At 40.1% G+C, this 288,358-nt stretch overlaps 2 protein-coding genes, 2 non-coding genes and 1 pseudogene across 9 annotated transcripts; 4 read left to right on the forward strand and 1 right to left on the reverse strand.

Annotated features, from left to right (window-relative positions):
- The first annotated feature begins 11,904 nt into the window (after positions 1-11,904).
- Positions 11,905-12,580, forward strand: LOC123463503 (annotated as a pseudogene).
- A 24,530-nt stretch (positions 12,581-37,110) lies between these two features.
- Ahi1 (Abelson helper integration site 1) lies at positions 37,111-188,807 on the forward strand. 5 transcript variants are annotated; one of them, XM_045159340.1, is made up of 24 exons: positions 37,111-37,187; positions 47,008-47,489; positions 51,564-51,745; positions 53,395-53,614; positions 54,492-54,684; positions 57,529-57,624; positions 60,902-61,087; positions 62,842-62,994; positions 68,459-68,591; positions 70,203-70,326; positions 74,838-75,067; positions 76,425-76,531; positions 78,872-78,990; positions 81,417-81,547; positions 82,907-83,047; positions 99,458-99,654; positions 103,882-103,908; positions 113,254-113,374; positions 133,167-133,222; positions 154,715-154,877; positions 158,868-158,965; positions 173,538-173,596; positions 182,763-182,853; positions 188,166-188,807. In XM_045159340.1, exons 2-24 carry the CDS (start codon positions 47,071-47,073, stop codon positions 188,166-188,168), a joined length of 3,249 nt encoding a protein of 1,082 aa, XP_045015275.1. In that variant the 5' UTR covers positions 37,111-37,187; positions 47,008-47,070; the 3' UTR covers positions 188,169-188,807. The 5 variants fall into 5 exon arrangements, 4 of the variants coding, with proteins under 4 accessions (XP_045015275.1, XP_045015277.1, XP_045015276.1 ...); XM_045159342.1 differs by having other exon boundaries at positions 173,541-173,596; XM_045159341.1 differs by having other exon boundaries at positions 99,461-99,654.
- Positions 95,660-95,762, forward strand: LOC123463717. The gene has a single exon (XR_006639107.1). It is a non-coding gene; the product is annotated as a U6 spliceosomal RNA (small nuclear RNA).
- Positions 188,808-246,936: 58,129 nt separating the features above from the next.
- Positions 246,937-284,978, reverse strand: Myb (MYB proto-oncogene, transcription factor). Of its 2 annotated transcripts, none has more exons than XM_045158952.1 (15): positions 284,865-284,978; positions 280,272-280,389; positions 278,512-278,583; positions 276,814-276,906; positions 276,396-276,616; positions 274,382-274,616; positions 272,531-272,611; positions 271,996-272,100; positions 270,142-270,396; positions 266,675-266,817; positions 265,608-265,722; positions 265,383-265,508; positions 263,957-264,067; positions 262,405-262,497; positions 246,937-247,784 (listed from the first exon to the last, which is right to left on the reverse strand). In XM_045158952.1, exons 1-15 carry the CDS (start codon positions 284,885-284,887, stop codon positions 247,668-247,670), a joined length of 1,908 nt encoding a protein of 635 aa, XP_045014887.1. In that variant the 5' UTR covers positions 284,888-284,978; the 3' UTR covers positions 246,937-247,667. The 2 variants fall into 2 exon arrangements, with proteins under 2 accessions (XP_045014887.1, XP_004651234.1); XM_004651177.2 differs by having other exon boundaries at positions 262,390-262,497.
- Positions 264,815-264,920, forward strand: LOC123463798. Its single transcript, XR_006639181.1, has one exon. It is a non-coding gene; the product is annotated as a U6 spliceosomal RNA (small nuclear RNA).
- Positions 284,979-288,358: the final 3,380 nt, after the last annotated feature.

Genomic DNA, 288,358 nt, shown 5'->3' on the forward strand with positions numbered 1-288,358 from the left:
GTCACAGCACTGTGCAACTTGGAGCTACCGACCCAGCACTTCCTGTCACCTTCTGCCCCTCTGCCCCCCGTGGGGAACTGACGGTGGGGAGGCACGCAGGACAACGCAGACAACAATAAATCCCACACCTTCACCCCTACTTCCTGCCTCTTCCCCCACTTCAGGGATGACCAGCATTGTAGCTTAGCAACCACCTGCTTCCCGCACCTTTAGACCCACTTCAGCCTTTCTCCACGTTGCAGGGATGACAGGCTCTGGGGTGAAGCACCCACGTGGTTCCCACAGTGATACAGGCACTGATGCCTTTGAACAGAACGCCAGACTGACAGGCTCGGGAGTGGGGGGGGGGGAAGCGCCCACGTGCTGCCCCTCCATCCCAGGAGCTGCCTTGGCACTTGGTGCAGGAAGCGGGCAGCTCTGGAGATTTCAGATCATCTTCAACCTCCAACACGCCCAACACACCCGCACTCATAGGATCTTGCAGCCCCACCCGGTGGAGCAGGACTGAAGGAAACATCCAGGTCTGTTGCTAGTTCTCGAGTCATTCTTGGTGTCCACCGTCATAGCAGGCATGCTGGGCAAGGGTGTGCCAACTGGTGTTAGAACTGTGGTGCAAGGACCAGCCACTGCCCTCCCTGGCCTCATGGCCAGCAAGTTTATTTCAGCCTCAAGGGGAGTTGGCTCTATGAAATATCATTTCTTTTGCTGTGTAGTATTCTGAGCGTTCCACAGTGAAGTTATTCTTTCCCACGCAGACGCAGTGGTTAAGAGCTAAACTACTGATGGTGTTCTCGCAAAAGACTGTGCAGAATGCAAGGACCGAGCTTTATGCTCAGTGTATGCTCACCTTTCAAATAAAGGTGAAGTGATCTACCACTTAAAATTAAACCTTCACCATTCAGCAGTAACCCCATCTGATCCTGGGCTTTGCTTTGTGACAAGATCTTCATTACTCAATCTCATTGCTTATTATGGGCCTGTTTGAATTAGTGTCTTCTGGCTCCCGTTTTTCGTAAGTATTAACTGTTTAGGAATTGAACCATTGCTTCTGGGTTTCCCAACTTTTTGGAATGTAAGTTTTCAAAGTGCTTCCTACTGCATTTCTTCTGCACTTTCTTGGAGTCTGTTCTCTTAATTTGATCAGTTGCAGGCTTCGTGGTGTGGGCCCTGTGTGACATTCTTTTGCAGGACATCAGGGTGGAGGAGGAGATCCAGGCCATGCAGACACCAGCAAAGGAACTGTGCTTTTGTGAAGGGCAGACCCAGCAGGGTTGTCGTGAGTTCCTCTCTGTAGACAGATGGCTGAATGAGACCCTTATGGATGATCTGTAGGCCACCCATGTCAACTGTGTCCCCAGTGGCAGTAGCAGTAGCAGTCATGATATAGGGCACCTGGTTCAAACAGAGAAACAAGTGCTGGTTAGTGAGCCCTGGGGTTGGAGGAGCAGCTCGGGGCAGTGGTCAGTGAGTCCTGGGAAGGAAGAGCAGCTCGGGGCAGTGACACAGCAGCTCTGGCCCTTTTGTATCCCTTGCCTGTATTTATTCTCTCACTCAGACATGGCTTCTCATTCCCCATGGACCCAGAAGAGATGCCCCTCCTCATATAATCTTAAAGGATTGATTCTCATAACAGCATTCTGTACGCAGAGGTGGGATTGCTAGGGCAGAGTTCTGAAAACACTGGTACTGCCCAGCAGTCTGCAGTTTTTTTCTCTCAAAAGCAGCCACATCATCTTGGAGGGAAGCGCCTCACTCTCGGGGTTAGCAGAGTGGGGAGCCTCTGTTGCCAAAGCTGTGTGAGGCACACCTACACTTTGACAGGGAAGGGCCAGTGGGGGCTTATAGATGTTACATTTCTACTTTATCACTAATATTTTTGGTGTTTTAAGACAAGGTCTCATGTCACCTAGGTTAGCCTCATACTCAAACTATGCTAGTGAGGATGACCTTGAACGTTTGATCCTCCTGCCTACCAACTCCTGGCATTACAGATGGGATTTGTGTGATTTGAAATGAGGGCTTTGTTCATTCTGGACAAGCACTCTACCAAGTAAGCCATAGTCTTGCCCCTAAAGCTTCACTTTAGTCATATTTCCCCTTTGCCTATATAGTCTCCTGTATCCACAAGAACAATACATCTCTCTTTCCTCTCTAGTCCCCCAGTCATTCGTGTATATAGTATGGCTTGTTGTCTTATCATTACCACCTAGTTACAGTTCTGGTTTTCTGACCTAAATCTACAAACTTATTGAACTCAAGACCAAGACTCTGTGTATGTTGACCACGTCAACAATCATCACTCTGTCAGATGTATGAGAAACTGAAACAGAAGCTACAAAAAAAAACACATTTTCAATGTTTAATGACACTTCAACATTTTGCTGTATAAGGTGGACACATAGCTATACACAGGTAAGGTAGAAATGAGCGCTGAGATCATAGGGATGCTGGCTGGATGGACACAGGTACAGGTAATTAGGAGATTGGAAAGGAATGGTGAGATAGCCCATCATGAATTTTTGGAGTGGGTTCGAGATGGGAAAAGAAGGGAGTGGCAAGAAAGGGAAAAGAAGAGAAGGAAAGAAATGAAGGGGAGTCAAGGTAAGAGGAAATGGAAGGAAAAAGAAGGAAAGAAGTGAAGAAAGGAAAGGAAGGTATGAGCTCTTGGCAGATATGAGCAAATGTCTCTCCAGCTGAGACTGGGCCTCAAGAACAGACCAAATTAACCATTCCACCTCCAACATTGTGAACTGGACGAGATTAGGAGGGCTCATGCAGAGGAAACCATTTGTGGGATATTGACACGACCCAGCCTCAAACAGAGTTTGTAACTGAGTGAGTTCACACGGCAAACTCCAACTAGGGAAGTGAGCAGCCTCGTGATTATTGAGGTTCCCAGTGTGACCCATTGTGCTCATCTTTGACCACTTCAAGTGGACCACTCACCGGTGCTGATTGCACTCACACTGTTGTGCATTAAATAGATTTTAACCCCAAGTCTCTCTTCCTCTGGGCAATACGCACGTGTGTGGCCTCACTGGGTTATGATGCTCCAGGCTGGTGAGAGGTATGTCAAGCTCTTCAAGTTTCTGTGCTTCATTCTCTTAAGCCTGAGTATCCCCCCCACCTGTGGTGAGTACATGTGCTCATACAGATCCTTCAACTGTAATATTTTTCTTTTTGTTTATTTATTAGAGAGAGAGAGAGAGAGAGGAAGGGAGGGAGAGAATGGGCCCTCCAAGGCTTCCAGCCTCTGCAAGTGAATGCCAGACGCATGCACCACCTCGTGTATCTGGCTTACATGGGTTCTGGGAAATTGAACATGGGTCCTTAGGCTTTTCAGGCAAGCATTTTAACCACTAAGCCATCTCTCCATCCCCAGATACTTTAGTTTCTACTAAAAAAACAACTATTACTTTCCTCGAGTTCTAATTTTCTTACATCTCCAGTTTTTACCCATTCCTCCTGGGATTTCCTCATGTCATTTTGAGGTCACTGGATACTGAAAAATAATAGCTGAGTCAAATTTGAGTACCTAGATGACATCAAGTTAGGAACTGAAATTCCTCAATAATCTCTTTCCTGAAAGCTTAGCCTCTCTTCATCTCATAAATAATTCAGGAAGGATAGTCTCTTGAGGTCCTTGCCTTGGCCTGTGATATAACTCATTAGTGACTCATATGTTGGCAAATATGTAAGAAGTGAGCCATAAAAGACAAATGAGTAAATACATGAATCTAAAATATCTGCTCAAAGACAATATAAAAAGTTAAAATTCCAGTGACAGAAAGCAATTTCAAATAAATGTCAGAACAGGTAAATATTTATTTCCGACACCTGATGCTGTTATTTGTCTATTATTACATACATCTTTTTTGCTGGTCTCACCAAACTCTTCATCTGAAGAGAAACTCCTACCCCAGTGCTGCATGATCAGGTTTTTGACCCAGCCCTGGCCAGTGGTATCTTAATTTCCTCTTGGAAACAAAAAGAGTTAAATTGAAGAAACGCCAACTGAATGCCTGGCTCATTTTATTTAGCCAATATACCAAAAAATTCTACCAAAATCTTATTTTTCTTAATTTCTTTTACTTACCTGTTTGCTTCTTCTAGAAGATCGTTAATTTTTTTTTCCCCATGTTGGAAGATTTGGCCATTTCTCCATGATAAATCAAGCAGATTTTTCATCTCACATTTCAGGTCCACGGTATTCAGTGTCATCTTCTTTATTCGTATATTTAAGTACAATTTTGTTTTCTTGGAATCAAAACGAATATTGCTTCAACAGTTTTTAGGGAGATCCTGCCCTAGGAGGTAAGAAATGTATGGGAAGCAATATGAAAGGGAGTTGAGGACCGGTGTGTAACCCAGGCCTACCTGATCTGCTTGTCTGTTAAACTGCCTGTAATGTCGGGTTCCAAGGCCTAGACAGCCAGGGTCACAGGGGGTGGGGGAGGGGAGATGGGGAAGTGATCTCAACTATAGCCTTGAACTGGACAATATCTCTAACAGTGAGGGTTCAAAAGTCACTTACCTGGCCACCATGGGGGTACTGCACTCTTGGGTGGGGAGGGGAGAAGAGAAGCAACTTTCTTAAAATGTAACAATTATAAATCTTATGGACTACCAGACTGTGTTAAAAAATAAAAAAGACTCCCACATAAACAGCACCGTGTGTCTTCTGAGCCATGAGCGATGCCAGACGCTGGACCTTATTGCCTTGCTGGCCCTCCAGGCGCAGGCCGAGGAAGGCCCTGCTGCCACTATTCCCCTGGCATGGTGCCCTCCAGGCCCCAATGGGATTGTGCCAGGCACTGTCAATGACTATGTGACCCCCCATGCAGCGTCTGCTGGCTCAGGCTCACTCCTACCCTACCTGGCTGCCTTGCAACTGACTCAGATCTGGCCAGGAGGGAAAAGGCCTCATGATTGGGATGGGCGCCACCCAGTGCATGTGGAGGATATTACCAGAAACAGGCAGCTTGGGCCCACTGGCCCAGAACTGCTGTAGGGTTGGGCCTTCTGCTGAAGAGCCCAAACTTTCCTGCAAGAGACCCTGTGTGTGGGCTTAAAGGCAAGCCAGGGTTCTTGACGAGAGGACCTTTTGGTCACTTCACCACACTTTTGGGACCAGCATGATTGTGGGGACATGTTTCTGTGGTGGTCTTTAGTTTTTCAAATGCATGATAGGAGTCTGAAACACTATAGAAGTTAGAAGGTTTCCTTTGCAAGAGGCAGATAGGTGGGGGAAACAGGCCCTAGGTAGGTGGATATATTCTAACCTGAGGCTGAAAAGATGGTCATCCCACTTCCTCCTCCTCTTCCTCTTTCCTCTTTCTGGCCTAAGTGAAATTTCCTGCCAGTGGCTGGCTTGGGCGGCTATCTGGGACCTGGGCAATACCGGACACATCGTGGACCAAGCAGCAGCCTCATCTGTGTTAAGCTGACCAGTCATGGACGCTGGACAGGTGGGCTTGGCTCACTCAGTACAAGCTGCGTTCCCACCGGGACTGGTGATTGCCCAGTTCTGGAGTCCCGTCTTCCCCAAGGAGTCTGTGCTCTCTGCTTTCCTTGTCTCTTCCTTTGAAACAAACTTTATTCTTTGAAACACTTTCTTGTTTTGAAATTCTTTAATTGGTAGATAAAAATGAACCCCAACACATGCCTAGATGGTATCATCTTTCAGGGCTCAGTCTGGAATTTGTGACCGGAGACAGTCTCACATTGAGCTCAGTATGAACCAAACTGAACTGACCTGACTGGCGGCAACCTGCATCCTCTGCCAGCGTGGCTGAATTGCCCAGTTGGTATTCTCCTCCTCCTTTTCATTAAGGTCCCTTTCTTCCCTGAGTATGAACTTTATACCTTACTGTCCCTGGAAGAAATGGTCAAAGATACAGATAGACTGTACTCAGCCATTGGACCATGATGTGTTGACTGAAGTTCACGTGGTGAAACCCTGTGTATAGCAGGGGTAACTCCGCAGGGCCCCCAGGTTCCACGGGCATGTGAGCTATATTAGGGGGCCAATGACAGGGTGGCAGTGGAAAAGAAAAACAAACTCAGCCAGGTTCCACCGACAGACCATGCAGCTGTTACTTGCTCCACACATACCACTCTGGTGGAAGGCTGAAACAAGCTCATGGGCTTGGTGCTAAGGTTTGACACCCAAGTTCTGAAAACCAGCCCACTTAGGGGCTAAAGAGATGATTCATGATTAGATATTTTCAGGTTGGCTTCTGGTGTTAGAGGAAATAAGATGTTTTGCTTGTAGACATATTTTGATTTCTGTATTGCATGTGGTAAATTACCATAAGGCTTCTTTCTTTTAATTAAAAATTTTTTTATAATTAACAACTTCCATGATTGTAAACAATATCCCATGGTAATTCCCTCCCTCCCCCCACTTTCCCCTTTGAAACTCCACTCTCTATCATATCCCCTCCCCACCTCAATCAGTATCTCTTTCATTTTGATGTCATGATCTTTTCCTCCTATTATGATGGTCTTATGTAGGTAGTGTCAGGCACAGTTAGGTCATGGATATCCAGGCCATTTTGTGTCTGGAGGAGCATGTTGTAAGGAGTCCTACCATTCCTTTGGCTCTTATATTCTTTCTGCCACCTCTTCCAAATGGACCCTGAGCCATGGAAGGTGTGATTAAGATATTTCAGTGCTGAGCACTCCTCTGTCACTTCTTCTCAGCACCATGGTACCTTCTGAGTCATCCCAAAGTCCCTGCCATTTGAAAAGAGAAGGTTCTCTAACCAAAAGTGAGAGTAGCATTAATATATGGGTATGAACATTAAGAGAAGTGCTTACTGGGCAGTCTGATGAGCATAGGATATACATTTAGCCAGACAGCAGCAGATGTTACACCCCTAGGGCTCATACCTACCCATGTTGTAGGTTTTCAGTATCAGGGATGTATTCCCTCCCATGGAGCAGGCCTCCAGTACAATTAGAGAACAGTTGGTTTCCCACATAACAGACGTGCCACTATTGTACTCATGGGTTCATTTAGCCTGTTTGACTAACTATAAGGCTTGCAGTGTCCACTGTGCAGTATCTTCACTGGTGATTTCTCTCTCTCCCATTGAGCTGCATGTAGTATGGTTTTTTCCAGCTTTCTGTCAGTTGGTCTATGTGGAGGAGGTTATCAGCTCAGTTCCAGCAGGATTTCTCAGTGATCTTGCAGCCAAAGCATGTGCAGTCTTCAGCAATAGGATCTCACCATCTATTCCTGGTGGGAAACTAAGGACCTTGGAAATGGCCTATAATGTTTTGGGGGCATCAGAGATCTCCCTGGCCAACAGCTCACTGGAAGGTATCCCATCTCTGGCACTGAAAATTTTCTAGTAACCATGTATAGCTCCTGTGTATTCCATTGTCCAAAACAGTAGGTTTCCATATGATTTATTTCTATCCTCTTAGATTTTGATTAGCCTCCCTCCATCTTTCCTTTACTCAATCTCTTCCCCTGACCTCACTTAGGCCTTTTCACCCCAATTAATCTATTCTTCTACTTACATGTACACAATACCATCCTATTAAATCCCCATCTCCCTTCCTTTCTATTCCCTTTATATCTCCTTTCTAGCTTACTAGCCTCTGCTACTCAGTTTTCTTCCTGCTCACACAGAAGTCCAATCATCTATAGCTAGGATCCACATATGAGGGAGAACATGTGGCGCTTGGCTTTCTGGGTCTGGGTTACCTCACTTAGTATAATCCTTCCAAATCCACCCATTTTTCTGCAAATTTTAATACTTCATTTTTCTGTACTGCTGAGTAGAACTCCACTGTGTAAATGTGCCATATCTTCATTATCCACTCATCAGTTGAGGGACATCTAGGCTGGTTCCATTTCCTAGCTTTTGTGAATAGAGCAGCAATAAACATGGTTGAGCAAGTATCTCTAAGGTAATGAGATGAGTCCTTAGGATATATGCCTAGGAGTGCTATAGCTGGGTCATATTGTAGATCTATTTTAGCTGTCTCAGGAACCTCTTCACTGATTTCCACAGTGGATGGACCAGATTGCATTCCCACCAACAATATAAAAGAGTTCCTCTTTTTTCTGCATCCTCACCAGAATTTATGGTCATTTGTTTTCATGATGGTGGCCAATAAGACAGGAGTGAGAGTCCTTCAGTCCATTTATATAATGTATTACATTTATTGATTTGCAGATGTTGAACCATCCCTGCATCTCTGGGATAAAGCCTCCTTGGCTGGGGTGAATGAGCTTTCTGATATATTCTTGTATTCTGTTTGTCAATATTTTGTTGAGAATTTTTGCATCTATGTTCATGAGGGAGATTGGTTTAAAACTTTCTTTTCTTGTTCTACCTTTGCCTGGCTTTGGTATCAGGGTGATGCTGGCTTTGTAGAAGGAGTTTGGTAGGATTCCTTCTTTTTCTATTTTATGGAAAAGTTTAAGAAACATTGATGTTAGTTCTTCCATGAAGGTCTGGTAAAATTCACCAGTGAATCCATCTGAGCCTAGGCATTTTTAGTTGGGAGATTTTTGATAAATGCTTGGATCTCCATACTTGTTATAGGTATAGTAAGTGATTAATCTCTTCTTGATTTAATTTATATAGGTCATATAAATCAAGGAAATCATCCATTTCTTTCAGGTTTTCAAACTTAGTCAAGTATATGTTTTTATAGTATGTCCCTATGATTTTTTTAATTTCTCTGGTATCTGTTGTGATGGCGACTTTTTCTTCTCTAGTTTTATTAATTTGTGTCTCTTCTCTCTCTCTCTCTCTCTTTTTTTTTTTTTTTGGTCAGATTTGCTAAGGATTTATCAATCTTGTTTATCCTTTCAAAGAATCAACTCTTTGTTTCATTGGTTTCTATTTCATTAGTCTGTTGCAATCCTGATGGGCTTGCCTTTGTATGTGACTTGATTATTCTCTCAAACTGCTTTCAATATATTTTCTTTGGTTTACATGTTTGGTAATTTAATTATAACATAACAAGGAGAGTTTCTTTCCAGGTTTTGTCTGTTTGGTGTTCTAATGGATTCCTTTATCTGAATTAGCATCATTTTCCCAGTTGGGGGAAGTGTTTGTCTATGATTTTGTTGAAAACACCTAGTATGCCTTTGGAATGAAAATCTTCTCCTTCTACTATACCCTGAATTCTTATGTTAGATATTGTCATAGTGTCCTGAATATCTTGAAATTCCCATTCATACTTTGCTATTAGTTTGTCTTTCTTTTTGTTGGACAGTATTAGATCTGCCAACTGGTCTTCTAGTTTAGATATTCTGTCCTCTCCTTCATTCATTCTACTGGTGAGATTTTTCTAAAGTTTTTTTTTTTTTTTTAAATTTCATTGACTGTGTTCTTCATTGCTAGTAATTCTGACTGGTTTTTCCTTATTATTTCTATTTCCTTATTTATGTCTTGTATTGACCTCCTTCTTTCATTAAATTGGTTTCCTGTGTCTTCTTTGATTCCTTTGGTTTCCTCTTTCATTTCTTTGATTTCCTCTTTGACTTTAAATTTAAAAAAAAAAAATGGACATCTACAGAACTTTCCATCCCAATTATACAGAACACAAATCCTTCTCAGCAACGCACTACACAAAATTGGATAACCTGGAAGAAATGGACGAATTCCTAGAAACATATCACCTACCAAAACTAAACTCAGAGCAAATTAATCATCTAAACAAACCTATCACATCCATTGAGATTGAAAAGATAATAAAAAACCTACCCAAAGCTGGGCATGGTGGTGCATGCCTTTAATCACAGCACTTGGGAGGCAGAGGTAGGAGGATCGCCATGAGTTTGAGGCCACCCTGAGACTATATAGTGAATTCCAGGTCAGCCTGGACTAGAGAGAGACCCTACCCTGGAAAGCCAAAACACAAAAAAGAAAGAAAGGAAAAGAAAAACCTACCCCAAAAGAAAAGTTCAGGACCAGATGGCTTCTTTGCCAAATTCTACAAACTTTCATTGAAGAACTAAATCCAATTTTTCTCAAACTGCTTCACACAATTGGAGAACAAGGAATGCTCCCAACTCCTTTTATGTCACTATCCTCACCCTAATACCAAAACCAGACAAAAGTACAACAAGAAAAGAAAATTATAGACCTATATCCCTGATGAACTTAGATGCAAATATCCTGAACAAAAGCCTCGCAAACTGAATTCAACCACACATCAACAGCATTATCCATATTGATCAAACAGGATTCATCCCAGGGATAGATTGTTTAACATGTGGGAATCAGTCAATGTAATATACCATATAAATAATCTTAATCCCAAGAACCACATGATCATTTCAGTTGATGCACAAAAGGTCTTTGCATCATAAATACATTCATAAATACAACATCAGTTCATGATCAAAACACTGGAGTGAATAGACAAGGAGGGTCTGTATCTCAACCCAATAAAAGCTATATATAAAGCACTTAAAGCCCAAATAATACTTAATAGGAAAGGAGTCAAGGAATTCCCATTGATGAGATCATGAACAAAACAGGGTGCTCACCACTGCTCTTCAATGTACTAGTAGAAGACCTAGCCCAAGCAACTAGACAAGAGACAAATAAAAAAGGATACAAATTGGAAAATAAGAAGTCAAATTATCCCTATTTGCAGATGACGTGATCCTATACATAAGTGACCTGAAAGTCTCCATGTCAAAACTTCTCAAGGTGATTAATTCCTTTAGCAATATGGCAGGATACAAAATCAACATGCAAAAAATCAGTAGCCTTTCTATATGCAAAGGAGACATATATAGAAACAGAAATTATAAATGGTCTCCCACTTTCAATAGCCATACACATACACACAAAAGAAGTAACATGAAATAACACTAATCGAGGATGTGAAAGACCTACACAATGAAAGCATAAAAACACTCAAGAAAGAAATTGAGGAGGACTTGAGAAGATGGAAAGAATTCCCATGCTCCTGAATAGGTAGAATTAATATTGTGAAAACAGGAATTCTACCAAAAGCAATATACAGATATAATGCAATACCAATAAAAATTGTAGTATCATTCTTTACAGAGATAGAAAAAGTGGTATCAAAATTCATATGCAACAGCAGCAGACCTCAGATATCGAAACATATCCTCAGGAAAAAAAAAAAAACACCTCTGGAGGTACCACCATACCTGGTCTAAAGCTGTACTACAAAGCCATAGTGACAAAAACAGCATGGTACCAACATAAAAGCGGAAATATAGACCAAAGGAACAGAATTGAAGACCCGGCCCTTATGTCAAGTAACTACAGCTAACTGATCTTTAACAAGTAGACTGGAGAAAATAGAACATCTTCAACAAATGGTGCTGGATAAATTGGATAACCCCATGTAGAAAATGAAACTAGACCCACTTATTTCACCATACACAAAAATAAACTCCAAATGAATTAAAGATCTCAATATAAGACCTGAAACTCTTCAACTACTAGATGAAAAAATAGGAGGAATTTCCCACAATATAGGAGTGGTGAAGGACTTCCAGAACAACATCCCATTAGTCTAGGAAATTAAACAATCACTCAACCAATGGGATCTCATGAGGCTGAAAAGCTTTTGCACAGACAAGCATACCATAGACAGAGCCAGTAGATTACCCACTGAATGGGAGAAACTTTTTACCAGCTATAATACTGACAGAAGCCCAATATTTAGATATTACAAATATATACAAAACACTCAAAGAAACACTAAACAATAAAAAAGTCAAACAGTACACTTAAAAAAATGGGGCAGGGGGCCGCCTCCCCCCACCCCCAGCATGCCCCGCCTCGGCTGCCTCACCACTGCCATGCACCTCTGCTGCACACTTTTGCCCAAGGCACTCGGATCTTGGAGGGCAGTATTTGCCCACTTTTCAGCTATCAGGAGTTCTGATGGAATAAAGGAAGAGGATGTGCTGCCTACAGCTTTAATATTGAGGCCGCTGGTTTTAGCAGAGGGGAGAAAAGTTACCTGATGTGGTATTGAAGCCACCACCACTATTTCCTGATATAGATTAGAAGCCAGTGCCACTGAAAGCAGGAGTACGCAAAAAAAAAAAAAAAAAAAAAAAATTGCTGGCTGAATTGAAGCAGGAGCTGAGAGAGACGGTGAAAAGAATGCCTTACTTTATTATAACACTGGAAGAAAAGCAAGATATTGAAAGGTATAGCAAAAGATTTATGAAGCTGTACACAGAATTGATACCAGATTGGAGAATACTTCCAAGAGAGTTGATGCCAAGGAAAAAAAATGCAAAAAAGCAAATCCAAAAGCCAAAGAGATGAAAGGCATAGGCAAAGGCAATTCACTCACTGACACTGTAGATGTGCTGAAAAAATTCGAGGAACTGGACAAAAAAGAGGTGATGGTGACAAATCTGATAAGGAAAATGAAGAGAAAGAAGAAAGCAAAGAGAAAAATAAAGATGAGGATGAGGATGAGGATGCTGCAGAGCAGGAGGAATATGATGAAGAGCAAGAGGAGGAAAATGACTACATCAATTCACACTTTGAGGACAGAGATGACTGGTGCTGACAGTGATGACAACATGGGTGAAGCGACCTGTTAGCCCTGGGGTTGTGCAGAAAACGTTGAAACAGTTCCTGAGCTTTGGGAATGAACGGTTTATGAAAGGGATGAGTACTTGTTTTGTGTTCCTATGTCTCTGTTATATTGTTTCTTGAAGCAGGGCCCCATGCTAGCCCAGGCTGACCTGGAACTCACTCTGTAGCCCAAGCTGGCCTCACACTCATGGCAGTCCTACTTCAGCCTTCAGAGTGCTGGGATTAAAGGTAGGCAGCTCTGCACCTGGCTTGTTCTTGTTTTGTTTGACAAAAATACTTGTCTAAATGTTCAGAAATATTTAATGTTTACGTACCTGTGACCTATAGTCTCTGACAGTCCTCCTGAAGTTAACCTCTGCCAATTGCTCTTCTGTGTGTTAGTGAGGTTGGTAAGGGTTCTGTTTTTGTTTTCTGTATTATTTGAATTTGAATGTGCCTAAAGAATTTTAGTATCTTCTAACCTACGTATTCATGCTTGAAAAAAAATCATTCTTGTTTAACTGCTGATCTTTTGTAAAGCACCTATTAGTCCTAGTGGATTTCTATTATATTGCACATGGAACACTTTAAAAACAAAGAAACTTGAAATTTGTTTTACAGTTTTACATGGTATGTTCTAAACTACTATGACATCATAACCACGTACACCTACCTACAAGCTCAGCCTTATGAGACTATAGCATTTTGGTGATGCAAAACATGCCCAGAGGGAGAAATAGTGACCTAGATTAAATAAATGCCATGCGACCGTCTCAGCCAGAGCAAAAGCTCTCCTATGGAATGATTATCATACATCCTTGACTCTGGGATAGCTTCATATAATATATGAATGATACCATTGTAATAAGCTTGACAACTTCAAATACCTGCTTTTATGAAAAAATACAATGAGACACTCTAATTGTGTTACTTACCTAAGTGTGGAATAACTTCTGGTTGTATAAACTTTGTGACAGAATGATGTATGTGTCAATGTGGGGAACTGCCATGACCACTGTTATATTTCAAGAGACTCATAAGCTGTGCAATCAATTATAATTATGCAAAATGAACTCAGGTCACCTTGAAATTAAGAATGAACTTTCTTGTTTTACCTTACAGGATACATCCCTGCCATTGTATATTCTGGGGAGAATTACTAAGAAAATTCGGGCTTCAAAAACTTTAAAATGTCAAAGAATTTCAAAGAACTTGATATTATGTATATCAAAACTGATGTATGAAAATTAACCACCAAAAGGATGAAATTTTATTTTTCTCCTCTAAGGAAATTTATCAGCCATTATCCTTGAACCTGAGAATCTAAAGCCCTATGTTATCATTATGGAAATAACCTTGAAACTGAGCTTGATTAAGATTCTGTGCCTTAGTTTCTCCCCTTGCAAACAATTTCCTACAAAAAATGGTTTAAACACTAACCATATATACATATATAATCTTACCTTATGAAAATGAATTATGAAAATTGTTGAATGTGGTTCTTGCCTTCTAAACAAATTTACTGAAAACAGCTGTGAGGAACAAATCCCGTCCTGATTGGATTTGCCCATCTTGTATCTATGGGGAAAAGTGGAGAACATTGATATTGCCTTGTGAGGTTTTGTAGCATGAACATTAATAAGGAAAGAGTACTTGGGATGGCAACACTTGACTGTGGGTGTCAGAGCCCACCCAGCTAGTGGACACATGTGACTGTTCTAAAGAGCTTATCAAAAAAAAATTATAAAAGCTGCACTCTATTACAAACCTCACTTGAAGTTTTCAGTAATAGTGGCCAATAAAGTTGCTGCTTGGGAGTGATGAACAGGTATTTTATTCTCTCACCCTTGGGACCAGAGCTGGATATTTAGTTCATTGATGTTTCTTCATCCTCTTGCTGTGTGACTAATCTGTAGATGGACAGCTGCTGCACGCAGTGTCTTCACTGTCCAGTCCTGCCGGTAGTAGGACAGACCCCTGAGTCCGATTTTATTCTACACAGCCTGGCCATCTCTTTTAAGCACATTTTCTCCCCCTCTTGAAACATCATTTTACAATTTGAAATACACTGTTTTTGAGGATGGGGTTTTGTGAGTTGCTTCCCACCAGAAATCTTGTTTTTCTAGCTTAAGGTCTGAGTCTGTGAGATTATTCCATTGGAAGACAAGCACTATTTTGCGGACACCTTGTTTTTTTTTTTTTTTTTAAGCTTATTGGTAAAAATGTCTTTAAAGTTATTGTAATAAATGTAACTGGTTGCTGTGAGGTTTATTTTTATGTATTTGCTTACACATTAAAATCTTAGGAAAATGAAAACAAATAAATGGGGTAGAGAAATGAATAGGGAGTTCTCAGAGGAAGAAATACAAATGGCTAACATACACTTAAGAAAATATTCAACATCCCTAATCATCAGGGAAATGCCAATGAGACTTCACCTTACTCAAGTAAGGATGACAATCATTAAAAAGCTAAATGACAATAAATATTGGCAAGGATGTGTGGAAAAAGGAATCCTCAGTTTTTGGTGGGAATGCAAGCTTGTACAGCCACTATGGAAATCATCATGGAGATTCCTGAAAAGATGAATATAGAACTACCAACAGACCCAGTTAGTCCCTTACTGGCCATTTACCCTAAATACTCCATGCTTCACTGAAGAGATATTTTGTTCAACCATCTTTATAGCTGCTCAGTTCATAATAGCTAAGTACTGGAATCAACCCAGGAGCCTGCCATTGGATGAATGGATAATGAAGTTGTGACATACACACACACACACACACACACACACACACAATGAAATTCTACTCACCAGTAAGAAAAAAAATGATACAGTGAAATTTGTAGGATCATACTCAGTGAATGCGCACAATCACAGAAAGACAAACATCACATGTTCTCACTCATCTGAGGTTCCTATCCTGGATCGACTTGAGTTGCTGGTGTACCAGATAGACATCTTGAGACCCAGACAATACAGATGAAAGAGTTTGTAGGTAGGGGGAGGAGAGGCTGGGGGGAATAAACAAAAAATTAAACCCAAAATGAACTGGTACCATAGAAACCTTTTTCCTTGGAGGTACACTTAAGAGATATAACCCTCGACAGGAATACAGGGGGTGCATCTGAAAAGCAGGGTCCTGGAGTGGGTGGGATAAAGCCTAAATTTAAAAAGTTTGGCTCTGACCTGTAATTCCCAGTACCAGGATTTGGTGCTAATCACAGTGAGCTGTTGATCAGAGAGACCTATGAGGTCCCCCCAAACAAGACAGTCTTCTGTCAAAGCACTTCTATGTACCTGAAGTAAAAAGTAAGACCCTATTTCTAAAGACACCATATGCTGCTGACACAGAACATGGAGAGACCTGGCTGGAACCCAGAAGAGAACCAGTCCCCAGGCAGTTAGCCCATCTACTGCCTGAAGGCACCATATGAACCACTGGGGGACAGTGGTCAACAATGGTGTGAGCAACCAGGGGTCTAAGCTATTCAGAAGCAACTGGCCGGACAAGAAGTGCACACCAGAGCCATGGTGGCATACAGCCTTGGTGGATAACCAGTGGCTTTCTGATTGGCTAAGAGATCCACTGAGTGGAAAGGAACCTGTGGTGGTTTGTCCCCCATAAACTTAGGTGTTCTGAATGCTAGGTTCCCAGCTGATGGAGGTTTGGGAATTAATACCTCCTGGAGGGAGTTTATCATTGGGGGCAGGCTTATAGGTGTTATAGCCAGTTTCCCCATGTCAGTGTTTGGTACACTCCACTGTTCCTGTTGTCCACCTGATGTTGGCTAGGGGGGTGATGTCCACCCTCTACTCATGCTATCATTTTCCCTGTCTGCTACGTCCACGGCGACCTCGCCTGTGTAGCAAGCAGAAATGCTTCTGCACTGGAAGAGAGCTGAGGACAGAGGGCCAGCACTCCTCGGAGGGATGCCCCCGGTGACCCCTTGGCAGTCAGTTACTGTAAAGGTTCCTGCTGCCCATGAAGTCACGACGACCTAATTGCTGGCGCCAATGCTATTTCTTTCCTGCTTTCTTCTAGCTGTTTGTCTAAGAACAGCTAATTCAACACTTATTAGTAATCATGCACGCAATCAGAGTACAAGAAACAATCTAAGTATTGAATGTGCCCCTCCTATGATTAGGGCAATGGAGAGAATGTATAACTCTACTAGGAATAAAAAATTAACTCTAGAACAGTTTTTAGATGGTGTAAAGTAAAAACAGCTTATGATGTTTGAGAACGATACTGAGCCTGAGAATATGAAAGTAGAAATGTTGATCGGTAGTGTTCATAAGAAACATGACAGTTCTGCAGAAAAGGAGTTACAAAACTTAGACATTCCCACCAGGAAACTTCCTGGGGGATATGTTCAGTACTTGATCAAGGGCAGATGGTGGACTCCTAGAGCTGGAATCTACTTAGTTCCACTCCCCTATGAGGGAGGATATGATGAATTCGGTAATAGATGGGTGAATTATTAAGTAAAAAGGAGGCTATGGCATTCTCTTCCATTTACGGGAACGCTTAACAAGGAAGCGTAAGCCTTGGTGTTTATACAGTCCTTGGGGTATAAGAAATAAGTAACCTGTTATTCACCTTACACCTAGTTTCTGTTTGTATAATGTTGTGGTCAATGATACAAGACGCCCTTCTTAAAAAATGGGTACAGTTCCTGCCTGATCAACATTACATGTATGCTTACAATAGAACAATACTCAAGATTGTTTAGATTAATGATTTCTGAGATCACTTGTTGGCTTGCTAAGTTTCTCTGTTCAATCTGTATAAAATCTTCATGAAACCTTCAGTAAATTGCAGCAGCATATTCTACCTAGAGTGTGTCTGTCTGTCATTTCCTCGCCGAATCCCGAGTTCTCCTTGAGCCTTCGCCCTTGTTCTCCCTCGGTCCTGATCTCCCCGAGAGTCAGTCCGCGGCACCTGTCATTGTGGAGCTTCTCCTTCAAGCCTGTAAACCAGAATAAACCTCCTTTTCCCACAAGTTGCTCTTGTTTGGGTGATTTCTACCAGCAATGTGAACCTGACTACAACAGTAAAGTGGTATTGAGGAGTGGGATTACTGCTAGTCATCTGACCATGTGGCTTTGGCCTTTTGGAGCTGATTTTCCAGAGGAATGTGGAAGGATTTGAAACCTTGGCCTAAGAGATGCCTTGCAGTGCTATAAGTACAGCTTGATGGACTATTCTGGTCTGAGTTGAAAAACCTGAATGGTAAGAACTATGGACTGTAAGGTTTGACTTATGAGGGTAATAGCTGTGCTTGGACTGGACTAGCAGTTTGTGTGGGAAGCTTACTGTTATGCCTGTGTCCTGAGAAGCTGTGCAAGGTTGCTTTGCATCTGAATGAACTAGTGTGAACAGAGGGACATGGCACAGAAAGAAAAATCTCTGGGTGAACTGCTGCACATTCAGCTGCAATTGAGAGATGATAACCTTTGAGATTGGGCCAGCTGACCTGCAGTGGGACAACAGGAAGAATATCGACTCTTTTGAAAGAGCCTGAGTGCTCAAGGAGTGTCCTGTTCTTCAAAGTCTGCTTTATTTTCCCCCTGGATTAACAAATTGGCGCTGTACCTGGTATTGTGGAGTATAAGAAATGCAGGAAAGAGAGAGTCATTGAGTTTGCAACATGGTCTTGTGTTTTGGAAATGGCCTTGGGCAGTGTGAAGCAGGTTTGCTGGTTGCCTGCTTCCCCATGGAGCCATGAGGATGAACTGTGGGTTGCAGTAGAGACCCCATGGAGATGCCGGGACCACGAGATGACTGCCATGGAAAGCTGCCGCCAATGTTTTCCAGGACTGTGAGTAGCCTAGCTGGAGGGGCAGAATTGAAACTCCAGAGACTTGTTGCTGTTTAGGATTTATCAGACTTGGAGATTTGTCACTGGCTAGAGTTATTAGTCTTGGAGCTACAGAGTTTGGTGTTTTCCCTGTTTAAATCAGGTAATGCTTGAGAATTTCTTTGCTGTGCTCAATGCCATCTTTTGCACCATGAATGTTTATTCTGTGCCATCATGGGTTTGTGGGGGTGGATTATTTTGGTATTATAGATCTTGTATTATGGGGATGTTTGGACATCATAGGAATTGATTTAAAAAAAAACTATAGGGACTTTCAAAATTGGATGAATGCATTGCATCTTACATCATGGATGGTTATCAGTTTATGGGGACCAGGGGCAGAATGTGGTGATTTGATTCAGGTGCCTCCATAAATTTAGGTGTTCTGAAGTTAGGTTCCCAGCTGATAGAGATATGGGAATTAATGTCTTCTACAGGCAGTGTATTGTTAGGGGCGGGCTTTTGGGTATTATAGCCAATTTCTCCATGCCAGTATTTGGTACACTCTCCTGTTCCTGTTGTCCACCTGATGTTGGCCAGGGGGTGATGTCCACCCTCTGCTCATGCTATTGTTTTTCCTGCCATCATGGAGCTTCTCCCTCGAGGCTGTAAGCCAAAATAAACCTTTTTCCCACAAGCTGCTCTTGGTTGGGTGATTTCTAACAGCAACGCAAACCTGACTGCTACAGAACCCATATCGGGGACTCAGAACCAGGTCTGATTCCTATGGAGACAAAGATGCTCTCCAATGTCAAGCTCCCACTAGTCTTTGGCTAAAAGAGTGGCAACATCCATCAAAATCTTCCTAAATCAATAACATTTATCCAATTTAACCTATGCAGACTTCACTCTTGATTGGAGAATCTGTTTTTATTTTTCAGAAGGTAGCAAGACCGGAGGAGAAAAACCACCCCTCCCATTTTAGCCAAGTCCCAGGTGAATCCACAGAGGAGTTGGGGAGACAAGCGTGAGTCCTGCTTCTAGGCTGTGTCTGATAATCAGCAGCAGGGTGGAGGAGACAGACCCTGAGGACACTCAGCACCTACCAAAGCAGAGATCCGGGGGCTCCTAAGAGCTCTTCGCTGAAGTAGACTTAAAACTCACCCACCACAGCTCAGGGAATTTTGCAGAAGAGAGGGCAGAAAGATTGTAAGAGCCACAGGTTGGGGTGTCATGGCTCCCACTCCTGAGCATGTACATTAAGGCAGCATATCACAGAAATACTTCTACGTCCATGTTTATTGAAGCATTATGCACATTAGTCAAGTTTGATACAGAAATAGATAAGGCAAACATAGTATATGTTCACAATGCAATTTTGTTTTTTATACAGGAAAATTAAGTTGTATAGAAAAATTAAGTTATCTCATTATTTGAACATAGGTGGACCTGGATAACATTGTTTAATAAGCTAGACAAGCAAGACAAGTATCATATGGTTTCTGTCATGTGTGGATCTGATTTTTATACAGCTATACAGAGTGGCAAGAAAAGCCCTGGCATGCTCATACTTAGTGTCTGCCTCTTTTTCTTTCTCTTTCTCAAATAAATAAATAATAAAACATTTTTGAAATAAGTCTTACACTTGTCCTTTTCTATTCTTTCACCTTGTTCTTGTTTTCAATTATATGAAAATGAAAATATTTTAAAATATGAAAATAAACAAGAAATTTCACTCAGATAGTATAACAGCCCACTAAAATATTAGTTTTTTTATCTAGTGAGTTAGTTTTATCCAGTGAAAATAGTTTTCCATGCCAAGTGTTACTACATATTTGATTGGGCAAATGCAAATTATCTCAGAAAAAAAAATCACTTTTCCATGTAAGGTTATCTCATCTTAAGGAAAAGATTACATGTCACATCTATTCTCATTTGACAAGAAACGCAACATGTGACTATCTTGGGGTCACCAGTTCAAGTTCCCTTCTACTGTCCTGAGGCCCTTGACATTCATAAATTTTACGTACATTTTTCTCTTTGATAAAATAATGGAATTAACATGGCTTCAATTTGTTTTCAAATGAGTGTATTATTATCTTCTTCAGATTTCCTTTAGAAAATCTTTGTAAATGTGTATTTGTGTATCTATATTCAAAGAAGCAAACAAAATCATGCTCTTATTGAACTCTTTTTCAAGAGATATCAAGGAGTATTTATTAAGTTAGGTCAGTTTGTTGAAAGCACTGAATCCTGGCCACTAGAACAGCAGGGAGATGAGGATTGGGTTCACTGAATTCAGTCATCTCTAACCCTAGATGAGGTGAAAATGGCTTACAATGCTTCTCTTTTCAAAGAGAATCTAGGTGTTTGGCAATTTTTTTTTTTTAATCTACCAATATCAGAGGTTGTTGGGAATTGGGAGTCTAGATCCTCTCTGGTGTGATATGGAAGGATTCTTATGAACCAAGAGATCACTCAACTTTATATACAAGGAATATGCCTAATGTTATTTCAAATTGGTTTTTAAATCTAAAATAATAGGCCAGGCATAATAGGACATACTTGTAATCCCACTATTGAGGAGGATGAGGTAGGAAAGAGAGAGATTTATGTCAGAATTAACACTGGCCCAAAATAAAATAAAAACAAAGCCCAGCTATAAGGTTCTGTTTAACTTTTATCCTTCTCTGTCACTTCTGGCTAAGAAAACTCAGCATCTGCATGTCCTTCCCATGTCTGCCACAAGGAAATCCCATCACAGGTGAGACCCTGTGGCCAAGGAAGGCAGAGAGGCAAACCTAACGCTAGCTTCAGGGGAAGTTCACCACGGGAGGAAGCACAGGGAGAACACAGCAGGTCATCACATCTGCTCCTGGCAGCTGGGCAGAAGGAGTAAGAGCGAGCTGTCTAGCACTCACCAGGAGGCTGGCTTATAAAAGACCCAAGGCCCAGTGACAAAAGTCACCCAAGCCCCCACCTCCCACAGGCTCCAGCAGCTGGGGACTGAGTGTGAGGTCTGACCACAGACACACAAGGGTCTAGGGAATATTTTACATTCACACCACCACAGCCAGAAAGTCTGCCTTCCTATCTATATGGAAGAAATTGTAATTTTTTTCTAGCACAGACACAAATAGTTATAGAATATAACCTTTTCATATTAGGAACCTTTGAAGGGAAACAAGGACAGACCCAGGCCGAGATGTCTCTCTCCCAGGACAGGTGCAGAAGAAGCTCTGCGGACACAGGCCACGTCTCCTGAAAGACTCCAGGCTGGGCCTTGTCAGCTTAGGTGCTGACCCCTCCTAGGAAAAGCACGTGCTCATTCTAGATGAGATGGCGCTCAGGAGAACAGAGGACAGGAAGAAGATGGGAATATGTGGTGGTAATGTGTGAGGAAGGAGCCGCTAGGGTCCAGAGCAAGAGCTCTGCAGTCCCTGGGGATGGATTTCAAAGCCTCCAGCTGTCCTGGGAACTGAGAAATGGGGTTTGGCTTCATGTTTTTGTTGTGATCTCAAGTGTCTGAACCGGGCTTCAAACCATGCTATGTAGCCAGACATGATCCTCCTGCCTCCGCCTCCTCTGTGTTGATAGGGACTTGGGCCACCCTTCGTGCTCTGTGAGGTTGTGCCTGCGAGGCAAGCACTGGATCAGCTGAGCGGCAACCCTCCCCTTCTGTGGCCTTTAGCCAATGCATCACAAGAAGTGAACAGAACCTGTAGGCCAGGGTTGCAGCATTCAGTCACCATAGAGGCCCATGACCTGTCGTGGGCAACAGAAAGTGCAGGAGAGGAAATGCCACCAAGAAAGTGGTCATGGATCAAGGCCACACAAAGAAACTTAGAGAGGAGGGTGATCCAGTTCTCCTGGATCTGAGGCGACTATGCACTGACATTTGAGCATGCTCCACCCATCCCTCAGGGACATTGACTGTAGACCCCACTTGCCCAACTGGAGTCCCTTCCCCATTTATTCTTCTACCCTTCCCTCAACCTGAACACATAGTCATAAGTTCCTACATGACATCACAAGGGCCAGCCTGTCAAAAGTCCCAACAAAACTTCACAAGCTCCAGTCTGTCCTAAGTTTCAGCAGGACATCCATCACAAGGGCCCGTCCTTATCTGGATCCACCAGCCATAAAAGCTAGGAGTGCTCACTCCATTTTGAGATGCTCTAGTGATTCATTATTTCCCACACAAAATACACGCTGCCTTTGTCCAGGCAGGACTCTAGTGGTGCATCTCGCCAGTGGGCCTCAACACTGCCCCAGGCAGGCAGAGCCTCCATCAAGTCTTGGACTTCTCTCCAGGGGCATTTTCTGGTTGCATCCTGGGAGAAGCCACAGGAAAAGCTCGCGATGTCCACCCCATGGCCTCAGCATGTGGAGCTCCTCCAAAATAATGAGCATCCCTTCCTAGAAAAAAGCACACTTTGTCATCGACCTGCCAGTGCCCGGAGCACAGGCTGTGGAGCCCAAGCCATCCAGTAACCACCATCTTTCTAGCCAAAAGGACACAGTGGTAAGGGCCAAATAAGGCCTGCAGAAAGGAAGAGAGGAAGAGGACAAGCAGAAGGAACAGAAGGAGTATGAGTGGTTTAATAAGCATGAAGTCAGAGGACCAGGACAAGAAAGCAAAGGTGCTCTCTGGCCTTGGGGAATTATAGCCACATGTAAGCCCTGGCCACAAGGTAAGTGACTTTGTATTGTGGAACCCTGTGCTGGGCGCCATGCAATTGGAGGTTTCCTGATTGCTTGGCATCTGGTTCCCAAGGGCTGGAGCGCCCTGACCCAGCCAATCAAAGCTCAACTCAGACTGAGACAATGGCCAAGGAAGTGCTTGCTCCAAACCGACATCCAGGGGCTGAAGTCATTCAGCAGTGACGAAGGAAGGTGGAAGGGAGGCTAGGACTCCAGCACAGCACACACAGATGCTGATAGAAGACACAGCAAGGGAAAGCCTGGCCTCCAGTAGCACCCCACTAACTCTACCAGTGTTGTGGGGTAGAGAAGCCTGGCCCCTACCTCCCAAGCTTTCCTGCCTTGACCTGGAAATATTCCTGAAGTCCCTTGCACGTCTTCACTGTTGCTCCCATTCTGTCCCTGCCCACTTTCACTTTGTCTGTCCCAGGTCTTCCTGTCACCACAGCCTGGGCAGACCATTCCTCCTTTCTCTCTACTTTCCCTCACCCAAATATACCCACAATCCCTCTTCCCCTTCTTTGACTCTTCCTTCAGATCCTCTCCCTCCTGTGATGATGGCCAGCCCCCCACTTGGGAGTGTCATCACATAGCAATGGAACTCTGAACTATAGACCAAGCTGCAGCTCCTCTCCTTTCACACCCCCACAAGCTCAGCCAGCCCCCTTGCCCTTCACGCCTCGCTTCTGTAGTCAGAAATCCCTTACCCCGATGGAAATCTCCCTCCTCCTCTATTCTTTCTCACTGCTGCTTCTGGCTCCTTCTCTCAGCAATCCTTCCACTGTGACCCTGGCTGGGCTGCCAGCTGCAGATCCTGAGGATAAAGACATGGACACGACACCACACTGCTATGCAGTGATATTCAGACCCTCACCTGGCAGTGTGGGTGCTTTACCATTTCCACACCTTAATGGACACAGCACCTGTGTACTCAGTGCTCCTCATCACTGGGTCCCTGTGAACACTGATCCTGTGCTTCCATCCATGGTAGCACCATCCCTTCCTGGCACAGAACTCGGGTCCATGAGTAGCACCCCTTCTGTCCACTCCCCCATCTTCAACTCTCCACCTGTTGACAGTACTTTACAAGTACACTCCCCTTGGGGGCCACGAGCAACCTACTACCCAGGCTCACACACAAGAGACAACCCCAGCCCACCTCTGGGTTATAATGTGGACGGCACTTTGCAAAGTCATTTCTTGTGATAGATCAAACTGCCCCAGTAGCAGCTGAGGCTAGCAATGCCAGCAGTTCGGCTACCCCACTACACCACAATGCCACCTAGATTTACATACAGACCCAGCACTACCTTTGGACCTCTTGCCCTCTTGCAGTGTCAGTGCTTCACACATCCACACCCCTCCTTCCGGCTTTCCGGGGAGGCACCCAGCTAGTCACAGCATGCATGAAACAAAAGGGCCTGCCCACTGGCATTAGGGTTGAAACCCTAAGAATCACCCACTGCCTTCCTGGCCACCAAGCCTGATTCGACCTCAAGGGCAGTTGGCTCTATTCACATATAATTCAAGGACAATGAACTGCATATACTTCAAGTGCACAACTGGACAACTGATGAAATACACGGACTCTTGGACAGCTAAGAATACACACATACTGATCACTCGCCCATGCTTCCCCATGGCCGACTACCTATTCTTCTTCCACCTTCCAATCTTGTTCCTCTACATCTTTGCCACTGACAAGTGTTACTTCTAAAAGTTTAAACGGAGTTAAACTATCCTGCTTCTTTGCAATGGCTTTTCATCATTTAGCATGACTGTGGTCCATATTACTTGAGTATTAATATATTTTCTGGCATAGTACTATGAGCATGTTGAAGTGAGTTTATTCATTCACATGCTTATGCTATTTGTGCTACTATTTTGTTGCTAAAAGTTAAGTGAAAGTGCCATGAATGCCATCAATGGTCTTGTAAAAGACTGTAGAAGGGAGTAGCTGCTTTCATGTTCAGCATATGTTTACTTTTCAAATAAACCTGAAATGATTTACTACTAAAAAAAAAGTTTGACAATTCAGCAGTGAATCTATCTAGTCCTTGGCTTTTTTTTTTTTTTTTTTTTTTTCTGGTAGGGCTTTTAATTGCTTCAGTGTTACTGTTTATTATGAGATTTTTCTTTCTTTGGTTGATATACTACTGTGTAAAACTTACTCCAGTAGGAAGACACAACCATTTGTCTTTTAATAAACAAAAAACTGATTAGAATTAATTTAAACAAATGAAAAAAAATCAGACTGAGGACTGTTATCAATCTTAAAAAGAGCTGATAATCCCAGTGCAGGTGGTTCAAAGAACAGAAAAAGAGACATCCTCCAGTCATCTGCTGCACAGAGCACACAGAGTGTTCTGACCTGACAAAGACAACAAAATCACTGCAATTCAGTCTCATTGTCATTAATGAGACCAAAGCAATTAAAATGTTAGTGAGAAGAGAGTCAGGGTAGTCAGAGTGCTGAAAATGATGTTGAAAGCACATTCCTGAATGGGATCTATGCCACCATCTCTATGGCTCAGGAAACACTGTCAAAGAGAGGCCAGAAAGAATCTAAGAGCCTGAAGGATGGGTGGAGTGTTTAGAATGCTTTCTTCTGGACGTGACTCACACTCTTGAACTCAAAGCAGCTGTGATTATCAGCAAGGATCGGAACAAGTGGGGCCCTTCTGCATTCTGTCACAGAGATGGGAGGAGCTCAGGAGGATTTATAAGCAGTTAAGAATGGCCAAGGAAGGGTCATATAACCACATCTCTACATCTCACTGAGAGTCTAGAGGGAGTTATTCATTGCTGGGGAACGAGGGACATTTACTTCAGTGGTATAGCTACTGGTAAGTGCCCACGTTCAGGTAAGTAATAATCCCTAACCCGTGCTCCCACAGCACTACTGAAATGTTCTGTGTCACAACAATAAACGAGTGACAATACAGGTGAACTGAGGTCTGGTGTGGCAGGAGAGTAAGAGAAGGCTGTAGAAAGGGAGAACTGGCTTCTCCTGCCTCCACACACACCCCACCTTCCCTCACTGCAGGGGTGGCTGGCACTCAGTACAGTGCCCACTTGCTTCCCAGCCTTTAGACACACTTCCACCCCTCCCCTCACTGTAGAGGTGACAGCGACATGCCCATGTGTTTCCCTCACTGCCCCAGGCACTTCTGCCTGCACCGTGGCTGGAGTGGCTCTGGGGAAACCAGACCATCTTCAACCTCCTACATGACCAGCACACCTGCTTTCACGGAACCTGCAGTCTCACCCACTCGAGCAGGACTGAAGGAAACATCCAGTTCCACTCCTAGTTCTTGAAGCATTCTCAAGAATCATTGGTCTCCATCTAGTCATAGCAGGCATGCTGGGCAAGGGTGTGCCAACTGGTGTTAGAACTGTGGTGCAAGGACCAGCCACCCTCCCTGGCCTCATGGCCAGCAAGTTTACTTCAGCCTCAAGGGCAGTTGGCTCTATGAAATATCATTTCTTTTGCTGTGTAGTATTCTGAGCGTTCCACAGTGAAGTTATTCTTTCCCACGCGGACTCAGTGGTTAAGAGCTAAACTACTGATGGCGTTCTCGCAAAAGACTGTGCAGAATGCAAGGACCGAGCTTTATGCTCAGTATATGCTCACCTTTCAAATAAAGGTGAAGTGATCTACAACTTAAAATTAAACTACTCAGCAGTGACCCCATCTGATCCTGGGCTTTGCTTTGTGACAAGATCTTTGTTACTCAATCTCATTGCTTATTATGGGCCTGTTTGAATTTGTATCTTCTGGCTCCCGTTTTTCATAAGTATTAACTGTTTAGGAATTGAACCATTGCTTCTGGGTTTCCCAACTTTTTGGAATGTAAGTTTTCAAAGTGCTTCCTACTGCATTTCTTCTGCACTTCCTTGGAGTCTGTTCTCTTTATTTTGATCAGTTGCAGGGTTCATGGTGTGACCCCTGTGTGACATTCTTTTGCAGGACATCAGGGTGGAAGAGGAAGTCCAGGCCACGCAGACACCAGCAAAGGAACTGTGTTTTTGTGAAGGGCAGACCCAGCAGAGTAGTCGCGAGTTCCTTCTGTAGACAGATGGCTGAATGAGACCCTTATGGATGATCTGTAAGCCACCCATGTCAACTGTGTCCCCAGTGGCAGTAGCAGTAGCAGTCATGATATTGGGCACCTGGTTCAAACAGAGAAACAAGTGCTGGTTAGTGAGCCCTGGGAGGGAGGATCAGCTCTGTCCCACGCTGCTCTCACTCTTGGTTGGAAAATCTGTTTTATTTTACATATGGCAAGGAAAATGGAGGAGAACCAAGATACATCAATAAGAAAAGATCACCAACTATTCACCATGAGACTTACTACACTTCCACATCTTCCAGGGCCCAGGAGAAATTGCAGAGGAAGTGAGGTCATAAATACTGCTCTTACTGCTAGCCTGACAACCAGCTCAAGGTTGATGGTGACAGACATGGTGATCAATCAAAACCCATCAGCAGAAATCCAGAAACTACAGTGAGCTCAATACTAAATCAAACTGCCAACAGGCCTGTCATGTGTCAGAGGACATTAGGGAAGAAGGGGTGACACGATTGTTAAGAGTCACAGAGTGGGTAGGAATACCCTGAGGCATGGTCTCTCCATTATCCCACAGGGACTGACTGAGGCCTTCATGACCCCACAGTGAAGCCCATAATCCCACTGAGGAGGGCTCCAGTATAACAGGAGCATGGGTAAGGGGATAAAAGAGTATAACCTATAAATAAAAGGAAAGAAAGGAAAGGTAGGAAAGAAACAGGAAGGAAGGAGAAAAGGAAATAATATGAGATAGAGGTTATCACCACAAGCAATAAAAACAGAAACTTTTTAAAGGCGTTTGGTTCCAGCAACATGTCTGTGGAAAGGAGGTGATCAGAGATCTGTCACTATCACTTTTGTATTATTAACATGTACTGTAGTAAGAAGAGAAGTGGGTTCATTAAGTTAAATTATGCATTTAAAAGTAGGTTAGATTGTTGATATTCCTTTTTTACATGCTACATAATGATTATATATTAAAAGATAATCTCAGATGTGATAACGAGGCAAGCCTCTCTTCACCTGCCCTCGAGATGTGTCTTGGAGTCATTTACAAAAGAAGCTAAGTAACTACCCACAGCAGCACTGGGAATATCTGACTCCAGTCCTTTCACAGAGGCAGCTTAGTAACTACCTACAGCAGGCCCTGGGAATATCTGACTCCAGTCCTTTCATGGACACAGCTTAGTAACTACCCACAGCAGGCCCTGGGAATATCTGACTTCAGTCCTTTCACGGAGGCAGCTTAGTAAGTACCCATGGCAGGCACTGGGAAGCCCTTCTTTTCCTAATTCACCAGAGATGTGGGGCTGGCTGGGATCTAGTAAACAGATTTCAAACAGTAGGTTAAAATGTAAACAATAGCATACACAAAAGGCCTTGCAGTCCAAACTGTGACTTTGCTCTAACAACAAGTTAAGCTATCTGGAATGTGGCCTTCATGGCCCAAAAAAAGTAGTGGAGGGGTGTCTCTAAATGGATTCTACAATTGTTAACTGTAAAGTGAAACTGCAAACTGCGTTTTCAGCCTTGAAACCAAATGAATCTCATTCAATGTAGATTAAACTTCTGTAAATTACTGGGGGTAACAAATCAGTGCATAATAAAATGTCCTGAGGCCTTACCAGCCTCACACTGGGAGCTTTCAGACACAGGGTGCTATATGTGTTGCTGTGCTGCCCTCTGGTGTCCATTGCTTTGAAGCCTTAGCTTGAACCTGTGTTATGATAGTGATTTCTTTCTTTTATTCTGTGCAGCAGTTTTGTTTCTAATATTTATTTTATTTGAGAGAGAGAGAGAAAGAGATAGAGAGAAAGGGAAAGAATGGGGTATACTAGGGCCTGCTGCTTGGGTCCTTAAGTTTCACAGGCAAGTGCCTTAACTGCTAAAGCTATCTCTTCATCCCAAGCGGTTTCTTCTCATGAGGGCTTCTGGGGAATAAATCAAACTTTTTTCCCCAATAAAGTGGTATTTGTATATAGACAACATATCTGCAGACAACTTTACAGACATGGAAAGTTCAGTGAATTCTTGCCTAATACACAGCTAGTTCATGTGGTTCATGGAGTTTTCTCAGCATTTCATCACAGAAAATGTGTAATAAAAAAGGCTCGATTATTTCAATAAGTCATCTTTTCAATGTCAATAACTAATGGAAATAAATTAATAAATGCCCTATAAAATATATTAAGAAGTGAAAAAGAAGGAGTTCCCTTTTATTCAATATGTCAAAGAAATCCCCTGAAAAGGAAATTAAAAATCAACTGGAAATGCTGACAAAATTGTATCACTGACCTAACTGGAAGGCTGAGAAAATTCTCAGGCCTAAAAAGAAGACAGAATGGAAGTGAGTAGAAAGCAAAGGATGAAGGCATTCCTACCAGAGAACATATAGCAAGAATGTAGTCTTAGAATGTAATGGACCTGCAGAACATAGGATGCAAGGCCTTGCTCAGTGTGGGAACCAAGATGTCTGCATGCATCTGGAAGCCTACATAAACTACAACAGCAAAGAGCAGCAGCTCTGCTTGTTTGGCAGGGTTAAAGTCTCAGTGAAAATAAGATCTTTCCTCTGAATTATAAATGTAGCCTTTCTGAGATGGGATTTGAATTCAGCTCTAGACTAACCTGATGGGTTGAATGTGGGGCACAAAAATTAGAAAGGCTGAATATTATGCCGGATGCTGGGCATATGACTTGACCTACTGGGAAAATGTTGTCATTAGCTGAGATATAAAAAAGCTTTAAGTAGGGCTGGAAAGATGGCTTAGCAGTTAAGTGCTTGCCTGTGAAGTTTAAGGACCCCGGTTTGCAGCTCGGTTCTCCAGGACCCACGTTAGCCAGAAGCACAAGGGGGTGCACGTGTCTGGAGTTCGTTTGCAGTGGCTGGAAGCCTTGGCATGCCCATGCTCAGTCTCTCTCTCTCTCTCTCTCTCTCTCTCTCTCTCTCTCTGTGTGTGTGTGTGTGTGTGTGTGTCACTCTCAAATAAATACATAAGAATGAACAAAAAAATTTTTAAAAAGCTTTAAGTAGAGGTTGAGGAGGCAGAAAATAATGTAGTTCAGAAAGCAAAGAACAAGATACTTGTGCGACATTTAACTGTGAATGTAGGAAAAGTTAGACTTGTGAGTCTCTAGGAGAGAGGACTGAATGTAGGGCTGTCTGTATGACAATGGGATTGTGGAACTGGAAGAAATTTCTCACTGAGTAGTTGGACAAGTCCAAGCACTTGCCTCTTGGACTACATCATCAAGATGTCAAGTAACTAAGCATGAATCACCAAAAAACCCTTTCATGGAGAAGCAAGAACATGTGCAAGGACTGGTTACACAATGAAAGGTGAATGGATTCAAAATAGCACCAAAGCCGGGCTTGGTGGCGCACACCTTTAATCCCAGCACTCGGGAAGTAGAGGAAGGAGGATCGCTGAGAGTTCAAGGCCACCTGAGACTACATAGTTAATTCCAGGTCAGCCTGGACCAGCGTGAGACCCTACCTTGAAAAGCCAGAAAAAAAAATAGCACCAAAAATGAAGTGCAGAGGAATAAACTCAAGAAAAACTCATTTAAAAATAATCCAGGGCTGGTGAGATGGCTTAGCAGTTAAGGCATTTGCCTGCAAAGCCAAAGGACCCTGGTTTGATTCCCCAGGACCAATGTAAACCAGATGCACAAGAGAATGCACGTGTCTGGAGTTCACTTGCAGTGACTGGAGGCTTTGGGGCACCCACTCTGTCTCTCTCTATATTAAATAAATAAAATATATTTTAAAAAAACAATGCACATTTCACGTTTGACATTTGTGTTATAGCTGAAATGATATTATGTTGTTATAATACAAATAATAGATTATGAAGACACTAAAATGAATGGGGGTAGATATCTATACCTGACATCAAAAGCATTCTATGACAATAAAACATGAAGATGGCCAAAAACAGCATGGCAGAACAAAATGGATCGCATGAAGATATCTTTATAATTCAATATATTAGTATATATGCATGAAAGAAGTTCTGGAAACATACACAAAAAACTAACCTGTCATTTTTACATGGCTGATTTTCAGCTTCCAACTTATAAATCTGAAATCATTTGAATTTTCACTCTAAGCACATACATTACAAAATAAGAATTTTAATGAAATTTATGTGCACATATCATAGCATGAAAATGAAACTGCACATAATGTATTTTCAAGAGAGCAGAAATGATCATTTTTATACATTATATGACCAAAATTATAAATGCCTTGGAAGAAAGAAATCTGTCAAACAAAATAAACCAAAATGAACTGAGGTTCTCTTTGGATGGTGACATTAAGGACTTTCTCTGGTTCCTGACTGCAGGTGGAATGTGACGAACCATCTCACACTCCTGCTGCCATGCCTTTCCTTCCATGGATCACCAACATTCAAACTGTGACCCAAGATAAACCCTTTCTTAACTTACCTTTGTCAGATATTTTAAATATTTTATTTATTTATTTGAGAGAGAAAGAGGCGGAGAGAGAGAGAGAGAGAATGGGCACGTGAGGACTTCCAGACACTGTAAACAAACTCCAGACACATATGCCACCTTATGCATCTGGCTTAGATGGTACTGGGAAATTGAACCTGGCCCCTTAAGCTTTGTAGGCAAATGCCATAACTGCTTAGCCATCTCTCCAATCCATTGTCAGATATTTTGTCACAAAGTAGCTAACACAAAAAATTGGTACCAAGAAGTGGGGACACCTGTTGTGATAAACTTATTTGTTTCTTAGACCACTGAAACATATGCAAACAGAATGTGGAAGAGGTTAGAACTTTGGGCTAGAAAAGTCCTAGAATGTCATAAGTAGACTTTAGAGGATAGGAAAAATAAGCGAAGAATATTGGCAGCATTTTGCCCAAGTCCTGAGAACTTGAGTGAGTCTGAATTCAAAAGGAATTTGGTGAAAGAAATCTGTCTAGGGTAGCATTCAGGCTGTATGATTAGTGCTGCTATCTAGGTCTGCAATATGAAAGAACAACAAATGAGGCAAATAAATCCACACGAAAAGTGTGCAGTGTGGTAAGTAAATCAGTGAAAGTGAATATACAGATGCAAACAGGCAGATGGGAGAGAAGCTGTAATTGTTAAAGGGATAGTTCAATATGTTGGGACAGTAGGAAAGGTGCCCTGAGGGTAATATTCCACCCATCAAAGGACCAACTTGTGAAAACACAAATTCACTTGAGAGAACCTAAATTGAAAATGCTGAGGAAGCGGTTCTCTATTCAAAAACACCTGCCTAGAAAAGTATTTTCTAAGATCCAGTCACCATGCACACAGAGGCCACTTAACAGCTCTGGTCCAATAGGGTCAGGCTGCATCTTGAGCAGGTAGCAGAACTTGGCAGCATCATCCACGTGGTACTGGTTTTCTAGACATAAAAGTGAGAGTAAAGGGGTCATGGAGGTTGCACCAAGGTTCCAGAGAGCTTCTGAGGCCAGGGAATGTGTGACAGGGGCAGAGTGTCAGCAAGGAGGCCCTAAAACACCATTGTGGGAAGGTACATAATGAAGCCTATGTTGCAATGAAGATCCCAGGATGTTGGATCCCAACATGTTCCTCATGATGACTGTGTAACATCAGTTGAGGAAGCTCTAGGCATGCCGTGAGAGAGAGGCTTTGTGTGCTACTGATGCAGAGCAAGAAGGGCAGGATTTCCCAAGGCTGTCAAGACCTGCATGATCCCATCAGGAGCTACCCATGTTGGACATGAAGCTATAGGGTTTGGTGTTTGCCCTGCTGGGTTTTGGTCTTGCTTTGCTCAAATCTTTTTGCTATTCCTCTATTTCTCCCTTTTGGAATGGGAATGTTTACTCTGTCATTGGGTATTTCTTCACAGTTAAGAGTCTGCCTTAAGTCTCAGAGAGAATTTGGACTTTTGAACAGTGTTGGGGCTGTTTTCGACTATGGGGATTTTCAGAGAGTTTTACATACATTTTGCATTGTGAAATGAAGATATTTTAGTAGGCCAAGATGGAATGTTCTAATTTAAAATGATGTGTTTGTCAAGTAGATAAGGAATGAAGCGTTGATGGTTATACTTCCCTGTTGACTTTCAGGTTTAGGACATTCTCACCATGGTAACAATGCCTCTTTCTGGGTGCATCTACAATAATTTTTCCAGAAAGGCTTCATTGACAAATGAAGATTCACCCTGAAGATGGGTGGTACCATCCCATGCACTGGGTTCCCATAAAAAGGAACAAACAAGTGAGCTGGGCGTGGTGGCACATGTGCCTTTGATCCCAGCACTTGGGAGGCAGAGGTAGGAGGATTGTCCAGAGTCTGAGGCCACCCTGAGACTACATAGTGAATTCCAGGTCTGCCTGGACCAGAGTGAGACCCTACCTCAGGAAAAAAAAAAAAGGAGAAAGAGAGCTGAGCACCAGCATTCCTGTCTCTGCTTGACTGCAGACACTATATATCAGGCTTCTGACGCCTGATGCCATGCCTTTCCCTCTGTGATGGACTGTAGCTTCAAACTATGAGCCAAAACAAACACTTTCTTCTTTATCACCAGATTTAGGAATGTTAACATGATCCAGAAATCCAATTCAGACTCTGTTAATACCAAATGTGTTCCAAGAGCAAAAGGATACAAATTCAAAATCCTGTGTTCCACTAAGTGGTCATATTTCTCTTCCCCTGTCAGTCTCAGCAAAAGTTCTTTGTCTTTCATGATGACCTTGACACTTGAAGAGGACAGGTCAAACCTTAGTCAATGGTCCCTGCATTTGGAGGTATCCTATCTTCCCCCATGCTCAAATTCAGAATGCACAGGAATATTACAGAATTGTAGTGAGTGCCTATTTCTGGGTGGCACGTGATGTTAATCTGAAATAATTTTGATCACCATTGCCAGATTTCTATAGTCAAGTTTATACTTTTTTCCTCCCTTTGTAACAAATGTGTACCTAGTAGGCTAGTATTTATAAAATTATGTATTCCTTAAACACTCTTAACCTCTGGCTTTGGCATATATTGATGGTTCTTGTCCACATCAAATTTTACTGTAATAGTTGCCAAACTGTGATAGTTCTCCATGTATCATTCCTTCTATATTTATTGGCTGGAACTTAAAAAAGGGAGAACTAACTTTCCACGGTTTTTAAATATTCATTTGTCATTTGTTTATTTCAGTATGAACATAAGTCTTCTGTTTTATTTAGTACATTATATAATTATAATGTGGCAAATTGAGCCATGCATGGCCAACTGAGCATTTCAAGACTAAGTTTGTTCACTTCTGATAGCCTTCTGCATTTGGTGAGAACTGCCTTACATTTCTTGCACAGCAGTATTTTTCAGACTTATGATGCATTTTACCTGCCTCTGTTCTAGAATCAATCACCTTTCCCAAGGGTTCCTAGTTCCTTATAGTGGAGAACGGTGCTCAGGAACCAAGATTTAGGAGCTATGTGCTCACTGCTTCTACTGTTCCATTGTTACTAGATCCCATTAGCATATAGATCTAGGAAGAAAATAACAGATAGGCAGAAAATCATTTTATCCAGAAACCCTTCCAGAAAGCAGTGCATGTATCTGGAGCTTGTTTGCAGTGGAACTAGGCCCTAGCACACCAATTCGCAGTCTCTCTCTCTCTCCTTACATACAAAGAAATAAAATTAGACTGCGGATAATGATTCTACATGTTTTCATTGTATTTTAATTTCTCTATCACCAACATGTACTATAGTATCTACCAAATATTTGATACTTAATAAGCATTTGTTGAAATAATAATAGATGCCATATGTTGAGTTCCTTTTAGATCTGTTCATTGTGTTTTATGCACTTTGCACCTGTCCTCATGACTTCCAGTTAATGACCCAATTTTAAGAAGTTATAATTTGGGTTGTTGACTGTCACATTCAGCAGCGTATCAGGCTGGCTGACATTCACAACTATGAACATCTCTCTGGTCTCCTTTTTTTTTTTTTAATGTTTTTTTTGAGGTAGGTTCTCACTCTAGCTCAGGCTGACCTGGAATTTACTATGTAGTCTCAGGGTGACCTCAAACTCATGGTGATCCTTCTATCTCTACCTTCTGAGTGGTAGGATTAAAAGCATGTGCTACCACGCCCAGCTTGGCCTCTACGTTTATAATAGCTTTCAGGGTACAGTCTGGGAGGAATACTGGGGTAAGGTAATATTTTATAGCACAAATGATATGTAAGTGAAGACCTAAATATTGTGTAGAGTGAGCATAGCAAAAGTGTTACAAGTACTCAGTAAACTTTCTTAAGAATTGCAGGGTGAGGGCTGGAGAGATGGCTCAGTGGTTAAAGGCACTTGCTTGCAAAGTCTGAAGGCCTGGGTTCAATTTCTCTGTACCAATGTAAAAGCCAGGCACAGAAAGTAGCACATGTATCTGCAGCTTATTTGCAGTGGCGCTAGGACCTTGCATACCCATTCTCATTCTCTCCTTCTCCTTGCAGATAAAGAAGTAAAATTATTACTACTTAAAAAAAAAAAAAAAAAGAGTCGTAGGGTGAGCAACATTTGGGAGATGTGAACAAGGAGGGATTATTATGCAGAGGGGACAATATGTTCAAGAGCTGGGATAGGAAAATATGGGTCGTTTTGTACTGTATTGCCTAATTCAACATTGCATAAAATTGTATGGTACCCAAAATTCAATATTGTATTATTTCATGGTGCACATAACTCGATGTTGAATAAAGGGAAAATAAGTAGGTGATGAAAGATGAAACTAGTCAGCCAGACGGAACATGTTGTAGCGGTGGTAAAAATAATTTGATTTTTCTCCTTTGAGGTAATTTTTAGAAAGGGGTTAACATTAGCTGTCCATTTTCTGTGAGATCACTCTGCTGGCGGCAGTGTGAGTGGACTGTAGTCTAACCTGGAGTCACGTTACAGATAACAGGGCCCATTTTGCAATAATCCCAGGGAGGCATGTTGGCTGCCTGCATGCAGATGTAGGAGTGTGATGGACAGATTACACACTAGGGGATGTTAAAAAAGTAGAATGGCCACGACTCGGTTGGTACAAGATATACTCAGGTTCCTCTCTGCAAGTTATCTTATTAAAACACTACCCAAATGGTGGTAGCAACAGAGACATCTAAAAGGTAACTGGTAACACTTCCCGTTGTTTCCTCATACAATTTTGAAAAACAAAGTAAGATTTGATTTTTTTTTTCACCCTCACCCCTCCAAAGAAATGCACACAACCGTGCGCCACTGTGCATATAAAGCAACAGGTTTCTGTGAACGGTTAACTGCAGAAAACGGCCTAGAATTCAAGTTGAGGAGTCACGCAGGTGGTATCTCTCCTCCCCTCCCCCCCCATCCCGGGAGCCAAAGATGGCGCCGGTGGCGGAAACGGTCCGGGAGGAGGGAGCGGGGGCGTGAGAGGAAAGCGTGACGTTTCCAACTTTTGCGAGAAAGCTCCCCGCCAGTGAGTCCTCATCCCTCACACTTACGGGGCGGGTTTGATTTTTGAGGGCGACTGCGTGAGGGAATGCCCGGTGTGTTCCTGGGCTTGCCATCCCGGCCGGGCGCCGAGACAAGGCAGGTTCCCCGTCTGGCCGCGCCACAGGGATGCTTCGGGAACCAAGCCAGGCCGCGTCTCCGACGAGGACGCTGAGCGCGTAGCGGGGGACGTGCGCTTCCGGCCGCGGTCTGTGCGCGCGCACGCCGGGGCGCGTGCTCATGCGCGGGCGCGAGCGCCGCACTGCAGCACCTCTCGGAGAGGGGAGGGGGGGAGGGTCCCCGCGTGCGCGTGCGCGGTAGAGGTTGACGGGGGGGGCGGGGCCGGGCCGTGGTCCAGCAGCCAGCCCCGGCGCCTCGCTGGTTGTCAAGGCAACGGCGGCGGCGTAGGCAGGCCTGACGTCAGCGGGCGCGCGCTGCCCGCACTGCGGCACCGCGCCCGGGCTCTCAGAGCGCTGGGGTTGCTTCGCTGGCGCCCAGGGTGTCCCGCGCCGCCCGTGCGCCGTCTGCTTCCTGCCTTCCCTCGGCCCGCGCGGCTTGGGACGGCCGCCGGGCGCTCCTCCGCGTGAGTACCCCGCGGGCGCGCGTGGCGGGAGCGCGGGATGGGCGCTCGGCCGGCCGCGGACCCCTCAGTGCTGGTCCTGGGGGCGGCTGGGGGCTGGCTAGAGGCCTGGGCCGGGATGGGGGGAGGGTCGACCAGGGATGCGGTGCCCGGGTCTCCCCACTGTCCGGCGCCGAGCTCCCACGGACACAATCCAGCTTGCTTCCGGAGCAGATGCGCACTAAATCCTTGTAGAGTACCAAACCCCGGGCTGCGTCTCGGACCTGTGAAAGGTCTTGTTACCCAGGAAAAGTGAGCGTTGTGTTCGTAATGAGTCGAATTGTACTACCTAGGGTCGTTTCAATCTGCAGAAACATGGATTCTTTAGGGGTTTCTGCCTCATGCTCTCAGCATTGTGAAAACATCCGTAGAAACGCCGTTTCTCCGTTTTTTTAAAGAAAAGCATGCTAACAGGTTTTTCACCTGTTGCATTAAGGACGGCTGTCGTTGCTGGCTGTGAGGATACCAGGGGATTTCTTTAAAGAAGAGTATCTGAAAGAAATTAAATACCAAGTATTTTTACACATTATATTATGTAGCTATAATAGTATAGTATTATAGGGTATTTTTATTAAAACGATTGTTGAATTATTATTAATTGTGTAAACAAGGGTTTTCTTTTGCTAGAAAATTCTGTTTTAAAGACTTAATTTTCCAAACTCCCTGTTTTTTTTCTTGTGACGTTTAGTCATACACTGCGTTTTAATTGTCGGGGGAAGGGCCAGAGGAAAAGAAAATGACTCTGAGTCCAGTTTAATTTTTCTACGTAGTCTCTTCTAAGAAGCTCCTGTGAAAGACTGGAGGGGGAAGTTTAGAATAATAGCATATATGAAATTGAGGGTTGTTTTATTAAATCTATTTTATCAATATTATTATTCAAATATTGTCATGTTTGCTGTAATACACATTAACTTTTGTACATTATTTCTGTAATGCATTTGCTGTTAAGTGACATTAATGCTTATTCAGTTGCACATTGAATTGCTGAATAATAGTAATGTAAATACATCATTTACTTACTCATGTATTTTATTGTATGATATTTGCTTATTTATTTGTTAAGTTGACATAAAATTTTATTGACTACCTATAGTGTGTGACTGTTGTACTTATTATTTCCTTTTCTTCTTCCAATTAGGTTGGTGTCATTTTCTCAGGCAAGAAACACACACACCCCACTGAAATTGAATAGCTTGCCCAAAGCCACTCATCCATTAGTGACGTCATGGCCCTAGAGTTGTTGTTACTGACATTTTTTAAAACCAATAAGGAGAACCTAGACCTGGCTTTTGGAAAGCTAGTGGTGTGGTGGGGGGAGGGGCATCACAGACTATTTACCAGGGTGAATAAACTTTTTTTAAAAAATTTATTTTGTTTATTTTTACTTATTTGAGAATGACAGAGAGAGAGAGAGAGAGAGAGAGAGAGAGAGAGAGACTGAGAGAAAGAGGCAGATAAAGAGAGAATGGGCACGCTAGGGCCTCCAGCCACTGCAACTGAACTCCAGATGTATGGCCCCCTTGTGCATCTGGCTAATGTGGGTCCTGGGGAATCGGATCCTTAGGCTTCAAAGGCAAGTGCTTAACCGCTAAACCATATCACCAGCCCTGAATAAACTGCTTAATGTACATCAAAGCACCTTGAGATGCTGGGGATCAAATCTACCACTGAGCCACATGCACAGACTCCCAAAACAAACTGTAAAATCCTTTTACAGTGTTTTTTCTTTTCTTTTTTTTTTTTTTTTTGTCCCTCTCAGTTGTTGCCTCATGTCTCTGTTTTGTGGGTCAGGGTTAACAGTTGAAAGAATTCTAGAAATAAATTATCTAGATGCCGCCTCCTCTCCGGTCTTCCTTATATTCTTTAAAGCTCTGGCTGTCAGGTTTCTGTTCTTCCATCAGCAGCTTTAGCATATACGGCTGACTTGGATTGTCAATCTCGCAGATACTCTTCAAAACTGGCGGCAACTTTTGACATCCATCACACAGTGTGGCCCTCTTTTCCTAATATTTCTGTCTCTCAGTTGGTCTCTAGTCTCAGAATTCTTTTTAGTTTCTGGGATCTCAGAGTTGTACTTGTTGGCACATATTGTTAGCACCAAAGGTAGTTGATTCCCAAATCTGCACGGTGGATCTCCCTGATGGATTAATACACTACTTCCTACTGAACACCTGATGGCTGCTATTATGCAGTATGTATATACGTGTAGTCATGTATGCAGTATATAATATGGCATACATACAGCCATGTATACAGTATACACACACACACATATATGTATATGTCATGTATATAGCATATACATATGTATTAGTATATGCATACATTCTCATTTAATCTTTATAAAAACCTGTGGATATTTACTATTATTATTATTCTCTTGAAAAATTAGGGAATTCAGGTTCATAGAGGTTCGTCTGGTAGGTAACATTGGCCTTTGCTTGTAGCTGGTTTGTGCTCTGCCAGTCAGCACAACTCACTGAGCTCACTGTCCCTGTTAGCAGTACCTACTGTACCCGCAACTCATCTTTCTCAGTGCTCATTTGTTGTAAGGTGCTGTTCTAAATCATTCCTCTCTTCCAAAGCCCTCTGATCACTGTCAAGCTGACTGTACAGACGGTGAGTTGTCTGAAGTCACTCAGGTAGGCATGAGAGTGTCAAGGATTTAAAGCTACGCCACTGGATTTGAAGCTACTCCACTCTACTGTATTACAATTATATTATACTGTTCTCCATGTTCTCTAAACATGGAAGTTATTCTTGATTCTCCTGCCTCTTTTATTATTTTGTCTTTCTAAAATGTCATATAAAAAATAAGATGTGGGCTGGAGAGATAGCTTAGCAGTTAAGGAGCTTGCTTGGAAAGCCTAAGGACTCGGGTTTAATTCTCCAGTACCCACATAAGTCAGATGCACAAGGTGGCACATGCACCTGGAGTTCATTTGGAGTAGCTAGAGGCCCTGGTGCATCCATTCTCTCTATCTGCCTTTCCCCCAAATAAATAAGGTATATTCTTTAAATGTCATTGAAAAATCTCAAGAGAATACAAGTATAAGTAAGCCTTTAGATCAGTCTTAACAGTTTAGCTGCTGTCCTCCATATTGAATGAAATATTAAATTCTTACTTCCTCTAAAATTTTTTCTACTTCTGTGCTGTCATGTTTCTACTAATGATGCTGTGATTGCACTGACCATGGCAGGCTCTGTATTCTGTTGGGCTGAGTGTTAGAAAGTAGGTGACCAGGCTTATTAGGGATGTATCTACATGAAGAGTAAAAACAAAACAAAAAAATCTTCTGTCAGTAAAAATATAAAAGTTTTTTACTGTGTGAATTTAGTGATGCTTGTTTTATATGCCAGCTAGTTATATGGATTAGTTTACATAAATAGATTTTAAATCATCCTTTTCATTTTAAAACTACTTTTCAGAGTTGTATACTAGAGGGACATGAAATAAGCAGGCCTAGAGAAACTATTGAACCAATAATGCCTGAGCCAGCTCAAAATGCTTTCCTTATTTTGTTTCTTGCTCTCCCTTTGAAATGTGTGAATATTGTTTACTGCTGTGGGAATTAAGTTCATTTTAGGTACATGACCCATTTTACATAAAATTGAGAATTTTGGAATATATTTGCTCAATTCATCCATAATCTTGAATAGCTTTAATGCAATAAACATCAAGGTATTAGAGAAGGTGGCAAATACAGAGGTATTTAAACTGACCACCTATGAGTCTACTCCCCAGAAATATACTTGACTAATGTAATAATGCATGCTCTTGGGAAAGTTAACCCTGACATAGAATCTTATTTCTTAACAGCACATTTAAATGTTATTTCATCTATTAAAAGTTTAAAAATATGTTAACACACAAAGTTAGATGTTTACTTTCTTTATTTTTTGTTTCATATGTATGTATGTATTTTTTTATTCAGCTGTAATTCAGTTTGTTTAACATGATTTCAGAATCTTGAGAGCTTGTTTGGAGGTTCTAGCAGGGGAGCGCAGCTACTCGTATACCCTTGACCGAAGACCGGACCTCCTCTATTCGGGGAAGGTCGTCCTCTTTGACCGAGCGCACAGCTTCGGGAGGGATGCACATGGAGCGGTGAGGGAGGAAGGGGACACCCGCCTAGCCAGCCAGATCAGCCGAGTCAACCCTGGCAATTCATGGGGTGACAGATGTCGCAGCCAGATCGCCCTCACATCCGATTTCAGAATCTTAAACTGATTGAAATGTACTTGCCACTTGTATAAGATTAGAATAAGAGGACAAAGTGCTATTGGTGTAAGCCTGATGAAGTGTTGAATATGCCATAGCATATTCTTTTGTGGATATTGTATCATTTTGATTTTTGAGTTCCAAATTAAAAATAAATCCTCTCTGTTTTAATAGGATTCTGATTGAGTCAGTGACTAACATTATTTTTCAGTAATTACCATAAAGCTGGAATATACCTACTAGTAAGACTGTAATGCATATGCAAAATTCATATTTTATACATGTAGTTTTAAATAGAAAAAAATTTTTACGGTATTTTTGGCCCTTAAAGCTACTGTTTTATGTCACTAACGTTGAGGGTGGGGTTGAATATTTGGAAGAGAATTGTAGACAGAATTCTCTCCATAGCCCTCCTACAACTCTGATCTCCCTGGGGCTGTCAGATTTCTCCTACTCCATGAATAGCTTTGGCATGTGTGACTTCTTGATTGTAGAACTAGCAGGCACTGTCCTAGGCTGCAACTAGTTAACCTGTCATTAAAGCAAGACAGCAGCCATAACAGTTCTTGAATTCTTAACTGAACAAACAGGCCTGATTTCCATAAATCTACTCATTCTACACTTAATCTTTTATTTTCTTTTAAATTGGTATGTACATGTATGTGACTGTCTCACTATGTAGTCATGACTGGCAGTTCAGTCTGGTTGACTTCAATCTTAAGGACATCCTCCCAAGTGTTGGTGTTATAGTTGTGTCCCAGTGTGTCCAGCAAGCATTTATTCCTTTAAAATATTTATTGACTATTCTGGGTCAGACCTCATGCTAGTAACTAGATATTCAGCTATAAGCTACATAACATAGTGGGAGAGGTGGTGATTATTTATATGTATAGATGTACAAATAATTATTTTCCAGCTGAATTAATTATTGTGAAGAAAAAAAAGCCTAGTAAGCAATAAATAGGAAACTATAGACAAGGTGGTCAGAAAATTGTCTTGGAGACACATTAAAATAGACGACATAACACCAGTCAGATCCAAATTAGGTTAAGCTTGTGCTAGGCAGAAGCAGCTTTATTGACATGGGCAGGAGCTTGTTTTGACTAAGGAATGACAAGAGATACATGGCTACGATATACAGGTGTAGAAGAGGGACTCCTGATGTTTACTTGGGAGTGACTTACAGGATGTAATACAAAAATGTGATCTCGGACAAAGTTTTCACTGAGCAACCTCATTGGATGAACTCTGGCTGGAGATGCTCACATCTGAAAGGCGAGCTCATAGTTTACTAGGGAAAGCACACAGCAGTTGCTATCAAGGTTATAGGAAGATAGTTTGAGTAGTAGGTAACTAAGGAACTTAAAGAGCATATCTGGAGATTGTTTCTAAAGGCTAGTCATCAAGGGAGTTTAACCATGAAAGAGAGTATTGAGCTTATTCTATCTAGGGGAAGAGTAGAGAGGAGTTAGAAAAGAATTTTTGCTGAAGCCATATGTAGAGGTTACAAAATGATGACTGATAAGGCAACAGCATGTCAGAACAGAAAAGATGTCTAGGATAGTGTACACAAAATTAATGAAGAGTTTCTCCTGCTAGAAATTGGCACTGTGCCAGTATGGCATTTCTGTGGTAGGTTAAAAGTTTAATCTTGAACCCCAACATATGTATGTATGTATGTATGTATGTATGTATGTATGTATGTATGTATCTATCTATCTATCTATCTATCTATCTATCTATCTATCTATCTATCTAAAGGGACATTTATTTTGATATGAAACTAGAGGTAGAAGGTATAGAACCCTATGAGTCATCTGAAGGATGTGTTTTATTTTGCCCAGGGGAAATATGAAATAAGTTAGTTTCTAAAATTTTTGTTTGTATCCTGAATTAATTTTAAAGGATGGGAGAGATTTCTGAGTAGTTTGAATATTACTAATTTTACCCATAAACTCACTCACCTTTGTAAATTATGACCTGAAACTAGCCTGTAAGATGAGCGTGGCTTTATTAAAGACAATTTTGGAAATCCAGCTTCCTCAGAGGTAGGTAAAAAGAAAGACTTCACATGGCTCTCACTGCTAAAAGTAATGGGTCATGGGGCAAAATCTCATAACAAAATCCAGCAGTACAAAATGGATAATATCTGGCATTGAATGAATACTAGTAGCCACTTTAATAAGAAAGTCTGGTTATAAGCCGGGCATGGTGGTACATGCCTGTAGACTCAGCTACTTGGATGTGGAAGTAGGATAATTGTTAGTTTCAGGCTAGCCTTATAAACAGCCAATATGGCAGTGCACTGTTTCCAGAGTGAATAAACAAATTATTAAAAATAAAAGGGCTGGAGAGATGGCTTAGCGGTTAAACGCTTGCCTGTGAAGCCTAAGGACCCCAGTTCGAGGCTCAGTTCCCGAGGTCCCACGTTAGCCAGATGCACAAGGGGGCGCACGCGTCTGGAGTTCGTTTGCAGAGGCTGGAAGCCCTGGCGTGCCCATTCTCTCTCTCTCCCTCTATCTGTCTTTCTGTGTCTGTCTCTCTCAAATAAATAAATAAATAATTTAAAAAAAATTTAAAAAATAAAAAGAGAATATTACCTGTAACCAAGAAATTAGTCAGTGGAAATAAACTCCAGAAGAATAGAAACTCTATAAGACAGAAATTGGACATACAAAAAGACCAAAGTAAACTGTGGAGTTTTTTTTTTTTTTAACACAGAACTCATAAACAGACTAGATAGAATTCACATATTATAGACTACATAGAAACAATAAGATTGAATTAATACATAAACTTCAAACAAAGCCTGTAGTGAGCTGGATTGGCCTGTCCTGGTCCATGACAGCTTATTCAATAATTAGAGACTGTTCAGTCTTGTAAACTGGTTGTTAAGACTATGGATAGCTTGAAGTTGGCCATCATGCAGATATCTACGTAATAGAAAACTGGGTCAGAGAAGGACTGGAATATCATTGATTTTTGCTTGGCATGTTATCTTTTGCATGCCTGAGTTCTATGAAGGTGGGAGATAAAACATTTGAAGAATAATAATCAAAACATTTACACATTTCATTGGAAATGATAAATTTGCAGATACAACAAATCATAACTAGTAGAAATATGAGCAACTTCATACCAACCTGATGATCAAATAGCTAAAACCAAGGATAGACTGAAAGTCTTAAAAGCAGACAGAAAATGTAGATTTAATCAGAAACAAGTCTAGGTAGAATATGATAGAGCTACATCTATAAAATGCTAAAAGAAAAAAAATGTCAGGGCTGGAGAGATGGCTTAGCGGTTAAGCACTTGCCTGTGAAGCCTAAGGACTCCGGTTCGAGGCTCGGTTCCCCAGGTCCCACGTTAGCCAGATGCACAAGGGGCGCACGCGTCTGGAGTTCATTTGTGGAGGCTGGAAGCTCCGGCATGCCCATTCTCTCTCTCTCCCTCTATGTGTCTTTCTCTCTGTGTCTGTTGCTCTCAAAATAAATAAATAAAAAAATTTTTTAAAAAGTGTCAGAATTCCATACTTAGGAGACAAACATTGCAAAAGTGAAGTTGAACAGTAAGACATTTAAACAGAAGCCTTTTAAAGTGAATAGAAACTGCAAGTGTTCATTGCCAGTAGATTGAAGTACCAGAGATGGTTCATTTAAAGGTTATGATGATGTTTGGTTTTTGAGGCAGTGACCTGGAACGTACTCTGTATCCCAGGCTGGTCTTGAACTCTTGGTAGTCCTCTATCTTCAGCCTTCCAATGCCAGGATTATACACACAGGCCACCACACCTGGCCTAGAAATTGTTAATTTAAAAAAAATGATAACAACCAAGTAGAAATTTGGTTTTACATAAAAGAAGCATAGGAAATAGTAAATAATTATATAGAAGTCCTCTTTTCTCATTTAAAGGCATTTTAAAGGAGAACTTTTAAAGTAATATTAGTAGCAAGAAATTTATGATGCGTGTGCACGTGCGCGCACACACACACACATATAGAAGTAAAAAGTCAGACAGTAGCACAAAATATGGGATGAGGCAAATTAAAGTGTCCTTCAAGCTTCTTGAAATGTATGAAGTGAAGAATGGGGATAAGTTAAAGAGCAATAGCTTAAAAGGACAGCTGGAGCTGGGGAGATGACTCAGGCAGTCCAGTGCTTGCTGTGCAAGTGTGGGGACTTCACCTAAAATCAGATCTTCAACATTCATATAAAGTCCAGGTGTATTGGTATGCACCTGTAATCTAATCCCAGTGTTGGGTAGGCAGAGACAGGAAGATCTCTATGGCAGGCTGGCTTAGAGGTGACAAAAATCATAGAGGGAATTACCCAGTGTCAACTTCTGATCTACACAATGCAAATATTAAATGAAAATAAAATCAATAGTTTTTAAAAGTATAGTAAAAAAGCTAGTAATGATAAGGTAGAGTCACAGAGTACTAATGTGACAACAGGAAGAGGAAAAAGAAACAGATTGACAAGTGGAAACAAGTAACATAACAGCATATTTAAACTCAGCCATGTAAAGAGTTGAATTAATACTGTAGAGCGACCCAGTCAAATGCAGAGATTTTAAGACTGGTAACTAAACAAGGCCCAAGTATATGTCAACTATAGAAAACCCACTTTATAAAGACAGATAGGTTAGAATTTAAAGTATAGAAAAAAGGTACCATGCTAATATTAAAAGAAAGTTGAAGGGCTAGAGAAATGGCTTAGCAGTTAAGGCATTTGCCTGCAAAGCCCAAAGGACCATGGTTCAATTCCCCAGGACCCATGTACGTTAGATGCAGAAAGTGGCACATACATCTGGAGTTCATCTGCAGCAGCTGGAGGAGGCCCTGACGTGCCCATTTTCTCTCTCTCTCTCTCTCTCTCTCTCTCTCTCTCTCTGTTTCTGTCTCTCTCTCTCTGTGCTTTCTCTCTCTCTCTCACACACACACACACACACACAGACACAGAGAGAGAGAGACAGACACACATTTGCCTCTCAAATAAAAATAATAAAATGTAAAAAGCAAGAAAATTGAAGTGGTCATACTGATATCAGAGAAAGTATATTTTAGGACATACACAAAATTTCCAAGAATAGAGAGAAATATTTCATGATAAAATAAAGGTGTCAGTTTATCAGGGAGATTTCCGGTTTTAGGATGTTGTTATGAAGCAGGATAAATACCTTGTTTGTTTTCTTTTAGTGGCTTGACGTGCTCCATGCTGTTTGATTTAAGTGAATTTCTTAGCTGTCTCTTTAACAAATTAGAGTTTGGATTATTCTACCATTGGGGAAAAAATAGCATTTGAAATTTGAGCAGTTAATTCACTTCTCAAAAGACTTTGCTTACCTTTTCCCATGTTAACTCATTTAACCCAAAGTCACTTTTAAAGATTCCAAATATAATTCTGGGAATTTAAATTGGGAGATTGCCTTATCAAATGTTCTAGAGTGGTATCATTTAGTTCAAGCAAGAACTATACTTCTCCCCTCATAATACACTGTTGGGCATCAGTTAGTATTTTACCACTGAAACTGTGCTTACCTTTGGTACATCTTTTCCACAGGAACTTGAAGAAGCTGAATGAGATGGTCTAAGTTGTACTGACACTGACAGCCCTGAGAAGAACATGCGAGTCACCAAAGACAACCTGAGGAGTCCGCAGTCTGCGGCCGAAGACCCAAGTGATGACAGCGCAGACGACAGGCAAGGGAAGCTGCATAAGAAAGCTGCAAAGCCCACACAGGACGTGGAGCAAGAAGCCCCGGAGACTATGGATGCGACACAGCAGGAAGTTCACACAAAGTCCCAGCCAGGAAACAAGGCAAATGAAGCAAGAGAAAAAAGCGAGACTGAAGGGGAGGAAAGGATAAACGCTTATCAGCTCCAGGTTGCTGAAGAAATGGCAAAGGAGATTAAGAAGAAAATAAGAAAGAAGCTGAAGGAACAGTTGACATATTTTCCCTCAGACACTTTATTGCATGATGACAAATTGAGCAGTGAGAAGAGAAAAAAGAAAAAAAAGAAAGTTCCAGTTCTGGAAATGAGGTACCTGACATTAGTAAATATAAAAACTTCATTTTGAAAAAGTGCTGTTATTATGTAGTTTAACAAATGAAATTAGTGTTTAGTCTGTAGACATTGCCACCAAGAATATAACTGCTCACCTCTGTGCAATACTTGCCATGTGGTAGAAGCTTTTAAGAAAATTTGCTCATTAAGGCCTTTTAAAAATCCTATAGGAAAAAGTAAAGTTATCCTTCCATTATGCTGAGAAACTGGAAGATTCAAGTCTAAAACTAGAACTATGTTGAGGCAGAAGATTTTGCAGTTAGTTCCAGACTCTCCCTTTCAATATATACTTAGTCTGATATTTTAAAAAAATATTTTTATTTTTATTTATTTATTTGACAGAGAGAGAGAGGGTGGGGGTGGGTGCACCAGGGCCTCCAGCCACTGCCAACAAACTCCAGACACATGTACCACCTTGTGCATCTGGCTTACATGGATCCTGGGGAACTGAACCTGGATTTTTTTCTCTTTGTAGGCAAGCACCTTAACTGCTAAGGAATTTCTCTAGCTGTAGTCTGATTTTTGTATAATACACATGCTGGATGTAATGATGCATATCTGTAATCCCAGTACTTGGATACCGAGGCAGGAAAACCTTGAGTTCAAGACCACCTGTGATACATACTGAGTTTGAAGATAGCCAGAGCAACATGGTAAAACCTTGTCTTAAAAAGCCATCCTCCCTCATTTCCCCCAAAGGAATTACTTCCTATTTTGACTTAAACATGTACATGGATATGTCAATATAGAATTTTCCCTTATCATACAAAATAAAAATTGCTTGTTATTGAACAACTATTAAAAAATAATCACTGGTTTGAAGAGATTGCTTAGTGGTTATGGCGCTTGCCTGTAAAACCAAAGGACCCAGGTTCGACTCCCCAGGACCCACATAAGCGAGATGCACAAGGGGATGCACACATCTGGAGTGCATTTGCAGTGGCTGGAGGCTCTGACACGCCCATTCTCTCTCTTCCTCTCTGCCTGTCTATTTCTGTATCTCTTTCTCAAATAAATAAATTAAATTTAAAAAATAATAATTATAGGCAATTTGGCATTCTAGATTTTTCCTATAAAGATGCTTATATGTATATTCTTTATGTATGGTAAGACTTTCCGAAAGTATATTCAGATTAGGTTCTCTCTTTGGAGAAAAACATGAGATTAAAAAAATGCTGTTTACCTCACCTAATTAAATTTTTCCTTGTACTGCTTATTTACAGAAACAACTTGTATTTGACAATTTGTATGGGAGTAGTCTGGCATCCTAGGCTATTTCTCCTTATACTCTGACTAAAAGTAAATCACCTCTTATCAAAACCAAGATGACCAGTGCCTTGAGGACATGTTAGTCTACGTATAAAAGTTACCATAGAACAGAGCAGCTTAAAGCAACAGCTTTTGTTGTCTTGCAGTCTTTGTGGTGCAGAAGACTTGAGAGCAACTTAGCTGGGTGCCTGGGGCTCCCAGAGGGCTTCTCATAGGCTATAGTCAGGTTATTAGCCAAGATTGAATCGCCTCAAGCCTTGACTAGAAGTAGAGACGCCAGGTGGAATACAGCTCCCAGGAGGCTTCAGAAGATGTTTATGTACTGTCATGAAGCTGTTGGCAACTCTCACGTCCTGACTGGCCTGTGGTCAGAGACATCAGTTCTTGGCCATGGACCTTTCTCTATGGGGACTTCTCACCAGGTGGCTGCTTGCTTCCCTAAAGCCTTGGACAGTGTTAGCAAGAAAGAAGTCAGTCTTTCTAGAAGTGGCATTGAGTTTTTCCCCATAGTCTGTTTGAAGTGGGTTAGTAGGTCCCTCAAAGGAAGGACCTTATAGCAAGAATTGGACATGAAGAAGCACCAATCATGGGGCTTTCTGTCTTATAGCTACTCTCCCCCTGTGCTGTAAATCTGCCTTCTTATAGCTAGCCCAGTGAGGAAATGGAAAGCCATTCTCATTAGAAAATAGGGTCAACGGGCTGGAGGGATGGCTTAGTGGTTAAGGTGCTTGCCTGCAAAGCCAAAGGACCCAGGTTTGATTCCCCAGAACCCATATAAGCCAGATACACAAGGTGCCATTCTCTGTTTCTCTCTTTTTGTCTCTGTCTCAAATAAGTAAATAAACATATTTTAAAAAAGAAAATAGAACTCATTTATGAAGTTTAATTAAAACTGTGCCCTTTATAATGGTGGCCTGGAAAAGTAGCTTTTCTTTAATAACAGTATTTGGTGATGATAAAATAGTATAGTTTTCTAGAATGACTAATTAGAAATATTTCTATAATTTTTATGTTTCTAAGCACCTGATTTGAAAGATAAGCATATGGACAGTTAATTTTTATTATTTGAATGCAGATTTTTTGTTACTTTTAGAGAGAGAAAAGGACAGAGAGAGAGAGAGAGAGAATGGGCATGCCAGGGCCTCCAGCCACCACAAATGAACTCCAGACCTGTGTGCCCCCTTGTGCATCTGGCTAACATGGGTCCTGGGGAATCAAGCCTCAAACCAGGGTCCTTAGGCATCACAGGCAAGCGCGTAACCACTAAGCCATATGTCCAGCCCAAATGTAGGTTTTTTTACTTGATTAAATTGTAATTGAGCTTTAATAGCCCAGCTCTCCTTTAAACTCAGAGTACTCCCAACTTGCTACTCCTTACTGTTTATTGGTTCATGTGGTACAGATTTTCATTTCAGTGATAACCTTTGGAAAATGTAGACACATACCAGCCACTAGCAAACAAAAGGAATTTTCTCTTAGAAATCAAAAATTGTATAGCTAAGCCTTCTTGAAAATTGTAGCAGACAGCTCCAGGTTGCTGGGATGAACTTCCAGACTAAACACAGGTATGGGATTTATTGAAGCTTATACATAGAGGGAAGTTCTATATAATGGCAGAAGAAGCTAGCTCACTTTCAGAGGTCTACACCAGAGAGAAAAGCCACTGCCATCACTATAAGCAGCATACTCCAGGATCTCCAGGCAGAGCTTTAACACCTTGCATATCTTTAGACTGGAATTCCAAATCCACCCCACACATCTTAAGGCTGGACCCTGGGATCTGCCCACAGTGACACCTCCTCCCGCCAGGTGGCTGCAGACCAAAATTACAATTTTAATAAACTCTTGAGTAAATTGGAGGACATCTATTTAAACTACCATGTAAATAGAACAAAGAATAATATTTTTTTGCTCTTAAATATAGCAGCCTAGAAATTTGTTCATTAATCATTTACTCAGCAGCACTGGATAATTTAATGAATCCCATGTAAAATTTAATTTTTCCCCTGTTTGTTTTTGTTTGCTTGTTTTGTTTTTATAATTTTTAAAACGTCTTATTTTGATTTATTTATTTGAGAGAGAGAGAGGGAGGGAGAGAGAATGGGTGCACCAGGTCCTCCAGCCATTACAAATGAATTACAGATGCATATTCCCCCTTGTGCATCTGGCTTACATGAGTCCTGGGGAATAGAACCTGGTTCCTTTGGCTTTGCAGTCAAGTGCCTTAATCGCTAAGTCATCTCTCCAGCCCACTTGTTTTGTTTTTTATATATGACCCTACTTTTTAGCCCATACTGGCTCCAAACTTGCATGTCCTCATGTCTCAGCCTGCTGACATCAGGAAATATTCTGTGGGTTTTAGAGCTCTGCTCTGTTTAATTGACTCTGGGATGTGTAACTTCTCAACAACGGTAACAAAATAACCATATTACATAGTGTGATAAGTAGCCATAGATTATGTAAGAAAAAAAATCTGAAAATACATATGTCTCTATGTGTGTGTGTGTGTGTGTGTGTGTGTGTGTGTGTGTGTGTGTGTCCGTGTGTCCCAAGCATCACCTTTGCAGTGGTAAACAGAAGCTTAATACCTTCAGTAAATATCTGGGTATAGCCGGGCGTGGTGGCGCACGCCTTTAATCCCAGCACCCGGGAGGCAGAGGTAGGAGGATCGCTGTGAGTTTGAGGCCACCCTGAGACTCCATAGTGAATTCCAGGTCAGCCTGGGCTAGAGTGAGACCTTACCTTGAAAATACATATATATATATTTGGGTATATTTACAGCACATTGACAACCTGTGATGATGCGACTGAAAGTGAACCAAAGAAGGAATGTCCACTTGAAACCAGGACTCCAGATTCTCCACACGATGATGAAACAAGCCCAGCAGAGAAAAACACAGATGACATTGTGCCAGATAATATAAAATCCAAGCCAAAGAAACAAAAAAAGAAGATTAAAACAGGTTTGTCACCCAGATTAAATGAAAATTGTGTGGCATGTTAGAAATAAGTTCACTGTGGAATTTTTCATCCTTATAACTAAAGGTTATTGGGCTAAAGATATGGCTCAGCAGTTAAGGTGCTTGTCTACAAAGCCTAGTGACCCAGGTTCACTTCCTCAGCTTCCACATAAGGCCAGATGCACAAAGTGGCACATGCATCTAGCATTCATTTGCAGCAGCTAGAAGCCCTGGTGTGCCCATTTTTTTTTTCTCTCTTTCACACCCCCTCCCAGAAATAAATAAGTAAAATCTGAAAAAAGAAAGGATATTTTTAAAAACTCAGTATAGACTGTTGCTTTTCTTGCTTCATCTAGATGAAGGCATTCATTTATTTGTAAACAGGCTTTTCTGATAAGTTTATTACCCAGGTCTTCTCTAGTTAATTCAACTCTAGGAATGATACTGATTTTGTAGTGATCATAGGAGAGACTAATTTTCCAAAAAATTTTCTATTTTTAAATGGTCTGAGTTTAGATATCAGAGTTTTAGTAGACTCAACAGAGTTGGGAAATGTTTCAGTTTTTTAATTTTTGGAAACATTTTTATAGATAAGTATTATTTCTTCCTTAAATGTTTAGAAGCATTTATTAATAAAGCCTTTTAGGATAAAATTTTCTTTGTAAGAAAAATTTTAATTTTTTAAATACATATCAGAGTCTTCATATATTTTAGTTCTTCTGGAAGCTTCTTTGATTTTTCTTTTTATGTAAGATATGGTCTTACTGTGTAATTCGGTCTCAAACTCATGATATGCATCACCACAACCGATTCTGGCAACTTTGATAGAATATATTTCTTTGAGGATTGTTCCCTTATTTCAAATCTTTAGCATCTGAAAAGACATCCATGTGTGTATTTAGTCCATGGAATTAACTTATGTTGCCTTTAAGTGGGGTTTTGTAATTTCTTCATCCTTTTCTAGTTGCTTTAATTATAAGATGCCTCCTGTAACAGCCTATGTAAAAGTAAAAATGCCAGTTTTACAAGAATCACATCTGTAAAGGATTAGTTTGACTTCTTTTCCAGTTAGTATCCTTTTATTTCTTTCTCTTATCTTATCATTCTAAGACTTCAAGCACTGTGTTAAATAGCAGTGGACAGTATTGGGCCCACAAATATGTGGACATGGATGGTGAAGGAGGACAAAAAACCTCATTAAAATAGGAGGGGGACTTGTTAGAAATGAGAAAAGGGGTTCAGTGGGGAGTGGGGGTGAGGAGACAAGAAGGTAATGGGAGGGTATTATGATCATAATACATTATATACATGTATTAAAATTGTCAGTAAAAATAGTGTTAAAAAAGAAATTCCAGTTATAAATGTATAAATGTCTATGTATAATGTAAAATGTAGTCTAAATTCATAAATACATAGAAAGTACTTAGATAGAATTATTTTTTATTTTTGGCTGATTTTCTTTCCTGTTGTTGGTCCTTGTTAGGAAAAAGTAAATATTCTTCACCCTATTTCAATGCATTTGTAAGTAGAGTACTTTTACTTTCCTGTGTGGTCTGCTACTGTCTGTCCTTTCTTTTCACTTAAAGTTCTTTTATTAACAAAGTGAAATAATTATAAAGATTATATGTAAATCTAGCTTTCCTCATCATTAGTTTCAGAGGATAATGAAGAGATTGATGGTGATGGTGTTCATGAAGTAACAAGCCGAGACAGTCCTGTTTTTCCTAAATGTTTGCTGGATGATGACCTTGTCTTGGGAGTTTACATTCACCGAACCGATCGACTTAAATCAGATTTTCTTATTTGTCACCCAATGGTAAAGATTCATGTGATTGATGAAAAGACCGGTCAGTATGTCAAGAAAGATGATAGGTAATGTTTTTGTTAATTGCATAGCTGTGAAATTGAAACTGTCTTCAATATAAACCCTCTGGTCTGCCTTGGCATTAAAGGTCTGTAGGAATAGAGCTGTGGATTTATATCAGACAGTAATCTAGTTGTAGGTGTTCATGAGCCATTTGACATTGATCAGGATGCTTTGCCAAAGAGATGGAGAACATCTGTTCATTTTAAGTTATGCTGTGAAACAAGCATTATAAGTATTATAAATGTTCTACTTTTGTAAGCTTCCACTTTTCTTTTAAAATTAATGTTGTTTGGAACTCAGTTCAGTTAAATGAATCTTGACTTTTTCCCTCCTAAGACTGCTTCTATAGGTTATACTCACTTTAGGGTCCAGATATAAAATAAATGGTTTTATTAAATTATACTATTTCAAAAAATTATTTGCTTGCAATGGGAATAAGAGAGGAAGGCATGAAGATTGTTCAAAAAGATACACATTGGCTTACTGAGTTGTTTTTGGGCATACAAAGAAAATATAATGCTCAAAAAAGTTTCTTACTTCAACAAATGTATTTTATCATAAGCTTGTTGAATGTTCTGGAGGATCTACTTTACTTCAGTCCTGTATTGTGAAGGTGCAATCATCCTTTTAGTTTTTATTTCCTTAATAAACTATTTCTGTGACTTAGCTGATAGGATATAAGTGTAAGATGATAGTAGGCACTATTGCTTTTAAATTTTTTATTAATTTTCAGAAGATTAATTTTCTAAATGGGTAAAGAACATAATTTTTAGTTTGTATCACTATGGCTGTCCTTATTTCTGGTGGCTATATGTTACATTTTTTTCTCATCTTCTAAAAATCGTAATGAATTGTTTTAACGGGAGTATTTTCCTTGAACAGTGAACGTCCTGTCTCATCTTACTATGAAAAAGACAACGTGGATTATATTCTTCCTATAATGACCCAGCCGTATGACTTTAAACAGCTAAAATCAAGACTGCCAGAGTGGGAAGAACAAATTATATTTAATGAAAATTTTCCCTATTTGCTTCGAGAGTTTGAAGAGAGTCCAAAAGTCATCCTGTTCTTTGAGGTAAGAATGGAAGGGAGCAAACAAAAGGGCAATCCTGAAAGGGTAAACTGATGACTCAGGATTCTGTCATTCAGTAGAGCAGTGTGAGAACTTAATCCCGGGGGTACAGTGCTCATGGTGGGCAGTGGCAGTGCCTGTGAGAAGAAGCCGGTTTTGAAGGAGAGAGGGTGTATTTGCGGAGTGTGTACTAGTGCCAAAAGTTGGTCTTTTGGCCCTTACAGCAACCCCATGACTATTAACTAAAGTAATGAATCTGATCTATTTGACTGTAGCCCTTCATTCCTAACCCATTTCTTAAAGTACAAAGTCATTATAACTATGTTAGAGGCTCTGAGAATAGGCATACCACCTGGAAAAAAGATAAACATACATAAATAATTGACTAATACAAAGTAGTTTATAGCCATGATGATGAACAACTTCTTACATGTGGAGGGTGAGAGCAATCAGAGAAAGCTTTAGGAAAATTGGTAGACATTGAGTTATCTAGTTTTACCTTATTTTTTTTTTAAATATTTATTTATTTATTTGAGAGAGAGGAAGAGAAAGAAACAAAGAGGGAGATAGAGAGTGAATGGGCATATGAGGGCCTTCAGTCACTGCAAACAAACTCCAAACTCATGTTACCCCTTGTGCATCTGGCTTACGTGGATATTGGGGAATTGAACCTGGGTCCTGAGGCTTTGCAGGCAAGCACCTTAACTGCTAAGCAATTTCTCCAGCTCCTCTGCTGTGTTTTTTAATTGAAAAAGAGATCAATGTCTAGATACAAGTGATTTTCCCAAAGTTACTCCCATTTTCTCTGTAGGTTATTCATTTCATGATTACTGGAGTCTCGAATAGCACAGATCTTTTCTCTAACTAAAGTTCTTTTGTCATAAGCAAAGATAAGTAGAGAAAACCTCTCTTCAGGCTTCACTAAGCTGGAGTATTTTAGTGTGTGAACAGATCAGAGCCTGACATGACCAGAACTCATTATTTGTTTAATTAGAGTGGTTTTGTGATTCAGGACTTTCAGATTATTTATGTTTATAATGTATCATATATGTATTATGTTTATGTCTATGACTATGGTTTATATGACTCACATAAAGCTTATATAAATATAGCTATGGCTTTTAAAAAAGGGATATAACATTTCACAGAATGCTTTCTTTGTCATAGAAACTCATTATTTCTTATTGGTGTTCTTTTGCAATTGGTTTGTTATTAAAAGATCAAAGAATTGCACATTATTGGATTATAAACATATTTGGATATGTTTTAAGTTTTAACTCAATATATTATTTCATATATATATATATATATATATATGTTTTTTTTTGTTTGTTTGTTTGTTTTGTTTTGCTTTTTTGAGGTAGGGTTTCATTCTAGTCCAGGCCGACCTGGAATTCACTATGTAGTTTCAGGGTATCCTCGAACGCACGGCGATCCTCCTACCTCTGCCTCCCGAGTGCTGGGATTAAAGGCATGTACTACCACTCCCGGCTATTTCCTATATAACTATTTTTATATTTCAACTATTTAAGAGTTTATTGATGACAACTAGATATCTAACAGAACTGTTTACAATTGTGATTCCATTGCTAGATATTCAGCTTAGGAGAATGTGATTCTATGAAGATTTGATTGCAGAGATATTTACTTCAACCTTGTTCAAAGTGGCAAACATTTAGAGAAATAAAGAAGCCTGAATTTCAGTCAGTAAAGAGATTTGATTAAATTGTGATTTTAATTAAGTTTATGGTATTTTTCATACAGAAGACAACTAGGTATCAGTTAGCATAATATTAATATTTACATATTGGCATGAAGAAACAGATCCACTACATATTAAAATTGTTTGCAAAATAGCATTACTGGATTTGTAGTTCCCTGCATACATATTCCTAACTAGGAATTAACAGATTAGTTTAATGTTAGTATTAATTACAAGTATCTATTCATCTGGATTACAAATTGCCTCTCTTTGATTATATAATTCCATAATGAAATAATTTTTAAAAATGTTTTTAAATTTTATATATTTATTTATATACTTGAAAGGGAGAAAGAGAGAGAGAGAATGGGCATGCCAGGGCCTCTAGCCACTGCATACGAACTCCAGAAGCTTTTGCCCCCTTGTGCATCTGGCTTACATGGGTCCTGCAGAATCAAACCGGGATCCTTTGGCTTTGCAGACAAATGACTTAAGTGCTAAGCCATTTCTCTAGCCCTAAAATGCTTTTAAATTATTTGATTGATAAAATAATTGTATATTATTTGGGTTTCAGTGTGGCATTTCAATATGGCTATACAATGTTTAATGATCAGATCAGGGTAATTGGTGTATCTTTTATATTTCAGGTAATTGATACTTTGCTTTGATTTTGAAATAAATACTAATAAAGTGGTCAAAATGAACATTCAGTAATTGGACTGAGTTAACCTGAAGGTGAATGAAAAGAGATAAAAATGTCTTTTACTCCTTACATGGGAAACATTTTTATTTTTTATTTATTTTTTTAAATTTTATTTATTTATTTATTTGAGAGTGACAGACACAGAGAGAAAGGCAGATAGAGGGAGAGAGAGAATGGGCGCGCCAGGGCTTCCAGCCACTGCAAACGAACTCCAGATGCGTGCGCCCCCTTGTGCATCTGGCTAACGTGGGACCTGGAGAACCGGGCCTCGAACCGGGGTCCTTAGGCTTCACAGGCAAGCGCTTAACCACTAAGCCATCTCTCCAGCCCGGGAAACATTTTTAAGTATTGAAATGATTTTATTTTAATAATATAGCATTAGAAAAATTTAAATTTTAAGTAGTATCATATTCTGTGAAATAATTTTTGAATTTATTTCTAGATTCTTGATTTTTTAAGCATGGATGAAATTAAGAATAACTCTGAAGTTCAAAACCAAGAATGTGGTTTTCGGAAAATTGCTTGGGCATTTCTTAAGGTATGTTTTCCATCAATTTTTAACACATTTAAAATAATCTCCAGTTGTGATTGGCTGTTTTTTCCAGTCACAGTGTACTCATGGTGTCTAAGGTAATGTTGGTGAAGAATTGGTAACTCAAGCTTTCTGGTGAGGCTCGTTGAGTCTGCAAGAGCAGACACGCGTAAAGAGCATCTGTAATGCTCCACACCTCTGTGGCGAATGGGAGGTGGAGACGTCAGAATCTCCTGGAAGCTTATAGGTCAGCTAGTCTAGCAAACACAGTGGTGAACAATGGAGACCCTGCCTCACAAGACCATGCACACACCCTGCCTCCAACAAGGTGGAGTGTGAGGAATAGCACCTGAAGTTGTCCTCTGACCCCCACACAGTCACCACAGCCTAAGCGTGTGTGCCTGAAAACATGCACATACACACATCCCTGAATTTATAAAAATACATCTGAAATACAGACTGGGGAGATGGCTCAGTCTGTAAAGTATTTGCCATGCCAGCATGAAGACCTGAGTTAAGACACCCAGCTTGTCTAGCTGAGTTGGCGATATCTAAGTTCGGTGACAACCCTGAACCAAAAAAAAATAAAATAAAATTGAGAACAATTGAGGAAGACACACACGTTCCCACATACAAATGAATACACATATGCATATACGTATATGTTACACACATATGTATTAAAGACAGAGAAACTGACATGCTTTTATACTTTCTGGCCTTCAGGCTGCTGCACTGAAAGGACACAGCTGCTGAGGGAGTACAGCTCACTGCTTGCTGAGCCCATTTTATGTGCCAGCCAACCTAAAGAATACAAGTTTTCACCTCCCTGACTCTTATTCTAGAAACTACAGCAAGAATAACACATTTGCTCCCACAACTGAGAAGTATGTGTCTCAGGTACTGTGAGGAGCTGAGGCGTGGATAGAGAAAATCGTGGTCCTATGCCGTCAGGAGAGGTTTGCTAAAGAAGAGACACATAGCTTGAGCATTGGCTAGGTACGGGCAGTGGAGAGTAGAGTTCTCAGCATAAAATCCAACATACGCAAAGTCAGGAGGAGCAAAGTGTATTTGTTTTGCTAAAAGGTCACGATTTGAGGGCAGAGGGAGGGAGGAATGGGAGAAAGAAGGAAAAGGCACACTAGACCTTGGCACTGCACGTAAACTCCAGACTCTCACTCCACTTTGTGCACCAGACTTTACGTGGGAACTGGGGAACTGAATTCATTCCAGCAGGATTTGTAGGCAAGATACTTTTGTGCATCTTGTAAGGTTGAGACAGATATGCTGTGTTTGCCATAAACTGTAATTAGAACATATCATATAGCGCAGCATTTTTACCTTTAGGGATCATCTGGATTTTAGTTACCCATCTTACAACTGGCAAAAACTACTATCAGACTCTAATTCTAATTTTCAGTTATGCTTTGGGTCTCAGGCACTTTCAATTCTCCTAGTATATATTTCTGGCTATTTTAACCATACAGTAATAAAGTTTATGTATTCAGGCTCTACCTTAAGCAACTTAGAAACATAACAACAGGGTCTAGGGTGGATCTTAATTGTGTTCCATTCTAAGCAACAGAACAATATAAAATAGATTTGGAGAATGTGACAACAGCTTATAGAAAGTATGATTTGGAAGCTGTGGAACGCCTCCATGAATTCACTGTGATAAGCTATGGGCAGGCAGTGGGAGAGCTTATGCAGGGACTGTGGACTATGTCATAATTAAAGAGTGGACAGAAACTGTTTGTATCCCTCTGTTTTACTTGACACCAATCATAGCATCGTCTCCTCAGCTCATCAACTCCATAGCATTCGTATCTTTTCTTAGAGTTGTGCGTGGCTGTATGTTGATAGGCTGTACTTTGCCACCTGTTTCTTTGTGGATACATCATTCTTGAACATGTTACAATCTAAATTTTGCCTCTGCCATTAAAACTTCTCTATCTAACCAAGTCATATTTCTTTTTGTTAAAATAAAGCATCCTTAGTTATATTTTGTCACTCATGAGGCATTTAATCACTATATATATGTATATATGTATATGTGTGTATATGTATGTATATATATATATTTTTTTTTTTTCATGGTAGGGTTTCACTCTAGCTCAGACTACCTGGAATACACTATGTAGCCTTGGTGGCTTTGAACTCAAAATAATCCTCCTACCTCTGCATCTGGAGTTCTGGGATTAAAGGCATGAGCCACCACACCTACTCTCATCACTATTTTTTTGAGATTTTTTAAAATTATTTGAGAGAGAGAGGTAGAATATAGGTATGCCAGGGTTTCCAGCCACTGCAAATGAAGTCCAAATGCATGCGCCATTTTGTGCATCTGGCTTATGTGGGTCCTAGGGAGTCAAACTTGGGTCCATTGGCTTTTCAGGCAAGTGCCTTAACTGTTAAGTCATCTCTCAAACCCAATACTCCACTGTTTTGAAGTCTTGCTACATTGAGTTTCTGGATGTCATCTTTCCTCATATTTCTTACTCCACTCCCTCATGCTCATCCTTCTCTTTTTACTCATAGTTTGATTTTTTAACTCGCTTTTTGTGGACTCTCTTTCTTACTTGTTCTTCACATTTGGAAATGGAATTATGTGCTGGACATTTCAGCTTGGATGACGCATGGGTAGACCTCATTGACTCTCATGAAATGAACATCCTGTCAGATCTCTCTCCACTTCTATCTCTCCTTCATTCTTCAGTTGGTAGAAGTGCCATTCTGCCCGGCTTCTGAAGCTTAAAACCATATGTCACACATGGCAGATTGGATTCCGATTAACCAAAGTGAAATACAATTAAACATTCACTTTCATAGTTAAAGTCACCATACTTCAGTGCCCCATACTATGTTGGGTAGGGCAGTTGTAGTGTATTCCCATCATCGTAGATAGGCCTGTTGAACAGCACTACATGTGAGTCTTTCTTGACTGTTAGCTTTCAGTTTCCAGGTTGTATTAGTCAGTAGCAGTGATTCCATATGTCTCCTGCACTTAGTTTTGATTCCCCAGTACTTACTTAAAGCCATATACACACTGTAGCACATGTATCTGGAGTTCATTTGCAGTGGCAAGAGGTCCTGGCATGCGTATTCTCTCTCTCTCTTTCCCTATGTAAGTAAAAATTACATAAAAATTAAAACCTGATAATAAACAAATAGAAACTTTGTTTCTGTGCTTAAACAATATATGTTTGAATCTTTATCATTGTTATTTCAAACACCACCATGCGAGCCAGAAAATGTAATCTTTTATATGAATCCTTATTTTCAGCTTCTGGGAGCCAATGGAAATGCAAACATCAATTCAAAACTTCGTTTGCAGCTGTACTACCCACCAACTAAGCCTCGATGCCAATCAAATGTTGTTGAGATTTTTGAATGGTGGTCCAAATGCCCAAGAAACCGTTATCCGTCAACATTGTACGTAACTGTGCGAGGACTGAAAGTTCCAGACTGTGTAAGTTCATAGTACTTATAAATATATATTCTCTTTTGTTGAAATTATGACATAATGTGTCTTCCATTTTTAAAAAGCTGAGGTCTTAAAAGTCTAAGATTTCTATGATACAAATGTACCTTCAAAGACTGCATGTTTATTTTTATAATAATGTTGTTTATTTAAGAGAAGCAGACAGGGTGAGAGACAGAGTGTGGGCTTGCAGGGTCTCTTGCCACTGCAGATGAACTTCGCATGTGTGCTGCACATCGTACATCTGGCTTTACAGGGATATTGGGGAATGGAACCCAGACTAGCAGGCTTTGCAAGCAAGCACCTTTAACCACCACTGGGCCATTTCCCTAGCCCCCAGAGACTATGTTTTATTAAGCCTGTAATAGCTGCCATTTTAGATATTTAAATGAACTTTAGGTTTTAAATGCAGATTTCATTGTAAGAAAAAAATGTTTTGGTATTATTTTGGTTTTGAAACTAAAGATAAAAGGATGCAGAGGTAGATGGAAAAATATTTCATCTTATAAAAAGCTAGAAAAAAGTCTAGAGGGATGGCTCAGCAGTTAAAGGCACTTGCTTGCAAAGCTTGACAGCCTGGGTTTGATTCCTGAGTACCCATAAAAAGCCAGATGCACAAAGTGGTTCCTGCATCTGGCATTTATTTGCAGTGACAAGAGGCCCTGGCATGGCCATTCCATGGACCCCCCCCCCCCCCCGCCCCGTATGCCCATTCCCTCTCTCTCTGTTTGCAAATAAATAAATAATGTTTATTTAAAAGCCACAAAAATATTGTAAGCTTTGCAAGCCAGATAATCTGTCACAACTTCCCAACCTTGTATTGTGAAAAGTAGCTGTATAGACATGACAAATGTCTGTACTGTGCTTGGTAAAATTTTGTTTACACCAAGAGGTAGTAATAGATTTGGTATATGAGCTGTAGTTTGCAGACTTCTGGGTTATGTATCTTATATTAGAGCTATTCAAGTACTAATAAATACTATTTCTACTGCTATTTTCTATAGATAAACATTATAATTAATTTCAGCAAAGAACTAATCCTGAAATGGAGTCTTTTACTTTTGTCTTTTGTTTTTGTGCTATCATTCCCTGCATTCTGCTCAGCTGCAAAGTCTGTAGCTGATACTATATCCTGTGACCCAGGGCTGATCTACAGTTGCTGGGATGGACTTAAATAATATCTATCAGAGGATAGATTTTTAAAACTTCAGATTTTATTATTTTAGTTTTATGATTTATAAGCCAGCACTACTATGGTGTGTCAAAGCCATGGTGTAACATCAGGTAGGTATTAAGAAAGAAGCAGACACAGAGGGACAATTACTAAAACCATTTCAAGTAGCCAAGTATGGTAGTGAATCACTGTAATCCCAGCACTTGGGAGATGGAAGCAGGAGGATCAAGAGTTTAAGGCCCACCTTGCATACACAGTCAGTTTGACGATAGCCTGGGCTACGTGAGAACCTGTCTTAACACAGCAAAATAGAATAAGTAACAAATAATGAAATCATTTCCTGCTCCATTGGACTCATTTTTTTAATCCAAATTTGTAGTTTTTGATTATAGGTCTGTAATTTCAAGTAGCTTTTATTTCATTTAGAGTAATGTACAAATGAAAATAGAATATTTTCTGAATTATATTTTCAAAATATTGCCATACTGTTTGCATCAATATTTTCAAAACAATATATGCCAGGAAAGAAGTGCACAATACAAATTTTTTTATTTTCTTGCACATTCAGATAAAGCCCTCTTGCCGTTCCATGATGGCTCTTCAGGAGGAGAAAGGTACACCAGTGCACTGTGAACGTCACCATGAGCCGAGCTCAGTAGAAACAGAACCTGGCTTAGAAGATTCAAAGGAAGTAGTCAAGTGGAAGCGACTGCCTGGGCAGGTGAGGGTTTAATGGTACTGGGTTCATTTAGAGACTTGCTACCTTAGGGACAAACTTCCATGGGCGCCTAGCTTATTCCTTAACACAGTCAGATTATCAGTGTTAACCTTAATTTAGTCTTTCCATTAGTTCACTTGACAATTAACAGAGTATCTGTTTTACTTAAAAGTACTATTTTAGGGTTTTGGAACAGTCGTATGAATAAGCTAGGGCTGACATTACAAAATACCAGACTGAGTGGTTTCAGCCAATTATTTATTTCTCAGAGTTCAGGAAGCTTATAAGTCCACCACTGAGGTGCTAGTCAGTTCATTTCCTGGTGAATGAGTCTGGTTGGTAAGGCTTCTCCGTACTGTATCCATACTTGGTGGAAGGAGAAATTAGCTTGCTCAAGTCTCAACCTATAAAGGCATTAATCTCATTTGTAAGGGAGTGCAAAGCTCAACGTGTGCATGATAGAAGCCTAGCATACCACACTGTCAGCTCTCAGGCTAAGCCTGGTTTCCAGCTAGAAGGTTTTGGAGATTCCAGCAGACTTCCATATGAAACTTTTCCTTCTGCCTTAATCACCGCTACCTTGGCCTCTCAAGTCTATTTTAAGCAAGGCTTGTTTCCCTCATTCTAATTTGTATATTCAGTTCTTTACATTATAATTCTCAAATGACTTCAATTTCAGGATATGTCGTAGTGTTAAGAGATTTTTTTTGAGGGCCCCCAATACTTTTGTTTATATGGATGTATATGAATACTCATCATATTAGAAACTAATATTGAGCAGTCTGAAAATTATTTCACCTAAATATAATAGTACAAGTCCATTAAATATTAACATATAACACCTTTCATGAAAAGTAGCAACATAAAATAGAGTGTTGGACATTTTTGAAAATGTCCTAGTATCTGGCTTAATTCACAGTGTTTCTGGAATTTCATAATGCTTCTGTATTGGCTCTCCTAAGCTATCATATCTCATTCATACTTTGCAAGACTATAGCATTTGCTTATGAAAGACTGAAACTGAAAAAGGCTAATGACATCTTAGACTAGTTGTGAAAAGAAGTTGACCTGAAGGGATCTCAGGACTCACAAAGTTCTCCAAATCCCACTTCAGAACAACTCATCTCTATATGGTCATATTTATACTATTTTTCTTCACAACTTTACTTGAAAGCAAAAAATATTGTTTTACTCTTTTCCTATCTATCATGGGAAGCTTCCAAGAGTGCAGTATTGCTTTGTCTCCATGTTACAGGATAAACATTCCTTATCCAAAATACTTGGGACCAGAGACATTTCAAATTTTGGAGTTTCTTTAGATTTTGGAATATTTGCATAGAATCTACTAGTTAAGTACCTGGAATAGACAGTCCTACAATGCTGGGATGAACATTTAAACCAACATAGTCTGTGGGAGGAAGGGATTTATTTCAAGCTTATAGATCCAGGGGAAGTTCTACCAATGAAAGAAGCAACTGGCTCCCTTTCACAGACCCATGCAGAGAGAAAAACTGCTGTGACCAAAGCACCAGCACCAGCACACACACCACCACCAGCAGCAAACCACTAACCATCAGGGAGAAGGGCCCCCAAAGCTCAGACCTCTCTGGATTTCAGATCCATCCCCAGTGGCATGCCCTTGCATCAGGGGTCTGGGCTGAAGCTGCCAACTTAATTTTAGTGCAACATCTGTGTCTATGAGGCCATGCATTCAAACTACCACAGCACCCCTAACCCATCTGAAATCTAGAATGTTCCAAAAGAGAACTCTAGATTTTCAGATTAGGAATGTTCAACTTATATTATGTTTGAAATATTTCAACCACAATAAAAGTGTAAAATGTATCTGTGGGGACTAGGAAGATGGCTCAGTGGATAAGTTCTTGCTATACAACATGAGGACCTGAATTCAGATCAACATGGAAAGCTGAACATGGAAGCACATGCCTGTGTCCCACATGCTAGGAGTGAGGCAGGGAGATGAAGGGTAATGTCTGGGGCTGACCCACACTAGCTGGAAAAAATGGTGACATCCAAGTTCAGTGAGAGACATTTTCTCAAGGAGATAAGATAGAAGAGTAATAGGACAAATGAGGTCATCTTCTGACCTTTACACATGAGCACAGCCACATGCACCTGCACATACATGTGCATACACATACATACATGATGTACCATACAGGCACACACTTTAGAAATGTAACTCTAAAGCTGGAGTCAAAGAAAGTCAGATGTAAAGACAGACAAATGAAGAGGATGAGAATAGTATTCTCACTCATAGTGGATTGTCTGGAACTTGAGAAATAATGGAAGGTTTCAGGTGGAAGGAAAACATGATAGCAGTCCTATTTTTGGATAAATTAAGGCTGGCAGTGCTATGTGAGGTCCAGAAGTAAGATTGATTAGGTTAGAGAAACCTGCTAGATGGCATTTTCAGTCATGGATGTGTGACATGATACAACACTATCCTTGTGTAAGCAGTGCAAAAATGAAAAATAAGATTGAAAGTAAGACACCACAGGATGTGGTAGCAGCTGAAATATTACAAAGGAAACAGTTACAAACTCACTACTGTTGAGTGCCTATTCTGTGTAGGCTCCAGTGCAAACCCTGGGAATACAAATCACAGGGTACTGCTTTCAGAGATGTTAGCCTAGGCCATTAGGTTGAGTTTTCCCCAACTGTACTTCCCACTCTAGGAGTAGCAGCAAGTGGTAGAAAACTTCCTATTTGTCTCATTTAATTTTTGCATTTTACTACCTTTTCCCTTTGCTTAATTATTAGCCTGAAGAATACAGGAATGAAATGGGTAGCATGGTGTCTGTTATATTACTGATGCCTAAGAAATACCTGTTGAGTTTTTCACATCCTTAATAGCTTCCCATAATGCTACCTATAGACTATTAAATCTTGATGCCATTTGAATAAGGCCCAATGCCTATGTAGAAAGCAAGCACAGTAGTCTCTGACAGTCCATTAAGCTAGGCTTGACCTGACTAATCCCCACTAGCTATATTTAGCTAATAATGTTCACTGTTGGCTGAGAAGAGCTACTCATAGGATTGCTGTGATGAATATACTCAAAGCATTTGCAGTGAGGAATAACATTCACTGTATACTGTGAGGGCTTGACATAAATGAACTTAAGAACTTTTTGAGTGACACAGAAACTGTGGCCTACTAAGATTGGAAGAGATAGGACAAACACAAATAAGCAGTATTTCCTGTGGCAGAGATTAATATCAGAAAATTGTATCTGCTTGTAGGGAATGAAAACATAGAAATTATGTGGAAACTTTAATATAATTAATAAGTGAGAGATTTAGAGGGGATGATTGATGAGCCTCACCTTCAGTGAATGCTTGAAGCTTCAGATAGTTCTGAACCCTGTACACGCTACCTTTTTCCTGTGTTCATGCCTACAGAAAAGCTTGCTTATAAATTGGATTCTGTGTAAATGTCTCCTTCTTGTTTTCAGTAATGGCTCAGGATCACTCATGTTATGGGATACCTTACTGAAATCTTTATTCAGGCTTAGTGCTTTCTGACATGATATATTGCCATCAGTTGGGGCATGTTTTCCCCCTCCTCCATTTTTCTCTTACTCCTCTTTTCTCTCTCCTAGTCCTTTGTCTAACTGCATAGCCTAGGGTGGCCTGGAACTTGCTATGTATGCAAATGCTGGTCTTAACTCTTGATCCTCTTGCTTTGGCCTTCCAAGCAGCTTCCTTTGTAGGCATATGTCAGCAAGCCCAGCTCCAGAACGTGCTTTCTGTTCATATTGTATCCCCACAAATGTAGCATCTTTTCCATATTTAAGCACTTGTCATGGTGGCCATAAATTTTGCACTGTTAGCATGGCATGGTGGTGCACGCCCTTAATCTCAACACTTGGGAGGCAGAGGCAGGAGGGTTGCTGTGAGTTTGAGGCCACCCTGAGACTGAGTGAGACCCGACCTCAAACAAAACAAAACAGTAAAAAATTTTCAGTGTAAGGTATTATTGCCAAGTTATTATAGGTTTTTATTTTCCTTATTCACCATTTCAGACAGATTTGTTCTGCCAGTAGATCTAGCAAACTCAGTCTTTTATTAGTCCCTTCATACATTTGGCATTTCACATTTACACTTAGAGAAGCATTTTCCGTCTTCCACTGGAATATCAGCCCTACCCTTATGCTTTGGAGCCATTATGAGTGAAGTAAGGTTCACTTGATTGAAAGCACTGCAATACAGTGACAGCTGATCTGATACCCAAGTTGACTATGGAGTAGCAGCAGGCAGGTGGCATATATAGCACCAGAGTGATGTCCCAGATAGGACACAGGTGACAGGATTTTATCAGACTATTTAGAAAGGTACACACTTAAAACAAGGATTTCTTTTTTTATCATTTTTTTTCTTTTCACAATTTGTATTAGCATTTTCCATGATTATAAAAAATATCCCATGGTAATACCCCCCTCCCCACCCCCCCCAAACAAGGATTTCTTACTTCTGAAGCTTTCCATTTCATATTTTCAGGCCATAGTTGACCTTGGTAACTGAAAATACAGAAAACCAAAGCTCAGATAAGTAAGAGATAACTGTATATTTTGGAAAGATCAACAAAGTATGCTGACTTTCAAAGAGAAAAAGAATGAACATCCATACTTCTGAAGTTAAACTGGAATATTTGTCATGTATGGTTTAAAAATGTTTGTGCTCTCTGGATCTTGGGAAATCGCTCAGTGGTGAACAGTGCTTTTGGTGCAAAAATGAAGGCCTGAGAGGCCTGGACCATCTGAATTCAATTCCCCAGTACCCAGTAGCTGGACTTGACCACATACACCTGTAACGCTAATCCTGTAAGGAGCAGAAACTGAATTGCTAGGGCTCTTGGAACTAGCAGTTCTGGGGAGCGGGGAGGAGGGGCACAGAGGATAAAGGGGATGGGGTGGGGAGAGACTTGGTCTCAGAGAAACACTGGGATGAGCAGAACAGCAAGACAGTGCCCAACAATGTCCTCTGGCCTGTGTGTGCAATGCATATGATGTGCACGTCTGCACACACATGTGTACAAACACACAAACACAACATTACACTACACAGAACATGCAATAAAAAGAAAGAAAAAGGATATTTGTAACCTTAGAAAGAGTGACTTGTCTGTTGTTGTGAAGCTGTGACACGCATTCTTTTGTGGCTATGTAGAAGCAGTGACCGTCTGAACACATAAAGTGTTGAAATTATCTTCAATATTTTAGATGAACTAGGCACTAGTTAGACATAAAGAGTATATGTTCACTTAATTTTTGGAGAACAAGTTCTCTGTTTAGAAAAATAACTTACTACGCTGCTTCATTATTCTACTTAGATGTGTTGTCCTTTGTGTCACATTAAGAGACCTTTGGAAAATCTCACGGTAATTGAAATAAACTAGTCTTTTATCTTAGTGTTTCCTTGTTTATTTCCAATGTACCTTTTAGGCTTGCCGCATACCCAACAAGCACCTGTTTTCACTGAACGCTGGAGAGCGAGGATGTTTCTGTCTTGATTTCTCCCACAATGGAAGGATCTTAGCAGCAGCCTGTGCCAGCCGAGATGGATACCCAATTATATGTGAGAAAAAACCCCACCTGTTAAATCTGATTGTAGTCTGTGGAGTAGACATTCTTTAATTTCAAAAATTCATGGAAAAAAAATTCATGGAAATCTTAAGCAATTCCAAGGACTAGTAAATTAACAAATTTCTTCCATAAAAGAAAGCTACTACACAATAACTGTTCAGAAGGATTGAGAGTGAGCAAATGAAAAATGTCACGTTTTGTAACATGCAGAAGGATTTTTAAAAACATTTCATTTCAAATGTCAGAATTGAGAAACATGAAGGGCTAATCAATCTCAGGGGAACTTCACTCCATTGTGAGTATCTGAGAGCCATGGTGATTGAATCACAAGAGCCCAAAAATGTGTTGTGCACCTGAATTCTGGCAAATGAAAAAGTGTGTGGGCCATACTTTCTTGTTTATTTTTTTCATGTCTAAACACTGTGCTGAAGACTGGATATTTTTTAATATTTTATTTATTTATTTATTTGAGGGAGATACAGAAATAGGCAGGGGGAGAGAGAGAGAAAGAGAAAGGGCACTCCAGGGCCTCCAGCCACTGAAAATGAACTCCATATGCATTTGCCCCCTTGTGCATCTGGCTTACATGGGTCCTGGAGAATCAAACTGAGATCCTTTGGCTTTGCAGGCAAGTGCTTTAACCACTAAGCCATCTCTCCAGCCCCAAGACTGGATATTTTAAATAATACAGTGCAGAAGCTAGTTCTTCCTTTTTCCTTCTTTCACCTCTGTAGGCTTTGTCCTTGTGTCTGGCTGTGGAGTTACTTTCTGAAATTATTCTGTCTGTGTTCGTTGTTGTACCAGCTCTGTAAACTCCGCTCAGGCTGGTCAGCTAGTGGGTTGGACAGGTTATTTTAAAATACCTTGTGCGGTCAGTTCTGATGTCCTTTGCAGTTTATTTCCAGAATTCTGAAGCACTGCTTTGAGAATTTTAACCAGTTCTTTCATTACCCTTAAGGGCAGATTTTCCTAAATCCTTAAGTTGAGGGCTTACTCTTTTGATGGCTGGCTGATTTCACCACTAGGTGGAAGTAGAGACTTGGAAGCTGTTCTATGTTGCATTTAGTATAGATTTCATTGTGTGAGAGAGATTAATAGCACAAGACTTTTTGTCTGTTCAGAGTGTCTTGCTGTTAACTAGTCTTTGTCATTTTAGTATTAGAGTTTCTCTGACACAGCATAAATTTCTCATTACTTTGGTTGTTATAAGTTAGTTGATTTAAAAGTAAAATGATACCTTATTTGTTAAACACCAAGTTACAGAGTGTTTAAAGTGAATTGCAATGTAAAAGATGCTATTTATTATTTTACTTACAGATAGCTGACGCTTCTTAATGTTTCTTGAGAACAATTGATAGTATATGAAAGTATATTGTGTAAATTCTTGAATCTAAAGTAAATGAACATTATTGAGTAGATTATGAATATTTATTTACATTGAAATATCTTTAGTTCTGAGTTGACAGATGGTTCTTAACTTTTGCCAAAATTATTATAAAGTGTGTGTGTGTGTATGTATATATATATGTATGTATATGTATATATGTATATGTATGTATTTTGATTGAAGATTCTCTAGAAATTTTCTAAATGTTTTTCTCAGTATATGAAATTCCTTCTGGACGTTTCATGAGAGAATTGTGTGGCCACCTCAATATCATTTATGACATCTGCTGGTCCAAAGATGATCGCTACATCCTCACTTCATCATCTGATGGCACTGCCAGGTTAGTATGCTTCAAGAAGTGCTTATACATGCTGTTTGCCATTTCGGGGAGCTAAGAGCATGAAAGACAGGTAAGTACTGCTCCAGCCCCATCTTGCTATGAAGGGACCATTATAAATACGTATCCTGAAGACTGATTCAATAAATAGTTGTAAAGCTTTTCTTTGAAGGTATTTCTTTAAAATATTTTTATTATATAATATAAAGCATTTCTGGTCCTTAACTATTTTAAGTGATTATTATGTAAACTGGTTAATTAATACTTTGAGAGAAGGTTATAAAACTTGAGATTTTTCCTAGGATGTGAGCAAGGATTCTCTCTTCACATCACTGCATGTGGGGCTCGAACCCAGTAGTGCTCAGTACACAGGTCTAGAGGAAGTACTAAATAGGTGTCTTCTGTTTTAAAGAGCTTTGTGAATTGTTAAACATTTGCATTTTCACAATGCCAGCATTAGATTATTCCCTTTCAGGTAATAAGTACCATGACACGTTTTATTTATGTGTCTATCTCTATATGTTTTAACTTTATTGGTGTGTGTGCCTTGTATTCTTGTGTGTGTGTGTGTTTATGTGTATGTGTGTGTGTACACAGGTGCATGCATGCACACACGTGGAGGTCAGAGGACACCTTTCTGGGCAATTTGTACCTTCCTGTCTCGTGTGGGGCAGTCATTCTTGCTCTGTTGCTCTGCTGTTCTTTGCTATGTTCAACATGACCTTCCAGGGAATTCTTCTGTCTCCAGCTTCCATCCAGCATCAGCATGCTTGGATTATAGGAGCCCTCCAGGGCTTCAGCTTTTTACATGGGGTTTGGGATAAAAGTCAAATACTCCAGCTTGAGCTTTATTAACAGGCCATTTCCACCACTTCTTTTTTTTTTTTATTTTTGTGACAAAATCTTTCTGTGTAGCATAGATTGGCCTTGAATTTATGATCCTTCTTTGTCAGTTTCCTGAGTGCAGTGATTGCAGGCTGATACCATTTTACTTGTTAATGACCTCCATCTTCTACCTTTTCCCTGAGAGTTTGTCTTTCTGCTATAGAATTCCATTTGAATGGCCTGCTGCCATCTTGAATCAAAATCAAATTTGCCAACCTCCCCAAATTTCATTTTCCCTTTCAGTCTTTACATGTATGTGTGTGTGCATGCATGGTGTGTGTGTGTGTGCGTGCACATGTGTGTGTTCTAAGAATTTAGAATAGTCCTCCTCTCTTTCTTTATGTTCTCTCTTTCTACATCTAACTAGCACTGAAGTCTGCCAGTTCTCCCTCCGGAAAGTCCCACCATTCTATCATGTCCTTCCTATCCTCGACAGGTTTGCCTTCTTTCATGCCCTGTTTTGATTTTTCCCTTAAATTATTTCTGCCATGCTTGCCCAGTGTTCCGTGTGTATCTGTGTCCCTCTGCTGTCCTAAAATTACCTTTCAAAATCTGCTTTTATAATATTTAACAAATCTTTCAGTACATATTACCCACTTGAAAATGTCCTAGCTCCACACTCCCAGCATGGCATATCGATGCCCCTCAATAATGGACCTTCCATCTGCATTTGCCACAGACCCTTTGCTATATCCACACAGTCTTTGAAAAAGTTCCTCTATATCTTGTCTTCATTGAAATTTCTGTGCCCTTTTATCTACCTCTCCTACAGTTAAGTTCCCAGCTGGGGCTGGAGAGATGGCTTAGTGGTTAAGCGCTTGCCTGTGAAGCCTAAGGACCCCGGTTCAAGGCTAGGTTCCCCAGGTCCCACGTTAGCTAGATGCACAAGGGGGCGCACGCGTCTGGAGTTCGTTTGCAGTGGATGGAGGCCCTGGCACGCCCATTTTCTCTCTCTCTCCCTCTATCTGTCTTTCTCCCTGTGTCTGTCGCTCTCAAATAAATAAATAAATAATGAACAAAATATTTAAAAAAAAAAGTTCCCAGCTGCCTAATTCTCTTATTCACCAAAACTTAAGTGCCGTCCATGAGCCATGGTGAGTTTGTAGTCTTCATTTAGAATTTAACCCAAATCTCATTATTTTTTTTATCATAGACTTCCCCTACAACATACAGAGCTCATTGTAGTTAACTGTGTTTTTCCCTATGTAGCTTTAAAATGATAACAATTTGGACTTTTTATATTACAAAAATATTGTGAAAGTATTTACTGGATGAAGGGAGAAGCATTGTAGCTAGAACCAAAAAGAGAGAGTGCTTGTGAATGTATAAGCTAGAGTCCAAAGGAAGGGAAGTAGAATTACTAATCCTCACAGGTAGCAGAATTATCCATTTCTGCTTTCCTGAGATCACTGTCACGTGTTTTTACTGGTGGTTCCCCAGTAACTGCTTCCCACTGGCTAGCTGTCTGACACATGACTTTAGCATATATCTCCTTCTTGGGTTATTTCCAGATTAATCTTTTTATGTTTTTCAAGTCCACAGCTTCTAAGATTACCATGTGCAGTAGGCTTGTATGTCCTCACTCTTCTCTTTCACATATATAATGGTTTTCTTTCTGATATATATACTATTTCAAACAGTGACACTAAGATTTATTAGTAAGTAACTGAGGTTTTTACCTTCTAAGTAGCATAATGTTCTCTTCAAATTAGCAATTTTATTCTTTGAACGCCTATGCTATTTCATATAGCATGTATTCCTTGAAATTTTACTATAATAAAAATGTTTGTGCAGTAACTGTTTGTGCTTTCTTTTCACTTGAAAACATCTTTTACTTACTTCTTTACTAGTTTAGGTTTTTAGTAATCAGCCTATATTTTAAGCAGCTGCTAAGAAAGAACAGAGAATGCTATTCTTTTAAAAAAAAATTTTTTTGTTCATTTTTATTTACTTATTTGAGAGTGACAGAGAGAGAAAGAGGCAGAGAGAGAGAGAGAGACAGACTGGGTGTGCCAGGGCCTCCAGCCACTGCAAACAAACTTCAGACACATGTGCTCCCTTGTGCATCTGGCTAACATGGGTCCTGGAGAATCGAGCCTCGAACTGGAGACCTTAAGCTTCACCGGCAAGTGCTTAACCACTAAGCCATCTCTCCAGCCCATAGAATGCTGTTCCTTTTTTTGAGGGGGGTTGGTTGACGTAGGGTCTCACTCTAGCCCAGGCTGACCTGGAATAATTCACTATGTAGCCTCAGAGTGACCTTGAACACACGATGATCCTCCTCCCTCTGCCTCCCAAGTGCTGGTATTAAAGGCAGGCCCCACCACACCCGGCTTAGAGAGAGAAGAGAGAATGCTATTCTTGAATAGCCAACTGTATTTTTAATGTTATGTAAAATTTGGTTCACAACTTAATTGCCTTAATTCTTAAGTAGCAATTAAAGATAAGCTATACATCCTAAAGTAAAAATGTTTCCTGATAACTTAATCCATAAAATATAATATAGAATATCCAGTGGTTCAGCTTATGAATGCTGAAAGTGGTAGCATGCACTTCTAATCCCAGTGCTGGGTAGGTGGAGACAACAGGACTTCTGGGGCTCACTGGCCAACTAGTCTAAGCACACGGATGAGCTCCAAGCCAGTGAAAGAGACTGTCTCACAAAAGGTCTGACTGCATTCCTGACAAATACACCACGGTTGCATAAAAACATAATAAACAAATAAAAACATTATTTAAAGAAAAGATAGAATATTAAACATAAAGGTAGTATTTAAATACAGCAGAGTCTGTTTTCCTACAAAAGTACCATTATTTTAATCAAGAATTCAGTAATTTCAGTATGGCCTTGAAGTCTTAGAATCTTCATGTTTATCATACAGGATTTTAAATTACAAATATAAGAGTTCATGGGGTATGTAGTTTTTGTTATACCCACTAGTTAGTATTTTGTATAAACAGTATACATAACATAAATTTTTTAAAAAGTCATTGTTTCTTCCCGTGTTTTAAAATGCATACTGTACTATATAATATCTTGGTATTCAGTACTAATAAAACAAAATTAGGGGCTGGAGAGATAGCTCAGAAGTTAAGGCGCTTGCCTGCAAAGCCTAAGGACCCATGTTTAACTTTCCAGGTCCCACATAATCCAGATGCACAAGATGACATAATCATGCCAGGTCGCACATGTGCACGAGGTAGTGCACACGTCTGGAGTTTGATTGTAGTGGTTGGAGGACCTAGTGTTTCATTTCTCTCTCTCTCTCTGTCTCTCTCACTGTCTTATGAAACAAGGCCAGTCTGTTGGGATTGCCTCAAAAAAGAAGTTTAAAAAACTCAAATGTCAAAAGAGGTTTAAAATGTAGATTATATCCAAATAAAAATAAGTTGTTAATTTTGTAGTATAGGGTATATAGGTCAGTGGTACTAGATTATAGTTGATAGATAAACTATACTTGATAAGAAATAGCTTTGTCTATTATTTCACATTATTCTGGCCATCACATGCTAGTTTTATCACTGGTTGCTGACTTGCCTCCAGAAGGTCTATTGGCTATAGGTGCAGTCTTACAAAAATTCTATTTATATTATTCAGAAGCAACATATAACTTTTTATCCTTTTCCAGGGTATGGAAAAATGAAATCAACAATACAAATACTTTCAGAGTTATACCTCATCCTTCTTTTGTTTACACGGCTAAATTCCATCCAGCTACAAGGGAGCTGGTGGTTACTGGCTGTTATGATTCTGTGATACGGGTCTGGAAAATTGATATGAGAGATGATGCTGCCATATTAGTCCGACAGTTTGATACTCACAAGAGCTTTATCAACTCTCTCTGTTTTGATGATGAAGGTACGTCACAGAATAGTTTCTAAATGAACTGCAGAAAGAAATCATTTTTTATTTCACTTAATAGTGATTTAAGCTTGAGAGTCTTTTGTAATGTATCAATAATATTGATGCATACTTAAGATTATTTTTAGTTTTTAAGTCACACAACAGATTTAACACTGATAAGTGTTATGGTTATAATTTAAAAGTTACTAAATTTCTAAACATTTAGATTCAACCATCCTTCTTCTAATAACAAGTCTTATGCTGAATTTCATATTTTTATTTTGGTTGGAGATTCTATCATTCTTAGAGACTATTTTTAACAACCCTTTAAGTGGTACAAAATTAAGGAGATTGGAAAAGTTCCAAAAGGATATAAGTAGATATATTGAACCTGTCAGTGGATATATTATAAAAGAAAGATATTTTTCAAAAATTGGCCATAAGATATTCAAATATGAAAAAGGAAAAAAAAGGAAAGAAATGGCTCTCTGTGGCTCTGACAGGTAAAGATGGATTCAAAGCTAAAGAAGATAGATTTTTTTCTTTTTTAATTTACTAAGAAAGAAATTTCTTCCACATTGAGGCTTTCACCAGTTGGATCAGATTTTTTTTTTTTTTTTTTCCGAGGTAGGGTCTCACTTTAGTACTGGCTGACCTGGAATTCACTATGTAGTCTCAGGGTGGCCTTGAGCTCACGGCGATCCTCCTACTTCTGCCTCCCAAGTACTGGGATTAAAGGTGTGCGACACCACACCCAGCTAGGATAAGCTATTTTTGTGAACTATTAAATTCACAGTTGCCAGAAAAATCTTTTGTTAGTGATGTGCAAGCTATTGCTCAATGGCTATGAAGTTGAAATTGATGGTCTCTGATATCATTTGACTTTAAAGAATTGACATTAAACCATTGAGACTTGTTACTTACTATTTTATTCGTTCTCTGATCATGTACTGAGTTTAACAAGGCCTCCAAATTATGCAGTAGTGGGTGGAGAGCCAGTATTTTTCTAGGGTAATAGAGCAAATTGTGCAGGCAAATGTCAGTGAGGAGCACACACGTGTTAGGTCATTCATGCAGTCTGGAGCATTAGATATGTACATATGCACTGAGGTGCTTGTTTCTGTCTGCATTCAGATTCAAGTAACTACCAAGGGAAGTAAGTCCTCAAAAATAAAATAATGAAGGACTTAAAGATAATCGGGGTTAGACTGTGAATTATATTTTGCTTACTTGCTTTTAACAACTGAAAAACTTGTAGTAGAATTCCAATTCTTCAGCTGTCTTTGTGGAGTATGGTTTTCCTTAACTTGGCATTGTTTTTCCTCACTTCTTGTGTCATTCTTAAGTGAGTAATTTGATTCTTTTAACATAGGTCATCACATGTATTCTGGAGACTGCACAGGGATGGTGGTTGTTTGGGATACTTATGTGAAAGTTAATGACTTGCAGCATTCAGTACGCCACTGGACTGTAAATAAGGTATAAAGTCACATTTCTTTTTTAAACTATTATTTGTTTATTGTGTGTGTGTGTGTGTGCATGCACACACATGTGCACGATGCACATAGGCGTATCTTGCTACTGCAAACAAACAGTAGACACTTGTGCCTTTTGTGTCAGGCTTCCATAGGTGACCAGGGAATTGAACCCAGGCTGGCCGCCTTTGCAAGCAAGTGTCTTTAACCACTGCCCCGTCTTCCTAGCCTCTAAAGTCATCTTTCATGAAGAAAATTGGAAGGAAGGGACACCAAACATATGACTTTATGATAGGCTTAAGGGCATTCTGTTCTGTCTTCAAAAACTTGAGTTTGTCTCAGACTCTAAATGTCACTTATCACTTATGATCATATTTCCCTAAAAGCTGATTGATAACAACTTAAAGAGTTTTGTTTTGACTGCCCTTTACTCAACTTTCAGATATTTTTCTTTTTCGTTTGCAATGGCAAGAATTAAACACGGCATCTGGCACATTCAAGGCAGACACTTTCCAACTGAGCTACAACTTCAGCCCACTTTTAGTTTCTTGAGCTCCAGTTTACACCATAGCATGAGCTGAAATTCATTTAAAGATACATGTTATATTCTAAGTAACAGTCTATTTTCTGTTACTTACATCCTGTTTTTTCTCCATCTGGTAACATGTTAGTATAAACACCCTGTTAATGTGTTGCCAGCAGTACTTTTCAGAGTTATGTAATCATGATGAGTGCTTGTCATTTAATCACAACTATTTCATTTGAAATTTGCTAACTTGATACAAAGAAATGATGAAGGACTGGAGAGATGTCTCAGTGGCTAAGGTGTTTGCCTGCAAAGGCTAAGGGCCTGGGTACTATTCCTTAATATAGTAACTAAGAGACAACTTTACCTTGAAAAATTACCTGAAAAGGGATAACTTTTGGTTAATGCATCCTTACTTTCTTTCCTTGGTTTTATTTCTAAATAATGGCAAAGAAAAGGGGGAAATGTCTTAAATATAAAAGACAGAGCAGAATTTGGGAAAAACCAGCCTGGACTTGTGTTCATCTAGAGCTTGGTTGGACAAATATTAGGAGGTGAGCTGGCATGTCTGTTTAGTAGCAAATGTTGTATGACCAAGTAGAGATTGTGACTTCCTAGTTGGCTCCAGTCAACCTGCAGTGTTCCTTCAGCAGTACCGAGGTGTCCTCATCTGTCCTTCAAGGATGTAGTACCCCGTACTCTTGCAGACACTTAGCCAGCCAGGCCCAGACTTCACAACAAGAGTTTTTATTTAAGGGCTGGAAATGTGGCTTAGCAGTTAAGGTGCTTGCTTGCAAAGCCAAAGAACTCAGGTTTTATTCCCCAGGACCCACATAAAGCCAGATGCACAAAATGGTGCATGTGCCTGGAGTTCGTCTGCAGTAGCTAGAGGCCTTGATGTGCCTATTATGTCTCTATCTGTATCTCCCATCTGCCTCTCTCACTCTCTCAAATAAATAATAATTTTTTGTTGTCATTGTTATTCAAGGTAGGGTCTCACTCTAGCCTAGGCTGACCTGGAATTCACTATGTAGTCTCAGGGTGGCCTCAAACTCACAGTGATCCCCCTACCTCTGCCTCGCAAGTGCTGGGATTAAAGGCATGTGTCACCATGCCTGGCATAATCAAATATTTAAAAAATTAAAAATAAATAATTTTTATTTTAGCATGAATGTGATAAAGAAAACCTTGCAAAGTTAGGTTGGAATTTATAAAACACTGCAAATTCCTGAGCAATGTTAAACAGAATATGCAGTAGTAGAAAATGTTTATGAAGTGCTTTTTGTTTGGGACTGCTTGTGTTTTAGGAATGCAAATAATATATAAAACATATGCCAATAAAATTCATCATTGCATCATGCAAAATTAAATTTGTCATTTTTATTTTTAACTCTATAATCTGAAGTTCCTGGAAGTCTTTTGCTAATAATTTTAATGTATTTAATATTCAGAAAATTAAATGATACTTTATTTTAAATTTTGTTTTATTTTATTTTGTTTTTTTGAGGTAGGGTCTTTATCTAGCTCAAGCTGGCCTGGATTTCACTATGTAATCTCAGGCTGGCTTCAAACTCAGGGTGAACCTCCTACCTCTGCCTCCTGAGTGCTGGGATTGAAGGTGTGTGCCACCACACCCAGCTTATTTTATTTTTCTGATACAAGGTCATCAACTATAGTCCAGAATACTTACCAGGAAATCACTCAGTAGACCACACTACTCCCAGTTTAAAATGACATTTTAAAATAATTTTATACTATAAAATGGCATGGCAGATTTTTCAGTAGCAATATTTTAACTTTTTTTGAAAATCATTTTAGGAAATTAAAGAAACTGAATTCAAAGGAGTTCCAATAAGTTACTTGGAGGTTCATCCCAATGGCAAACGGTTGTTAATACATACCAAAGATAGTACGTTGCGAATCATGGATCTGCGCATGTAAGTATGTGTCAGTATTAAGGTTGAGGGTTCATATGGATTCTTTTGTATTTGTAAAATACAGGTTTGTTTTTTTTTTTTAAGTAGGCAATTTTGCCCACTGGGGACATAACCTTCAGACATTTGTAATGTTCTTTTTTTTTTGTTTCTAATGAGGAAAGCTCAGAGATACTGCTGAGCATCCTTCAGCTAAGACAACCCCTCAGTGGTAGTTGCCTTGCTGTGTGTGTAAGTGGAGTTCTGAGGCTGAAATGTCATCAGTGAATTGCTTTTTATTTTCACAATTGAAAGCAGGAACTTTTATCTCTATGGTTCTGATATTGATTGTGATATTATTGAAGGGAAATGAGTATTGGTTAATACATCCTTATTTTCCTTGGTTTTATTTCTAAGTAATGGCAAAGGAAAGGGGAAATGTCTTAAAATATAAAAGGCAGAGTAGAGCTGGACAAAAACCAAACTGGACTTGTGTTCATACGTATAGTTTTTTTTTGTTGTTTGTTTGTTTGTTTGTTTTGGGTGTTAAAGAATTTGTATGATACAAATGAGAAAAAGTTAATTCATTAGATTTCCTTATTGTGTTTAGAAAGGCAAATATAGTAATCTTTATTAGTTTGAGTCTATAAGTGTTTTTATGCTATTAAGCCCTTTAATATTTACACAGTAGAACACTTCAAGCTCCTTGAAAGTGAGAGAATAGGAGTAGCCCATGAGTAGTTTATAATCTAATTGTACCCTTCCAAAAAAATCATGTAGAGTAAAAGTTGAGATCTTCTAGGATTAGAATCTGATTGTTCTTTTTTTTTTTCCTTCTTTTTATGAGCAAGAGAGTGCAAGTGAGAGATAATTGGCATACCAGGGCCTCCAGCCACTGCAATTGAACTCCAGACGTGTGCACCATCTTGTGCCCATGTACAACCTTGCACATGCATCGTGTTGTGTGTCTGGCTTATGTTAGATCTGCGGAGATAAACATGGATCCTTAGGTTTCACAGGCAAGAGCCTTAACTGCTAAGCCATCTCTCCAGCCCTGATTATTCTTTTTTTCTAAAAATAGCATCCATGTCATGTCTGACAGCAATTTCTCAATATAGGTTTCTTGACTAGGAATGCTGAGAGGGAAGTCTTTGTGGCTAGAACTAGATTAGGAGGCTAGGCCAAGGAGCTTGGTTCTTCCCTTTGTAAGCTGTGTAAGATCATACCTATGCTGTAGAGACCGACTGCTTACCTAAGAGTCAAAGAGTCACATACTGCCTTCTTTACTCCTAATTGGCTGCTTAACATCTGTCTTTCCTCATTTCTCAGATGGATGAAATAATCTATCATGATCCATAAAGGTTTTATGGTATAACTAACATGGTAATATGTGTAGAATGTTTTAAAAGTAAAACATATAGTAGGGACCTCAGAAATGTTTGACCCAGTAACTCCAGATCAGGAAGTTTATGTTTAAAACATTGTAAACAAAAAAATAGTTGTAAAGCAGTTCAAAAATATACATATATATGCACACATGATTATTCTTAGGAACTGTGTATGGTGGGGGGAAATGGAAATATTCTAAATGTTAAACAATAGAAAATTTCTTAAGGTAAATTTAGTGATATTTTCCCATTAGATAATGATGCATTCAAAATCTGTTTTATCTGACGTGGAAGTCTCCTTTCATGATGTTTTAGAGGGTGAAATTATCAGATTCCATACAGTGCGTGTACCTGATAACCTTCTACCTGGCACATTGTAAGCTCTGAAGCAATGTTAACTATTAAGTGAAAAGGTTAAACACTGTATACGTAGATGATTTAATATTGCATTTACTATGCAGAAATAAATAGTTTGTGTGTGATTTAAGAAACACATTTATGTAGGGCTGGAGAGATGGCTCAGTGCTTGCTTCCAAAGCCTGATGGCCCAGGTTTGATTCCCTAGCACCCACATAAAGCCAGGCGCACAAGGTAACACATGTGCCTAGAGTTTGTTTGCAGTGGCAGGGACCCTGGAGTGCCTGTTTTCTCCCTCCTCCCTTTCTCTGCCTATTTCTGTCTCTCAAATAAATAAAATATTTTTAAAAAGAAATCCATTTTGTGTGTGGAATAAAGTATGAGTGTAAAACTTCGGTCCATTTCTAGTGTCAACGTGCTTCTTCCTTAACATAGTGTCTCTGCATGGCTAGGGCAAATCCCCCTAACTGTATCTGCAGAGGACTCTTCTGTTCTTCTGAGGCGCTCTCTGCATCCACCTTCTACTTTGACTCTGATGCATATCTTCTCTCTTCTGCTACATCCTGTGCTCTTGATTATTCTGTATCCACCAGAAAATGTATCAACTTTGAAATACATCCTCAAAATGACTTTGATGAACACAAATATTTAAAAGGACTGTAAGTGGTTAAGATGTTATATTTGTATAATTTTTTTTTGTTATAGATTGGCAGCAAGGAAATTTGTAGGTGCAGCAAATTACAGGGAGAAAATTCACAGTACTTTAACACCATGTGGGACTTTCCTGTTTGCTGGAAGTGAAGATGGCATAGTCTATGTTTGGAACCCAGAGACAGGTATTAATTCATCTTCAATTTTGTTTTGCTGGGGGAATGAGATGGGAAGTTAAATTTGAAAATTAAAGTCTTATGAAATAATTTCAAGACTATTTGGTTTCATGTTTTTAGTCATGTATTTTAAGATTGGGTAACTTTTGATGAAAGTCAACTACAGTCTAAGTTTATATTAAATTTTTTCTTTATTTTACTCTTCATGAGTTTATAATTTTACACTATAATTCACGATTTATTCTTTCCTTGCTTGTGAGATAGTACTACTGTTTGAGAAGTACTTATGAGAACTGTCCCCCAAAATACAAAATATTATAAGCTGAATTATAACTAAGTAGACATTTAAGATATATTTTGATTAGTAGCAGAAACATTTCTGTGGAAGTTTTTAAAAATATATTTTATTTATTTATTTGAGAGAAAGGCGGTCAGAGAAAGAGAGAGAGAGAATGGGCACACACCATGGCCTGTAGCCACTGCAGATGAACTCCAGACACATGCACCATCTTGTGTATCTGGTTTTGTGTGGGTACAAAATATACTCAAAGTATTGCAGTATACTTAAGCACTAAATTATTAAAATTTACTTGTGTTTCAGTTTTGCTTTCCAAAGAAAAAGCTAAATTTACTTGAGTATTTTTAATTAAAAATTGGACTGAGTTTTTCTTCAGGGGACAGAATTTGATTAAATCCTCATTTTTGCTCTTTTCTTTCGGCATTTTTTACTAGTCAGCTCCCTTAGAATGTCTTGTCTCTCTTTGTTTTCCCTGTACCATGTCCTACTTGCAATTTATAAATGGCAGGATGCTCTGCCTGCTCAGTGAATGGACCTAGAATCTTTGTGGTTTACTTCTGGGTGGTTTTCCTAGGTCCCATGGACTTCTGTTCTTGGCATCTTCTAACCATAGTCATAGGTATCTCTTAAGCAACTGGTACCTCACATCGTCTCTGACAGGAAGAGAAAACAAAAAAAAAATTAGTCTTTTCTCATGCTCCCTTCATTGGAGAGTTTCTTCAGTTTTAGAGTTTTATACTTCCTCCCTTGCTTTTACTGAATTCTTTATAACTGGAATTGTTAAGTACTGTCAGATTTCAGTAATGTATGCCTGTCCATTTCCATCTGAGCACTTTTTGTGTATTTTGTGCCTTGAATCACTGAAGATATTAGACTGAAAAAATAGAAAAAGACTAACAATATAAAATAAAAGAAAATAATTGATTATAATACTATTTTAAACACACATATTTGAGGTTTTTCATGCAAGTAATGTGTGCATCATAAATATTTTCAAGTAAGTTGCAAAGTATTCTTGTGCTGAAATTGCCTGACATAGTACAAGTTATTATTGTTACTTTTTTATTTAGGAGAACAAGTAGCAATGTATTCTGACCTGCCATTCAAGTCCCCCATTCGAGATATATCTTATCATCCTTTTGAAAACATGGTTGCATTTTGTGCATTTGGACAGAATGAGCCGATTCTTCTTTATATCTATGATTTTCATGGTAAGTTCATCACTTAATAAACAAATTTAGAGTAATGTGTGTACTTTCATAATGGACCAGGAATCATAAGCTCTGTGAAATCTATTCTTTTAATTAACAAATTCTCATGTATATATTGTAAGAGCAAAAAGATTAAATAGGCTGTTATTTGATGATGTAACATTATGTTTTTCTCTGGGCATGATTACCATGGTACTTTAATGTTGGCAAAAGTATATATAATAGTTGTGCTATATTAGAACCATAGAAAAGTAGCCTTTTCTTTCTTGGTACATCAATTTAAATAATAAAATTTGCCTAACATCATCTGGGAATATATCAAATAATACAGACATTCATAAGACATGAGTGTTTTTTAACTTTTTCATTGTATATTGAGTTAATTTCTCTTTGTTACTGCTGTTCCAGGGTTTTGTTTGTATGTTGACTTAGGTTAGCTTTGTGAGATGGGGGCTCTTGCTCTGAGTTCATGCCAGTTACCCTCCACCAGTCTCCTGAGTGCTGGCACCACAGGCACAAGACACCATGTCAGCTGAAGTTAATTTCTCATCGTACATTTTTGGTGCTGCTAATGCTCATGGTTCTATAAAGTTGTAATTGGGAGTTTCTCAATATAAAAAGTTGGCCAAACTTAAATGTCAGTGAAAACAAGATCTGGAATCAGAAATCCTATGTCATATTTCACTCTAAATTTATACTATTTTGTCATTCTGAGAAAAATAGGAAGATAAAACTTTGGATTCAGTTTTTGGCAATAAAGGGACATTCAAAGATTTGGATTTATATTATTTTTAGATAGTTATTTTATATCCTGAAATTAGGGACAGTCTTTTTCAAAATAATGACTGAAATTAGGTGCAGTCCTTTTCAAAATTTCAAGTTAATTCACATACGAAAATGAAATATTTATTAGTCTCTTTGCTTTGTTTACAGAGTTAACATGTCATTGTTCATTATTTTTTATAATCTAGGATGGCATCTCTACATGTATACTTGCATATATAAATATAAAATTATATATAACTGTAAAATTATATGAACAAAATAATGAAGTATCATATGGTTAAATTCATTGACTTAATACATATTGAATTGTGTATTGCTATGAGAAATGCTGTTATACCATTGAGTTGTTTTGTTTATTATTTTTATTTATTTATTTGCAAAGAGAGAGAGAAAGGAAGAATATGAATAGGTACTCCAGGGCCTCTAGCCCCTGCAAGTGAACTCCAGATGTATGCCCCACTTTGTGCATCTGGCTTTATATGGGTACTGGGGAACTGAACTTGGGTTATTAGGCTTTACAGGCAAGTGCTATAGCTGCTGGGCCATCTCTATAGCTCCAAACCTGAGTTTTGATCATAGTATGGATTATATTATATATTTCCTGATGAGTTATTATAGAAAACGATATATAAAGTCAAGGTTTATCTTATTTTAAGGAACTTAACACAGAAGAAATAATTTCTGAAGTCATTTTCAAATTCATAAAAGATTATCTAATGATAGAATTGTTGAATAGCATAATACCAGTAACATTTACTAGCAGATATTAGTACAAAGTAATACTGCCTTGTTATAGGGAAAGACAAATGAATGTATCAGATAATCCAATGTCCAAATCTGATGTCTTGTTCTAATATGTATCCTGAAACACTTCTTTGTACCCACTCTAATTCTTCCCTTAAACAGAGTTTTACCTAAATAGCTTATGATTAGAATTGTTATACAGGAAATAGAAAGTACAGTTATTTCCTCAGACTCTTAAGGGGTTTCATAACAATCTTCATTCAATATTTTTTTGTTTTTTTGAGGCAAGCCCAACAAACTGGCTTTTTTTTTAACGCAAAGTGGAAGACGAGAAGTGGCATGCCCGGGCCTCCAGCTACTGTAATCCAGATGCATGCACTACCTTGTGCGCATATGCGGCCTTGCATGCTTGTGTCACCTTGCGCATCTAGCTTACATGGGATCTGGAGAGTCAAACATGAGTCCTTAGGCTTTGCAGGCAAGTGCCTTAACCACTAAGCCATCTCTCCAGCCCTTCATTCTATTTCTAATTTGCTTTTTAGCCTTGAAATTTTGACTAGAAGTAATAGTGTAAATTTTCTGGTGTTCTTTTTTTTTTTTCTTTAAGTAGCTTCTTTTCAGTCATTGACAGAGGATTTCTTAGCTCTGAAAGAGCAAAGTGTTTACAGCAAGGGGCTTAGGCTCCTGCTAAGCATCTTGCCTTTTTAAACCTCTGATCTCTTGTCTTTTAAAAGGTACTACTGGGCTGGAGAGATGGCTTAGCAGTTAAGTGCTTGCCTTTGAAGCCTAAGGACCCAGGTTCAAGGCTTGATTCTCCAGGACCCATGTTAGCCAGATGCACAAGAGGGCACATGCATCTGGAGTTCGTTTGCAGTGTCTGGAGGCCCTGGTGCACCCATTCTCTCTCTCTCTTTCTCTCTCTCAAATAAATAAATAAAATTTAAAAAAAAAATAAGGAAAAAGGTACTACTAGCACTAGAACCTTTCCTACCAAAGAAAGTTGTGAGGACAGCATTAGACAATGACTGTAAAAGTGTTTTGTGAATGAAAAGCTCTATATTAAAATAAGCAAAACCAAATTAAGTTGTTTGCTTGTTTACCTACCTACCTGTGCCTGCCAGACTTTATGCTTTAATATGCTGATGAGCATTTCTGTGTAGGATGGAATTAGAAGAGACTTTCTCCCTCTCCTTTATCCTGTTGGTCAACCCTTTCCTGTTACCAGGTCAATTATATTATAGAATAAGTACATACAGTTTTAAACATGTGATGAGTTGCATTATCTGAAGGTGCAGGAGGCTTTTCATGAGTATCTCACTAAATAACGTTCAAATAATAGCACATGAAATTAGTTATTTTTATGCAATGTATTTAGAACACAATTTTTGATACACTAACACACATTTACAAAAAAAATGTAACACTCAAAATGTTACAACACATTTTCCCAACTTTTTTTTTTTGCCTGTATTTAAAAAGAGGAAGCTTAGGAAGAAGTGAAGTAGCCTCAGGCCATTCAAGATTTAGCCCACTTCTTTTGAGTAGTGTATATCTATAGGAAACAAAAATTTGTTTCAGGCTCGGGAACGTTTCACTTCTTGAATACAGGCCAGAATCATCACTTGAAATAGTCTTTTAAGTTTTTCACTGACAATTCCAGTGTACAATATACCTCTCATAGTTTTGTCTTATATTTTATTTTAAAACACAGGAATACTTTGCTTAAAACATCTTTTCAGAAAGTACTGTTTACATGTGGTCTTATATAAATTTTTAATGGCATAAAGTTCAAAGAACTGCAACAGATTAGTGATTTTTTAAAAAGCTGCTTCTGATAATTTTCAGGGGAAAGAAGCAAGTTCATTCTTTAGTAAGTTAAATAAGCTACGAATGAGACCACAGTGGAGCTAAATGTCTCATCCATCTTTCAGTTCTGGCAGAATCTGTGAGGAGTCAGCAAGCATCTTTCTCTGTTCAGCACATGCCCAGGTTGTGGTCTTATGAGTCTTTCATTCTACTGACGTTTTGCTTTTTTGTGAGAAACACAATTTTTACTTTCAGAAGGCAGTTGTATTTGCCTGATGTTGAAAAAGTCAATCATCTAGTAATACAAAGCTTAGTCACACACAGAGCACCACAAATAACGTCCTCTGCGGATTCCCAAATAGCAAAGCGCTAGTCAGAGGGGCAGTTCTACTGAGTTAATGCTGTGAAGCCAGACTAAAGCTATTACTGCATAGTTACTGATCAATGCCTGTTCACTTGGAAGTCTAGCATGGTGGTTGTGCATTTATGAATAATTATACAACCTACATAGGTCTTTCTTTGTTCTGGGTACTGTTTTAATATATTTAATGTATACTTACTGAAACTTTTCACAAAAAACTGATAACATATGTGTGTATGTGTTATAAGGATGTATACCCATGATTTTAAAATCAGTATAGTCTGTTCTTGAAATTTGCACCCTTATTTGATAAACGAACTTACTAACAAAGGAGTTTTTGAGTAATGAAACTTTTTTTTAATATAATACCAGTTTCTCTGTTCAGTATATAACTTACTTATATTTTATCCTTTGTATGAGACAAAGATGGATTGTTCATTTTTTTATTACCAGTACTTAATCTAAATCATGAAATGAATTATGCAGACAGTATGTTAAGTAGAAATAAGTCTTGATTTGTTGAGTTCTTAGTACTTTCATAACCTTAGGCAATGAGTGTAACTTTTCACTAGATGGCAGTGTCTCCTGAACCAGTAGTAACTAGCAGACTTCATAGTCTAGTTTTTCATACAGTACAAATCATTTGTATACAAATAGTATGTTAAGTTAAGCCGGGCTATGAAATCCAGGAATCAGACTCAGATTATCATGTTCTTTTCTAATCTTTCATGCTCTCTATATAGTACAAAACCTCTAGAACTTAAGTCAAACTAAAAGATAATGTCTTCCATTGATAGGATTTTAATAATACAATTCATATTCCTCAGTAATCACCTATACTATCATTTTCTTATTTTGAAATGCTTTACTGGAGTTCAAGACTACAAAAATTTTAAGTTAGTATAAAATTTTGTTACAGTTAGGTATGGTGCTGTATGCCTATAACCCCAGCACTTGTGAGACAGAGGCAGAGGGGTCACAAATTCAAGTTCATTCTTGGTTGTATACAGAGTTCAAGGCCAACCTGGACTACATGAGATCCTGTGTTTAAAATACTTGTTATGTAACTTACTTGTTGCCTATAGTGTTTATGCCATGTAGTACTTCTAAAATGCTGGGAGGTAAACATCATTGTTTCCATCGTTTTGCATATTATGAAACTGAGGCACAAGTACAATGAAGAAATTTGCCTCAGCTCACATAGTTGGTGGTAAAGCTTCCATTTGATTCCAGGCTGTCTGACTCCAAAGCCCATGCTCTTAATGCATTAAACTATTGTTCACAATTACTTTAAACTTTGGATTTTCAGTATGATGAAGTAACTTAAAAGAAAAAAACCAAAGGCCTAGGGATATGGCTCAGTGGTAAAATATGTTGTTTAGTTCCCAAACCAAAACAATAGAAAAGAAAGCTAAATAGCTTTTTGGTGAAATGAGTTGTTTTCAGTTTTATTATTTCAGAGAATCCTTTAAGATTAAAAGGAAGTTTATCTGGTACCATTGTTAATGGTTTGTTTCTGTAATAAGTTTGGAGGGGATGGGGATTGCTTAGTGGCTATGCCTGTCACTGTTCAATCTTGAGTATTTGTATTGATGTCCGTACCCTATGGAAAAATCCAGAAGCTATGGTGGGCTTCTGTAATTTTGGCATGCTGATGAGGAGATGGGAGGTGGAGATAGAGTTTCCGTAGCATTAGCTTTGAGTGCAGCAGATAAACCCTCCTTCAAATGAAGTGAAAGGTAAGGGCCGGTTGAAGTTATCCTTTGATCTCCACACATATGCCATATCACATGTGTGCCCCCCCACACACAAATAAGAAAATAAATGCTTTTTTCTTAACTTAGTATCTTTAGTCTTAAAAATTATAACTTTTCCAGGCAAATAGTAATATACATGGTAACATTATTTAACTTGTTTGTTTTTTTGAGAAGAGGTCATTACATAGCCTAGACTGCCCTATAACTTGTGATCCTCTCATACCAACCTCCTGAATGCTTGGGTTATACATGTGTGCTACCATGCCCGCTGTTGCATTCTTCAAATAGTATAGTTAGAATGCACAACAAATCTATCACAAGCCAGTTTCTTACCTTATAAATAAAATTATGTGTGTGTGTGTGTGTGTGTGTGTGAGTGTGTGTGTGTATTTCCTCTGTGTCTTTTCATTATTACATATGGACATATTTTGTATGTAAACATCACATGTAGGTACCATCCTTTCCCTCCTCCCTTCTCCTTTCCTGAAGAGGCCTTCCTCTTTGGGGATGCAGGTCAACACCATGGGGATTGTGGTCATGCATTATGAGGGGGGAGAGGCAATGTCTCTGTGCAAAATGTTCCAACTTGGGGCTCTAACAATCTTTCTGTCCCCTCTTCTGCAAAACTCTCTGAGCTATGCTGGGAGTATTTTAAGTCTCCTTCAGTGATGGCCACTTAGGAGCCTCTGGATCACTGCTTTGGTAGGTGTTGAGTGTTCACAGTATCTATTTCCATCACCCTTGTGCTGATATCAGATTCACTAAGAAAGCAGCACTCTTGCTCATTTCTCCAATTCCTCTGTGGTTTCAGCTGGGGCCTGGGTGGAGTGCATTGGTCATTTATCTCCTCAGGTCCAGCTCCCATATGAAAAGGAGAACCAGATTCTCCAACGGAGAATGAAGTCAGAACCAGTTAAATGGGATAACCATTATTAATTTACAGAGAGTTTAAAAGGTATAGATCCTATTATAGTCTATAGTTAGTGGGAGCTTGACAATGGAAAGCAGAATCATTATCTGGATATGATTCTGACTTGTTTCCCAGTTCCAGATCTGATTTCCTTTCCACCAAATGGATCTGTTAACCAATCCAAGAATAGTTGGTTACCCACCATGGCTGTGTGCCATTATTGCACTTGTGTGAGCATAATGTCAGATGCTTTTGAGTTGCTTAGACTTTGAGTTGCTTGACGGATGTTGGCCACTTTCCCCCGGTAGCTCTTGTAGCACCTTCCAGCAGTAGATGGGATAATTGTCTGGGGACTGGCTGTCCTCTAGATTCCAACCAGGTCTCTCCACGGTCCATGTTGACAGTGTATGGTATCTTCAGCAGTAGAGTCTTATCATTAACCTCTGGTACACAATGGGCAATCAAGTGCTTTGACAGAAGTCTGTTTTGTTTGTTTTGGGAAATCTAGAAGGTCTCTCTGATCAACAGCTCATTGTGGATGTAGACCACATCCTGGTACAGAGAATTACAGGACAGCACCAAGGGAAAAGAAAAAGACAGACAAGAAAGAGAAACAGGAGAAAATTGAGGTTAGGTTTTGTCTCATCTCTCCAGGGCCCTTCAAATTAGGTGTTCCACCTAAGGTCCTCTTGATGGTTCCACCTTTTAGTCTAACTTCCAGGATATAGGATTCTATGGGACCAGTTCAATTTGAGTTCAATTTTGTGTCCTCCCAGCCTTTCCCCTTCCCCCAAGCCCTACCTTCCCTATTGTCCAAGCCTCCAGATGCTATTCAGGTATGTCAGCAACTTGGGTTGATCCCGTTAGGAAATGTAGATGAGTGAGATCATGTGACGGTTGTCTATCTGTGATTGTGTGAGTTCACTTAGAATGATCTGTTCCAGGTTCAACCATTTTTCTACAAATTTTAATGTGTCATTTTTTTCTTACTGCTGAGTAGAATTCCATTATGTAGATATACCATATCTTGGTTATCCTTTCATCCAACGATGGGCACCTGGGTTGATTCCTGGGTTTGTCTGTGCACAAGCTTTTTAGCTTCATGAGATCTCATTGGTTGAGTGCTTGTTTTATTTTCTGGGCTACTTGGTTTTTGCTCAGGAAGTCTTTTCCCAGTCCTGTGTCGTGGAGAGTGCCTCCTATTTTTTCTTCCATTAATGGAATAAGTTCAGGTCTTAAATTGAGGTCTTTAATCCATTTGGACTTGATTTTTGTGTATGGCAAAGTGAGTGGGTCTAATTTCATTTTCTACATAGGGTTATCCAATTTGTCTAACACCATTTGTTGAAGATGCTGTCGTTTTCTGCAGTCTACATTATTAGCACCTTTGTCAAAGATTAAGCAGCGGTAGTTATTTGACCTAAGGTGTAGGTCTTCAATTCTGTTCCATTGGTCTATGTTACTGTTTTTATTCCAGTACCATACTGTTTTTGTCACTATGGCTTTGTAATAGAGCTTTTGATCAGGTATGGTGATACTACCAAAGGTGTTTTTTTGCTGAGGATATGTTTGGATATCCAAGGTCTTCTGCCACTCTATATGAATTTTGAGATCATTTTTTAAATCTCTATGAAGAATGATTGCTGGTATTTTTATTGGTATTTTGTTAAATCTGTATATTGCCATTTTCACAATATTAATTCTACCTATCCAAGAGCATGGGAGGTCTTTCTATCTTCTCAAGTCCTCCTCTGTTTCTTTCCTGAGTGTTTTTATGTTTTCATTATATAGGTCTTTCACATCCTTGGTTAATGTTATTCCAGGGTATTTAATTTTTTGTTGCTGTTGAAAATAGGACAGCCTCACTGATTTCTTTCTTTGTATATTTGTCCTTTGCATATAGAAAAGCTACTGATTTGGTGCATTGATTTTGTACCTTGCCACTTGGCTGAAGGAATTTATCACTTTTAGAAGTTTTGAGATGGAGACTTTCAGGTCACTTATATATAAGATCATGTCATCTGCAAGTAGAGCAAACTTGACTTCTTCCTTTCCAACTTGAATCCCTTTTATTTCTTTCTCCTGTCTTATTATTTTGCTCAGGATTTCTGGTAATATGTTGAAGAGCAATGGTGAGAGTGGACACCCCTGTCTTGTTCCCAATCTCAGTGGGAACTCCTTGAGTTTTCCCCCATTAAGTATTATTCAGGTTTTAGGAGCTTTATTTATAGCATTTATTGCATTGAGATATGAACCCTCCATGCCTATTCTTTCCAGTGTTTTGATCATGAAATGGTATTGTATTTTGTCAAAGACCTTCTCCACATCATTTGAGCTGATCATGTGGTTCTTATGGTTCAGTTTATTTATGTGGTGTATTACGTTGACTGATTTCCTTCCATATGTCAGCCATCCTTGCATCCCTGGGATGAAGCTTACTTGATCTAGTTGGATAATGCTTTTGATGTGTTGTTGAATTTGGTTTGCATGGGTTTTTTTCAGGATCTTTATATCTAAGTTCATTAGAGAAACAGGCCTATAGTTTTCTTTCCTTGTTGGATTTCTGTCTGGTTTTGATATTAGGGTGATGCAAGCTTCAAAAAACAGTCGAGGAGGCTGGGCATGGTGGCACATGCCTTTAATCCCAGCACTCGGGAGGCAGAGGTAGGAGAATGGCCGTGAGTTTGTGGCCACCCTGAGAATACAGAGTTAATTCCAGGTCAGCCTGAACTAGAGTGAGACCCTACCTTGAAAAACCAAAAAATGAAATAAAATAAAAATAGTCAAGTAGGATTCCCTTGTCTCTCATTATGTGGAACAGTTTGAGAAAAATTGGTTTCAGTTCTTCAATATAGGTTTAATAGAATTCAGCTTCAAAGCCATCTGGTCCTGGACTTTTCTTTTGGGAGGGGTTTGATTACTTTTTCAATTTCCATGGATATAATTGATTTGTTTAGGAGATTAATCTGCTCTGAGTTTAGTTTTAGTAGATGTTACTTGTCTAGGAATTCATCCATTTCCCATATTATTTAATTTTGTGGAGTAAAGATTTTCTAAGTATGCCCTGATGATTCTTGCAATTTCATTGATGTCTGTTGTGATCTCTCCTTTTTCATTTATGACTTTATTAATTTGAGAGTTCTCTTCTTTTTCTTGATTAGTTTGGCCAAGGTTTGTTAATCTTGTTTGTTTTTTCAAAGAACAAACTCTTTGTTTCATTGATTTTTAAAAAATTGTTTTCTTAGTTTCCAGTTCATTAGTTTCTGCTGTAATCTTGATTATTTCTTTCCATCTAGAGCAGTTTGGGTTGGAGTCTTCTAGTTTTTCCTGCACCTTTAGGTGGACAGTCAGGCATTGATTTGGGATCTGTCTTTGTAATGAAGGTATTTAGGGCTATGAATTTTCCCCTTAAGACTGCCTTCATTGAGTCCCTTACGTTTTGGTAGGTTTTGTTTGCATTATCATTCAGTTATAGGAATTTTACAATTTCTTTTTTGATTTCTTCCATGATCCATTCATTGTTTAAAAGTGTGTTGTTTAGTATCCAGGAGCTGGTGGAGCTTTTTATGTGTCTTGTTGATAATATAGAGTTGGGATGGAAAGTTCTGTAGATCTCCATTAGGTCTAGTTGATCTATGATGTTGTTGAGCTTTTTTATTTCTCTGTTGATCTTCTGCTTGGATTTTCTGTCTACTGATGATACTGGAATATTGAAGTCTGCAACTATCATGGTTTTGGTGTTTATTTCTGTTTTATTGTCAAGTAGATTTTGTTTTATAAAATGTGGTGCTTGGTGCATGTATATTTATGATTGAAATGTGCTCAGGTTGGATCATTCCCTTCCTTGATGAGTAAGAAGTGGCCTTCTTTGTACTTTTTGATTAATTTTGGTTTGAAGTCTATTTTATCAGATACTAATATGGCAACACCCACTTATTTTTTATTTCCATTTGGTTGGAATATCATTTTCCAACCTTTCACCCTGAGGAGGTATCTATCTTTAGTGGTGAGGTGGTTTTCTTGAAGATAACAGATAGAAGGGTCCAGTTTTTTGATCCATCCTGGTAACCTGTCTTTTGATGGGTGAGTTGAGACCATTAATATTTAAGGGTATTACTGTGAGGTTTGAATTAATCCCTGCCATGATGAGGTGTTTTATGGGGTTTGGTGCTCTCTTATGTTGTACTATTTTGAGCCTGGTCTATTTTGGTTATTATGACCTTCTTCTTGTTGGCTCTTGAGATTGGTTGCTTGACTGTTCTGTGTGGGATATTCCCTCAAGTATTCTATGTAGGTTTGGTTTTGTATTCATTTGATCATAGAGTTGACTTCTTTTATGGAAAGTTTTCTTTTCACCATCTATTGTAAGGGATACTTTTGCTGGGTAGAGCAGCTTGGGTTAGAAACCATAGTTTTTCAGATTTTGAAGTATACCATTCCAGGCCCTTCTGGCTTTCAGAGTTTCCATTGAGAAATCTGATGTAGTTCTGATGAGATTGCCTTTTTATGTTGCGAATTGTTTCTTTCTTGCTGCTTTTAACTCTGTTTGTTTTTATTGTTAAGAGTTTTAACTATGATGTGTCTTGGAGAGTTTCTTCTTTGGTCTTGTCTGTTTGCTGCTCTGTGGGTTTCTTGTATCTAGATGGGCCTCTCTTTTGTAAGGTTGAGAAAATTTTCCTCAATAATTTTGCTGAATATGTACTCTATGCCTCTGGCCTGGATTTCCTCTCCTTCTGGTATACCCATGATCAAGATGATTTGTAGTTTTAGGGTGTTGGACAGTTCCCTTGTATCCTGCTCACTTGATTTTTTGAACTTAGCAAAGTTTCTGGCCTCCTGATCAATTTCTTCTTTTTTATCTTCCAGGTCAGAGGTTGTGTTTTTCACATGAGTAACTCTGTTGGTAAGAAGTTCTAGAGAGGTTTTTATAATTTTTATTTAATTTTTGTGTTCTGTTGTGTTGTTGTTTTTTCTGTTGTATCTATCTCTTTTTTGAGGTACAATTTCTGTTAAAATTCTGATTTTGTTCATGCTTCCTGGAATTCATTCTTGCATTTGATCAAGTCTTCATTAAGCTTAATCAACCGGTTGTTGAGATCTCCCATTTCTTGACTCCACCTTCAGTTCGTTCATATCTCTTTTGAGGGTTCTAATGTTTTCTTCAGTCAAGTTAAGCCTACTGTCAAAAGCTGAACACTCTAGGAGATGATTTTGTTCAATTTCATTGATACGATTGTTCGTTCTTTGATGGTTTGCTTCTAGTTCAGTGATTCTTTTGATCAGGGTCTCAGTGGTTGTTGTGTTTTCATTTTGGGATCTGGCCTACTCACTCCATGCCATGCCCGCCCCCCCCCCCCACACACACATACAGTGTCAGGAATGAGGAGATGGGAGGTGTTGGTAGACTTAACCCAGCATTAGCTGTGAGTGCAGCAGAGAATAGTAACAGCAGAGCGAGATTTGGAGAGAAACCCTGCTTCAAATGAAGTGAAAGGTGAGGGCCAGGTTGAAGTTATCCTTCAACCTGCACACATATGCCATATCACATGTGTTCCCCCCATACAAATAAGAAAATAAATGCATTTTAAAAAATAGAGAATAACCTATTATTAGGATGTGCCAGGTTATTATTGTCTCAATATATTTCAATGGGAGGATTTCTTACTGTGTTAACAGCATTGTTTTTAATGTAACTTCTTTCATAATAAAACTACTTTCTTCGTAAGGTACCGTCTAGTATCCATAGTTTTATGTAACATTGAATGGTTTTCATGTAATACTGATGAAAATGTTCTAAATGCTAACTTAGATCTTGCATTCTTCTTGCTTTCATGAGACTATAGCACAGCAGATACAGCTGAGTGTGGGCAGGTCTAGAACCATGGGTGGTTAGCCTCATAGGAGAAATTACAAGATAGAACTGCCACGCTTTAAAACCTGCTGAACCTCCTGAGTCATGTTGGGTCATCTCTTTCCATATTTTTCACATGATGGCTCTTGGCTCTGAAGAACTCAGACAGCTTTGATTATAAACCAGAGCTCTAAATTCCTCCTCTGTCTTTTTAATGCTTTAATTGGTGATTTTTAAAGCAAACCAGAAGGGAAGAATGATTGATGTAAAGAAAACAACAGGAAATAGAGCACCTCCACAAGGTGGGAACCCCAGACGTTCCAGGTTGTCTGTTCAGAGTGTGCTCCAGTGCCTGTATATGTGACTCCTCAAAAAGTGATGAAGGGGAGGATGAGGCTTGCTTCGGCAGCACATATACTAAACTTGGAACAATACAGAGAAGATTAGCATGGCCCCTGTGCAAGGATGACACGCAAATTCGTGAAGCGTTCCATATTTAAAAAACAAAAAAGACTGTAGAAACATGGTAATCTAATCGCAGCACTAAAAATAACTGGGAAACTTGAAGGATACAGCTTGAAGGCAAGTTAAAGATCATCTACTATACACCATGGGTATTTTATGCACATGGGTTGGTGTATGTACTTGTTCTATATCTCAGAATGCCATCTTTGAATATTTCTATGGTGTTTTTAATATTTGTCTTCACAGAGGTAGATATGCTCAAGGTGAAATAAGGTGTTGCTTGGGCTTTTGTATCAAAAATGCCCCTTGGACCATAGAAGTAAATAGGCATAATTAATTTGAGTTTCGGTTACCTGCCTCCTCTTAGGCTTCATTGTGAAAAAAATTAAAACAGAAAAAATTCAAAATATGAATATTTAGGTAATGTACTTCACTATTTTTACCAGAAATTTTTTTAAAAAGAGAAAAGTAATAGTGTTTAGTATATTTTACCTAGAAAATATGGTTTGAGAAAGAGAGTAAACATCTGCTAAAATGTGACTAACTTGCTTCAGTATGCTTTTTGGCCATTTCTATGAGTACTCACTCACTTGGCTGAAAGAGAAATTGTGCTTGGTACACAGAAATTCTCAGAGAAAGGTAAGCGTGGAATGTAATACTATTGAGTACTTCCACCCAGCTTCCCTTACCCTGCGGAGCAGAAAAATGCCTGTTAAATGTTGGCAGGACTAATGAAAAGCAGAGAAGACAGGGAGCATGAAACGTTATATGCACTGTTGCCATCATCCTGGAGACCCGTCCGCTCTAGTGGGAAACCTTTCCAGATACAAGTGAGAAAGCAACCTCTTTTAACTTATCCTTGTACAGCTTGGAGATTTCTCTTGTTGTTCAAGATGTCTTTCAATATTTGAAGCTAGAATAAAATTTTGTGAGTACTTTGAAAAGACATCCAAAATATTTACTTGAAAATTGAGTCAAGCATGAAACATCTAGAATGGCTGCCATGTCATTTACGAACATATAATTGGTACTGATGAATACCTACCACTGAAAGTGGGGATCGTCGCAGCCTGGATGGCACTCGGGTACTGAGCACTCTGGTGCTAAGTACACTGGTTCTCACGCTGTCACGGTCTAGAGAGAGCACCCGGTCGTAGTGGGATGTTCTTTCTTCAGAGTGCATGGATGAAATAGTGCCTGAACATTGATGACCTACAGTTTTTACAAGTTAAAGTTTGATCATTTTGTTTTCAAAGACTAACTGCAGGGGTGGAGCTTAGCTTTGTAATAGAGCATTTAACTGAAAAACAGGCTAACCTTTGTATTCACTAAAGAAATTATTTTTAAATGACTTTTTTATTCTAATTAATGATGTAAGCAAATTTTCATTATGATAGTTACATTTCTGTACATAAATTTAATGGTTAGATTTCCTCTCATTAAGTATGCAAAAGGTGTTTAACTCCTTGCACAAAACACTGTATATACTTCAGTATATGCCTTCCCTCACCCTAGGCCATCAGTATGAATTATGTTCCAGAACTGGGTATAATAAATGAAGCCATACTTACCCTACATTCTTTTTCATCTGGCTTCTTTCATTCTTTATCATTTTGAGGTTCCTTCATGTCTTAGTGCTTTTCAATAGTTCATTCTTCTCACTGCTCACTGTTGCTCCATTGTCTGCGTGTTTGTTTGTTGCCTGTTCATCTGTTGACAAGCATTTGGCTGGTGTCCAGTTTTGAGCTATTACAAGCAAAAAGCTTCTTCAGGTCTTCATGAAAAAGTTTTCATTTGGGCAAATGATTTTATTTCCTTTATGTAAATTCATAAGAGTAGAAGATAACATTTATATTATAAATGTATATATAAGTTAAGACACTGAACTGAACATGGTGGCACATACCTATAATCTCAGCACTTGGAAGACTGAGGCAGGAGGTACATGCACAAATACATGTTTCTACAAGTAATGTAATGTTTCACTATCTCCATATCCTTGCAAAATTTTAAATGGCTACTCTTTTTGATATCTAATCCATATGCAGTCCAATTCCATTGTGGTTTGAATTTACTTGTTTTTAAAGACTAGTGGTGTTAAGCACCTTCTTACTTTTTAATGTACATATTTTCCACCCATAGAGATTCTTTTTTTTTTTTTAACAAAATTGTGTGTATGTAGGTGGGAGGGTGTGCACATAATGGTCAGGACGACTTCAAGGTGTCTGGGTGCCTTCTGTGAGATAAGGTCTGCTGCTCCTGCAGATGATCAACCAGACTGCAAACAAGTGTCAGACTTCGTTGGCCTGCAAGCTTCTTACAGGCATGTCAAGATCATGGATGCATACACCACATTGTATCTGGCACAGAATCTCTGAAGTTTCTTCCATTTATTTATGAGAGAGTACATGGGTATGCCAGCGCCTCTGGCAACTGCAAATGAACTCCAGACACATGCGCCACCTTGTGCATCTGGCTTTACAAGGGATCTGGGGAATCAAACCTAGGTCTTAGACTTTGCAAGCAAACATCTTAACCATTTAGCCGTCTCTCCAGCCCCCGTGATTCCATGTTTTGAATGCCTACTTGGAGATATCTTGATTTCATGTCATGTTTTGTAGTGCCCTCCAATTTTAAGATTATGTAATTAAGGAAACAGTTTTTGGGGATTGAAGAGATAGCTCAACATTTAAGGTGCTTGCCTGTAAAGCCTAATGATCTGGGTTTGATTACCCATTACCCATGTAAAGCTGGATGCACAGTGGTACATACATCTGGAGTTTGTAGTAGCTGGAGGCCCTGGCACACTCATTCTCTCTCTCTCTGTATGTGTCTGTTCTCTCTCTACTTGAAAATAATTTTAAAAAAAACTGTTTTCATAAAAAGAAAAAACTTCTAATGATTCTTTTCTCCACTGGTATGAGAGAAAGAGGCAAATAAACAGAGAGAATAAGCATGCTAGAGCCTTTAGCCACTACAAACAAGTGCTAGACATCAGTGCCACCTTGTGCATCTGCCTTTACATGGGTACTGGGAATCGAACTTGGGTCCTTAGCTTTTATAGGCAAGTCTGTAAACCACTTAGCCATCTCTCTAGCCCTTATAAAACATTTTAAATGATAATTATATTATAGAAATATGAAAATGTTTGCATTTAAATTGAGAGAATGTCAAATTATATTTACATTATGTTTTTAACATAGAATATATATGAATTAAAAGAGACAGAAATATTAAAATAGCTTTAGGGAAATGTGTTTGAAAATAATTGCTTTTGTCATTTTGCATATTTATGGGTATTTAATTTTTTGTTTGTTTTTATTTTATTCGAGGTAGGGTCTCCCTCAACTCCAGGCTGACCTGGAATTCACTATGTATCCTCAGGGTGGCCTCTATCTCACAGTGATCCTCCTACCTCTGCTTCCCAAGTGCATACGCCACCACGCCTGGTGGGTATTTAATTTTTAACGCTGTGTGTGTGTGTGTGTTGGCCCCCATCTCAATTTGTATGTTTTTCAAAACTCAATCATAATACTGAGAGAAGATTATGAAGTTATATTTATTTCTTTATCTTTCATAGTATCTATAATTTTACATTTTACTAGCTGTTACTGCTGTCTCATTACGTGGTATTCAAACTCTGTTTTCTAACTTCTAATTATTGGCTGAATTATTTGATTATCCTCTTCCTATGATGATTTGAATTAATTTTGAATTCATTTTTTTCCAGTAGCCCAGCAAGAGGCTGAAATGTTCAAACGCTATAATGGAACATTACCATTACCTGGCATTCACCAAAGTCAGGATGCCCTGTGTACCTGTCCTAAACTGCCCCATCAAGGCACTTTTCAGATCGATGATTTTGTCAACACAGAAAATTCTTCAACCAAGATTCAACTAGTGAAGCAGAGACTTGAAACTGTCACAGTATGTTTACTTTTTTTGCAGTTGAAATTTTAAAACCATTTCTGTTGTGTTTTATGTTGCCATGCCAGTAAATATTAATAAAGTAAGTTAAATTCTTAAAACTAGATATTACTAAACTTCTGTAGTTCTGAAGTTATTAATTATAGTAAACAGACTAAAACTTCAGATAATTCACTAAACTGTCCAGATTTTAAATTTCTTAAAGAACAGTCCAGGATCTAGTGCTAACGGATGACTCTGAACCAGCAGAGCACACCTAGCACTTACCCCATGAATAAGACTCTGTTGCCTAGAGTCATTAGCCATGGCCACTAAGATCCCTGAGGATAAGCATGTTCATTAATAGGGTTAGGCATTTTACCTATGATTTTTTATGGCCAAATGGCCAGGGTACTTCTTGGAAGGACAGTAGTATTTAATCAAGTAATTTCTACATAAGCATTCACAGTTCCCCAGGTGCCTTTGTTCAGTACTTAACCTCCACACACAGATGCAACGCTTAGGGAAGTGACTAACAAATATTCCTCTGATGTAACTGGGTGGTGGACTTGCTGATCTTAAAAGCAGAAAACTCTCCCCTCAAATATTGGTGATTTATCAAAATAGAATTTTAAATTTCTGCTTAACAAATATATGTATGTAGATATACAACATGTACAAACACACATATATACCTACGCAACACAAACCTGAGAAAATGCTAGCATAAGATGTATTAAAGAAATATCCTCCTTTATTTGCTTGGGGAAAAAAAGTTAAACAATAAAGAAAAGCAGTAAAACTTCAAAGAGATGGATAAAAGGAATAAGTAGGTAGCTTCCAAAGAGTATATGCACGTTTTGTATGAATATTTTTAAAGTTCTCTCTCACCACTAAAAATGCCAAAGAAGCCAGGTATTGCCATAAGTCACATAGTGAAAATGAGAAGAAAGGTGTTTTCTTAAAGGTTGTGTAATGTTAATGTAGATCGCTAGATCTTTTTTCAAAGTTAAATAGTAACCTGTATTCATAAACTTCAACATTATTAAAAACATTTATCCTCTTTGACCTTACTAGCCCTGTTAATAGAATTAGCCTTGAGCTCCTTGAAGGCAGTGACTACAGCTTTATTCACTCTCATCTCTGAGCACTGGACCTACACTTAGTAAATATTATTCCTGTCCCTCCTTCTTGATAGAAATCTTGGCTAGTGCTAATCCAAACATGCAAGGAACAGAACTGTGTCCGTGGCTCCTTCTCTCCACTTCTTTCTTCATTAGGTTAGGAGCAGGAAGTTTTATCAGGTACAGATTGCACTCATCTCTGACTTTAGATTTAGTTTCAATGTAGAAAATACTTGGGTGTTCCTGAATTAAATATAAGAAAGTATGACCCAAAATAAATATGTTTAAATATTGTAATTCTTATATCTTTGTATAATCAGTTATGTTCCAGATTGTAAAAGGTAGTTTAAATAGATAAGTTTTTTTTTAAAGTTTAGAGAAAAGGGAATGGGAAGATGGCTCAGCAGTTAGAGCTTGCTTGCAAAGTCAGTTGGCCCAGGTTCAATTCCCAAGCTGCTCATGTAAGCCTGGTGCAAAAAATGGCACAGGTGTCTGGCACTTGCAATGGCAAAGAGGACCTGGCATACTTACACACATGCAAATAAATAAAAATTAAAAATACAAAATTTATTTTGTTAGAGAAAAAATAAAGGATTACTTTTCTGATATCTTTTATTACAAATATTCATCTATAACATAAGAAGTACTCAGTGATAGATGTATTAGAAAAGTTCCTATAGTCTGTCAAACTTCAGACTATAAGATTTAGCATCCTGAACTTTCCCAGGTCTTACAGCTTTTCTGTAATACCACTTTATAGGCCTTTAGTCCTCAAATACATTAACAGATATGGGAACAAAATAGAGTCAAGGAAAAATAATCTTTAAAATTAGAAATAAATTGATATTTTATTAGAAAAGCAAAAATTTATTCTTAATTTATCCAGCTTTTGACATATCTTTCCTTTTTAAAATTAGAGAACATTTGCTTAGGATTGAGGGGTAAGCTGCCTTCAGAAAGAAAAGGGAAAGAAAAGCTTTGTCTAATTGCTATAGACAAAGGAAAAAAAATGGTTGAAGAAAAAAAATTTTTTTTTCCTGTGTTGAGAGAGTTTGGTAAACTTTTTTTCAGATGTTATCTATAGTACATTTTCTGTCAGCCTGTATGTACAGAAACATGCACCTATGTACAGGAATAAGACAAGATGTCTTCTCTATTCCCATGGAAGCTTCATTGTTTTTATATTTTACAAGCATTTGGGTTGAGAGGTTTGCCACTTTTTGTTACAATGTCTTTTTTCTTGTTAATTATATTTTAGTGGATCCCAAATTTCCTTTTTTTGTGTAAGTTATTCCTCAGTTTATAGAAGATAAGATCACTAGAGCTAGTTGGTCTTTTATTACTAAATGAAGGTTTTTATTACTAATGAATGCTTTCTAATAGAGTTCATACTTAAGATCAATTTTTGTGTGTATGTAAATTGCATTAAAACTTCAGCTCAGAAGGTGCTGACCTGTTAGTGAACAGGAGATTAGAAAACAGCATTGCTTTTTAACCATGCTATAAACCATTTGTTTCCTAGTTAGCAGAATTGACTATAAGTTGTTTACAGAGTGATACCTGAAACACATTCTAGAGACCAGGTAGAACCTCATAGGTGGACACAGCACATTTTCTGTCTTCAGACCTACAAATTTACTTTTCTGAGTTCTCCCACAGTTTCTAAGAATCTGAGGTATACACTTGGAGTATTCTGTCCTACAAAGAGTTAATTTAAAAGCCCACATCAACGAAAAGCATTTCATAGTGACCGGTACACCTCTCCATCTCCTGGGTGACTCAGTACTACTGTCCAGGTACCAAACCCCTGTCAGCCCAGGTCAGTGCTCACAGTCACTTACTAGAAGGAAGAAATGGATGGGCTTGAGTATCTTGTGCTAGTTTTAAGGAAGGTTGATCTTCTCTACCATGCAGGAGGTTCCACCTGGTATTGATGAGCGATAGGTGATACTGTGTTATTGTAGTAGCGCTTGACATAGTGTATTCCTGGTGCTGTTCCAAGTGTTTCCCTTGCAGCCGTTCTGCAGGATGGCAGAGGTGCTAGTACTATGCCCACTTTCCAGAAGAGGAACTCGAGGCCTGTATGAATGAGGCAGGGAAACCGTAGTTACACACCGTAAGTAAAAGTGAGGCTCATCCAGGTAGTTGGACTCATGGGTCTTCTCTTAGTAAGTGGATTACTACTATCTGTCCTTTATAGGATTTTGGAGAAGACACTCATACAGGCAACCCTAATTAAACTCAGTGGTTAACACAAACACATAGGAAAAAAGAAAAACATCCAAGTAGAAGGACTATTTAGGAAGAGGAAGGGGCTTAAGAGAACGGGATGGAGAAGGGGACACAATAGGAAAGACATGTTAAAATACATATATAAAATTTATACATATATAAAATTGTCAATAACAGGCCAGTGTTCTTTTTCAGTTCAATTTTTTTCTAAACTCCGTGTTACTGATTGCCATTTTCCTCTAATTCTTGTAGTTGACTGATGTTATGTGCTGGCTAATTGGGTGTGAATTTTTGGTGTCTTCTTACTAGAAAAATTTTAACTTGGCTAATGATAGATTAATTTATACTATTTTTAATCAAAAATGCTATTTTCATAAGTGGCTTTTTCATGGCTTGTTCCTATGAATTGTAGGAAGTTTGGTTTTTAGTTTTTAAATACTTGTGTTTTTTGCCATCAGGAATGTTTATGGGATTTCATCTGATATAAATTGCTAATATGGAAATTATGGGCAGGAATATTATTCAGTTTTAACTACATAGTACAGCTTAGAGTTTATCTTGAGGCCTATTTCTATTTTAGTACAGATAGTTGGTATTTGTGCCACATTCACTGAAGAGACAAATCTTTCTTGAGGCACATAGAAGTGGGCCCTCAGCAGTCTTGGTTCTTGCCTTTGGTGTTAGCAAGCCAGTTTTACCACAAACATGTCATCAAGTTTCATCCTTGAATTTATACTCTTTGCAGCTCATGGAAACAAGGCAGAGTGATGAAAAACGAACTCTCAAATGCTGATCTTTATTAGAATATTGACATCTGAATGTGTTGAAAAGAGTCAGTACTTTATTTAAATAAAGTTATGAATCCTTCTTTATTGTACTGTATTTCTTTTAGGAGGTGATTCGATCCTGTGCTGCAAAAGTAAGTAGTTTTTACTACCAGGAAGGTAACTTTAAACGTACAGTTTCCATTGTGACACACTGACTCGGAATGCACCATCACAGAGTGGACAGCTTTTATAAGAGTCAACCTCATACAGGACTGTCCTTACTGAAGTTCAGATTTGCCAAGGAATTATAATGCTGAAACCTGAGAGTTTAGTATTTGAAGTTTAAGAAGTAGCTTCCCAGTTTTGAAAATTGATACGATTGAGGTATACTTTCAGTTAAGCTCCATCAAGGTCATTTCATTTTCTTGGATAAATTTCACATGATACTTAACATGAAATGATACCACTTCAGTGGGTGTATGCTGACCAAATTATGTAAGCATTGAATTGAAATACACATAGCTGCTCATTAATACTGTACTGATAATGCTCTTGTGATTTGCCAGTGTCTTTCACACTTTGCTTACTTACATAACAGTTCCAAGGAGAGATCAGAAACTTGTTACTTCAATTTTAGAAAAGAGTAGACTCATGCCTACTTGGGTGATTTGACCAAGGTTCCAAATATTATCTAAAATTGGTAATATGCCAGGGAGCTAAAGGCTCATGTTTCTTAAACCATTTCAGCTACAGTGTTTGGGATGCGTACAGCAGCAAACTTCATTTGGTAATCATTTCATTCAGTAAAACTCATTTGTTGAGAAAATCAGGTATGTAATTGGGATGGAACTTGTTTTCATCCTCCTTTCCTGTCCACTCCTAAAATTTAACTGAATAGGCCTTTACTCATTTAAGAAATCAAATTATATATCACAAGATAAAATGGGGAACATCCAAGAAAGACTTAGAACAGTGCCCATATGTTTGAAGATATATGGGAAATGATAGGCTATTATCTTTATCCTCATGGGGCATCTTATAGAGGAAACATGTCAGAAAATACTGGGCTTACCCCATCACTGAGCTGTTCAGTATCAGTCAGGACCCATCACATTTTCACCTGATTATCACAAATCAACAGGATAGCAAATATAGACAAGGGGAAGGAAGATGGGGGAAAAAGAGAACAAGCTATATTCTGACTTGGGCTGCAGATGTTCAGGAAACTTGTTCCTGATAGCAGATTGGTATAATGATTGTAGCTCTACGATTACTAAATCTTCTGAAGTATACATAAAATATATATATGTGTATACATATATATGTGTGTATATATGTATATATACACATATATGTATACATATATATACACATATATTGCATATGTATCTATGTATATATATACACACATATATATACATATATATACACACACATGTATGTACACACACACACACACACACACACACACACACACACATGCAAAGTGGCAAAATACATGCTTTGTTCTCAGACTGGCAGTTACAGTTCTCTCTCTCTTTTCTACTCTCTTTCCTCTCTCTTTCTGTGTACCTCTACCCCTCTGTAAAAGTCCTGTTCTAATGCTGTCTGAATATGCAGAGCACTATCTTTTGTGCACACCTGCCCTGTCTTTATGACACGTGTCCTCTAGTCATCTGCTGATGAGACTCCCTGAGAAACAGTCTTGTCATCTACCTTCACACAATAAAGTGGGATGAATACCAAAATGATTACATGTTTGGAAATTAATTAAAATCTGGAAAAATCAACCTTACTACTGCCTTTATTCTACTTTATTTTTCTATTTTTTTTTTTAATTTATGAGAGAGAGGAGAGTGAGGGACAGGGAGAAGAGGCAGATAGAGGGAATGGCATGCCAGGGCCTCCAGCTACTGCAAATAAACTCTAGATGCATGTGCCACCTTGTTTATCTAACTTACGTGGGTTCTGGGGAATCAAACATGGGTCCTTAGACTTTGCAGGCAAGCACCTTAACTACTAATCTCTCCTAACCTGTAAGTCACCTCTCCAGCCCTTTATTCTATTTTAAATAACCTTTTTATTGATATATAATTTGCATACCATAACACCCCTTCAATGTGTACAGCTCACTCATTATTAACATTCTATGTTGTATAGCCATTGCCACTTTGATTTAGAATTTTTTTGTGGGTTTTTTTGGTGGGGAGTTGAAGTAGAGTTTTACTCTAGTTCAGGCTGACCTAGAATTCACTGTGTAATCTCAGGGCAACATTGAACTCATGGTGACTCTCCTACCTCTGCCTCCCAAATGGTGGGATTTTAAAGGTGTGCATCACCATGCCCAGTGATTTTAGTATGTTTTTATGGCCCACAAAAAGCACTTGGTATCTGTTAGCGTTCCTAATCCCTATACATAACACATTCATCGCAAACTCATGACAGCCACTAATGTGTACAGTCTATAAAGTTTCCCATGTTGGACATTTCATATAAATGGAATCACACAATGTGTGGCCTTTTGGTTTAGGAGATTTGTTTTGTCTTGTTTGTTGCTGTTGTTATTTTTGAGACAGAGTCTCACTCTGTGGCCCAGGCTGGGCTGGACCTCACAGTGATCCTCCTGCCTGAGCTTCCCAGTTGCTAGTATTGCAGGCATGAATCACCACCTCCAGCTTTAATATGCATTCTTACTCATTGCTTTTTAAGATTCCTCATTTAGAATGTGCATCAGTAGGACTTACTTGCTAAGATTCCATTGTTGGCATACCTTGCACTTAACCCTGTAGTTTGTCAATTGATGAACATTTGGGTTGTTCTACTTTTTAGCATAAGTCAGAGGAGCTTGGAGAACAGTGTTTGCAGAAAGAGTAGTGAGCTGCCACACACTACTGAATGAATAAAATATGAGGACAGAATTGGCCTTTGTATTTGGTAAGATGATGGTCTCTGATCACTTTAGTGAAAGATGTTTTATTAAATAGTAGAAAAAAATAGTAAAATAGTAGTAAAAAAAAAATAGTAGCCCACAGCAGTCGTGGGTTTTAGATTTAGAAACCATGGTGTTAGAAGTTGGAACAGGTAAATGCCAAGCCAGGCCTATAAATGTTGGCCATCCTTTTAAGAACACGACCGAGGAGCAGAGAAACAGGACTTGTTCTGGGGCAGGTGGGGACATTGCATGGGTTATAATAATACACATTTATTTGCTGTTGTGAATAATTTGGTGGTGATTTAGTCATTGATAAAGTATCATGGAGGCGGAATCTACTAAAAACCATGAGAGGAATTATAATTCTGTGTTCTCATAGAGGAACTCGCTTTAAGAGAAGGAATTTTCCTTCCTTCCTGGTAGGTGGGTGGGAGCTGAGTAGATGCGCGGAGTTAATGATGGGAAAGTGGCAGAGCTCTCATTTGGTGGCCTTCTGGGTGCTGGTTTGTACCAGGCTCTTGAATTAAGATGGCCCAGAAGGGGAACTGACAGTTACAGATTTCCTTCTTCTTTCCTTTGCTTAGAGTTGGATTGAAATATATCAGAAGTAGTATTGCCTGGAGTCTGTTTCCATTAAGTTTTATGTTATTATATTATTACTCACAAAGGCAATTAATTTGTTTTCTCCATACTCACAGACATATGCATACCTAGCATATTTTATAAATGGGTTTATTCTGCTTTCATTTTATTCTGTCTTTTCCCAACATTAAATTGTCAGTTAATACAATGGAGTTTATCTCTCCCTTTCCCCTCTTTTACTAACATACAAGTCATAGCAACATAAACTACTCCATTTTATATAATATTGTTGCTACCCTTCATTCTTAACATATCTGACTCTATGTATTCATCTGTAAGCTTCTTTTTTTTTAATTTTTTATTTATTTATTTGAGAGCGACAGACACAGAGAGAAAGACAGATCGAGGGAGAGAGAGAATGGGCGTGCCAGGGCTTCCAGCCTCTGCAAACGAACTCCAGACGCGTGCGCCCCCTTGTGCATCTGGCTAACGTGGGACCTGGGGAACCGAGCCTCGAACCGGCGTCCTTAGGCTTCACAGGCAAGCGCTTAACCGCTAAGCCATCTCTCCAGCCCTCATCTGTAAGCTTCTTGAAGTCAGAAAACTTCAAGGCCAGCTGTACTACATAACAGATTTGAACCATGTGCTACATGAGACCCTGTCTCACAAGTTTTTTATGTAAATAAAAAATAAAATATATTCTTGGATATTTTCACTATGAAGATGACAAAATTGATTTGGGTAGAATAGTGGGGTTTATTTACAAAGGGCTTTTTCATTTTTAAATACCTTTTTATTAAATTACAACTGTCACACCTGGCATTTGGAAACTGTCTGAGAATAAATTACATTTCATTATCTGACAGCATGCACAAGGCTGGCTTGGCCAGATGGAGCAGGACCTGCTGCAGCCCTCCTTGTACACAGGCATGTGGGATGTGTGGAGGTTTTCAGCTTGGACAACAATGCTAATGATTCCTGAGGAAATAAAGCCCAGCACAGTTAGGTACCTCTGTACTAAATGACCAGGGTCCAAGTTTTAGTCTTAGAAACTTGGTATTAGAACCCACATGAGGTGATGAAAACAGGTGTTTCTGCCCATGGCAAAGTAAGGTGATGTGATGTGAGAGGAGGGGAGGGAGGGGAAAAGAGCAGCCCAGTGCCTGTAGCAAAGAGTACTGAAGAAAGAAGAAAGTGAGAGACCACGGTGGAATGGTGGACAGTGACAGAGGACTAAAACTCGTCTGTGGGATTTGTTCTTGTTAGCATTAAGGAGAGTTGAAGTATAGCTGGTGCTGGTTTTCAGAGAATTTATTGTTTAACAAGGCTTACAGGAGTTCCTGAATTGGAGAGTTTTCATTGTGTTGCTCTTTGATTTTGTCCAGAAGTAGATGGGACTGTTTAAAGAATTTCGAAAGCAGACTTTGGAAGAGCTTTTCAGTACACCCTCCCCCAAGGGAAGGAGGTGTTCATCTTGGACACTAAAAGAAACAAGGATTAGCACAAGAAGTATTTCTGCATAGTTTTGAGAAAAACTAAAACAGGGCATTCAAGATAAAAATTATCTTTAATGGAAGGCAGAACACTAAGAAGGAAAGGTAAAGATGTAGAGAAACCAAGTAAAAAACAAGAAGTCTTGAGGCAAATAGCCGTACCTGAAGGCATGTCCCTGAATAACTGGTTTGAACCAGACCACCTCTTAATTTTGAACTATCAGTGGAAGAATCCTGTCAGTAATCTCTGAACAAACCACAAGCCCTGCAAAGAATCCTGGTTGAAGACTATAAAATAAAGCTTTCTAGTGACTGTGTCAGATTTGAATCCTGGTTGTACTTAATGAGGAATTTTGGAGGTGAGGTTTTCTGGCATGTGACCTTTGTAAAATTCTCTTTAGCACTGAAGTTCCTTATCAATCTCTCATTTATCTGTGCTGGCTTGGAGGGAAAACATTTGAGGGCCAAGAGATCATGTTTGAATTTCTCCTTCAGATCCCATAGCTTATTCAATTCTTAGATTTTACCAACCCACAACCATAGCTCCTCTTAGAAGTTATGTTCTGAGGTGTAAAAGGTATTTGACTTCTTTTGAATTTCAAAGTTTTAGCTCAAACTTACTGTTTAATACTTGATTTGATTTTTTTTTTTTTCTCCTGAGTGAAAAGGTTTAATTCAGAATGGTAAACTTTTGAGAAAAAGGTGAATTCTCTACTGAGGAAACTTGGCAGAGTATCTTACTTCAACTATAATTTTACGTTTATCCACAACATGCTCATGTAATTGATTTGATTTTTTAAAATAATAAATATGTGATTAGCAGCAGAACATTTCCTAGTTATTATTGGGTTATTTTTCCCTTTATAATGGTCTTCAAGTTGAAATATTACCTACTTTATTGTTCAGATTTTTTTATGATAAATTGAAAGTTATCTGGGGAAAAGACATGAATTTGTGAGCAAGATATAGATAGCCTAAGTATCTTTTTAGCCATGACTTAAACCCAATTTTTGAAGAGTCTTCAAAGTTTGAAATTCCATAAAGTTCTAGTTCTGATAGAAGTAACATGTGGCCTTAAGTCAGCGAAAGGATAAGATTTGTGAATATCCATGGAAATGAATGTTACATCTCTCCTAAATATTTTAATCTTAAATACTAAAGTGAAACAACTTTGTGGCTTGTTTACTCTTTTGCATTCAGTTTTAGATTTGAGGCATTGAGGTTTTTAACATGAAAATTAACCACCCCTGGGAAATTGGTATTTGCATATTTTGCATAAAGCTGCTTATACTTTAAAAGAGTAGGCAAAACAGTCTTGTGATTAATTTGGCAAAAGTTCTGATGTTTTCTTTTTCCTTGTCTCAAATCTCAAGTTTTGTGCTTTTCAATTTCTCCAGCATGGAGGTACTAAACTGACTTTGGCTGATTGTGGTTTTTGCATGAAGCAAGCAGAAACGTGTGTTGTGAAAAGAGGGTAGATGGGTATAGGTTAGACTATCTTGGCCAACCTTTCTGTTGTTGTAAAGTTATTAAGCAATTCTTTTCCACAGCATACATTTCAAAAATAGATGTTACTTCATTCTATTTAATGTTTATTATTACTTTTCTTGCTCTAAATGCAGTGTCAGTGTGTGTGTGTGTGTGTGTGTGTGTGCGTGAAAGCTAGCTTTTAAATTGTTTTGAGTTCGAATTTCAATTCTCTAGTCATAGTTCACAGTTATATATATTTGATATATGTCTTAAGAATTGACAGTTACATCAAACCTCTGCTATGTTGCTTCTCATCACTTTATGATCATTTGAATTGTACCTAAAGAAAGGTGTCAGGTGAATGGTATCCAAAGAAAGGTGCCAGGAGAAAGCAGAGTTATAAAAGTTGCTTAGGAAAAATATGTAGTTATTGTGCTTCTCTAGCTACTAAACAGTTTATTTGAGAAGAATGTCAGGCCTTTGAGCAGAAGCATAAGTACATATAATACAGTCTACTATACTTAGAGTAGGTATAGTAGAAAGTATGCTAATCTCAATTGTCAGTGTTCTTTATTGTTTCAATACAAATAAGGCCCTGAAGAGGAAGATTACAAAAGACACATGGTCCAACCCCCAGCCATAGTATACATAGAAAGAATCCTATCCCTAATACATAGCTGCTCCAAGCTTTAAAATACATTGCTGATATGTTCAGGATTGTCTTCAGAATTACAGAAGTAAAGCTGACAAGTGACCATAACAAATAGTGACTTAGGTAGTTAACTGATACGTGTGTCCCTTAAAAGCACAGGGATCTGAATTATTGTTTCATTATAGTACATGAAATATATCTGGTTGTCTAAATTCCTAGATGGTATTAATAACTAATGTGCAGCACCACATTTGTGTAGCACTTCATGGTTTCTCTTTGCAAATTTATTTAGATTTATAGTGCTGAGGATTGAACCCAGGGATTTGTGCATGCTATGTAAACGAACTGCCACTGAACTGTACCCCCAGTCCTACTAACGTATGTGTTATTTAATATGCTAATGAGTACTTGATAGCTAACATGTAAACAGCATGTTGTAGTGCGGGGTCATCTTTATTGGAACATTCTCATTAAAGCGTAGATACTATTTTTATAGAGCTCTCCATTTAAAAATGAATACTAAAGCTCAAACATGCTAAATTATTTCATTGTTATTTTGGGTAGTGTAGAACTATAAATAATCAACATTAATTTTAGCCAGAGTTTAATAATGGATAATGAGAATTTTTAAAGCTCGTTAACAGGATAATATTAACGTGGTGTTTAACACCTTCTGTGTTGAAGAATGCTTTTGGTTTGGGGATATATCCTGAGAGTAAAGCAGTTGCCTGACATATGTGAAGTCCATAAACACACACAAAGATGGTTTTATATTTAATAAGGGGACATAATGACAATTTAGGTACTTTAAAACTATATTACTATGTAGTCCTGATTTTCTACTGAATCTGCTAAAGCTGTTTGCACCAAGAGTAAAGTTGATCTGCTAGTGCTGTTTGAAGATGAAGAAGTGTTTGCAAACATGCAAAGTGAGTCAGATAAAAGGCGACGTGCGGCAGCTGCCCAGCACTGCCTGATGAAGAACACTTAGTACAGTGGACATCCTCTGTGTGGTTTCAATTACTGAAATCAAAATAAGTGACAGTTTTAATTTACTAATAGTCTATACCATGGGTTTTGTTTCCATTTCATTATTTCACAGATTATATGTTTATAGTGACTTTTTAAAATATTTTTTATTTATGAGAGAGAGCAAGCGAGAGAGAGAGGAAGATAATTGGTGCACCAGGGCCTCTAGCCACTGCTGTTGAACTCCAGATGCGTGTGCCATCTTGTGTGCATGAACGACCTTGTGTATATGCATCACCTTGTGCTTATGTGGGTTCTAGGGAGCTGAAATTGGGTCCTTAGGCTTCACAGGCAAGCACCTTAACCCCTAAGTCATCTCGCCTACCCTCTAGTGAATTTTTTTAAATGTGGTATGTTTTTCAATTTTTTAGAAATTAGACACATTTTATGTTTTCTTGAAAATTATGAGAATGATTTATTAATAAACAAAGCCTATGTTTTTCCTGAAATTAATCCTGATTTACATTTTGAATGTAATATTCAAAAACCTTTAGTAAACTTTAAAAAATTTTCCTTCAATAGCTGTAGTTAAAATGTGTATTTGTTATGCATTTCTTTTTTTTAATGGATTAGTAATTTTTTTTAATTTTTAAATCTTTATTAACATTTTCCATGATTATAAAAAATATCCCATGGTAATTCCCTCCCTCCCCACCCCCCCACTTTCCCCTTTGAAATTCCATTCTCCATCATATTACCTCCCCATCACAATCATTGTACTTACATATATACAATATCAACCTATTTTTCTTGAGACAGTTTTACTCAATTACAATAAGATCTTGTATCGTAGATTGTTACATTCACTTGTAGAAATTTTGCTTGATCTAACAGTCTTCAGAAAGACTTTTTGATGCCGTGGAAAGTTTCCCAGGGCATTAGATCTCAGCTGCGTTGCTGTGTCGTCATGATGTACATTCACACCCACTCACGTGAACAGTGCAGGCGCTTTCTGTGCGGTCGCTAAATGTTCACTGAGCTGCCAGAGTGATGTGGGTAGGAAGTGCTTGAAGTCTTCTTAATTAAAACCAGTTCAGGAGCTACTGCTGTGCTTGCATTTCTATGCATAACTTAAAACCACTATTATTTAGACTATGCCATATCAGTTTTATAAAAAGTGAATTAGGTTAGTTGACTTTTGTACTACCATTGTATACTTTTCTTAATACAAGCTACTCTGTCATATAAACATTAAAAACTAGCCATATAAATCATTACCATTTCTTTTGACCTATCATGTGTTCCAGTTTGGGTAGTAAGCAAATATTTCTCATCCACGTTTTGCATCAGTAACCCAGGAAATTACGTGGTAGTTTCTGATTTGCCTTTTCTGTTGCAGGTCAACAAGAATCTCTCTCTTACTTCACCACCACCAGCCTCTTCACAGCAGCCCAAGGTGAAACAGCCAAATCTGCTGACACCCGATGACGTTCTGCACCACTTCAGTTTCGCTCCAGCTGGTGAGCTTACTCACAGTTCTTTTACGTGTCCACCCGTGTTTGTTTTACTGCATGCACTTACTGTTCAGGGATAAAGCTCATGGCATTCTACGTGGTCATTTTTCATACATGACAGATTCTATTCTGGCAACTTTTCTTTCTCTTGAAATCACAGAAATTATTTCAAAAGTTAATTTAGATCTGCTAACTTTCATAGTTGTTATTTTGAATTTACAACTGAAACTATGAGTTTTAGACATAAATAATATTAAATCTGCTTCAATTTTCCACAAAGAAACCATAATTTATGGGTAATCCCATTTCTGATTGTGAAGAAAGCCAGAGTAACATGCATGTTGGCTGAAGTGTGATATATTGCATCAATATCACACCATTCACTGCTGGCAAATTAGTAAGATGTGCAAGAAAAAGCTAGTGACCCAAATCTACATGAATCACTGCATTGAAATGAACTATCAAATTGCAGAGTTTTTTTTTAGATATTACTTTTTATTGGACATGTGTAAGATCCACTTTTACATAATTACAAATATTTTATAAATAAAAAGTTGTTTTCATTAAAAAATAAAACATTTCCTGGATTTACCATTGTATAGTAGAAACAAAGGGCTTATAATATATAAACATGAAGGTCATACTGCAGAGTTTTTTAAGCTAATGTTTCAGATGAGTTCAAACAAGGTTTTCAAAGAAGAGCAATGAAAATTATCTCAGTGAAAATAATTATTTTGTATTAAAATATTGCTTGTTCTGTTTATTAGCTATATTTTTAGATAGTTTTTCATTCAGTTTTATTTTTTAGTTGACCTACAGAAACTTAGGTATTAGTCATTATAACAATTTCAAATACAAGTTATTTTTGTTGATTCTCATAATATTTTGCTTATTACTGGATTCTTTAAGATAGGTGAGAACTGGAAGTTAGAAAACATGTATCTTTCACAAAGATTTTTTAGAAGAAATCTGATTTCAGACAATGAATATAATTTACTTAGAAAATTGAGAGCAAATCACTTTTACCTTGAAAATACTGTAGTTTTACTATACAAGTTATATATCGTAATGAGAAAATACTTGGATTCAGAAATATTATGAGTATATAATCCCAGTTGTGGCTTTTATTACTTCTTTAATCTTAGAGTATTTTAAAACTGAAATGGTGTTTTGTTTATATTGTATATTGTTGAAGTTCAGAGAATATTACTTACAAAAATACTTTGAAAGCATAGTGTACTATATAAATGCAATATTTACCTTATAAATATAGCCAGTATGTATAAACTGAGATTGCAGATACTTTGAGTTCTAATTTAAAATCTATGTATTAATAATTGGTTCATACATTGGCAACTGAAATTTTCTATGATCCAAAGATCCACCAAAACTTAGAACAATAGTGCTGATCATTGTAATTTACAGTGGAAGGTGTAGCTGTTGACATCCCTTAAGACTTGTTCTTTGCCCTCCAAAGAAATGTTTGTCTGTCTTTTAAAACTTGTCCTTTGGGCTGGACAGATGGCTTAGTGGTTAAGCACTTGCCTGTGAAGCCTAAGGACCCCGGTTCGAGGCTCGGTTCCCCAGGTCCCACATTAGCCAGATGCACAAGGGGGCGCACGCATCTGGAGTTCGTTTGCAGAGGCTGGAAGCCCTGGCGTGCCCATTCTCTCTCTCTCCCTCTATCTGTCTTTCTCTCTGTCTGTCGCTCTCAAATAAATAAAAAATGAACAAAAAAAAAATTAAAAAAAAAAACCAAAAAACTTTTCCTTTTAGTCCTAGGTAGGGAGGGGACTCTCTCTTGTCACTTATTTCTTACCATCTTTCTGCTGGGGTCAGAATTTTTCTAGTAAAAAACTTGGTTTTGCATTTTTTTTTATTTTAGGCTTAAAGGGTTAATGTCTGGTTGCATTAATATATACTTAAAATCAATTTAAGGAGTGCTTTATGTCTGTCAGCCAATAAGGTGGTCATAGTTTTCATTGTATACGAAGGGAGAAAGCAGAAAGGATGTAGGAAGGCACTTGCAGTAGACAAATGATCACCTCTAAAACACAACAGATAAAGGTGCAGAATAGAGACACAGTGAGGGAAGACTCAAAAATGAGAGTAGCTCCACCTTCCTTCTATTTCCACAGCCACGGAGCCCATGCATGAGAGCAGCTCCACCTCCCTCCTATTTCCACAGCCATGGAGCCCATGCATGAGAGCAGCTCCACCTCCCTCCTATTTCCACAGCCATGGAGCCCATGCATGAGAGCAGCTCCACCTCCCTCCTATTTCCACAGCCACATAGCTGAATGAGAGCAGCTGCATCTGCCTTCTGCTTCTGTAGCCATGGAGGCCAGTAGCAGGTATATTAATGTGAACATCTATTCATGTTCTCACCATCTCAGAGGCGTTACCAGTGACTCAAAGGATAACTGGTGATAAGACTTTACCTGACGGTTTCCTAATATGCTTGACCTCATTTTAAGTCATATCCTTTTTTGAAAATTTCTGAGGTGCCATGATATATAAATAAAAATTGTAAAATGAAAATGTATGGCCAATTGCAAAAAAAAAGTTAATCCATTTTATTCATTTAAGCAAGTCTTTGTGGAAGCAATCCTTCACTCAGATCCAGTTATACCAGTTTCTAGACCCAGCCCCATTCCCAAATGATACAGAATCTTGAACAATTTCTTTAGGTTCCCATTTTCTCATCTCTTCATGTAAATGAGGCATTTGGTTTTTGTCTTTAAAACTCTGTAGTTTGTTGAATGCTTAAATGAGTTTTAAAAATGGGTAAATAAGTGTTCTTCATTAGACAAATCTATCATAATCTGAAGTATAGGGCCGTGTAATAACAATGTAAATAGAGTGTTTAACAGTTTAAAAAATCTTAATTAAAAACCTAACAGCCATGTGGTGGTATTCAGTGTATGTACCTGACTAGTAAGTGTGAGTTGCAAGCAAGCACACAAGCAGACTGCAGGCAGGTCTAGGTGATTAGACTGCTGGCAGAGTAAGCATTTTTCTTCAGACATTTATGACCCTTAGTTTCTACAACACCACTTTATTCATCTTAAAATCACTTTTTACTGATTGCTTTGTTTTAGTCTCTCTTGACATGAAATAAGCATCGCAGTCTTTTCCTTTAGGAAGTGTATGTTCAGTTTATGGAAACAAATAAATGTGTAGAGAATTAAGGTAGTGTGATAAATTCTGAAATCACACAATAATAAAATATATCCCAGGAATAATAATGAAGGGTTTATAATCATGAAGAGGCCTCTCACGCTGCATATCCAGGTGGAACTTTGGTGGCTTACCTCCATTTCCCCTAGCATACACCAAGTCTTCTTGATCCTAACACCCCAAATAATGCTTACCTACTTGCTTGGGGAAAACTGGGCATCACTCTTAATCCTTCATTTTCCTACCACTTCCCAAGCTCTATTGGAGTTCAATCCATTGTCTCTCACTGCAGTGGTTCCTGTATGAATTGGAATAAAAGCTTCCTTCCCATACTTTAACAAGCATCATGAATACTTTGTCTATGATAGCATTTTTGTGACATGGCTGCAGAGTGTTTGAATCCTGGGTTTAGATGGAAATGGTATGAGGATTATGTTTAAGGAGGACTGGGTGTGCTAAGGTAGATTGGGGTCGAATTATGCTATACTGAGGCATTTCATTCTCTAGATAGAATAGCATTACCCAAACTATGACTAGGTAAATATGTAATGTTATATGATGAAATATATTTTAAAAATATAGCTGGTGTCTATATGAGAGATAGGCTAGAGAAAAAAGCTAGATATAGCTCTCACAAGATGATAGCTGTGGTGGTTTGATTCAGGTGTACTCCATAAATTTAAGTGGTCTGAATGCTAGGTTCACAGCTGATGATGATTTGGGAATTAATGCCTCCTGGAGGCAGTGTATTGTTGGGGGTGGGGTATTATAGCCAGTTTCCCCTTGCCAGTGTTTGGCACACTCTCCTGTTGTCCACCTGATGTTGGCCAGAGGGTGATGTCCACCCTTTGCTCATGTCATTGTTTTCCCCTGCCATCATGGAGCTCCCCTCCCCCCCCCCCCAGTCTGTAAGCCAAAATAAACCCTTTTGTCTCACAAGTTGCTCTTGCTCAGGTGATTTCTGCCAGTATTGTGAACCTGACTGCAACAATAGCCTAATGAATGTTCCTAAAATAAGTTTTTTTTTTCCTTTGGTTTTTTTGAGGTAGGGTTTTACTCCAGCCCAGGCTGACCTGGAGTTCACTATGTAGTCTCAGAGTGACCTTGAACTCATGGCAATCCTCCTACCTTTGCCTCCCAAGCACAGGAATTAAAGGTGTGCACCACCATGCTGGCCCCTAAAATAAGTTCTTGGTAACAAAATAATAAGTGAGTTAACCTTGCTAAAATTAAAACTATAGCATCTTTGCTGAGGAATTTTGAACATTTGGGTGCAAATACAGGTTGTAACCCACGGTTGCTGCACTATGTAGTGAGCATGTTATACTTCATCTTAGAAGTATTCATATGTTATCCTAGTTTAAGGAAGAAAACTTACCAAATAACTGCTTGTGTTTACATAAACATTTAGAAGGACTCATATGTGTCTTCATGTAGTCTCAACAAAACTCTGTAAAGAGTGTAACTATGAAACTCACATTGAGTAAAAATATCTTAAAGCTTTTCTCATTCTCTCCATTTACGATGAATCAGGAAGCAGAGAGACTGACTTGTCAGGTCCTGTTGCTAGTGGCAGTCACATAGGCTCAGTAAGTCCTCATCACCATTCCAAACTGCCTATTTCTAAGAGAGGGTGCAAGCTTGGGAGATGCAGTGTCCTCCCCTGCCACCAAGGGCTCTTGGAGAGGCTGTGCCTGTAGCCACACTTCCATGGTGGCCCAAGGCCCCTTCACTTTGCCTGGCTTCCCTGCAGAGCAGCAACCTGCACAGCGTCACTTGGGAAGGTGTGGTTTTCAAGTTCAGATGTTATGAAAGACATCATCATGCCTGGGATTGATGAATTTATATTTTCTTTGACCTTTAGATATAATTCTGCTTTGCATTTAGAACTTTTTAAGGGATTAGTAGCAAGGTAATTGTGTTTAATCTTCAGTCAAACTAACAGGCTGCCTGCAGGGAAATTTTATTTTGTAATATTTTATCCTAAATCCAGCTCCCATTCAACCTCCTTAAAAGTCTTTACCATAGAGCTGACTTTTAGAACATAGCACTGGAGAGGTGGTACCTGCTTATAATCTCACCTATGAAAGAAACTTAGGCAGCACGTATACCTGCCCACAGATTCAAGACCAGCCTGGGCCATTTAGCAAGACTCTTATTTCTCTAAAAGTGTATTATTTAACAATAGCGTCAATCAGTGTTCTGGGAAGAAATTTATTACTGGCAGTAGCATACTTGCATTGTCTTTACAAGTTTATATTTGTGAAAGGTAGTGTATTCTTCATTCTATGTGTCCTGTGTATGTTTTCAAGGCATATCTCTAAGTTAAATGTGATTCAGATTCAAGAAAAATAAAGTGAGTAGTTTTATTATGACTTTATTCATTAATCATATCTTTTTTTAATTATAAAGTTGGAGTTTGTATTACAACTAAGCCGGAAACAAGATGGCTCTTGTATTTCAAAGGAAAAGTTCATTTTGGCAAAAATTATTAAATAGAATGACTCAGTAAACACAGCTGATGTTGAAAAGGGGCTTTCCATTTTCGGGATGGTAAATTGAGCTTCAAAGAATATTCTCAGCCTGTCAGAGTTGGCAGAGCTTTCTGTTAGTGTTATTTAATGGACTCTAAACTATTAATTGAAAAAGAGTAGCTATTGAATTCTGATTTCAAACTTTTCAAAATTCCAAGATTTCAATGCAGTGGGGAGATAGGTAAAAAGAATTAATTGCCATAGATGAAAGATAATCTACAGATTTGACTGATTTTCTATAGATGTCTGTAAGTATACTTTTTGGTCTTAAAAGGAATTAAAAAATGTGCAATCTTTTTTAAAGCCTAACTGTTTTCCAAAACAGTTGTTTTTCTGAATTCAACTTGTGTATCTTGGTGTCAAAAGTATTAGAGCTAATTGTCACAGTATTTTTCATCTCATAGAAATATAAAGTCAAAAGAACTTTTGATACCTTGAAACACATAAAGCATTGTAAGAATAAATAACATGAGGTTAGAGGAGGTTCTTTCCCAACTGAATTTGGAAATCATGCAGTTTGCATTGTGGCTAAAGGAATGCAGAAAAATCATACTTTAAAGTTTAAGTTAATAAATTGTGTTAAGGAATGATATAGGAACTAAAGCATATCATGAGGCAAATGATGGCTACAGGATTTTCAGAAACATGCCAGAAGACATGAGATGATGTGATCTTAAGAAAAAAACAAGCATCACACACTCGAACATCCACTAGAACATGCCTTATTTCTGAAACTTTGGCATTCCACATGAGTGCCAACCTTTGTGCACCTTTGAAAAGTGATGCTGAGACCTTAAGATACTTAAAATCAAGCTCACAAATGAGAATCTGTGCAAGAGTGTGGGCTCACTTGGGAATAAGTTCTTGTACTACAGGTGACAAAATAACCACCACCCCAAAACCATTTACTAGCATCTGTGTCTCCTCAAATTTAACTTCTTCAAAAATATCACGAGGGCTAGAGAGATGGCTTAGTGGTTAGGGCCCTTGCCTGTGAAGCCTAAGAACAAACTCATGTTCAAACTCCAGGTCCCACATAGCCAGGCATACAGTGATGCAAGCACACAATGTTGCACATGTGTCTGTAGTTTGTTTGCAGTAGCTAAAGTCTCTGGTATTCCCCTTCACTCAACCCCCCCCCCTTAAAATAAATAATTAATTTTTTTTTAAAATATCACAAGTTGGATCAAAAATGTTGAGGGCCTTCAAAGCATGTTACTTTATAACCTGTTAGTTTTCCTCTCTTAAGAAAATAGGGTTTTATAGTAGATAATATAAAAATGGGAAGGCAAATCCTTTTATTAGAAATGTTCTGTTATATTTGTTCATTAATAGAAGTAGTAATGTGAGAAATGGATTTCAGATTAGAAATAATATCACATTTTTAGTTACGTCTTTATTGCTCATAAAATCATTTATTTCATTTTCTTCTAAGTAGCATACAGGAAGCCAAGCAGTATGTTGGTGCTGGGTGTTCAGATTAAAAATTATGGGCCGGGCTGGAGAGATGGCTTAGTGGTTAAGTGCTTGCCTGTGAAGCCTAAGGACCTTGGTTCAAGGCTCGATTCCCCAGGACCCATGTCAGCCAGATGCACAAGGGGGTGCACGCGTCTGGAGTTTGTTTGCAGTGGCTGAAAGCCCTGGCACGCCATTCTCTCTCTTTCTCTCTCTGTCTGTTGCTCTCAAATAAATAAATAAATAAAATTTTTAAAAAAATTATGAGGCTGGAGGTATGGCTCAGTGTCAGTAGGTTAGGATAGCATGCACAAGGCCCTCCTAACTGCTTAGACTGTGAGGAAGGGAGAACTCTTGGTAGCTGTTGGTGATAGTGTAAACTGGTGCAGCCAATGTGCCATTCAGTGTGGAGGTTTCTCAAAATGCTGAAAATTAGCTGGAAGTGGTGGTGTATAATCCCAGCACTTGGGAGGCAGAGGCAGGAGGGTTGCCATGAGTTTGAAGCCACCCTGAGACTATGTAGTGAATTCCACATCAGCCTGAGCTAGAGTGAGATCCTACCTTGAAAAACCAAAATATAAAAATAAAATAAATAAATAAATGATGAATATTGATAACCATATAACTCAACACCTCAAAACCTCAACACCCTACCACAGAGATTCTTGCCCATTCATGTTCATTGCTCCTCTTTTCACAATACCTAGGTCATGGGATCAACTCAGAGGTCCTTCAGCTGATGATTGAACAATGAAACTGTGGTTCATATGTATGTAGAATTTTATTCACATGTAAAGAAAATTGAAATTTGTAGGAAAGTAGTATTAAAAATAAGATGATATACTGACATAAACACAGGCCCAGAAAGACATAAATCCCGTATTCTCTCATGTGCAGATAACTGATTTTTTTTTTAATTTTATTTATTTATTTATTTATTTGAGAGTGACAGACACAGGGAGAAAGACAGATAGAGGGAGAGAGAGAGAATGGGCGCGCCAGGGCTTCCAGCCTCTGCAAACGAACTCCAGACGCGTGTGCCCCCTTGTGCATCTGGCTAACGTGGGACCTGGGGAACCGAGCCTCGAACCAGGGTCCTTAGGCTTCATAGGCAAGCGCTTAACCGCTAAGCCATCTCTCCAGCCCGCAGATACTGATTTTTAATGTTTGTATAAATAAGTAAGAAAGCGTGAGACTGAGTATAGACGAAGAAGAATCCTTTCAAAGACTCAACAGGGAGTTTTGTTTGCTTGTTTGTTTTCTGTTTTGGGCATTGGTTGATTGGTTAGTTGGTTGGTTTGGTAACAATAGACAAGTAGTCAAACAAGTGTAACTCAGGAGCCTGGCTTGAGTTAAGAAAGCATTTAAATGTTTAGTGATTTATAAACTGAAGTTTAAAAAGACTAGTCCTTGCTATACAGAGAGGGGTTATAAAGCTGAGAGGTGGGGACAACTTGTGAAGATTTTCATGTATGAAATAAAGGGTCTCATACCCACTTTTTAAAGTGACAGTTAATGAGTTATCAACCAATGGGAAATCTCTTTGAAAACAGTTAAGGAATCTCTGTGGGTTGCTACTATTATCTTTAATTTCCTAGCATTAATTCTGTAAGAGTAGCTTAATTTTTTTAAAGTTGTGATTTAAAGGAAGATAGAATGAAAATATAAATATATATATATTCATTCATACATTGATTCATTAGAAACCTGGTCATATCCACTGAATTATTTGAATTCTTTTATCTCTCTAATTTCCCAAAAAACAACAATTATTTCCAAAACTAATGTTGGTATCATTTCTTATCCTTTCTCTACCAGTCATGGATATGGGACTCATTTCATATTTGGATTTTTCTGGCCATTGAACTGATCCATAAACACCGTGGCTTCATTTGTTGTATTTTTTTATTATCATTGTCATATTTGGATCCTCTGAAGCTCAGTTTTTGATCTGTAATATTAAGGTATAAGGTAGATTTTAAAGCTCAAAATATCATTTCACTACAGAATTATCCTGTGATCTAGGTTAATCCACCAGTTAAGTATTCAGATTACAAAAGTTACTGTATTTTTAGAGTTATCTTAATTGATCAGGCATTTCTACACATGTTGGTAATTTAAAATTTAGTCTACATATTTATCAGCTCCTAGTTTTAACTTGTTTTTATTAGTGCTAGTGAATATTAAGATGCTAGTGACTAGCTGTTATTCAAGTGCAGGGACATGCAGTTAGTATGACTGCCCTCCTGAATCATTAAGTTCACCCTAATATTTTTAGAAGAGACTATGAATGCATATTTTTCCTCATTTAAATCAGCAGATTCAGATGAGCTTGGATCTTCCCACTATTTCCTAGCCAATTATTTTTAAGAAACTATTTTACGTGTTTATAGGGTACATTTGATTCTAGCTTTAAATTTTTCAATTTTGCCCCCCATCTGTTCAAAATAAAAAACTTACTTTATTGTATGTGTGTCTGTGAGTCTGTCTAGATGTGCATGAGTGTGTTCAGTACCTGTGGAGGTCAGTACATAGCCTCAGGGTGTAAGTCCTTTCCTTCCACCTTCTTTGTAAAACTTGCTTTGTTGTAAAACTTGTTTTCAACATTTCTTTTGCTGTCATTGTGTGTTAGTATCACATTCAGCTTCAGGTTGCTGGGATGAGCCTCCAGACCAGACACAGGTTGCGGGAGGAAGGGACTTACTGAAACTTAGAGATCCAGGGGAAGCTCCATAGTGGTGGAAGAAGCGGCTCCCTCTCCCAGGTCCACAAACACCACCAACAGCCTCTCAGGCAAGCGCACGCCGGGAACCTCAGGCAGAGCTCAAGCTCTCTGCACATCTTTACGCTGGAATTCAGGTCTGCCCCCAAAACACCTTAGGGCTGGGCCCTTAGGATCTGGCCACAGTGACACCTCTTCCAGCCAGGCAGCTAGAAATCCAAGGAGCTTTAATAAAACTGCATCTTTTGGGGTACATCCATTCAAATTACTACCATTAGTATATTACTTTTAAGAACCTTCTAAATTTGGTTATCATAATATACTGTAGTATTTTCCCAGTAGTAACAACAAATGAAAATCAAACAACTGAAAATCATAAGCTGTTGGAAAATTTTAATTATGATGTTATTGATTCGATGAACAGAGAAAGTACATAATCGTAACATAACCAAACTATTTTAGCATTTAGGGAAAGTTGTACAAAGCTACCATAGTATGTGACTGAAATATAAAAATCTAGTCTCAGGGAAGATATTCAGCCTAACTTTGTGTAGCGAGTTGTGCAAGCTGGGTCACTTTTGGGGAACATGTGTCAGCAATGTCATCACTGCTGAATGTGCTGGTTACGTGGCCACAGGTTTCATGGGGTAGCAGCTGCCCCTCCTTCTGCCCCTCAGGAAGCTCCCAGGATGATGCTCAGCAGTGACCTTCCTGATGCTCATCCCATCCCGGCCCTCAGTTCGTCCTTACCTGACTTGACCTATGAGCAGAATTTGACACTTCTGGTCACTTCTCAGTGTATGATTTCCAGAAAACACAGTCTTTTAGTTTTCCTCTTATCTCATTAGGCACTTACTCCTCTTTAGTGGTTTCCTGATTCTTTTCACTTTTCTGCCATTTCCCAAAGTTTGACTCCTTTTATTCACTTTATATGCTCACATTTTTGCTAATCTCAATTTAGAAAAAAAACTATCACATGCCAGTGACTTATTCAAACTCCTCATGTGACTGTTGAGTACATGAAGTAGAGCTAATGGGACCTAAGAATTCAAATTTTACCTTAGTCTTAATTTAAATTTAAAAACTGTATGTGATCTGTTAATACTACACAGAGCAGAGCAGCTCTGTACAATGTACTTCTAGTTAAGTCTTCATTCTCAGGCCCCAGATTACCAGTTTTTAGCTGGATATAAGTAATGCCTTAAATAATAAAACTTTTTAAAATACAATGTTTACAGTTTTATGGTATTTTATCAATAGAATGTTGAGAATATTATTAAAAGAAATATTGAATCTAAGCATGATGGCACATGCTTTTAAACCCCACATCCAAAGGCTGAGGCAGGAGGATTGATTGTAAGTGGGTTTCTGGGTTATGTAGTAAGGCCTTGCTTGAAAAAATATTTAAATATTTAAAATATTTAAAGAGTTTCTTGTTTGCCTTATTTCAGTCAATACATGATATTCAGATAGTACTTAGACAAGAGGATTTAGATCCAGATTCTATTATTTGTGTTGTGCCCTTGAGCAAGTTATTTCCTTAGTGACTTGTCACTTGAAAGCAAAGGGTAGGCATGAGTTTACTACAAATGAAAATATTTAAATAACAAAATGTCTTTGATTTCCAGTATAGTAGAAGTTATAAATATGTCCTTATGATTGTATTCAGGATTACTTTATTCATTAAGCCTTCTTATTCTAGGTGCATGTATTTCCTCACCCCCCTAAATTGTAGAAGGAAAAGCACTCTGTTCTTAGAATTCAACTGAGTGATTGTCTTCTGCTAAAATTCATGTTCCTTGGTCTGATGTGGTGACACACGCCTTTAATCCCAGCACTCAGGAGGCAGAGGTAGGAGGATTGCTGTGAGTTTGAGCATTCTAAGACTGCATAGTGAATTCCAGGTCAGCTTGGGCTAAAGCAAGACCCTACCTTGAAAAACAGTGACAACAAAGAATTTCATGTTCCTCATTTATATTATTATTATTATTATATTTTATATTATATTATATTATTTATATTATTATCCTTGCAGCCAGATGTGGTGGTGCTCACCTTTAATCCCAGCACTAGGGAGGCAGAGGTAGGAGGACTGCCATGAGCTAGAGGCTATCAAGACTACATAGTGAATTCCAGGTCAGCATGGGCTAGAGTGAGACCCTACCTCAAAAAAAGAATAAATATTACTTGTTCCCTTTTAAATGTGTATGTATCAATGTAATTTATTTTTTAAGGAAAAAAAATCATATCTGTGACAAGACATGGTTTACTCATTAAACATTTATATTTGTATCTGCTGAGAACTCTAGGAAGAAAAGGTCGTTAAATTCTACTGACTCTTACACAGGCCTAAGACTACTCAGAATAGCTGTAAGGTTTCACTTAGAGAAGTCAAATGCATGCTTTTGCATTTTGTGGTTTAGTCAGTTTAGGCTGAATAGTGAATTGTCTGTGATATCATAGAATTTACTGGTAGTGTTTTCTGGATATGACTATCCATCACTTATTGAAACTCACCTACTAACAATGGAAATCAGGCTCAGAAGCCAGACATCTGGTAAGAATAGAGATCTCGAGATAATGTTTATTTTTGTTTTCCAGAATTTTAAGCGCATGTTTTCAGGAAGCCTTTTCCTTGAATGAAAAGTGAATGAAATGTACAGAATCTCTGGTTGTTCTTAGCGCCTTGCCTTGCAGTCTGAGAGCCAAGGTGGTGAGAAATACAGAAACCAGCAGATGACTATGGAGTAGTGACTGGTCATTTAAACAACAATGTCAAACATACTCACCTTAGAAATGTTTAATAAGTGGAACATTACCCGCATTTCAATCTTTTTTTCCCAAATTTCCCCTCTGAAAAGCATTCACCATGATCTCATGCAGAGCAAAGTTAAATTTAAGAATGATTCCGTAAATGGTTTGAGGCTGAAGAGATGGCTCAGTGGATAAAGTGCTTGCTACTTAAGCCTGAGTGCCTGAGTTCCAAACCCCAAGTCCCACGTATAAGCCGGAAGCTATGGCAGGCATATTGGAGGTTGCAGCACACCAGTGACTGGAGTTTCCTGAGCAGATTCAAGAGTTCTCCAGAAGCCTGCAGGCCAGCTAGCCTGGCAAACCCACCATAGAGCTAGTGCCTTAAATCATTTGGAATGCGGGGACTAACGCTGGAAAGGTGTCCTGTGACGTTCATGTGTGTGTGCTAGTGTGCACACACACCCAAAAAAGGAAAAAACAATGATTTTTGAACAGTTCCCATCTTTTTTTTTTTTTTTTAGCAGAACTAGACACTGTATTTTTGGCAGAAATACTCTAATAAAAGTTGTAATTTGTTTTAAAGTAGAAAAGGCTCAGAAATTAAAGTCACTTGCTTGCAAAGCATGCCAGCTTGTGTCCAATTCCCCACCTACCCCTGTAAAGCCAATGCAAAGTGGCTCATACATCAGTGATCCGTGTGCCTGCGATGACATGGGAAACAGAGCCACAGAACCCAGAACCCACAAGCTGATAGTCTGATAATCATTTGTAGCCTGGCTGTTTGTTTGAAGTAGCAAGAGACTTGTCTAAAGGAAGTGGAGCACAGACACCTAGAAGTTTTCCTCTAACCACCACATGCGTGAGCACACACCCATACACACAAATAAATCAAAATAATTAATTTAAGGAATTACAACTTTCTTATATTTTGAAAATGTCATTCATCACCATTGCTCATGGAGAACCTGCTGTGTGACAGGAGCTCTGCCAAGCACTGAATGAGGTCGACACGAAAGCTGCCCTCAGAACCTCCCAGACCAGTGTGGGGTTCCACAAAGAGGTAGTTGTAATATGATGGCAGTGAGTTTAGCAGGAGACAGGCTTACAGCGATGTGGGTCCCAGACGAAAGGATAATTCTGGTGATCTCTATGCCCTTTGTAAAATGTACTGCATTTCATGGCACTTAAGTCTGTGTAATATACACAATTTAGAACAAATGCTGTCTGTTCAGGAATTTTCCAAATGATAGTTTACATCTGGGGACTCTGGATTTTGCCACTGACCCTTTACAAGGCTACTGGGTCACAAGACCTGTGATAGCTCTGTGTTTTTTTAAAGTCCTCTATTGATACTATTCTGAGAATAAATAGGTATTGGAATGCACTCCAGATACAATGATAGTGACATGTGGGTATAAGTTATATAGATGCATGTGTATTTATACATTTGTGTTTTGTATCCTTGCCCTTCGTTGAAAATAAATTAAGTTCTTTTGTATTTCATAAGTGTTAAATAGAGAAAGTTAATGAGTTTCCTATTTTGCCAACTCATAATCAGCAAAGTATACTTCTTTGTAGAGGAGATACCCTGGTTTCTTCCCCCACCTTTGGTAATAACAGTATAAAGCTTAATAGTGTCATCCCAAAGCTTTTAATTTGCAGTTTAAAGTGAAGATGTAAAGAGTTGAAAGACTTTAAAGGCTAATGATAAAAGCACTTATAGGGCTGGAGAGATCGCTTAGTGGTTAGGGTGCTTGCCTACAAAGCCTAAGGACCCAGGTTCCATTCCCTAGTATCCATGTAAGCCAGATGCACAAAGTGGCACAAGCATCTCGTGTTCATTTGCAATGGCTAGAGGCCTTGGCATACCCATTCTTTCTCCATATCTGCCTCTTTCTGTCTTTTTCTATCAAATAAATAAAGATGAATAAAAGCAGTTATAAATGCACAGAATGACAGTTATACAAATTAATATATTCTCTAATGGTCACTGAAATTTTATAGGAAAACTGCATCATAAGTGTGTTTTTCAAAGTTTAAATTTATCATTTCTCCTTATAATTTAAGCTACATCAATAGTGAATGGGCCTAAGAAGATATATTCTCACCTTCCCACATTCTCAAAAACTTACCACTCCACTAAACAGATGTTTTCATCATTAGTCCTCTTCTTGTATTTGTTATTTAAGGAAATTTAATTCATACATATTTAGGTTCTGGGAACATGAGATCATTTACATATCCATTAAGTACCCAATGAATGCTTTTTTTAAATTTTTTTTTTTTTATTTGAGAGTGACAGACACAGAGAGAAGGACAGATAGAGGGAGAGAGAGAATGGGCGCGCCAGGGCTTCCAGCCTCTGCAAACGAACTCCAGATGCATGCGCCCCCTTGTGCATCTGGCTAACGTGGGACCTGGGGAACCGAGCCTCGATCCGGGGTCATTAGGCTTCACAGGCAAGCGCTTAACTGCTAAGCCATCTCTCCAGCCCAATGAATGCTTCTATAAGCAGCACTAGGTACAGAGTGTCTTAATCAGCAGAGCAGGTAACAACCCCTGTTAGTAAATGGACCTAATCCTTGTTTAGATCAATGTCTTGTATATGCTGCCTGCCAGAGGAAAAATAAGATGAAAATAGAATAACTGACAGATGGTACAGGGAAGCTTTATTGAGTTGTATTTCATTCAAATGGCAAAATACATGAGATAATCAGCTTTCAGGGAAGGTTTATTTTGGCTCACTGCTGAGGACTGGGATTGGTTGATTCCATTGATTTTTTGAGAGTGGTGAAGCAGAGGGCAGGGCTAGAAGTAGATGGTGAACAAAAGCTACTCTGATAAAAAGCAAAAAAGAGAAAGTGCCCTGGACCCTATTATCTCCTTCAGGTGCATACTGCTAATGATCCAACATCCACCCCGAGGCCCTGTCTACCAAAGGTTTAACTACTTCCCTGTAGGACCATCAGCTGAGGACCAAACCTTCAGCACATGGCGTGGAGGAGTTTAAGATCCACCTCAGGGCTGGTGAGGTAACTCAGCAGTTAAAGATGTGTGTTTGTAGAGCCTGCAGTCTTAGATCAGTTCCCCTCATGTAAAGCCAGTCACAAAGTAGTGCATAATTCTGGCATTTCTTTGCAGTAGCAGGAGACCTTGGCGTGCCCATACACACACACGTGTGCACACACACACAAAACACACTCACACATGCATGCAAATGCATATTGTTTTAAAGATCCAAATTTAACCCAAATAGAATCACCTGGGGAATAGAAGATAACTTGCTAATAGTCAAAGAAAGCCCACAAAGAGGCTGACCTGAAAAGAATATTACAAAAGAAAGGAAAAGAGCACGTATTGTCTTGGAGAGTATTCCCGACCAAGATTATAAGACAGGAACTATATTTGGTATACACTTATTTTTGTGTATGTCTATGTGTATAGTACATATTAGTTTTAAAAACTGATGGTAATTTGCATTGTAACTATTGAGCATATAAACTTTGTTGTTCTTGGTATTATATAAATGTGTGCCACATTTTATTAGAAACATACCTTACTGTCCTCGGACTGGATATTTAGAGTATGTCACAGAATGTGGCGAGTGACATGAGCAAATTTGAATCTCCTGTTACACTTTACAGAGGATATTAGGCAAGCATTGATAATTGTATGTAGTTACTAGTGGTTTCTTACATAAAAATGAATTCAATGGGTACTGGACTGATTGTTGGGTAGCATAATTAAGTTATTTAAACATTAGTTTAAAGACCTGTTAACCATCCACTAACTTTATATATTAATTGAGTCAGAGGGACTTTTTTTCCTAATATTTATTTTACCTCATTTTAGTTGAGGGAGAGAGAGGTAAGTAGAGAGAGGGAGACAGAGAGAAAGAAAGGGGGGGGGGGAGAGAATGGACATGCTAGGGCCTTCTGCCTCTGCACACGAACTCCAGATGCATGTGCCACTTTATGCACCTGGCTTATGTGGGTCCTGGGGTATCAAACCTGGGTCCTTTGGCTTTGCAGGCAAGCTTCTTAACTGCTAAGCCATCACTCCAGTCCTGCACATTTCTTATATTTGTCACACATTCATCTTTTATAGTGCTCATATAAATTGGTTTTTATCTTTTGTTATCACTTCTAACTTGCTTGACTATGTAAAGCATATTAAATTTATGCCGTGCATTGTGGGTTCTTTATTCTGTTATTGAAAATGTTAATTTTAGCATTGATTATTTGGGTTTGGTAGGTATTAAAGTATATTATCTAAAAGGCAGTTTTACCTTTATAACTAAGTATTTACAATCTTAGAATATACAACTTTATATTAAACTAAACAAAGGGTTTCTGCCTTCTAAAGCTAAATTCTGCTGGGAAATAATCTTATTTTATTTTTTATAGCCACAGGTAACCAGAACATCACTCATGCATTCTCATTCCCTCATTTTCCGTTCCATACACTACCAAGCACTCTGCTGGGAATACTGCCTTCTGTGGGCAGGGGCTGTCAGTCAGTGGTTGTCTTAAGGGCATCAAATAATTGGATGAAGTCCTCTTACACTATGGGAGCAAATCTGCTCTTATCCAGGTCTGTTGACTTAAATGTTAATATTATCCAGCACATCACCTTTAAAGAAATGTCTAGAATAATGTTTGATCAAGTATCTGAGTACCATCACTTAGCCAGTTTGACACACAAAGTTAACCAGGACAGCACATTGCTTGTTGTAAGCTTTCAATTACTGTTGTAATGAGAGACAAATATAGATTTTTTAAAATTTAACTTGATGTAGGAAGCTATTTTACAGCATATGCCCTCAAGCTTATTCTTTTCTGTGTAGTTTTTATCGCAGCCTTGAACAAACATATATGATTATATTTTCAATCCATATGCAATCTAAATTAAAACTGAAATTTTAATTTACATATGTTTTTAATAAATTTAGTTTCTAATAAATTGTAAGTATTACATTGAAATTTAAAATCTAGAGTTTTTTTTCTTTTTATTGTATAAGCTCTGCATATACTTTTATGGAGTGGTTGTTTTATTTCTGTTTTGATCATTTCAAAGTTACTTTTTTTTTTAGGTAGGGTTTCACTCTAGTTCAGGCTGACCTGGAATTCACTCTGTATTCTCAAGGTGACCTTGAACTCACGGCAGTCCTCCTACCTCTGCCTTCCAAGTGCTGGGCCTAAAGGTGTGTGCCACTATGCCCAGCTCAAAGTTACTTTTTACTTCCCATTCAGTATAAGCACTCAAATCTGAAGGCAAGTGTGCCACGCCAAACTGTTCTCAGTGGTTGGAGTTAGAAGGGTAGAGGCTGGAGAAACAGACTGTGCAAATTGCTGTGTAAAATTACATGTTATTAAAGTTGTTACAGAAACGGCATTGTTTGAATATTTGATATTTTACTCATCTTTTTTCCACTCGAAGGCAATATGGCTTCAGGAATGAGTGTCTTTCTATCACAACTGCCTTAAAAACTTTGTGTCTTTAATAAAAAACCCTGATTCATTTGCTCGATTATATTCTTTTCATGACAGTACACTGGCTTTATTAGACTCTTAAAGTTAAAAATCTCAATTTTCCACTCTCTCAAAATAAATAATGAAATTAAAAAGGGGCCTGAGGAAATGGCTTAATGATTAAGGCATTTGTCTGTGAAGCCTAAGGACCCCAGTTCAATTCCCCAGGACTAATGTAAGCCAGATACACAAAGGGGCACATGCATCTGGAGTTCATTTGCAGTGGCTGGAGCCCCTGCCATGCCCATTCTCTCTCTCTCTCTCTCTCTCTCTCTCTCTCTCTCTCTTGATCTCGCTCTCTCTATCTGGCTCTTCCTCCCCTTTCTCTCTCTCTCTCAAAATAAATAAATAACCACAACTTTCTCCTTATTTATCACTGAATACCTTAATGGCTAACAAAAAGTACTAATAATTTGTGATTTGTTTTTATATTGATTGGGAGTTTGTTGCTTTACTTTTTAAAACAGAATCTTGCTGTATAGCTGGGACAGGCATCATATTCGTGATTCTCCTACCTCAGACTCCCAGGTGTGAGGTGACAGGCATGTGCCACCATGCCCGGCTTTGAAAGAGTTGTTAATAAAACAAAACTATATTTCTTGAATGTTTCATAATACGTTATTGATTCTAAATATATATACTCTTAAAGTGGTTTTTAAAAATCTTTTATTTTGTGTTGATCTCACTCAGTCTCTTATCCTACTTTATGAAAAAACTAAGTACATCCATATAAAACAGAGGAACTAGCAATGTATTTGAACTAGTAGTTTTGCTGATTGCTATTAACAGACATTATATTTCTCACCTCTATTCAGTCATGTATGTGACAACCTTTCATTTTATTTAAACAAAGTATTCCAGCAAACTGTTCTAATAATCTAACTCATATGTTATTTTGCATATGGATAGAGATTGAAAAGTAAATGAGACTACCTATGTCCGTTTTTAGCTTGTGCTTGACTGAGTTAGTATCTTACAGATGAATTGCATTGTGTTAATCTTAGAGGCTGCTTATAACAAAGAGATGAGTAGAGGACATTGGGAATGAAAGGAAACCGTACACGATCACAGTGGTATTTCTCAAGATCAGCCCTTGGTTATAGTGTAAGAGAAATCATCAGAGAACCTTTTTCCTTAAAATCCATGCTGATTGAATAAATAATAGAATATGTCATAGTAGGAAGTCACATCAAAGAAACATTCAAATGGATTTATATATTCTTTTGAGAACATAAGGAAGCAGTGATTCCTCTCACAGCTTTTATGATGTTTTATTATAACTTGATGACCTCAAGTCAGAAGTAAAACTTTCATAGAAGAAATGCCAGAGTTCAGATAATGTTACAAGTTTTGAGCTGAGAGCAGAATATAGATAATCTTTGACTATTGCTATATGCCAGGTGAATAAGAAAACTGGCTTAGCTAGCTTTAAATTAGGTGCTTTACTTAGCTAAACTCAGCAGCTAGTTGTGATCCAAGAATTCATGGCAGTTTGGAAGGATCCTGACATCTGAATGGAATTCTTGTTTTCGAAACTGTAAGAGGCATATCTCACTGACATATTATCAAATGAAGTAGATAAGCATCACTACCAAATATTCATAACTCCCTTTTTCCCACAGGTATTATACACCTTCATGGAAGGCCTTTTTCACGCCCTATAGATGAACCACCAATGGTAAGATGGACTTTCTGTTTGTATTGTCAAAACTAATTTTAAAAATTTACAAAGCGGTGCTGATTATAGTGACAAAAATGACATTGTTTAAAACTCTTTTAACCTCCCTCTTAAAGTTCCAGCCCTGCAAGAAAGTTAACCTTGTGTTTCTAATTAATGAAGAGGGTTTTCTAATTTTTGCTATGTATAGGATATATTACTTTTAAAATAACCACTTGTTTATTTTTAACTTAGCAATTCATACTTGAATAGTATGCCTTAATTCAGATTGATTTCTATTTTTTTAAATGAATAATTTTGTGCACTTGTATTTTTACATAGAATGAATATTTTGTAATGATGAAAGAAAGCTGCAACGTTTCTTTCAGGAGCCTTTGCTGTATTATTATAGAACTGATAACTTTCCTTTTATCCTTTTCCTTTGCTGCCAGATAACACATAACATGTAATTATAGTATCTATTTACTATATTCAGATATGTAGAAGAAAATTAGACTTCACTTTTAATCTCCGATCATATTTGTCTGAAATGCACATCAGTAACCAGTTTCCATTGGCAAGACTCATAGATAGTAGGGCCTAGAATACATGTCACTTTTCCTTCAACATAATGTCCTTGTCCTTTCTGTGTGTGCCATTCAAATTCTTCACACATCTCACCATTGTCAGCTGTAAGAGAGACCTTTTCTTTTAAAGAAAATAAAGACAGTAGTAAATGGTATTTATGTACATTTTGGTGATTACAATTACCTCACTAGAAGATCAACTCCATTTGCTATGTATAATAAATCTACATGCCAGATTCATTTAATATGTCTGATAACTTAATGTATGGTGCTCTTGAAAAGACTAATGTGTGGGAAATTAGTCATCAGCATAAGCATAAAAAGCACTTGCCTATAGATGTTTGTCAGTTACCCTTGAGTATGCAGGCTAAGAAGGAAAATACCATGTTGTATGTGTTATTTTTAATTACTGAAGATTGATAATTAAAGATTTGTTATTTTAATATATTTAAGTAATATCCTCAGTCATTGGATTATTTTATGTAATTTTGAACTTTATTTTAATTTTACTGGCTTTCCTGTGGCACCTGTGTTCATAATGCTATCTCATCTGTAGATTAAGGAAATCAGAAAAGTGTGAAAGTGTGAGCTAGTAGTGTTTTTATTATCCATTTTGGCTGATTGTGGATCATCTCATTCTAATTAAAGGATACACGATTAGAGCCAGTCCACATGAAATCAAGAGCTCTAATGGCATTGGTATTTATCATAGTGCCATGATAACCCCAAGTGATTCTTTAACAAGTGAGTGAGATAAGTAATTGGGAGTTTCTCAAGCCATTATTCTAGGGAATAGTGTGTGTCCTGATAGTGCATGATGGAATTCTGAATGCGTTTTCCAGTAAGCATTGATATAAGGGAGAGTTTTGTTCCCAGGGACTATAATATGACACAGTATCTCTTCAGTAAGTATAGACTAGACTAAGAGACTCATCTCTGTCTCTTTGCTCCACGTTCCCCAGCACTCTTTTCTATTACTTCCTTTTCACTTATTATATGAACTTTGATATTTTTCTTGCACCATGAATAGTACCCTACTTTTTGCTGCCTTTAGTAGGAAGTGAAGATTATCTTCACATGACATGACTACCCTCAATCAGAAAGAATCAAACCTCTCTCTCGCACGCGTGTGGTTTTTTGTTGTTGCTATCGTTTTGTTTTTGTTTTTGTTTTCCCAAGGAGGGTCTCGCTCTAGCCCAGGCTGACCTGAAACTCACTATGTAGTCTCAGGTTAGCTTTGAACTCACAGTAATCCTCCTGCCTCTGCCTCCCAAGTGCTGAGATTAAAGGTATGTGCCACTATATCCAGCCCTAACCTCTCATTAACTGCCTATAATCACTTTCTTTTTGCATGCTTTTTTCCTTTGGACTGCGGATTGAATCACCCATGGTATAACATGAGCTCTACCACTGAGCTCCAGCTATAGCCCTGCATGCCGAGCTTTTAACTTTGTTCATACAGTCAAGTATATTTTCAAGTGAATTATCTAAATATATATATGTCTAAAAATATCTGTTATCTTTGCAACAGTTTGGTTTGGGAGGCCAAAGATAGCATAGTTATTAAATTGCTTGCCTCATAAGCCTGAGGACCTGTGCTCTAATCCCCAGTCAGGCCAAATTAGTGAATGCCTGGTTCACTGAGAGATCCAATCTCCAAAAATAGAAAAAAGTACTAAAAAAAAAAAAAAAAAAAGGTGGAGAGCAATTGAGGAAGACACCCAGTGTTTCCCTCTTACCTCTACACACACGCATATGTGTGCACACACATGTGCACACGTACCTGTACACCTGGGTGCACACGTGTAAAAAATTCATTTTTAATTTTTTGATGTAGGTTTCTCAATTTAATTGTCTGTGCCTTCTGGTAGTGAGCATTGCAGGAGAGACTTTGGGTTTTATCCTGATATTCTTTTGTGTAAGTAACCTTTTAGGAGGACTTTTATATTGTTGGTTTTATATTCTCTATCTAATGTCATGGTCCTGATTTGATGGTCCAGTGTATAGCTTTCTTGTCACTGTTTTTCCTGAATAATTTTCACATGGACACTGTATTAGAATAGGAAAAACAAACAAGACATGAGACAGTCCACAACAGTCAATTATAGGAAAATAATTAGATTATGCCACTTTAAGAACTAGTTTCTGCACCTGATTATAACACATAAGGTAAGGGTAAATTATCAGCCTCAGATTAATCAGGGGTCATTGTCTGAACCCTGAAAGGCAGGTGTAAAAGTCAGTTAATAGTTAAGTCAGCAGAGACTTGAGTCTTTTATTTACTTTAAATGAAGGGCTCATTTGCAAATCAAAGGGAAAAGAGCACCTAGCATAAGGAAATGTTTCCCAGGAACATAGTTGAAACATCCCTGCCCTTTAGTATATAATCATATGCATAGCATAGTTTTTCATCCTTTATGGTAGAACCAATATGCTCACAGAAGACATGAACACTTACAAAGTCATGCTAGTCTACAAAGACTTCTTAGTGATTTGAGGAAATTGGTTTTTACCCTCCTTCAAGAAAACTGGGAGAATAAAATTCAGATAATATTAATATGGCCTGTTCTAATTAGTCACTCAGGTTTTTGCCCAGTTTCAGCCCTATAATAATTAATATTGCTTCTTTATTCTTAATATCTTTAGTGATACTATAGCCCTTGCTAGTAAAATGCTTCTTTTAGAAAATACATTTTGACAACTTATAAAAGTACAGATTCTGTTTGACAGAAGTTTATACTTACTTATCTGCCAAAACAGATTCAAGCAAATGCAAGGTGTCTTATTAGGATCATGCCAGCTATAGCACATTAGCCACTTGTCTAAGTAATGGTCAAATTAGTAGAATTTAAAATATCTATTGTTCTGAATCATACAAGTTAAATTTCACTAAGACTTTTGGATTATATATCCTTTTGTAACATTTTTACTTATCATTGATAGTTTATCATTGTTTAGCCCTTCATGCTCACAAGAACTCTACATATTTTGTTATTACACTTTATATAATGTCCATTTTTTGAAAGGCATGGGCTACCATGCCCGGCTCAGTTAATTTATTTATTTATTTATTTGAGAGAGAGAGAGAGAGAATAGGCACATCAGGGCCTCTAGCCACTGCAAATGAACTCCAGATGCATGTGCCACCTTGTGTGTCTGGCTTACATGGGACCTGGAGAATCGAACCTGAGTCCTTAGGTTTCGTAGGCAAGTGCCTTAACTGTTAAGCCATCTCTCCAGCCAATGACCATTTAAAAAATTTTTAATTAATTTATTTATTTGACAGATAGAGGGAGAGAAAGAGAATGGACACACCATGCTTCCAGATGCATGTGCAACCTTCTTCATCTGGCTTACATGGGTCCTGGGGAATGGAACCTGGGTCCTTTGGCTTTGCAGGCAAACGCCTTAACCACTAAGCCATCCCTTCAGCCCTTATGTCCATATTTTATATAATTTCCTTTATACATATGTTCATACAAAATAGGACCTTCAGGGCTGGAGAGATAGTTTAGCTAAAGGCACTTGCAAGGTCCGATTCCCCAGAACCCACATGAAACCAAATGCGCACAGCAGTGCTGCATCTAGAGTTCCTTTACAGTGACAGAAGGTTCTGGTATGCCATTCTTGTCCCTGTCTCTCCCTCTTTCTCTTTAAGTCTGTCTACCTCTTTCTGTTTTCTCTCAAATAAATGAATAAGTAAATTTTAAAAATAGACATGTTCATATTTTAATATATATCTCATTTATGGATAAATGTATGTGTTTAAGTTAAATGTCTTGATTCAGAGGGTATACTTTATTTTCTCCAGTCTGTAGCATTTTCCAGGAATTCATAGTATGTAAACTGAGGTGAATATGCCCCTATAAAACTCATAAAATAGAACCTACGTCCAATCTCTTCCTGTATGTAATTGCAGGGTGGAGAGGGAACCCATAAACTATAAGCTTTTATAACAAGTCATAAAAGAACCTGTTTTCATTTATCAATAAAGTAGCAATTCAAAGTGGTTCTATTAAAATTTCAATTGACATTCAAATAAAAATGAAAATGTAGTCAATTTTAAAACCACTTGTGATACTTCATAACATTTTTCTTATATATTTTCACATCAGTTATTTTCTAAACATTGTAAATTATGAAGCCCATGATTATTTCTTCATTAGCATACTATACTGACATCTATGTTTTTCTTTGGATCTTGAATTTTTGGGGGGATTTACTAAATTTTGTATTTGACAAATTATATTTAAAATTTTCCATATTTGTCCAGAGCTATAAAGTAACAGTAATATGAAATACCTTTGCTTTCCGAATTATTTGCAAATAGAGGAAAGTACTATAGAAATACCTGTGTGTGTGTGTGTGTGTGTGTGTGTGTGTGTGTGTGTGTATGTATGTATGTATGTATATATATATTTTGCATGGCTTTAGATGTGTTTTTAAAATATATGAAATATGTCATTTAGTAGTTACTAAACTCCTTAAAGAACCAAGTCTTAATAGGAGATAAGTCATCAGAGTAGAGCAGTTACGAAGGTCTGTCATGTCACCAAGCACACCTGTGTACAGACGCCGCCTGTTCCTGAGTGCTAGAGGGGCTTTCAGACTGGGGCGGTCTGGGAACACTGGGAGAGGCAGGAGGTGCTAAACTAAATTATAAGAGAGGAACGAGAATGAAAGAGGAATAGGGTGTTCTAGACTAGAGTAGCAGTGTGAGCAACGACTATAGAAGGAGGAGCATGGGTTTCCAGAAGGTCAGACAGTTGGCTGAAGTGGGGAGATGAGACATGGCAAGGTTAGGAAAGGTGGTGAGGCCATGCGTTCGAACATCATTGGATGTTAGGTTAACAATTAAGAACATTCAGTATAAACAACAATAAACATTGTAACCTGAGAAGAATGATTAAGGGGGTAATGTTTTAAAAAGATTATAAAAAAGCAACTTGTGAAGTAAAAGTGAATGGGAGCCATTAGTAAGAGTGGATGTTCCCACAGCTGAGGTCTGCTGGTCGGAATAAGGAACCATGAGCGTGGAATTCTGGCTATGGAGTGCCTGGGAACTGGCAAATCGAGCATTTTTTATCCAGTCAATGTTTGATTTAGATCTTGAAAGCCATAGAACCTCTCTGTACTCAGAGAGGTTTGAGAAAGGAAGTAGAGCCCTAGAAATGCAGCTGGGTGGTCACACTAGGGGCTGTGATGAATGACAAACCTGTTATGAGAAGAGGCTGGAAAATAGAACTGAGTGAATTTAGTCTTAGATGTATGATGCTACCTTACTTCAGAAAAGAAAAGAATTTTATTAAAAGGAGTGTCATGAGATAACTCAAAAGACAGTATACTTTTTATGTATTTCATGGTCAGTAAAGATGAAAAAATATCAGTTATATGACAAAAATTCCAGTTTTTAGGAGGAAGGGAAGGCCCAGCAGCATAAAAGGCTAAGAGAGAATGCAAACTGGACACTGGCATTTGACAGAGAAGGGCATGTCTTTTTATAACTACTTAAAATGAGAAGATTGAAGAAACTCAACTTCAGGCCCACTAGGTCCAGAGTTCTCTGACTGCTTTTGCTGCTTTTACTGCTTAGGAAATATCTTAAAGCAGAAAAGTGGCATAAGGCTCTTTGGACACCCATCTTCTCCCTCATCTTTCTGTTCTCAGGACTCGGTCACAATATATTTCTAGGTACTGTACCCAGGGCAGCTATAGTAACCAAATAGTGGATATAACACCACCATTGCGATGAGCAAGTTTGTGCTGCTGCGTAAGTGGGTGCAGGTTAGCTGTCTTCAGTGGATCAGAACCTCAGTCCCCTTACCACAGTCCTGATCCATCAGCTCTTGGTGCAATGGTATAAAGCATCAGGGTGAGGCGGTCCCCATGGCTGTGTGGATCAGAGGTGCAGGGTTAGAGTGTGGGTAGCGCAGTGTGAAAGCGGGGGTCACTGTTCAGCTACTGCTATTCTAATGAAGGGACACTTGGGAATCTTTTTTTTTTTTCCAACTCCCATTATTTTTCTTAACACAACAAAGGGAATATTTAGTTATACACAGTGTTAGAAGTTGAGTGACAGCCCAAATAAAATCATAAATTAAGCACAATTCAAAAAAGTACTTCTGTTGAAAATCAGAAGAAAGTAAACTCATTCAATGTTGAAATACTGTCTTTGTGAAATACACGGACATGTGCTGAAGACTGTTGGCACACAGTCATCTCTCTACTAGCTGTTGAGGGCTGCACCTTAAATGTGAAGTTGTGCACTTACTCTTGCTCCATTCCACACATTTATTTGTGAGCTCTCTAGTCTTTTAAACTTGCCTTGATTTTTCAACTATGTTTATAACTCACTTCCAAATTCTATGAAATTGACAAATTGTATAGTGTCCTTATGTACTGTCTCCTCAGAGCATTAGGGTAACGTTAAAAGGGTTAGTGGCAGTTATTTACGTAATGTAAATTCAGGCAACTCAAGCTCTTTTGTCCTTTGGCTTAAGAGTTATTATTTAATAGTATTTTCTTTCTTTTTAAATTTTTATTTATTTATTTACTTGAGAGAGAGAGAGAGAGAGAGAGAGAGAGAGAGAGAGGAAGGGAGAGAGAGCACCAGGGCCTCCAGCCACTACAAATGAACTCCAGACAGACGTGCCACCTTATACATCTGCCATATTATATGAGTCCTGGGAATCAAACCTGGGTTCCTTGGCTTTGGAGGCAAGCCATCTCTCTAGCCCTTTAATAGTGCTTTAAATTTTATGTTGTGCTTAAAGGTATTACTGCACATATTTAAAAACAGAATTTGGTGATGACTAAAATTTACCCTTTGCAAAAGGCAAAATTAAATTCAATTATATTAAATATTAAAATATTCCAGAGATAAAACCAAAATATGAGCTGATCAATTTTTTTAAGGCATTTATTTGGCAAAGATAGCATTCATGACAAAGGAAATACCATTTCCCATTTGTTGTGTGAACCTTTACCTAGGGAGACACACACAAACGTCTGCCTTTCCCTAGATGGGGCACCAAGGGCCAAACGACACGTCACAAAGTTCACCTTGAGGCAGCAGAACTCACCGGACTTACTTGTAATACACGAATGAGAAGTTATTTACAGTGCGTGGCTGACAGCCAAGAAGCTGCCTCACCAGCGTGGGAGACGACCTCCCTGAGCTGCATAGATGGGCTCTCCCTTTCACTTCATGTCCCACACACTGCCTGGCATCTCCCTAGATTTGCAGACAGCCGGATGGGAGGTCAGAAAGAAATCCTTTCACCTCTTCTTGCAGAGAAGTCTCCTGCTTCTGAGCTTCCGCAGAACGTGGCAGTGCTAGAGCGCTCTGAGGTCGTGCTCTGTCCACAACGCCATTTCAGGAGGTGCTCAATGAAAAAGTGCCAAACGAAGAACTGGGGTCAAGCTTACTGATAGAACACTTGTCTAGCATTCATGACACCCTGGGTACAATCCCTAGGCTTGGAAGGGGGAAAAAAAAAACTTATTAAACTCGTACCCTGATTTTCCTGCCTAGATGGATTTGTCCTCTGCCACTACTAATTTGCCCTACATTTTTCTCCATCTTCCTGTACTGCTCTTTATCCTGTTGTCATTAGTGTCCCCAGCAGTGACATCATCTTTGACAGCAGCCCAGCAGCCCCTGACACAGACACTCCTCACTACAACTACCTCATTGGGTCACAGAGTAGCTAGATGCATAAAAGTTGAGAGGAATCCCTAAAGACATAAAACGTACTCTCTGATTTTATTGAAACTAGTAAGGTTCTCTCATCACCTGCCCCTGGCCAGTGGTCCTTAGGACAGCATGGGCATAACTGAGGATGCCCTGTGGAGTTAGAGCACACTTCATCAAAACCTGGATTTTTTTTTTCCCCAAAATTGGAGTTAGAGTTAGCATATCTATATTTGCTTTAGAAAATATGGTCATGATTACAACTATAAATATTTTGCAGAGCTATTTTGTATTTTTCTACCATTCAGTATTCCAGTATGATAATAGTTGGATAATAATTGTATTTTATTGAGCACTTTCTGTGTGTGTACCAGGTACTGTGCAGAAGTGTTTCGTAAAGATGTTTGTCTGTCATAAATCTGTAAAATAAAAGTATTAACATCATTTTCCAATGAGGAAACTGAGGCAAAAATTCTTTTAAGAATGACCTACAGACAATTAAATTTAAAATGTTAATGCATTTTTGATTAATTAATGAGCCAAAAATATTAACTCTAAAAATCAAATCACTTTATATTAGTAAACCATTACTTTCTGATGCCATTGAGTAGTAGAAGTTAGATTATTTGTGAGAACTATTAACTTTGGGTAAAATTTAACAATTTCTTAGCTTATATAGTACAGTTGATTTGGGGAAGGGACTGTGTGCACATGCCACAGTTCACATATAGAGTTCTGAGGACACCCTCAGCGCTCCACTTTGTTTGAGACACCTTCTTGTATTGCCACTGGAGAGGCCAGTCTAGCTGGCCCTTGAGCTTTAGAACTTTCCTGGCTTTGCCTCCTATTGCCATGAATGAATTGGGATTACAGATGTGTGCACCAGTTTGCATTGAGCTGTTCATGGGTGCTAGGGATCGATACAGGTGGGCAGTTTAAGTGCAGAATGGTCTTCTCAGGCCCAACAGATGAAGTGTTTAACATTCTGCCTACTACTTCTTCTGACCTGTGTAACGTCACTGTAATGTGCGACACTCATCAAGTATGTAGGGGTGTGTTGAGAACGGAACACCACTAGAGCAGAATGACACAGAAAAGGGTCATGGAGACCTTGATTTGGGACATAGTAGAGTATGGATTCTATCTAGGGGAACTTTCTAAGAGAGCCAGCTTCTAAAATATTTCTTTTAGAACGTCTCACTGGCTCCCTAAGAAGTTTCAAACAGATAATGATTTGAGGTTAGTGGATATGATCTTACTTGATTTCCTAGGAAACATAGCATTCAGGTTTGTAGCTGTGGGTTGAGTTAGATACCTAGTAGCAGAGTCATCTGGATGTGAGAAGGGATCTTGGGTTTGGTGGGAAGCAAGAGGCCCAGAGGCTGTGGTTTTTCTGGTGCAGTGGCAGAGTCACCTGTGACCTTGAGAAAGGAAATTAAAGACACCTGCTATACTTCAAACTATGCCACCACATGCCACAGACAGCTGTCTGAAGACCAGGACTGGGAGAGTGAGAAGGTAGTTATGAATGTCAGACAAGTAAGGTGATGGATCTTTTTCCACTGTACCTGGACACCTACATGGGGAAAAAAATCTCACTGAATACACTTGAGTTTCAGCTGATGCCTATGTGTAAATCCCAGCTGGTGTTCCAATCTTAATTATTCTTTCCTTTCTCTGTTTTTCTAGGGAAAAAATAGCCAACATTTTGGCTATGACCATTTGGGAACCTTGCAAAAACTTAATGATAAATATATCTCAGTAATAGTTCTGTCTCCTCCAAGCCCTCAGCGGGCCTTTCCACACTCACTTCCTATTGCTGCTACTACTGGCCAGTTGATTCCTACCAGCAAAGTCTGGGTGGAATATGAGGCTTCTCTAGTTCCATGCATCTAACATATATTCTTTCTCCCTGCTATGCATTTTACAGTCTAACCTCCTTTGATGACTGTCATGGCCAGAATCGGGTTTCTCCTCTCCAACATAAAAACCTGTGGCCTTTTGAAAATCTGCAATTTTACCTTTACTGTTGCTGTGCTCATCACAAGTGACACCTTCTCCCAGAACAATCACTGTGATTATTAGACGATGACTTTATCTGAGTATAGTTCGTGTAGCATAAAATTCAGCACTGTAATATCAAGAGTTCAGTGGTTTTTAGTACACTGACAGTTATGTGACCACTACCATCTATTTTTGAAACATTCATTACCCAAAAGATACTGCATATGCTAAGCAGTAACCTCCTCCATGTCCTTGCCCCCTAGTCCCCGACAATTGCCATTCTACTTTCCATCTCTATGGATTTACACATTCTGGATGTTTATATAAAATGTATACTAAGAGCCATTTAAAAATTTTTAAATATATATACTAAGTAGCCTCTGGCTTCCTTCATGCTTTCAAAGTTCAACTCTGTAGCGTGTATCACCATATGATTGCTTAATAGTATTCTGTGGTTTGGATATGCCACATTATATTTATCTATTAGCCCACTGATGAGCATTGAACTGCTTCTGCAGTAGCTGTTGGTACTGTTCTGTGACCATTTGTGTATGCGTGTGTAGGCATAAGTCTTCAATTCTTTTGAGAGACTTTTGAATTGTTATATAGTACATCTATTTAATAACTTGAGGAGCTACCAAAATGCTTTTCAAACATGCACTATTTTAAAGCCATATGAGGCATGTGTAAGGGCTCTGATTTCTCTATGTCCTCATTTGTCATTGTCATTGTTTTCTTCTGTAGCCAATTTATGGGCATTCATAATTTGATTCCTATTTTTTCCTAATGCCTAATGCTATGAGCATCTATAGTCATCCCATATGTTGTTGAGGTAAAGAAATGTGGGTTTCAAAACCTTTGGCCATTTTCTAACTTAGAAAATAATTCATTAATATACATGGTATATGAATACTATTGCAGTTACTTTCTTGGGGCTGGACAAACCCCCAACCAGAAGCAGTTTATGGGAGGAAAGTGTTTATTTCAGGCTTATTGAATTCAGGGGGAAAACCACTAATGACCAAAGAAGCTGGCTTGCTTGAATTCAAGGGGAAAAACATTAATGACCAAAGAAGCTGGCTCGCTTCCATAGCTCATAGCAGAGATACCACCATCATGCCCAGCAAACAGTTCAGAGCTCCAGCTACCTGAACACACTTTAGAGCTGGACTACAAGATCTGCCAGAGACACCACCTCCAGCAGGCTGCTGGAGACTTAAGGAGAAAGTGTAACCTTAATGAAAGAAATCCCTGGGGCCATGGGGGCATAGCATTCACATTCAAGCCACCATATACATATTTCATAAAAAGTCAATAAATCATGTGATTAAAAGAGACTCAGAGAGAGCTCATTTTAACAAACCTAGAAATACATTTTTTTTTCAAAAATAAAAGTTGTAATGCCATTTTATATACAGCCTAAACAGAATTTTGTCTTTTTTTCATATTTCAAAGATAATTTTTATGTTCCTTTTCAGTTTTTTATGTTATTTCCATGGGTTTTCATTTCCTTCTACCTGCCTTGAGTTTACTTTTTTTTTTCCTAGTTTTCAAGTATAAGGTTAAGATGTAATCAGGTTAAGATATTAATCTTCTGATACTTCTTGAGTAACAATGTTGGCAGCTATAAACCTTTCTCAAATTAGTGATTTTCCTACATCCCATACATTTTGATATTTTGCAAAGTTTTTCTTTTGCTTTTTTTGTTTGTTTGTTTGTTTCCATTTACCTATATGCTTTTTTCTTTGACCTGGTGGTTATTTGGGACTAGTTGTTTAATTTTCATACATTTGTGAATTTCCCTAATTTCTTTCTATAATTGATTTCCATTTTTCAGTTTACTGTAGTTGGACAATGCATGTTCTGTGATTTTCGGTTTTTTAATTTTACTTCTTTACAAAAAGAGTTTCATCTCTTCTTTTGGTACTCTTGTTTTTTTTTGGGGGGGGGAAGGGATTGTTTTAGTATGCAATTGCAGATCCCACTCCATTATGATGGGGAAGGCATGGCAGCAGGATATTGAAGCAGCTGGTCAGATTCAGTCCCCAGTTAGGGCACAGAGAGTGATAATGCTACTGTTCAGCCGGTGAGCTCCTTTTTATCTAGTCCAGGATCCCAGCCCATGGAACAGTGCTGCCCACAACTGAGCTGGGCCTTCCTAGTCAAGATGATCCTTCACAGGAATGCCCAGAGGCTCATGTCCTAGGTAATTATAGGTCCTGCCAAGTTGACAATAAACATAATGATAATGCCTTATAAGTGTTCCTTTTTTGCATGTTATTTTCTTTTTGTTTCTCAGATTAAGTAGTTTCAGTTTTGTTTTTTTTATCTTGAAATTCACTGTTTCTTCTGCCAGTTCACATCTACTGTTGATACCCTCTAAAAAGGCCAGGACATTGTGGATTTGTAAATTCTGTTTTAATGATGTATTCTATCTGTTGAGATACTGTTCTGATGCTTAATTGTTTAAATAAGTTTCCTTTAGGTCTTTGAGCATGTTTATAATGCTAACGTAAAATCTTTGTCCAGTAAAGCCAATGCTGGATGTTCTCAAGTACAGTGTCCACAAGCATTATTGTGTCCTGTGCCACCATACTTCCTTAGGTCTTTGTTTTTCATACATTTTATTAACTAGACACTGGAAAGACATAATGTTGCAAAACTGGAAATCAAATTCTCTAGTTCCAAATCACATTACCACCTAATGTAGATACATTTTAATAATCATTGATTTCATTTGAGCATTACCCTAGTGATATAATTGTCATATACACAGCATGCTCTGAATCATATCAAATGCATGTCAAATACCCCTGAGAATAGATTTTTAATTTCTTTTTATTTGTTAGAGAGAACGGGGGGGGGGGGATGATAATTGGCACGCCACAGCCTTGGCCACTGAAATCAAACTCCAGATGCTTTTGCCACTTATTGGGCACATGCAACCTTGCGCTTGCCTCCCTTTGTGCATCTGTCTAAATGTAAGATCTAGAGAGTAGAAAATGGGTCCTTAGGCTTCACAGACAAGTGCCTTAACTACTAAGCCATCTCTCCAGCCCACCAAGAGATGTTTTAAATGAACTACTGTACATAAAATGGTGCCTCACTGGAGGTGAAGCTTGGTAGATATCCAAAACCATCCTCTCTGGTGAATGCTAGCTTGCTACTCTGCACAGCTACAGCTACAATATTGTGAGACTGCTGGCTCCCAAGTATTGTAGTCAGCATCCCATTGCTAGGACACATATTCCAACCAGAAGCAGTTTATGGTATAAAAGGGTTTACTTCAGTTTACAAATTAAGGGTAACACTATTAATGATAGAAAGGGCTGGCTCATTCCCATTGATCCGAGCAAAGAGACATCATCTAACAGTCAGCAAACATGAACACCCACAAGCATGAACAACCAGGGTTCAAAAATGCTGTTCATACACCTTAGAGTTGGACGAAAGATCTACCCCCATCCCAAATACACCTTAAGACTGGACTCTTATGATCTGTCCCTAGTGACATACCTATTCCTCAGGAGGGCTCTGTCCACTGGAGACTGAGTATTCAAGCCTGTGTCTAAGAGGCATACATTCAACCTACCACACAATGTTACCCTGGAGCTGGTAAGGGTGTAATGAGAGTTGATAAATCAAAGCTCCCTGAAGCTTTCTTCCAGGTAGAACTGTTCTTTTAGAACATTTGTTCTTAAGGCTATTGCAAGGCTCTCCCTATTTACAGAGCTGTGTTTAAGTTCCTTTATACTTTTTTTGGCAGTGTTTTTGTTTTGTTAGAGAAACCAGTTCTTACTACTCACCAGTCCAGAAGTGATCCTGGCCTCATATATTCTGAAGTTTAGAGTTTTACACCTGCTTCTTGGATCCTCTTTGTAACATTCTGTTTTGCACACACATACAGCAAAATAAGTTTCACTATCTCCCAATAATGCCACAGAACCTCATGATCTAATGTACGCTCAAAGACCCTGCTTCCTAATGACCATCATATGGGTAATTAGGCTTAAGGATAGGGAGCTGTGGTCACATACATTCAGATGATAACACCACTTGTCATGTAAAAAGTACACTTTCATATAAAATAGCTTTACTTTTAAAGCCCAATGGTAAGTTCAGTCTGGCTTTCATAGTCATCTCTTTTTTTTTTTTAATTTTTTTTAATTTACTTATTTGAGAGTGACAGACACAGAGAGAAGGACAGATAGAGGGAGAGAGAGAATGGGCGCGCCAGGGCTTCCAGCCTCTGCAAACGAACTCCAGACCGTGCGCCCCCTTGTGCATCTGGCTAACGTGGGACCTGGGGAACTGAGCCTTGAACTGGGGTCCTTAGGCTTCACAGGCAAGCGTTTAACCGCTAAGCCATCTCTCCAGCCCATAGTCATCTCTTTTCATAGTCATTTCATAGTCATGTTTGTCAGAGAAGAAGCAGAGTATTTCCAAAACTCTGAAGAAATGCTTTTTTGTTATTCTACTTTAGTTATTGCTAGGAGGCTTTTCCTACATAGTATTGCAACAGTCAGATGCTTTTCCAGTTTCTATATGATCACAAATAAGGCTATATTATTATCTGATACCTTAATGGCTTTAATTTGCTTTTAAAAATATTTTAGGGTGTGGTGGCACACACCTTTAATCCCAGCATTCAGCAGGCAGAGGTAGGAGGATCACTCAGAGTTTGAGGCCACCCTCACTATATAGTGAATTCTAGGTGAGCCTGAGCTAGAGTGAGACCCTACCTCGAAAAACCAAACAAAAATTATATATATGTGATATATATATATATATATATATATATATATATATATATATATGTATATGTATATTATTTTGAGAAAGTGAGAAAAAAGGCAGAGAGAAAGAGAGAGAAAAGGGGCACGCCAGGACCTATAGCTACTGCAAACTCAAGACACATGCACCCTCTTGTGCATGTGGCTTTTACATGGGTACTGGGGAACTGAAAAATCAAACTCTAATCCTTAGGTTTTGCAGGCAAGTACCTTAACTGCTGAGCTATCTCTCCAGGCCTAATTTACTTTTCAATCTGTGGATACTGTTCTTTAGGAAAAATTATTTGAATACATGTAGTGGAATTCTAAGGTTAAAAGGTATATATCAGTTACCATCTCCGACAAACCTCTTATTTTAGAGTCAGACAATCTATGTGGTAATATGCTTCCCCTTGATACAGGTTAACAGCTAGAAATCCACTCTTTTGATTTCTAGTTTTGTATTCTTTCAATTATTCTTGATTGTTATTTTTTCAGAATATATTTCAAATTAAATGGTTTAAAATACTTGTTCAGTGAAGTTGTTTAAGATTTGCTACATTAGCCTTGTCAAACATGAGTCCTACAAATCACCACCAAGTCCAGAAACAATAAACTTCCTGTAATTATTTGCTTTCCTTATCTCTGTTATCTTAATCTGTTATCATCCTGATAAGGTCACTTCAGAATAATAGGACCAAGGCTGGATAGATGGGTTAGTGGTTAAGACGCTTTCCTGCAGAGGACCTCGGTTCAATTCCCCAGGACCCACATAAGCCAGATGCAAAAGGTGGCACATGCATCTGGAGTTTGTGTCCAGTGGCTGGAAGCCCTGACTGGCCTAGCCAAGGTGTATAGTCTCAGAATTAGGTCAGTTACAGAGACCAGCCTGAACATCATAGCAACACACTATCTAAAAACAAAACTTACCAGTGGCACTTTTCCCTTGATTATTTCCAAGCAATTTGACTTTGAAAAAATTCTGTTTGTGATAACACATAGTCCCTATTTATGATGATACAAAAAGGGTATTCGTGGAGCTATTCTGGTTTTTTTTTTTTTTTTTTTTTTTTTTACTTTCAGTATAGTATTTACTAAGTTGCATGAGATATTTAACACTTTCTGATAAAAATTGGCTTTATGTTACATGGTTGTGCCCATGGGTAGGCTAATATAAATTCTTAAGGCCCCTTTAAGGTATACCAGGATAAACCATGATGCTTGATAGACTAAGTATATAAAATGCATTGTAGTAGCTAATAGCATTTCATGTTACAGGTCTATTGTAAGATAACCCCATCAATAGTCAAGTGCCATCTGCATGTCACTAAGATAGATCTAAGGATCATCTTTTTTTCTAGGCCTCCATTACCAACTTGGATGTATTAGCTCATCTCTTTAAACGTTTGTTGCAGAAAGAGTTCATAGTTTCACTGTCAGCTAAGATTTGGGTTGAACTGTAGAAGGTGATTCTCTCCTACTACATGCCAACCACTGTGGGCAAGAAGTGGCATGTTACAGAAGACACTCATCAAGAGAATACTCAAGAGAGATTTTTTTTTCTTTTGTATTGAGGCCTGACAGACCAAAGAGAAGATCAAGATACTATTATTTGGAGACAAGACTCTTGATAGGATTATGCCTCAGTACTTTTACAGTTTTACTTTATCATAAAACATTGACATAATAAAATCTACTTGAGAAGGGGGAAGTGATAGTTTATTCTGAATCTACTGCCAAAATGAGCCCAAGAAAGAGGTGTACGATTAAACTATGACTTACAAGAGAGTGAGTGGTTTCTGATGGTAAGGCAAGAACACACACTGGAACACCACCAGATTTTCTAAGGCACGTGGTTTCTGTCTCAAGCACCCAGCATGGTAAGAATCATGGCCACGTGGTTACATTTCACTGCTAGAGTGGAGGCTGTTGGCACCCCAGACTTATTTGTGTTGTAGAAGCCCTGCTGAAAGGTTAATAATGGTACCATGGTGGCGTGCCTCAGAGACGCAATCATTGCTTTCAAACATGCAGCTTCACCAACCATCTACCCTCCTGGATATGCAAGGTAAAAACAGCATTGCTTGTACATCAGGAGTTAAGAGTCTGATAGTGTAGAACACAGACGTTAAGTTCAAAAGCTGGAAGTAGATGCATAGGAGGCAGTGCCCATTGATAGATAGTCCCCATATAGGGAGAAGTAAAGGATCTCTGATAGCATCAGGTTGTGGGATGGCACCCATCTGCTCAGGGCTACATACCAAAATGCAGAATACCATGAGCTGAGTGCCTTGCACAACAGAAATGTACTTCCTCGTGGTTTCGAAGGTTAGAAGTCCAAGATCAAGATAGTGACAGTGTTGGTTTCTTTTGAGGGTTCTCTTAGCTGGCCGAAAGTCACCTTCTCACTATATCCTCACAAGGCCTTGTTCTCTGTGCCTATGTGCTCTTGGCATTTCTTGTCCTATTGATCAGGATCATACCCTTATGACCTAATTTAACTGTAATTCCCTATTTGAAGGCTATCTCTCAAGATTACATTCCCATTGAGGGCTCTAACAGCAACCTATTAGTAATGCTGGGGTTTGGTGCAGCCCATAGCAGAAAGTATAGAACATGTTTACAGATGCTGGCAACTTATACCATGTGGTTTGCTAGCACCATGCAATTTGAAGTGTTCCTGTGAAAAGGTATAGCAAGTAGGTATTTCAGCAGAAAATGTAGAGTGTAGGGTCTTATGCTAGGCCTCAATAGATGATTTAATCAAGTGACCTTTGGAAACTGAAGTATTAAGTTTTCATATACCAGATGAGAGACTTCCGAAGGGATGCTTGTGCCTGAGCTGACTCTCCCCTGCCCTTTTCCCAACAGCAGTCACAAACACAGACCAATAAGTATACATTGGCCTTGTATTTGCATAAAATTTAGTAAAGTTACGATTTTCAGTGTAGCAAAGCCAGCATATGGAACAACCGATCACAGCTGCCTGGGGCTCGGGTTTTGGGTGTCATGTAAGGGACAAAGGGTCTGAAAGGTGATCCAGGAGAGTTGGTTTTAGCATACATGGCTGACTATAGCTGCTGTCTAAAAATTTGTTTCTAAACAACCTTCCTCTTTGCTTCCTTTCCCTCATACTTGGTTCTTGATGAAGATGACCTATAAATGTATTTAGTTCTTTAAAAATAAAATAGTGGGTTCAAGTCCTGCTTCTCCCACATACTAGAGTATTTTTTTGTTTGTGTATATATGCATGTATGGTGTGCATGTGTATGCATGTTCATGTGTGTGTGTGTGCATGTTCATATGTGTCTGCATGTATATGGAGGCCAGGGGTTGATGTCAAGTATCTTTCTCAATTGTCCTCTGCCTTATTTATATAGTTTTAATGTAATTGGTTTTTTTTTTTTTTTTTTTAGTTTTTTCAAGGAAGGGTTTTGCTCTAGCCCAGGCTGAACTGGAATTCACTATATAATCTCAGGGTGATCTCAAACTCATGGCACTCCTCCTACCTCTGCCTCCTCTGTGCTGGGATTAAAGTCATGTGCCACCACATCCAGCCACCTTATTTGAAACAGAGTCACTTGTACCCAGAGTTCACTGATTTGGGCCAATCTAGCTAGCCAGCATGCCTAGGGTCCTCTTGTTTCCAAGAATCCCCTATCGCTGCCTCCCCAGAACCGGGATTATAATGCTCCCACTTGGCATTTATGTGTGTTCTGGGAATCTGAACTCAAATCTTTATACTTGTGCAGCAAACATTTTAACTCCTGAGCGCCTCCTAGGTCGCCAATTACTAGTTGACTTGAGGCAGGTTATTAAAGTTTCTAGACATAAAATTTGTCATTTGTCAAATGGAAATAAGAACATTTGCCCTCCCAGAGTTTTCCTGGGGATTCAGTGAGGGAACATGAGTACCTAGCATGGTGCCTAGAATATTAGGCATCTGTTTTATTTTAATAATGTTCATCTTCTGGAAGAGTAAGTACCAAGTAGAGAGTGAAAGGTATTTGGAGAAAGAAGAACAAAAGGAAAAGTTAAAGGTTTCACTTTTACACAAGTGATTTAGTATCTACATATTAAAGCTATAAAAGATTTAGAGCCTAGCATGGTGGTGTGCACCTGCAATCCCATCGCCTGAGATGGAAGGACTTCAAGTGCCAGATCAGCCTGGGCTGCATAGCAAGAACCTGTCTCAAGAAACAAACAATAGCAACAACACCAATAAAATTTATAACCCTTAAACAATCCCTGCATATCATATATAAGGTACTATATGAGGCAGTACAGTAGACATTACCCTTAAGCCATTTGGATTTCATTACTGCCCTTTTAGACCATACAGTGACAGTAGTCCATTCCAAACCTATCCATTAAAAATACCTTTGGAGGGAGCTGGGAAGATAACTCAGTAGATTCACCCTTTTGTTATAAACATGAGTACCTGAGTTTGATACCCAGTACCCACGTAAAAGTGTCAGGTGTATCAGTGTGTGCCTGTGCTCCTAGCCCTGGGGTGGTGGAGACAGGAGGATCCTTTGTGCTCACTGGTCAGCCTGTCTAGAATTAGTGAGCATTAGACCAGTAAGAGACCCTGTCTTGGGCTGGAGGGATAGCTTAGCAGTTAAGGCATTTGCCTGCAAAGCAAAAGGACCCATGTTCGATTCCCCAGGACCCATGTTAGCCAGATGCACAAGGGGGCGCATGTGTGTGGAATTCATTTGCAGTGGCTGGAGGCCCTGGCACACCCATATTCTCCCTCCCTCTCTCTCTCTCTCTCTCTCTCTCTCTCTCTCTCTCTCTCTCTCTCTCTCTCTCTCTGTCAAATAAATAAATAAATAATACTTTAAAAAGAGACCCTGTCTCAAAAAGAGGAGGACAGTGTTCCTAAAGAAAGCACCCATCCTGTAGTCCCATCCTCACCCACACACATAGGAGCAGTCGTACACATGCACACCCACCACACACATGCAGAATATAATAAAATGCCTGTTGAAGCATTAATAAATCTTACAGAATTAATGAGAAAAGCCAGTAATCATTTTACATATGTGAATGGAATTCTCATTGCCCTGTTGCGTCGGAACTCCTTCAGCATGTGTCTTCTGACCCCACTCCTTCCTTAGGCTGACTTCCCCTGCCTTTGGCCCCTCCCCATGGTGTCTAGCTCTCACCATGCTGAACGCAAGCGTGCCGTAGAACCTGGCTAAGATGCACGTCCTCACTCTTCACCTAGCAAATTCCTGATTACCTTTAATTCTCCTGCAAAGCCTAAATGAGTTACCCCTTCTATTTCATTTGTTTAGTTGCTAGCACAGCACCGGGCTTGTTAGGGTTGCTGTAGTCATTGAGTAAATGTCAACTCGTTACAAACAAGTAAAGTGGTGGGTTTCCAGTGTGTGTATGTGTGTGTTTAACCTGTACATTTTCAGACCCTGCTTAGAGGGGAACAGTAAGTGTCTTCATCTGTACACATATTCATTTGTATACATATTCTGTCCTCCTTTACTGGGTGCCAGCTCTACAATTCTACAGTGGATGAACTCTCTCCTGTAGCTGCTACAAAAAAGTTTTAAATGTCTGTGCATACACTGCAATATTATACGAATGATTACCGTAACAACACGAGGAATAGGATTCTCATAGAAAGGCCTCTCCTCGTAATTTGTATCTAGTAAGGGCTGGAAAGATGATTCCACAGTTAAGACACTTGCATACAAAGCCTAAGGACCCCAGTTTGATTCCCTGGTACGCATGTAAATCTACATGCACAAGGTGGCACATCATCTGGAGTTATTTGCAATGGCTAGAGGTCTTGGCATGCCCATTCTCTCTCACAAACACATTCTCTTTCTTTCACTCTTTCAAATAAATAAATAATATTTTCATTTATATCTAGCAAAATTGTTTATAAATATATTTTAAAAGAAAGTCACAGGATTTAGGTTATTGGTTTCAAGAGAAGCTGATCTCAAAAAAGACATCAGCAATAAACCAAGTGATATAATGGAGTTATATAATCAGGTTGCTCCATTGAGCTTTCTTTTTGGAGAACTGATACTTGGTGAAGAATTTAATTTCAGATAATCTGCTTAGCAACTGAATGAGATCTGACTATGGAGTATAAAACACCTTTAAGAAAAGGAATTGTGTATGAAATTGTTTATTTTTTTAAAATTTGCTTCTAAATAATTTAGAACATTAACATCTGCTATTTTGAAGCTAATCTTGGTGTGTTGATTCTGAGTGCTCTTAACCATTTCTCAATCCCACATTCTTTTATCTTGCTTCTCCTGCTGTGTTCCCACCACCCCTGATCCCATTAGCAACCTTTGAGTCAGCCTCAGACTTACCAAAGTATGGCTTTGGTTTCAGCTGCTCTTCTGCAAGAGGAAGTAGGTGTTGGGGCTTTCTCTGTGGCACAGTCGTGATAAAGCTGTGGTGGTCTTATCTCTCCTAGGTAGTGGCTCTCTATGACTACACAGCCAGCCGATCAGATGAACTAAGCATCCATCGCGGAGACATTATCCGAGTGTTTTTCAAAGATAATGAAGACTGGTGGTATGGCAGCTTAGGAAAGGGACAGGAAGGTTATTTTCCAGCTAATCATGTGGCTAGTGAAAGTAAGTTTTATGTTTTTCCTGGTTTACTAATATGGTCTAACTGAGTCCAAGATTTTATCATTTTTCTTCCCTTTAATTTACTGTCTGTATAATCTTTGCATATGTTTTTGGTAATGTATATAACTTCTCATTCCCATGATACAAGAAATAAAAAGGTAAGACCCTAGTATGCCACAGAGCTACTGAGTTCCAAGATTGGAGTGTTTGCTGATGGCACTTGACCTGTCTTTCCAACTGCCAGCTTTCTTCTTTGGCTCTTTTTATTCATCCAGCTGCCTGCTACACGATTCTGTCAGCTCTTGCACAGTGATCCTCAGCTGGCCAGCATCAAAAGCTCCTCTGTACCCCCTCTCCCACACTGCCACTGTGTGTACCACAAATCTAGCTGGTTGCTGCTAAAACAAATATATAGGAATTTTTTTTTTTAATTCTCATGTTCGCTAAACCATTACTTGTAAAAGGAAAAGTAATGAACTGAAGAATAAATTCTATAGGCTTATTGAAAAGCCTATGAGATGAAGTTAGAACTGACACATAGAGCCTGAATATAAGTAAGTTGTTGAAGTCTATCTCAGGCGAGAAGTGAAGGAGTGCTTCTTGAGAGAGTGTGCTTGTCACCAGTTGGCCTGAGGGTGTCAGGGAAAGCCCTGCTTAGAAAACCCTGGCTCTAATCTGTGCTCAGTTTGTACTGATGGACTTGGTTTCTCTTATGCAGTAAAGACGTGAGCTTCACCAAGTGAGCGTTCTTCCACAGACTCTGAAATGTGTCTGATTCCAAATGTAGTAACGCTCATGAATGATCAGCTTTCGTTTCTGAAAAAGTTTAGTTAAATATAGGGCTTGGTTTGCATGCTCATCCTTGAAACCCCATATAAACCAAATTTTACTCAACAAAATTACTCTTAATTCCGAAAGGAGAGAGAAAAAGGTCTTAGTTGCCGAGTGTTGTCTGGTGTCGTGCTGTCCCTAGACCTCCGCACCTGCCCCGCGCGCCTCCCTGCGCTTCAGCTGGTCTGCACTCTCAGCAAACTCGGCCCCTTTGAAGTGCCACGTGTTGTGAAAATTACCCACTTCTGTCTCTCACAACACAGTTCTTCATTGTCTCCATGCCCCTCACATAGTGATCTTTTCCTGACTAATAAATGACTGTTTGTTTCCAAGTGTAGAGAGACAGAAAGAAAGAGAGAGAGAGAGAGAGAGAGAGAGAGAGAGAGAGAAAGAGAGAGAAAGAATGAAAGAAAAGAAGGAAGGAAGGAAGGAAGGAAGGGAGGGAGGGAGGGAGGGAGGGAGGGAGGGAGGGAGGGAGGGAGGGAGGGAGGGAGGGAGGGAGAAAATATGGGCATCCCAGGGCCTCTAGACTCTAGATGCATGGGCCACTTTGTGTATCTGGTTTTATGTAGACACTGAGGAATCAGGTCATTAGGCTTTGCAGGCAAGCACCTATACCACTGAGCCATCTCTCCAGCCCCAAGTGATAGTTTTTAAATTCTACCAGAGATCCATTTTTATGTTTAAAAGATTGTGCATAATGGAGAAAGGGCAGTGTGGAAGTTTTAGGACATGTTAGTTCCCAGATAGACCTAAGATAACAAGTCATCTCCTGGAAGCTCAATACTTCTAATATCCTAATTGTCAAAACCCCGTCTACCTTCCTCTTTTTCCCATGATGCTCTGGAGCAGGGCCAGCACCAGGGGTTCAGCCATAGCTTCTGTGTTTTATTTTATTTATTTTTGGTTAGGGAGGGGGGAGTCAAGTTAGGGTCTCTCTCTAGCACAAGCTAACTGGATGGAATCACTGTGTAGTGTCAAGGTGGTCTCGAACTCCTGGTGATCCTCCTACCACTGATTCCCCAAGTGCTGGGATTGAAGGCATATACCACCGCACCAGCTCACAGTTTCTGTTTCTAAATGAAGAACTGTCACATATTGCAGTTATTGTGGAGGAGGCTGTGATTGAACTAGGCAGTCTAGTCTGTTGTTTGCTGTCGCAAGTGAAAATATTTATAGATTTTTGTCATGGCAGCACAAGATTCTGTCTCTAGGTAGCTTGGTACAGGAGCTTTAACTTTCATTAGTTGTTGGAAGTAACTTCTTAGGCTCGCCATCTTGAGAGGATCTGGGTATTGGATCTACAGTGAGCTAAAATCTAGTAAAATTTGTCTTTTGTACTAACCACAGTCAGACCCTTGAAACATACTACATTGCTGGCTGGTGACTACATGTAGACTTTCTTGTCTCAAAATGTAGCATCCTGCAGCTGACTTAATTTTTTATATCCTAAAATAATTGATGTTTTCCTTTAGTATTTCTCATTACTCCTTGATGGATCCTTGCCTAGGTCAGAATAAAGTGGAAGAAAAAATATCCTCACAATTCAAGAGAGTATAGTAATGGAATCTCAGTCTTGCTCTGAGGTTATTTTCTATCCTGGTCATCTTACTTGTTACCAGAATTAAAGAAAAACTCAGATGCCTGTTTTCAACATTGCAGCGAGAATGACTCTTGGCAGCACTTGCCACCCTGCACATGGGAGGAGGTATTGTCCTTGACCTTTATCTGAAGCCAAATATGCATAGCATATGATGTAAGGGAGTTAATAGATGAGCAGAAACTCTACCCACTGTTTTGTTGAGAGCTTGGTCCACTAAGAGATGTAAGTAAAATAACAGAATATAAATAGAATAAAAGAAGATGATACTGTGCTGTTAAAAAGGTCTCATTCTGGGGACTAGAGAAATGGCTTACTGGTTAAGGTGCTTGCCTGCAAAGCCTAAGGACCCAGGTTGGATTCTTCAGTATTCACAGATCCACAAGGTGGCACAGCACCTGGAATTCGTTTGCAGTGGCTGGAGGTCCTGGTGTGTCCCTTCTTATCTATCTATCTAATCTCTCTCCTCTCTCTCTGTCTCTTTCTCTCTCTCAAATAAATAAATATTTTTTTAAATTTTTTAAAGGTCCCATTCTGTTTGCATTATTAGCCACTGCAAAGAAAAACATGATCAGTTTCCCCTAATCACATCTTAGACCTTTTTTTTTCTATAAGACAAAAGAAATCCAAGAATAATGCCAGCATACACAAAGACCATGTATCTCATCACCCAAATTGTACAGTTTTGATTACGTTTTAGGAATTTCTCTCAATTCAGAATGGTTCTTAACTAAAATAGGTGTCCTTTTTAACCCTTTAAGAATATAATATGTCTTTTTAGATGCAATACCTGTGTAGATTAAATATGTTACAATCTTAGGTCATGGCAATTTTAGGTCAAACACCTTAGGTATAATCCTAAATGCATGCTTCTCATTCTGTCTTCCCAAATTAACCTTTCTCCATACCTTTCCCAGCAACAGTCTTGCCTCTTCTTCAGAGTCTGACATACCTACCACTCCTTGCCTTCAGTATTTTTCATCCTCATATTACTTTGTCTGCATTAGCCGTCTTTAAAATGATGTCACGTGTTATACCCATTATAGTTACAAACCTATCTGCTTGTGACCCATAAGCTTCTTGAGAGCAGAGACTGTCTTTGATCATCCCACATTTCTACCAGTACCTAGTAGGAAACCTTGCATTCAGCAGGTTCTTGGTAAGTGTGTATTGAAATAAAAGGATATAAGCATCCGTATGGCCACACAGTAAGTGAAATTATGCTGTCAGCACCTCTAAAATCCTGGTTTCAGGTCATCTGCAAATTACCATAACAACAAAAAGCATAGCATGTCTTCTTGTTAAACTAATGAACTTAATGCCAAGAACTTATTGTTAAACCAGTGAACTTAATACTAATAGCTTACTGTTACACCCATGAGCTTAATACCAGTAGCTTGCTGTTATATCAATAAGGTTAATACCAGTAGCTTGTTGTTACACCAATGAACTAAATACCAGCCTCTCTTTAATTTTACATCTTCCCTTCTGTCCCTGTTTGTTCTCCCATAGAACAGTGACCCTCAATTCAGTTATGTGAATTTCTTTATTTTAAATTCCAGCACTCTATCAAGAGTCACCTCCAGAGGTGAAAGAGCGATCCCCTCCTCTAACGCCCAAGGAAAAAACAAAATTTGAAAAGCCTCCAGCTTCTCAAAAGGTAAATGTTTTCAAGAATATGTGTTGCATATGTTCTTTGATTTTTTCACTCTCTATATAAAATATTTCCTTCTTTTCATGCTTATAATCCTTTGTTGTTATACTATATTTATTTTGATTTTGGCACCAACATGAACTATATAAGGCAAATGCTATAGCCATTTTCCAGATAAGGAAACTGAGGAGGCTCAGAGAGGATAAAGTAGGCCCCTTGGTCACAGTCTAAGTGATGGGACAAGTACCACATGTGGAACTTGTGACTTTATGCATGATACATTTTCCTCTGTACACATACATCTTTGACCATGATACTGACACTGTTTTTAGTCTTGATTAGAAGGTACATATTATGCCAGAGGTCACCGGAGTCAACAAACCAAAGCTCTCCTGTTTTTCTAAAGGAGTCCTTTTACTTGTCAGTGTTTGATCTAGAACATTTCAAATAATGGTAAAGGTGGATGTACTAGCCACAGGAATGTCATGTGTTGTGTTCCGTTTGATCAGTTCTTCATAGACATCAGTCAGTATTGTTCTGGTCTTAGTAGTCAAAGAGCTTACTGAGCACTGTGCTATCATATGTGCATTGCTTTGTAAACTTTTCTCTTATGTGAAATTGGCACTTGCTCTGCTGCTTCTTGCCCGTAAACTGAGAAATATAATCTTCTATCATTCCAATGTCATGGTCAAGTTTTTGGCCATTGAACCTGCCCTGTATCACTTAGTCATCTAACATGCAATTACTGAGTTTTGACTTCTCTGCCAAGTGAGCATCCTCTTAGCCCCCACTGAAACAGGCCTGCATGGGCAAGGCATTGCTCTTTATGAGCCCATAGGCTGGTGGTGAGCCGTCATGCAGCAGGTGGTTCCAGCAGACTGCTGGGAATTTTAATGGAGATTTGTGCACTGTGAGTTGGAAGCACATCAGGAGAAAGGCTTCCACTTGCCCTGGAGAAGTCCAAGGAGAGTTCCCAAGAGAGAAATCCTTGGCTTGAGAAATCCTTGGCTTGAGGTGTCTAGGATTAACAAATATGAGCTGGATTAATTTAGAACAAAACATTTTCCCAGAGGTATGGTATGTTAGGATTGTGTCCTAGGAGAGAGGGCCTATCAAGGAAGATAGGCCACAGATAGACAGCCAAGTAGACACTGCCAATATGCTCAGGTTTTATCTTCTAGACAGTAAGAGTTTCCTGGAGCCAGTGACCCAGGATGTGACATGAAAGAATTTGCATAAAATAACCCTAGTTGGCAGCATAGGTGGTTGGGTTAGTAATAGCTAAAACCTAGTGCAAGGAAAGCAATAGGAAGCCACACTCTAGCCCATGCTGACCTGGAATTCACTATGGAGTCTCAGGGTGGCCTCGAACTCACAGCAAGCCTCCTACCTCTGCCTCCCGAGTGCTGAAGAATTTTTATAATACAACCAAATAGATGGCAATACCTCAAAAAGTACTGAAATGAACAAGGAAGATTTGGGAAGATGGAGGCGATACAAGGTGGTCAGCAAGAAATAGCAAGCCCAGTTTTGAATATTTCAGTTTGCTACTGTTATCTTCAGTGGTCCCAAGTGGAAATAATCACAAACAGCTGGAAATGCAGGATTGGAATTCAAGAGGAGGTGAAATTCTAAAAATCAGATAAAGAGTACTTAGATGTAGTCATGGCATTATATTATGCATAAGAACTGTTGATTATAGCAATAGCCCAGAAAGTATGTTGTCAAGTTGCAAGAGAAGGTGGCCAAAGACAGAACACAGTTGACATTAGTATTAAGGGACATCCAAAAGGAAGAGTAAGAAAGTACAGTTAAAGGGAATGACAATTACTAGAAGCTGTGATGGACAGAATCAGAGCGCATACCAGGGAGGGGAAGCAGTAAGATCATCTGAGCAGTTGGTAGCTTTGCCTAGAAGCAATGAAGTAGCAAGCAAGTGAACCCATATAAGGAAGCCATTCCCATAGCTTCACTTTGAAAGACCAAAAAAAAAAAAAAAAGAAGAAGAAGAAGAAGAAGAAGAAAAGAGAGAGAAAGAGAAGGAAGGAAGAAAATTGAGCAATGGCTTGATGAAGACTTGATGTCCAATGTCAAATAATGCTTTTTTTAATATTGGAGAGAAACAAACTTATAAGAAGGCAAAGCCAGTGGCTAGGCTTAAGGTAAATAGAAGAATCAGTGACACAGTGGATCATGGAGGAAGCAGGAAGATTGTTTTTATCAGAAAGGAAACTACTTAGTGTAGTGCTTTTTAACAGATGGTGACTTTATCTCTTGGCAGACATTTAGCAATGTCTGGAGCCATTTTTATTTGAGATACAAAGAAGGAATACTACTGGATCATCCGCAGTGTAGAGTGGCTGTGGATCTTGCTAAACCTTGTACATTGCAACAGAGAATTCTCTGTCAAAAGCAGTTCCCCTTTCAGACAGATAAGTGGGAATGGGATATATTGATGCAGTCAAAGTCTGGGCGTTAAGGATATCTCAGTGTTCTGTAAAGCAGGCCAAGGGCCACTCCTAATGTGAGGAGTAGAGTATGAGCCCATTTGGCACATACCTCACAGAGATTCCTCAGGAATTCTGGGAGTTACTATTTGGATTCCATTAAAATGTCAGTGGTCCAAAGATAAACAATTGGGTTTTCTTTTTCTTCAGTAGTGTTCAATATCAAGATCCAGTAGTAAAAAGGCAAATTTGGCTTGAGATGTAACTGACTTTGTGTGTGTGATAGTCAAGCAAGAAGATAAGACACTCCTGGGGGAGGCTATCGCCATGGAGATACCCCAGAGGACAGGGAAGGCTGCTAGATCAGAAAGGCAGGTTATCTGCAGGGTTGTGGTAAGCTATTCATTTCATTTCATTATTGACAATTCAGCACCCAATTTAAGACTCTGGGTAGATGTTTGTCCTAATTCGGGTTATTATGAAAAATATTTAGTAGAACATGGAGGCTTAAACATTACTTCTCATAGTTACAGAGACTGGGAAGTTCACAATCAAGGTGCCGGTAGATCTGGTAAGGATTGACTTACTGCTTTGCAGCTCCATTGCATCCTCACAGGGCTGAGGAAACATATTCCATTTATAAAGGTTCCACCCTCCTCACCTAATTACCTTCCAAAGCCCTCACACTGAAGGTTAGGATTTCAGCATATAAATGTTAAGGAGACGAAAGCCTCTAGCTCACAGCCCTGCTAATCTGAATTTACAACCTGATGACATTTACTGCAGTGGAAACACAATGTCAGCATAGCGCTAACAGCAATTTTACTTTATGTCAAAATGTACGAAATGCTATCTAAGAGACAGCCTTAATTTGTACTAACTTAGTGGTCTCCCTGACTGCAGCTGTCTCCAAATGTACTCCTGTGCATTAGTTCTCTGCTAGCCAGAGGCACTCTGTATCTTACTCTCAGTGTCTTACTACCTGTGAAGCTTACTGCCCTCCCTCTTCCTGAAGGGTCTGTTCCTAAGGATAAGGCTTGTTTACTGCCAAAGAGCTCTCACTGTGTGTGTCCTTCTTCTCAGATGGATCCACTGCATAGTAGTTTTAGTTTAGACCACAGTTGCCCCCACCCTGCCCCCCTCCCTGTTGCATAGCCTTTGCCCTTACAGGTTGATCTCCATGCTGTAGACACACCTTTACATTTACTTCCTAGGAGGCCAGACTCCTTAAGGCCTGCTTCAAGCTAATCTCATTGATGTCCAAATCATAATTCTACATCGATCTCTGGAACTTCAAGATAATGCAAAGTAAAAAATTTTTAAGTATAATTGGGCTTGGGATGTAGCCAAGTTTAGACTTCTTGCCTAGTATGCCCAACGTCCTTGATTCAATCCCCAGCACTACAAAAACAACAACAAATGGGGCTGGAAAGTTGCCTTTGCCTGTGAAATCTAAGGACCCAGGTTTGATTCCTCAGTACCCATGTAAGCCATGTACATGTACATGTACATGGTGGCTCATGCATCTGAGGTTCTTTTGCAGTGGCTGGAGGCCCTGGCAGGCCTATTTTCTCTCTCTCTATCTCTCTCTGCCTCCTTTCTTTCTCCTTCCCTTCCTCTCCTTCCTTCTCTATCTCCCTCTCCCTTTCTCACACATAAATAATTTTTTTAAATTAAAATAGGTAAAGCAAGTGTTGAAAGTAAGAATCCATTTGAGTAAGGGAATAGAAATCCATTTGGATAAGGGAAGTGAATAGAGGAGAAGGACCTCAAAATAGGCTTTAAAGAATATAATTTTATCTGTTCTATCTGAATTCATATGTTAGGATGAGGATGTGGCTCAGTGATGGATTTCTTGCCTACCTTTACAAGGCTCTGGTTCAATCCCCAGAACCTCCCCCGCCCCCCACAAAAAAATAGCCTACTACAAACAGTACATATAGTTCAACTCCTTGAAGTTTGCTCTCTATGTATTGCTGAGTATAGTAATTACTTTGAGAAGAAAGGATATAGAGTGATCCATGCTCACATACATTATTATTATGTTGCCCAGGCAGTTAAAATGCTTTGAACACACTATCGTGAAACTGACAGCCGGCCCTTGAGAAACGGGAAACTAAGCTCTGCAGCACCTGGCTAGTTGCCTTTCTTAAGTTTGGTTCTTTATCGAAATGCATATCATTTGATCTTGTCAAGATCCTGCCATATAAACCCTCCACAAACTCTGTCAAAGGCCTATTTCACATGTTTGTTTTAAAAATATTATATGAGTTATAAGATGTTTTCTAAGAATATGAAAAGCCTCTGTTAAGGTGACTTGGATTGTGGGAGGTCTGTGTTCACATCCCATGCTGGGAAGAGGACTTCAGAAATCATCTGGCCATTCTAGCTCAGTTAGAGGAATGGCCGCCATGTTTGCCTCTGCCTTTTAGTTGACATTCATGACCTACAGAGTTGAGCAGATTCTATGTCACAGTGCTTTTTACAACCTTGCTTGTTTCATTGTCCTGCGTGTGGAAGTTCTAAACTGTAATCTGTATACTTAGTTTTGGTTTGGGGGATTAAATCTCACTTATGTTGTCTAGACTGGCTGGAACTGCTGGGCTCAAGTGATTCCCTCCCTCAGTCTTCCAGGTAGCTGTGACTACCAACAAGCACACGCCACTACATTCAGTCTTGTTTTCTGTGCTTTGAATGAAAAATAAGAAAAGAAACCTCAATAGTTTTTATTTTCAAATTGCTTCTATTGAAGCTACACAATAAAAAGTAAAATTATACCTTGTAACGGCTGGGCAGCTGCCTCCCTTCTCAGCTCTTCCTGGTGGAACACACCTGCCGTGGCTGGATGGCTTTGCTATTCTAAGATCACCGCAGAAAAATATCCACCCTAGCTTACCTTCATGAGAGAAAAGCGTTTTGGTTATTTTCAGTATTTTACTAAGCACATATCTTCAGTAAGAGCAGATGCCTTAATTCAAAAAGGCTATTTCCTCAGCCAGAGCCCACACTGTAGTTATGCTCAGAAACCACTTATCTAGAGAATCCAGAGAAATCAGATAAATCCATGGTAGTTCCTCTTCCAAACACACACACAAAGTTTTGCACTGGTGATTCTGTCAACCATTCAGGAAAACAGTAGGCGATAAATAGATTGTCTTCAGCTTTCAAGGATTTCACTTAGTCTTCAGGAATGCTAAGAATTGTTCCATGCAATATTTTTTTCAAATGTCATTTTTTATGGGAAAAACTTCCATTTACTGGTCTTTGTACCAAGAGTGAATATGAATTATTTTTAACCATAGGAATGACATGACTTATTATTATGTTAAGTTGCTACAACAAATTTATTATAGACACTGGTAAATTTCTAAACATGTAGAAATTAGGCACACTGCATCACTGGAAATACAATTACAATTATTTGATCAATTTTCACATATATATACACATATATACATATATTTACATATATATACATATATACATACATACATATATATATGTGTGTGTGTGTGTGTGTGTGTGTGTATAATATATATTGTTGTTGTTGTTGTTGCTGTTTTGTTTTTTCGAGGTAGGGTTTCACTGTAGTCCAGGCTTTCCTGGAATTCACTATGTAGTCTCAGGGTGACCTTGAACTCACGGTAATCCTCCTACCTCTGCCTCCTGAGTGCTAGTATTAAAGGTGTATGCCACCATGCCTGGCCCTCAATTTATATTTTTTACCTCAGTAATTTTGTTTATCAGAGAAAATGCAGTAGTTTTATCTGTCACTTGTTGGATTTGTCTTGTAGTTTCAGAAATATCTTAAGTTTTCTTCATTTATGTTAAGATAACTGAACCAATTCTTAGTATATAACAGGACATTGATAAAACTGAGATAAAAACTTTACCTTATATGTAATTTTAAAATACTCATTTGTTGAACTCCATGAAGTATTTCAATGCAGACATTATTGTCTTTGTCTCCCCCATAATTTGTTATAATAGCTTAAAATGATTATTGTAAAAAAGTATTAATTTCATATTTGTGTTATTTGTATTTTTTAAAATATCCTCTACTCTGGCATGTAACGTACTAACACTTCACAGAGCAAATGGCTGGGACAACAGTGATGTGCAGAGCCAGTGCAGGCCCCTTCCCACCTCAACTCCCCCCGCCCCCAAGAGTGAGTCCGGCACACCCCAGCCCGCAGAAAGAGATCCAGATTCCCACTGGATGGGACTATCACGTCTCGACCCTTGAAGGTCTGGTGCTAGTTCTGTCTTCTAGGTTTGCACCTGCCCTGCACCACTGTATTGGCTTTTGTGCCTTGGTCCCTATTTTCTCTCTGTCTTTTGGGGCAGTGGCTCTCAACAGAATGAGACCACACAGGCTGCTTGTTCTCCATGTAGTTTCCTTGGGAAGATCTTAGACAGTTACAAGTAGGGCTGAAATAAAGAGCCAATGATACTGTCTCTCTTTAATTTTATCCCAAAATTAGGTTTATAAAATGCTCCTTTTTGTCTTCTTAGCTCCCATCATTCAATGTTTACACAAAATAATGTGTATGTGAAATTGTTTTCCTATTTAGCAGTCTTCTCCTTCTTCACTTCTCCTTTGAGTCTGAGCTGAGCCTTCAACATGTTGCATTTGCCTATGCGCATCTTCCAGACAAACTCACATTAGAGAATAAGGTAGATTCTCAGTAAAGATCCTAGGATTTTTTTTTTTTCTGAAAACAGCCATTGGATAAGTATTTGTAAGACTTTTGTCACAGATCTCAGTGCATGCCATGGGCAATGAAACTTTTCTGCATTTATAAGAACCGTTGATAGACTTCTCTGAGGTGAAGCATCACTGAATGACAGTCCTACCTACATGCACAGGATAGCGATGTGGCACTGATGCTCTCAGTCTCACCATGCTGCGCTGCTCACTCTGACTGCGACTCTAAGGATTGCTTAGTAAAATATCATTCTTTTTCTATGTTGATGATGTTTTCAAAGAGTAATGTCATTAGCAATTTTTTTTTTTTTCTGAGACTCTGCTTTAGATCTAAAATGTGAAAGATGTGATTGGGAGAACTTTCCACCAAACATCTGTCATAAATTGTCCTTTAGATAGTGGCAGGGTAGATTATTATCAGCCACAATGTCTTCTGACTTGACAAGCGACATGACTTGTTCTTGGAAGATCTCCGCTCTAACTCTGCTGTCCTCTTGTACTGTCAGCCTTTTGACCTCGAGGGTTCTGATGCTGGGCTCTACGGGCACTTGGAACTGCTAATTTATTGTTGTTGGGAATATGTTATCCTTGTGTCTTTTGCTTCTATCCAGAACAGGCCAGAAATACTCCCTCCCAGTTATGACAGTTAAAAGTATTATACTCTCAGTGTGGTGGGACATACTTGGAACCCCAACACTGGAAAGTTGAAGGCCAGAGGATTAAAAGTTCTACCTGAGACCTTACCTCCAAGACAAAGTAAAAATAATCTTGCAAGCATTTTGTCACATTTCTCATATGAGCCAGAATAACCTTCACTCCCTAGATAAAACCCAGTGCATTATTTTAGAAGTAAAGAAAATGAGTACATCAGGATATGACCTTCTCTAGGAGTCAAAATAATTCCCCAGTTACAAACTACTGTTACTATTTTAAGAGAAAAAGACATACATTAGAGTGTTTTATGTTTAAATAACAATTCTTATTAAAGATTCCATTAATGAAATTTCCTTTTGCTGTTTTATTATCTGGAAATCTGGGAGGTGTGGTGTCATAGTTATAGACGGCCCTACTGAGAAACTGCTGACACTGTGGGACAAGGCTTTGCTATGTGGCCTCAAACTCACAGTCCACCTGCCTCAGCCTCCCAAGAACTAGGGTCATAGGCATACTCCACAAGACTTGGCTTTGTCAGATGCATGTTAGTCAGATTAGGCTATCTGTTAACTACTTTTTATTTCCTCTACTTAACAAATTAATGCTAATCTTTATATAGCCATGGACAGTTAACTTATTTTTATTTATTTATTTGAGAGAAAAAGAGGTAGAAAGAGAGAATAGGTATGCTAAGGTCTCCAGCTCTGCAAATGAACTCCAGAAGCATGCACCATCTTATGCATCTGGCTTATGTTGGTGCATGGGGAATCAAACCTGGGTCCTTTGGCTTTGCAGGCAAGTGCCTTTTATTTGCCAAGCCATCTCTCTAGCCTGAAAAATTAACCTTAGTAACATTATGGCTGTTGCTTAGCAGTCACAATAATAAGAGTATACTGGTCAGTAATTTTAGCATAGTTACTATTTTAGGTAGCATAAGAAGGGAAGAACCTTTTCTTATTTAAGAGTCTTTTTTACCAAGACAAAGGATGTATGCAATGAAAGATCATTTACAATGTATTAGAAGAAGTTATGTTTATATATCTTTTACTTAATATTTTGCTCTCAATGAATCTTTTATTGTCTACTAGTGTTGTTTCCTTATTACCATAGGGTTGTTTGTGCAACCCCTCCTCCAGGATACTATATCTTAACAGAGTGAGTTTTCTGGTAATTCATGTGATCTCATTTAGGAATAACTGTGTCCTCATGATGGGAGACTAGGAAATAATTCAGTCCCAAAAGAACAAGTGTTTATAGGAATTGTAGAACATAGGATGACACTCTGGTGTTCTTTGCCTTGTTGCTTATCTGCAGTTTTCCATTCTTTGCACACAAGTCACTTAGACCACGAGAAGCAGATTCATGGAAGTAGCACTGGTTAGCCTTTGACGCCACATGCATAGACTGACCAGCACTCAAGTCTCCAAGCACAGGGCAAACCACTCGCCCATTTTTATCACTTCTGTTCTGTGTGTATTCATTGCTTTTTAAAAAAATCACATTATTTTGTTGACTGTTTCAGTGTCAGATTCATGATGCCTGCCTTCAGAAAGCCCATGATCTTACCACTTTTTTCCATTGGCCTCACTACCCAGTTCTCTAACACACACACACACACACATGCACGCATGCACGCACACACACACAAAATAATAATATCCGCATTTCCCAAGCTGTTAACCTCTTATTGCAAGTTAACTTGGGCTTCTGTCTTCTTAAAAGTATTCCATCTAACATGAATTCCTTCTAATTTTTGGTCCAGTTTTCTCTATGTTTCTGTGTTTTTACCCTCATTCCTGTAGCTATTCTCAAGGACCATCACTTTTTTCTGTAATCATTTTCCCTTTTCACATCCTTCTAGTGCTCAGGCTCCATGTACTCACTCTTCTACCTGCTAACACCTTCCTGTTCATTTATATTTACATTGAGTGGTTTTTCCAGGCACTGTGGAAGTATGGAATCTGTGCCATTGTGGCCAATAAATTAGAAATAGTCCCTGACTTGCATTAGTCCGAGAAGTGAAAATGACATTAGTCAGTCAGGAAACTAAGCACCAAAAGACAGTGGAGGGAAACTGAGGCCATTTTTGAGAAGTAACAAGGTTAGCTTTGGGGTACCTCTAAGATGTCGGAAGCAGCATGTGAAGAGCCTAACCCAGTGCTGCATGATGACAGAAGCTCAGGATGGGATGGTGAAAGGAGAAAAGCCTGGCTAAGCAGTCAGAGAGGATCATGGGAGCCTTCACAGAGCATGCTGAGAAACTGCAGTTTGTCCTAAAGGTGGCAAGGAGTCATCCAGGTGTTGAAAGCAGGGTAATGCTGTGATTAAGTTGCCTGGTTGCAAAAGCTCATGCTAGGGCTTTGCATATAACTTGGCAGTAGAGTTGTGTTTAATTACTTAGCTCCCAGTTGGATTTCTAGCACTATCACCAAGTAGATAAATAAATAAATGCCTCATTCTAGGGTGTGGGTGAGGGTCCTATCACCCAGCAGGAGGTCAAGTGCTACTTGAAGCCCTAGTTTTATTTTTCAGAATCAGTATGTTAGATTTCTGTTGATGTGTTAAAATACCTGAGAGAAACTAAAAAGGAGAAAAGATTGCTCCTGGCTCACAGGTCCAGAGCTCTCAGTTGATAGTCAGATGGCTCTATTGCTTTTGCTTTCAGGCCTGTGGTAAGGCAGACCATCATGTGGAAAGGAGAGGAAAGGCGTGGTGGATTAGAGCATCATGTTAGCCAGGGAGTGACCAGCAGAGAGGGAGAGAAGAGGGGCTGGGACTGAGACACTTCCTTCCAGCACGTACCCTCCAAGACCCACTTCCTCTGCCTCTTTTCTATCACATCTCAGTACTGCAAGCCAGGTATGCCTCATCAGTAAATTAATCCACTTGCAAGGGAAGAGCCTTATTGTCAAATCACTCTCCCAGAAGCATTTAGCTCATGGCCTTTGAAATCAGTTAGATTCAAATTGAGCCAAACCACACCACCAAAAAGTTCATTCTAGAATCTCTGAGAAGACTGGAAAAGGTAGCGTACAGGAGACTTAGGTCCATAACCACGCTGCCTCAATTTCCTTATATTCCAAATAAATGAGGAAATAGAAAAATGGCAAAGGAGAATACATGTATGTACAGTTTGGCCAAACCAGAAGGAGAAAAAAATCCAGTTTTCCTCTCCACCATCCTGTGGAAAGTCAGGGGACAACAGGTAGAACATGTATCAATATAGCCATGAGGAAGGCTAGCTGATTGCCTGTGTTTAAGTACTGTGTTCCATCATATCCAGTCGTCTCCAGTCTGAGCTGTGGTGCTACAGGCAGGGCTTGTTGACATCACGTGATGTGATAGACGGGATGCACAGCCCAAAGTGTACATGCTTTATGTTCAAGACCAAGGTTACAGTGAAGTTATGTGGTGCAGCATGGGCAAGCACTAGCAGAAACATCTCCGTTCATGTCACACTTGATGTTCAATCAATTTTTGGTCATTGAACATTCAGAAACCTTTTACTGTTGTAATATTTTTTCATGACCTCAATTCACTTACAATGTTGTGACCCACAGTTTAAGAAATGGGACCAAGACCACTGATAGGGTATGCCAGGCCATGAAAATGTTATTTTACCAGGAGTGATTCCACTTCTACTTGTCTATGCATGAAGCTTTCAAGGAAAATCATGAACATTAGTTTTCTATCAGTTCAGCTTTGAAAAACATACTAGTGTTCCCCTCTAACTACCTCTGTATCCTTTCTAACTCTGAGCCTCCATTTCCTCATCTGTGAAATGAAACAGGGGAACTATGACAGCATGTGTTTTTATTATGAGCCCTTCTATTCCTTGGCAGGTGAACAAAATACCCCAAGAGAGGGTAAGTGGCTTGCTCAAGCCCAGAATTAATAATGGAACCAAGAATAGAATTTAACCACCAAACCCTCATTGGCATTTTTTCTCCATTTTTTATTTAAAGAGAAAAATTCCCACAAAGCAGAGATGTACAAATTATAACTATTATTTGGAAAAGGTAACTATATCAGTGGGTTTACAATCTATGAAAAAAAAAGCTGTACTGTACTGTATCATAAATTTGCCTTATCTAAAGCTGATGTACTGGCTGTGACATGCATCAATTGAGCATTTACCTGATTTTATATTCATTTCAAACCTATAGAAGTATTCAGTGAGTTGTTTGCATGGCCTGTTTCTCTTTCTCAAAGGTGTTTGTAAGCTTTCTTCTTGGTAAATCTCCATATAATCAATAGTGTCATTTAAAATCATTCCATTAATCATTCTTTTTCTATTTAATTCCCATTGCATTCTAAACTGAAAATCATCCCTAAGAGGTTGTGAGGGTTTGGGAAGCAGGAGTTTCTAGATTCTGGTCTTTCCATTCATCATCCTGGCTTTGCTCATCTTCCTCTCTTCATCCCCTCCTCTCCAAATCAAGGGTGCCCGTGAAGAGGAAATGAAGTCACAAAACAACTGAGAGGTGTGTGTGGAAAGGAGGGAAAGAAGGGTAGCCATGCTTTGGCCTTGTTGATGGAGGGAGGGGTGTTTCTGGGTGATGGTGATGACGTCCCAGTGGGGGCTTTTGTTTAAAGATAAACAGTTCACAGAGACAACTCCTTCTTCCCCCTGCTACTGCCTCCATGAGTCACTACCCATATGGCCTGCTGCTGCTGAGACCAAGGAATGAGTGAGTAAAGGTGTTTAGGTGAAGTATTGGGCCTTGTGAAGTAAGTGTACTTTGCAAATAAGTGTTAAAACTTTGAGATATACATCCCCTACTAATTTAGAATTTGTAAGATTTGAACATTGGCTAAGCCACTTTTGCATCATAAACAAAACAAAGTGAAAGGAGTGGGGTAGTTCCGTTACAGCAAGGTAGTAAATAATACAGTAGGAACAATGGCATGGGCAATACTAAAGCTGTTTTAGGCAAATATTCTGGGAATATCACAGCATCCTTTTCAAATGACCAGACTCTATTGTAAGCAGGATTTCACATGGTAACACCAACTTAATGACTAGAATTACTCAGTGAGTTCTCTCCCGTTAGCCTCCAGTACAGGTTCATATTGATGAGAATTTATAATTTGAGCTGAATGGCTGGTTCTCTTTGGAAATATAGCCAGTCATTTTGAGCAAGTTTAAGAAGTAAACATATATTTTTGGTAAGATGCTGGCTTCCCATGGACAAAGTGATAGCAATAATAACTAGACCTTGTAATAGGATTAAAAACTCTTACCTTTAATTTGATCATAGTGTTGTGGTGTTTATTTTCTAAGCCTGTTAAGAAGCTGGAGTCATTCTGATCTGGCTGATGGCTCCTGAGTTGGGTGTGGATGGTTTTCTTGCTTATCGCTGTGCTGTGTGAAGGCAGACAAGCAGTCTGTACTAGTCCATGTGCATGTGCTTTTTTCTTAGAACATATTAACTGAATCTAATCAACTTCAATGTCAGAGAAAAATCCAGGTGTCGTTCTTTTGTCATTTAGGTCACTTGCTTGGGAGCCCACCTTTCACCCCTGAGTCTCCTCATTCTTTAATTCTTCTTCATTTAAATGCTTGATTTAAGGCTAAACAATAATGAACACATAACCGAAGTCCAGAAGAGTATAATACCCTCTTAAAATCTTTCTCATATGCAAAACAGTGCTTATTTAAGGAGCATCAGTACCAGGTCTTGCTGAATATTGGTTATGAAGAAGGACAGCTGAAGGCAAAACGAGCCTCTGCAGAGCATTGTGAAAGAGTCAGTGCTCATACAGGCTGGAAGAGAAGCTTCATCCATCTTCTTTCATTCACTCTGGTTTTTGTCTTGTTTGCTAAGTGGCTTTAATTTAAATAACTATCTTTCACCTGTATATAATTCTACACTTTAAGAACAACATATGTTTTATATGATTAATGGACCTTTCCATGGTATCTGATTATCTCTAAAGTCCACTTGCAGTCTCCCTTAGAGTAGCATTGAGCTGATTTATAAAATACTGTAAATCATATCAAATACTCTTTCCTTCTGTATACTTTGATATGGACCTAATATTTCAAATTCTAGAGAATATATCTAACAGAATATAATTTATGGCCTCTGGAAGTGCTTATTAGTTTAGTTTAGTTTTCACATAAAGATGCCAGTAATGAAATAAGATACACTGAACAAATTTTGTAAAAGATGCATTAGAGTTTTCAGATTGAAAATCTTGCATGAGTTGAGTTGTGTCTCACTATGAAAGTTGAACATGCTTAGAGCACACAGGAAAGATGCAGTACTGAGAAATGAACTTAGAACCTAAGTAACATGCCATATAGCATTAGATTAAGTAAGCTCATAAACACCCAACCTTTTTGCTGCATATCTGAAAACTGACTTTACTTATTAAGAAGGCTTAAAAACTATTTGGAAGCCAGGTGGGGTGGCACACACCTTTAATCCCAGCACCTGGGAGGCAGAGGTAGGAGGATCACTGTGAGCTGAAGGCCAGCCTGAGACTACAAAGTGAATTCCGTGTCAGCCTGGTCTAAGTGAGATCTAACCTGGAAAAAAAAATAACTAAACAAACAAAAACTCCTACTTGGAGAACTACCTCCTTGGTTTCTGTAGGAGCAAGTGTGCTGCTGTGGTAGATACTCACGTTCAGGAGGGGCGTGGGCATTTCTGTCCAAAACCCACATGTCCTCTTCTTACTCAGGAAGTGGTGGGGTTCAGTACATGAATGCTGCCTCCTACTCTTTCTTGTGTTTGACTTGTCATTTTCTCTCCTTCCCCAGCAGTCAGTCAATAAGGACAAATCCCAAGATTTCAGACTGGGCTCACAGTCTGTGACACAGTAAGTAATTACTTGATAATTTTCAGTGGTATATAATTAATTTTTTCCTTTTGAGGATACTATGCCCATATGCCTTTTCCATAACACAATGATCATACTATAAGTTAAAATTTAGATAAATCACTTTTAAGAGTTTAGGTTAAGGAAAGAATATTTTAGTGGCTAGAGTTAACTTAGCATTGACTGAAAACAAGTAAATAATGTGGTAAAATTAAATTACTGAAATGCCTACTATGAGGCTTTGAAGGAAAAGTGCTCACTCTGTGTCACTAACAAAACATGACAAGAGCATAACATGTGAACAACATGGATATCTACCATGCCATCACCTATACAAGCAGGTGCATGCACACAGACCATCCCAGCTAAGCTTCCTTCATGAAAATACTTGGAGGTAATATCATTCATGGTTTCATAATTGAAGAATGATTTTCCTCATCTGCTTCAAAAATTCTGATTCAGGTAACAGTAATTTTTTGGAACTCTCAAATAAAGCCATGCAGTATTTCACAGGAAACATCTTGTTCCACAGATGACAGGGCGTAATTAAGTAGACATCAGAGAAGTCATGGAATCTGGATCTTGAAGATACTTTATAATTCTTTCCACAGTGCTTTTGTTCATAGTCCAGATAACCAATGGAGGTGGCCTTGTGCAGGTTTCACAGGATAGTTTATGTTTCACCTGCACTGACTCCTAAGACTTCAGACTTCCTGTTTCTTTTCATCTGGGTTCAGTGCACCAAGTTCGATAGTAAGGTGTCATTTGTTGTTTTCTTTTTTTACGAGAAGAAAGCTTTCATGATACATTTGTGACTATACGTAACCCTACATAACCCCAGAGCATATGCACCCATGCTGTCACATTTGTCCCTCCTGATAGCCTGGAGAGGCAGCACCTTACTCTGGCCCATCATTTACCAGTGAAGAAATGACATGTAAATAAAACCCTGCAGTTTCTCCTGGTCCTTTACAAGTGGCTCATGGCAGACACAAGACCATGACGCCAGTCTTCCAGTTCCGGTCTGCTCTTCTTCCCAGGCTCTCCCTGCTCCTGCCCTGGGCCTCACAGGTTCTTGTTCCTCTCTGCCAAGCATGTTTTCAGTCTATTGAAATTTCACAGAATAGTAGTAAATTATGTGATCACTGACAGTAAGGGGGTTTACAGGGCTTACCAAAGAAAAAAATTAGAACTTTTTTCTGTATATTATGGAAATGAAAGATCATATTCCACACATACACACACCACATTGGTTGCTTGTTTTCAGGTGATGCGCACATCTACCCTGGGACCTTCAGATTAATGCCCAACAGGCTTCACAGACACTGGGCTCAAAGGCTGTTGGGGCATCATGACTTCTTTCATTGCGCTTAGAGCATTTAATAATCTTCTGCAGATCAAGAACAAAAAAGTTCATGAAACACTGGACGTGTTCAGATGCTTAAGTTCTTCTAAAGGGCTTTCCCTGAGCTTAGATGAATAAACATGGGATTCTCATGACTTAACCTATTGATGAGATGGTAGTAATACTATAGCCCAGTAACTACAGAGAAAGTCATTTCATTATTTCATTGATCTGCTTTAACAAGTCCACTGTACTGAAGTTGATGAACAGGGACTAATTTTTTGTTTGTTTGTTTGTTTCTTGTAGCGCTGCCTTTCTATTTATGGAATTTGCTTCTTTTAAATGTTTTTATTTATTTATTTGAGAGAGAGATAGAAAAAGGCACAGAGAGAAAAGAGAGAATGAGCATGCCAGGGCCTCCAGCTACTCTAAACAAACTCCAGAATCACGTGCCACCTTGTGCTTCTGGCTTATGTGGGTCCTGGGGCCTCAAACCTGGGTCCTCTGGCTTTGTAGACAAATACCTGAACTGCTAAGCGCATCTCTCCAGCCTGGAATTTGCTTCTTCATTGTGAAAACAAAATTAGCTAAATAGACTGTTCTTAGCTCTTTTCACTTGAATTTCATGTTGAGTTGATTCTTTTTGGAGAAATACGAATAACTTCTAGAATCACTTTATACATATTTTAGTAAAAGTATGTGCTATGTGTTTTTTTTTGTTGTTGTTGTTGTTGTTGTTGTTTTGGTTTTTTCTTTTTTGATTTTTTGAGGTAGGGTCTCACTCTGGCCCAGACTGACCTGAACTCACTATGGAGTCTCAGGGTAGCCTTGAACTCACGGCGATCCTCCTACCTCTGCCTCCCGAGTGCTGGGATTAAAGGCGTGCGCCACCACGCCCGGCGGTATGTGCTATGTTTTAAGAAGAAATTTTATAGGCTAATTTAACAAAGACATTTCTTTAAAAAAAAATCTTCTTTTTCTTTAAAATCTTAAATTTTGATATCTTGTGCCCTTCAGTATTTTTCATTTTATACCAAATTCCCATCTCTGGTTTATAATGAAGTTTCTATAAATGTGTTATAGAAATCACTAATGAATAATATTAGGATTCCCCTAGATACTTGCATGCTTTATATAAAGTTTTGTTGTATTTTGTTTTTCAGGTTTTAAAAAATATTTTTTTGCTTTATTTCATTTGCAGTTTTGGTCAAAGAGGTTAGTTCAGATTGCCAGTCAGCAAATGACTGAATGAATGGAGTGTAGTACACCCTTCATTGTTAATTCCAAGCATTCTTTCACCTCTTCACAGTTTTGTCCATCTTGACAATAATCGTACCTCATTCCCAGCCCCCATTTCTTCTTCTCACCATTAGTATGTAGTTTACCATTCACCATTAAAATAAATTAAAATAGACTGCTCCTGGCAACTTCTAGGTTCTCTCTTTGGCTACACAGTTATCAGCCTTTTGATTCCCCTCTCACCTCCATTTCTGAAATTAAAACTGCCTAGTGGTTTATGGGAGGTGCCACAATGTGTTCAGTACTGAACTTAGTGCATTGAGCATTGGGGGCCTTTGCATGTGTTACAGGAAGGAGGCAGGGGTTTCAGGCTAAAAGAGCACCCAGCTATACAGAAGAGGAAGCTCACAGAGAGCGGGAGAGGTCTACTAGCAGTGGAAGACTGTGGCACTTGAAAAATGCCATAGTAGAGTTTGAGGACAGGGGATGACTGGTAAGTGGGACTAGGAAACGTGTCTAGCTGTGTGTGGTCAGGATTTTACATGCATCCGAGCAAGCACACGTCTACATCAAGGTTTTGGTCTTGTTCTGGACCTTGATGCCACTGCTCTATAGAGCAGCAATCAGAAGAAGCCTTTCCATGTGAACAGCAGTGGTTTGCTTGCAAGACTCAGCTAATGGGAAAATGTTGGCCATCTGCTTTCTGTGGGAAGTGTTGTGCTAGGCACTGTAGAGCCATGGAGAAGTGATGTGTCGTGTGTACCCTATAAGAATGCCCAGTGTGTCAAGGAAGACATTTCCTAAATACAGCTTTGCTGAGCACCTACCATGTCTTGCTCCCGACACTGTGGAAACAACAGTCAACAAATACAAACCCTTGCCTCAAAGAGCTAGCTAACATTTTATCTCCTTGTAAGTAAAGTATCCGTGCCAAATGTGTGCTGTGCTATGGAGAAAAACCAAGTATGGGTAGGAAATGGAAGAGCAAAGTGTGATGACTGTAGGTTTGGTTTGTGGTTTTGCTTTGTTTTATTGGCTTTTTGTGTGTGTGTGTGTGTGTGTTTGTTTGTTTGTTTGTTTGTTTGTTTGTTTGTTTGTTTGTTTGTTTGTAAAAGGGTCTTGCTCTGGAGCCCAGACTGGCTTCAAACTCATGGTCATTGCTCCTGCCTCAGTCTTCCAAGGGCAGGGATTAGAGACATGAGCCACTGTACCGGCCCTGTTGCAGCTTTAAGTAGGAATGTTGGAGAAGGTTTCACAGAAAGAGAGGGAGAGAGGAAAGAGCAAGGGAAATGAATAATGAGTAATGTGCATGTGTGGCGGGTAGGTGCAAAAGGTCCAGAGGCAGGAGCATCCCTGATACCTTAAAGGAATAAGAAAATTGCTGGGGTTTCTGGAGTAGAAAAAACAACTGAAAGAGAGTGGATGAGATTGGGATAAGGAACAATACCTTGTAAGCCGTCATAAAATTGTGGCTTTTACAGTAAGTACAATAGGGAGCCAATAAGCAGTGGAATTGCTTATAATTTAATGATATCATTATAAGATTTGAGATAAGAATACACATTAATGGACAAGGGTGGAACTAGAGAGACTAGTTAAATAATATCAAAATTATCCAGGTGAAATTTGATGGTATCTTTAAAAAGCTTGTTAGCAATGGGGCTACCACAGGTTAGATTCTATGTGCACATATTTAACTGGTAACAGTTTTACTAAAGTAACATTTTTTGTACATGGTAAATTGAACATCTTTATGGTACATGTTTTAGGTTGTAACAGTGAGCCTCAGAAACCATCACCACACTTAAGAAATTTCTCATGTTCTTTTTTTTTTTTTTTATTTATAATTTTTTTTTAAATTTAATTTATTAGTTTTCTTTTCAGTAAATACAGGCAGTTTGGTACCATTATTTAGGCTCATCTGTGATCTACCCCCTCCCATTAGACCCTCCTTATTATTGAAAATGGGTCGTGCATTGTGGAGTTAGCCCCCAGTTATTAGTATGATAAATGTCTCTGAAAATCATGACCCAACATGTAACTCTGACATTCTTTCCGCCCCCTCTTCCGCAAGATTTCCCTGAGCCATGTTGGGTTCATTTTTGGTCTGCTTCAGTGCTGAGGTGTTGGGGGCCTCTGAGGCTCTGGCTCTCTGATTTGGTAGGAGTTGATTTTTCTCTGCGTTGATCTCCTTCCCCTTTGTGCTGGTATCCAGTTCACAGGAAAACATCACCCTTGCTTATTTTGCCAGTTGTCCTTAGTTTCAGTTGGGTCCCTTCTGAGGTATGTTGGGGCAGCTCTCTCCTTAGGATCTGCATCTATCTGGAAAAGAGAAGCAGATTCTCCAACGGAGAGTGAGTTAGCACCCATAAAATTGAGATAACACTTACTTTTTTGATAGACAGTTTGATAGGTGTAGGCCCTCTTATACCCCGTGATTGATGGTAGCTTGATATTGTAGAGTGGGCTTGTGTTTGGGTATGGTTCTGTCATGTTCTTTTTTTATTTTTGCCTTTCTACCCATTCCCTTCCCTAATTCCCATCCCCTGACAATCAGTGATCCCCTCTCTCTTTCTAGAGTTGTAAGTATACAGTCTGTTTATTCATTACCTGTTAAGAGATTTGAATTATTTAGTTTGCAATCATTACACATAAAGTTTTTATGAACATTTGTGCACAAATCTTTGAACATTTGCATTTACTTTTCTTAGGTAAATCAGTAGAAATGGAATGACTAGGTTGTATAGTTGTTTTATGCTTAACTTTCTAATAAAGTACCAAATAGTTTTCCATATATTTTACTACAAACTCATACATTTTACACACCTACCAATATGTGTGCGAATTCCTCTTGCTCACTACACTCGTTATGGTCAGTCTTTGTAATTAAGCCATTCTACTTTGTGTAAGATTTATCTCATGTAACATTAATTTATATATCCCTAACAACAACTAATGATGTCAAGCATCATTGATGTCTTCCATGTGTAGTCACATATGTGTGTGCAAGTATGTGTACATATGTATGCAAATACATGCCAAGGCCCGAGGTCAACTTCAGGTGTCTTCCTCAGTCACTCTCCACCTTTGTGACAAAGTCTCTCACTGACCCTAGAGCTCACCAGTTTGGCAGGACTAGCTATTCTGCAAGGTCCAGGGTTCCTCTTGTCTCTGCCTGTTTTGTAATCTGATGTGATTACAGGCCCCTGCCTTCAAATACAGTCATATTGAGGGCTAAGACCTTAACATGAATTTTGAGGGAATACATTTCATTCACAGATTCTTTTTTGTTTGTTTTTTTTAATGCGTGCACTCCAGGGACTTCAACCACTGCAGTCAAACTCCAGATGCATGTGTCCCCTTGTGCACATGTGCAACCTTGTGCACTGCTGTCACTGTGCATCTGGCTTACGTGGGACCTGGAGAGTCGGGCATGAGTCCTTAGGCTTCACAGGCAAGCACCTTAGCCATTAAGCCATCTCTCCAGGCCCATCCACAAATCCTTTTTTAAAATATTTTTATTAGTTGTGGACATAGTATGTAAACAGCACAGGTTGGTACGATCCTTACCTTCATCCCTACACCCAGAAGGGATCCTCCTCACTGGGGATCCCAGTTATCCCCATGGGGATTATGGGTCATTTATTGTGGGGGCAGCCATTAGTTAGCAGTAAGAGACAATGTCTCTGTGCATAATGTCCCAACTTGTGGTTCTAACAATCTTTTCACCGCCTCTTCTGTGAAATTCCCTGAACCGTGTTAGGTTCATTTTAAATCTACTTCAGTGATGGGTTCTTAGAAGCCTCTGGATCTCTGGTTTGGCAGGAGTTGAGTGTTCTCAGTGTCTCTCTCCTTCAACCTTGTGCTGATAGCAGTTTCACCAAGAAAACAGCACTCTTGTTCATTTTCCAAATTCCCCTATGGTTCAACTGGGGCCCTGGTGAAGTGCAATGGGCCTTTTGTCTCCTCAGCTCCTGCTTTCATCTGAAAAAGAGAAGCAGATTCTGTAGTGGAGAGTGAAGTCAGCACAGGTTAAAAGGTATAACCATTGTAAGTTTAGAGAGAATTTAATAGATATAGGCCCTCTTGTAGCCCAAGATTGGTGGAAGCTTGATATTGGAGAGCAAACTCATTATCTGGATGTGATTCTCACTTGTTTCCCAGTTCCAGACATTGGTTCCTTTCCACTGAACAGATCTGTTAGCTAGTCTAAAAGCAGTTGGTTACCACCATGGCTGTGTGCCACTGTTGTACTTGCATCATGTTGTTTGCTTCTGAGTATCTTAGACCTCAATGCTCAGACAGATGTTGGCCACTTTCTCCCAGTAGCTCATATAGCACCTTCTAGTACTAGACAGGCTGGCTGGAGACTGGCTGTCTTCCAGATCCCAGGCACGTCTCTCCATGTTCCATACTGCCAGCATATGGTATCTTCAGCAGTAGAGTCTTACCATTAACTCTGGTGGGCAATGAAGTGCTCTGACAGAAGTCTGTCTTTTGGGAAACCTTGTAAGTCTCTCTGATCAACAGCTCATTGAGGGTGTTAACCACATCCTGATACTGATAATTACAGGCCAATGCTAAAGGAAAAGAAAAAAGAAAAAGAGAGAAAATGTAAAAAAGAAAGAAAGAAAAAGAAGCAGGAGAAAACTAACGTTAGGCTTTATCTCACCCTCTCCAGAGCCTTTCGATTTAGGCGTTCCCTCTTAGGTTCTGATGAGGGTTCAGCCTTTTAGCCTGTCTTCCAGGATATAGGATTTTATGGTACCAGTTCCATTTGGGTTCAGTTTTGTGTTCCCCCCTTACCTTCCCCTCAAGTCCTACCTTCCCTATTGTTTGGTCCTCGAGATACCTGTTGGGACCATCAGCATCTCAGGCTGATCCAGGTTAGGAGTCGCAGATGAGTGAGACCATGCAATGATTGTCTTTCTGTGATTGGTTGAGTTCACTGAGTATGATCTATTCCAAGTTCGACCATTTTTCTACAAATTTCATTGTGTCATTTTTTCTAACTGCTGAGTAGAATTCCGCCAAGTAAATATACCATATCTTGGTTATCCATTCATCCAATGATAGGCATCTGTGTTGATTGCAATTCTCAGCTGTTCAGAACTGAGCAGCTATAAACATGGTTGAGCAAATATCTCTGAACTGAGGCATGGAGCTTTTAGGGTAAATGCCAAGTAAGGGAAAAACCGGGTCTGTTGCTAACTCTATAGTCAACCATTTTAGTCTCCTTATAAAGATCCTCTCGACATCCCAGGTCTCCATATTGCTTTCCATAGTGGCTGTACAAGCTTACATTCCCACCAACAGTGCCATTCACAGATTCTTTATCTGCTAATCACTTGATTTTGATATTCTTGCACTTTTTTTAATGCTCTGTTTAGGATATGACCACAAGTCCTATATATTCTATAGAGAAGACTCGTTCTTCCAGTTCTTTGGTTTCCCTTCTTTTTATTGTTTGTGATTTTTTCCCCAATATAAATTTGTCTTACAGCATACTGTGATTTACATTTGTGTTATTTGGAGAGATACATTCATTGCCCAGTCCACAGGTTAGTGTGTTATGAACTTCCTTCATTCCTTATTCAGTTGTCCTTTATATTTACACATGTGTGTTTCTGTCTAAGTTGATAAAATTGTCTGGGTTTTCCCAGGTATCTAATATATTTTAGAATCAGAAATGGTTTTGCTGTTGCTCCTTCACTATGGCTAAGATAGAGTAACTCTTCTGTCACACTGCCAAGGCCAGTCCCTCCTGCAGTTCTGCCAAATCCTGTTTTCCTCAGACCCTTCCATCAGCCCCTGATCTATTCTTCCCACTGTTGTTGCCAGCAGTCTTGCTGAGCTGGGGGCTTCCAGGTTCTTGCTATCTTGTTCAAGGAATTGAAAAGTACACAAAAGTAAAAATAAAAAATAATTACAAAACAACAAGAGGGATTTTTGTTGTTGTTTGAAAAGACAGAGCTCGTCTTAGCAGTTAGCATGCTCAAGAACAGCATGGTTCTGCGGGGGCTTCCTCCTGTGGGAACCAGGAGGAGGAGTCAGTTGCTAGTGGTGGGGTGTAGGTGGTCTTTGTGGGTTTGATTGACAGCTTAAGTTATATAAGCCTTTGTTCCCAGCACATGAAGCAGGTGATTTTAAACATATACACCCACCCATGCATAGGGGTCAGGTGATAAATGGCATTTTCTCTGAAAGTTCACTTGGAAGACATAGGTTACCTTCCTGCGCACATACCCAAAGCCAGATCAGCAGTTAAGGCTAGATCTTCCCATCTGCTTTTAGTTCGTGTATATGCTCGGGGACTTGTTTGAATGGCTGTGGGATTCACTAAGGAGGAGTGATTTATGGCACGGTTTGTGTGTACCTGCAGCTCCATGCAGTGGGGGCCCCAACTACTACGTGCATTGATAGAAAATGGGTGTGTATGTAGCTCAAGTCAAGGACATTCTTGGGTTAGTAATCTGTCCTATGCTTGTCTACCTCACTGCCACTTCCCAGATTAAAACCTCTCCTGACCTAAGACAGCAACTTTCTTGCTGGCTCATTGTTTCTAATTTTGTCTTTTCCTAGTTCTGAACAAAACCGGGAAGACCGAGGACACAAAGCAGATATACAAACAAAGAGATGTGAGTCAGGAAGCCGGAAAATCACCCTAATAGAGGTAAGAAGAAGTTAAAAGAAAGTTCCATCATGTGGTTATTGGAAAGAATTAGGATGACCTGACCAGCATTGACAGGTACCTGTGAAAGGACAGGAGACAAAAGACTGACCAACAGGCCACTTGTGTCCATGGAAAATGTAGCATACAAAGTTTTGGAAGCATGAATCAGATTGTCTGCTGCCTAAAAAGAAAAGTGACAGTATAGCCGGGTGTGGTGGTACACGTCTTTAATCCCAGCACTCGGGTACTTGGGAGGCAGAGGTAAGAGGGTCACTGTGAGTTTGAGGTCAGCCAGGGACTACATACTGAATTCCAGATCAGCCTGAGCTAGAGTGACTCTACCTTGTTAAAAAAAAAAAAAAAAAAATGCCAGGATCATCTTTTTCTCACAAACCTAGACTTTAAAGGAAAGATGAAGCAGCAACTAGTAAACAACTCGGGAGTAGAGAGATCTTTATAAGGAGACAAGAACTTGACCCGGGACGTAGAGAGGATCTTTAGAATGAGGCCAATGACAGGAATATGTACTGACTGAGAAGCTCAAACCATGAGAGAAGCCTTTGAGATGTTGGGAGCAGAGAATCCCTAGATCCTCAGTAATTATACCAGATTTATATCTACAATTAGGTGGGGGGGGTCACATTTACCACTGAGGCAGGCAAATGGGGAAATGTGTTTGAAGAACAGTATTGCCTGGGAGCGGTTGGGCTAGGAAAAGAAAGGAAGAAAGTCCTGTCAGCAGGTGGTGTTTACTCTGTAGATGGAACTGAAGTTTGATGCTGAGTAGGGAGATGGCTCAACACTTAAAGCATCTGCTTGCAAATCCTTCCAGCTGCAGTTTGATTCCCCCATATCCACATAAGAGAGGAGATGCACAAAATAGTGCATGTGCCTGCAGTTTGTTTGCAGTGGGCAGAGTTCCTAGCTCACTTTCTCTCTCTGCCACTCTTTGTCTCTCTCTCCTTGTAAATAAATATTTTTTAAAAAAATAAATTTGTCTGCTGAAAGCAAAATGTAATAGCTGCATTCCCATTCACATGTGCGTATGTAAGAGCCCTGTACACATTCACGTGTATGTATGTAAGAGCCCTATTTATATTCATGGTATGAATTTGTTACCTGCTAGAACTAGATTCAAATTTCCATAACTGCTTTAAGTTGTTAAAAAATTAGCAACTTGCATCAAAACATAAGATTAATAGTGATGGTAATTATGGGAGTGACTTTTTTATATCCTTGATGCTTGAGTTAAAAAACATTTTGGTTTGTATGTTTTTTGTTTGTGAATTGAGAGTCTCATTATGTTGCCCAGACTGGCCTCAGACTCCTTTGATGCAAGCAGCTCTCCTGTCTCAGCTTCTAAGAACTTGGGACTACAGGAATATACCACTGCTATAAACTTAAAATGAGGCAAATGTCAACATGTCAAAAAGTAAAATAAGACTAATAAAAAATTTGAATAAGAATATGAGGAAATGATTCAGCAGTTAAAGACACTTGCTTGCAAAGCCTGCTGTCCTGGGTTCAGTTTCCCAGTGCTCCCATAAAGCCAGATGCCCAGAGTGCCACGTGCATCTGACAAGAGGCTCCGTGCACCTATGTGTGAGCTCTCTCTTTCTCTCCATTTCAGATTAATAGGGAAAAAATTAATGAACAATAACCTGTGGTGGAGAAAAAAAGTTTGTCTAAAGGACATATACCCACAGAATATTAAAAACCTGTAAGAAATCAGCAAGGAAAAGAAATGTGTCACTAGGAAGACTGCCAGTGAGTGTACACAGACTTTTCTGAAGGGAATAAATATGCTTACCTAGCAGTGATCAAATTATTGGAAATTAGCCGAGCATGGTGGTGCATGCCTTTAATCTCAGCACTCAGAAGGCAGAGTGGAAGGATCACTGAGAGTTGAAAGCCAGCCTGAGACTATATGGTGAATTCCAGGTCAGCCTGGCCTAGAGTGAGACCTTACCTCGATAAAACATTATGTGGAAATTAAAACAACAAGATAATATTTTTTTTTCTTGACAAAATGGTGAAAATTTCAAAATGTAGTCAGCATAGGGAAATAGGTGTCTTTTTCCACTGTTGGTGCCAGTTCAAGATTGATCCATTGTTCACGGAGGATCATTTGATATATTTTTTTTTATTACTAAAAGTTCAAAATGTTTATGAAGCAAAGTATGATGGCATATGCCTTCTTAGGATGCTAAGGCAGGAGAATTACCTGAACCCAGGAACACAAGCCCAAGTTCTTAGTAGACTGGATCAAAAAAAAAAAAAAAAAAAAAAAACTTTTCCTCTGAAAGTTCTACTTCAGGAATCTAGTGCACAAAAATATTTACAGACATGTAGAAAGATTCATCTAAAATACTACACTGTTAGGGGCTGGAGAGATGACTTAGCAGTTAAGGCCCTTGCTGGCAAAGCCATAGGACCCAGGCTCAGTTCCTCAGTCCCTGTGTAAAGCCAGATACAAAGTGGTGCATGTGTCTGGAGTACGTTTGTAGTGGATAGAGGCATTAGTATACTGGTTCTCTCTTTCTGAAATAAATAAGTAAATAAAATATTTTTAAAAAACACTACAGGGTTGGTGAGATGTCTTAAGTGATTAAGGCACTTGCCTGTGAAGCCTAAAACTCAGGTTCGATTCCCCAGGACCCATGTAAGCCAGATGTACAAAGTGGCTTATGCATCTGGAGTTCCATTGCAGTGGCTAGAGGCCCTAGTGTGCCCATTCTTTCTCTCTATATTGGCCAGTTTTTCTCTCTCTTTCTCTCAAATAAATACAATATTTTTTAGAAAAAAAGCTACATTTTTGGACTGGAGAGATGACTTAGCATTTAAGGCATTTGCCTGCAAAGCCAAAGGACCTCGGTTCAATTCCCCAGGACTTACATAAGCCAGATGCTCAAGGTGGTGCTTGCATCTGGAGTTCATTTGCAGTGGCTGGAGGCCCTGGTACGCCCATTCTCTCTCTCTGTCTCCCCCCCCCCCACCTGCACGCTCTCAAATAAATAAAAATTTTATTTTTTTTAAATTACACTATTAAACATTTTTAAAATAGAAAGAAAACTTAATTTTTATGAACAACACATTGATTAAAGTGTCTGTGGCATAATGGAAAGCTTGGTGATTTGAACCCACAAGGGGCCTTGGGAGACCTGTAATATTGGTCAGTTTGTCTCAGTGGGTCTGCTTGTGTAAAAAGAACTGACTAATAAAATATTTCTGTAGTGGAGTATCATTTGGTCATTACCATTTTGTTATAGACATACATTTATTGAAATGGAAACATATATAATATGATAAACTTAAGAGATGAGTACAAAGTAGTTTATATACTATATACGTTCAGTATTGAGCAATGTCCATCAAAAGATGTTGGTGATTGAAATGATTTGATCTTGGTGATTTTAATTCTAATCCATGTATTTTCTGATGTTTCAAGTCCACATGTATGTACTGTTTGAACATTTCTTTTCAAAGTGAAAGTCATTATAGAAATTTTCTACTGTAGTCTGTTCTTTCTACATAAGACCCCACAGTCTTGGGACACATCATGTCAGACCTGGTCCTTTGACTCCAGGCCAAGTGTGGTCTGTTCCCCACAGCCTGCCTGCTCACTGACTGGATGGGAAGTGCTGCCGTAGCCATGACATGTTTGCACTTCTCTCCCTAGTCCTGAGCCCTGGGGCTCACCACAGAAGCAGACCTTCCAGGGATATTTATCAGGACTTCATTTCTCGTGGGAGGGGCCCAGCATTTTTATTGACTCTTAAGTGTTGTATGCATATACTAAAATACTAATATACTAAGCCAGTTTCATATTCATTTTCTTAATCTCACCATGCAAATTTTCCTTTCTCTTTCCATCTAAAGCACCTTTGTGAAAGCCCTCCTTTTGCTTCTCTCAGTTAGTTGTGGGGATACTTTATGAGAAGACATATCAGAGAAAGGGTGGACAGGGCCTTACGTTGTGTCCTTGGGACAGATGATCCCGCCTAGCTGTTTTCAGCAAAGCCCAGCTGGCTCCGCGTTTGAGGTCCCTGCTGCCCTCAGTTGTCAAGTGAAACACTGGCTTCTGAGGTTTACCTTGACTGTCTCTGCTCCTTCCCATGTCATTCTGTCCCTCTGTCCTCCTGGAAGTCTGTCTTTCTCTGTCCACCGTGTCTTCCTCTTGTCTGACTGAATCAGTTCCCTTAACAATGTTACCTTCTCTGCCTCCCTCAGTGTCTCTTGCTTCCCTCTCCTGGGGCTTCTCCTGGTGTGTGTTTACTTCTCACAGCGCCGTCTCCCCTGACTAACTCAAGTTGTCCCCGTTCTCTGCACCTGCAGGATCCACCTCACTAACTTCCAGCTGTTTGTCCCCCTTTCTCCCCTTTCTTCCCTTTTCTGGTTTTCTTCTTTATTGCCTACCATTGCCCGGAATCCTCCCGTCAGGTTATGGTAGCGTCTTGCTCCTCTAAACCTTTGGCTCTGCCCTGTGTCCCTTGAAGAAATCTTGAGTCTCTGTGTGATTTATGCCCAGCTGTTAACTCTTCCTTAGTGTATTAAACCCTAATCTCACATATCTGTTCATTTTTGTGTTCAACCTGACTTGCTGTCATGGGCTTCGCTTCTGTCCTTTTCTGAGTTCCCATGCAATACATGTTTACCTTTGTGTCTCCATCGAACAGATTTGAAGTCAGGAAATCTGGGCTGTCAAAGAAATTTCCCCTTGTGTTTAAATTTTTCTTGAATGAAAAAATACATATAATCTCTTAAGATTGGGCCTGTTTCTAAAAGTCCAGGTATTTGCGCTCTCCTTGGGCCCCAGAGAGAGCCTTCTAGATGGTTAGCCTTTGACCTTCCCCCCACAATGTTCCTTCCAGCCATTTCTTTTCTTTCCTTTGGAGTGATCCAGTGAGCTGACCGGTTACCTCAGCCAGCTTGCCATTTTCCTGAGGCCATGGCTTGTTTCTAAGGGAAGCCCTGTGTTAAAGCCTCTCTGTTCTTGAGTGCAAGTGCTCAGCAGTGCTACGTGAATAATTTTATTGAGAAGTCCATGTTCAACCCTCCTGCTCATCACCCCCAGGTGTGGTCCCTACTCTGTGTTTTGGTGGGGGAAACATCTTCTTTCATCTGCATATTGGCTCTTGACTTATTAGACAATGCCTTTGAGAGACAAACTACAAAATTGGCAATTAATATTTTAAGTGTTTGTGTGGTGGTACATGATGTTTTTGCTTACTTGTGTTCTTGCCTGAGCATGCTAAGATTTAGTTGTGGCCAGAAAACATTGCTCATTATGTTTTGTACTTTTTTCTCCCTAGTAAAGAGTTGGAAAAGAATGAAGACTGATGTACAGAAATGAAATGACAAACTCAGCCGAATGGAATATCTCATAAAAAGAAGGAAAGGAGGGGTCTGCTCTTTCTTGTCTTTATGAAAAAAGTCTAGAAAAATCAGAAGTGAGGTTTGGGTTAAAAAAATCATTGTGGCCTTCGAGCTTAATTGTTATAAACCATATAACTGTTGTTGGTCAAAGTATTGGTAGTTGTATTATTAGTAACAGCATTAAAATCCCATTGTTATTGTTGGAAAACCTCTAAGGAAAAAAAAACTATAATTGCTACCCAGAAAAAGTGAATGAAAAGTCTTTGCATTGTTAAGATGTCAGTTGAGTAACTCTCCAATATTATTATGTCTGTATTGTGGTTGTGTGTTGTTGTGCTCAGATTTTATCAAGTACTTGTTTTTAAAATGAACTTTATTTAAAAGATAAACAGCTTCTAGATACTGTGGATTCAAAATAGTCCCAGTAGCAAAGGTGTTAAAAAGAAGCAATTTACTGTTTAGGCTTGAAATTTTGTGTTGCTTTTCAGTGAATTATATATGTAACTTGATACACCTAAACTGAATGATTTTTTGACTGGACTAAAGGTATTGTTCTAAATTCCTTTAATTTGTAAAAAAAAAAATGCATTTTATATTTAAGCATATAAGAATTATTGAAAAAATGTTTAGTATTTATTTTAGCATTAATATTTGTTTTAAAATTATTATATAGCATTATTTATTTCTTTAGTTCCAAAATATTAGTGTCATTTCCATATGACTGTATGTTTCGTATTTTGTTGTACTAGGGATTTTTTTCTTCTCAATTATATGTCTGTCAATAAGATATTTAGCCCCAATAACAACACTAATTCAAAGTTAGAAAAACTTATTTACCAAATTCAACAAGTGACTCCATTAAGATAAGAAGTGAGAAAAACAGTATTGGGCACTGAGGTGTAAATTTCGTCCAGATGTATGCCCACTGTGAAATGTAAAACCGTTTGGCTCTTATCCTGCACATATTGTAGAAGCATGAACAGTGCTCAGTATGCCCCTGCTGTGGAGACCTCCTTTTTAAAAGGCATTTCCCATTGTGTTGTGCAGCACTGAGGACTGCTGAAGCCCTAGCCACCAGCACCAAGCTGCTGTACCAGCGCCAAGCTGCCAGTGCCAAGCTACCAGTGTTGTGGTTGCACTTGTGCTTCGGGTACCTGTGGCCCAAGCAGCCCATCACCCTCTATAAGCCTGGTGTGTGGTCTGTCATGTGAGTGCCCTTGAGAATTTAAAAATAAAGATACATCTCTCTGCAGTTTCTGCTCGTGATTGTGGCATATATGTTGATCTTCTGATTTGGTTTTTAAGTGACTCACAGAAGTATTTAAAAAGGTTGTAGAAACACTTTAAACCCAGACAGAACAATATATTGGGGTTGCCAACCATTTGCCAAGACCTTCATGTTCATATGGAAAAACAGAGGGTCAGCCAGGTGTGGTGGCACACGGCTTTAATCCCAGCACTCAGGGGGCAGAAGTAGGAGGATGGCTGTGAGTTCGAGGCCACCCTGAGAGTACATAGTTAATTCCAGGTCAGCCTGGACCAGAGTGAGACTCTACCTCGAGAAACCAAAAATCGGGAAGAAAAACAGAGGGTCATTTTTTGTTGCAACTAATGTTCATGTTGCTTTTATTGACAACAGCAACAGCCAAGGAAGCATGGACCAGGGAAGGCTGTCTCTGTCAAACCCTGTGCCTTACAAGCCTTGTCCTGTGGCCAGCGTCAGACCAAGGCTTTTCTCATTGAAGACAAGGACAAAATGTCTTCACACCCTTTGAGACAAGGTGGGGTGGGAGAAACCACAGCCGTGTCCTCAAACAACAGGCTGTCAAGATAATCCCACATCCCAAATCCACCGCAGCAGTATGTGTGTTCTTAGTAACCAATTGGTTTGCTTTAGCATTATTCTGAAATTATTGGATTCTCCTGCATCTTCTCTTTAATCAAGGAGCAATTTGACACTCTGATATATGGAAAATCTATATTTTTTAAAAAATTTAAGACTGTATTGTTAAAAAATCCAAAACAAACAAAAGAAGAATCCAAAATATTTAAGAGCATTTTGAGTGTTTCTTATTTTGGTTAAAATTACTATATTCCTATTTCTGGCTACATGCTGTCATTCTGTCCTGTTTTTTTTTTTTTGTATGAAAAGCATATTCTTATAAAAATTACTAGCCAGAAAGTACATTTTTATCATTCCTAGAAGTATACTCCCTTATGATTGCATCAACCCTATCTTGTGGATTAAGGAGTTTGCAAAATGAAAACTATACTGATTAGGATATATAATGCTAGAATTAAAAAAAACCAAGATTGTAAATCATATAAACCATGGAACATTTTATTCTATAAGTGTGCATTTAACTGAAATTGATGCTTTTAAAAGACTAACAGGGGCTGGAGAGATGGCTTAGCAGTTAAGGCACTTGCCTGAGAAGCCCAAGGACCGAGGTTTGATTCCCCAGTATCCATGTAAGCCAGATGCACAAGGTGGTGCATGCATCTGGAGTTCATTTACAGTAGCTAGAGGCCCTGGTGTGGCCGTTCTCTCTGTGTGTCTCTTAAATGAATAATAAAATATTTAAGAGGCTAACAGTACTTTGAAATTTTGAACAGGGTTTCTAGCACATCAAAGCACATACTTGACTTGAATTTTATGTGCTGTTAGCAAAGTCATTAAATGTTTTCTCTTTAATAAGTTCTGCAAATAGTTGCCATGTTATAGATTCATATGACATGTGATTGTAGCCATATATTGACCCATATTTTTAGTGCTTTTTAATGTGTGTAGATGTGTGTGTGTTTTGCATATGGGCGTGTACAACACAGTACAAGTACATAGATTACCTTGAATTGTTGCCCCTTCGACTTTCTTTTTGAGACAGAGGTCTATCTCTTGTATTACATGTGTGCCAGTACAACTGCCTATCTGATTTTACATGGGTTCTAGGGAGTCCAACTCAGGCTGGCAGGCCTGCAAGAAAGTGCCTTTAAATGGCTGAGCCATTTCCCCACCCCCAACTCACATTCTTTTTAAATAGAAAAGAAAGTTTTAGAAACAATAGCAAAAAAAAAAACAAAAAAAAACTGGTGACTTGATATATTTAAGTGAGTTTCCCTCTGAGGGCCTATAGCTGTTAAGTAAATTGTGGGAATATCTTTAAACCAAAATTTAAAACTCTGTGTGTCATTTTGTACTTAATTGAACTTAACTGCAGGAAATATTTTCCACATCTTCATTTTGTTGTAAAGTATGACCTCCAGTCTTTACATAAATCCACAAAGTACATGAAGTCACACCTGCTCCACAAATAAGAAAAGCAATGCTGTGGAGGTTAAGCAGCCTGTCCACGTGTACACAGTTTGTCAGTGTCCACTCTGTCTGTGCAGGCAGCTCCCAAAGCACTGGCTCTCAGGTGCTGTGGAGGATAAAGCCAGTCAGTGCTTAAAGCTGGAGTCAAATACACACATAAGACTGACGAAAATAGCATTCCACTCAGGGACTAGAAATATCTATCTGCAATGTAACAGTGACATTAAAACATTAAACATACCTAAGTGAAAATTGTTTCTAAAACTGGTCATTTGTGTATCCTGTAATTACTTTGATAAGCCTTTACTCCATACTATAGTTCTTATGTCTCCTGAAGAAATAGTTTCTGCAGAATCAAACTAATTACATGTACAGTAACATTTTCTTCATGAAACAGAAAAGCCGCCATCCCAGTCCTATAAGAGATAATAAAGATGTCAAGCAGCATGTCAGTCAAGGGCTTGTGTTGACTGGAGAACTCGATCTATGGATGGACCCAATTATCTGCAGGAGAATTGAATGTCAGCATCACTTAGGGTTCACAATAGGCTAACTAGGCAAAAGCAGACAGCTCCTCTCTGCAGAGACCCGGGAAGTAAACTTGGTAATGAGGCACTTCATTCATCCTTTCCTTCTGCTCTAATTATTGAGATGAATAGGAAATACTTCAAGCTAAGGCGGGAACTGGATAACATAAAAACATTGTTTTGTAAACACAAAGAATGCTATTTTTCTAATGGTTCCCTTCACATCTACATTAAGCATATGTTGTGGGCATTCCATTTTCTAAAGTTGTTCTGCCAACACCACAGTCATATTTATCATGGATGGGTTAGTTTTGTCTCAAAAAGCTGAGGCTAGTCTATACCAAAAAAAAACAAGTTTTTATTTCTCCAATCAAAAACAAACAAACAAAAAAAGGAATTATATATAGCATATACCGTCTATGTTCCATCTCTCATCACTTGGGTTAAAGTGGTAAAACTCGATGCTTCAGTATCAATTTTGAAAGAACTGAGCAAACTGTTCCCTTATTAGTAACTCCTTTCTGTTTAAACTGTCACTCAAGTCTTTTCAAGAGTGGTAAAAGAGCATATAGCACAAGCAAATTCAATGATGGTCTATTTATACAACACTTATGAAGTACGTTGACTATTGAAGATCAAAGGGCAATTCTTTAAAGTTTCATGTGGTGGACATGGTTTGCTTAATGAAAATAAGAGGACTAAGGAAGAGAGAGGGTCTCAGCAGCAAGGCATTGAGGGAGACAACTTGTGCCAAGGCAAAACCGAGCAGCTGAAGCTTGGCAGGAGCAGTGGTAAGACTGAAGGAAGAAGGTTCCCTGGAGAAAAGCTTGGTAGGTTCAGTTCACTTTTTTGTTTTCTTTTCTTGGTGTTTTTAACTGAAAATTAGTTGTTGTTTTTTTTCCTACTAAACTTGTTCACAGAGACACAATTTCTTCTGACCCATAATCCTTCAACCTAGAGGTAAAGGAACCATAGGTTAAGTGCAGTAGTGTCCCTAACCAGTCTTGATCATTAAACAGAAGTTAATATTAAGAAGTATGTGTGAGCGGGGCGTGGTGGCGCACGCCTTTAATCCCAGCATTCGGGAGTCAGCGGTAGGAGGATCGCCATGAATTTGAGGCCACCCTGAGACTCCATAGTGAATTTCAGGTCACCCTTGTCTAGAGCGAGACTCTGCCTCAAAATTAATTAATTGATACATAAGTATGTGTAGATGCTACTTTCAGCAACTAGTTATGCCCAGGGTGGTGAAGACATGTAAATAAAATCTATACACTTTAAGAGCACCAAATTAGGCTTATCCTGTGTGCAGGCAGACTACATAATAAACTAGTCTCTAGCAGCTGTAAATTTCTGAGGATTTATCTGACCACAAATACATTGAAATGGGGAAATAGGTCTATATTAAACCATGCAAGATGCTGCTGGAGCTCTGCCTTGTCTGCAACATCCTGTAATTAATTTATCGTGACAGCTCTGGCAAACCGAAACATTCACGGCACTTGCGACAGACTGTTAGGCTACAGTGGCTGCGGCTCCTGCAAGCAAACAAAGAGCAGGTCGATCTCCCTTCCAAAGCCGGCCGTGGTGCCAAAACTCCAGGGCAGATTTGTCACCTTTGAATGTCAAAATGAAAAGTGTCTAGAATCCTGGAAAAGATCCTGGGCTGAGACAATGAGCCTGGTCTCTTCTCTCTTGTGTGTGGTCTATTCCTGAAGAGGGGCGGACATGGGCAGGGGAATGATACTGTCTGGTCAGCCATTTGTATAAGAGTGTACTTGGTTCTAGATTTGATAGGATTCTCTTCTGGGAGCTTTGTGTGTCACCTTTGGTAATTTTTTGAACACATCCTCTGTGAGCAAGGATTAAACTGCCACCATTGTGTGACATTCCTCTTCTGGAATTGACAAACTTAAGTACACTTAAAAATATGGGCTGGAGAGATGGCTTAGCAGTTAAGGCACTTGCCTGCGAAATGAAAAGCGCTCAGGTTCGATTCCCCTGTACCCACACAAGCCAGATGCACAAGGTGGCGCATGCATCTGGAGTTCGTTTACAGTGGCTGGAGGCCCAGGTGCATCCATTCTCCCTCTAGCTGCTGCTTTTGCTATCTCTTAAATAAATGAATAAAATATTTTTTAAATGTATGTGCTGTCAAAATAAGTTCTAATAGTTCTTTGTTTCTAGTAGGATGAAAGAATAATCATCTGATTTGATGCAGCTGATATTGTTTGAAGATAAGAATGAATTCATAGGAGTGTGGAGTGGAGAATGGAGCTACCACTACTAAAAGGGAGGTCTACATTGTACAAATGTGTATAGCCCTGTCACTTTCCCAGGGAAGTTAGAGTTCCTCTTTCTACAAAAAGGAGCTAAGGATCTGGAAGTTTCTGTGAGGGAAAGGTCCCAGGTGGCAGAGAATAAGATGGCTCTTGCTGTGTGGGAAACAGGTGAGAAGCCATGGCCGGGCCTCTGGGATCCCAGCCATCTCTCAAAGCTGAAGTGTCAGCTAGAGGACTTGTGTCTTTGTGGAGTTTCTCTAGGACTTTGCTTCCTCTTTTATGTGGAAAGTTGATTCTCTGTGACCTGAGAAGTTTTTCCTTGGGCCCAAGTTTAAAGGAAGGGCAACCAGCAGAACCCCAAACTTTTAATTATTTGTAGGTTTAATTATTTAGTTTATTTAAATAGGAACTCATGTAGTTCAGGCTGGCCTCCAACTCAGTCCTCCTGCCTCAGCCAGCCAAGTGCTGGGGTTACAGTCAGGTGCCACCACACCCAGCTAGAACCCCAAGTGCTTAAATAACTCAAGATCCGAGTGTAATGACGCACACTGGCATCCCGGCACCTGTGAGGCTGAAGGAGATGCGTTGTGAGTTCAAGATGAACACAGTGTATCTCTTGGGAACCCATCTTCAGAAAAGAAAAGGAAGTACAATGGAGAAAGAACTTTGTCCTCCATCTCCCTTCACATAAGGATTTCACTTCAAAACTCCATGTAAAGAGAAAATAAGATGGAAGATAAGTAAACAGGCCACAAACAAAAGCCATAGTAAAGTGAAGAGCTCATTCTATAAAGAGGGGTGTCTGGAACCCAGGTTCTTGAAGTTTTGGTGTTTAGTTTTCTTTCTTTTTTTTTTCTTGGTTTTTTGATTGTTTGTTTGTTTGAGGTGAGGTCTCACTCTAGACCAGGCTGATATGGAATTCACTATGTAGACTCAGGGTGGCCTTGAACTCATGGTGATCCTCCTATCTCTGCCCTCCCGAGTGCCAGGAGTAAGTGCGTGTGCCACCATGCCCGGCTTGGTGCTTGTTTTTTCTTGAGGCGAAGTCTTACTTTGTAGCCCAAGCAGGCCTCAAGTTCCATCCTCCTGTCTCAGCCTCAAAGTGCTGGAATGTGAGGCCTGCACCACCGCTCTCTTCTGCCACACCCCGCGGAAGCACCCTGTCCAAGGTCACAAACCAGTGGCAAGACTTGGCCGCCTACCTCTGATTCCCAACTAGGTAACATTCACAATTAAGGCTATGTTACTAAATCCCAATTCCAAGAAGTCCTGCATTTTCTCTCAACCTCATACACATCCAAAAGTAAATATTCCTTATAGAATATGGCCTACATTCTAATGGGTGAATCCAGAGTAGATGGAAACAAACAAGATGAGAGAATAAGGAATGGTGACATTTCTACACATGCATGGCTGCACAGGATGGGATCTTGCTTTTCACAACTGGAGACAGACGGGGACCAACGGAGCTTGCATATCAATAGCTGGAACTGATTCCTAAATATGTTTTCATAATTTAGGGTCCTCTAGCTTGGGGTTACAACTCTGTGGTAGAACACTTACTTGCTTAGCATGCATAAAGACTGCGCTTTAATCCCCAGCCTGAAAGAAAAATTAAAAATTCAGAACACCAATAATTTTAACCCTTCGGTATCTTTTTAATGTATCCGTTTAGAGCCACATTTAGTATGTTTTAATGCATGTGTTTGTGTGCACAGCCACATTCAATGTATTTTAATGCGTGTGTTTGTGTGTATAGCCACATTAAGTATATTTTAATGTGTGTGGTTGTGTGTATAGCCACACTCAGTATTTTTTTTGTTTATTTTTATTTGTTTATTTGAGAGGGACAGACACAGAGAGAAAGAGGCAGAGAGAGAATGGGCGCGCCAGGGCCTCCAGCCACTGCAAACAAACTCCAGATGCATGAGCACCCTTGTGCATCTGGCTAATGTGGGTCCTGGGGAATCAAACCGAGATCCTTAGGCTTCACAGGCAAGCGCTTAACCGATAAGCTGTCCCTCCACCCAGTATATTTCTAATGTGTGTGTTTGTGTGCATAGCCACAGTCAACATATTTTAATGTGTGTTATTTATTGAACAGCTGGTGCTTGGGTGCCTGCTTGTCTAGCGTTGACAACTAAATGAATAGTTGAGCCAGGGGTTTCACCTTGAAATGGTCACACATGACTATTGTCATCATATAGTGGGTTTCAGAGGATTGCTACTTACCTTTATCAAGCTTTACATTCGTTAACAATCTTACTTTAAAAACCATTATTCCTATTTTTTTTTTTTTTTTTTGGTTTTTCGAGGTGGGGTGTCATTTTAGCCCAGGCTGACCTGGAATTCACCATGTAGTCTCAAAGTGGCCTCCAACTCATGATGATCCTCCTACCTCTGGCCTCCCAAGTGGTGGGATTAAAGGCCTGTGCCACTCAATCACAGGTTTAATGAAAGTTCTTGTCTGAGTATTTTTTTTTTTTCCAAACAGCAAAACTCTTTACTGACATCTGAAAAATCTGGAAATAAGTGATCAGAAAAATCAATCTACACTTCCTATATAAGAAACAACAATAAATTAACAAGATGCACTTTACATGTATGCCTTTGTGGATTAATTTATGATTTCTTCTGGCTGCCAGTTCCAAAAAGGTGTTTGTGTTTTTCTGAAGTGTCGTATTGGAATATATTTTCAGCATGAAAGAACTGAAACTATTAAGTTGTAGTAGAATCCAAATTAAGAGCATGCAAAAGAATTTTAAATTTCATTTTATTGTTAGAGGAGGTAGTGGTGCACAGAAAATCTGAGTGTATTCCAAAACCTTTTCTCTGAGCTAAGTAAAACAAGATCCATACGTTGTATATTCAAGCCAAGTAGTTAGGGTTAAAATGCAATTAAGCTGCAATTCCTCTTAATTCTCCTGCTAATGAACAAATTCCCATCTGACATAAAACATCATGAGAACAACTCAGCCACTTGGAAGAACCACAGAGCATTCATAAAGTGTAAAGCTGGCCTAAAATTCTCCCGACACCCCCACCCACTACTACTCACCTTTCTTGAAGCTTTTGATTTTTCCTGTTAGTTCAAAATAATTTCTATAAATTTACATACCTTTGCACTCTCTGGAATCACAGGACACTGAAGTGAAATTCAGTCACATTGGAAATGAGCAAAAGTAATAGATTTGGTTATGAGGCAAAGACATAGCTGACAGGGGCCTCCTTATCCTGCCCTATGACCTGCTTGTATTGGCTTCCAGTGGAAATCCACTGTTAACACTACAGAAAGACCACACTGCTGCCCACCAAGGATGTGCCTTTTGTAAGCCCTGGACTTATCTTTAGTATTATAAAACATCTTTTCCCCAATATCTCTGCAAGGAAAGGGGTATTAGAGTTTCATCTCAAATGTCATATATCGTAAGATTCCTAACTGTGATATAAGCTAGTAACCTCCTCAGGGTATTTTCAGTGTCTTAAACCTGATGCCCATCAAGTCACTTGACACATGGCACTGAAACAGATAATGAACTCAAGAAAGGGGAGGTGTCACGTGCACCTGCTCCTGCATTGGTGCATGGTAGAAAGTCAAAATTGCTATCCAGCCAGGTGTGGTGACTTATTCTTGTCATCCCAGCACTTAAAAAGCCCAGGTTGGAGGATTTCTGTGAGTTTGAGACCAACCTGAGAATACATAGTGAATTCCAAGCCAATGGGTTAGAGTGAGAACTTACCTGGAAAAACAAAACAAACAAACAAACAAAAATGCTGCCCAGCCTGGATGTGGATGCCAAGAGAAAGGTTAAAAGGTAAGGATGGGAATATAGGTCTGTGGAACAGCTCTTTCCTAAGACCTGGGTTTAATCCCCAGTACAGCAAAAATAAGTAAATGATATTAAATATGACAAAATTTAAAATATAATACTAAGTTCACTAATGCTCTCTATCAACATAAATTCACCACAAGCCACACCTATTTCTTAGATGCCTGCCATAGCTCTTATAAATCTATATGTGTGTCCAATATCATAGGCTATTCTCAAGTGAAATATATATTTTTTAAAAAAAATTTAAGTTCCCAATAAGAATAGAGACATTAGGGGACTGGAAGAACAGCTTAGTGGTTAAGGCATTTGCTGCAAAGCCAAAGGACCCAGGTTGCATTCCCCAGGACCCAAGTTAGCCAGATGCACAAGGGGGCACACACATCTGGAGTTCGTTTGCAGTGGCTGGAGGCCCTGGCATGCTCATTCTCTCCCTCTCCCCCCCCCCGTCAAATAAATGAATAAATAAATACATAAATAATTTTTTTAAAGAATAGAGACGTTAGGAGCTGACAAGATAGATCAACAGGTGAAGTACGTGCCATGATAGTTTGACTCAGGTGTCCCCCATAAACTTATGTGTTCTGAATGCCTAGGTCCCCAGCTACTGGCAATTTGGGAACTGGATCCACCTGGAGACAGTGTATTATTAGGGACAGGCTAGTATTTGGCACACGCTCCTGTGGCTGTTGTCTTCCTGATGTTGGCCAGGCAGTGATGTCCACCCTCTGCTCATGCCATCGTTTTCCCCTGCCATCATGGAGAGTCCCCTCAAGTCTACAGGCCAAAATAAACCCTTTCCTTGCACAAGCAGCTCTTGGTCGAGTGTTTTCTGCTAGCAATGTGAAGCTGGCTGCAACACTAGGCAAGCACAAGACCCTGAATGTGAGCTCCAGCACTCATGTGGGGAACAAGAAAGAAAAGAGCTGGATGTTACAATGCACATCTGTAATCCTAGTGCTGGTAAGAGGCAGACACAGGGGGCTCCCTGGGGCTCACTGACCAACTGGCCTAGCCAAATCAGTGAGTTCTAAGTTCAGAGTCAGGACTTGTCTCAAAAACTAAGGAAAACACCCAGTGAATGCTGACCTGAACAAGCATGTGCACACATATGCACTTGCCCACACACTTATAAATATGCATGTGTGCATCAAAGACATACAGGTGCAAAAGAGTATTGGAAGCTTGTTTATAGAAGTCCAAAAGAATTGAATTGTATTGGCATTATGACACCTTTCCATGGGCACAGATTTTCTCCCATGTTCATTCTCTTTCTCACACTCTTCCCTTTTCTGTTTTTTGTTTTGGAGAAGAGTCCCTTTATTGACATCAGTCAGAAGCTGCACTCACATTAAACCATTGGTACCTGGACTGGTGACCAGTCTGCTCCTCAAGGAAGGACTCTGCCTGGAAATCATCAACCAGGCAGTGACCCTGGATGCCACTCAAGGCCCTGCAGAACTCTAAGCAGCTTGCCATTTACATAAAAATATGGTCTTAAATGTGGATGTGCTCTTTTATGTATTTTTTACTGATGCAAATTAGCCAGAAGGTCAAATTTGTTTTGTGTCACATTTTGTTTTGCATTATTATTCATCTCAAGGTAAAAAGCCTTCAAAGGGTTTCTGAAATTTGTATATATGAACCTTCTGGCCTGTGAATCTGATCCACTGACCACTATTTTCTTACCTTGGAGGGAGAAGATTGCTAGACTCATAAAAGCTCACTCAATCACTGTTGCTGCCTCTGAGCAGGTAACTGTGTGTTCCCGGCTTTGTGGGTTTTGTCTGGTCCTATTCTCATGCATTTAATGAATCTAGCCCTTTGCATCCTTCACATTTTTATCCTCTAAAATCTTCAAACAACTCTTTCTTTGACAAGCAAGCCAAATATCTATCCCAGCTGTGTGGATGTTAAAATGTTCAGAGGCCCTTGAAGATCCCCCGGCAGAGAAACAAAAATAGTGACAGTCACACCACCTGGCTGATGAGACATCTTTGGGCAAAGCTTCAACTAAGCTAGGTCCACTAAAGGTAAAGAAGCCCTTCAGGACCCCTTTCTGACCCAACACTGGTGATGCCTTTGATTCCCTTGTGGTGGATTGAAAGTAAGATGCCACCCCCATAGCCTCATGTGTTTGAATGCTTAATCCAAAATGGATAGCACTGTCTGGAAAATCTGTGGAACCGTTTAGGTGGAGCCTTGCTGGAGGAAGTGGGTCACTGACAGGGTGTCTTGAGGAGTTACAGCCCAGCCCTGCTTCTCCTAGCTACTTCCTCCATGTTGAAGATGTGACGCCAGCTGCCTGCTTCTGCCATGCTTTCTCCTGCGCAATGAAACTTCGCTTTGAAACTGTAGCCCAAATAAACTGTCTCTTCCATAAGCTGCCTCTGATTGGGTATTTTGTCCCAAAAAATGAGAGCTTGATGAATATATACCTCCAGCTATTACTTAATGTCTTCCAGTTTTGGAGCCTGCACATTTTCTTAGGATGAGTGTGATTATTTGTAATTGTGAGTGGCAGTCTGGTGGGCTTCTTGGGAAGCAAGGTCACTATTGGTACCTCACTGTGTTCCTCCCTTTCTCTACATACCCAGGGAAGTGTTCATCTATCCTGTTAGATAAATTACACTTCAGCAAGACCAGGTCATTTCACTCAAAAATTCACTTAGCCACTTAAGTAGCCTTAATCTACTAAATTCACAAAATAATTTTTATTATTCCAATTCACTTTGTCTCTTGTAAATCACAATTTAGCATAGATATGAAATGTATTATTATAGTTACCCATAATTACAGGCCACTTTGAATACAAGTTAACATTTACTGAGCACAGGTGAGTAAACAAGGCCTCTTGTCAGGGTCTGCATATGTATTATGTCATTTAATTTAAAAAAATTATAAGACTATTCCCAGATAAAAACAAAACTCAGAAAGGTTAACAATGTGTCTGAGGTCATACAGCTTTTAAGATAGAGTGCCAGGGTCTATATCTGGTTTATTAATTCTACAATCACCTTTGTTAAGTTACTGCCCTTGAATTTCCCAAGCTAGCTACATACAATATTTTTCCTTTAAAATGAACTTCTGTCTTTTAAAAATGCTTCTTCCTCTCACAGTTGACAAAAAGCAACTTTATGCTACTAAATACTAAGAAAGCTAACAATTTGATACTTTCCAAATTTCCGATACCTCTCGTAGAAGAATCTCTGCAGAAACAAAGCAGGTCTATGAAAATGAAATTACATACTGCTCTGGAACCTTTCACATCATGAAGTATTTAACATTTAGGAAAAAAAATATTTGTCCAAATTTCACGATCTAGCAAGATCACATTACCACAAAGGGATGAGTAATGAAAGACCATCACCAATACAGTTCATGCCTTGAGGGAATTATTTCTACTGAGTTTGCTCTGGAGATGAGCAAAGAGGTTGCATGAATTCATTTCCCTCTGCCTGGTCCCAATAAGGCCCTTTTTTATACTCATGACCTTGATCTAGCACCACCATGAGCCAAGGGCTTATTTTACGTGTTCTTTTGCTGTCTGTCACAGTGGTCATCTTTTCATCACTTAGTCCTGGTGTTTATCTTAGTAAACATGTCTGCTAAATATTGAACAAAGCGGTCCCAGGCCTAGGGGCTCATTCTGTATACATGGACCAACTGCCTGAGGATAAAGTGTGAGAACAGCTGCTACGTATGGAAACCACAGAACAGATCGCAAGGTGGCACAAAGATGGCAAATTTTATGTCATTTTCTGTTTTCTATAAGAAACCTATCAGCTCATCTACTCTGGACTCCCCTCTTCGGCTGAACACCCTCTCCCCACTCAACCGCTGACATTCTCTGTATTTACAATACAATTGCTTGTAAGGCTCCACCCCTTCTAGCCTCCAGCTGGGAATAGATGCAAACAGAAGCAAGACAAACATAGGCAGCATCTGTCTTAAAACAGTCTCAGTTCCAGGTGTTTGGAAGGAGCCCTGGGGCACCTGCCATTCCAGTGGAGGCAAAGTTGTTTCCAGTCAGCCTGGGGCCCCCTTTCCTCCTGCTGTGGACAGTGGACAGCTGAAAGGTGTGCAGACCTTACTGGCATTCTGACCGGTGTCTGCATGTGTGTGTGTGTGTAGGAGGGGCAGGTGACTGCCCCAGTACTTCTTTACCCCTTGGCTTTGCTAAGGTTACCATGAGGGCGCCGCGGGTGGATGGTCTCAGCATATTCCCAATCCATGTCTTTGACCTCCTATTACTTTCTGGCTCATGAATGTAAAAGCATGGCGACACTTCCATTATAAGCTTCCCTCTCTCTCTCTCTCTCTCTCTCTCTCTCTCTCTCTCTCTCATGTGTGTGTTTGTGTAGTATATATGTGTATTTGTGTGTGAGAGTGTACACAAGTATGTGCATGTGGAGGCAAGAGGTTGAGTCCTTGTCTTCCTCAGTTGCCTTCACCATATTTGTATTATATTTGCTGTTATTAGTGATTTTATATAGATATATGTTGTATTTTGATCATAAGTACCCTCCCATCACTCTTTCAAGCTCGTCTACTCTAATGCTTTACAATGATCCCCTTCTTCCCTCATTCTAGTCCCTCTCTCTCTCTCTCTCTCTCTCTCTTTTAGATGTTATAAAACATTAAACTCTATATCCCCTCGCCCCAGCTCCCCTTTCCCTGAGGGTCCCTCTCGGTGGAGTTGTAGGTATTCACGGTGGGGTCATGCAGATCTCGGGCATTCTCTGTGGGGGTACTGTGTCTCAGGACACTTCTACCCACTCTGAAGCTCTTACCATCTTTCCACTCTTCTGCAATGTTCCCTGAGCAGGGATGGGCCTGTTCGCAATCTGATTGGTGTATAGTTCTCTGTGGCCTCTGGATCTCTGCTTTGCTGAGTTTTGATTGGCCACATTGTCTGTCTCCGGCTCCCTGGTGTTGGCTGTTGGAGCTGCTGCTGGCAGTAGAGCCCTAGGCATGCGACTGCTTCCCCTGCATTGGCTGATGGGGTGACTTGAGATATTTCTTGGTGGGCAGTCATCTCTGTCTATGTTGATGGATCTTGGATCTCTTCAGGATTCTCTGCCATCTTTAACTTTTTGAGAAGAAAAGTCTATTACAGGGTATCTTTCTTCTCACTTCCCTCCCATTTGCAGTGGTGAGGCTTTTACTCCACCATCTGGACCAGAAGTCTCCATCTTGTTTTTTTTGTTTTTTGGTTTTTTTGTTTGTTTGTTTGTTTGTATTTTTGAGCCAGGGTCTCTCACTGAACCTAGAGCTGAGGAATTTTGTTAGTTTATCATAGCCGCTTAGCACTAGAGACTCAACTGTCTTTGCTACCCCAACACTGGGATTACAGGCATGTGCCACCATGCCCAGCATTTTACGTGGGTTGTGGAGATCTGAACTCAGGTCCTCAAGTTTGCATGACTAGTTGTTTATCCACTGAGCCATCTCTCTGGCCCAATTATAAGTTCTTCTTGTCAATGATTCACAACATTAGCACGAATAATCCGTGCGCTCTTAACCCTGGCAAGAAGAAAGAGAATATAGCATAGTTAACAAAAAGGCAATGTGTGCAAAGTAGTTACGGATTAACTGATGTTTTCCTTCCTTGGAGAAATATACACTCTGGCACCTTGATCCCAACTCCACATGTGGCTTTAAAGCTTCTCCCTGGATCAAAAAGAAATGACCTGAATCAAAAAGAAATGAAATACCCAAAAGGTAAAGTGAATGTAAAAAAAAAAAACAAAAAAACAAATGGAACCTGGGTGTTTTGAGTTCCTTTTCCCTGAGAAATTCAGAAAGCTTCCTAACATCTTACACAACAGTTCCTATTTTCTTTATTCTTCCAAAATTCTTTGATTTGAAATACGGCTTTAAACATTGGCAAAGCAAGTAAGAAGGGAGCCCATTTCCTTCTGGCAAAGCTCAGCAAGAGACCCCGGATGGAAAGCAACGACCTTTCTTCCCAGCACTGTAAGGGAGAATGTGTAAGATTTATGCAGAACTTCAAAGGTAGCCCCGCCCTGCACGCACCTCCCTTGGTGTGGGTGTTTCCCTCATCCCACACCCGCCCTTGTGAGCTTTTAGGTGAACATAATTGTGCTTTTGTCTTGGACTTGGCTCACCTCTCCACACTCTTACTTTGAGATCCCCTGGCCTATCGCCCAGGGTGGGGCTATGCCCTCAGAACTGTAAATAATGGTAATTATCTTTACAAACTTAAAAAAAAAAAGGGAGGGGGCTCTGTGCCCACCTCCAAAAAATGTTAAGAATATCTAAAGCAGAGCATGTGATAGCCCAATGTGTGCATTCTGATAGAATGGTTAGTGGGATTTGAGAGCCTCTCCCTGCTGGGATGTCGAAGTGGAAAGAAAAATCACCAGCCCTAGAGATGGCTTAGCGGTTAAGCGCTTGCCTGTGAAGCCTAAGGACCCCGGTTCGAGGCTCGATTCCCCAGGACCCACGTTAGCCAGATGCACAAGGGGGCACACATGTCTGGAGTTCGTTTGCAGTGGCTGGAGGCCCTGGCGCGCCCATTCTCTCTCTCTCTCTATCTGCCTCTTTCTCTCTGTCTGTCACTCTCATAAGAATATTTTTAAAAAATAAAAATTAAAAAAATAATCACCAGCCCTGTGTTTCCCTGTGGGGCTGTCTGAGCCCGTAACTCCTCCCAGGCTTCCAGTGGTGACTGAAGGGCAGGGGGCCGATATTGAAGCAGGGAGCAGGAGTGACTCACCACTCCCGCACACAAGTACTGGTGAGCTCTGTTCAAGCATCTGCCTAAGACTAGGGACGAGGCTGTTGGCTCTGATAGAGAGGAGATTTGCCACCAGCCCAGGCTGGAGTATGTCAGGGTATTACTCCCCATAGCATGAGTGCTTGGCAGCACCCATTGTGCTAGTGACCTTGTGGTGCAGCCAGGCTCTGCCTCATTAGCTTATCATCATGGGCCCACATAATCTTAGTATTTGAGTTCATGCAAAATCGCTAGCAGCTGTTATCTACATCTAAGATCAAAACAATGAAAATTCAAACTTTTTTTTTTTTCAATTCAGTAGCTTTGAGCCATAAAAAATATAACAAGGCTCATTTCGAAAGATTTGATTTATGGGTGACATAGATTGCTTTCCAGGCCACAGAGTTCCTTTGATTATTTTACTTCCAGATTAACCGATATGAGTGTGGAGACTGTGACATCTGGACCCTTTGCATGGACTCTTTTCCAGGTCTAGGCCGAGGCCAAGGACACAGAGTGGTAGCTCCTGTGATCACTGGACATGTTCTCACACACACACAGGAAGTGTCCGAGTTGCCTGTTTGCGTTTCTTTCCAATCACAAGTCGGGTCCCAGCTGTGAAAGCAAGGAAGCCAGCGGCTGAGGTCATGCTCCGAGCTTGCTCCGTGTGTTCCCGGCACGAACACCAGTGATGTTCATCTTGTGCTAAGAGATGGTTTACAATGTGCCTCCCAGAATGAGAAGCCACATGACCCTCAGTACTCACAGTCGGCAGTCTCTTCCCCCGGGCTCAGGACCCCACTGAGGATGTAGAGGAGTCCTGTCCAGCTTCTGGGGCCTCCCCCCACCCATGTGCAACTTGTAATCAGGTGTAACAAACTTCCCTCCTCTCACCAGGAGGGTTCACTGTTGAGGAAGGAGGCAATTCTCCCTTTGCACTTGGCCTCTATCCAATGTGTAACTCTCAAGGCAGTTGGAGAGCTCACAACTTTTCCTTATGTGTTGGGTAAAGATTGCTGACGTCCTTGTGTGACCCCTCATTTCACCTGTTCTCCCATAAGCCTCCCTGAAGACGACCAGAGACAGCACTCTGCAGATAGCCTGAATGCCTGCTTTCCACACAGCTTCAGCCCTGCTGGTAACCGGGGGTGGGAGGGTCTCATCCCCCTGACCTTGCATACAGCTATGAAAAACAAGGCCAAGGGAGAGATGTTGGGAGTACTTGTTGGCCAAACAAGCAAACCAGTACAGAACCAGTGAGATGGCCCACATTCGGCTCTGGGACCATTTTAAGCCTGACACCTTTCTCTGGTGCCTCCAAAGTAACTTGTTTGGTGATGGTACAAGACAGCTGAGGGCAAAGGAAACTTGGCTTTCTGAGTCAGGAAGCATCAAACCTACAGGAATGTTCAGAGAGCCCAGTATTACATTCTATCTCCATCTGAGTGTCTCTTGATTTAAAAACGAAGTTCTGACTGGAGAGATGGCTTAGAGGTTAAGGCACTTGCCTGCAAAGCTCAAGGACTTGGGTTTGATTCCCTAGTACCCCCGTAAACCAGATGCACATGGTGGTGCATGTATCCGGAGTTAGTTTGCAGTGGCTAGAGGCCCCGGCATGCCCCTTCTGTCTCTGTCTCTGTCCCTCTCTCTCTCCCTCATTCTCTTTTTCTTTCTCAAATAAAGAAAGAAAGAAAAAGAAGTTCCTTAACCTGGGAAACTTTTTCTTCCAAACCTCCAAACTTTTCTATGAAATCATCCAGAGACTTCTTTCATGACAGGAAACATTGAGTCAAAGTCCTGCCCCCATCCATCCAGGTCAGAATGGCTTTGGAACATAGTGGGGGGGGGGGATGGCGGGGAGTGGGAAGGAATTGTTTCCTGAACCATGAGGCTCGACTCCAATGCATCTCTGAGAACAAAGGGTTAAGGTTACTAGGTGAAACATTGTCAATCACTAGTGACTGCCACAGAGAAGAAAAACAAGCTGCACCTGTACCCAGGCAATTTAAGAGATTCTGGTCAGCTATTTTTCTCTGGTGCTTTGTTCCGCCAGCTGCCTCTGTGCTTTGGATGCAGGTGGAAGCATGGACTTTGCTATCTATAAAAAATTTAATGGTGAAGATCAACTTCCGCTTCACCTCCCCAGGGATCAAAGTTTTGGGCTTTTTTTTTCATATATATATAATTTTTCTCTTCCTGAGAGACTGATGGAGCAAAGCTCAGAAAGTAGGCAAGAAGTTCAGCCTCCCTTTGTTGCACAGGCGAATAGCAGAAGGTCTTTGGTGAATTCTATTTTTAATTCCCAGCTTGAAGGGCAGAAAGGAAACATGGTGCTGTGTCTGCTGAAAGAAAGGCTGGAGAAGCGCAGTTGGGGAGCCTCGGCTGAGCACCACTGTCAGGCTGTGGGGTGCAGGGCAGGGCTGGGGTGACAACGTGGTCTGTGAGGGTGAGCATTCATTCACTGTGTGCCATCCATGGAAGGCAGTGTCACAAATGTTACGTCAGATTACTTTCCCTGTCACAATCACTGATCAGTAAAATGTGTGGGTGGAAAAGAAATTTAATGATCCCATGTTCTGGATTAACAACAAACATACATTGCCAATGACATCTTCATAGATCTTGTATCAATTCAATAAACATTTATTACCTTCCAAGTGCCAGGCACTAAATAGCTATGGAGCATGCAGTGGTGGGAGGTTATGGGATGACTTGTAGCTCCATGAAATTCATATAGTGAAGCCCTAATCCCCCAGTGCCCCATAGTGTGACTGTATTTTGAGATAGGGAAGGAAAGGTAGCAATTAAGTTAAAATAAGGCCACTAGGATGGACCTCAGTCCAACTGATGGTTGTCCTTTGAAGAAGAGGAAATTTGGACGGAGACACCAGGAGCTCGCACATAGGGGAAAACTGTGGAGGATGAATGAAAAGGAAGACCTCAGAAAACCAGTGACAGAAGTCTCCTAACGAAACAACCTACACACACCTTGAACTTGGACTCCTGGTCCCCAACATATGAGCAAATAAATATCTGTGGCTTAGGCCTCTCAGACTGCGGTGGCATGTGTGGCAGCGCTAGTGACTATCTTCCAACTGTCCTTGGGAGTTTTCTAATGAGCCAGCAAGGCCTTTGTCTTCACTGAATGCACAATCTGTTGAATAGCTTGAAACCGCATGCCCAGACAGCCGAGTCAATTACAGGCCAGAAATGGGACTAGAGAAATAGCCAAGTCAGAGCCCTGGGTTCAATCCTAAGAAACTACATAAATGTCAGGTATGGTGACTCACCCTTATAATCCCAGCCCTGGGAGATGGAGATAGGAGGATCCCTGGGGCATGCTGCCTAGCCATTTAGCCTAATTGACGAGCTCCAATCAATGAGACCCTAACTCAACAAAGGTGGATGACGTTCCTGAGGAGTGACACCCAAGGCTGTCCTCTGCCCTCCACATACCTGCTCACAAGACCATACACAAATATTCCTGGACACACACGTATACATACATGCATAAAAATAAATAAGCCAGGAATCATAGAATCATCTTCAGATGTACTTCCCTATGGTAAAATGTGGCCATTACCCATTACGTCTGAATCAAGGGCTAAACAGTGCAACATTTTGCTCCAGCATAAAAAAAAAAAAAAGAAATCCTGCACTGATCTTGTGGCTGAGGAAGGAGGAAATCTAGCAGATCTGACCTAAAGGCTAAATGGAAAAGAACTGTGTGGCTACATGCATGTCACGTGCAAGCCCAGCACACATGTGTGGGCTTCAGCATTACCAGTGGAAGCAAAGGAAATCTGTATATATCACTGCACAGGTGCTGACTTGCAGGATGTTTTCCTGAAAGTTGTTAGCTATTTCTCTTTAACCTCACTGCCCTATAGACTTACTGCTCAAACAAAACATAAGATAAAAATATAGAAGTTGCAACTTGGAGTTCAACTGGTTAAACAGAGCTGAAAATAGCTTCTAGGCATGTCATATGGTTGGCTGACTTTTTAATCCTCTGATCTGTCAGAGAAATTGAAGTTCTCTGGTCTGACTCTCTCTCAACTGTTCACGAAGCTTTGCTGTCCTTGGGAGTTTTCCGCATGGTCACTGGGGGTGGGGGTGGGAAGGAGACTGAACTTTTTCTTTCAGAAACATGGACAAGAGATCAAATGCAGTGCTATATTCCTTATAGTCCCACCACTCAGGAGAAGGAGGCAAGAAGATCGGGCATTCAAGTTTAGGCTCAACTATGAGAGATTGATCTCAAAATAACAGATGAAGAACCAAAAATGTACATGACTCTTGTTTTTTTTTTTTTTTTGGTTTTTCGAGGTAGGGTCTCACTCTGGCTCAGGCTGACCTGGAATTTACTATGTAATCTCAGGGTGGCCTCGAACTCTTGGCGATCCTCCTACCTCTGCCTCCCGAGTGCTAGGATTAAAGGCGTGTGCCACCACGCCCGGCTCGTACATGACTCTTCTATGCCAACCAGATAGAGTGTGTGATCCCTACTGTGTGGATGTTGGGACTCACATAGATGCAGACAGGTGAGACACCTGTGTGTGCAGAAATGGAGGTGCCAAAGTCTCACATAAAAGGAGATGTCATGCTTTGCGGGCTGTTAGCAAAGTGCTACCTTCTCCCTGAGGAAGGTGTGGAGACCTCAGGTTAGAACCTAAGTGAGGACTTGCAACAGAAAGACCCCATGCAAATAACACTTAAACAGTCTCTTGGCCAGCTAAAATGCAAGGCTTGCTGTCAAGTGTGAATTGCAGATAGAACAGCATACATTTTCCATGTTAAGTATGCCCTGCACAATATTGGGGTCATGAATTATTTGGCACATACCCATCGTAAAGGATTGTGTGTGATGAAATTCATACACTTGCATTTCTATTTGCAAAACCTGGTGATGTAATCTGAATGACTGACACCAGTTTGTTTCAGTGGAAAGGAAAATAGAATTGGTTTGCTATGGGTGGGGATGGGTTATATTATCTATGAAGCCATCTTCATCTTTCAAGGTTGGAGCTGAACAACTCTTGTTCATTCTTTGTGGTCCCAAAGCCAGCGGGTTACAGCAAGGTCAGAAAATCGTACAGACAAAACCTGGCAGCTTTCACTCTTGCTCTTGGCTCGCTAGTGCTATCTACTTCACTAGCATTGCATGAAGTCTTTCTGGAGTTCAAGGCTATCTCAACTGGGTCAAACTGACAAAAGGCCTAAGGCAAAAATTTCTGACCATAGTTTGGTAAGAGATTAAAAGGAAATCAGAGTCCCTAAGAGGACAGCAAGTTTGGAAATCAAAGAAACCAGCCACACCTTCTCACCAGGGAGGCTCTGGGATTGGTCTTTTTGGAATGATCAAGCACCTACCACAGATGTGAAGAACCACCCCAAATGTGAAGACTTTCTGATTCTGCAATAACCAGTAACTCCCTTGTCAGCCAAGGTATTTCCTGATTCATCTACCAGTATTCATAGAGATTCTCCATTGCCAAGTGCATATGACAACACAGCAATCCACAAGGATTGCCCCACCACCACCACATGCAGCCTCATGGTGAATGCAGGTGCTGCTCCTCTTTGACACAGCCCTGGGCCTGAACCTTACTGTCCAGGTCCCATGTCCATTGCCACACAGGTTCCTTCAGTTACTCTGTTTTTCTTCGGTTCAGTGAGCTGCTGTGTTGTGTTTGGGGCCCCTCCAATCATAGGCTGAAATCCTAATGCTCAAGGTATGGTGTAGGAGATAAGGTCTTGGAAGTAATTAGTTCATGGAGGTAGAGCCCTTCTGAATGTGAGTAGTGCCCATGTAAAGGAGACCTGAGAGGCCCTTTCCCATGGCTATCATATGAGGATATAAGCAAGGAAGCCCAACCTCTGATCCTGGAAGCAGGCTTTCATCCCATGAAATCTTCCAGAATCTTGATTTTGGACATTTCAGCCTCCAGAACTGTTAGAAATAGAAACTGAAAGCTCAATGATTAAAGGCACTTGCTTGCAAAGTCTGATGGCCCAGGTCTGATTCCCCAGTACCCATGTAAAACCAGATGCACAAGGTAATGCGTGTGTTTGGGATTTGTTTGCAGTGGCAAGAGGTTCTAGTGCACCCGTATCCACTCCCTTTCTCTGTCTCAAATAAACAAATAAATCCACCATTTGAAAGTCACTCTATCTATGGTATTTTGCTGCAGAAACCCCTGTAGTTCAACTTTCCCTGGCCCTAAAGCCATCTGTCCTCACACTGTGAGGAGATCCCAGGTGCATTCTACCCCCCTCGGTATGCTATGCCTACTGAGTGGTCCTCCCAGCATGTCTAATCCCCTAGTACGGATTCCTTTATTTACTTGTGAATCTTCCTGAATTAGAATGAAAATATCACGAAAGAAGTCAGCTTGCTTGTCATTCAATATCATATCTCCCAAGCCCAGAACAGTTCTGGACATGATAGGCACTTAGAGACACTTAAGAAGCAAGGTGTAACCAAATGGCCCATCCCAGGAAACCTCTGGCAGGGGCTGGGAAATAGCTCAGGAAGATGTTAAAGGCATCTTCCAATGATGGCAAGCACATGCTCTGATTTCCCTTGGAGATACCTGGCACGGGATCTGCCATTCTTGCCCAGATCGTGGCTGTTAGCCAGTCACTCTCACTAGGAGTCTAGAGCCCGTGTTGCCTCCTTCCTTTCTTCCTGTATCCTATTGAAATGCCAACCTACTTTTGTTCCTTCTACCTTGTTAGCAGATCTTGTGAACTGACCTTTCACTTCTCCCATCTCTTCCAAGGGAAATGGAACAGAAATTTCATGAAGCTAACTAGAGACAGAAATAGAATTGGACATGGAGATAGAGATAGGCTTGTTTGGGGCTGAGGGTTGTGGCTCAGAGGTTGAGGGCTTGCCTTAACACAAACAAGGCCCTGGATTAGATTCCCCAGTGCTGTGCAAAACAAGAAAAACAGTGGAAGGGGTAGGCTTGTTTCAATGACTGACTCACACAGCTGAGGCAGTATGAAGCCTGAAGGCAGGATTCCTATATTTTGGAGTAGATTCCCTCCCCTCTTTTTTTCTGATGCCTTCAAGTGATTGGAGGAGGCTACTTTTAGGAAGCTTATATCAAGGTCTCACCTTCCTCCTCCACTGAATTCTTTGCTCCTAGATTTGGTGCTTTCTGTGATTCTCGCCAGGCCTCTATGTGAAAAGACACACTCACATTCGTCCTCACTGTCATGCTACTTTCTTATCTGTTCTCCTGTCCTCCTCCTCTTTTAGAAAAAAAAATAAAGTCTTCCATTTCCTAGAGCATTCCATTTTGTCTGCCTTCTCCTTCCTGACCATGCTAGCTTTCCACATCCAATCATTCACCAGTCATGGCTTTCACCCTGTAAAATGATAATACCTCCAAAGAAGACTTCTGTTAGCTGGCACTAAGTGCCATATTGCTATAAATAATTGTACCACAGTAGCACTGAGCGTTCACAGGCGCTACCTGGGAGAAGAGACAAAAAAGACATGGATGAGGAGAGGATCAAGGAAAACGCTAGAAGCCATAAAAACCGACAGTATATCAGGTGCTCTGGCCATCGTGAATTCCCAGCAAAGTAAGGAAAGGATTTTCACAAATAGAAACATCCAGCGGTCAATGAAAAGTCCAGTAGAGGAAAACCATGTAGCAGTTTAGGAGCTGGGCCCTAGGTCACCGATGGTATTCAGATTCAGCTCCAGTGATGAGCTCTGTGATGTGCAAGGTACTCAGTCTCTTGAACTATCGATTTCTTTTTTGTGTAATGGGATAAAAAGTGATAAAGGGAAAAGACCACTTCCAATTTCAGGATTAAACAAGGTGATATGTGAAGAGCAGCTGACAAAACATGTCACTTCTCTGGAAACCCTGGCTGATACAACATTGTCACTGTTGCCTCCATAAACTTTAACTGAAACTCTGTGGGCTTGTTAAAAACTATTAAAAATGTTAAAATAACTGGATTCTCAGTTCCAGTTGAGGCAGTGCTGAAAGGGCAAAGAAATTAATGAATTAACCTAATGCAGCAAAAGTCATTGCTCCTGGACCTGAGCTTGGTGCCTTTTGGGGAGGAACAGAAATGCAGGAATGAGACTTTCTGAGCCTGGACATAGAAGGCAGAGTCACTCGCCCCCAGAGCTGAGTGTGCAGAGAGACAACCCAGATGGGCTTGACTCATGTCTGTTGAGAGGTCACTGTGGAGATTGTTGGTGTCACTGTTCTACTGAAGATTCTAAGATTATACCCAGCCATGACCTGCCTACAAGGTGTTTTTGTTGTGACTTTTGATCTCCATAATGATGTGGGTGAAAGACTGAACTCTGGGTTTAGAACTGCCCTAGCCAGGGACCCTCAAACCCTGAGTTCTTGTCCACATTAGCAAAGAACTGGAAAACACAGACACTGAGAAGGTTAAGCTATGCAGGATTTGTTAAGGGAGAATTGAAGGGGAAGGACAACAGACAAGTACAGCTTCCAAGCCAAGAGGACTTCCTCCCCTCACATGGACGCTGGGTTGGCTCTGTTTGTATGGAATTAGGCACCCAATTAGAATGGGCCTCATTGTATATGCAGGACCAATTTATATGAAGAAGCTTGGTTGGTTGGCGGGCCCAGGAAGAACACTGATTCATAAAGGGCAGGCCCTAGATACTACTCCTGGACAAAGTCGAGAAAGATTCAGGAGGCTGCCAGTGCCACTCTCTACCTGCATTGTGGATGACACTGAAGAAGACTGGAGGAGAAAAAATAAAGCTACCTTGCTCCTAATCTGAATCTGTTTAGTCCATTTTCTTGTGTTCTACCAAAATAGCCCAACATGAGCTAACCTATAAAGGAAATAAGTTTATTTTAACTTGTGGTTATGTCGGGCACAAGAATCTACTCAGCTTCTGGCGAGGGTGTCATGCTGCATCTTAGCATTTCAGAAAAGTGGAAGGACCCAGGGTGCATATGGAAGACAGAAAGCACAGGGGGACCTCGCTTTATCACAGGCTGCTCTCACATTAACCCAGGACCTGGAAAGTGAAACTCACCATCCAGAGAACTAACCTAGTCCCTAGGGAAAAAAATCCATTTATGACAAGTATACTCCCAACACCTAATTACCTCTTAAAGGTCAAGCCATCTGAAAGAGTGCTATACTGGGGACCAGTCAGACTACAGCAAAAATCCTGAAGTGATTCACGACAACTAACATGATCTAGAGGTATTCTATGTCAAGGGTCAGCAAAAAATGGCTGAAGGGCCAAAACCAGGCTCCAGCCTGTTTTTGTATAACACCGGAACAAAATGCTTTTACGTTTTCAAATGGTTTAAGAAAACAACAACAACTAAAGATGACACTGAAAATGACACGAGGCTGTTGTGTTGTTCATAAAGTTTTGAAATTGGCCAACTCAAAAGTTGTAAAAGAGCGGGAGGGATGGCTTAGCGGTTAAGCACTTGCCTGTGAATCCTAAGGACACTGGTTCGAGGCTCTATTCCCCAGAACCCATGTTAGCCAGATGCACAAGAGGTTGCATGCATCTAGAGTTCATTTGCAGTCGCTGGAGGCCCTGGCACACCCATTCTTTCTCTCCCTCTCTATCTGTCTCTTTCTCTCTCTGTATCTGTTGCTCTCAAATAAATAAATAAATAAATAAAGTTGTGAGAAAAATCTTGGTTCTTGCTATATGTGTGTCTACACAATGTAGTTGTGTTTGTTTGCTTAGAAAATCTGAAATATTCACTGCCTGACCTCACAAACACACCACACACACACACACACAAACACACACACACACACACACACACACACACACACACACCAACCTAGTGTTGTGTCAAGAGGAGCCAAATGTCTTTCCATGCCTTTTCTCTCTGATCCTCAGATCCATACATTTTAAAATTAGATTTTATCATATAAAACTTAAGAGTGAGAGCCTATGCAGCCACATGCATTGATCTCTCTTTCTTTGATTGAAAATGTCTGTTTTTAAATGCTCTCTTAGAAATCAACACATTAGTAAGTCAATAATGCAAACCCAATGGATTTTTTTTTTTTTTCTGTTATCAAGTACAAAAGTTGAGTCAGTAATTTGACTTGAATGACTAAGGTGTGCTCATATTCATTCTAACAATGCAACATTCTCAGGGTTTCTTTCATTTGTTGTGGTGACTGCCAACTTCTATTGTGTTTCATTTTTATTCTTTTAGGGGGGTTACATGTATGTGTGTGTAGTGTGCATAGTGTGATGGGTTTAGTGTGTGGGCGTGTGTGTGCACACAGATGCATGTGTCCCATGCACATGCCTGTAGAGACCAGAGGAGAACAATAAGCATTTCCCTTCATTACTCATTTGCTTGTTTCCTTAAGGTGGAATCTCTCACAGATTCTGGAGTTTTCCATTTTCACAATCCCAGAGACTGTTTTCTGCTCCCCACAGGAGAGAGGTCTGGGGTACAGGTATGCATGGCCATGCACATCTGTTCATATGGGTGCTGGGGAATCAAACTGTCTCAGCCTCAAGATTGCACAAGAAGCACTATACCTGGCTGAGCCTTCTCTTCAGCCCCTTTTATTTTTTAGACAAGTTGCTTCTTAATGGCTCATGTCTTTAATCCCAGCACACAAGAAGGTAAGAAGATAGGTAAGGATATTACCATGAGAATTCAAAGCCAGCCACTACAGAGTGATTTCCAGGTCAGCCTGGGTGTGAGACCCTGCTTCAAAAAACAAAACAAGGGCTGGAAAGATGGCTCAGTGGCTAAGATGCTTGCATGCAAAGCCTAATGATCTGGATTTGATTTCCCAGTACCCATGTAAAGCCAGATGCACAATAGAATTCATTTGCAGCAGCTGGAGGCCTTGGTGCATTCATTCTCTTTCTCTCTATTGCTCTCTTTTTGCAAATAATCAAATAAAAATAACAACAGGGGCTGGAGAGATGGCTTAGTGGTTAAGGTGCTTGCCTGTGAAGCCTAACGACTAGAGTTCAATTCCCCAATACCCACATAAAGCCAGAAGCACAAGTTGATACGTGCATCCAGACTTTGCAGTGCTTAGAGGCCCTGGTGTGCCCATGCTCTCTGTCTCTCTTCTCTCTATCTTTCTCTACTTGCAAATAAATAAATAATAAAACAATAACAAACAACAACAACAAAATTCTCCTCATTGCCTGCTGCAAGTCTACAATCCTAGTACTGGGTAGGTAGAAGGTGGAGGTTGGGGGTTCAGGAGTCTAGGTTACCATAGGGTACGTGAGACCATGTCTCTAAAACCAAAAAGAGAGGAAGAGAGAGAACAAAAGGACAGAAGAAAGAGAAAATACATAGACAGTACACTTCTCTGCCCATCACTACCCATCTCTCCTTCCTTTGTAACTAGTAGCAAACATCTGGAAAGTCAGATGTAGGATTTGAATACTTATCTGACCACTTTTTTGAGGTAGGGTTTCTAGCCCAGGCTGACCTGGAACTCACTCTGTAGCCCAGATTACCTTCGAATTCACAGTGATTCTCCTACCTTTGCCTCTTGCATGCTGAGATTAAAGGCGTGCACTACCTACCACACCTGGCCATCTTCTCCTTCTTGAATTGCTCAGTGACTCGGCTTAGTGCTTCTTCTTCCAGAAAGCTGTGTGAACTTGGAGTCTGTTCAATGTCGTAATTTCCTCCTGAGTTACAGGATAACATCAACAGAGCTGATTTTCATTTCTGATTGATCTTCAGTGGGCACCAATTCTTCAAACTTTCTCTCAGCTCCACCCCTCTGCCCAGGGCTGGACTTGAAGATCTGCGAACTAATGTGTAAGAACTCTAGTGGTGCTTCATTTTATTTTAAAAAACAAACAAACAAACAAGAAACCCCAAACAACAACAACAAAAAACCCTGGAGATTCCTCTAGAGGAAAGAAAAGTCCTTTATAAAGCAAGGGATAATAACCTAATTCCACATTCTTGGTATTTGGGTTTCCTTCAGGCTTTCCTGGCTATGCACAACAATAACTGTGTTCCTCCCTTGCTGGAAAGGTCTTTTCTGAACACTGTTTACTCATTGAGCAACCACTTTATTTTTCTTAATTGATTTTGTAAAAGCAGTATAAGGCTTTTGTTACAAGTCGAACAATGGAGTCATACAGAGAGTCACTCTCCCCTGCCTTCCTCCAGGCTCCCTTGTGGGTGAATGAAGGATGGCATTCCGGAATTCATCTGTGCCTTTCTCTATGTTCACATAGGCCAAGACAAATGTCGTGTTATTCTTCTACCTTTACAAAAACGCAGCCGGATACTACCTACATCACCCTGAATTTGTCATCCATCTGCGTGAATTCAACTTACTATTGGCAGTCACATGTCATTCCATGGCCAGTTGTGAGGGCCCCTGCTCATCAATTTTCAATCCAACAAAAGATTTACTTTATACAAAATACGTACTAAATATGTGGATAGAGGATGGGGAGAGAAAAGTGAAAAACATGTTATTTTTGACGACATGGTCCCATAAGGCGATTTTAAAAATGGTTTCTTGTGGACACCGAATGGAGTCCTGAGGTTGAGCACAGTTGTGTAGAGAAGAGAGGGGGATGCACGCTCCCCTGCCAGTGAGCCCGACGGGCAAGGGGGAAAGATGCCCACATGGGAGGCAGCAGACACAAAGCCAAGGAGGCTTGAGGGAGCTTGGCTTTCCTGTCTGGCCTGTGAGGGAACTTTGGAAGGGCAGCGTGGCAGGAGGGTCAGAACAATGGTGTGGATGTCTGCACCAAGCTGGAGAGGCTGCACTTCAGCTGAGGGGAGGTGAGAAAAAAAGCAGGGACATAAACAGGGACACTAGACTCAGTTTCCAGAAAGATACCTAGAGGGTATGTGCGATGGTTTGATTCAAGTGTCCCCCATAGACTTAGGTGTTGCGAATGCTGGGTTCCCAACTGATGGAGATTTGGGAATGAAAGCCTCCTGGAGGCTGTGCATTGTTGGGGGTGGGCTTGTGGGTGTTATAGCCAGCTTCCCCTTGCCAGCGTTTGGCCCACTCTCCTGTTGCTGTTGTAGGTCAGGAGGTGATATCCACCCTCTGTTCATGCCATAGTTTCCCCTGCCATCATGGAGCTTCCCCTTGAGTCTGTAAGCCAAAATAAACCTTTTGGTGCCAGCTTCTCTTGGTCAGGTGTTTTCTGCCAGCAGTGTGATCCCGGCGGCAACAGTGCATGAAGGACGGGTGACTGGGGTGGTATAGCTCAGAAAGGAGAGGCGTTACAGCAGGGTGCTGATGAAGAACGGAGGGGAGATGAACAGAATTAGCAGGTGGCGTCCAGATACCCACTGAGGGAAACATGGGAGGATGGTAGGCCCACCCAAGAGGACTGATAGCTTCTGCTTTGCGTGTAAGGGGTTAGAAGTGTCTGTGGAACATGCTTGAGCATTTCTTTGAATGTTTTCCAAAGACAGGAAGAAGGGCCACTCTCAAGCATCCCACTACTGCATGGGGACGGCCTCCAATGGATAGGTACAAAGTGTGGGTGTAGAGGGTAGAAAAGGAAAGGCAATTTTGAGCTGTCCTCACCAAAAGACTTACTGAGCCAAAGGCAGCAAGGCCTTTTCTGGATAAGCAGAAAGGTACCCACAAGATGGTCAGGGCTTCCATAAAGACTCTAGCTGGGAGGGAGTCACAGTTCGCAGAGAAAGTCAGGGGACCAGCTACACTGGAATCACCAGGAGAGCTTCTTGAAGTCCCAGCAAGGGCAGTTTTATATTCATAATGTTGAAAACGTCAACTATGTGGGGAAAGCTGCAGAACCTCTGCAACCTGTCCTCGGAATGCTGGTCACCTTGTGGGAACACACTCACACGAATACTGTTTGTTTGTTTGTGTATTTACTTATTCACAAGCAGAGAGAAATATTGAGAGACAGCGAATGGGTGCACCAGGGTCTTTAGCCACTGTGTACGAACTCCAGAGCTGGCTTTATGTGGGTACTGGGGAATCGAACCCAGGTCATTAGGCTTTGCAGGCAAGCTCCTTAACCCCTGAGCAATCTCTCCAGTCCTAACACTGCTTTTTTTATAAAAAAAAACTTTTTAAAATAATATTTTTATTTTTATTTATTTATTTGAGAAAGAGATACAGAAATAGGGGGAGAGAGAATGGGTCCTCCAGGGCCTTCAGCCACTGTAAACAAACTCCAGACACCTGCACTCCCTTGTGCATCTGGCTTATGTGAGTCCTGGGGAGTAGAACCTGGGTCTTTTGGCTTTGCAGGCAAGTGCCTTAATTGCTAAGCCATCTCTCCAGCCAATAATTTGCTTTTTTTAATGTGTAGCCCAGAAGGGTTTAGCTGGAACATAAGACTGATGCAAACAGAAAAGGCTGCTCTGTTCCAACTTGCACATCCTCTGGGCTGTTCTTGAAAGAAGGCTCCCAAGAAGAGATGAATGGGGATGTGGAAAGCATGGCAGGGGAGAACCTGAAACTGGAGTAGCATATAGGAAAGTAAATGGCAAGAAGGACTTCTGGGCTAGAGAACAGATGTCATTGGTGTATAAAGACAGCAGTATCCATACACTAAGTTGTCCAATGGTGGGAAGGACTAGGTAGGTCTTTTAGGAACATGGTACTTGATAATATCATGTTGTTTTCCATTCTGTGATGTCTGTTGTCTTCCCTAAATTGCTAGTTGAGCTGAATTAACCACTAATCCGTGTCAGCCTAGTGGTAGTAAGGACCCAGGGAAAGCAGAGAATAAAATTATACAAGCATGCAATGTTGAGACTGCCAAACAGACCAAGAAGAAAAATCCAGGGTAGGAGTTATAAGTGGGGTAACTGGGGAGAAAAAAGACCAAGAAATCTAAGGATCCCCTCTCTCCTATAAGCCAGGCATTCTCGGGGGGGCTTGGAAGGGAAATGAAAGTCTCTTGGAAATATGGATCATGGAAGGCTGCCTTCCTTCTTGTGATTGGAATTACATCTCTAGAGGACTTGAAAATGAACCCACACTGACCTCTATTATCCAAGCTTTTCTTTTATATAGTTTTAGTGACCCACAGTCAACTGTTGTCCAAAATGTGAATTTGAAAATTCACAAATAATGTATAAGTTTTAAGTTACATGCAATTCTGAGTATTGTGATGACATTGCCTATCATCCTACTCTGTTGCATGATGGGAATTATCACTTTTCCCAGTGTATCCATGCTTTATATCCTACCCTCCTATTCATTACTCTGAAGCCATTCCAATTATCAGATGGGGCATCACGGTGTTTGAGTTCATTCATACTCATGTTACTTAATGATGACCTCATAGCACAATGATTGTCATGCCAGTAATCATGAGATGCCAGAGGACATATGTCAAGTACTTGCTTTACCTGAAAAGGCAAAAAAAAAAAATCTTACTTTAATAAAGAAAAAGAATTTGTGGGGCTAGAGAGATGGCTCAGCAGTTAAAGCGCTTGCCTGTAAAGCCCAAGGACCTGGGTTTGATTCCCCAATACCCACTTAAAGCCAAATGAACAAAGTGGCCTGTGTGTCTGGAGTTTATTTGCCAGGCTAGAGGCCCTGGCAAGCCCAATCTCTATCTGCCTCTCCCCACCCCCGTCTTAATACATAAATAAATTATTTTTAAAAAAGTGTAAGCTGAGATGGCTGTGATCTATAGCACAAGATATTTTCAAAGACCACATCCACAGAAACTTGATTATAGCACATTGTTAGAATTATGCTATTTTATTTTATTAGCTTTGTACGTAGTCAGTGTGTAAACAGCCCATAGTGGTACCATTCTTACCCTCATCCCTGTCCCCCGCCCCCCAAAGGGACTCTTCTCGTTGGAGTGCCAGTTATCCCCACGGGGAATGTGGGTCATGTATTGTGGAGTTAGCCATCAGTTATGAGGCAGAGGTAATGTCTCCTGTGCATAATGCCCCAAGTTGTGACTCTAGCAATCTTTCCTCCCTCTCTTCTGTGACTTTCCCTTAGCCATGTTGGGTTCGTTTTAGGTCTACTTCAGTGATAAAGTCTTGGGAGCCTCTGTGTCTCTGGATCTCTTGTTTGGCAGGAGTTCATTGTTGATCTCTTACTGAGTCCAGTTTACAACTTGAACACTATCACCGGTATGAATGTATAGGAGAAATATGATATATGTAGGACTTAGCATTTGCAATTTCAGGTATCTAATGGGAATCTTGGAGCTTACCCTCCACAGATAAGGAGGGCCACTGTATAAATGCATCTTTCCTATTTGTGCCCAGCCTGTCTCTGATGACTCTGTTTCTGAAGGCCTCAGGTGTGGTTGTGCTGACATGTCGCTCTGTTGGTACTAGACTGAGGAGCAGTGCCCCAGGCTGGGAGAAGTTCTTCAAGGAAAGAACCTTTGTTTGACACTTACTCTGGGGGCAGGGCACTGGCAGGCTCATGGGGCAGAGACTGCAGTGGGAGGTTGGGTCATGAGAACCGATGGGGCCTCAGATACACACCTGCCGAGGCTTCCTGTGGGCACCAGCTGTTGCAGCTCTGCCATCCACTGTGTGAGGGGCGTATGTGTTTCTGTCTTGGAGGAGAACTAGCAACCAGTTGGTTTTGTCTTTATCCAGGATGCCATCTCTAGAAGCCCCAAGGAAGGGTCAGGAGCACAGCCCTAGCACTGATTGCCAGCTCTGCAATGCTGCTTGCTTCAAGCTTCCCTATCCCATCAGAAAGTCGGGAAATAGCTCAAGTACATCCCTTCCCCACTTTCAGCTGGTTAAGGGCAGCTTAAGCTTCAAAGGAGAGCCCATTTCCTTCCCCAGTTGAAATGCTCTACTATTTCCAGCCTTCTCAGCAAAATTGTGAAAAGAAATCCCAGTGCTGCCAGGCTTTCCAAAAGTAGTATTTAAACTGCGTACTTAATTAAAGTTGAGAGTAGGCAAACAACTTTGAGGGTTTCTTCCCTTGGAAATATAACCTGTGTTCTAATGATGAGGAACAAAATGTAACAATTTCTGGACAGACTGAAAGGAATCACCTCTAAACCTGCACAGCCTCCACTCCCTGCCCCTCCCTGTTTAATGTAAATGCAGGCAATACCAGGAAATGAGCTGGGCACAATATTTGTACGAGGCATTCATATCTCCACCATGTCTGTTTGGAGTCTTGGGTAAACATGCCCCCAGCCACAGAGCATGGCCTTGCGTATCTCCACAGCTTCTTCTATAAAGCGCCTCTCCTCTGCATGCTGATGCGCCATCTCTCCAATGCATGACCATCCACCTTAGCCAGGGAACAAGAGCCACTGTACTGGAACTTCGAACAGGAAGAGGCTTACACAGAAAAACCCTTTCATATGTGTCTGGTCTCCAAACAAGAGAAAAACCTGTATGTTGGATGTGAACGCATGTGTTCATGGGCATTTCCTAATATAAATCTCAAGTACATGTGTGCCATTATGTGAAAATCTACAGTATACACAGCACACATACAAGTGTGGCAGTATTAACAGCCTATAAATACTTCTGTCATCTGGTGAAGTAATAGAGGTACTACATAGAAATGCATGGCTGGCAACATGGGGTGCTACTCATGATGCACACATTTGCACTATTCATAAGTCTATTCCATTTGACATGCTAATTGTCTTTTATTATTTTTTTTTTCCAGAGTCAAAGCATTTGGTTGGGAAGAATAAGGCCAAAGGCTCACATTGTTCCAACAGTATGGGCAGCTGCTGGCTTTACCACAATGAGCTGCATTGTCTGGTAAATGGAGTCCCTCAGGTGAATATAATTATGCAAATCCTTCCCTAACTACCAGCCTCTCCTGGCCCTCTCCCCAGGCCACCAGGCCCTGGGCACACTGTCACATCACATTACCCAAGGCCTCACTTGTTTGCTCGAGTATCCTTCCCATATTCTCAGGCTTGATCTACAGACACAACCTGCTGCTGGCCCTGTCCCCGGAAGGCCAGCTGGGCCCACTCAGGAGACCAAGTTCTCTCACCAGCTGCCACGCGCCCGTATGAGCTGGAGAGCATTGGAACACACTACCCTTTCATTCCTTAAGGTGGTGTCCGTCCTTGACTTCAGGCAGGCCTACACCCAGATAATTCTGAGGCCGGAGGCAAGAGAGAAGGGATGAGGTACCTTCATTGAAGACCCTGTTAGGCAGAAATACAAACACACATGCACTATGCTTCGTCTTCTTCAGAACAGTCCTATGCAAACATGTGACTATGACTAATAATATTGTGCCCCATCCACAGGCATGAGAACACTGAGCTACATCACTTCTTTATTGACAGCCATAGACATAATTAGAAAATAAGGAGCCTGGACAAAAAAGCTTTTGAAAGTCCCCACCTCCTCTAATTTACGTGAGTCACTCTATGTTTCCATATTTTTGATTATTTCTCATAGTTACCGAAATAGAACGCTGCCTCAACATTTTGTAAAATGCACTCTTGACTAGATAATCACCTAGATCATGAAACCATAAACTAGAAAGTACAATATAGTGACAATGAACCAAATGGTACTTTTCTGAAGAAAATGCAATACCTATAGGAGGTTAAAAACAGCGAACGAACAGTTGTGAAATTTGTTTACTTTAAAATCTAATTCAACTTTAATATCATGGTGGTTCTCAAAGAAATGAGTATTTTAAATCACAGAGGCACTGTAATATTTGTGAAAGTTGTCAGTGAAGTCATAGGACTGATGCTTTGGTGGCAGAGGAAAGGGGAGGGAAGACATCACACTGACTAGAAAAGGACGTACACTATCCAAAGCAGAGATATTCCTTTACTGACACAAAAACTGTGTGGCTCCTGTGGGACGGGATCAGAGGAACCAGGAAGGCAGGTGGGAGTAATGAACAGAGCTCTGTGTGTTTATAAGCACTTTCTAGATCTGGTAGTTCCATTTTATAAAAGAAAAAGGAATCTGGCCTCTGCTAGTAAAATGCAGTTTTGTGTAATAGTCTATAAGTTTAGCTGTGCAAAATAAGGATATATTGATATACTGTAATCTACTATTATATTCAAGATAAAGGCAGGGAAAGTAGGAAAGATTTTTCTAACTCAACTGTTTCATCACATCCAAATTGTTATATTTAGAATTTTTCACTGAAGTCATGCAATACACTCATAATGACATCTTAGCCATATATATCATGGAGGTTTCATAAGATTATAATAGAACTGAAAAAGTTCTATTGCCTTATGATGTAGCTTAGTGTCATAGCCTACATATTATTTACACATTTGGGCTGATGTCTAGCATAAACTAACCTATTACCCTGCCAGTTATATCCAAGTACAGCACAGTGGACAACACTTAACAATGCAAATGGTTTATTTTTGTTAGCAATTTTTGATTTTAAAAAACTTTATTGACAGCTTCCATAAATATATATAATAAATTATAATAATTCTCCCCCCATTCTTTCCTTCACAAATCTACCCTCCATCAAATCCTCTCTTCTTTTCAATTAGTCTCTCTTCTATACTGATATCATGATCTTTTCCTCCTATTATGAAGGTCTTGTGTAGGTAGTTCAGGCACTGTGAGGTCATAAATAACAAGGTCATGTTGTGTCTCAAAAATTGCATTGGAAGCAGTCCTTCCTTTGGCTCTTACATTCTTTTGACCACCTCTTTTATAATGGACCCTGAGCCTTGGAGAGTGTGATAGAGATATCTCAGTGCTAAACACTACACTATCACTTCTTAGCTCCATGGTGACTTTTGAGTTACCCCAGTGATCCCCACCATATGAAAAGAGAGGTGTGTCTAACCAAAAGTGAGAGTAGCATTAACATATGGATATAAACATAAATGTTTAGAGGTCAGTTTGGTGAGAGTTTCTGATTTTCTTAACTATTTATTGAATGCCTACTAAATTCTATATACCTGTGATAGGTCAGTGGACAGAACAGAAAAGATAATTTTTTTCTTATAGAATTTTATATTCTTGGAGTTGATCTGAAAGAAATATATGTAAACAATTACTTAGTATATAAGAAGATGAAAAATGTTGTCTTCTCCCAAACTTCACAGTCCAGGTTGTCTTCATTTTTCTGTCAATTTCCTTTCTGTAGTGGTGTTACTGGACTCTTTTGGCTATAGATACCATATCTTTGCTGATGTTCATGTCCCTTTGTCTCTAGCCCAGAACTTTAGGCTCATATATCCACTTACTTATATGACAATTTCATGTGATACCCTATGAACATCTTAACATATTCTAAACTAGACTAACTCCCCACCACTTAATCATTTTTACTATTTGAAACTGTGCTAGTTAGGAACAAAAAAGTACATTATAAAACACAATGCCTAGTTACCATGGCAACAGCCTCAGCCTCGCACAGCATAGGTTTACTAGGTTTACTATGTTTCTTGCATCAGGAGGCCACATTTAGAGACTGACCCACACCTTCCAGCACAGCAATGACCTCATTTAATGACACATTTCTCAGAATGCGTTTCCCGATGTTAAGTGACACATGGATTTATTTTTAACTGTCATTTGTTTGGTACTTTCCATAGCAATAGACCACCAGGCACTTTACTCATTTGGAGTATCTTTCTTGCTCAGAACAATCACATGAGATTCCTCTGTCCATTTTATAGAAGGAGAGAGTGAGGCCTTCCATGTCAAGGATGAAACATCCAAAAAGAAAGGATGTAGCTTTCTTTAGAAACAGGCTCCAAAGTGGTACAAATCCTGGAGTTGTCAGGCTGTGCTGCCCCCTCGCTGATCCTCCCTCATGGACAGCTGGACTGAACAATATTACAAATGAGAAATTGTAGCCCAGAATGCCCAGGATTGTGAGGGTCTAGATACAGATGGAGCTCGCCAGTCCTTATGGAAGAAGTCATCAATAAGAACTGCCAGGAAGTCATGGGACCTTTCCTTCAATCATTACGGGGAAAGTGGACTTCGCTGGTGTAACATCATTAGTTGTAATTATTAGAAACTAAAGATTTCTTAACAGCATTTTTCTTTTTACTGTCATGATTCTATTCACATTTTTTTTTCTCATTTCTAGGAAATACTTAGTAAACTGCTATGAAATGTTCACATTACAAAGCAAGGGGAAATTTTAAACAATGCAAAAAAAAAGCACTTTTATTAGAAAAGAAAATGATTGCCTTGGTGAGGCAACAAGTAAGAAATTCCATTTGGTAATCTTGCATAAAACACAGTTTCATGTCATCTTTGATTGATTATGTTATAGAGCAGAAAAAGCAAGGTTGTTTTTCCCCCTCACCCATCACTAGTTCAAGGCTGAGGGAACCAGACGTACAGATTAACGAGAGAAAAACACACAAATCATCGTAATCCAAGTGAGTCCTAATCTCAGGGAATGTTTGCTCTGTAACTCTGAATTTAGAAAGTGCTATGGTTTGAGTGTGGTTTGTCCCTTCTGAAACCTATTTGAAATTTAACCCCTAATTATGAGATATTAGCTGGTGGGACTGGAGCTGGAAGGAGAGCTTAGTTGGTAAAATGCTTACCTTACAGGCATGGGAACCTAAGTTTGATCCCCTGAACCCGCATAAAAAATCCCAGGAGAGGTAGTTTGCACGCATAATACCAGCCCGAGGAAGCAAAGACAGGCATAACCCCAGAACATGTTGGCCAGCTAGTCTAACCTAACTGGTGAGTTCCAAGCAACGAGAGACCATCTGTGGTGGTTTGAGTAAGGTGTCCCCCATAAACTCACGTGTTTTGAATGGCTGGTCCCCAGCTTGTTGCAGTTTGTGAGGTGGAACCTTGATGGAGGAGGTGTGTTTCTGAGGTTGGGATCATTCTCCTGCTGCAGTTTTCCACCCTCAGTGGTGTCCAGTTTCTGTTCTGCCATCTTCTCCCCTGCCATAGGAAGCTTCCTCTCAAGACTGCAAACCAAAATAGGCCCTTTCCTCCCTTCAGCTTTTTGTTTTTTTTTTTTTTTTTTTTCAAGGTAGGGTCTCACTCTAGCTCAGGCTGACCTGGAACTCACTATGTAGTCTCAGGGTGGCCTCGAACTCATGGTGATCCTCCTACCTCTGCCTCCCGAGTGCTGAGATTAAAGGCATGCACCAACACGCCCCGCTTTCTTGTCTCTCTCTCTCTTTTTTTTCTTTTCTTTTTTTTCTACACCTGCCTCCCGAGTGCTGGGATTAAAGGCGGGTGCCACCATGACCAGCTCCTTCCGTTGTTTTGTCCCAGCAATGAGGAGGTCACTATAATACCATGACTCAAAAAACAAAAAAAGAAAAAAAACAACAGTGGTATTCCAAAGGATGATACCCAGGGCTATCCTCTGGCCTCCACACAAATGCACACATGTGTGCATCTACACACACATGGACAAACATACACATACTTTAAAAACTGAGGTAGGGGCTGGGGAGATGGCTCAGAGGTTAAAGGCACTTGCTTACAATGTCTTTCATCCTAGGTTTGATCCTGTAGTATTCATGTAAGGCCAGATATACAATGTGGCCCATGCACCTTGAGTTTATTGTCAACCTACAGGAGGCCCCAGAGTGTCCATTCTTTATTTCTCTCTCTCATCAATAAATAAAAATATTTTAAAAACCAGAGGTGGGACTTGTAAGAGGTGATTAACCTTTTTGCCTTCATGAATGGATTAAGTGGGTTATTTTGAGAGCAGGTCTGAAGTGCTGTTGACTGAAGCTTCTGGCCACTGTGATGCGCTGTGGTGTTTGAGGACTCTGCTAGCAAGCAGGCCTGTGCTCTGATTCTTCTTGGAAGATTTTCTAGGGAGAAGCATGTTCTCTTCTCCTGGGTGAAGGGACAATACCTGTAGGATAAAAGATTTTTTAAACGATAGTTGTGTGTGTGTGTGCATGCGTGCACACCTGACATGTGTATATGTGTGCATAAGTGTGGGCGCAAATATGCCGCGATGCGTGTTTGTAGATCAGAGGGCAGCTTTAGTGATCTGTCCTCGACTTCCACCTTGAGGCAAACTCGCTTGTTCACCGTGACAATCCTCCAAGGATTAGTTTGTCTTCACTTCTTATCTTGCCTTAGGAAGGCTGGGATTACGGCACTCAACACTGCATCTGGCTGTGCGTGGGTTCTGGGGGCCCAACTCAGGACTTGGCAAGTGCTTGTCAAGTGTTTTTGCTCACTGAGCCATCTCTCGAGCCCTAGGTGCAAGTTCGATTACCTGCTTTAAGGAAGAAGAGCGAGGCAAAGGTCAGAGACACCTTGTATCCCTGTTGTCCAACCCCAGGGGGCCATATTTGTGGTAGCTTATCTTGAATCCCACCACACTATATGGTTTTAACATGACCTGTGGCTTTCCCTGAGCACAGTGTTTACATCTTCACAATGTTTGCTCTGTTCTAGGCTATTGTTTATATCAGTTTCTATAGAGAAATGGATCCATTTTATTTTGCTCATTTGCTTTTTGGTTGTTTGGTTTCTTGAGCCAGGACATCACTACGTTGCCCAGGCTGGCCTTGTCCTCTTGAGTTCAAGGGGCCCTCTCGCCTCACCCTCCCAAGCTACCGCACCACCGTGTAGAGTAGGGAGTAAATTCCTTGTTAAGAGCAAAATCATATCAGCTATATAATAAAGAACAAAACAAGTCTGTCCAGGCTCAGAACTGTTCCAGAAGTATTTTCAAGGCCCAGAGTTACATAACATTCCTCAGGCAGGGCCTCTTGCTAACAAACCAGAGAGCTGGCTTTGGTAACATTTCCTGAGTTTTCACAGCAGCCCTCGTGACATCTGGGGGACCAGGGAGGGGGATGTCAATGAGTGCTGTTCTCAGCAAGCTACACTGAACCTCACCTTTCAAGATGTTCTAAAGCTACCACTGGGAGCACTTAAAAAAAAGAGAGAGAGAGAGAGAGAAAACCCAACTCCACATCCCTCCTTTAAAGATTTTAATAACCTAACAGCAGGACAGTTATGCAGTTGCACAACCAGGAGGCAGGAAGCCGAAGTCCCTTTCTTCGTCCCTTTCTTCGGTTGTAGTCCCGGGCTTAGGTCCTGAAAGGAAAGGGCCACTCGGAGCTTTTCACAGTTCAGGCACGAGCGGGCAGGCTCAGCCTCGGACACCCCCTTGAAGCTGTCAGCCCAGGATTGCCGCTGCTCCCAAGTGGGGCGGTGCCTTCTGGTGTCAGAGGGGTCTTGGCTGCAAGCTGGAAAGTGCCTCAGCGCCTAGGATGACAGCCGAGCAATGGGGAAATGCCAGTCTGCTGTTACGAACATGTTATTAACATGAAGACAGGACGGTGTGTTCTCTGATGCCAGTAATCGAAAGCTACAGTAACGGATTGGGAGTCAGTCTCTTTGCTCCCTCCATACTGACCAAACAGCCATAACATAATTAAATAAGTAGATGGTGGGAGGAGAAAGCCCTTCCAAAGGCCAAACTTCCTTATTTTCTTTTTGATTTTTCAAGGCAGTGTCTCCCTCTAGTCCAGGCTGACCAGGGTGGTCTTGAACTCATGGCAATCTTCCTACTTCTGCCTCCCTCCCAAGTTCTGGGATTAAAGGCATGCACCACCATGCCCAGCCCTTATTTTCTTAAAAAAAAAAAAAAATTGTGGAGTGAGTTGTCAGAGAAAGGCCAGGGTACCGGTGAGTGACGAGTGGGTTGTTAGTGTTTGGTGGGGATAATTAATATAACCAAGAGCCAACCGGTGACTCAGTCCTCAGCATTCCAAGGATGGCATCACCTTCACAGCTTGTGTGGAAACACTAACAACTGCTTATCAAATCATCTCCCAAGTGTATGTAGAAAGTGGATGGGCTTAGGAATATCCTGAGATAAATAAGCAAGCAAACAAAAGTATGTTTCTTTCATGTTTTCCTACTTTATATGTAACCCTAGTCCCAACCACAACCAGGGTCAGCTCAAAGCTGCCCCTGTCACCTGAACAATGAAGGAGGCTGCTTTAGGACACCTGCTTGGGATTAGAAGGAACAGAAAGAAACATTTGAAAAACTGGGTAAATATCACTTTAAAAAATGTATTTTTTTTTTAAATAGAGAGAGGAAGAGAGAGAGAGAGAAAATGGGTATGTCAAGGCCCCTTACCACTGTAAACAGAAGTGCCTCTGTGCAGCTGGCCTTATGTGGATTCTAGGGAATCGAACCCAGGCTGTCAGCTTTACAAGCAAGTGTTTTAAAACACTGAGCCATCCCCCTAAGTATTTTTCCTCTTGAAAAAAATTCTTTTCAAATGTTAGTTCACATGCACACTCATTCTTTGCATGTTCATTTAATATATGCAAATGGGCATATCCTACCTTTTCCTTTTCTGAACATTACATTGGATGCATTTTCTTTGCTTTCTATAGGCTACAAGGCATTTCAAATGGTGGTTAGAAGGACGATTTTCTAGAAATTAAATAGTTTCAAACACACACATGCACACACACACAATTCTGGTGTATTGTCTTTCCTCAAAAATAAATCAGGATGAGCAGAAAATACTATGTCAAACAAGTTCTCTATAAATATATTTTTATGCAAACAAATGCTATGGGTTCAGCTATATTTTATTTATAAATATCTTCTAAATTTCTCTGGGGCTGTTTTCAATATGTACTCTTTTATAAATGACCTCTCCTTGAGTAAATATTTCAGAGTGCAAGTGACATAAAGAACTTAATCCTTTCTAATACTGTTTTCCAGTGTTAGGTCTCAGTGCCAGCATTATTGGGAGTTTCAATGTCATCTGCCATTCCTGATTTGAAAGTGCCCCACTCCTCTTCATCTTTGAAGAATAGCTAAAACACACAGTTATAAGGCCAGGCATGGTGCCACATGCCTTTAATACCAACACTTGAGAGGCAGAGGTAGAAGGATCCCTATGAGTTCAAGGCCAGCCTGGTGGTACAGAGTGACTTTTGGGTCAGCCTGGGCTAGTGTGAGGCCTTACCTTGCATGGCAGAAAAAAAATTACAGTTTACTTGTCCTATCAAATATTTTGGGGGGGTCAAGGGGGACTTCTCCTTCTCCTAGTTGTAACCATGCAAGCCCAACATAGTAGCCCACATTAACATAAGTAATCGCACGTCTCTGGGCACAATGACTGTTCAAGGGGAGCCTTTCTTGTAGGTCTTTACTTCCCTTGGCAGCATAGCTTTCCTTGCTGGATAATCTCATACAAGTTTTGGCAAAAACAATAAGTGGTCTTTTTGCTTTGAAATGCCTTCCCCGAAATAGACATTGTTACCAATAACAAAATCATAATGATCCAGCCAGAAAACAAGGAAGTATAAAGAAAGCATGTGTCAGATTAAGTATATGTACAAAACTATGACAATGTCTTTAGAATAGAAAGTGAAATGGGCTGTTAGGGCCAAACCCTGAGTTCACATTTGTATTTAACCAAAGAATTGAGCAAACTGAACTGAGAGGGACACTACGAAATTATTCTATCTAGTGAGGGGAGTACAGAGCCTGAGGGAAGCAAAATGAATACAGCCACATGGTCTGAGCACCCAGGTGGTGAACCTGGAAAAAAATGTATAGAGTTAGCCAGGAAAGAAAAGAAAGTTCAAAGAGCTTCTGTCACGTGGAGGGCGGGAGGGGTAAGAGCCCATGTGGAAGCAGGAGTTGGGAGTTGCTCCCCTTGTCTCAGCCCAGCTGAGATGCGGGGAAACTCACCAGAGCCTGGAGGTTCAGGAGTGATGAATGGGCTGCCAAGAGAGCTTCCCCTCCCCCGGGAAACGTATTTATACCTTATGGTGGTGGGCCCTACCTTCCTGCTCAGGTGAGCCAGAGAGACAACCCAGGGGCTGTCTCAGGAAGAAGCTTGCCATGATGCCAAGTTCTGGGGGCTGAACTTGACTAACCACAGTGTTAGAATTAAATCCTAGGAAAGAAGACCTCCTTCCCAGGAGGGGCCCAGGTTGTTTGTGGAAAACCAGATCCAGGGAAGAGATAAGAAGTCAGATCATACTTTGATCTCCAGCAAAGCGGATACCATAAGGATACCTTCAGGGGCCCAGCCACCCTAATTGCTTAACCAAGCTACCTGACTCCCTCTTAAAAATTTCATGGAAATGTGTAGCATTTACCTATTTACCTTCTCTCAAAACTCCCAACCAGAGATGGCTTGTGGAAAGAAAGGGTTTATTTCTGCTAACAGTCTTAACAAGAGGTTTCATTATGGTGGTGAAAGCCTGGCAAAAAACAGCCAGGCATCATATCTTGTCACATCAGCTGGAAGGAGATAGCAAGTATGAGCTCACTCTGAACCCCAATGGGACTGTACAGATAAACCGCAAAGCCTGTCCCCATGACACACCTCCTCTAGCGAGTTCACCTCTGAAAGGCTCCACCATTTGGGGACTAATCGCAAACACTTGACGCTCGCTATGAGGGACATTTTACGTTGAAACTACCACAGGGGGAGAGATGGCACCCCAGAGCGTCATCTTACATTGAGCAACACCAGAGTGATGACAGTTTTTTTTTTTTTTCCTTAAGGAAAAGAAATGTTTATTTTGTATATCGCAAAGTCCACAGAACCAAGACTTATGTTCCACCTACCTGATTTTATACTTATGTCATTTTTTTCATATGCCCAATGAGAAAAGTACCACCAATCTCAAGATGGCGAGAGGGCTCCTGTCCTGTGCCCCTCAGCAGCTGCTTCCTCCACCTGGCACATGGTGGTACTTGCATTGCGTCAGAAAGATTAGATGGCTGAACACCACCGGGCCATGGTGGTAGATGTGAGGGTGTGGATCCCACTTTTCTATTCACTCTGAGCCAGTGTTCGATCATACCTCACAATCTTCTCTGAGCCCCCGCCATCAAGAGCCTCTCTGAACATGGGCTCCATGTCAGGGAAGGCATGACACTCTTTCCTTTGTGCCTGTTTGGCTGGGACAAATGCTCAGCAGTGTGCTGGGGCTCTTTAGCCCTGGTCACTTGCCCCAGTAGGCAGGCAGGGAGACAGGGTTTCTGTCAGGCTGATGGAGTCTGTCATGCCTGGCAGCCAAACTCTAAGAAGATAGTAATGGGTAGTAACTTAGCCAGAGAGATAGTACCTTTCTCTCCATTTGGCTGTGTTATCTTTTTCTTCTTCATGAAAAATATTTATGAATATTTATGCTTTCCATGGTCTCTTATCCACAGGGCCTAACTTCTCAGACCCTCAATGGTTGCTGCAAATAGTACCAAGCCCTATGTATGCTGATTTTCCCCCCACATATACATATATAAGTAAATAAAATGTAAGTTATAAATTAAACATAATAAGATATGAACAGCAATAACATAACAATTGCTACAATATATTGTAATAAGTTATTTAAAACCTATGAATTGTTTATTCCTGGAATTTTCCATTTACTATTTTTGGATTGTGGTTGACTTCAAGTAACCTTAAACCTCAGCAAGCAAAAAGAAAAGGGGTGACTGTATTTTTATAAATGGAAATGTCTATTTTTATGCCCAAAGGAAGGGTATATTACTTTCTAATTGCTGTGACCAAATACCTGACCAAAAGTCACTTAAAGAAGGAATGGTTTATTTCAATTCACAGTTCGAGGTTAAAGTCCACCGTGAAGGAAAGGCATGGCGACAGGAGGTTGAGACAGCTGGTCATATTCAGCCTGCGGTGAGGAAGCAGAGAGGTATGAATGCGCATGCTCAGCCAGCTCTCTTCCTCTCATACATCCCAACATCTCAGCTCAAGGAACGGCACTGCCCACAGTTAAGCTGGGTCTTCCCACCTCCATTAACCTGATCAAGGTAACCCCTCCCAAGCAGATCCTTGTCTATCTCTTCCCACATTAGTGTGGAAGTTTATGCCTATCATCCAAGTATTCAGAAGGCAGGAGGATGGCCACAGTTTAAGGCCAATCTGGGCTACATAATGAGTTCATAGTCAATCCTGCTAGACACAAAATGGCCTGGATATCCATGACCTTGTAATGCCTGACACTACCTACACAAGACCCTCATAATAGGAGGAAAAGATGATGACATCAAAATAAAAGAGAGACTAGGTGAGGTGGGGGGACATAATGGAGAATGGAGCTGTGAAGGCGAAAGTGGGGGAGGAAATTGTGGGTTTTTTGTCTATAATTATAGAATTTGTCAATAAAAATTTTTGAAAAAAGAAAAGAAGAAAACAAGAAAAGGAAAAAGTAATCAAGGCTTGGATTTCTTTGTTATATTCCCATAGTTCATTTCTTTTCAAAGGCAGGTTTAAGAGACAAGTCCTGATTCTGTTTTTAACAACATTAAATAGTAACCCGAGACAATGATTTCTCACAGGAACTTTGCAAGTGTAACATAATCCACTTGTGTCAGTGGTGTGCAAATTATCTCTCTATGGTATGTACTATGGATTTTATGTGATTCACATATGCATAGTTTCCATCTTTTTTCTAAGGATGAAAAAAAACCTTAAATGCATGATAAGTTTCAGACCCAAAAGAGGATTTGATTGAGGCTTGGGGCTTCCCTAATATTGTAAACTAATTTAGTGTTGCCATTCATAGCATAGGTCAAGTTTGAGTGAGATTCTGAACCTTGGCTAGCAACAAAGTCTTTTCTTTTTAATTTATAAACTTGATTTCTTGTTATGTGTTTATAAACTCCTTATAAGACCAATTTGTTATAGTTTGGATTTTGAAGGTTCCCCCATGGGCCCACATGTTACAGGCTTAGTCTGCAGTGGTGGAGCCTAGCAGGTGGTCTTAGGGGACTGGCAGAATGCCCTTGAGGTGACTGTGGTACCCTAGACACCTCCCTCTTTGCGCTCTTTTTTGAACTGGATCTCAAGCAGGCAAATCTGCCACGCGATGCTTCATCAGGAAGGCACCAATCATGCGTGGAAACGTCCAAAACAGCAATATCTCTCTCTCTCTCTCTCTCTCTCTCTCTCTCTCTCTCTCTCTCCCTCTCTCTCTCATCTTTTCCTAAGACAGGACCTCATGAAGCTAAGAACTCGAATTTCTCTTGCCTCCACCTCCCAGGTATGCACCACCACAGCTGTTCTTAAAACTGTCCTCTTTATAACTTAATTATCTCAAGAATTCAATTTTCATGACATGAAAGTAACATGGATTTTAAACTTTATAAATTTCACGTGTACCTGAGACTACATAGTGAATTCCAGGTCCGCCCCTAGCCTGGGCTAGAGTGAGACCCTACCTCGAAAAAAAAAAATCCACATGTAAACGTTAGCCCACATTACTCATTTTACTCAAGAGAAAACCAAGGCATAGAGAGATTAAGTCTTTTAGTCTAACAAAAGAAGCAGGGACTATTTATTCCTACTTCCATCCAACACGAAAACCCATGTTTTTTTCCCAAGTGTCAAAAACCAACCATGGTCACTGGTTTAGAATTTGAAAGTATGGTTCATCTAAGTTTCAATCAAAATGTTTCATCAAAATCTCAATCCTTTATTGTTCATTGGTCTTTATCCAGAAAAATACCAAATGGAGAAATCATTCATAACAATAAGCCACTTAATTAAAAGAGCAAAACTTACCTTTAGGGTCTTACCTGGACGCGTGGCTTTGGAGTGTTTACAACCCACTGACCTTACTGCTGACGTGGTATTCCCCATTTGCCTCAACATTTTATTTTGAGTAGTTTAAGCATTCAGAAAAGTTCAAATTTAAAGCAAACACTCCTATCTTCACTGCCTGGATTTCACAATTAACTCTTTACTACAATTGCTCTCTCTTTTCACTGGTCCCTCTAACCATCCGTGTCAATCCATTGATCTATCCGAGTCTGCCTTTGTCAGACTACTTAGTCACGCAGGTCCAGATACTGTTAAGATAGTTCTACTGCAAGCAAAGGTTTGTCTCTTCACCTTGGCACCAGCGTCTGCAGAAGAACCACTGACGATCTAAGAAGTAAGCTTCAAAGGAAGGATGTCAATAAAGGTGCCGGTTGCAAATCAGTTTCAAAATGACTGAGGCAGGATGGAAGGAGGCATTGCCCACCTGCCCTTAGAAAGGGTTGGCAAGGATGCAACTCCTTCATGCTGGCCCTGAGAACAAGCCATTACTGAAGATCTAATTCTAAGTGGTTTTAGAAACGTTCCTTTCACTAGTGATCTGAACAGGGATAAACCTGAAGAGGGGTGTGGTGACTTGTGGGACATAGAATGACAGAAATCAGCCCTGTGACTCTGCAGTGGGGCCAGGTCTTCAGGATAAAGTGAGAGAAGCAGCAAACATAGAAAACTAAGAAACACACAAAGAGAGAGAGAGAGAGAGAGAGAGAGAGAGAGAGAGAGAGAGAGAGAGAGGAATGTAGGGAGATGGAAGAAGGAAGTCATCACCAGGTACCACAGAGGTTGGTAAATGGGCCCCGGAAATAGACTCCAACTGGTTAAAACCCCTATCAAAGCATTCCTAACCTCATAATATGTTATACCTGGCAAGCATAAGCTACTTTGTGCTTCCTTCTACCCACATCGGTAACTGGAATTACAAATTGACTTGAGATTAATCTTAGGAAGGCCCACCAATCCCACTATATGCTGATGGCACATTGGATGGGGTGGATTCCTTGTGTGCTCAATTCTGGCTGCTGAAGGGGTCTCCAGGAAGTATAGGCTAATGACAACTCCACCTGTTTGAGAATAATCAGATCTTTATTTTACTTTTATTTATTTGCAAGCAGAGAGAGACAATGAAAAGAGAGATGGGGGGGTAGGGGAGAGAATGAACACTAGGTTCTAGCTACTGCAAAGGAACAACAGATGCATGCACCATTTGCGCATCTGGCTTTATGTGGGTACTGGGGAACCAAACCCGAGTCATTAGGTTTTGCAAGCAAGTGCCTTAACCACTGAGCCATCTCTCCAGTTTGAGAATCAGATATTTTAATGATGTTAACACCAGGTTAAGCCTCAGAGGAAAGCAATAGATGGATTGAAAGAGAGAACTGTGGAGGGACTAAGCTAACTGTCTAGCAATATGATTCATAAAGTAAAAAAGTCTATTATTGGGCTGGAGAGATGGCTTAGCGATTAAGCATTTGCCTGTGAAGCCTAAGGGACCCTGGTTCGAGGCTCAGTTCCCCAGGACCCACGTTAGTCAGATGCACAAGGGGGCGAATGCATCTGGAGTTTGTTTGTAGTGGCTGGAGGCCCTGATGCACCCATTCTCTCTCTCTCTCTATCTGCCCCTTTCTCTCTGTCTCTGTCACTTTCAAAAAAAAAGTCCATTATTGGTGTAGCACATTATTCATGGATATTTCCCTATGGATGAGATTAGTTGGGCCAGGCATGATGGCATACACCTTTAATCCCAGCACTCGGGAGGCACAGGTAGGATTGCTGTGAGTTTGAGGCCACCCTGAGACTACTAATGAATTCCAGGTCAGCCTGGACCAGAGTGAGACCCTACCTCAAAGAACCAAAAAAAAAAATAAATAAATAAAAGATTACTTAGACCTTGGACTAAAAATTGATAGTCCCTGATAACAGTTTGTGGAAAAGAACTGAAAAAAAAATTACATCCAGGACAAAAACTATGATATCATCCTAAGTGCAGTGGAGATAATATCCATAGCAAGAGGTCTGATGAGAGCTAGAGCAAGTGCTCACTGTGAGAAGAGCTGTAGAATCAGTGTGGCCTGGTGGGAACAGTGACTGAGACCTAAGAATGGAAGACTAGGGCTGGAGAGATGGCTTAGCAGTTAAAGTGCTTCCCTTCAAAGCCTGTGGACCCAGCTTCAATTCCCCAGGACCCACATAAGCCAGATGCACAAGGTGTCCGATGTATCTGAAGTTTGTTTGTAGTGGCTGGAGGCTCTGGTGTGTCTATTCTCACTCCCTCTCTCTCAATTAAGTAAATAAATAAAATATTTTAAAAGATAAAAACAAAAACACAAAAGGATTCAAGAATGGAAGACTATCTAGGGTGACTGGACCACTAGAACTTCCATGATATCCAGATGACCTTTTAGCTCTCTCTGCCACCTGAATGATGGTGCTGAGGAAACCACGTTTGTGTCTTTGTGTTCTCACAGAAAGACCCTGTCAGCTGAGGGTATGTGAGGCAGAACGGAATGTGTCTTTGGTCTTAGCTGAGCTATCTCTTTGTTGTTGTTGCTTGTATTTTTTTAATTTTTTAATTTTTGTTTTTTAGGCAGCATCTCTCTAGGAAACCCAGACTGGCCTAGCACTAGCAATTTTTGGCTTCAGCCTAAGGGCTGGTTCTGCAGGTATTTGTCACCCTGTATATCTCTGTCTTTCTTCCAGGTTATTATTGGCATTGTAGATATATTAGAGACAATATAATTTTACAATTGATTAAGCAGAGCTATGTTTATAGTCAGCAGTAAGAAGATCAAAGGAGGAGTCCAGATCTGACTTCTGACTAGTCTTACTTTTTCTCTTCTTAAGGGCTTATTCCTCCTCCCCCACTTTTCCTTACCTTCATCTATTTCCTCAAGAAAGCTTTCAGTCCTTGGATTCCAGCATGATGATGATAAATCGTGGCAGCATGTGTGTGTGTGTGTGTGTGTGTGCGTGTATTGTGAATATTTATGCAAGTGGAGATCAGAAGACAACCTCAGTGTTGTTTCTCAGGTGCTATCCACCTTTTTTGAGACAGACTTTCACTGGCCAGGAGCTTGCCAATTAGGCTAGACTAGCTGGGCAGCAAGCCCCAGAAATTCACCTGTCTCTGCCTCCCCAATGCTGAATTACTAGTATGTGGCACCTGCCCGGCTATTTTTTTTTTTTTTAATATGAGTTCTGGGGATTGAATTACAGTCCTCATTCTACAGAAAGTACTTTACCAAAGGAGCCATCTATCTTACCATCCCAGCACAATGGTTTTTAAGAGGTTCTCAGAAAACTCAAACCAATTGGTCTGGGAAATCTCTATGTGTGCCTACAGTAGTCCATACGACCCTTTCATAGTATTTACAGTCATCTTTAACATTCTGTGTTTTTAGAGTGAAGGATCCATGAGAACAGAGACCATTTGCCTTGTTCCCTGCTGTCTCCACAGCATCTAACATAAAATCTTCACCAGCATCCTCCCATGGTCTAACCAACATTTATGAAAGGTGGTGGTTTGTATGTAAACTGTCCCCCATAGCCTTGTATGTTTGTGACTAAGCCTCACACCTAATTCCTAGTTGGTGGAGCCTTTGTGAGGTGGAGCCTTGCTGGAGGAGGTGGGGTGAACCTTGGCGTATTAGAGCTCAGCACCCCTTGCCACAGCTAGCTCCTCCCCTTCCTCCCTGCCGCTGTGGAAATGTGATACCCAGCTGTCTTCTCCTGCATCCTTTCCGCTGCTGTGATTGAAAGCTCCCCTCACAAATGTAAGCCAAAATCAACTCTTTCCTTCCATAAGCTTTTTCTGTTCAAGTGTTTTGTCCCATCGACGAGAAAGCAACAGCTACAAGGAAGGACATAGTAAGCAGTAGGTACTGGACTCATTTGAGAGCCTCTTTACTCATCATTACTCCAATTGTTTGTGACAATGGTCACACTCTTCTATCCAGTGAAAGGCAGTATAGAAGACCCAGCATGTGGGTGTGGCCAGCTGCTCTTAGTAAGCTGGGTAGACTTCAAGCCTCATTACATTTCGTTTTTGGAGATGCTAGGGATCAAAACCATTGACGACATTTTAGAATCACCTGAGATGCTCTCTGAAAGTACCAAACTCTGGGGTCCACCCCCAGATATTCCCTGTGGGCCCTGGGCATGAACTGAAGTAGTCCTTGGATCCAAACCAGGATCTAAGCTTGAGAACAACCGAGGTAATAGGGAGACTACACAAGGGATGGGGAATCGACATGAAACCTACTCAAAGAAAACATTACGCTAGGTATTTGGTGCCACTAAAGAACAGATGGATAGACTCACATTTTTGGAGAAGTGATGAAATGGAAACAAAACCTGACTCTTTAAAAAAAAAATTTATTGACAATTTCCATACATGTAGACATTATAATAACATGGTCATAGTCCCCTCTCAAAACCCTCCCTTTTCCCACTCCCATATCCACACCCCTCCATGGAATCCTTTTTATTTTTTTCTGCCAACAAGTCTCTTTTCTATTTTGATATCATCATTTTTCCTTGTATCATGCAGGTCCTGGTTAGGAGCATCAGCCACGGTGAGGTTATGAATACCATGACCACTTTGCGTCTGGAAGACACATTAAAAGCACTCCACCCTTGATTCAGTCTTTAACTTCTGCCCCCCAGGGTAGGCAAAGGGTGATTTGTTAGTTTGCAGGTTACTTGAGAGATTATTTCCTAGCACAATAAGCCTCACAATTCTGCCCCACTACATTTCAATGTCGTGGGCTACTTTGAATTCTGTCTTGCTTTGATCTGAGGACTTCTATATGCTTTGTAACCATATATAGGATTAAATCCTTCCACCATTTAAACAGAAATCCCAAAGCACAGAGGTGTAAAGTGACTTCAACAAGGATTTCTGGCACATTGAATAGAGCCTGGTTTAGATCCAAGGACTTCTGAATGAAAAGTTTGTTTTATTTTGTTTCTATATAAAGCTCCTTGAGATATGTATTTCCCTTTATTTTTGTGTGTGTATAGTGTGGTGTGTCATGTGACATGTGAACATGTGTGTACATATGTGTACACTGTGTGCATGCATGCAGGAATCAAAGGAGAACTTCGGGAGCCTTTTTGTTTTTTGGTGTTTCGAGGTAGGGCCTCACTCTAGCCCAGGCTGACCTGGAGTTCACTCTGTATTCTCAGGGCGGCCTTGAACTCATGGTGATCCTCCTACCTCTGCCTCCTGAGTGCTGGGATTAAAGGCTCCACCATGTCCAGCTTGGGAGTTTTTTGTTTGTTTGTTTGTTTGTTGTTTTTTGTTTTTTGTTTTTGGTTTTTGGTTTCATCCCTCAGCCCATCCTTCCTGGAGACAGGGTTTCTCTCTACCCATTCAGCTGTTGGTTAGATGGACCCAACAATTTTCTGGTCTCTGTCCCTCATGGGCTTGGGTGACAGACATGTGTGATGACACCTTTGAATTCCAGTGATCTTAGGTCCTCCCAGACCCTCAAATTTAAGCAGCAAGTGCTCTTAACTGCCGAGCATCTCCCTAGCAACATATTCTCCTTTGATAGCACAATGTGCAATAGAACCATATGAAAAGAGGGGTCAGAATCCAGTGTGAACACAGTATGGCTCCCCACAGATGATAAAAATCAGAAAAAAAGACAGATCTGATGGCCAGGTTGGCTTTAATTACCAACATAATAGCATGGATTTAAGAAAATATTAGCTAGTATTTTTCTAATGTTCTGTAGATCCATGGACATTTTAATTAGAAACTGAAAGGTTTGAAGAATGGCTGGTTAGAAAACACTGGGTTGAACGTCTGTTCCTCAGGCAGGGTTTTTGTAGTATAGTCCTCTCACACTGCCCGAGCTGGATTCACCCGAAAGCTTGTTTAGCACTCCTGACCTTACAGCTTCTCTAACTCATGAATCAGAATCCCTGGGCTGATATCAAGCATCTCCTTTTCAACCAAGTTCCCAAAGTGTTTCTGAGGCCCTAAGCACCACTGATCAGGGACTAGGAATGTGGCTTAGTCAGTAGAGTGCTTGCTTACATGCATGAAGCCCTCGGTTTGATTTCCAGCACCACATAAACTGGGCATGGTGGCACATGCCTATAATCCCAGCACTCAGGAGACGGAGCCAGGAGAATCAGAAATTCAAGGAAGGTCATTTTCAGCTGCAAAACAAGTTACAGGCCAGCCTGGGCTACATGAGATCTTGTCTCAAAAAAAAAGTTTTCTAGCTTAATAAGTAAAATAAAATAAACCGAAAATACGTTTAAGAAAAAATGTTGGAAAACTTCCTTATGGAATAAAATGCCAAAATATATCAAAATATCAGAAAATAATCGAAGTTTGCACCATATGAAAAGTCACAGGAAAGCTTTCACACTGTAATTTTGAAAATGATAAGGAAAGTTTTAGATTAATTATTGGTTCAACATATTTTGTCCTTAAAGGAGAAAAGTGTCTTATGCAATCATTCTTCCTGAGCTAATTATTTTATGGACTATAAAAACGTGAAAACAGTTCTATGGACTTCAGATCAAAAGATATTTTTGTAGTAAGATTTTCTAAGATTAAAGCACATTCTTTTGAAATTAAGAAGCAAGCCCTGGCGCGCCCATTCTCTCTCTCTCCCTCTATCTGTCTTTCTCCCTGTGTCTGTCGCTCTCAAATAAATAAATAAAAAATGAACAAAAAATATTAAAAAAAAAAAAAAAAAAAAAAATTAATGGCATGAAATTTGGACTGTGTGATCATCTGCCTCAGGTAACTTAAGGATCAATTGTATACTATCTATGAATAAAGGGTTTGAACAAGGTTATTTCCATAAATCAGATATAAATTAATCCTCTGCCTAAAACCATTTAACAATTCCCACTATCTTGAAGGGCAAAGTTCAAACTCAGGATTCTTGTGGTCCTCTGGGCCTCCAGTCTTTTCCTTTTTCTGACATTTCCCTTTTGGTTTCTCAGTCCTCTGCCCCCTCAGACGCCACCATCATTTTTCTCAGTGGATTCTTTTACATTGTATACTGAGTCCTTAGCAAATATGGTGCCACTGCTTTAATCATTACTGAAATGGAGAAGAATGGACACATGTAAGAAATATTTCAGATTAGGAACCAAGAAGGGGAAGGGAAATAACTTGTGTTCTCACATATGTTTATATAAGAAAGCTTGGTGGAGCCGGGTGTGGTGGCGCACGCCTTTAATCCCAGCACTTGGGAGGCAGAGGTAGGAGGATTGCCTTGAGTTCAAGGCCACCCTGAGACTGCATAGTGAATTCCAGGTCATCCTGGACTAGAGCAAAATCCTACCTTGAAAAACAAACAAACAAACAAAGAAGGATTGGTGTATTATTATTTTTTTTTTGAGAAAATGTTTATATTTTAATAGATTTAACACAGTCTGATGTGTGTCTTTTTTGTTCAATTCAGTAGCCCCTATACCTTCTCAGTTTTCTACTTTTCCTGTATAATAGTCTTGTCTATATTTTCAATTAGTGTCAGATGCTAAGTATACACACACACACACACACACACACACACACACACACACACACACACAGGGACAAGGGCTGTAGAAGTCTTCTCTACCACTGGGTGAAGGTATGGTTTTTCTTTGATTGTGATTTATTATGGTGACACATTTAATGAAAAGGGACCACAGTATTTTACAGAGATGCATGTATGCATTTCCTAACTCATGTCACCTCCACAATGACCAACACCTTGAGGTACATTTTGATACCTTACAAAATAAGTAAACTGAAGTTAAAGAGGTGAAGCAGAACTCATCCAGAGCCACAGGCCTGGTAAAAGGCAACATGTGAATAACAGCCAAGTCTTGTTGGGTTTCTAAACTGATTTTCTTGTTGTTGAAGCAATGTAGGCAGCCCTACTTAAGGGCCCTGATGATAGATCCTCAAGCCCATTCCTGTTCTATCTTTGCACCATTTCTATACCTTCCTTCCTGGATATCTCTCAAATCTCAGTCTTCCCGGCATTCCTCCTGTGCTCTGGATACATACGTAGAGGCCAGCTTTATACACAGGAGCACAGAGGTTAATTTTTATTTCAGTAGTACATATGTTCCTTCCATTGACTTCACTACTTGAGCTCTTGCTTAGAGTGAAGAATTACCAAAGCACAACACAAACCAAGCAAGCAATTTAAAAGTTGGTGCTGAGGAAAGGGCTCAGTGGTCAAAGTGCTGGATGCCCAATTGTGAGGACAGCAAAATTGGGAGAAGGAGACAGAGGAGACCCAGGCAAGCTGACAAGGTAGAAGCTGAATTAGGGAGCTCTGGGTTCAAGTGAGAGACTTTGCCTCAGTAAATAAAATAGGGAACAATCAAGAAGGACATCCAGGGCTTAGTGGCTAAGGCACTTGCCTATAAGGTCAAAGGACCCAGGTTCAATTCTCCAGTATCCACGTAAGCCAGATGTACAAGGTGGCACATGTGTCTAGAGTTCATTGGCAGAGGCTAGAGGCCCTAGTGTGCCCTCTCTCTCTCTCTCTTAAACAGATAAATAAATGAAAAACTTTTAAAAGACACCCAAAGTCAACCTGTGGCCTACACAAATGTCCACATGCATGTGTCTCCAGATGCATATATACCTGTCTGCATACCACACATACATACATGCAAAAAAACCCCCCAACAACCTAATCAGTCACTTCTGCCATATGGAAACAGAAAATACAGCCAAAAGATGTCATCTGTGAGGCAGGAAATGGGCCCTAAACAGACACTGAATCTACCAGTATCTTGATATTGGGTTTCCTGTATCCAGAACTGAAAAAAAAAGTGCAATAAAGTGGACACTTGTAACCACTCACTGAAGCCACTAGAAATACCTGTGTAGGGCCTGGAGAGATGGCTTAGAGGTTAAGGTGCATGCCTATGAAGCCTAAAGACCCAGGTTCATTTCTCTAGGTCCCACATAAGCCAGATGCACACGGTGGTGCATGTGTCTGGAGTTCATTTGCAGTGGCTGGAGATCCTGATGCACCCATTCTCTCTCTCTCTTCCTCTCTCTGTCTCTTATAATTAAATAAATCTTTTAAAAAATGCATGTTTATAACTATAAACATAACCAGAACAAACAAATATTTTATAGGTACTTGTGATGAGTATATTTGCATATGAAATCTAAACTTACACTCCACAAATAAATCTAGGTTTTGAAATGGCAGCTACTATGCTATATACCTGTGGGAAAAGTAAATAACATATTTCAGTTCACGTGAAACTGAGATGATTCTGCCATTAGTATATTTTAGTAACTATAACATGATTCCCCAAGTTTAACTCTGTAATTTGCACACACATACTGGCTGTATGAACATTTGACATACTATGGAAAATTTTTCACTTGCTTATGGAAAGCATAGGCAAAGCAAACATTTCATAGAGACCTTTACTTAATAAAAGTTTCATAGTGTGCTGGAGAGATTGCTTAGTGGTTAGCGCTTGCCTGTGAAGCCTAAGGACCCCGGTTCGAGGCTCGGTTCCCCAGGTCCCACGTTAGCCAGATGCACAAGGGGGTGCACGCGTCTGGAGTTCGTTTGCAGAGGCTGGAAGCCCTGGCGCGCCCATTCTCTCTCTCTCCCTCTATCTGTCTTTCTCTCTGTGTCTGTCGCTCTCAAATAAATAAATAAATAAATAAATAATTTTTTTAAAAAAATAAAAAATAAAGTTTCATAGTAAGAAAAATAATCTAATTTCTGTCATAAAGAAAAAAGGCTCAGAGGGTTTAGTGACTTGTCCAGGTTCACTCTGCTACTAAGCTGTAGAGTCAGGACCAGGAAAAGTCCCCCGAGGTGGCATGAATGCGCTGGGAAGATGCATTATCCACCAGAAGCACCATGGAAGAATGAATAACAGCCCTAAAGACCAGCAATGAGATGCAGCAAATCCTTGGCTCTCTGAACACCAGCTTTGTAATGCATATGAAAATTCAAAGTTGGAGTGAGAACAGAGGGCCAAACCAGGAAAAGAAATATATGCTGGAGGAATATTATGCAAAGTACAAAGAACTCTGAACTGAGAGGCAGAGCCAGGAGTTGGGCTAAACGAACCATGTGTTACAGTTCTGTCAGTTTGACAGATCCCTAACAGAAACAACCTCAGGGAAGCAGGGTTCACTTTGGCTCACAGTTGCAGAAGCTCTCGTCCACTATGGTAGGCGAGCAAGCATGGAAGAGACAAGCCACTCACATCATGGTGGCCAGCGGAGAGAGAGAGAGCCTGAGCCCTTGCCAGAGGTTATTGCTCCTCTGATTTTCATAACTCTCCTTCTCCACAAAGCACTAGCCTTCAGCACATACACCCTGTCCCTATCTGGGCTATCGGACTTTTTGTAAGTGGAACTTGCCTTGCCTTCTTCCAACTCAAAAGCTATTGTACCCTCGACTGGCACATTCTAGACGCATTGCCCCAGTTATCATTGTGATTATTCTGTGAACTGTTTAGCTTGGTTTGTTTTACCTTTCTCTATGATGCTGACTCTTGGTATCGTCACATATAATTTCAAATATTATGTATGACTGTTAAGGCAAAAGAGTGCCCTGAATTTGTTCCATTTTATTTTTATGCTTCCCTGTGTGTGTGGGGGGGGGGTGTGTATGTGGGTGTGTTGTTTGTGCATGTGCCTGTGTATGCATGCTCACATATGTGTGCGGGAACATGTAGGCTCATGTGCATACAGAGGCCAGAGGATGGCCTGAGTGCTATCCTCAGGAACAATGTGCATCTCTTTCTGACACAGGATCTCTCACTGGCCTGGAGCGCGCCATTTTAGCTAGACTGGTTAACTGACCAGCCAGCCAGAAAGCTCTAGGGCTCTGCCTGTCTCCACTATCCCCAAACTGGGATTATAGACCTGTGCTACCATGCCCAGCATTCACATGGATTCTAGGAACCAAACTCGGGTCCTCACGCTTGTAATGCAAGCACCTTGCCGACTGAGGTATCTCCCCTGCCCCCTTCCATTTTCTTAAAGGCATAACTATCACATGTAATTAAAAGTATGAGAGAAGCCAAAAGTATTTAAAATAAGGGCACAGCTTTATTTTGCTACAAGGCAGTAAGTACACTGTCATATCAAAAGTTCAGTGCTGGCCATCTTGCACCAAATGTTCTTAAGGCAGCAACTGGCTATTGACCTCAGTCTTTGTCTCCCGGCTGCAAACATAGGGTCCGTGAGGCAGTTCTGGCGCCATGTGCTTAGAAACCATGGGGGATGCTGACCAAACTGAACGCGAAACAAAACACAGGACACCAACAACATAGATCTCCCAATGAAAGAAGTGCAATGCATGCTTTCATAAACCAACAAGAACCATAAAAATTTTTTTTAAAAAAAAACATAAAAACATACAATAACAAATGCAAAAATCTCCCAAACAAGTTTTCCAATGTATTAAAAAAGGAAACACGTATATATATATTTATATATATATATAAAAATAAAAAAGTCTGAAATACTAGTGCATAGTCAATTACCTAACACCAAGTTTCTTTTCTTTCCATCCAAGCTCTACTGGCCCTCTGATACTAGCAGCATGTCTACAGGCTAAAACCATAGCAGCAAAACACAGTTTTCATTTGGCATTTACAAAATTAAATTACTGAATAAAAATATAATTTTTTATAAAACTATTTCATACAGTAATAATTTTTAAAGCAAGCTAACAAAAATTCATAAAATGGTTTAGTACAATAAATGTACCTCAAATGAGCACTTACTACCTCCACTAACTGTCCCATGATATTTAGCCAACATTCATAGTAATGCTTTTATTGATTCGAAGAAAAAATCTGTGTGAATGTTTAGTGATTGAGAAAAGTTAAATACTGGAGTACCTTTTTGTGTAATTTTTTTAAAAAAAAGTATCACAGTCAAAAATACTGATCTGTTGGATTCTCTAAAATACAGATATATCATTTTGTTTTTTTTTCCTTTTAAAATCTGCATTAAGATATTAACAAATGGTTACAATTCATTACCTAATAATTTAGGTAAGACTGTTAATTCATTTATTTATTTTTTTAAAAATATCCTCTTAGTTGGGTGAAATCCAATACAACTTCACCCAACTAATGCACTTGGTGCTGCTCTCAACTGTTGTACCACAACAAAAATAGGTTCTTCTCCCAATCATGAAGAGTTTCATATCGAGAAATGACACATCAAGCCAACTTGAAGTGTTCTGAAAACCATAATGCTTTTCTGGAAACATCTCACATGACCAGAGTCCGGGCGGAGAAGGCGTTCACATATTTGCGAGCCTGACTGGAAGCTGTCATCTGATCTTCTGTCTTGCCACAGGATGCTGGCTCCCAGGCACCACTGCAAGGCTGGTGGGGCACAAGAGGGTGACAGAGGGTCAGACCAGGAAGCACAGGCAATGGTCCAAAGGGGGTTCCCAATAGCAGCAGGGCCAGCGGGGGACACCGTGACCGTCAGCGGGCAAGTACGCAATGCCAGGAAGCCTTTGTCAGACAGACTCTTAAGTCTCACCGTCAAACCCCCGGCATTCTCAGGTGATATTAATAAGTAACCACTATCAAGAGGGAAGCTTTTGGCAATAGATGCCACACAGTAATGTCACTGGGATGTCTTTTGTGTATCGGGGCAATTTTACAAGGTCAGACACAGCAATGGGCGTGGTTCTCCAGATACCTAAGAAAAGATACAGGCTTCTATGTTTTCTACAAACCGGTAAGTGCTTAAGCCAAGAAACTCATAGAAAAGATGGAATGCCTCAACACCTGATCAGCATTGGGTGTGTGTTTTCATCATTAATTTAGAAGTATCTTCATCAGTACATATATTTTTTATATGCTTGTGTGTGATGTTGGGGATCAAACTCAGGGGCTCACACATGTGTTATATAAGTGTTGTACTACTGAGCTACAAACCAAGCTTCGAGACCAGCTTATTTTTAAAGAACACACACACACACACACACACACACACAAAATCCAGGAGAAAGGTTTAGGCTAGAAAATAAACAAGTGGAGGGTAGTGATAAGTTGGCCAAGGCCACTCCATGGGTATGTGCAGAGTAACTTTGAACCCTGGTCTTTCTGCTACCATTTCTGGACAATACTCCCTCAAACTAAAGTATGGACTATTTTGTTGCACTTAGTTAGGTTTTAGAACAATGACAAAATAAATACAATGGGATTTCACACATGCAGAAAACATGATCACAGGTAGAGAAGGAGAAAGTCCCAGGAAATGGGGAAAGATTCGTACAGTCAAACAGACAGACGCAATGGCACCTTAACTCTGAGCTTCCTGCCAATGGCTTCAGAGAGGGAAACACACAAAAGCCCCTAATATCAAACGAAACCAAAAGTTTAGGAAAAACACGATCCTTGGTATCGACATTTCAGAAGAATCATTTCCACAGCATAAAGGAATAATAAAAGCCATACCAGGGTCTATAATCCCAGTTCTCAGGAGGCAGAAGCAGGAAAATCAAGGGTGTGAGGCCAGCCTGGGCTATATGGCCACATCAAGTCATCAACAAAAAGAGCTTTTGCTCTCCAGAGCCTACTGTGTTTTCAAGAGACAAAATGCACACATGCTTAATACGAGGTAGAAAAATAATAGTCGTAAGAAAGTTTGTGATGCCATAAGTAAGTGAATAGGGCATGAGACACCGAGGATCTTACAGCCAGGGCACCACTGCAAAGAAAAGGCAATAAAAAGCAGGACTGAGAGAGGAGGAATGCAGGAAAGAGTAAGGAAGCTGTAATATGGGCAATGCTGGAGGGAAGAACTAAGAGAGAAAGAGAGAGAGAAATGGACAGAGCAGTTAAATGACATTGAACAAGCCCTTTCTATGCGCTGCCCCCACTTCTAAGGATTTCCCATGTTTTGTCTCATGTGAATGCACACACACACACACACACACACACACACACACACACACACACACACACAAAGCCATAGCACAGGGACACCTAGAGTGCCATTCCTAGCCCAGAAACTAGGAAGGGTATGTGGAAGAGAGAATTTAGGCTATATATTCAAGGTTATACAGCTAAGAAATTATGGAGCAAGAATGTGAGCCGAGGTGAGGGTTGAGATGGGCACGGGGCAACCGACTTTAGGCAATGGCTATGATAATTCTGAATGAACATTGTGTCGGCATGGTGGTGAGGCTTCCTTGTCTAGGGGCTGGAATAAAGTTCCCGTTCTGACTTTCCTAAGCCACACAGCAAAGTGCACCGTTTACTGTGAAAGCTCAGGGGTTCAACCAGCAACTTGAAATCCTTCCTAGCAAATGGTCTATCCTGTAGTTTATCCTGGAAAGCTGTATTGTGGAAATGAGAAGACAAAGGTGACAGGTATTCTAGGTTAATATCTGACGCTAAATCACAGTCAATAGTTTCCTTAATAAATCACTGGCACAGCACAGCTACCACATTCTTTTCAATAGCTCTGAATGAATGATGTTTCCTGTACCCAAACAGGTATGTGAAATGCACGTATCTCCACGGGGTGTTTCTGTCCACCCAAATGACATATTTTAGTTTTACTCATCACTTACTTGTTAATAAATGGTTTGAATACAGCACTGAAATGTACAACTGGCACTTGATATCCATTTAAAAAATAAAAATTAATGTAATTTTTTCAATTAAATGCTATGGTAGCAAACTGTGACATAAAAACAAAACAAAACAAAACACTACTATTTGGGCTGGAGAGATGGCTTAAGGCAACTTGCCTGTATAACCCAAGGACCCAAGTTTCATTCCCCAGGACCAATGTAAGCCAGGTAGATGCACAAGGTTGGCACATGCTTCTGGAGTTTGTTTGCAGTGGCTAGCGTTCCTGGAGCACCTATATTCTCTCTGTGTCTTACTCTTTCTTTCTCTCTACCTCTTTCTCTATCTCTCTCAAATAAATTTTAAAGAAAGTAAATATATACATAAACCCCTACTATTTGAGGGGGGAAAATTCAGTATGGTGTCTTATCTACCATAAAGCCCTTTGTAGTTCTATGGAGTAGTGACTGAGGAGACATATTTGGGGTGAAGAGCATGGGGTTCTAATGAACAAGCGACAAGCGAGAAAGAAGAATGAAATATGTAATACACTCACATCCTCTATGGAGACTTGAAGGTTATACAGAGATACACTAACAACAAGATGCATCCTAGAAACAAGCCTGGGGGAAGGGGAGAGGGAGTGTGAGAGGAAGAATGGGAACAGAAGCCAGGAAGGATTCAACTCTATTTTTCTTGAAGTATTTTTCTACTTTGCTTCAATAAATATAGAAGTAACTGAGTTGGGCCTGCCTGGTGGCACATGCCTTTAATCCAAGCACTTGGGAAGCTAACGTAGGAGGATTGCCATGAGTTTGAGGCCAGCCTCAAACTCTCTCTCTCTCTCTGTATAATAAATTTTCTAAGCATGCAAATTAAGTATCTTTAAAAACATGTTGAGGGATGGAGAGATTACTCAGTGGTTAAAGTGCTTGCCTGCGAAGCCTAACAACATGGGATTGATTCCCCAGTGTCCATGGAAAGTCAGACATATAAAGTGGCACATTTATCTGGAATTGGTTTGCAGCGGCTAGAAGCCCTGGTGTGCCCATTCTCTCTCTCTCTCTCTCTCTTTCTCTGCTTGCAAATAAACATATAAATAATTTTTTTAAATGTTGAAATGATATCACTTTTACTACAGCTCCTGGTGATAGTCCCATTAAGCATTTAAAGTGACTCAGAATTCCCAATGGAGAATCTAGTGCTAAATATTATTAACATATATTTGAATATGATTGTGATTTTGTTAGATCCCCTATATGCTTACCATACTCTTCCTCTTCTACCTGGACCACAGATTTAAAATGGCATCAATATGTAAAGAAGATTCTTTACACACACACACACACACACACACACACACTGAATCCATACCATAGACATACCAAACCCACACACATATATATATACACACATATGCACATAAATGTATGGTAGATTGCACGTGTATGCATGTCTGTGCACATGTGTGCACAGGAGGAAGTTGGGCATCTTACTCTATTGCTTTTCCACCTTAATTCCTTGAGACAGAGTCTCTCAGGGAAACTGGAGCTCTGCTTTCTCACTTGCACTGGCTGACCAGGGAGCAGCAGTAAATGTCCACCTCTGCCCTCCTTCGTGCTGGGGTTGCAGGCATGTGATGCCATGCCTTGCTCTTTATACTGATGTGGGAGATGCAGATCAGGTCCTCAGGCCTGCGCAGCAAGCATTGTTGACCACTGAGGCACTTCCCCTGAGTCCTACCATGGATTTTAAAATCGTATTGTGTGGAAACTTCTTAAAAATCATCAGCTTCTCCTAAAACAAAAGGGACTTTAAAATATAAAACTCAAAAGATTGAAAAATCCAAATTCCTCAGCGCAGGTGTGAGGTCTAGAGCAAGGGAGACAAACTGGCTTCTTGGACACATGTCAGCTTTGCCCCAGCCCCTGAGTACCGCGAGGGGCTGGAGAGACGGCTCAGTAAGTGAGAATATTGCTTCCAGAGCCTCTGCCAGCCTGGATCTGATTTCCCAGTGCCCATGTAAAAGCCAGATACAAAAAGTGGAGTGTGACCATCTTTGAGTCAAAACGTGGCAAAACCTGCATGATAGGAAGGAAAAAACGATGACATTAAAATAGAAGAAAGAAGACTTGGAAAGAAGAGATTCAGTCAAACAGGATTTGGGAAGGGGAAAAGGGGAGTGGTGGAAGGGGATTAAGACCATGGTATATTATATACATTTATGAAAGTTGTCAATAAAAAGTCAGAAACAAAACAAAGTGGTGCATGAGTCTGGTGTTTGCAGTGGCTACAGTTCATGGTGTGCATGGCTGTGCATGCGTGTGCATGCATGTGCACACACGCACACAAATAAACAAATAAATATGTTTTCTAAAAATGCCAGTGTGGGGATAGAGAGATGGCTTAGTGGCTAAGCGCTTGCCTGTGAAGCCTACAGTCCCCGGTTTGAGGCTCAATTCCCCAGGACCACATTGGCCAGATGCACAAGGGGGCACGTGCATCTGGAGTTCGTTTGCAGTGGCTGGAGGCCCTGGCGCACCCATTTTCTCTCTCTCTCTCTCTCTCTCTCTCTCTCTCTCTCTCTCTCTCTCCTCTCTCTGCCTCTTTCTCTCTCTGTCTGTCGCTCTCAAATAAATAAATAAATAAATAAAAATAAACAAAAAATTTGAAATAAAAGACCAATGTGCATATGTCAAGCCCTTGCCTTTCTGCACTGGGACAGCACACAAAAAGTGTGTTCCAGTGAATGCAGCAAAACCAACGGACAAACTATTTCCAATGGGTGGGAAAGTCAAGTGGCATATAGCTGGGCGCTGTGTTTCAAACAGGAACCTGTTCTCTTTTTTCTACCACCATGAACTCTGGGGCTCTGCACCAACTTTTCAAGCAGACAGGATAGTTCTGGCAAAGGGGGATCACATGCCTCTGCATCAGGAGACGTTTCAATACTGTCAACTCCATCTTTTGTGTGCTTTTCGTGTGCCCCTCCCTAAGCTTTCATTTCACTTACATTCGGGAAGTGATAAGCCATTACCGACTTCTGCACAAGAATACCTGTTAGATTACTAACCCATGGTGCTTTGCAGACATGTCAGCCTGTCTTAATTCATTTCAATGTTAATAATCTTACCCGCACATCCTCCTGCTGCTGCGGAGGAGTCACCTTGCCTATCCTGTCAAGTGCCTTTCATTGCCTCTGGGCACAAGTGAACTGTAAACCATCTATCAAAGCTTGAGCAGGGATATCCTGTTAAAGAACTCTGAGTCAACACCCAGATCCTCTGGAGAAAACAGACGACATGATGCGAGACAAGCCCATGTCCACAGGTGGTTTTCTGCCAGAATAAGATTTTCTTCACATTTTCACTCAGACTCTGAATGGATATCTTTTTTTGTTTGTTTGTTTTTCGAGGTAGGGTCTCACACTAGTCCAGGCTGACCTGCAATTCACTCTGTCGTCTCACGGTGGCCTTGAACTCACAGTGACCCTCGTACCTCTGCCTCCCAAGTGCTGGGATTAAAGGCATGTGCCACCACACCTGGCGGATATCTTTATTTTTTTAATAATGTAGAGCGGCTGCTATTGTCATCATAGCCATATAGCATTATCTGCTGAGGTCAAAAGCATTGCTGTCTTTTACAATCTGAGAATTTAATAAAAAAAGTTTAAATCTGAAGAAAAAAAAAACCTGTGATACTCATGAAATATGTGGGATGGTATTATTGTTTTAAATTCTGTTTTAAATTAATAAGCTGGGATGAAAGGTAACAAACTGAATAAGCAATAAGAGTTCTCTGATTATTCTATTTAGTTCATCAACAAGTACATATCTTATCCTATAGGAAAATTCTAGAAATAAAATTCCTTCAGAGTGCAGCTTTTTAAAATGTGAGTTGTATAAGCAAGTGTATCTTTTTATAAAAAATATTTTATGTATTTGAGAGAGAGAGAGAGTGAGAGAGACAGGGAAGGGGGCAGATAGGGAATGGGCACGCCAGGGCCTCTAGCCATGGCAAACAAACTCCAGATGCATGTGCCACCTTGTGCATCTGGCTTTATGTGGGTAATGGGAAATTGAACCTGCGTCCTTTGGCTTTGCAGGCAAGTGCCTTAACTGCTAAGCCATCTCTTCAACCCTCAATTGTATCTTCAAGTCATAAAATTGCTAAGGAAATATTAATAGTTCAAAACTTTCTTCACTAGTAAACAACTCTTTGTGGAGCACAAATCAATTAAATGCTTCCACCTTCATGGTTGTTAATTTTTCTCCAAGAAAGGTAAGGGATGAAAGATATAGTGAATGCCCAGAAGCTTCTCATCTATTTCCTACAACTAAATTAAGATTCATCTCATTTGGTATTAGTTAAAATCTCATGTTGATTGCAGAAGTAAATCCCATTATCTAACGTTCAAAATCTGGTATTTCTTGCCACTAAATTGAAAGTAATCAGATTATAGGAGATGGGCTGCTTCATATGCTGAGCACGAATTAATATATTCTGCGAACCACAGAGCTTGCCTGTGCTCTGTTGTCTGTGGCTGGGGTTTAGCACAGGTCTTCCGGCACTAACACATGGATTCAGCTGAATAACAGTGGAATAAATAACTTAATAAACTTTGTTTTTTGTTTGTTTGTTTTTGAGGTGGGGTCTCACTCTAGCCCAAGCTGACCTGGAATTTACTATGTAGTCTCTGGGTGGCCTTGAACTCACGGCGATCCTCCTACCTCTGCCTCCCGAGTGCTGGGATTAAAGGCATGCGCCACCACGCCCAGCTAAAGTTAATATAACTTCTATACTACCTTGAAAAATAAAAATAAATGTTAGTATACCTTTCCCAAATATGGTCTTTGTTGCAGATGATGCTAGTGGTTCCCAGTAGTTTATAACCGATTGCTTAATGTGCTCCAAGTTTTGGGAAAAATAGCTTTATCCTTGGTCACATATTGGTTCCAGAGTACTGAGATTAAGATAAGTGCCAAACCTCTAAGGCAATTTATCTTTGCTGCCTTTCCCAACAATGATTCTATCTCAGTGTTTATTGTAAATGACACACACACACACACACACACACACACACACGAAAATGCTGTGTCCTATAATGTCTGGGGCAGGGCAGCCTGACTGCACTCAGTAGACCTCCACTCTTTATTTTGCCTCTCTCAGTTCAGCCCCAAAGGTGCACAGAAAAGTTGCTAAATGTATAATATCTATTGAAAGCTGGTCACTGAAATACTACTGACAGAGACAACAATTTCTGCAGGGGAAATGGGAAAAAGTGAGCCATGAAGAACCCTATGAGTGTAGAGCTATCCAGGGAACAGGACAACTGCATGCTAGAGTCACAGACACACAGAAAGATCTGTCACATGTATACTGCTTCCCATGTCTGCCTTCCTGCTGACCCACACAGCAGCAGAAAAGAAGAGAAAAGCAGTTCATTAGTTGTCTCCATAGTAACAAAGAGGTGTCAGACTACCTTGCTGGCTGAATTGGCTGAATCAGCTATCTCTTCTAGTGACCCACTGACCCACCATGAGAGTGAACAGACAACAGTAACCTAGAAAAAAATAATCTGGGGCTGGAGAGACTGCTCAGTATTTAAGGTGCTTGCCTCCAGAGCCTAACAACCCAGGTTCAATCCCCCAGGACCCACGTAAGCCAGTTGCACAAAGTAGAGCATGTGTCTGGAGGATGATTGCAGTGGCTATACTCTACTCCTGGCCCCGTCTATATCTGCTTGCAAATAAATAAATGAAAATATTGAAAAAAGAAAAGGTGATCTGACACAATGCAAGAAGATCAGCTATTGGTGAGGCCTCCTCACCTATTACCTGCCTTTCACAGGACAAGGAGTGCGTGAAGCCTTTGCTTATTAATCAATATCACTGGTGAACACTGGTGTATGTGCTACCATCTTGAAAACATTCTGTCTTTCCAAAAACCTTGTGTAGTGAGTGGAGGATATTGCATAAATCCAAATTTATAGTCATGAACAATTTAATTCCTTTAATATACTCATTTAACGAATCCGAGTTATGCAAGTAGGAAATGGTGGAGTCCACACTAGAACCCAAGTTCTGTTACGCACGTGAAAACTTATTATATGTCTCAGCAATGTCTATCATGCCTTATTTCCTAAAAATATAAAACTTCATAAATATGAAGAGATAGGCACATTGAAAAACAAAGAATCAAAATGCCAAGGGAAAAGTGAGCTTCCATTGCTAGTAATAATATTTCTAAAACTCTTTGATGTTTTGTGAATGATGTTTAAGTTATAATGACTTGAGAAACATTTAAACTCATTGTTTTTTTTTTTTAAGGCTCTAACAAGCCAAGTCAGGAAATTAAAATTTAAGGCTGTCATTCTGTGGTTACAAAAAAGAGGAAAGTGAGTGAGTAAAAAGCATATAAACATATCTTTTACACTTGAATTTTAAACTGGATTAAAAGGAAATTGTAATTTAAGAGAGAAAATACAGAAGTTTAGAAGGCGTATGACTTGAGTACAGTTTTGGATCTACCAATAAAAATGTCTAGCTTGAGAAATATTCATTAGCAGAATGTATTTATTTCACCATGTAAAGGGAACTGAAGGGTACTGAAGAAAGCAGGAAATAGAATGCCATCTATCTTTGCTGAGGAGACCTCTGTGTCTAACCTGATTTTTCTCTGGGTAGATTCTGAAAGGCAGAATCCAGTAGTGTTCCACTACGACTCCGTCTTCCTCTCTACTTCCTCATTTGTATAGTATATAAGCATCTAGAGTCCACACTCCTCTTCACACAGTTTGTGAAAAAGGCTGAGTCCTGACAACAATATGAAAATCTCAGACACGAATCCAAGAATGTCTGAGAGCATCTCGTAGAAGAATAGTTTGTTTGCTTTTACAATTTAAAATTACAGAAAATTATTTATTTATTTGCAAGTAGAGAGACACAAAGAAAAAAAAGAAAGAGAGAGAAAGAATGGGTGTTTTAGGGCCTCTAGCCACTGCTAACAAACTCCAGATGCATGCACCACTTTGTGCATCTGGCTTTACACGGGAACTGGGGAATTGGCCCCAGGTCATTAGGCCTTAACTGCTGAGCAATCTCTCCAGTCCCCACAGCAAAGTTTTTAAAAGAGACAGAAGTCTAACAGTTAGGCATGCACAGGTTTAGCAAATTCCTTTTGGAAAAAGATTGTCAATAATTTAAGAAACAAATATAGCATGATTTTCTTAATGTGAGGTGTACACAGTAGCTTATAAAAAGCTTTTATTTATCTTCTATTTATTTATTTATGATAGATAAAGAAAGAGAGGGAGAGAGAGAGAGACAGAGAGAGATAAGTTCTCTAGACAGCACAAATGAACTCTAGACACATGTACCCACCACTTTGTGCATTTGGCAGTATGTAAGTAATGGGGAATTTAACCCAGATAGACAGGCTTTGAAATCACTCATCTTTAACTGCTGAGCCATTTCCCTAGCCACTATTGATTTAACTTAAATAAATATAGACTGTTTATAGGTTGAGGATGTACGGAACATACTGAGTAAAAATTCTTGTGTTTCAGTCCAAGCTATACAACCAAAGACACACACACACACAAACACACACACACACACACACACACACACACACAGAGAGAGGGGAGGGGGGGAGAGAGGGGGGGTGGGAGAGAGAGAGAGATTTGCCTCTACAACCCAATTTCCTACCAATGGTACTCAGAGAACTTTGGGGAAATGTGTGATTCCAAGAAAAGAGTAAGAAAATGCCATACTCCACTCCTAGCAGCAGAAGCCACATAAGTGTGCAGCCACCATACAAGACCAATAGCAAGACACTGACATTCCCGACTGTAAGCGTCCTATTGGACAGCACCAGGCTAGCAATCTCAATAGAGTTAAGATACTTCAAAACCACATGCAATGAGTGTGTTTCAGTTTAATCAAACAAACAGACCTCTTTGGGGATTAATGAGGAAATTTGAATATACCTTGGAAATCAGAATATTAAGGAGTTATAGCTAATAATGTTTGATAATGTTATGTTATACATGAAAATGTCTCTTTAGACACTGGAATTATGTACGGATAAAGTGTTGTAGTGCCTGGAACATCAAAATACTTCACAAAAAAATACTGTTCATAATGGTCGTAAATACTATTTTCTGTTCTTCCATGTAAGTTTGAAATTCATCATAATATTATGTTTCTTATATTTCTTTTTCCTTCCCACCCCCTTTCTTCCCCCCTTCCTTCCTTCCTTCCTTCCTTCCTTCCTTCCTTCCTTCCTTCCTTCCTTCCTTCCTTCCTTCCTTTCTTCCTTCCATCTTTCCTCCCTGCCTCCTTTCTCTCCTTTCTTTTCCTCTTTCTTTCTTTCCTTCCTTATTTCCTTTCCTTTTCCCTTTCCTTGTTTCTTTCTCTCTTACTCTCTCTCTCACTTTTGTGCTGGGGACAGAACCAGAATCTTGACATGCTAGGCAAACATTCAACCATAAGCCACACTAGCTCAATTTGCTACATTTCTAATTTTAATATATCAAATTTGATTTATATATATATATATATATATATATATATATGTATAGATATGTACATTTATATATTATATATTGGAAACAAAGTCATAAGAGCTCTGTAGATAGGTTTACTGGCAGAATTATTAGTTGAAACAACAAAATATAATTCCCCAAATATTTTATTTGTATGTATATTTCTAAAATGTAAAAATTTTGGGCTGGAGAGATGGCTTAGTGGTTAAGCGCTTGCCTGTGAAGCCTAAGGACCCCGGTTTGAGGCTCGGTTCCCCAGGTCCCACGTTAGCCAGATGCACAAGGGGGCGCACGCGTCTGGAGTTCGTTTGCAGAGGCTGGAAGCCCTGGCGCGCCCATTCTCTCTCTCTCCCTCTATCTGTCTTTCTCTCTGTGTCTGTCGCTCTCAAATAAATAAATAAATAAATAATGAACAAAAAATATTTAAAATGTAAAAATTTTGCCTCTTGTACACTGTAATTAATTTACATAAATCTGTCCTTTTAGTTTTAATTATGACAACATTGTTTAAACAGAGACGTTATCATAGTTATTGAGACCTATAGTTTACTGAACAATGCAACCACCACACAACAGAGTTTCGCGACATTTCCATCACCACAAGGAAATTTCTTATACATATTTATAGTTAAACTGAGTTTCCTCTCTTGGCCCCAGGCAACTTCGAGTCTACCTTCTGTCTTTATAGTATAACCACAATCACACATTATATGTATGCTCTTTTGTGTCTGGCTTCTCTTAGTAACATCATATTCTTTAAGGGTCATTTTTGCTGTATTTTGTGTATTAGTATTTTTTTTTTATTGCCAAATAGTACTTCTTGTAGAGAACATCTTACCTATACCTCACTTGGTGGACTTTTAGGTTGTTACCAACCTCTCTTAGTGCCCCTCTCACTCCCCACTAATCTCCTTCGTTCCAACTAATCCCCTTTCTACTTTCATGACATCTTTTTCTTTTTGTGACCCACTAAGTTAAGTTAGGGTTGCTTGAATGGACATGGGTGAGGAGTTATTTCCTGGAGTACGGGTAACCTGTAAGTGACCACTCCACTGAAGAGCACAGTCCCCCTTCTCCAGCAACCATTAACTGCCAATAGCTACTGTGGGAGGAGTGGAATCTTGTGAGCCCTTCCTCCATCCATGAGCTACCCACCTTTTCTTGAGACAAGGTCTCTCACCAGCCTAGGACTTCCCAGGTAAGCTGTACTGGCTGGTCAGGGAGCCCCAGAGATCCACTGGCCTCTAACTCCCCAGTGTAATGCCAGTGCTGGGATTACAAACCACTGTGCTCAGGCTTGTCATTGCTGTTGTTTTGATTTGTTTGTTTTTGTTTCTACTGCGGGTTTTGATGACAGAACTCAGGTCCCTCATGCTTGCAAGGCAAGCACTTTACTGACGGAACTGTGTTTCTAACCCTACACTCTCCTTAAAATCTTAATAGCGCTGCCAGGCGTGGTGGCACACTCCTTTAATCCCAGCACTCAGGAGGCAGAGGTAGGAGGATCACTGTAAGTTCGAGACCATCCTGAGACTACATAGTGTATTCCAGGTCAGCCTGGGCCAGAGTGAGACCCTACCTCAAAAAACCAAAAAAAAAAAAATAAATAAAATAAAAATCTTATAGCATTATAAATTTTGTGATAGGGTTGGAGGAATGGCTTAGTGGTTAAGTCATTTGCTTGCAAAGCCAAAGGACCCAGGTTCAATTCCACAGGACCCATGTTAGCCAGTGCACAAGGGAACACATGTGTCTGAACTTTGTTTGCAGTGGCTGGAGGCCCTGGCATGCACATTTTCTCTCTCTCTCTCTCTCTCTGATTCTTTCTCTATCAAGTAAATATATGAAAATAAAATATTTTAAAAATTCATGATAAATGTCAGATGACCTACTTAATATTAATTTACATTGTCATTATTAAAAATTTTTATAATATATGTTTTATATCTACCCCATGTTTAGCTCTAAATGGTTTTGCTTAACTACTAATTGGCTAAACCAAAAACTATTAGGATTCAACTTTAGAAGAATAGTCATGGATTTTTAATTCATGTAATGATTAGTATTATCAAAGATACATGTTTGCTCTTTGAAATTCAAAATATACATTTCCACATTACATTAAAAATAGGTTGAGTCCTTGGTTAGGTTTATAATATGCATGCAACTTAACATAGCTTAAAGTACTAATAGCATTGGTCACATCCTCTGCTCTGAAGATGAAGGGCCAAAGAGAAACAAAGCAAGGGTTTCCCTTCTGGATCCCGAATCTGCTCCAGGTAAGATGACTGGCCCTTGCTTCAAGATCCTTTTAATCCCTTCTTGTCTTTCTACAACCTGGGTTAGTGGCTCTCTTCCTCCCCTCCCAAGCCTGTGTGATATTCCGAGTCTTCATAAGGGGGTCAACCTGAGCCTGACTGCCCAGAAACTTCTGACTGACCACAAGTACTGGCCTTCACTTTGCCAACTCCCACCAATAGCCTCCTCTCTCACCCAAGCAGCTGGTATCTGAGGAAGGCCACAGGGAAGGAATCTGATTAGTTTAATCCACAACCATGTCTACAACTCTTCCAGTTGTTGTTTTTATTACTTTAAAAATAACAGTAGTATCACCAATACTTAAAAATAGAAAGTGTTGTCAAGAGTGGAGGCACACGCCTTTAATCCCAACACTCAGGTAGGAGGATCACTGTGAGTTTGAGGCCAGCCTGAGACTACAGAGTGAATTCCAGATCATCCTGGGCTAGAGTGAGACCCTACCTTGAAAGAAGAAGGTTTAATAATAATTTATTTTTTTTTTAAAAAAAGGGCACGTTAAGATTCTCACATTTGAAGTAAGAAGGCATATTGCAACATTGGGAAGGTTGTGGAAAGAAACAGGCCAGCTCTTGGCCGGCCACATTACAGTGCATTTAAACTTTAAGCGTCAAATATGACTTCCTGCTTCTGAACCAGGTTTTCCACCTGCTCCAAGGTCTCTGAGTTGCACATGGCCACAGGGGATAAAGCTGCAACTGGCTGAATATTAAGCTCTTTCATGTTAGGAATTGTTTTATAATAATTTGGAGCAGCAAATTTGCATTCTTATTTATATTTGGCTCAAGATTAGTTTGGGATTTGTTGCATTCCATCCATATATACCTACTTTAGGGTTACAAGGAAAATCTCCTTTGAATTTAAAACCTGACAGCAGATGGTTGGCCACACAGCTCTATGGTTGCCTTTTCAATGCTCATAGTCAAATTCGCTGCAATTATTTTCTAACTAATTTGACATTTCATTTAAAATCTACATGGACTCTGAACTTTGATTGTTTAGTGAGTGAGTGTAAAGAATAACAAGTTTTAGGGCCAGGTGTGGTGGCACACGCCTTTAATCCCAGAACTCCGGAGGCAGAGGTAGGAGGGTCGCCGTGAGTTTGAGGCCACCCAGAGACTCCAGAGTGAATTCCAGCTCAGCCTGAGTGAGACCCTACCTTGACAAACCAGAAAAGGGGGAAAAAAAAAGAATAACATTTTTTAAACAAAAAGTGAGCTGTGATGATGCCTATTTTAAAAATGTTTAGAAGCAGAAGGAGATGCCAACCCAAGGGTGATACATGATCTTAGTCTCAGTCACAGTGAAAAATGTTTCACTTTAGCATGCTTGGGGGATCTGCTCTCATAAGACTTTCCAGCGTGTTTTCCCATGAGTAACAACAACAACAACAACCCCTAGGATGATTTGTGAACATGAGGAACTTCTTTTAAAGCATCACTTCTTCATGTCGAAAGCATTAAAAACAATCCCATCCAATAACGGGTTTTCAGTGAGTGAATTTTAAGACACCAATGTTAGAATGGTAATTACCTGCAAGGGACTCACCAGGGACCTGTTTTTAGGGACTGTGAATGCTTTGAGAACATTGTCTCCATCTTCTGATACAGGTGTCATTAAAACAGAGCTTGTAAGAATATTCTAAAGAAAAAGAGAACCATTTGAAATTTACACGAGATGGGTTACTATAAAAGGAAACACAATCCTAACTCAGTAGAGAGAAGATTAAAAGAGACAATACACATCAGCTTGAAGAGATGCAAGTATCTGCCAGAAATTTTCTTCCCTATGAGCTAAAAGGAGCTCAGCTATACTAACCCTCATCCCATTGTTGCAAATGTCACCAAGAAAACGAAGAGCTTCCTGTTCCTACCAAGTTTGAGGCGTGTGGTAGGCACTCAAAATCTGTCCACTAAGTAAATTCTCTAACCCATGCCTCTAAAAATAAGAGATAATTAGAACTCTGTATGTTATGTATTAGAAATATTTGAGAGGTATAAATTAATGGGGGTATAGTACACTGGTGCAGTACTATAATGGTGATTGTGAATGCTATGACATTTACAACCAGACTTTCAGAGTTGCAATCTGGCACCACTCAGGTATAAAATATTAAGCCAATCACAACATTACCAAGTGTCAAAGTTGCTACAGTAAAAGTGAAAATGTTGTCAGCTTCAAAGGGTTATTGTGAGGCTCGCATAAATCAATTCATCAAAAGCTCTTAGGTTAGCACCTACCAGTTAGTACATATTGAATAAATATTAACAACTATTATTTGCTCTGATTCTCCACTGAGACAGGAGGGAAGCCACTCACAAATGAAATTACAAGCTGTATGAACAGGGATAACCAAAACAATGTGACAGAGCTGCCCCAAGCCTTCACCAATCAAACATACTCGGAAAACAAAACAACAACAACAACAACAAAATCTACTTCAGACATGCACAGAGATTTTTCTTGCCATCATTCCCTCAATAATTATTCATGCAGCATTTATATTGTATTGAACATTATAAACAATCCACAGATGACTTAGGGTACATAGAAAGATTGTGTGGGTTACACTGTGTCATTTTACACAAGGGAGTTAAGCATCTTCAGATCTTCATATAAAGGAATATTTGAACCATTATTCTGTGGATTTTGAGGACACCCCCTAAACTGCTACAAAACTGGGCATCTACTTACACCATAATTGGCACTAACAGATGCTATATAAATAAACAACAGAAACCTTAACTAGAAGCCAATACTACATTTAGAAGACAAATAAATTAAATTTAAGTGTAAACATAGAAATAGCCTCATGGCAGATTTTTTTTTTAAGTGTCATGGACTCTCAAATCACAAGAAAATGAACAACGAAAAACACTCAGCAATAGAACCAAATCTGTTTGAATTTTCTAAGCCCCAATCTCAACTTTACATCCCACATCAATACTCCTTTTGAAGAAAAATTATGCATGAAAAGATATTTGGAAATCAGGAGCAAGTACTGAAACCCTAACAGCCACCCCGACACCACAGTGCCCCACACAGGATTTGGGGTCCCCACCATCAAGGCGCGACTCAGTGTCCATGCACTCCCACTTACTGGAGCATCTGCCACAGGAGATGCCTGAGTGAAGAGCTGGGTGTTCAGACTGTTCCCTTCCCAGTGGTTGGAGCAGAAGAAATTTCTCCCTTTATCTGTCGGCGACTCCACCTAAAAATGAACAGCACTAAGCATTTTTCCATTTCTAGAACTACAACTCCCGTGAGATAATTATTCTCAGGCCTAACTTTCTGGCCAATCCCTCAGATACGCTGCCTACCATGAAAATAAATCCACAAGGCCCTCTTTTCAGACTACTGGAAAGGCCAACCAGCTAACACTTTGATCCTTACTGGTTAGTTTCTTTCCCTTCCTCTGAACTAAAGACACCAGTATATTTAAATGTAACTCCAGTTCTCTATGGGACCAGAAAATGAGGGAACAGATCTTTCAGCATAACTGGAATGGTTTTTCCCAGGCCATGATCATGCTGCTTGGCTCAGCATAAACTATTTCTTAGTCTTTTAAAAAGAAAAAAATAGAGCAGGAGAGATGGCTTAGCAGTTGAACACTTGCCTGTGAAGCCTAAGAATCCTGGTTTGAGGCTCGATTTCCCAGTAGCCACATAAGCCAGATGTACAAGGTGGTGCATGCATCTGGAGTTCGTTTGCCATGGCTGGAGGCCCTGGTGTGCCCATTCTCTCTCTCTATCTGCCTGTTTCTCTGTCTGTTGCTCTCAAATAAATAAAAATTTAAAAAGAAAATAGAAATAAAATATTTACCATTTATCTTTCTTTCTATCTATGTACCTACTTATCTAACATCTGTCTACCTCTCTATCTTCCACCCACCCATCCATCCATTCATTCATCTACCACCCGTCTAATCGAACAAGCTTCAGTGATTTTTAAAAGTATAGTACTCCTTTGGCAGCACATATACTAAAATCGGGATGATCCAGAGAAAATTAGCATGGCTGCTAGGTAAGGAGGATGTTCAAATTCATGAAGTATTCCATAATTTTTTTAAAAAAGAACACAGGCTGGAGAGATGGCTTAGCCGTTAAGGCTCTTGCCTGTGAAGCACAAGCACCCAGGTTTGATTCTCCAGTACTCATGGAAGCCAGATGCACATGGTGATGCATGTGTCTGCAGTTCGTGTGCAATGGCTAGAGGTCCTGGTGCACCCATTCTCCCTGCCTCTCTCCTTTCTCTCTGCTTGCAAATAACTAAACATATTTTTTTTCAATAAAAGAACACTAGTACAGAACCTGCCGTCTTCTCTGTTTTGACTTTCTCTAGCATCTGATTCATCTAAACACGAAGCTGATGGAGGTGGCTGCTTAGAGGAAAGATCAGAGCCCCCGGCACAGCACAGCAGCACCCTTGGGCCTTGGGTCACATGAAAATCTTAACACTCGACATGAATGCCAGGCACGTGAAAGTGACCAAAGAAACCAAGGCAGCTAGTCTCATTTCAAGCTCACCTCTTGTTTGATTTTCTTCAGTAAGGGCGGTCCATTCTCTTGGAACTCAGCTACAATTCCAGATTCATCTGGTTCCTGTTTGATCACATCCTGTAGGTCTTCTTCTAGATGAGAGGGTGTCTGAGGCTGCAGGGAAGAGCAGATATATATATATTTTTTTATCAAAGGAAACATCCTGTCTATATATACTAAGAAACCCAGTCTAAAGACTCCTCTAGAACTTACTAGCATCTTCAGGGGACCGTATTTAATTTCTTGAGCTGCAAGTGCATGCTTGAATGGTGTAGGAGTTCTTGGAGAGCTTTCAAGGATGGATCTTTTGATAGCTGGTGTTCTAAAACTTTAAAAAGAGAATAAGAAATTAGGCATGCATTCCTTACATTGCTCTATGATGTTTAATATTTTCCCAGCACATATATTAAGTCTGTGACAGATATGGAACTGGGGATGTTGATTAGCTACATAGATTACATGTTACATATTAAGATATTACAGCTGTACATAAGTTATATCACATAGCTACAAATATTTCCAAATATTATACCCCTAAGATTGAGAGAACTAAAATATCTTTCATCTTTCCTGATAGCTGTCTAGACAAAAGTATTATTCTTAGGTAAATATAGTGATCCTGAGTATTGATATATCTGATGTCATTTACAAATCTATTTTATCTACTCCTTAAAATGGAACCCAAGCTACAAAACATATGTTAACCATTTAAAATTTATTTTTTTGTATTTGGAAATAACAAGAGTACATTTCTTTCAATAGTTTCTTCTAAATCACACTGATTTTTCTCTGTCATTCCCTTGACTGGTGAAGCCTTTATCAATAAAAATGACTTAATCACCACCTAGCTTCAAATCATCTATTCCTGGGCATGTGCCAATAGGTCCTTATCCATGCATAAGTTATAAAAAGAAATATAAGATTAAAAAACTATAAACCAAGAGCCATACTTGTTTTGTTCTGAAGGTTATAATTTTAAGAAAGAGGTTCAATTTTTTTTTAATGAGAAGAAAAATATTTTGTTGAATGAACAAACTGGGTAGAAACTTATGAGAGGTACTATTGTATAGGTAGTAAATTTTCACTTTCCATCCTAGCTGATTGAAACATGATTAGGAAATACTGTGGGAATGTACATAACACACAATTTTAATTGATAAAATTATGTGTGTGTGTGTGTGTGTGTGTGTGTGTGTGTGTATGAGTTAGATAATTAGGAACTGTATTTTCATTCATATAAGTAAATAAATGTGTAGGATTTTTGTGAGCTAAAGACTTACATGGAATTTTCCTTTTGAGTTTTCATAGTCTGGTCTCTGTGAAATGGCGTTGTAACAGTCAATTTATGACCATTGAGAGGAGTGGAAGTTAAAGAAGGCATGTCCAAGTCTAAGTTTTCATGGCTACTAGAAGTATTTAAGAACTAAACACAGAAGAGAGAATAAATTACTTAGATTAAATAATGATTTTGCAGGCAAAACAATTTAAAATCATACCTGGATTATAAGTAAGTATGTCTTACTGATTCATGACCCAATATACTTAAACTGTTAGTACCTGTTTATTGTTAGAATAGGTACTGTTTTATTTCAATCAAGCATTCAAAATTTGGAGTGTCATTTATAATAATATTTGAGATCAATGCCAAAAAACATAAAATTCAAAGAAAATATTTTCACAAAATGATACTTGCTCCATGTTAACATTAAAAGACAACAGTATTTTTTACTATTATTTTAAAATTTTAATATTTTAAAATTATTTTCTATCATACCATTTTCTCCCCCTAATGATGTGTGAACCCAAACTATTATTACATAAACTTTGCATTATGTACAATATTATTTAATAACAGTCTAAATCTCTGAAACGACAAAAGTTCTGGGGCAGTGGGTCAGTTTTTTTCCTAAAATGATTCTAATGTAATATAAGCGTGGTAAACAAAACATATTATAATTCCTCCTCGAAATTCACAATACACATTAACATCTTAAAAACTCAGGGAAGCCAGGCATGGTGGTGGTTGACTGTAGTACCAGCTAGGCAGGAGGTAGAGGCAGGAAGGTACACCTGAGCCCAGGAGTGCCAGGCAAGTCCGAACAACAGAGAGACCCCATCTCCAAGAAAAGAAAAAAGGAAAAGAAAAAGCGAGGGAGAAAGAAAAGCCATCAAAGACAGCAGCAACAACAAAATCTGAGGGTGCTCTATTAAACATCCTATGTTTATCTTTACTTGAGTCAATGTCTCCCCAAAATTTTATGCCTCTCCAGATTTTTTTCTGCAATATCTATTAATGTCTTGCAGAAGTGATTTTGAATAGAACATAGTTTGAAAAGATATATATACGCACATCCACACAAACATATAAAACAAACTGGGCCGGGAGTGTAACTAGATACAAACACCTCCCTAGCACTCATGAGGCTTGGATTAGAGCATCAAAACCATAGTAAGAAAAAACCAAACAAACAAATAAGCAATGAAACCCCAAGTCTCTCAATGGACATAAGTGAAAAAAAAAAAGTTTTAAAAGGCCAAATTATATAATAGTTACAAAATTTAGGGATAGAAATTTCTGATAAGCATTATAATTTTTATGCCTCACAAACACCATATGAAATTTGAACATTCTTTGGCAAAAACTGCACTAGTAAAATACCATGGCAAAATTAAAAAAGAGCCAATGTTGAAAATTCTAAATTATTTTCTTTGAGCATCTGTCCCTCATCCTCTCCCTGAACGTTTCCACTTAAAAGTGGATTAAAATCGTTAAATTTCCTAGTTGCAATCCAAATGTTATGTAATCATAATTTGGTTTCCCCCTCCCCAGGGGCCAGTAAATCACATAATAATAAATGAACAAAGAGGCAGAGAACTTGTGAACCTTTTAAAATGGAGAGGTGACATAGGAGAAGAGGTGAGGGTCAGAAATGTTAACCTCTGCTGTGGAAGGGAATAAAAACATATCACATGCAACTATCTTCCAAACCACACCCCCCCAAAAAAAAACATCCAAGAAAGGAAAATGTGACAAAAGCATCAGTCGCTCTGCAATCAGCCTAAACTTTACAAGGCAACATGACTTAGGCCCAGCTAGATGCAGCACAGAGTTAAGTCAGCAAGGCCAGCAGCAATTAGTCATTTGTTCCAAAGGATTAGTTTCTAGATTATTCAGGCTTGGGTGTCTGCTGAAAATTAGTAACAGCTGTGCAGAAATTGTGGTCTACCTGGGAGGGAGAGAAGGGCAGGCTTTTGACAGGGGAACGCTTGGGAGTTGAGCTGCTGACGTCAGCCAATAGGAAAGCTAGAATCTCCAGTGGCTAAGGGGCTGGCCTGGCTCCGCTTTTTTCGAAGGATGACCAGTGGACTTGTGCTGTGCCTTGCAGGAGGTAAGGCCCTGGCTGGGCCAAGGGAGCCCCAGCTCGGCACCCTCTTGTTCACCCTCGGGCTAGGCTCTCCTGCAGGTCTAGTCTCATGGCCCTCTCTTTGCTGAAGCTGGAGGGCTTTGCCCGTGAGCTGTTGGCTAGGTGAAAAAGCTGCTTCTTCAAAGAATTCAAGACTGCTGAGATCACACCATGGAGAAGCATCCTGAAACAATGTGGGAGGCACAGAGCTGAGACTGGCGTGTGCACAGTGAGCGCCGTTGTCCCCCAAAACACAGCACTGGGCAAAGAAGGCTAGGTGCAAGGAAACACAGGGCGTGCTTATTGGCTTTCTTCTAGCTTAGGGGTAACAGTTGTCTGTCACCCTGAACTGCACATGTGTAGTGGAAAGCCCAAATGCTCTATCATTTGCATGCAAGCTAAAGCAAAGGAGAAAACCTTCCTAGATGGTACATATGGCAGCAGCCAGCCCCTGCCCCATGTGTAGGCAATAGATGCTTTTTTAACAAGCTAGGAAACCAATGGCATGAAACAAGTGCCTACTAAGTGGGTGCTGAGCCCCAGTGTAAATTTGTTTCACCGAAGATGGCTGATCACTGTGAAGCAATGGGACAAGAAGTCAATGTTCAGTATTTTGTAGGGATAGCCGTATCCCAGTCATGAACTGACCGTCACTTCAGATACATGAAAGGCTGTTTTAAGCTCCAAGTAAACACAATTCTTAACGTGCTGTCACAAAAAGCAATAAAAAAAAAAAAATCCTAGAGACTCAAAAAGAAGTAAGCAAAAACAGACAACAACTTAGTTTCAAAGTTTGTCAGCAGGCAGGGCCACACATATCGGTAATCCCAGTCCTCCCACAGGCTGAGCTCTGAGAATCGCTGGACCTCACGGATGGCGAAAAGCAGCAGCTCCAGGGCTGAGAAACTGTCTCATGGAAACAGGTGGATGAGTGAAAACACCCACCATTCTCTTCTGGCCTCTGTACCAGTGCACATCACATGTATACATCTATGCACACATGCAGAACATTACACACACACACATCACATCACAACCATACCACATATACTATTCTTATAACGTGAGCTCTTTAATGAACTCCATTACTTTATTTTTTCTTCTTAAAGAAGCATTCCTCTGGAAGAAAAAGTGTAGAAAGCTGTCTTTTGTCTGGGTAGCCTATGAAATCTTTTATCTCTGAAAAGAAAGTACGTATTTACTAAGACTAAAATCAGACTTTCACCTTTACGTGAATGTTGGCTAAAACATATCTGCAACAGAAAATGGCAATGATGTAACAAAATGATTTTTGCTAATTCCTCTTCCAGAAACATTAACTTGCCCTTAACAATTCTACTTACAGAATCTATAAATTGGAGTGTTTCTGCAAATTCTAAAAGGTTCTTAACATTATCCAGAATGGTGCCCTGGTGGACGATCATGCACCTGGCTGGCGAGGCACTTTCTTCAGGTAAGGAGCCGGGGTCTGCAGGCAGAGATGGCGTAGAGTGGAGTTCTCCCAAACAGGAAACAGGTGCACTGTCTCCATGAGGTCTGGTGTGGTCGGCAATGGAGGTGCTGTGCCACCCAGGGTCACTGCAAGTGTGGTTCTGTGCCTGAGGAAGGGGGATGTGTAGAAATAAAGAAAGATGTGGAGAAGAAAGGAAGAAGGAACTTAGCAATGATGTTGCACAAGGTATCAGATGCTGTTGGGGGAAAAGATAAAAAAATAGTTGCATCACCCAAAACTTGTGCCTATGAAACAGTTGTCAAGATGTTTCCTTTTTGTTAATGCAAGCTCCTGCTTCTGAATAGTGCCCTGCTCTGCACTGAAGCTGGAGGGCTTTGCCCTCATAGCCTTGGTTGCATCTATGATTTTGTTCAAACTTCAAATCATGGGACTGGGCAACCAAGCACAAAGTTCCTTAGAAATCTACTTGAACTTAATTTGCAAAAACATCCATCCAAGTTTGCTGTGGCTCAAGTATGGTCCTAACTGCATTCTAACCTGCTGAAGAGTCAGAATTGCTTTGATCTGCATCTACTCTGTGGCGTCTGTCCTCTCTTGGGCTACAGGCTGCACTGATGCAGTGAAGGGCTGCCGAATTGACATGGTTAGGAAAGCAGGAGGCCGAGTTAACAGATGGCTCCAAACAGCATGACCATGCAATAGGAGAAATTGCAAAACACTAAGTTGAAAAGTGGTCAAACTCGCAATGTGCACATCATTTTATTATTTAACGAAAAAGAAACCTAGCCCTCAACAAAACCTACTGGGCATCATTTCTCTCTTAGACATTCTGTTGTTTACCAACTTCATCTCTTACAAATATAGGCTACATTTCTATTTTGATGCCCAATCACTAAAAAGATGTCGGGATTCAGAAATGGTCCACCAGTTCTCATGCATGCAAACAAAAGAGAAAAGCTAATATTTACAAGTATATCCTGAATGTGCATCAAATCATGTTTGAAATTAAAAGTATGTAAGGGCTAAAAACAGAACCAGTGAAGAAATCCAACAGGTATCACACAGACACACAACTCTGTAAACAAAAAGAGATTAGGCCAAGTATAGTGGCATATGTCTATAATCACAGCATTTATGAGGTAAAGGGTCAGGAATGGAAAGCCAGCCTGAATTGCATGAGACTTTGTCTCAAAAGTAAAAGAAAGCAAAAACGGTATCTATTAACAGACTAGGAAGATAGTTTTGTGGATAAAGTACTTGCTGTGTAAGTGTGAGGACCTGAGTTTGAACCCCCAGAACCCATGCAATGCTGGAAATGGGAGTGTAAATGTCTGTGATTCTAGTGTGCCTACAGCCAGATGGGGGGTGAAGACAGGAGAGTTCCTGGATGCTCGCGGAGCAGAACACAGCTCCAAACAAGCACAAACAGAAGATTCATTACAAAAAAAAAATGTAGGTTTCATTCATTCTATCTTTCCTACTTTTTGAACTGATGAAAATCCTTGTGAATTTAAACAAAAAGATAGTGACAACCACAAGTGGATATGGTGGTTCTATTACAGTACATAAAGATTGTTTCCAATTTCATTACTACATACTCTGATACTAGTAGACTCCTGTATTAAGTATTAAAGTATATATAAAACCTTGTCTGGTATAACATTCAGAAAAGGAGAGACGGGACATAGAAACACACTGGAGTAAAGGTCTCCTCCCAGCACTCCAGACACAGGGACATTCTTACTGGTAATGCCTGCTGTACTTTCAGCTCATTCTCAGTTGACATTAGAAGCAACTCCAATTCCTTTATTCGCTTTTCCTTCTCAGGGTCTTCATCATTATAGTGTCTCTGGAATTACAAGTTAAGGAGAGTACAGACAAGGTCTACTCGAAGCAGTATATACAATGACTGTAGCCAGTAGTCTTGAGGTACCACATGTAGCCCAAAGAACTTCAGGTAGAAATCAACCCTGGAATTTCCCACTGTGGAAGTCTTTCTACAGGTGACATCAGACAACACAGCACAGGGTGGAGGGCGGAATCTGAAGCCAGGATGCAGGTTGATATGGGCTGTTTCAACCCATAACATTAAAGCATCAGAAAATTCCAGGACAATCTCACCCCAGAAGCCACAATTAGTAGATCAACTTGGCTCTCCTGATAACTACTGGCTTTGGTTTTTATTTCAGTTTGTAAAATATATGTTTAGATGGGAGAAGTAAAGCATTTTGTAAGAGTGATGAGTATCTTGGCCAATCAGCTTCTCTAGATGAGCTCACCTGAATGGCGGCAGCAGCCGGCTGAGGGACATTGACGATATTTACATGTAACGCTACAGGATATGGAACGTGACTGGAAACCTGGATCAAAAGCAAAACAAAAGCCCCGTCATTCACAATTCCATACACTTCAGGGGATTCATCTTCCTCAGGTTTGGTTCTGTGACTGAGGAATAAAGGTATTTTCATTGATAAAATTCACTGAACAATTAATTTAAAAAAAACCTTCTAATTTCAAGTTTAGCCAGGCATTTAAAAATGACTACGCAGCAACATAGTAAAAGAAACCCAGCGTGTTCATTAATCCCACCAGCAAGCATTCCTTCATTACAGAAAAATACAATGGAAGATATAATGTCAAGTACGCTTGTGAGTGTATGAAAGACATTCTGAGGGCAGAATATGAATGAACTTTTTGTAAGGCATATTTTTCTTGGAATTAGTCTGAGTTTGAATAAAATGTGCAGAACTACTTATAATTCATTTACCTGACAACTTTTTAGATATTCTGTAGTCAAATCTAAGGAACAGATAAAAGGTTACTCAAAACTACTGGTGAATATATTTTACCTAACATTTGCATAGAAGCTCTGTGTTCTTGGATGAGTTTTGTCAGTTATTATTGTTAGTTTTACAGTAATTGTACCTTGATTTTTTTTTTTTTACTTCTTTAGTTTTCTCTTCCACAAACTACAAATTTTTACTTCCCCCAGGTAGAAATGTCCAGAAATGGGGAAAGAATGACACCAATCCAAACAGAATCAATGTCACAAAACTCTCCCTTGGACTCAAGGTAAGAAGGAAAACATTTACTGAATGGATTAATATGTTTCTCTTAGATAACTACCAGAATTGAATGCACAATCAAGCTTTGTATTTCAGAGTTTAACTATCTCTTCTTTAAGACTTTTTTTTTTCAGGTGATCTGCTACTGTAGGAGTTCCCACACCTGTCTGCACATTAAAACTACCCGAATGATGTTTTTATTATTTAAAATATTTTATTTATTATTTGCAAGGAGAAGGAGGAAAGGATAGAATGAATGAATTGTTATACTAGGTCCTCTTGCCACTGCAAATGAACTTCAGATGCATGCACTACTTTGTGCATTTGGTTTTATATGGGTACTGAGGAATTGAACCCAGGCCATCAGGCTTTATAATCAAGTTTCTTTAAACACTGAGCCATCTATCCAGCCCCTTCTTTAAGTCTTCACCTTTTTATTTTGGAAAAGCAAAATATTAGACAACAAATATATCTCCCTTTCCCCAATTCTTAAATTTATTTATTTATTTATTTATTTATTTGAGAGCGACAGACACAGAGAGAAAGACAGATAGAGGGAGAGAGAGAGAATGGACGCGCCAGGGCCTCCAGCCTCTGCAAACGAACTCCAGACACGTGTGCCCCCCTGTGCATCTGGCTAACGTGGGACCTGGGGAACCGAGCCTCGAACTGGGGTCCTTAGGCTTCACAGGCAAGCGCTTAACCACTAAGCCATCTCTCCAGCCCCCCCAATTCTTTAGCATTACTTTAAGTAAATTTACATTCAAAAGTTACTTTAAATCAGATTTGAAACAGCAAGCTAGCTCCAAACAACTTGGAGTCTATTCAGCACTACTTCTATGTGCTGCGTATTTTAGAGCAAAGTGTTTATCATCCATGTTTCCAGATACATAATTCAGAGATAACTGTATCTTCCTTTATCTACTTCAAAGGGTACAGATGAAGATCAATTGTGATTGTGCTTACGAAAGCTCTATGAAAAGTGCTCAACTGCATAGTATTTTCATTACCCAGAATGACCACAACCACCTGTCTTGTTAAGCTAAATTCTCTGGAATGGCTTACGTTTTGTGCTTCCGAAATGTGGTAATAGGGATAATCACTGTTAATGGAGGGCTGGCCAGTTGGAGTGAGTTGAGATGAAGGTGGGGCATGAGCAAAACCCATCAAATGATTGTTCTTCTGGAAACTGGAGGCCACTGCTGGCTGGCTGGGTTTTGAAGACTCCTGTAGATACCCTTCCTGTTCTACCTTCCGACGCATCGTAGAATTCCAGTGGTTCTTGATGGCGTTATCAGTTCTGGACAGAGATACAGCGTGTGCAAATTTTACAAACAAAAGTTTCAATTCAGATTAGAGTTAATTGACAGAAAACCGTTTCCAACAGAAATCTTTGTTGTTGGTTTGCTAACTGTTGTTTTTGCTTCTTAATTGTTTTGGTCTTTTCTACCTCATGGTTTCCCTGCTGCCTAATTTTAAACTCCTACATTCCTCTTACTTAATCTGGAATGTATGGAGTTTCCTACAAATTCTGTTATGTTTTTAGCATTTTGATTCCTTGGTGAAAGAGTATATTTAATCTAATAAGCTACCAGACTCTGACATAGCTTGAAGGTTACAGGTGTTGCTAGAAAAAATATATATATATACATCCCAGATTGTGGCCTACATACCATATACCAGGGACTCAACAAAGTTTGGGAATGATAATTTTATAGTCCTAATGTTCAACCTTTATTTCCCAGAACTCTAGTGAGAAATTTTTAGTCCAAAAAAAAAAATAATAACCCCTCTACATTTCAAAAACCTTACCAGTTATTTTTATAATCAGACAGAGATGAGAATAGAAAATGAGATAATGGGACCCTCCAACAAGATCCCCAAAAGAATGATTCTACCCCACCCCAGTATATTTTATTTCTTTGATTTTTTTTTGGGGGGGATGCTTTTTTGAAACAGGTCTTATGCTATGTATCCACGGCTAGCCTTGAACTCCTGGTCCTTCTGCCTCTACCTCCTAAGTGCTGGCATTATAGGCATGGGCCACCACATTTGATGCCCTAGTATCTTTTCAAATGGCAAATTATTTTTACTTGATTCTTTCCATTCTCAGGAAAAGTTCCAAAGTTTGAATAAAAAAAAAAACTCTCAAAACAACAATAACATTTTTCAAGTCTCCCTTTTACTGTTTCCATGGGGGTGGGGGAATGTATGCTGAAGAAAGAGGAAGTTCAGTCACCCCTTTAATATTTAGAAGAATCAACAGCACATTCTCTCAGACCACAGGAGGGAACAGGTCTCCTCTGACCAAACTCCTGGCTTTTCTGAGCTTCTCCTGAGCAGCACAGGAAAGAAGACATAAGCCATCATTGAAACGATCCTCTTTCCACTTTTGGATTGGGAAGCTCAAAAATGAAAATATCAAGAATTTTTTTATCTTAACATCTATAGTAAAAAGTCGTTTCCAAAATAAACAAAACCAGTTACATACTACTGAAATTAGAAGAGAGAAACAAAAAAAAAAATGAGCTTTCCTATTTCTCCACAGTAAGACTTTTTTTTAACCATATTTATTAAATTAAACATTGACATTACTAAACACCTGAAATAAGCACAAAAATTCCACGAATACCTTCTTTCTTTTTTGAAAGAAAAAAAATCAATCAAGTGTTGTAATGAAGTATGTGCACTTATTAGGGAAATCATAGCTACCGAACTGGCTGGATTGTCCTTTAGTTTCCTTCTCTGTGTATACAATGCTTTGACATTTATCTTACTTGATCCTAATATTAGCTCTTTAGCCATTTTGCAAACGGAAAAATGAATACTTAGGAACATTAAAAGACTTGGCACATGGCTCACTCTTGAGTAGATACTAACAGGTCTCATCTGGATAAATTCTCAGACCTCTTCCCATTCTAAAATGGTCTGGTTTATCTATGCTGATGATTTATCTAACAGAATGCTTATGATGATGTAATTATGGGATGTAATTCATTCATACACTTAGAGTGTTCAATACCCACCCCCTCCTTCTTCCCAATAAACAGATTTTTTTTTTTTTTTGACAAAGTATTACCGTCCAGGTAGTAGCTTTGCGATTTCTGCCCATCTGTTCCCCAGCCTCTTGTGTGCCTGGTAAATAATTCTGTCTTCCTCTTCTGTCCAGGAGGTTTTCTTCACTTCTGGATTCAAGTGGTTATGCCACCTCTCCCTACATTGTTTTCCAATTCTCCCTTTCAAGTGCTTGGCAATAACAGACCAACGTTTCGGACCATATTTCTGTACAAGCTCTATAACCTTCAGATAAACACAAAAATAACCTGTGTTTTAATGTGACAGAATGAATCATGCTTCAGTGTTCAAAGAGCCTTAGAAAACTACAGACCTGCTTTCATTCCTTGGAAATAGGGGGCTTTACCTGCTGCCTCACATTGGGAAACACATTTAAGGTATATTTTTAATTACAATTCAAACATCCAGGGAGGAGAACTTACTCTCTGATCTTCTTCTTTGGTCCAGGGGCCCTTGATGAGCTCAGGGTTTAGGACTTTCTGCCATCGGTGCTGGCACTGAACATCTGTCCGGTTCTAGACAAAGCAGGCACCATTAGGAAGAGAAAACTTTATTTAACCCCTCATATACAGACAATATGCATTGAACATATTCAAGAAAATTTAAAGGCATGTGTAGAGAGCATACCTCTTCTATCTTGCTTAAAAAGTTTAAAAAAAAAAAAACAACAGGCAAAGAATGCCTCACAGTTGCATGTAAACTTTGAAGCTCTGTCTCCTGAGGGAAACTGTCCCTCTATATGAATAAATGGACATCATACAGCACATGTCCATGTCAATTTAATTCAAGCTTAATCTCAAGATGTGGGGTGTAGAAGTACCCTCATAGTACTTGTTAGAGAGTCTTGTTCTTTAATGAAAACCTATTCCAAATGATTTGTTTGCTCCCCATTCAGACTATTCATTGCTCAGTTGAGTACCACAAGTGTTTATATTGAGAAGGAATAAAAATAACAAAAGGTCTTAGTTAGTCATTTTGTAATCTTATAAGAAGAAAATATATATAATTAACTCACAGCAGGTAAATTTGATTTATAAGCAAAAACAAACCCAAGAAAAATTCAGTTGAGAGAGAAGGATCCTTTAGGGAGGAGAAATGATTTCTTTAGAAAGAACACAAGAGCTCTCCATTTGGAGGATGGTCAAATCTTTTCACTGGAGAAGCAAAAGAAGAACATTCTAGGCAGTGAAATCACAAGGAACAAAACCCCAGAGGAGAGAAAGCAGAAATGAATACAGTCAAACCTGCTTGCGGAGAGGAAGTAGGAGACAGCCATGGGTGGAGGGGTTGTATGTCAGTTTACTGCCTCTGGACATTCTTTGTCACTACTGGTGGAAGTTTTGTTTGTTGTTTATTTCTGTGGTGCTGAAGATCGAACCCAGTAAGTCACACTCGTTAGACAAGCACTGTACAGGTTAAGTCCAGCTGCAGTTTAGGAAGCTCCATTTCCCACAGTGTCTGGAGCTGATGGGAAAGGAAGGACTCCCAAGTGGGGAGCTCCCAAGCTAGTCATGGCCCGGATGAGAGGGGAGGGCTCCCACCCTGCAGCCAGACCATGGGAATGACAAGGTTATGAGGGATTCCAGGCTCTAGAACTTTTAACCCATGTGCAAAACCACAGCTATTGATGAAAATGAGAAATTTAGAGGATGACTTGAAGAAAATGTCAGGTTTGATTCTCTACCATGGAGACAATGTATATATCAATGTATAATGAATATCAATGTATAATGTCCTAATAAATCAAAAGATAAAACAAGAAGTAATTATGTAAAAAATAGAGAATCTTGGGCTGAAGAGATGGCTCAGCAGTTAAGGCACTTGCTGGTGAAGCCTAAGAACCCATGTTCTACTCTCCAGGTCCCACATGAGGCGGACACACAGTGACGCGCGTGCACAAGGTTGCACATGTGCACTAGGTGGAGCAAAACCTCAATTACAAGTGTTACAGTGAAAAATAATAAGTATGGGCACGGCTTCTTCTACATCTCTCCCTGTACTTCTATGGAAGTAAATATATAGTGTCTTAACATTTCTCCTAGAAAAACTTACTGAACTATGTTGGTAAGGTTTTTTTTTTTTTTTCTTCTATTACAAAGAGAAAAAAATAACTAACTTACCGGGAGATAATTGGCAATTACTTTCCAGTCATCTGTTCCATGCTGTTCCACCAGCTTTTTTAGTTTTTCATCCTAAGACATTCAAAGGTAATCCTAGGGTATCAGTCATTCACTGAATAACTCTATCCAAGTGATAATGAACAAGGGAAACAATCCCATGATCCAATTCAGCAATAATACTTTCAAAAGTTCCCAGGTAGCAGATATTAATTTAATATAATAGCTTTGAATACAGATTTAGTTATTTAGAGGCACACTAAGGCCTGTTATCTTGACTCAGGTATTGATGAGTTGTATAAACCTGAGTATTCCTTTGTACATTCCCAGCCTAGAACCGTCATCTATACATGGCTATGTGGGGTTTGCACAACATCATCATATAAAACATTTACAACAGTTCCTGGCCCATATTTTATGTTTAGTATATAGTAACTGTTAAAAGTTTTACTTGATGGAGAAAAAGAGAATTCTCATGTTCGGCTTTGTAGTCACTTCACCAGGGCAAGAGATATTTTAAGTCGCAACTAGATTCAACTTTTTTCGAATATAAAAAGAAGAAAGCTTTTCTTACTTAAAGTCACGCATAATATACGAAGCTAATTTGTTTTGTATCAGTATATTAAGTATACATAAGGCCAAAGCTACTAAAATATAGATGACACAAAACATTCACAAGCAGTTGGTTTTCACAGTTCATACACCGTTCTTCTTACTGCCAGGTCACAAGTGATTCCTACGTGTGTTCCTCTCAAGTCTCTGCAAAGGTAACTGACATTCATCCACCCTGCAGGGCCCAGGCACAAGGCAGACTCAGGAACTGGGGAACAAGGATTAACACAGAAGTTCTGTGTTCCTAAGGATCGTCCACATACATGATCTTGACACGTGAACTATACCTGTCCTGTGTGCCTCACTGGGAGTCCTGCCCATCTGCCTACAGGGGCTCTGAATTCAGAGCAAAACTCTTCCCCACACGATAAGGACTTTGCATCTGATGGAAGGATTGTCCATTCCTACAAAGCTCAGGCAGAAAAAGAAATGGGGGAAGCAGCTATGTGTTCACCCATTATGGGATGCTTTTAGAGGAAACTTGCATGCATATATATTTCTGTGAAATGTATGTCAGGAATAATAGGTGAATATAAGATAATGAGTTCTATGAGTTGTTTTTCTTTTCTTTTTTTTTAATTTTAGGCAATAGCAGGGCATGCATCTATTCAAGGAGCATTTGTTAATATCCTACAGTATGGCAAGTCGTTCTGGGTTCAGAGAACACAAAGATAAGGGACACTCAGTCCTAACCCTCAAGAGGCTTCAGGGCACTGGGAGAGACACACAAGCAGAAGCACCAGTGCCAGTCCAGCCATCCACGTGCCCATGCACAGGAAGCACGGGAGGGCGCATGCGGTGCTGTGAGAAGAAGCTGGGTATGGTTCCACAGAAGAGATGACGAGTTAAGGGGCAATGATGGAGTGGTACGAAGTGGTAGGACTGAAGAATGAGAACTCAACAGGCAAAGCATAAGGGGCAAAGAAGAGGCCGTTCAAGGAATGTCACAGTTTAGAAGTAGGTGGCAGAGCGAACATATGCTGGACGTGAGGGGAGAGTACAGGCTGCACAGCATGCTGGGTAAGCTCTTCAAGAGTCTGCTAGTAAGTTGTAAGCATATATGGCTGACCTTACCAAAATTTTGTTTTCACAAGCTCTAAAATACCCCCCCCCCCAGCACCACCACCACATTCTGGTAAAGGATTAGTTACCTCTTCCCTGGTCCACCTAGTTTTCCCCAAGTGACGTTTTCCAGACTTGGGAAGCAGCCCATCATAGTCATGGTCACACATCTCAATGTCTTCATCATCTTCATCACTGCTGTAGATGCTGCAGAAATAAGAATGGGCAGACATGGGCTGAGACCCAGGGATTTAAGCGATTGGATTACAAAACTTCCACAGGAACTCTTCCACAACCTTTTCAAAGGCTATAAAGATAAAACTCTGGAAACTTGCACAACGAGATTGTTTTCTGTATTCTGTTGCTGGAGGACTGTAAACTGGTTATGCTGTTACTGGTCTCCACAGAGACAGCAAAGGACCTGGCACCTTCCGACTGCTGTGCATGTTTAAACCTGCTGTTACTGTTAGACCAGTGACAAGTTACACACCTGGCAACTGTCCAACCAATGAAGGCTCCAGTTTAAAACTTAATGTTAAGGGCAAGAAAAGGAACAAGAGCCCATGTCCTTTACACAAGTGCGCACTCAAAATCTTCAGCGTATGTCAAATCGTTTAAATATTTCTCCAACACAATGAACCAATCAACTATGTTCTAATGGAGCATGTGTTCTATTAAAATTTTTTAAAAGCAAGAAATACATACATCCAATAGCATTAAAAGTAGGGTCAGCCCTTAAAGATTAGAATTATCTAAGTAGAAAAGACATTAAAACTTGAGGAAGGATAAGATCATCTAGCATCCAAACTGCTTTGCGTAATTATCAAATTGTTCTAAACTCTAGGCCTGGCTGGCATCGCTGTGTCCCTGTTTGCAGTACTTGGTTTCTAGAGCAACTAAGTGAATAACTTTACAGTACCCGGTTTCTAGAGCAACTAAGTGAATAACTTTACAGTACCCAGTTTCTAGAGCAACTAAGTGAATAACTTTACAATGCTTGTTTTCTAGAGTAACTCAGTGCATAACTAAGGCACTATGGAATCTCATCCTATTCACCCTTCTTTGTCTTCATTTGATTGAAGGGTGTTTAAAATAGCTTAGTGTATTAAATTAAAACCTAAGGAATTCCCCCAAAATAAGTCTATAGGCTTAAAAAGTTACTGTTTTCAAAACAGCTTTTCCTTTTGCCTTGTTGATAAAAACTGTGAATTGTGAAAAATGTTTATTAACCACATATTGAATAGGTGAGAGTAATGCATAGTGCTAATTATCATTTCCTTGTAAAACATGACATGAAAAATATTGCACCCAGAACTTCTAAAATGCATCACTGTAACATTGAGACAGCCATCAAACTCAGAACAACAAAATTGTATGAAGCAGGTTCATAAAGCAAGTTAAATTATTTTTAAACAGAAAATTTATTTTTGTAACAGAGTTTGTCTTCCCCAACTTACACAAAGGCGCATTATCAACCTTTTACAAATCAAGCAAGAGTGTTTGCTAAAAACCTCGAAGGGGCATTCTTATAATTTAAAACTATCATTTTAATAAGCTAACTTAAGATAACAAAACCAGGGAAAAGACCTCATGAAACTATATCCATAATCTATAACCATTTTTTCCCATTGAGCATCAATCCTTTGAAACAAGAACAGTTTGCATACTGTAAACAGAAGGCAGTAACTGGCCAATAATAGGTGTATTTCGATTGAGATGGGGAGGTAATACGATGGAGAATGGAATTTCAAAGGGGAAAGTGCGGGGGGGGAGGGTATTACTATGGGATATTTTTTATAATCATGGAAAATGTTAATAAAATTGTGAAAAGATAAAAAAATAAGTGTATTTCCCTTTAATATAAAACACACAATGATAAAGCGAGAAAAAAATGTTACTGTAAGCCCAGAGCTGTCAATTAGCATCCTTTGAAAGGCTCATAGGGAACTCTTTGGAAAGCCCCTCCCCCATGAAGGGATGAAGGTTCTCCTTGGTGAAGTGGCAGGGATACGACCACACCGAAGGCATCTGAAGTGGAGCGACGGACTCAACGCAAATGAACCATTCAGGTTTGTCTAGATCAGGAGATCACATTTTCAGAACTGGAGAGAACTGGTCTGGTCACAGCTTCATCTGGGAGCCAGCAAAATACGCAGCCGTCCACAGGGGGCAGTCAACAGCCAGGCGATGGAGAACCTGGCTCACACAGGATCCGGGTTCTGGAAGCCAAGGCGCCAATCCTTGCTCTGTCTCAGTCCACCTTCCTGACTTGTACAAATGAATATGAATCTCTCTCTCTCTCCCTCTTTCATTCTCATTCCCCTCTCATTCTCTCTCTCTCTCCCCCTCAGCTCCTTGGTTCATCGCCTATTCATAAGGGCTTGGATTCTATTTCTAAGGTACTTTCCAGTGTGGTACATGATGCCCCAGTCTTCCGTAACTCTTGGAGAGCGGGGGAGGGGGGGAAGCTCAGCGCAGGAGGTGTGTGTGCAAAGCTAAGGTCTTGGGGAAAACGTGGCCGCCACTCAGACAGGTCCCTGCAGGGCCATCAGGCTGCTATCAACAGTCTGTGCAGAGGGCTCACCCGGGCGCTTTGCATGCGATTTCCTTACTCTAAAATGATCCGGTCGCCTCGGTGGTAGCGTGATTAATTTCGACTAAGGACTTGAAATAACTTTTCCTTTATCTGCTCTGACAAGATCTCAGACCCGACAGTCAAAGGACTTTCAAAGGCTGATTTCAGGCTGGATGCTCTCGACTCCCCTCCACCTGCTAGACCCGGTGTGGTTACAACTATGAATGTTACGTTCTGTCAAGGAAACAAACCGTGCAAAGAAACGAAAAAGAAAAGAGGTGCTGGCTGGAGGGGGGTTGGGGGGGGGGAAGAGGGAGGGGAGCTGGAGGAAGTGCCTGTGGCCGCTACGTGATTCTAGAAAAGGGGCTTAGACTCATTTCGCTGACCTGGTTAGTATCCCTGCCCCGTAGACGCTCGCCCTGCAAGAAACGGCTGGGAGCCCGCAGCCGGGTTTCTCTTCCCCCTGGGCCAAGTTCAAGGCTCCCGCCCCTCCCCTCGCTGTTACCTGGGCGCCACGAGAACCTGCGCGACCACGCCCCGCGGGGGCAGCCGAGACCTTGGGGCTCACAGCCCGGGCCGCGCCTCCTCTCGGCTCCCCTTCCACTCCCTTCCCCTGTTGCCACTTTCAGCCCTTAGCAAAACAGGTGGCCCGGGTGCTCTCCCCCAGAAGTCCCCAAGGCGAAATGTGAAACGTCTGAACCCCCTCCCTCAGGTCAGGGTTCCCGGAGCCAAGGTCCCCCTAAGTCGCTCCCTTTGGGTCCAATGCCCAGCCAAGCCTGGGTGCAGCTCCCCGCCAGGCCTAGCCCGAGGGTGCGTGGCAGCGCCCACGCCCTCGCGCTTTGTAATGTCCCAGGTGCCAAGCGCCACCACGGGGACCAGTACCTGTCGGTTCTAGAAACCAACCAACCAAACAACCAAACAAACAAAAATGGCAAATAAGTTTTCCAAAACCCGACCCATCCAAGGCAAAGCGGGCGGTTTTGCTTTGTTTTCACGAACTTTTTCCCCTTCTCGAGGGGCGGTGCAGTCGCTGGGCCAGAAGCCAGCGAGCGCGGAGCCAGCCTTGGCGAGGCGCGCGGGGCAGCAGCGACCTCCGTGCGCCCACGTGTGCGCGCCGCGCCGGGACCTCGGGCCTCGGGGCCGCGTCCCGGTTGCTGGGCAGTTGTCTAGGGAGCCGCTGGCTTCCATCCTTCTGCGCCCCGTTGGCGGCTGCCACCAAGTTGGCAAGTCCCCCGCATCTGCTGCTTGCAGGGGACCCCGACAATTCCCCGGGAAATCCCGAGGCCGGTGGAAGCTGAGAGGCCAGCAACTGACAGTTCTGACGAGGGGGGTTCCCTTTTTTAGTTATTTATTTATTTAGTTTTCTGCTCTCTCGTCAAGAAAAAAAAAAAAAATGCAAAGGATTTGCACTCATTTTCCCGGGAGAGTGCGGTGACATGTGCAACGCGGGCGGGTGTGTCCTATTTGCAGCAAAAATAAAAGCCTCGCCGAGGATTATAATGACTCGGATCTTCAGCAGTAGGGCTTAAAAACAATTTTTGCAAACCCTTTCGGGTCGTCTTAACTTCTTGCCAGGCGCCAGTCAGCTGACGCTCTTCTCGCCTCCAGAAAGAATGAATGAAATTTAAATGAACTACCTGCAGCTACTAAACAATCCAGCATGTTCCATATGCTCTCGCCACTTCCAAGTCCAAAACTCATCTCAGTGCATCCAGCAATAGGGCTGCGACTCCCTCGCCCGCCGACCTGGGGAGGCATCAAGCCAGCTGGGCACCCGGGGGTGGTGGGCACCGCTCGGGACCCACCCGGGCTGGAACGTGCAGCTTTTCCTCCCCAAGGAGAAACGAAATGTATCTTATCTCCGCGCAACTTGCAAGAGGAGCGTCAGGGGCGCGCTTCCCAGTCCCGGTTTATTTCTCGCCGGGACGTTTTTTTCCCATCCGGTGTGGGGGGGGGGGGGAGCGGCTGCCGCGGCCGAGGCCGGGGCTTGACAGCCTCGCAGAAGATCCGGGAAGGAATTCCAATCCCACCTGCTCCCATGTGCCTCGGGCACCGCGCGCTTCCTTTTTGCCTTTAGATCACCCTAGCCCAGGTTCTCCCCGGTTACCTGTGCCGGGGTCTCCGGGCCATGGCGTGGCGTAGCCGGGGCTCGGGCGAGAGCCGCGGGGACTGCACCGGCTGCCGCCTCCCGCCGCCCTCCGCCTTGCCTGCGTCCCTCCCCGGCTGCGCAGAGGCGCTCCGCACCGCCGGGGCGAAGTTGGTCGGGAGAAAGAGGAGGAGGAGGAGATCTTGGAGGAGGAGGAGGAGGAGGAGAAGGAGGAGGAGGAGGAGGAGGAGGAAACAGGTTGATATTAAAGTGTAAACTCTGTAAACAGAGATGCCATCAAACAAAGAGCTTTGGACACTCCCCCTCCCGCCAAATCTGGCGCCCCTGCAGTGCGCACGCGCCCTGCCAGCCGCCTCCGTGGTCGCCCAGGCTGCAGCCTGCGGGGACGCCGGGGCCGCCGCTCGACTCTCCTCCTCTCCTCTCCTCCTCTCTCCTCCTTTCCTCTCCCGCCGCCCGGCGCGCCGCGAGGGCTGGACGGCGCCCTTTCCTGCCCCAGCCCGCTCCCGGGCTGCCAACTCCCGCCGCTGCCGCCGCCGCGTCCCCACCACGGTCACCCCCCAAGTCCGCGTGTTCCCGGGCACCCGGGCTGCGACTCCGTGTCCCCCGGGTGCATGGGGAAAACTCGCGTGGGCGATTGGATTTTGTTTTCCAGCTACCTTCCCCCCCCCCCCACACACACGCACACCTTGGAGCTAGGGAGATGGAAGAGTGATGGGTTAAATACAGCATAGGGTCAGAGTTTCCCCCAAGGATATTTGGTTAGGTCTACTTTTTATTGAAAACGAGCATGCTTAAAGTGACCCCGCGGGTACGCACGCTGATGTACTGCCCCCCCCCCCCCCCCCCCCCAGCTGGCCGAGCCTTCACTTTCCTCCCGGATTCTGCAGCCCACACGCCATGCCCTTCTCTCTCACCCAGACACACGCCCGGCCCCACCCACTCCGCCCGGCCCTGCCCTGCCCTGCACGCACCTAGGCCGCCTGCACACCGCCGCGCGCGTCCCGGATCCCACACCTGCAAGACATCATCCACTGACTTCCAGGGATGGCTCCAAGCAGAACCCAGGAAACCTCCCGTGTGCACGCCTGGTTTTAAACGCTGAAGACTTTGAGACTAGCAGTGCCCATGGTGGAGATGATGATGCCTGGGCCGTTTAGCCAGCTATCAGTGTGCAAGGACTTTCTGTTCGGCTAACTGGAGGCTCTCTAAGAAGGAAAAAGAGAAGGGATGAGTTTATAAGGAGTGGTGTGATTGGGGGCTTTTAGGGGAGTTTCAGTTTTAGTTCTGTTTATAGATCTGTGCCATTGGGGATTTTTTTTTTAGCCTCTGCACACCAATTTATTTTGTCTTTAATCTTTCCAGAATGTTAAGACTCCTGTTAACTCTGTTCGTGGGTGTCCCATGAGCCTCAGCAGTTCAAGTTAGCTCAGAAAGCACTTTTCTTACTTAAAAAGCATGTTCTTACTAAAATGAGTCATAATTTTACCAATTTTATTAAATGGTGAAGCACGCTAGGTTTCAAGACTTCATCTGGTTGTTTGAAACTTTGTTTCTTAAAATTGGTTATATTGTTTAAACCTTTATTGACACAAGTTAATTGCTCCTAAGATCATAACATTCCTTTTGAGAAAGAAATAACAGAAAATATTTGTGAGGATTTTTTTCAATTTACTATTTCTAAAAGCAAGTTGCTGGCAATTAATCTATACTTAAAGATAATATTTATCCCTGGGTTCTCTAATGAAGTCTCTTTCTTCACATCAAAACTAAACATTAAAAAAACATCTATGACAAACGCCTAGAGACCGCCCTAAAGTAACAGCAATCTGGCTTGGTATTACTTTAAGAATTTAACTGGTGCCAGGCGTGGTGGCACATGCCTTTAATCCCAGCACTGGGGAGGCAGAGGTAGGAGGGTTTGCCATGAGTTTGAGTCCATCCTGAGAATACAGAGTGAATTCCAGGTCAGCCTGGAGTTGAGTGAAACCCTACCTTGAAAAACCAAACCAAACCAAACAATCTAACTGGTACAATGCATCTGCCATCCTAAAGTGAGTTCATCCTCTCTTTCCCAGAGCACTGAAAAGAGGTGTGACAAGCTTTAAGTAGAAAAATACTGCTTTCATCTTTTCTCTGTTCACTTTACACATTTTCATATAAGTTGCTTTGAGAATTTGTAATGTTAGTATTTCCCCAGGCATTCTGCTGTAGATTTTTTCCTCATATATGTGAAAATAAGATGTGTGAAGGACATTCATAATTATAATTTGGATGTACTGCCATCTGATAAGTATACAGAAAGAAAAAAATCATGTGGAGCTATCAGAATTTCTGTATGAGCCAGCCGTGGTAGTGGAAACCAATAGGAAATTGCTGAATAGGCAGATGCAGGGGGACCGGAGGTTTGGGGTTAGTTTGAGCTACACATTTAAAACAAAAATTCCTGCGTGAATGAAATTGTATTGTCAGAGACATTGCAGGATGCTGAATGCAACTCTACTCATACATTTACTCCTTCTACTTGTGTGCACGCACACGTGTATACATCTGTCTGGCTTTATGTGGGTGGCTGGGGAATTGAACCCAGGAAGGCAGACTTTGCATGCTAGGGCCTTTAACTACTGAGTCAGTAACCTTCAGTCGTTAATGTGATGTAGCATGACTGGGTGCACCCGGAAAAATCACACCGTCACTGTTTGTCCCCCTAGTGATTTTGTTTCAGTAGGTCTGGGCTAGGTCTAAGAATACACATTTTTAATAACTACTCAAACAGTTTTCCTGGAAAAAGTCTCTTGACCATCTGTTGACAGTCTTAGCTGTTTGGACAAACTTTCACCCTTGCCAATTTTATTCCATGGCTTTCTTCTCCTTCTTCCCTTTCACCCATCCTGGGAGAAGGAGTTGGGCTCTGTGTAACTCCCCATGACTCACCTTCCTAGGAAAGTTGAGGCCTGTGAAAAGCTGCTCCTCTTCCTTTGCCACTAGACTTCAGTCTTGCAACTGAAACACAAAGAAACAGGAAGCACTGATCACTTGCTGGGCTTCATGATCCTCTCCCCCAGAAACAGGCCTTTGGAAGCATTTTTTTTTTTTTTTTTTAATTCTCAACACTAGGGAAGGATAAAGGAAGAAACATGTAGAGAAGACTTGAATTCAGGCTCCCTTGCGTCTGATATTTAATAACTGCAGTCACCATTCCAAAGATGAATATTGTCAGTGGTGGTAACAGCCCCGAGTTCAGGGGCTCCATGTCTCTTCCACTCACTTTCCCACCCTCTCAACTTAATTTGGCTCATGGCACTCAAAGAGGCATAATTAGAGTAAATACGAAATGGTTAAAGTGCAGACAATTCTTGAACATTTCAGTTAATGAAGAACAGCTGCAGCATAAAAAACTGGAATCCATAGGTTTGAGATAGTCTCATGTTGACTCCCAGCAAACCTTTTAAGCATAACAGTAGGATCAGCCCCCCTCAGCGCAGCATGGCTCACAG

The sequence above is a fragment of the Jaculus jaculus genome, chromosome 9 (genome assembly GCF_020740685.1).
Source record: "Jaculus jaculus isolate mJacJac1 chromosome 9, mJacJac1.mat.Y.cur, whole genome shotgun sequence".
Taxonomy (NCBI): Eukaryota; Metazoa; Chordata; class Mammalia; order Rodentia; family Dipodidae; genus Jaculus; species Jaculus jaculus.

Excerpts from the sequence above, each read along its gene's own strand:
- Myb (XM_004651177.2), bottom strand. The coding sequence starts at position 284,887 with ATGGCCCGGAGACCCCGGCACAG. Across the intron at positions 274,617-276,395 it reads GCAAAGCTACTACCTGGACG|AACTGATAACGCCATCAAGA; the intron begins GTAATACTTTGT and ends ATCTCTGTCCAG. Across the intron at positions 272,101-272,530 it reads CGGCTGCTGCCGCCATTCAG|AGACACTATAATGATGAAGA; the intron begins GTGAGCTCATCT and ends TTGTAATTCCAG.
- Ahi1 (XM_045159340.1), top strand. The coding sequence starts at position 47,071 with ATGCGAGTCACCAAAGACAACCTGAGGAGTCCGCAGTCTGCGGCCGAA. Across the intron at positions 53,615-54,491 it reads TATGTCAAGAAAGATGATAG|TGAACGTCCTGTCTCATCTT; the intron begins GTAATGTTTTTG and ends TTCCTTGAACAG. Across the intron at positions 62,995-68,458 it reads GGAAGCGACTGCCTGGGCAG|GCTTGCCGCATACCCAACAA; the intron begins GTGAGGGTTTAA and ends TGTACCTTTTAG.